Below are 285,122 nucleotides of genomic sequence, written 5' to 3'. Positions count from 1 at the left end.
ATTATGGACGGACACACTTACCTGGTTACAGATCTGGCGCCTGTCCCTGAAATTTCCGTGCTATCATTGTCGTTTCGTTGTCCGAGGGTGTCGCTACCAGAAATCCAATGTGTAGTCACAGCCCCGCCAAATGTTGAAAAGAACACTTACCACTGATCTATCCGCCGACCGTCCCTCTGTAGTTTGGGTTCAAACGTTGCTGTTTTCGGTACTATAGCTTTGCTCTTTGGGAATGAGTCCGTGAACCACGTACAGTCTTGGTAGTTATAAAAGCGAACGCTTACCTGGAATCGATCCAGCGGACTGCCAGTCCGATTCGGGCTCCAATTTTTCGTCCTTCGCCCCCCTGCGAAAGCGGCGTCACAGTTCGAGCACCGCCGCGAGGCCGCGTACAGCCTGGTCAGTTATTGACAAGAGCGCGTACCGGCGGCGTCCCCACGACTGCTCAAGTTTGGATTTAAAGCGCTGCTCTCAAAAAGCAGGTTAACGTTTTCCTGCATTGTATAGCGCGAGGAGACGCACACAGGTTAGAAGCAAACAGGACGAGCGCTGGTTTCGTCCTGTCTGCTTCTAGTCTCTCTGTGTGTGTGTAACTCCGCGCTACGATCCAAGAATATGTTACCGTACCAACTCGCCGAGCTTTCCATCCTTTCGCAAGATAACTTTATTGGTCTGCTGACGATCATATGCTTGACGCTCGGAGTTCAAACGATCTTCCCAGTGCAGAGTGCGGAAAGCGCATATGGATAAAAGAAAAGGAAAGGAACCCGTTGTCTGTACATGACGACGCTCTACGATGGTGGACACCCGCCCAGCAATCAGTCAAAGGCTACTGTTGTCGAGGTGCGCTCGTGGGACGCCTGGTGGGCTGCTTCTGCGTTTTCTCGCGGGCTATCTTTAAAAAGGGCTACAAATGAGCCACGCGAGAGACATCGCTCCGAAAACAATTCAGCTTCTGTTCACTGCTCGTTAAGGTGCAGTGAACGGGTTACAGATAAGATGCAGACGACGGTCCCAAAGCCAAAGACTGCAACAGTCTTGACCGTAAGTATATCATTTAAAAGTTACTTAATTAACTGTTACAAAATAAGTAAGTAGGAACAACGTAAGAATGCTGAGCCCTCGTTCAATGGTGTTGCTAAAGACATGCGTTTGGCTTCATCCACGTATATTAGGTGTCGCTTTTTCTTTCTTTTTTTTTTTGCTTGGCGCATGATAGCTGGGAAACGGCGGTAACAGCGCTGCAGGATAAGTCAATCGCGTTTTAACATACAAAAGACAAAGGTGGGCGCAGTCTGCCCGAACCAGGCATTACTGTTCTACTCCGCGCACGGTGAGGGAGAACCTTCTCGGCACACCGCTTCGTACCCTTCCCGATCCGCACCTTTTATTACGTTCTCTCTCTCTCCACACGAGTCAAAGCGCGCCAGCCACCGCGGATCGGTGTTTCCGCCTCGCTGACCACTGGTCGGCGAAGAAGAAAAAAACGAACAACGTCGACGGCCTCGGCATCATAGGCAAGACCGAATTCCTCCGCCATTTCTTTCTTTCTTTCTTTCTTTCTTTCTTTCTTTCTTTCTTACTTTCTTTCTTTCTTTCTTTCTCCCTGACGTTTGTGCACACACGTACAGACACGCACACTCCCAACAGAGGCGCGGCGGCTCGGACAAAGGGAGTTGGGTTGTCTTTCTTTTTCTTTTTTTGTCTGAGCCAACAATGACCACCGCAGGCCGCTTGCCGCGTATACCACGTACGAACCCCCCCAACCCTCCCCTCCCTCCCCATTTGCTGGTGCTGGACATTGTTTAGGTTATTGGTGTGATGCGCGAGGTGAGCACACAGAAGACGGACGCAAGCGCAACAGTTGGGGGGCCTACAGAGAAAAGACGGGTCTCTGTACGCGTGCGTGTGTATGAGGGGGGGGGGGGGGGGACGTGTGCCAAGGACATTTCGTCGGCGTCCCAGAAAGAGAGTGGGACGCCGCGTCGATGGCCCTCGAGTGTAACATAGCCAACGTGTAACCAGCGTCCGATCCGCCGCGTTATCTTCGACGGAGCTGGGATGCTCGAGTACGACGACCCTGGTGATAATGATGACGATGGTGACAGCTAAAGTGATGATCGATCGATTGACTCGGTAAGTGTACTTCGACCGAAACGCGGGTGCTACCCGCCGTGGTTGCACGGTGGCTGCGGTGTTGCGCTGCCGAGCACGAGGTCGCGGGACCGAATCCCGGCCACAGCGGCCGCATTTCGATGGGAGGGGCGAAATGCGAGAACACCCGCGTATACTTAGATTTAGGTGCGCGTTGAAGAAGCCCACGTGGTCGAAATTTCCGGAGCCCCCCACTACGGCGTGCCTCATAATCAGAAAGAAATTTTTCAGATACTTCAAAGGGTTTTGAAGATAAAAAAAATATGTGTCCAGTTCCCTGCAAATCGTAGCGAGAGAATAAACCACAGCAGAGCCGTCAAGCCTTATAACACACGTGTTGATGTTTTTCGTTATTCTTTTTTTCCGGATGTAACTGAAGTGTGGAATGCCTTACCTGATGTTGTCGATCAGACGGATGTGCACAAATTTGAATGCTTGACTGATATTTTGTATCGTGAGCACCCAACCTGATGCTATGATATGTCAAATTTCCTTGTGTTGTACTATTTTCCCTCCCTGTAACAACCCTCAAGCGAGGGTTAACAGTATTAATAAAGAAAGAAGGAAAGTGGTTTTGGCACGTAAAACCCCATAATTCAATTTTTTAACGCGGGGTGCTTAGTGAGCACTTAGAAACGAGCTGGAATGTGTCGTTGCGGGAATACTCTGGACGCAATCACGATCGTAACCGTCGTGATCTCCAACATCGCCGGTATGCTATTTTGTGTACACTGCGGGACGATGGCCTCTCCTAGCAAAAATTTAAACAAAAAAAGATTAAATTGCGGAGCGTATAACGTCCCGAAACTGCACACACGCGAGGAGTGCACGTCGCAAGGTGGGGGAAACTCCGGATGAATTTTCGGCATCGAAGCGGGCGGCCACCGCGACCGAGAGTCGAACCCAGAACCTCGTGCTCGGCCGACCCCCCCCACCCCCATGCTATGCCTGCTGACTTTCTTATATTTCATCACACTGCGAGCTTCACTTCCCTTTCCTCGGCGCCCATTCTGTTATTAGAGACTTTTAGCCTGTCCGCTATTCCGGCAAACGGGGGCGGTTTGGGCGGATGGCCGGTTTTGCGGGGGCGTAAACGTGAGCGGCCAGAGTGGTGCAGCCGCCTGGTGGCGTAGAGTTCAAGCAGGCAAACACAGAGCTAAAACTGCAGTAACCCACTATATCCTGCTTTGCTGCCGGTGCAAAATTTAGCAGCAGCGTAATAGCGAACACGATTACGCCACTGTCGAAAATTTACGCCAGCAGCTAAGCAGAATATAGTAATTGGCTCTGTGTTTGTGTGGTCGAGCTTTGCGCCACCAGCTGGCGCCACCAATCTGGCCGCTCACGTTTACGCCCCCGCTAAACCGGCAAACCGTCCGCGCTTGCCGGAATACCGGACACGCTAAATGTCTCTACTGCTTCAACGGACCACCGGTTGGTTATCCGGTCTACGAATTCCAAAGGAACGACAACCAATCAAACCCACGGGTTAGTAAGTGCCCAGGAACAAACCCTGTATTTTCGGGGCTTGCGCAAATCTAGATAGCCACAATAAAAAAAAATAAACGACGATAACGCCTAGAAACAAAAATATGAAAAGGTTTCTCGACATCTGCTTTAGCGAACTACAAATGTGACAAAAAATGACAGCAGAGAATACTAGGCTCAATACTGAAAAAAAAATAAGTAAACGTATACATCGCCGACGCCTTTTTTTTTTTTGCACTGATTCACGCGCTATAGTGTTTTCGTGCTATCTATAGGGTTTCGACAACCCAGGCTTTCTTTCTTAACGGGCATGCAGATAAATACAAAGCACGCGCCACGCTCTTCTACAAACGGTTTCTGTACGAACTCGATTGGGCGTCGAACGTGCGACGTGGTACCGAGGCCTGCTGGAGTTGACTGCTGAACGTGTTGGTAAAGCATTGCAACAAGCGAAGAGGGCCACGTTCACAATAAGTGCACAATCTACGCATTATGAATTACGGGTAAAAAAACCAGCGCGCTACAAGAATTAACCGATGAGAAAAAACGACGACACCTGACACAAGACCGGCGAATTAGGCTCCACTGCAGTGCTCAGTGAACAATGAAAAAAAAAAAACTTCTTGTCCACCAATGTGTAAGAAAGCTTCACTGCATATTATTTCTGCCCCGAGGCGAAGCGAGCTCAAAGCACCATGACATATCCAGCATATTGTGGTTGGTAGTTAGGTTCCCGTCTCGCCTGGTTTAGGACCTCCTCATATATATATATATGTGTGTGTGTGTGTGTGTGTGTGTGTGTGTGTGTGTGTGTGTGTGTGTGTGTGTGTGTGTGTGTGTGTGTGTGTGTGTGTGTGTGTGTGTGTGTGTGTGTGTGTCTGTGTCTGTGTGTGTGTGTGTGTGTGTGTGTGTGTGGCGCTTGTGCATGTTTGTCAAAATTCTGGATAAACAGGCACCTGCACAATACTTCACAGTCAGCGTTATTATCATTTTTTAATCTGAAATTTATTTTTATGGTGCACTGAGACTTCACATTGATGAGTCTCGGTGCGCGGCACACAATAGCGTCGAGCGGTTTAGAACTGGCCGTGGCTGGCTGGTTCGCGAACACTTTAAACGGCGTTGCGCTTGCATCTTGCGACAGGACGGTATTAACGATACTGAATCGAGAAACAACGACGTACGTAAGAGGTCGCTGATCTCACGCTTTTTTCTTTTCTAACCGTTCGTCAACTCAGGCTTCCCCACAATGAGAGCATTCGTGCGGAGAAGCCCACCTTGGCTATTCCTTTCCGCCCTTCAAGTTGCACATTTGCCGTACCTAAACAGTTCCTTCCGATAACTGCGAATTGCAGTGTCGTCGGTGAGCGAAGTTTAGCTTCTTTCTTTCCCTAGATCCTGTGGGAGAGGGTGCAGCTCAAGAATAGGTGTGCTGACGACGAAGACAACACACTAAACACGAATACGCCGTAAAGGAAAAAGAAAGGCAGACTGGATGCAGCAAATGCAGTTTCCGACTTAACCGTTCGTCGCCAGTCAAACAACGATGAACCGCATCATCAAGCGTCCGCGCGCGACGCAGCTAAGGCAGCCGCCGAAAAATCTTCTTTCGGTATGTGCATACCTTCGATCCGTTAAGCTTTCTCTGGTCGGACGCCTACGCGCACTCCTCGCTTCTCCGAGGAAACGCGGGTGTGTACAGAAACTGTAAAACGGCGCCGTTCGGACAAGAATGCTCGATGCTACATCTCTGTTCTTTCTTTTCCTTTTTTTTTCTCTACGGGAGCGGTAGCACCCTGTCATTGCTAGCGGGTTTAAACGGCCTCCCTTTAACGCGTGGAGGCGTGTCGCTCGAACAACTGTCTGCGCCGGGGCGCTATTTTCTTACCCCACGGCTGCAACGCCTCGCCCGTCATCAACACCGAATTTGCGCAGGCTTTGTGATAGGTATGTCTATATATATATATATATATATATATATATATATATATATATATATATATATATATATATATATATATATATATATATATATATATATATATATATATATATATATATATATAACAGGTTCCGATCGAGAAAACTGCAGCTGTCGGAGCTCGCTAAGCTTCAGTTGCCTATACTGCACTTTCAAGATAATTTGCGACCCTTAAAAGTGAATAGCGTCGAGCGGTTTAGAATTGGTTGGCGAACAGTTCGAAAGCGTTGCGCTTGGATCTTACGATAAGAAAAGCAGTGTTAACGACACTGAATTGAGAAACACAGAAAGACGTAAGAGGTCGTTGGACTCACTTTCTTTTTTTCTAACTGTTCGTCAACTCAGGCTTCCCCACAATAAGAATGTTTATGCGGAGAAGCCCGCCTCGGTTACTAATTTTCGTTCTACAGGCTGTATATATTGGCCGTACCATAGCTCTAGTTCCTTACAATGATTACGAATTACAACGTTGGCAATGGGCGAAGTGTGTGTGTGTGTGTGTGTGTGTGTGTGTGTGTGTGTGTGTGTGTGTGTGTGTGTGTGTGTGTGTGTGTGTGTGTGTGTGTGTGTGTGTGTGTGTGTGTGTGTGTGTGTGTGTGTGTGTGTGTGTGTGTGTGTGTGTGTGTGTGTGTGTGTGTGTGTGTGTGTGTGTGTGTGTGTGTGTTTGGGGGGGGAGGTCCTGGGGAAGAGGGTGCAGCTCTGGACGAGGTGGGCTGAAGCGAAGATAAACACGGAAGAGGCCGTGAAGGAAAAAGGCAGACGGGACGCAGCCAGCTCAGTTTCCGAGTTGACTGTTTGTCGCCAGTCAGATAATGATGAATCATTTGACAAAGCTGGGATCCATGACACAGCCAGGCAGCAGCCAAAAAAAATGTCCTTTCGATATCGTGCATATATTCCTGTGTTTCTTAGCCACCGTAACATTTATATCAAACTCACACCCTTACATCCTTCTTTTTTTGGGTCTAAGGGCGATCGGCTATTTCTCGTTATGCAGCGTTTAAATCTGTCTCGCGCGACCTTAGTAGCAATTCCCAAAGCGCCCAAAAACAACCAATCTAAGATCGAAACAGTCACCGGCCACGCTTCATTTGTGTCCGGGGGTACACTGTAACATAGTTCACACCCTTAAATTAAGTAAGGGTCGAATATATAGCCGATCAAGTATCCTCAATCGACCTTCGTTACTGCCATGCCAGCCCGCCGCCCTCTCCCTCTGTGGGGGCTGGGGGAGAGGAGGACGGCAGTCACCATCCGCGCCGGCGCTGACACCACCGGAGGCATTAACACGTAAAACCCCTTAAACTTCGTAAAGTACTGCCACGCTTTGAAGAATGCCGCCTCCTCCTCACGCGCTCTGGCCGAGGCCGACGCCGCGTCGCTATTGGCCCACTAGCATCACGTGGGCCCCCGCGCCGGCTTCGCTTGTTTGCAATCATAGAGTTTTCACTACATTACCTAGAGGGAAATGTGGCGCTGCTGCGCTGTGGTATGCATGGGAATGCTGGTATATTGTGGATTCGGATTGGCATCGTTCTCGGAGAGACAGGACACCTTGAAGACGCGCTTGGCAAGCACCATTCCGTCTGTCGCAATGATTCATTTTCTACTAAAACAGCACGTGAAAAGCCGTTTTAGTTTTATTATTACTCAAAAACATGTTTTGTTTAACTATGAGAACTTGTTATTGTGTGTACGACTACATGTTACGTAAAAAGTATCAGCGGGCCGCTAAAGTTGGAGTACAGACGACAAGGTTCGCGCTCGCTTTGCAACAGTTGGTCGTCTGTTCTTGCTTTTCTTCGCTTGGTCATGCATCGTGGGTGAGTAAAGATGTAATATGCGTGAATGGAAACTTTTTATGAAGGTTTTACTTTGAGAACGCGTTATTTGTGTAGCCATATCCACGTTTTAGACGAAGCCTCTTACAACACCAGCCAACGCGAGCCTCGCAGACACATATACCGTCATTCCCATGCCGGCACGGTGCCCCCTTAAGAAACTCCCATAGACGGTGGCGCCAGATTTCCCTCTAGGTGTTATAGTGAGAAACTCTGTGTTTGCAATCGTGCTTCAGCGCCATTTTCGCTTGACAAGCATCTGCGGAGTGGGGACGAGCGCATGTCGGCGCCGTTGCTACGCTCGAGCGATGCAAGCGGCGTAACGTCGAAGAGGGAGCGTGAAAGAGAGGAGAAACGAGGAAGAATTAGGGCGGAGGAGGAAAGTGTCGCTACTTTACGAAGTTTAAGGGGCTTCAATTAACACACTTACGACAAATAGGCATAGCCATTTACACTACCACTTCAGACGTGCCGGTTGGCGGCTCCGTTATCTGCGGATATACGCAATGAAACGACAATCGCTATTAAAATATCCTTACTCCATCACCATCAGTCATTTTCGGTGCCACTGTTCTCGCTTTGATAACCAACGTAAGACTCTTCAGTGTGCCTTGAATAGACTGGATGACAGGCCATTTACAGAAGCAAAGATTTTGGGAGCCCGGCCTCACAATCTATTAGCCTAGAAAGCAGTTCGAGCGCTTCTTCACTACCCGAAGGAAACAGACTTGAGTGCCAGACTATAGACATCCTACACCTTAGTGCACGTGAAAGTGCGGTAGAGACCCATGTTCTCTCTCTCTCTCTCTCTCTCTCTCTCTCTCTCTCTCTCTCTCTCTCTCTCTCTCTCTCTCTATTTTGCTCCTTATTCCCCTCCCCATGTGTAGGGTAGCAAACTGGACTCAGTCTGGATGACCTCCCTGCCTTTCCTTCTTCCTCCCAATCTCTCTTTCTCTCTCTCTCACTACACCTATAAACATATGCCTTCAAGTGCATCGTTCCTTTAATAAGGCCAGTAACTTTCTATAGAAGCGTTTCGGCTATTCACTCACACTGACAATCATTGTCGATGGACATCGATCTTTTTTTCTCTCTCTCTCTTTCAAAATATGGGCATGTCTCACCACGAACGAATCCAACGGTCGTTGCGAATATAAATACAACCGGTGACTCAAAGAGTCCGCGCAGTCGACTACGTCCTCTAGCGGTCGCCTGACGTAACACGACTGCCGATTGTCAAGACGATTGCTTCCTAATCGTCGGTCAGTGGCGCGAGCGGGCGCCGGTGCCAAACGTCGCCGTAACCGCGCGAGCCAAGATTTTTTTTTCTTTCTTTCGTCTCCGGTAATGTTCGTCTTGTCAGAACGAGTCAGTATCGCCGAGCTGCTGCTAGCCACATTCCGAGCCCACAAGGACGCGGCGAAGGCAACGAAATCCGCATGCCTTTTGCGCCGGAACGCGTCAAGCTCTCGCTCCCACCTTACTCCCATCTGGAGTCGCTGGCTACTCGGATGGATGCATGGATGGATGTTATGAGCGCCCCCTTTGGAACGGGGCGGTGGGTTGCGCCACCAAGCTCTTGCTATTATACTGCCTAATGGGCTACCTAGGTTAAAACAGAAAAAGAAACACTACGAACTCCCACAACCACATTTTCTGACCTCCTATTGCGAACATCCGTTTGTACTTGGACGGACGGACGGACGGACGGACGGACGGACGGACGGACGGACGGACGGACGGACGGACGGATGGATGGATGGATGGATGGATGGATGGATGGATGGATGGATGGATGGATGGATGGATGGATACTATGAGCGTCCCCTTTGCAACGGGGCGGTGGGTTTCGCCACCAAACTCTTGCTACTTCCATCGTCTCGCTGACGCCATCTGTCGGCCGAACCCGGACTAACCAATCACGCCGTTTCGAAAAAGTTTCCGCACATTATCGTCTCGTCACCGGCGCCTTTGGAAGCTGCACGTTTGTTTGTTTGTTTGTTTGTTTGTTTGTTTGTTTGTTTGATTGTCAGGCGTTCTCGTTGTAAGTGACGTGACGTCGTTTTACGAGCAACGGTAATCACGGTAATGCGGTTCTCCACGGCGAGATAGCTACGCATTCTTGATCGAAATGCAAGCGATTCGCGTGTGTATTCCCGGGGTTTAAGCAGAAAAGTAATAATTAAGCGTGATTGGCGTATGCGCAGTAAAACAATCCAAACCCTTAAAAGTAATTAATGGTGCAAATTAGTCTATAACTCACACCCTTACACCTTTTTTTTTTTTGTGAAGGTGTGAGTCCCGAACCGATTAAGGCTGTAAATTATTTTACAATGTATATCGCGCCTGCTAGCTCTCAGTGATACCAGTCTGACCGTAACCCGAAGATTCGCTACACCGGAAAACTTTCCAGGCATCACTTTACAGGCATGAATGACGTAATTGCGACCCTTACCATTTATTGCCCGAAATCTACTTTTTACGTTTTAACAGCTACATTAGTGGCCATGATATCCCGTATTCATTTTTGAACTTTTGCCATCTGCTCTCTATCTGCGAGTGCATTGTCCATTGTTCTGTAGTATTCCTTTTACCCAAACTGCCCCGCATTATATGGTATTTTCAACATTGCTTTTGACTGATTTATGTTATTTCTAATGTTACTCGCATTGTCATTGTTTTTGCTTATGTGTGCCACAGTGACCCTCCCCTCTGTAATGCGGATAGCCTGGGGGTACTTTAGACAAATAAATGAATGAATAAATGAAAAAAAATAACATGAAAGCACATAAAAAATCTGATGTGTTTCGACACCCCACATCCAGTAATATATGCGTACCATCTCATATGATCATGGGAGCTTGCTGAACACGCTATATGTTTTCACAAGTGTAAAGTTTAAAAAAAGAAACATGGAAGAGGGCATTTTTCCTGCTTACCTGAATTTAAGTCGTATATCTGCCCTTTATCTGTAGTTAATTCCAAGACGTAGTCCTATCGTTCTTGGCAGGCGTTTTGTTAAGCGACCAAAAGCGATAAACGAAGGGTTCTATGAGCAACGATGTAATTAGCAGGTCGATCGAGTTACGTTTTACGACGAGGCTGTGACATTCTGGTCAGGTTTATTTGCTGCGATGTACGATCACTGCCGCATCTGCGTCGGATGGCTTCAGCCGGCGTTCTTTAAGTGGAAACTAAAGCAAAATATCAATTCGAACTATAAATTAAAAGATTATAGGCTTCTAGCGAGAACAGCGCCTTTCGTAAGCAAAAACAAATGACGAAAACGAAACAAATGGGCTGGCTCCACCTATTGTGCGCTATGGTAACTCACACGTGAAGTCAGGATTTACGGACAGCGGCATAGGAGGAGGTCACGTGTACATGACGTCATCTCGTCCGTTTTGTCACGGCCGGTTCCAAATCGAGGACCAGCTGCGGGGGTCTTCGGCGGCAATTTTCTATACGAAACAAAGTGCGAAACAAAGTGAAAAACAAAGCTCGACTTTGTTTTTGTTTTCTGCGGTATACTTTTAAAGGTGCAAGAAAATGCGGTACACGAGTGTTTTCGCACTCGACCCCGACTGGAGTACGGATCGAACTCGCGTCCTCGGGAACTCGCGGATCTCGCTTGTGCTCAATCCGCTTAGCCACCGCGGCAGTTACGAGGTCAGTTCGGACTGTATATGCAAATGTGACCATATATGCAAATGTATTCCCTCGAAACACTCTTTTGGTGCCCTTGATATTGAATAGTCGACGTATAACGAAGAAAACGCAAACTGAACTTCTCTTGACGTCAGTGCGACGTCACAAATGTCAATGTGTCAAACCGTTATTTGGTCACCAGCATAGCGCAACAAGGAAATATGAACAGATACCAACTAGCCCCTGTAATCGCTCTTTCGAGCTCCATTTGTGCCATTACACATTTCTGGCTCGATATCATTATACGTGACGATCATTTGTCTACCTCCTTTCGCGCAGGTGGTGAAGGGCATCCGAAAGCCGCCCTACTCTAAGCCCTACCGGAAACAGTCGCTCTACCAGACCTCCAAGATGATCCTCATGCCCATCAAGTTCTTGGCCAATGGGAAGCCGCGCCGACGTGTCGTCATCAAGACTCCGCCCCACTACTTCCGGATATAGACAAAGGACACGCACGAAAAGACGACAACGACGCAGAGCCACGCGTCACTAGTGATTTCGCCCGAGCGTCTCGGACTCACCCGCACATTGTGACGTGAACAACTGGACTGGTTCACGGCGAGGTGGGCCCTCCGTGACGTCATCAGCGGGCCGTCGGTAGCGACATGGCCGGACCGCAGTGAAAACGTCTTTGCAGTGCGGATATGTGCGTGTGTGTGTTATCTATCATTTTTGTTGCGCTTTATTTTTCTCTCTTGTGAAAGTGCTACCTTTCTTTTCTTCGTCTCTCACAAAGCGAATGGCGTTACACAAAAGGCGAATCGGCACACGCCGCGCTGTGACGTCATTGAAACGGCGCTGGCGTAGATACTACCTTGGCGGTGGTGGCGCCACCTGGTTCACTCCGACTGAAGACTCGGCTCCGGAAGCCTATGAGCTGCGATTGTGCTGCGCATAATTAAATGATGTCACGGCTTTCGTTGTGTTGGAACGGTAAGATTTAGCACACCACGGACCTCACGCAGAGATTGAAAGTCGTCCGCGCCTTTGATTTACCATCACGTGATGCTACTTAAGCCGTGGAATACAAGTCAAACGGCAATTAACAAAGCAGGACAGAGCCGATGTGAATAATGGGCTTTCTTTCAATTAGCTTTATTTCCCTTAGGTTGTCTACGACCACGCCACGTTTCTTTACAAAGCTACAACGCTCTTATGCCACGTGCTGCCCTCTCTATGACAGAAAGCAAAGGTTCAATGCACTTTGTCACAAGTTTCTGCTTGCTACCGTGTGAAGCACTTCCGAGATACTGGCTAAAAGCTACAGGTTGTGTCATTGACCGGCGCGCTCAGCTACGTGAGAGACCACGATCCGTCCAAACCTGACTTACCACTGCCAGCGTGTCTATCACTATTTGTTCGCCCGAGCATTGCCTCTTTGCATTCAGTGTCGCCATCCATGATAGGACTGTCGTCGCGCACACTGACGGCATTCGCGTGTTTTTCTTTTGCATTCCGCCATTTTGCCTGCTCTCATTGGCTCATAAGGATGTCACGCCCTCTCTGACTGGCTCACTCGGAGGACTTCAGATGAGCTCATTTCGACTGTGTCGAGAATATATTTCCATCTGGTACACGACTTCTCGTATGGCTTACATCGTACTTGATTTCCCGCGGTTCATTGGAAACACACGATTTCTTTATTGCATTACGCTTTCGTTGACTTCATTTCGTTGCAAAAAATGAGAACAGGGTATAACTCTATTCCCGGCTTTCCGTGTTGAGGAAGCTGTTGCAAGGAAATATAACGAAGTGCCTCACGTCACTTTTTTTTGTAGATGTACTCAAAGGCTAGCTGCAACAAAATCACACTTGAGCTCTATTCGTTAAAAAAGGGATCGTAGATGACACCAATGAAATTGCAGTCAAAATCGCAAGGTTATAACGAGTGCACAGATTTCATTGCCTCGTATGGCAGACGACAGGCACCGACAGCGGTGTGCCGCGCAAAGCGGATATGACGTCAGCCCAAGAATCGCACGCGACGCGCTGGGAGCTGTATTTTTGTTTAATACGTGTAAACGATTTGCAATTGCAGTCGCACGCAGCATATACTATATGCATGTTAAGTGTAAAGCGGGCAAGTCAGACAGTACGCCGGAGCGTTATTGCATTGTAGGCTCCCGTTGCACATGGGAGTGCTGTACATTGTCAGATTCGGTCATAGTGCGGAATTCGCCATCTTGCCGGTCGTGATTGGCTTAGAAGGCTGCTATGGCTTCTCTGATTGGTTGAAAACGCCGCCACTGCAGAATTCGACAGTACGGCAGACTTTCACAGTGCCCAGATCATGTGGTGTACAAAACATGACAATCACGACGTGCTTATGGCTTCCACGATTGCTTCCGACGCTTGCAGTGCACAAAAGCATGGCCTTTGAGATCGGTTTCCGTTACTCCGAGAAAGTCGTCACTGGAGAGTGCGATTTGGACAATACGTACGACAACTCGGGTCAGGTCGTGTGTTCCGCGTCACTTTCCCCGAGCTGTAATGGCAGCGCTTTTTTTTTCAGTTTCGGCATGAAAAACATGCGGACATTATTGCACGTTGTTTTCGACGATGCACTTGTTCGCTTTTTGCACAGATTCTGCAATGAGCATTATACTATGTGGCCACACTATATCAATAAAGATAATTTTTTACAGCGATTCAAAATTTCGCTGCGATAGGCCTTTAGCGAGGTGAACTTGGAGAAGCAGTGGCTACATTAAGCGTCGGGCACAACATTTATAGCTCGAATACGTGCGTTGTGCTGAGCACGAACACGAACGTGAACATGAACGTGATTCCGGGTCTGGCCGAAAGCTTTGTACGATATGGCAAACTTGCGCGTATAGAGTTATTATGGCGTTGGACCGAGACACTCTTGCTTTACACCCTTAACTTTGGCAGCTTATTTGATTGCATGTAACCATGAACAAGACGCCCATGTTACACATTAATTCGTTCATGGGTGTACGAAAGGCATACTTTCACACAATATGCCTTATAAGGGTGTAAAAGGTGCAGGCGTATTTTGATTTGGCAACGTAGTGTAGCCATAACGCCGATAACGGCATTACAGCACTACTTTCTCAAATATTTGTCTTCAGCAATTTAACTACTGTATGAGTGTGCCAGCAACAAAAACAATACTTAAAGAGTACTTCTGTCACCAGACCAACCTTATCGCTGTTAAAATTGGCGTCAGTGTGATGCCCATGACTACAGAAAGCAACTAGAAAAGTGTCAGCTGGTTACGATTTAACACTGATGGGAGAACAAATACGAATCCTGAGTCCTGAATCCTGAATCCGAATCCTGAAATACGAATCCTGAGTCTTTAGCAAATGTATACAGGTGTTACGACGGCTTCATTTGCCCGCTTTTTAAGGAGATTTTATTGCCAGTGGTCATGTGACTCGTAATCCAACGGTTGTGCGAATGTTGTGAATGTTTGGAAGTCGTGGCGTAGTTGATGGTTCGATAATTGTTTTGAGTGTCGCGCATTTACAACATGTATGCACTGTATATAAACGCGAATTCAAGGTAAACCATTACAGGGGTAAATCATTCAGGGTAAAATTACGGGCTAAATCATTCGCATTTCGAGATGTAGCTGCTTGCGTAGGAGAGGAAATAGTTTTTATTTTTTTAAATACTATACGCTTGCTGTTTCAGCCAGGTAATCTTAAGTACGGCAGGTTAAAAGCAGTACGATTGCAAGTAAATGATTTTTTTCTTTCTTTTTTTTTGTAGTCATTCGGGGTGGTAGGCGTCAATAATTGTGTGATAATCACCAGTAAGTTCTCTAACTAAAATTCAGTAATTAATTTTCAAATGAGTGAGTCGAACGCATATTTAGCTGTCGAAACGAAGCTGTCGATTACTCAAAGAGACTCGAGTTAATACGAATCCTGAGTCTTTAGCACCATTTGTCAGGATGCTCTACCCCAAATCCAGCCGCGTAATACACGTATCGATATTTCACATAGTTTTAGCTCACGCTACGTTAAGGAAGGCTAACTGTAGATAAATGGTACATCAAACGCCAATCTATTCATCTACAATTTTGGGGAAAACCTATTTCGAAACTATACGCACTAAGCACTGTAACTTTTATTAAAGATGTAAATTTTGATATTTTTATAAGTAAACTGCTTTTTTAGCCTAAGTAAGACAAATAGCAGCTTATTTTTCGGTAAGTCTACAGGGGTCATAAACGCTATTAAAATCTGCCGAAGCAATATCCACCGATTATCAGCTCAAGGGGTCACGTTATACACGCTGCAACATGCACCCAGCGCCGCAGTTACATAATTTTGGCTTCTGCAAATTTTTGCCCAGACTGATGTAAAACTAGGCCTTACATTACTTTAGGCCTCATATAGCGTTGTATAGAGATCATTATCATTACGTAGATAACATAACCGTTATTTGGGCCTGAGACTGCCGGTCACTTGTGAAATACGCACATTTATAAAAAAAAAATACTGTGTTTATTGTGTAGTGTTAGTCTAGGAATTCCTGCTAATATAGACAAACCTCGAGCATTCGCTCAATTGCCGCTTTGCCAATTTCAACGTCTGCGTTATATTTGGTAATTTTTAAGCAAAAGTGAAAAGTGAAAGTTGTAAGTTGGTGAAGTTTGCATAATTAAGGAACAGGCTGACGATTTCCGAACGATTATAAGTGCCCACCAAAACGAAACACTCATTTCTGGAAGAACTTAAACTGAATCGTCTTACTTGTCACTGGACTGCGTAGTCTTCACTAAAACACCCTGTATGTTACGCCTCTCGGATTTTCAAACCTGTCGGCATTTGTGTTATTGTGACAGTAGTGATTGCGTATAAATGCGTGGTTACAGAAAGCGAGACGGATGCTTGTGAGCCTGTAACAAAAAGAAAGGTGCTGTCATCAGTGTCTTACATACTTGCACTGTGAAAGTGTTTTTTTTAGCTGCGTATGATTCATGCTAGAGTGATTGTGTGGTTGTTGCGAATGGTCCTGGACGCTTACATATGTGGCCGCAAAATTTTTTTTTTCTTTTCTCGCACGATTTCCGATCGTTGACCTGTTGGTCTGCAGTATTGTTCTTTCGATTCGCTCTCTCTCTCTCTTCTTTAACGCCTGCACAGAAGAACCAAGGTGGATCACGACACTGAGTTCTACAAGAAGGAACACTTGCGAGCCACAAGCTGTTTTGAGTTTTGCCAGTGAAATAGCAGTGCCTTTTTTAATTTTATAATTTTTTTACTTTTTTTGTTCGCTTTCATCGTGTGCATGGCGTTGTGTTCATATTGTATAGCGGTACCGCTGTCGACCGCGCAAAGTACAGCGCGCTTTGTGACTTTTCTGCCATCGTTCCTTTATTTTTTTCGTTTGTAGACATTTTTTTCTGAGCAATAAAAATGTTTTCTTTTTTATTTTATTGCATAATGTGTATGTCGTGGATACATTACGGCCGTTCACAGCACTTCCTCAAATGTCAATTTTTTTATTTTTTATTTTTTTTGTAACCTAATAGATGCATAGATGCCCTTTCACCTGGGATCCTTAAGCTGTCCCACTCATTACAAGCTCGCTTGAGAGCTTTGGCTTCGTAGCCGAAAACTTAATAAAGCAAGGTGAAAAAAAAAGGCAGAAATAACAAACGACTAGCTCCATAGTTCCCTTCACTCATTACACTCACTCAGAAGTCCGACAGCAGTCTCCTCTCCTTGGGAATTTCCTACAACGTGGCCCTAATCTAGTTCAAAGTGTTGAGAACAAATACGCACCCCACAGACGTACCCCTGTAAGATTAGTAATGGGTGTACTAGAGCCCATAGCCCTACACAGTAGGCCGGCCTCCCAGAGCTAGAGCTTATCATACCCACAACATCCGGCGACTTGACGTCACCAAGCGATATATATATATATATATATATATATATATATATATATAGTGAAAGCTCGTATTCGAACTTCAATAATTCGAATTTATGGATAATTCGAACTGTGCGATTTGGTCCGGCCAAGCTCCACAGAAGTCTATGTGTAAAAAGTCCATTAATTCGAACGCGAGAAGGTTCCCTCACGGATAATTCGAACTACGCTCGCCTGGCACACGGCCAGAGAAACGCGCCTACTGCTTACACACAAGGCTCTATTGCCTCCGAAACGGAGAGAACGGCGAGAGAAGGCAAAATCGGACAAAAATCTAACCGACGCAGGGTCAACCAGAAGGCAGCGGCGGTTGCCGCCTCTCCGCTCTACGTAACCTCCGAGACTTCTTGCCCGTTGCGAATTTTGGAGGCTTTGAAAATATTGTACAGCTGTTAATGTTGTGCGGAGATGGCACGGCAAGCGCCAAAACACAGCGAATCAAGTACGTCGCGGATGCGCTTGCAATCAAGAACCAACGAATCAGGGCCTTCGCCACCTTCACATGTTCAGCGTCTTTGTCTTGGCAGTCTTCGTCGGTTGTGCACCTCTGTTTTCAGCTTAGGAGGTATCGGCCGTCGCGATTCATTGTGATGGTGTTAAGCCTCGGCTAACGTTCGTTTCGGTGGACATCGGTGGCGTGGCACAGTCGGACCCAGAGCTTCGACTTGAAGATGGCGTGTGCCCGCGGCACACGCCATCACTCTCTGACACGCCAAATTTCTGACATGCCCTACTGCTTCCAAATCGCAGTGTACTGTTGCACTCCCTCACTTTCGTTAGTTCGAACTTTCGTTAATTCGAACTGAAGCGGCTTCCCCTTGCGGTTCGAATTAACGAGCTTATATATACAGTAAAAGCTCGTTAATTCGAATCGCAAGGGGAAGCCGCTTCAGTTCGAATTAACGAAAGTTCGAACTAACGAAAGTGACGGACGGCAACAGTACACTGCGATTTGGAAGCAGTAGGGCATGTCAGAAATTTGGCGTGTCAGAAAGTGATGGCGTGTGCCGCGGGCACACGCCATCTTCAAGTCGAAGCTCTGGGTCCGACTGTGCCACACCACCGATGTCCATCGAAACGAACGTTAGCCGAGGCCTAACACCACCACAATGAATCGCGACGGCCGATACCTCCTAAGCTGAAAACAGAGCTGCACAACCGATGAAGACTGCCGAGACAAAGACGCTGAACATGCGAAGGTGGCGAAGGCCCCGATTCGTTGGTTCTTGATTGCAAACGCAGCCGCGACGTATTTGATTCGCTGTGTTTTGGCGCTTGCCATGCCATCTCCGCACAACATTAACAGCTGTACAAGATTTTCAAAGCCTCTGAGATTAGCAACGGGCAAGAAGTCTCGGAGGTTACGTAGAGCGGAGAGGCGGCAACCGCCGCTGCCTTCTGGCTGACCCCGCGTCGGTTAGATTTTTTTCCGATTTTGCCTTTTCTCGCCGTTCTCTCCGTTTCGGAAGCAATACAGCCTTGTGTGTAGGCAGTAGGCGCGTTTCTCTGGCCGTGTGCCAGGCGAGCGTAGTTCGAATTATCCCTGAGGGAACCTTCTCGCGTTCGAATTAGCGGACTTTTTATACATAGACTTCTGTGGAGCTTGGCCGGACCAAATCGCACAGTTCGAATTATCCATAAATTCGAATTATTGAAGTTCGAATTAACGAGCTTTCACTGTATATATATATTAACATATATATATATATATATATATATATATATATATATATATATATATATATATATATATATATATATATATATATATATATATATATATATATATATATACAGTAAAAGCTAGCATTATGGAAGTTGACCGAACGAACTCCATAACAGGAATAACAAATAATGAAGCAGAAATGCACGACACGGAGCCGACGTTCGACAGCAACAGCGGAAAAACACTACGCCAGACAGGACCATGGGTGATGCTACTAGCGCGACAACAGAAGAAGAAAGAATCCATCGCAACTTCGAAGACGCAGAAGGAGTTCTCATGCGAACTCAGCACGGGACAGAACACGAATGATGGAAAACGGCAAGCCCCTCAAAAGCCATGGGGCCACAACAACGCAAGCAAGCCACGGCCTCGCTTGCCAACGACCCCACCGCTACCAGAAAACCATTACAAGATTGTTTACAGACCTAAAGCCGGTGTGAAAGTGTCAAACTGGAAAGACGGAGTGATAGCAAGAGGATTAGCCCAAGCATGTGGAGTCACACCCCAGGAGCTCTACGCCAAGGTGATCATACAGACACAGTGGCAACAAAACTTAATTCTGGCAAGTACCGAAGAAGAGGATTGCGCACTTAAACTAGCAGAAATAACAAGCGTCGAAATAGGACACGCAACATACGAAGTCACACCTTACCTCAAGCCAATTCCGGGCACTGTACGTGGCGTTGTTCACGGAATAGAGGAAGGCACCACCGACGAGCAGCTAGTAGATCTACTAGCAACAACCAACAAGTGCAAAATCCTATACGCTAGAATGCTGGGAAGATCGACGTCGGCAGTGATCACCTTCGACGGCCCGCACGTTCCGTTCTACGTTAAAGTTGGATGTACGCTTACCCGCTGCAGACCCTACCGAAAGTCAGTGCAGTACTGAAGATCTTGCGGGGAGATAGGACACAGACAAGACGTCTGCCCTAATCCAAACGATGAACTATGTGACAACTGCGGAGAAAACAACGCTGATCCAAATAACCACCAATGCGAACCGAAATGTAAGCTCTGCGGAATGCCCCATGAAACGGCGGGTAGAGACTGTCGAAGGAAGCTGAAACCAGCCCCGCCACCGTTGAGAGTCAGGGAGCGGTCAAGATCGAGACAGAGACGCTTCTGGTACCAGGCCAGCATGGTACCTAACAACGACAACGAGCACATGATGACCATGTCACCATCGCCACAGTCACCGAATGAGGCCGAGCAGACAAAAAGATCCAGATCCAAGTCGGGATCGCGATCAAGGGAAAGACAACAGAGCGTTCCCCGGACAACGGCAACGGGCGTGGAACACGACAACACACAGCGCAAGGTAAGCTGGGCCAACGTCGTCAGAGGGAACATTCATACGTCGAAAGAAAATAATGGCGTTCAAACCACAAGACACTCGAGGTACGAAGACACGATAATGATTCTCCGAAAACAGAACGATGAATTGAAGCGAGAGCTAGAACAGCAAAAGAAGAAGACACAAGAGAAGGAAGCCAGCACACAAAAACAGCTCGAGTACCTGATGCGAGAAATAGAACAACTACGGAGAGAACAGACCCAGCAATCGCAAACACCCCTACCGCGGCCTTCATCCCCACCCCCACCGCCATCACCAACAGAGTCATCAACAACAAGTCAACAAGTCAACAGACCAGAGCCATCCACACTGTCGAACCAAGCGGTGATAACCCAGAACGACCTCAAGACACTTGAAGACCGCATCAACGCCAACGTGACCATCATGATGGAAACCACACTGTCCACAGTAACGCAGGTTATGCAAAACACGGTAACACAGATGATACAGACTGGCTTCAAATCTCTCAAGAACGAAATAGAGAACCAGATTCAGGCTCTACAGACCAAAATGACACAATCCGGAGAAAGTTTCAGTCAACGCATTCACATGCTAGAAGAAAGAGATAATGCTCGCAAGAAACCTAAGTACCCTGCGCGAGAAGCCAAGATGATGCAGACCCTAAGCGAACAAGATGGCGAGGCAATCTAAAGAGGAAGATGACTACAAGCAACACCCACGGCTTAAAATTTGGCAATGGAACTGTCATTCTATTCGAAGTAAGAGAAGCAACCTTGTACAATTCTGCAAGCAGTTTGACTCAGACATTATAGCCTTACAAGAAACCGAAGCAGAAGACTTCAAGGTCAGTGGTTACCTCACTCACGTCACTGACGGTAAAACGAGGACAGCAATACTGACTAAGAAAGCCATCAACGCTCAACGACACGACATCCAACACCGCATCGAACACACCCTCGTCGAAATCGTACCCGAGAAAAAACAGCAGCAAAGCCTCTTTGTGTTAAACGTGTACAGCCCACCAAAGGACCACCTAAAGGATCTAGACAAGCTTATGAGAGAGGTGAAGAAGCTGAGCAAGGGTAACGGGCTGATAGTCGTTGGAGATTTTAATGCTCCCCATGTGGCCTGGGGTTATGCGGCCTCAAAGAAAAAAGGAGAAGACGTGCACAACGTAGCCCAACAACACCTCCTCACGCTACTCAACGACCCACAGACACCCACGCGCATCGGCAACAGTGTATCTAGAAACACCAGCCCCGACCTCACATTCGTACACGGACTCAAACAGTATGAGTGGAGCTGCATGGACGAGAATCTTGGTAGCGACCATTTTATAGTGCAAACGATCATTCCGCACCACAAAGCAACGATGAAGATAGGAAAAGCCAAGATCACGGACTGGCAGGCCTTTCGCAAAGATGAGAGTGCCATTAATGCGACGATAGACGACATAACAATATGGATCAGAGGAGTCGTGGAAAGAGCCGAGAAGCATACGAGGACAATCCAGCTGTCGCAAATCACCCCCGTGGTCGACCCGCACTTACTCCACCTGTGGGAGGCGCGGAGGGGTCTCGCCAAACGCTGGCAGCGTAACAAGTGCAACCGGAAACTCAAAATTCGAATCTCTAAGCTGATCAAGGAAACGCAAGAGTACTCTGAACAACTTGAAAGAAAGAACTGGCGCGAAACATGCAACAAGCTTCAAGGTACCTTAAGCAGCAAGCGCACTTGGGCGGTGCTCAAGACTCTCCTATCAAAGAAGGAGAACAAGAACGCCACAAAACAGAAAATGCAGCGACTCATACACAACCACCCGGGGAAAGAGGAAGACATTATCAGAGAAGTGAAGGAGAAGTTCCTCGGTACTGAGCGAAACATAACTGTAGATTCGCACTTCGACGAGTATCGAGGCAAGCCAAATATGGAACTGGATCGGCCCTTCACAGAAGCAGAAATCGAGAGGGCCTTGAGCAAGCTCACCCGCAACACGGCGCCGGGGTACGACAGAATAAACAACAAGACACTCCGGAACCTTGACGGACCCTCTGTAGACGCGCTCTTAAAATACATCAACGAGTGCTGGCAACAAGGTAAAGTACCACCGGAATGGAAACATGCCGAGGTAACCATGATACCTAAACCCAACAAGCCCATCAGCGTGCAGAACCTTCGACCTATATCCCTAACCTCGTGTGCTGGAAAACTCTACGAGCACATGGTGCACAACCGCATGATCGACTATCTCGAAGACAACGAACACGTCCCAAGCACTATGTTCGGATTTCGAGCTCACCTGTCCGCGCAAGACGTGTTGCTGCAAATCAAGGAAAAAGTCATCGACAAGCTGGACACGCACAGCAAAAGAGCCATCCTCGCACTTGACGTGGAAGGGGCTTTCGACAACGTGTCACACGAAGCCATACTGCAGCACCTCAACGTATATAACTGCGGTGAAAAAGTATACAATTACATCAAAGCTTTTCTGAAAGAACGTACAGCCACAGTGGGGATAGGCAACTTACGCTCTGAGAAATTCGACATACCGCGAAAGGGAACGCCACAAGGCTCCGTCATTTCGCCGATGCTATTCAATCTGGCGATGAGCACACTACCCAAGCAACTGAAGCAAATAGAAGGGATTGGTCACGCAATATATGCTGACGACCTCACCATCTGGACTACGGGAGGGTCGACAGGTCAACAGCAAGACGCTCTGCAAGAAGCGGTTGACACTACGGAAAAGTACCTGGAAGCATGTGGACTGACGTGCGCACCTGAAAAATCGGAGCTCTTGGTGCTAAGGAAGCGCACAAGAGGCCGACAACCGCAGCAGATACCAGACCCGGTAGTAAAGGTGGGAGGCATCATGATTCCGCAGGTTACGACGCTCCGCATCCTCGGACTCCTGATTCAAAAGGACGGGGCCGGGGGAGCAGAGTTGGAAAAAATTCAAAGAACAGTGCAACAAATAACCCACCTTATCAAAAGAGTGACGAGCAAAAGCCACGGACTCAAGGAAGAAGACTGCACGAAAATGATACAAGCGCTGCTCACGAGCATCGTCACGTACGGGACCCCATACGTTGACATGAAGAACAGTCAACGAGACAAAGTAAACGCCCTCATCAGAAAATCATACAAAATTGCCTTGGGTCTGTCCCCCTCCACGTCCACAGCGAAATTACTCAAAATGGGAGTCCACAACACGTGGGAAGAGCTCGTGGAGGCGCACAACGTCAACCAACTGGAGAGACTAAAGCTGACAAGGACGGGAAGAGCCCTGCTGCAAGATCTGGGCTACCAAGTCGAGGATGAAAGGCACCTACCTCAGCGTATCCCACAAGAGATCAGAGACAAGCTACACATAAGTACCATTCCCAGAAACATGCATCCCGAGTACGACAAGGAAAGGAGACAGGCGAGAACACAGGCGCTCAAGCGCATACTCGAACGCACCAACAGCAAAGAAGAAAACGTTAGATATACAGATGCAGCTGCGTACAGTACCGACGACCGATTCGCAATCAGCGTGGTCGACGAGAAGGGCGAACAACTTACAGCCACATCCATACGTGCCAAGGACGCGAGCACAGCGGAAGAGGTGGGCATAGCCCTGGCCATCGCAACGTGCAAGAAGGCCATGGTTACCGTGGTGACGGACTCACAAGAAGCATGCCGAAGGTATATGAACGGAAGGATTGGAAAGGCAGCGCTTCAGGTCTTGAACACCACCAAGATAGAAGCAGCACAAATCCTCTGGACACCGGGGCACGAGTCTCTCACGGGGAACCAGGCGGCGCACGCCGCGGCTCGAGATCATGCACGCCGAGCCATCTCCGACGCGCAGAGAACGCGTACCGACGACTGTGAAGAGGATGAAGAACGCATATCCAAGAAGTACTCGGATATCTTGGCGCACTACAGGAAGCAGAGGCGTCGCTACCCGCCCGCGCATAAGACGATGAGTAGGGACCAAGCGGTAACCTGGAGAAGACTACAGGCTGGAACGTACCCACACGGAACACTGCTGCACGCCATGTACCCGGGCATGTACGGGCGAGACTGCAAGTTCTGCCCGCCGGACACGCCGAACACCTTGCGCCATATGGTGCTGGAGTGCAGAAATAACCGCGAAGTACCACCGTCATCATCGCCACCAAGCGATAACAACCAGGAAGAAGCGGATATGGAGGAAGAATCGAAAGACCAGTGGGAGGCTCTGCTGGTGACGCAAGACCTTGACAGCCAGCTGCGGTTGGTGAACAGGGCTCGGGCGGCGGCAGCGAGCCATGGCTACCTGGACTGAGGAGGCCACCCACCTTTGGGCTCAAGAAGCCTGGTCTCAAAATAAAGTTTATTTCTCTCTCTCTCTCTCGAATTAACGAGCTTTCACTGTATATATATATTAACATATATATATATATATATATATATATATATATATATATATATATATATATATATATATATATATATATATATATATATATATATATATATATATATATATATATTAATGAAGTAGTCACGTAACCATCACTTTCTGTGCACACACACACGCTCTTCTAAGCTCTTTACCTCTACCACGTGACTGGCTTGCCACACTTCCCACACATTGTTTGTTCACTTTGAAACTCGTAATGCTAAGACATTTTTAAAAATGTGGCGCGCAGTCAGCGGGATGGCACTCGCATATTCAGCCGTCTTCTACGCACCCTGAGGAGCAGTGGGAGGCTGCCTTGCGCAGCTCCAGGCCCGATCTTCAGGAGGCCATCCTGGAGTGGGCTGAGAGAATAAAGGAGGCCTACTTCAAGTAGTTCCTCCCCCACCCTCTATTCCATTGCCCCCTTCCCTTTAAAGAGGGACAAATAAAGTTTTTCATCATCATCATCTACGCACCCGGGCCCGTGGTGTCTCGATCGAGAAGCAACCAAACAAGAATTCCACGCGCAGAAACAAACAATAAAATAGGTTTGTTTGCACTACCAGAGGGTGCTTTAGCTCGGAAGCTCATATCTAAATGCACTAAATGTGTTCCCATGACATCCAATTTCGACGAGACGCCAATAAAGCCGCAAAGCGGCAACGCTCTGAGCAGCGAGCGATCTTCACTTCAAAGCGCAGCGTCATTTGGTGAAGCCCACTTTCTAAGGGCAATATCGCATGAAGTAGAAATGGAAAAATAACTGCTGCGCAGCTAATGCCGAATAACCATCCACGGTGGAGCGTGCTGAAATCGGGGGAGTGGGCCGCGGCAAGCGCCGAGAGTAAGGGGGAAAAAGAACGCTGAAATTGCGTGTACTTGCTGAAGTAAAGCTAGGGAAACGACGGAAGATGTGAGAATGTGAAGCTATGGCTACCCGGCTGCAGCTTTAAGCTCCGCTGGCCTCCTTGAAGCCCTTGGGTTCAGGGATAGCAGGGGAAAAAGCAAACATATCCGCAACAGAAATTAGCCAAAGGCGGTTGGAGGTTTGGTGGCAGAAAAGTGTAGGGAGACCACAAACGACGGATAAGTTCCCAATGATGACTCAGAAAGTTTGATGCTGGCAAATGCTTCTCAGCAACCAAATCTTTTTTTTCTAAAGAAGTAATACAGGCAAGACATTCGGCAGACTAAGAAAAACTAAGAAACTTGGTGGCGCCACCCATTGCTCCGTTTCAAAGGGGATGCTTATAGCATCCATCCATTCATCATTATGCTATCTGAAGCTGCGGCTGTTTTGGCAACGCCGAGTCGCTGCAGTATGCTAGACGCACCGTCATTCTTGCGCCGCTCGCGTTGTTTCCGTCGCTCTACGCGGGATCACTCATTCCCGGGAGGTTAGACACCTAAACTTTTGGAGCGGAGGTGTACCTCCAAAAGCGAAGCCGGTCTCCGCCATCTTGCTAGGGGCAAGAAGCCCGAACCGCCGTCCACCGTAGCAAAAGGCGCAGTGCGTTCATCGCGTTTATAGGTTCGTTCGATTCAGAAAAAGGTGCACGGCGCCACAAACGAAAATGTGCAGGGGGTGCCAGTTATGGTGCGCCGGGCTGCATCAAATCGCTGCAAGGTTCAATGGTGCACTGCACCGCGGCGGCACCTTGCCTTGCACCCCATTCAGTCGAGCACGGGGGGTGCAGGGTGCACCGCTGCACCTCGGGGAATCGAGGGTCCAAGTGCAGTGCACCGTGAATAGGTGCAGAGAAACTTGGCTGAATCGAATAGGCCTTATAGGTGGTGTCCAAAAGCCGGCGTTTGTGACGTATTTCCGGCTCTCTATAATATTAATGGAGCTGATATCTAAATCGCGTCCGGAGCTTTCAACCTGCAAAAGTGTAGCCTTTAAGACCCGGATCTTAAATCCACAGGGTGCCACTCTGTGAGCCTGGGATTTGGACACCACTTGTTAATCGCGCGCTGTTGGAACAGTGTTTAACTGATTGTGGCATGCTTTCAGGCCACCAGCCTTTCAATAAAAAAAAAAAACGTCCGAGCGTGGAGCCCACGCTGAACCACGCGCTGGACCTACTCCCCCCAATCTAGAAGACTCTAGCCACGGTGAAATGCCAGTGGTATCGGCAGTGGTACTAGAGCTATTTTTGTTTACAGCGAAGCTATACCTCTACCCCCCTCCCCCTATCCCCCCCCAATGTATTTGTCGTGTCCGTATGGGAAAATGTGGGCCGAACAAGGAGGTAATGCAATACCGGACCTACGTGGCGGAAGTGCAGCAGGCTTCAAGCACTCCACCCCTAATAATAATAATAATAATAATAATACACAGAATAAATAAGTCACTATGAATTGTTCTAAGTAGGTGGCTATGCTGGAATCATTTGTCAACAGCACATGGATTCACAAGCAGGGGACATTGCCATACACGCAAATGACAAATTGCATGTACAACCACGGCCGCTGGGTACAACCATAGATCCTTGACTCGCAAGAAAATCGACAATGCCAGCGACTGTGGGGATGTCCGTGACGCGTACAAACGAAAGACGGAATTGTGACATCCGCTGCGTATGTATCGCCGGGCACACCCAAGTGTTTCATCGCAAAGTTCACGACCACGCACTTTACATGGTTTAGCGGTGATGACACTGCCCCTGTGATCATCGTTGAAGACACCAGCGTGGACATTTCAAAACCAGACAAGAAGCAGTTCACTCAGTTAATGCTGGATTTGGTTTGAAGTGCCGCACCAATTCCAGTCACCCAAGTACTCAACAACGCTCGTGTATAGATATAACTTTGGCCAAGATTCTGTCTCAGGTCGTAACCGAACCAATCAGTGTATATATATCGCAGTAATCACAACGTTTTCGTCACTACCATTACCAAATGACGAAAATAAATACATGTGCCCTTGTCTATTTTTACTTACACTTCGTGCAGACGATTGTAGTCTCGGGCACAGGCTACGACGTCGTGTGCTGCACTTGGCTCTCTGGGCTGTAGCCAATCAGAGCAGAGTGTGCGTCGTCTTCTGCAGAAGCAGACGAGAAGCACCTGACTTCGCGCTTTTCCTGACTTCGTACTTACTGGCTGCGTATGTGCCCTTGCCTGGAACTAAAAGCCAGCGTAGAAGTTTCCTTTAATTCAGCAACGCATGAAGACAAATTGCAGCTAAATACATAGCGAATGCGCAGCGCACGAAGACAACTTGTCTATGCATATAATACAGCGCGGCGTCTGAAACAGCCAGCACCATCCGTAAAGTAAGATAATCTTGTCTTCTTGGAGGATTATCTCACCTTCATCTATGACCTACTACGATACACGGTCACGCCAGCCTTTCGTTGGCCTTCCTTGCGGCGAACCTTCAGTATCTTCGCCAGTCGCACGTAAGATGGCGCCACGCGTTTGCAACGCCAGCCTGTTTACTTGTCGTCTGCTACCTACACTCATTGAAACTGCGGTGTAGGAAGTGTGGTTCTCGTGCTCCACTACTTCGTGTAGGTGGGCGGAGCCAACGTAGTATCTAGTAGCGATGGGCGGAGCTACACCTTTCTGCACAAAATAAAAGAAATGTCGTCTTGCTACGCTAGCTACACTCGTGTAGCAAGTGTCAATAAAAAAAGAAATGACCCTGCTAACGCTCCAGAACTGACGTCTAAAGACGGAAAAAATTAAAAAAGAACAGATCTCAAAGGCCATGTGTTTGCCTACTACAAGAGCTGGAAACAACCAGTGACGTCATGGCCACCCGCGGGATAGCACAGGTAAGTATGACGTAAGTTAATTTTGGCATAGAGTTTCATATAATAATTGTTGTATGAAACTATAAATTTTGAAACACATGCTTCTCTTTACTTTCTTTTTTTTTCTACGAGAATAACGTTGGCTACAGACGCAAAAAGTTGCAGATGGCATCCAAAACATGGCGGTTAAGGTGTCTTTCGGTTTTTCTGGCGCAAACAGTTTGCAGAAACATCGCCTTCAAGATCAGTTTTTGTTACTCTGAGGCAGCGGTCGCTGATCGTTGCATCTCGACAGAATACGTCGTGAGCGCCATGTGCTTAACATGATCGTTTTCAGCTTCGCAGTATACAAAAGTATGGCCTTCGAGATCAATTTCCAAAACTTCAGAAAGCATAGCCAAGCATAGCAGCAACCTGCAGAAATCTGGCCACCGAGAACACATAGTTTCCGGATTCGCCGTTAGGAGAGGGCGCGGCGCTACGATCGCGACGCTAACAAACAACACGTGGGTGCTACCGGCAACCACGAGACGGTGATCGAAGTATTTCCCATTTTAGCGTTCACTTTAAATTCTGCCGTTCGAAACAGACGGCTCGCGACCACAGCGAACTTCCAAAATGGTGAGCTCTCAGCGGACCACGCTCGCAGTTGCGCTAACTGCACGAAATTCCGGTGTCCGCGGCCGTAAGCCTACAAGCGCATTGCCGTAGGGCGCCGGTTGCTCGTAGCGTTTTAATTTGTTGCTAAAACGAAGCTGCAACAGTGACGCGTGAAGCCGCCTTCGTTGCAACTTTTGTTCTCTCTTGTGTAGTCTCGATCTGCTGCGACTTCACGGCGTGCTAGAGCTTTTGCTGACGCTAAACGTCAAGTCGCTGTAGCGGTGCCGTGACATGTGCCGCGTGTGCTTTGGCGCCACTCACGTATTTCAGTGCGATGCAGTATTGGGCTCTACCTGTTGAGTGCCGTCGTACGACGAACCGGGCGCTATGGTCTTACTCGAGCGGCTTAGTGGTGTGAGTCAGCACAACTCTGTTATCCTTAAATGAAGTAAGAAATCGCGACGTCATACTTTGAAACGTAATGACCGCTCATATGGGTACCTTCAAGGCGCAGAAGTGTAGCGCATTATATGCAGTTCCTGCTTTGGTTTCCGATATTTCGGCTACACCATTCTGGTTCTTGCCACCGGTTGCCCCTTCCTATATGTCGCGGCATTTTGGCCCACGTAGTAGGGCCGGTCCCCCGCGTGTTGAGCCATAACAACACAAGGCACCAATCAACCGAGTAGTGGCGGTGATCCCGCCACCCCCGCCCCCCTGTTCTGCCTAATTAACCACTGAATCGCGACATAAAGCCTCTACAGATAATGGCGGCTTCTAGACATAACTAGTGCACACAGACCACTTGATAGAACGCATGATATTTCAACGGCTTCTTTGATTTGCTTCAACATTATTTTCGCTCGCCCTTTGCAATCTAACCCCAAGGCCGACGAAGTCAACCCAAAGGCTTACCCGCTGGCCGATCCTGAGCTGACGGCGAAGATCCTGAACATCGTTCAACAGGCCACCAACTACAAGCAGATGAGAAAAGGCGCGAACGAAGGTGAGAGCTGGTTGACCGTCTGTTCGGAAACTGTCGCGCGGTTGTTGCTTGCCTGTTGGAGGCATCAATTTCGTTTTCGAAAAAGTTCTAGCCCCCCGTGAACTAAATGGTTTTGAGCATTGGTGCTGCTTTCTGAAAGTTAACTCATAAATTGGGTTATGGCAAATCAGTTCTGCGCACGGTGGTTCTGCGTAAGCCCGCGAGGTGGAGGGAAAGGCGGTAGCCCCGGTTTCGGATCCCCGGGGCAGGATGAATTTGTATTCAACTGCAAAGCTTTCTGAGCAACCCGTACGGGTTGCCTTTGTAGCTTCGTCGGGTCGACGCCAGTTTTACTTTCATAAAGTGGGTTACTTTTGTTCTGTTAATGTTGATAGACACCTTCCATTTTATCTACTGTGGCATTGCGAAATCAGTTCCTGTCGGTGATCCCTGAAACACAACTTTTGAATGGTGGCAGCCCCCCTAGCCCATTTTGTTTTTTTTTTTTCAAAACTGTACGTTGCATTTCTGAGGAAAAGCATTTTGTGCAATGTCGTTCGGACCTTGAACCTTCCAGTTTATAGATGTGTCAGTGCAGGTGATTAGGGTGTTTTCTAAGCTGCACAAAGCCCCACATTATTTGAAGTGACCTTATGAATGAAGGTATGCAACCAGCCTAAACTTTTACCTATTTGTGCAATAAACATACTACTTCTTAAATTGATAGAGAGAAATGAAGAGGGAAATTAAGTTGACAGGATCTTCAAAGCTATAGCAATGCTTGTCTTCAAGGCCGATTCACTGGATTAGACATGGCATACAGCACTGTCCAAAGGCAGAACAGCATGTATCATGTCACAAGTGTTCTGATTAGTAGTGAACATGGGGTCGACCTTCACACTAGCAATTTCTATAATGATTTAAGTTGGTAATGGCTACTTGGTGTGTTACAGTTCAAACAGTGATATCACAAGGAAACACAATACATGCCTTAGAACCACCAGATCTTGATAGCAGTCCAACGTCACGAGATGAAGTTGATAGTTACACACGCTCTTGTATATGCCTATTTTTCAGCCACGAAGGCTTTGAACCGTGGTCTCGCCGAAATCATTGTCATGGCTGCTGATGCAACGCCCCTGGAAATCGTTTTACACCTGCCACTTCTGTGTGAAGACAAGGTAGGGTTTACTTTGCATCATGCAGTAATGTGTGCTAGTTTGCGATAGCGAGTTCACATTGTGCAAGAGCAGTGACACTAGCGTGAGTTGAAGATGAAAGTGCAGTGACAGTTGAGATGCTTCATCTGCTGCGAAAGCAGCATCTATCATGGATGCATGCAGCAGTGCAAAGCAAATTTCTTTTCCCTTGTCACTCTAAAACTGTATGGCGATGGTTACAATGGCAGCAGACGGGAAACAGCTCAAATGGACATAAGTTGTTAGCACACTATAAACCTTTACAAACCTGTCACCACGCAACCTTCTAGGCTCGTGCCTTAATCGGCTCATTCCGTCCGCTGGACAGACCGCTTTAATTGAAGAGCACGAAAAAGCACATGTCGTCTGCTACAGAGAGCTTGCACGTCTGCACAGCCTGTGCTCCCAGATCAGCAAGTGCGAGAGCACCTAAAACTCGGGCATGACTGGTTCCTGCGCAACATCATATCAAGGAGCAGAATGCAGGTGACATTCCCTACACTGTCAGATCAAGGACAAAAGCACTGTACTCCCTGAGGCAAGTGCAGAATATGCAACGAAATTGGACAGACCTAAATAAAGTGCACACTTGGCACTTCCCCCAACAGCGAATGTGCGGAGATGGATGTAGTCTACATTTCACTGTGTGTGTGTTTCCATGCTAATTGCATTGTCTGTTTCTCCTTGCAGAATGTGCCATATGTGTTCGTGCGGTCTAAGCACGGTGAGTAGTACTTTCATTCTGCCACAAACATTGACAGCCATGCACCATTTAGCCCTACAGCATACTTTGCAGGACTTTTACTTTAAGTAACAGTGACAAGTAACTGGGTTACTAGTTATCATGTGAGCCTTTCTCTTTCTCTCCAGCTGTTTTCCACTTCTTCACATAGTGAAACAATATGAATTGTCGGGCAATCCGGTCAGCAGTGATTCTTGACTCGATTCCAAGGGCAGCTGGTGAATTTCGAATAAGCACTGCACTTCCCTGGCTTCGTTCGTTTATTTATATGGTTGTGTCTAATAAACCAAGCCCCTCAGATCCCCCTTATTTTTGTCGCGCTAAATGTACAAGGTTGTACAGTGTTCTCCTTCATTTTTTACTTGCACAATAGCAGCTACCGCTTCAGCCCTTTGTTTACAGTGTTGTTCCCGCTGGGTACTATGAGGTTGCGTGCTCAATTCCCAGCCGTGACTGCTGCGTTTCAATGAGGGCGGCATGCAAATATACTAGTCTACTGAAGTGTGAGAGCATGTTAACACCAAGTGGTTATAGCACCTGCCATAGCCAAATTGTGGATGCAAAATGCTGCAATCTACCGTATTTACACAATTCTAAGTCGACCCCCCACCCGTACCTCTTGACAGGGAAAAAAAAAAGAGAGAGTGTACCCGAGGGCGTATTCGATAACGAAAATTTATTAGTAGCTGACATGGTCACTGGACTACTCGTCTTCACTAGTGCTGCCATCGTCATCGTTGCTACGGTCCCACGGCGCGTCGTCGTCCCGCGAAATTTCACATTTGGCAAACGACCGCACCACATCTTGTCGAACAGCAGTCCACGCCGAATGCACCCAACCACACGCAGCCGTCAGGGAGGCTCTTTTGACAGGTCCGTTTGGCGTAATTTCGCTGTCTTATGGCACCAGCCACTCGTACTCGTGGCGGAGCAGGTCCTTAAAAGGTGAAGATCCGGGCTTGTTTCATGATCATGTCGCACTTCAGTGGCAGGGACCGATCATGCATTTCAGTGACGTACGCCGCAAGCTTAGCCTACGGCTCCGGAAAACGTCCAGACTTCGGCACGTGGGAAATTCCTCACTTGCCGTCACAGGTGAAAATTTCGCTTCGCTGCAGTCGCCACTCTCGTGCCGCCCATTCAGAAACATCAAACTTGCGGCCCGCTGCGCAGTGATTTGTTTCTTCGGTGTAAAGGATGGCAGCCCTCTTGAACGCTGCTGTGATCAAGTGCCGAATGATTAGTGGGCCTGGAGCACTCATGACGACTGAGGAAGCATAGAAGTAGCACGCAGCCGGCAGTCAAGTGGAACATGTCAAACCAATGCCTTCTGTCAAACTATAGAGAAAGCTAAGCGCAACAGGGAAATGGAAACCCGCGAGCGGTGTCTGCTATTCCATGAACTACCGATACTCCCCGCAAGCACTGCTGTTCCGACGGTGCCGCTGCGAATGGAACAGCGGCGCTTCCATCAACTATCGACACCCTCCGCCCCCCCATGAGTGTTGTGCACTGTAAAACTCAAAAATGTTGAAAAACCATTCCGAAAAGCGAAAAAACATGCAGGATAGCAAAAAGCTATGGGTAGGGCCATAAAGCCAACATAAAATTGTAACTATGTTGCAGCTCCCGTTGGTCTCGCTTTTTTGGCGGTGCCATGTTTTGGTTTTGATTGTAAGTCGACCCCCCAACTTCGGATTTTCAAATTTTGAAGTGATCAACTTACAATCGTGTAAATACAGTATATTTCATTGAGAAATGGCAACAAGCAATAGCCTCCCATGGCAATTGACGATTTTGAATGCATATTCCATGTTGTACAGGTAGAGGCCACATTTACAAGGGAATCCCTGTTAATTTTGGGCAAATTCCAAATGCATTTGTTTCTTTGAACCACTTGCATGTCCCACTAGGGGTGTCAATGCAAGTGTGTTGTTGTTTATGTCGTTTGTTGACTTTATTTTTGCCTCTGTACTACTGTAGACAAAGTTCAAACAGGTTAGGGCTACCTTGAACAAACTTCTTTGGCTGCAGTGATGTCAGCGTGATTTTAGATTGTGCTCATCATTTGGGGCCTCTGCCATGTATTTGGCTTCTAGCGCGAAGCGAAACACACGGACACAGAAAGGAGCAGACAGGACGAGCGCTGTCCTATTCTGTCCTGTCTGCTCCTTTCTGTGTCCGTGTTTCACTTCGCGCTAGAAGCCAAAATCATGTTACCGTACCAACTCGCCCAACTGTCTAGCCTCTGCCATCTTTTGGGACCAGATACGTAGTGGTGCCTTACCGCACTGTTACTCATAAGAGGTGTTCTTCATATTTTTCCATTCATCCATGGGTGTTCGTTTCAACCTGCTTTCCTTTCCTCTTCACAGCCCTGGGACGAGCATGCGGAGTTTCTCGGCCAGTCGTCGCGTGTTCGGTCACAGTCAACGAGGGGTCGCAGCTGAAGCCTCAAATACAGAGTCTCCAGCAAGAGATTGAAAAGCTGCTCGTCTAAGTGAAAAGAATGAGACAGAAATGAACTTCTCTGCACCTCATCCTTAAGCTTTTTTTTTTTTCATAGCTGAAGCGTGCTCTCGCTTTTTGTACATTATCCACACTGTTACGTTTTGCTCATTGCTGTGTGGTTTGAGACAGTGCTCCTATGAGCCACGTTTTGTTAAAGCCCTGTTTATTCTTTTTATTCCACAAGTGACCGGGAGGTCTACAAATAAACATGTACCACACTCCAGGTTGTACGTGTCTTGCTTTACTGCCTAGCATTGCCTTCAAGATTTGTCTTTACCCACCGTAGTGACTATGGCATAGCGCTACAAAGTCCAAGGGTGCGGGATCGAATCCTAGCCACGGTGGCCACATTTCAATGGGGGTGAAATGCAAGAACACCTGTGTACCGTGCACTGGGTGCAAATTAAAAGAACTCCAGGAGGTAAAAATTCATCCAGAGTCCCTCTCCACAGCATGCCTCATAATCAAATCGTGGTTTTGGCACACAAGACCCCAGAATTTAATTTTAAGATTTAAGTCTGCTAGATTAAGCTATTTTCTACGAGCCATGCAGAGGATAAGAACTTGTACTTATGTGGTTGGAAAGTGGCATCCTCGGACGTGCACATTGTGGAACATTACAGCTCGGCTCTTGCATAATGGCCTTCGCAATAATTTTTTACCACTTTAGACGCAGTTAAAAAGGGACCCTGAAACGATTTTGATGATTTTCTACAAATATGCTGAGTCGTTGGAGTAGGTCCTTCTGATCATTCATTGGTGCATCTAAGTCCTCCGTGTAATTCATTGTAAGGTTTTAAAAATGCACATCGTTGCCGATCGCAGCACACTGCTCAGCGGAATTTTAAGCTGCCCCTACCCACATGACGTAAATCACCCAATTGACGTCAGTGGGGTCACGCGAGCTATCCGATTGGCTGCCCAGGGTGCGTGATCTATAATGTTTCCAACTTTATGGTAAACAAATGATGTTCATAGTATAGTTGGAATGTTAGTTAATTTAATTTGTTTTTACAAGAAGAAAGTAACGAAGAGAATGCACAACAACAATTTTTCAGTACACTTAAGCACTTCCAGCACACAACGTCGTCTGCTTGTGTTACAACGTGCTTCATCTTTGACGCGAGCTCCGCTGTCTGTGTCGCTCTCTTTTTTCGTGAGCACAATGAATCACCATTGTTGCGTTGTGGGCTGCAGGCGTAGCAACTGGAAATATGTCAAGTTGCGACATCATGTCCCTCTGCAAGGCAGCAGACGAGCAGAGTGGCTGCAGCGCATCGGACTAGTGGTATCCTATCAGCGCCAGGATTTGAATAGTAAGGAGAGCATACTGTACAACTTGAACGTGTTTTTGTTTTTCCTGTTACAAGCTAGACAGCTCCAAGAAGACAGACGCGTATCTAATAGAGAAAGTCAATTTCTGTATTTACGCTTACCGGTGATCGTCGTGGTCGGGGCCGTCAGGGGAATTCGGTGAGTCTGGTGGTGGCGAATCGTTGCTGCCGTCGTCGGCGTGGCGTGGATTGCAAAAAGGTGTGTCGCTATATGGGTCAAAGCCCATCTCGCTCATCCAGCGCAACCACTCCTCAAGCTCCGGGTCCATGACACGAATGACGACCAACAGATGGATTGCAACACACACTGCTTGGATAGCTCTCACTTGTGATCGACGGCCAAGCGGCTAGCGCAGAGGTTATGCGCGGGCGGGGGCTGGCACGTACCTCTACCTGGCTTGTTCAGTGTGTGGCAGTTCACGCACGTGCATTCCTGCCTCGGCAGTATATCCAAACCTATGCAAATGAAGCGCTCGCTAAGCCAGTTGCATATCGTCGAGGCACACCTTGCTCCAAAAACGTTGAGCTATGAATGTAGTTTTGATGTCTCTCCTGTCCTTGCCATGATAAGCTATAATTCTACATGTTTCTTGCCGTGAAACCAAATTTTCAAGCTTGAATTATACGTTGCATGTTAATCTCGCAGCAATCCGACAGAATTCAATCACATTTAATGGAGTAGACATTTTTTTTAAATATAACGCAGTTTAACAACACTACCAGAAGAGTAAACGAAGTGCGTTCTACATGGTCGATAGGTGGTGTCCAAATCTATGCCCCAGTGATGGTGCCCCATGGGTAAGCAGGCTAGGCTTTTGATGGCTGCACGAGGGCGGGAGCCGGAAACGCATCTTAGACATCGGGTTTTGTACATAACCTATTACATCCCCAGCGACCTCTCCTTCAGAGTAACAGAGACTGATCCCAAAGGCCATGCTTCTGAGCAGCAGAGGCACATTCTGAAGTCTGTTTAATTTGCCTGCACCATCACGGCTCGTTCAGAAGATGGTGCACCCTGCCATTCATTTCGTCGGTGCAGCAATGGTGCCCTTTACACCATACTGTTAATGTCAAATGGAGCAGGTCTGCTTCGAAATTTGTCTGCACCCTCCCTACCGACGGTGCCAACTTGGTGCGCATGTGCAGGAGACGACACACAAGCTTGGGTGCCGTTGAAACTTCGCTTGCGTGGGCCTGGCTGTGTGCACAACATGGAGTGTGTTTACGCCTCGGAATCCGGCCATACCTGCAATTCGAGACTTCTCAAACTTAAGTGGACAGCGCACATTAGGCGGTCAGCGCATGAGGCCTGCACCGCACTGCAATCGGAATTTGTTCTGGATGCTGCATTGTGCTTGTACTACTGAAGTATAGCTGCAGAATTGACGAAATTCTCGTGCCCCGACGTGAAGTGGTTCAGTGGTGCGGGCAAATCAAACGTACCTATGGTCACTGCGTTCTAGACGCTACATATGTGCACAGTATACGTGTCGTTTCGTTTTCCCGCATACTTCTTGGTCAATGGTTTCTGCTGAAGCACTTGCACAGCAATGGGCATGCACCTTTCTTGGCGCGGTCCGCACATGGTTTTTAAATATTTCAGAGCGGACAGCACAACACTGGCCCTGCACTTCTCGACATCACATAAGACATGCCAAAATGGTGGTCGCCATTTGTGGGAGGGGATTGGAGGTAACGGCTTCAAACTGAAACCTCGGGTTAAAATGTGCATTGCGAACCCAGTTTTTCTCTGCAGTCAAAAGTAAAAATCTTAAAACCATAGATGCCGCGAGACATTTCTTTTTCTTTACAGCCTAGGCATGCAGGCTGAAATCGAGCGGTACAGCCTATGTATAGCAATGTAATGCATCAAGACAATTCCACATTGCAGGGCTGTACTAGAAAAAGTTTCACAAACTTTTGTCATTGCATGTGGTCTCTAGACTTTTGCTCCCAACTATACCCAACCACATTACCACTGTACCCTGAATTACAATGATGAGCTGAGAATAGTTGGATGATCGTGTCTTGACCCCTTTTTCAATTTAACTGCTAACCCCTTGTATTTAGGAACAATCCTCCGCTCTACCATGAATACAGAGGGAACATATATATTGGACTGAATTTATGTCTTCACTGGCCAACATGCGGGTAATTTCTTTAACATTTTTCTCAACGTTGCAGGACAATAAAATCGCAAGAAAACCACCAGCGCTAACACATAGGTATGTTTAATCCAAAATAGCATCGCATTCATCAGCACAAAAAGCTGAATTGGGGGCTATGGTAAATACACTACGTGCTAGTACACACGTATGCAAAAACAAATGTAGACAACACACCCCGCATACAGCAGACACACATAAGCGTGCATGCTGCATTGCTGCTTTACATTTGCACATCTGCACCAAGTCAGCAGGGAGGGTGCAGTGAAATCGTGAACTAGCCCTGCACCTCTCCTGCACCATTTGGAACGAACGACGTTGTTCAGAGGGTGCAATGGTGCAAGCAAATCATAAAAACGTATCAGCATGTAACGGATATACGTATATAACAAATACCGGATATAATGAAGGTATTTTCATGGTAAATGTGACCTTTTTAATAATTTTATCGATCAGTCACGATTATCAGTGAAAATTCTAACAAAGAGATTTGTGATGCTGCATCTGTCACAATCTTTCGTTATTTTCGAGGTCACCAACATGACTACATTGTGTGGCTTCAATGGCCATTCATTCATTTTGTGTTTCTTCTCCTAACCTGAATCAAAGTTTGCAAGACATGCTGCCGCAAAAGTTCCCAGGCTGAATCCCTTGCTGCCAAGCTCGGAACACTGTGCTACGTAGCTGTGTAGCTATTGCTTGAACGATTTCAGGGTAGAGATGTCTCTTGGGATCTAGGATCACCCACTATAAGAATAAATTGAAACGCAAAAGTAAAAATTGATCATGACACTGTCGCACTCAATTCCTCGGGAGTGAGACATGCAATCATTCTGTAGCCGGTTGCTTGTACTTCGTCTCGTACATAGCAGGCAATGCTAACAAAGGTAGACTTCTCTCACTACTCGAATTCTCGACCAACAAACAGTGTGTCACATGAAGGATGAAGATAGGTATGCATCATACGCTTCGATATAAGAATAAGTGTCACAATTTTACATAGTAAACTATGACTTCGTTATTACCTGGAAAGCATCACAGATATGAACCTATTAAACACCAAGCGAGCATAGCGACATGTTTCTGTGACCCGTGGCTGCAGCCCAGGGCTTGCGCTTGCAACCGAACATAACAGTCGCATAACGAAAGCACAAAACTGCACAAATAACACATGCCTTGGCATAACCTAACATTAACAAGTTGCATCTTTAATATATGAAGTACTTATTTCGTTTGAAGCATCGCACTATCAAGAAACAACTGCACTGGGAAACACGTAGAGTAAGACTTCTATGAACACACTACGAGCGTAGCTTTCACTGCGTTGCCTGCTACATATAGAGCAGAGTAGAGTTCCAAATGCACGCTTTGGAGCCTCAATTAGGCCTCTGTTACAAATATAGGCAAACTTGGAAATCCAACAACCCATTCCGTAGTTGTTTTCAACCTTGTCACCTTTGAATTAATGCTAATAGTAATATAGCACAGGCACTAACTGAGCCATTACCTGAAAGCACACCTGCTTCAAGGGCCACAACGTTCTGCTACTAAGAAAAAGGTTGTGGGTCTGATTCCCAGCAACATTCTGGCTTGTTCGGGGTGCAAGAACGCTCGTGTGCATTGCTCTGAATGCACGCCGAGCACCTTCGGGAGATCAAAGTTAATCCGAAGCTTGTGGCATCTTCCTTTCGCCCGAGTGTTCCTTTGAGACACGCCCATCAGCCAATCAATCAACCGCCGATCGCGATGCCTACACACGGCACAATGTCCAAACTGGTTGCGAGCACTTTGGCTCGGAAACTTTCGCAACAGACAGCACGTAGATCTATTCAACAAGTTCACGCACCACTACGAAGAACCACTCGGAAGTTGGCGAAGGAGAACCTATCGTGCTGTTGGCCGTTCACCTCTCCGAGCCTGCGGATGATTGATGCGCTGTTTTTGCTGCGCTCGACTTGGAAACAATGCTGGACGACTCCGACGTAAGCTGCACAAAGAGCACTGCCGCTGCCACTCGGCTGAGAACTTGCTCTCGGTCAAGGTCGTGGGCCCACTCCACTCTGCCCCAGCGACTCGTCTGCAATGCGCACAGTAAAGCAAAAACTTATTTTCGGAAAAGAAGTGCGCACGAATAAACACTACCACCACGTTTCACAGAACTCTGAGAAACATCACAGCATTCAAGGAACGTTAAGAAAAGATAAAAGACAAACAGACTCAAACTTAGGCCTTAGTTTCACAGAAGCTGTGCTGGAAAACTGGCCTTTACGAATGCTTAGGGGTGTGCAAATGGCAACCTTTAAAACCAATTTCAATACGAATCAAATACTTTTTTTTTAATGACACTTCTTTCACTGCATAGAGTTCTGCAAAGCTTTACTTCAAAGCTTTGTGAATTTCAACCAAGAACAAAGATATCAGAACGATAGGCACTGAAATCGAAGTGACTAGTGTACAGGAGCTGTTTTGTCACCGTCTCCTAACTGTTGTAAAACCAAACTAAAAACGCATGGTTCACAAGGTGGCAGCTTCGCGAGCATAGCTGAGTACTGCCGAGAGCATTGTATATAAAAAGCTCCGCGCTAGAATGCAAACAGACTAGCCAGACCCCTAACCATTTGATTATAACATCACATTGGTGGCATTCGAGCACTGCTGTAATAAAGCATTAAGCAGGAACATTGCTTGGAGATCAATGCCCACAGGGGCATAAAAGCTTGGGCTACGCATTAGATATGGGTACTCAAGGACGGGAACAAGGAAAAATGAACCTGCTTGCTCGTTTGGCTTCTTTTCTCCCCCTTTCTTAGAGTGCTCACATGTTGGCGCTGATTATTTGAAAACAAGTCAATAAATGTTCAGCATTTCGAATAGAAATATGATTTGAATCGTTAACCAAAGTTTTTGGATATACATACCCGCTCCCCTACCAATGTTCTTGCAACAGTACATAACCTTTATCTGGAAGTTGTCAGAGGCTTATCTCCAACAATGGCTCATTCAATTCGCTACTGAATGGTACCTGGGACTGCCAGTGAATTTCCCTTAATTATTTGCATACACACATGCTTGCCTCAGTGGCTGCGATGACATTCAGTTAGTGAGCAATAAGCCACCTACTCAACAGCCGGCTGCAACGTTTCAATGCACAGGGCAAAATCTGTAAGGCAGGGTAAGCGGCGACATCTGGGAAAATCGTACTGCACTAGACCTCAAGTATACTTGTAACAATCACGATTACACCTCCCTTACATCCACTTGTACGTATCGTTTATAACTGTGGAAAAAAAAGTAGGTTGGCACTTTTGGTTAAGCTAGAATAGCATATTATCTCAATTTAGGTGTACAGAATGGTCAACTCTTAAAGGGAACACCTAATCAGAATACCAGCATCAATTGCTATTCAGATCAAACAGGAAAACGTCTGCAGTGACCTCTAATTAACTGATGCCTACGTAATGGCATCACATATGGTGCTATCTTTTTAAATGGCGCCAGCATACTGAAGTTATGTAAAATTGGATACTAAACTGGTGTTCCTTCAAGTGGACCGTACTGTACAAAAGCAGGCGTGCAAAAATGTTTTGCGGACGAGAAGGTTTTCCAAGTGAAGACCTCCTGAGGCACGCCCTTTAGCACTGTGTTTGTGCTGCCAATGTGAAATCAAAAACAAGCAGCCGAACGTGCACACAAAGCATAACTGAAGGTAGTGTGCGTGCCGTCGGCCAGTCATCAACAGAGACAGTCATGTGAAAATCCGGTTTGCTCGGAGGGCACGCGGCTACTCGACCTACTGCGATAGTTTTGCTTCTGCTTTCCTTTACTTTAAAGCAAGGAAACTAAAATCGAACAAAACAGGAGCAAAACTATCGCAGCTGGGCGAGCATGCTTGCACCGTGCGGGCAAACCGGACGTGCGCGCCTGCGTCAGGTCATGACTGGCCAACAGCATGTGCTGTACCTTCAGTGACACTTTGGGTGCGTGTTCAGCTGTTTGCATTTCATCCATTGCAACTTGAAAAGTACATACACTGCAGCAAACACCCCACAAAACAAATAAGTAAACAGGAAGGAGGAACACACCTGAAACTCGCTCTCCAGCCTTCCCAGCATGACAGCTTGCTCTACACTGAGGTGCTGGGCCAAGGCAGCTTGGAAAAGGATCAAAGACTTGAGGCTTTCCGCACCATATTGAATGCCTGAAAGATTGTGAGCAATTGTGTAGCTCGCTCTTCTTTAATACATCTCTACATTGTTAATATTAACCGAGGGTGCCGTTGCATTCTTTGACTTTGGGACCCTCGTCTGTATATTGTATCTTACCAATGCATTGTATTTAAAGCATAATAAACTGAAACTGAAAGCTCGGGTGGATACTTTGCACAGTCGGTCAACAATGACAGTGACGCAGACACAGCGACGTACCTACCAACCTGTAAACATTAAAATTCGTAAAAAATCCTGGGGGCAGGGGGTGGGGAGGGGAGAAGGCGGGGTTGTTGCACACATTTTGCCCAGAGCCTTTTCATGTACATTTTTGGAAGACTACCACAGTAAACAAAGCCATGCGCAACTGGCCATCGAGGCATACCATATAAAGAAAAACGCAGATACGAGTATAAGTATAATGTCAATCAAAGGCTTTGCACCTTGATGGATGATTAATTGCCCACAATTCGTTTATTTTTTTTTTCTAATTGCCTGGCACATGCGTGTTCTTCTTGTATATATACATGACACTTTTTCCCAATAACATTTCAGTTGTGAGCAGGCGCCTGTGTTGTCTTGCACCATCCTTCATCCTTTGTCTGCTGTTTCTAGTCTTCAAAAAACAGTTTAGCCAGTCAGTCACAAACATCCACAAGAGAAATAAAAATAAATCCGTCAGCTTCTAGCTGTGTTTGTGATTCAGCTTACCAAGGACTAAAACATCACTGGCAATCTTTGCAGCCAGCAATGGCACAGTAAAATTCGCCGTGAGATCAGGTTGAACGTTATTGTGCTAGGCTATAATGTGAACGAAACTCCATAACAAAACCAGTCCCATCACACAATATAAACAAAAAAAAATATTCGACAGGGCCACTTAAGACTGCTTATGCGTGCGAATGCAAAAGCATTGTGCCATTTGCAGACCTCGGAACACCATGAACGTGCTCATGTTATACACTCATGACATGGCGCCACCTCCTCCCTATTGGCTGAGCCGTCACGTGCCTAATGACACACACACTAGGCCGCACCTTCAGTCAGCTAGAAACGTGGAGCCGCCATGACATCTGGAAACCGTGCTCATTTCGCACCCCGGAGACCCGGGTTCAATTCCTACCCAGAACGAATTTTCCGAAGTTTCTTTTCAAAGCCATTGATTACTTTGTGCACAGGAACCTCCCTGAGAAATTTGATGTCAGACCGAGTGTGTTTTCTTTACTCCTTGCGCCTTCGGCCATTTTTGGTACTATCCTTCGGTCACGCCGATGCCAATGGATTTATGCGTAACGGGGCATGTAATGCTTTCGCATTGAAAGGAAGCCCTGCTTGATGTCTTACCTGTCAGCCCCCACAATGAATACGACATCAGGTGCTTGAAGGCAACATCGCACACTTCTTGAGGGAGCGTTGACACCGCCAGGTCGCTCTTTGCCTCCAGCTTCACATTGAACCTGTGAGAAAGGTAAACGTCGGAAAGAGTTGCCAGTAACACACAAAGATGTAGATACAATATAGAATGATTGGCATCCATAATTTAAAGGAACAATAAAGAGAAAAATTAAGTTAAGCTGGATCGATTAGCAAAACAGCTACTCTTACCTTGAACGGAAGATTGGTAAGCCAAAGGAGACACAAATCGAAAGAATGGTGCCGACACTAGCTTAATGTTCCCGCTCTATACTCGGTTTTATACATAGCAGGCTTAGAGAGATATCTCTCCTTACTCACATTTTCAACCAGAAATTGGTGGGCTGTGGTATCAGCCGAATTCCACGCTGAAACTGAGTCAGCGTGAAATTCGAAGGAAGTGCGGCTTTCATTTCCTCCAATAATCATCGCCATTTTCCCTGTGTACCAAATGAAAATAGAGATTCAAAAGGACAGTTTACGAGCCTAAACTGACTTATTGTCCCAAATAGGACACGAAAAAGCGACAGTAAATCAGTTAGGATAGAAAAATACCGATAAGTATTAAGTGGTGAGTGAAGACCAAATCCCACTACCTTAAGTTTCATGCTAAAACCTCCGCACCAGTATGTCAGCATCACATCACGAATCTCAAAGGACAGCCAAATCTTGATATAACGAACACAGTTGTAATGAATTATCGGATGTAATGAAATAAATGTAAGGCGCTTCTTGCCGATATCAGTGTGTGGCAAATATATGCTTACAACAAACATCGGATATAACGAAAGGTATTTTCATGTGAGGTCCGCCTTTGTACAGTACATTTTCTTGTTTTTTGGTCGTTTTGATGCAGGAAAAGATAAAGAAACCCAATAGACTGAGTCTTTTATTCCTTTATAAAGCATTGTAGTACTTCTTTTAGCAATGAACAATTAGTTCTACCTAGACTGATGCCGTTGAAAACCATGACGTCAGAGAAAGCTGATGCATAAACTTTGGGAATGGTTGTCACTCATGTTTAGCTTTTGCACTTTTTCCGGCTTACTATGCCTCCTCTTACAGCTAGAGCAGCCATTTTGCTATTTAAGAAATGTAACTTACTAATGCAGCTCACGTTAATGCTTCTCCTTCATCATCATCATTATCGACCTATTTTTATGTCCACTGCAGGACGAAAGCCTCTCCCAGTGATCTCCGATTACCCTTCTCTTGCACTAGCCGACTCCAACTTGCACCTGCAAATTTCCTAATTTCATCACCCCACTCAATTTTCTGCTGTCCTCGACTGCGCTTCCCTTCTCTTGGCTTCCCTTCACTTTGCGTCCCATTCTGTAACTCTAATGGTCCACCGGTTATCTGCCCTAGGCATTACATGGCCTGTCCAGCTCCATTTCTTTCTCTTAATGTCAACTAGAATATTAGCTATCGCTGTTTGCTCTCCCTTCCACACTGCTGTTGTCCTGTCTCTTAATGTTATGCCTAATATTTTTCGTTCCATCACTTTCTGCACAGTCCTTAACTTGTCGGGCTTCTATGTTAACCTCAAAGTTTCTGCCCCGTATGTTAGCACCAGTAGACTGCAATGATGTTACACTTTTCTTTTCAGCGGCAGTGGCAAGATTCCAGTCAGGATTTGGTAATGCCTGCTGTATGCACTCCAACCCATTTGCAGCTTTAATTAAAATTAAATTATGGGGTTTTACGTGCCAAAACCACTTTCTGATTATAAGGCAAGCCGTAGTGGAGGACTCAGAAAATTTCGACCACCTGGGCTTCTTTAACATGCACCTAAATCTAAGTACACGGGTGTTTTCGCATTTCACCTCCATCGAAATGCGGCTGCCGTGGCCGGGATATGATTCCGCGACCTCGTGCTCAACAGTCTAACGCCATAGCCACTGAGCAACCACAGCGAGTATGCACCTTTAATAAGCCATTGGCCATAAAGTGCGCCAACTCACCTGTCTTCGTACCATCGCAATAAGGGATCCCACTTCTCCTTTTGCAAGGTGACAAGCTCGTCAGGCTCCTGCATTCGATAGCTGCAAGCGTCGTGATAATCCGTCAGACAAAGTTGCCGCACAAACAGTAAGCTTGCAGTCGGTACATCAACCTCGTGGGGAGGAAATAACTAAATAAAAAGAAATGGGCAACGTATCAAGTGTAACCAGAAATCTACTAATCATATTCTCGATTACGTACAGTGTGAACGGGCACATGCTAAACCACACTTACAAATGAGACCTCGCGGTATACACGATTCTCCTAACTAAACCACTGGCTTATTCGTGCTAAAGTTTCACATGGGGGTGGCATTTCACAGCGCATGCCACGCTTGGAGTGCACTACATGACCTGTTTCACGTAAAGCAAATCGAACACATGGGTCATTAGCAGCGATACTCTGCAGAAATGTCTGTTTTGCCGCAGTGAAATGGCAACGCTGCCTGTATGGGGGGCGAAACACAGCAGGGGCTGTGTTTCCCCATGACAGTGAGAGATTTTGGCACTGCTCCATCCTTTCAAAATTTGCGGAGTCATGTATACCTGGTGTACTTGCTTATGCAAGATTTAATACATTTGACGTCTCTTCTTCCAATTTTGACCAAATGAGTGCTTCAGTCACCACCAGCATAGCATGCAATGACACTTTTAAATAGTCTTTTTCCACTAGGGAATGGAAAATGCTTCCTGATTTTTTAGTTAATTACATCCCTTAATTGCTTAATCATTTGTTTATTCTCGTATAACAGTTATTTGAGCTAATTATTCTATTACACTGAGCAGTGCTTGCACTAATTGTTTTGTGTTGCATTCGTTTATGTCATATGCCTGATATGCGAAGCGTCATCAATGCAACACTTTGTAAGCTATGAAATGATGCACGTGCAATCTTTGCCAGTTGTTCTGTATGTTTACACTCCTGTAACGGCCTTCCACAGGCGCCAGCAGTATAAGTAAGCAAACAAACAAACAATTTGCCTCAGTCCATCAAAATGCGCAGCCAATAATAGGAGAAGAAAGAAATGTGCATAGGCACTTTTCAGTTAGGCTATTGCTACTGAAATTGGATTCAGGACGGAGCAGAAAAATTTTCATCTGAAGCAACTACGCTGCAAATGATGAAAGCACTGTTCTACTTCTCACAGATAAAATAAGTACTGATGGTGCAAGAGTTCATGGAACTGAGCTAAGCTGACCTATTTTACCTGCACAAGCAAATATCCTGCTAAAAGGTTATACACAACTACATACCACCATGCCCAAACACAGCAGCTTACGTTGTTTGATATTTAATAAAATGTATGCCCTTTACCTTTTTTTTTCATGAATTTTAAAGGTCTGTACAGGCGTCTCGTGTGATTTTATAATGCTGATATACAAAAGCCAGCTACTGTAAAGCACAGCTGTGGGTTTTGGAACAGTTGGAGTCCCAAATGAGAAGGGTAACCTATAGCAGAGGTACAGTTTGCAACCGTCGATAGAAGACAGCAAGTCATAAAAGTTAAAAACTACATACTGGAGCAAGCGGCGACTTTCACACAAAACGTGCATGAAGAGAGCAGCCCGGAAAGACCCAGATTAAGCCCTGCTGCAGAGTAAACCTAACCAAAGAGTGTCCGATTCCAGGAACTCCAGTATATCGGACGCCATATCTTCCTTTGTCTTTTTGGAGGGGTTGTCCACGACCGTGTTGCAAAGGCCAGTCTAAGGAGCGAAAAGAAACAAAACTGTCAGGAAAGACAGCACAACATTTGATGCCTGTTCAGTCACTGAAAGATATGGCAGTCAGGGTCATCTATATTTCTTTATTTTTTCCTTGTTAGTTCTGATTTTGTTAATATAGTTTGTACAGTGCAGAGAGTGTGAGATGGAGACTACCATAGGTATAAGGTTTTCATTTTCCCAAGAAGGGGAGGGGTTAATTTTTGTATAAAAACTCCTGCCTCTCAATGTCAACTTAATGTACTGAGCATTAAACTTGACTATGAGTATCTCAGAACACAGATACCTTAGAAATGTTGAGTGAAATGGAGTTGTCTTTTAATACAATTAATTGTCTTCAAGTTTTTAGTATGCCCTAATTACAAAATTCTACAAGTTAATTATATACTTGCTTTTTCCACTTGATCACGAAAATTGTGTATGCTACAGCACATAAACCACCAGTGCAAGCAGCACTTGCATAGCTATCATAGCCTTTTCATTAAAATTACTGATAGTTTAACTTTGAGGATCCTGTATATTATCACATGTGAAAGGGTCGCCCGTTCCCCTTCAACAGTTCTGAAGAAACTTCCAATAAGAGCAGACTCCAGAGATAAAACTTGCGTACTATATTTGCACAAGTTAATATAACGAGTTTTTTTTACCCAGAACTACCCGCGTAATAACGCACCTCACATTATATTTGAGTTTCGTGACACATATGATCTTAATATATATATTTTTGTGGGGGGGGGGGAGAGAGAGGGACCAGAAGTCCTCCCTTGGCTTACACTTGCAGCCGCATTATTTACATGCAAATAAGGTACCTTGCGTGTGCCCCCAGTACAAGGCACAGCAAAGGACACTTTAGACCGCCTGGACTTCTGCCCATTTAAGGTGGGAGACCTATGTATGTATGTATGTATGTATGTATGTATGTATGTATGTATGTATGTATGTATGTATGTATGTATATATATATATATATATATATATATATATATATATATATATATATATATATATATATATATATATCATAATAAACCAACAAACAATGACACTAATGTCAACCAAGCCCAATGCGCAATATCACTATGCGACTTTCTATGTGAGACGGACTTAGACGCTCATCTTTAGAACATGTGTCGTGTGAATGTGCAAAATGTGCTACAGTGCTATTTGGACAATGTGCATATATATAGTTCATGTACCATTGCCACCTACCTCTCCCCATACCTCGGTGTGGAGTGGCAGGCTAGAGACGCCCTACAGGCCAACTCCTTTCCCTCTTCATTCATTCATTCATTCTCTCTCTCTCACACACACACACACACACACACACACATCTACCTATCTTTCCAAGTCCAATGTATGAAAGAAGTGAGCAGCCTTCAGTGACTGACCAGGTGCATTTCGGTGGGGTTGATTTCTGTCTGCTGGCAGTCCCATTCAGTTGCCACAGCAACCGCCAACGCCTCGTTTGGAACGAGCAGCAGTTTTCCCAGGGGCGTCTTGAGCTTCCTCTGGTCGAGGCAGACCTCGAATTGATCTGTAAGCCGGTCAAAAGCGAAACTTATCTGTGGCACAACAACAACAAAAAAAAAACTGTGTTGGGCGACTTGTGTGCGCTTGTAAAATCAAACTCACCCCCAGATCGTACTATGCTGACTTCTTTGTAAAACCGTTTCTTCTTGGCTGTGTTAAAGAAAATATATTACGCCAGGTGATTAATTTACCCTGTTTCTGTACAATGCAACGCTGCTACTCAGAGTTGATGACAGTGATGAAACAGCGAAAACGAGCGCATGTAACCAGAAAAACAATCGTCTTTTCCAGCACTTAGCTGCCCAAGTTTGAGACAAGAGGACAAAACTTTTTGTTACACATCGCATCGTTGATCGTCTCGTCGTAACGCATCACAAAACGTGAATTGTGGTAGATTACCTGGGTAGAACCTCTTCGAATGACGACCGGAGATCACAACGGCTCGAGCAACTAATAGAGCACGACCTATTTTACACGTATACCAGAACATTTTTTGACAGTGTCTTGTAATTTCTTTCTCCACAAGTCGGAAACTAACCACGCTTGAATTGAAAACCGGCAGTCGTAGCCGCCATTCACCCACGCGCTGAGAGAAAAAAATCACCCTCAGGCGGAGAGCACCGACAACTTTCTCATTTACGCGTGTAGCGATAAGCCGGGCATATCTGAATTTTATTCCGTAATTATATTCCGTAAACCAGCAATTCTAAAAAAAAAATCCTGAACTTTCTCGCAGCGGGAGCTTCACGTCGAGGTACAGCAGCAGCCAACAAATGTTTGCGACAACTTGCTGGAAAATTCGAGAACGCGTACCACTATTTATGACAAGAATCTGGCACACGGCGGCCCGTCTACGCGTGCGCTTACGTAATCGCGTCCCCGTGTCCTCCGACCAATCGGGAGGCGCGTTTTTTCACGCGCTTTTGTCGACGTCACACGAGAGGGGCCTTCAACATGGCTGCTCGCTGCTGAGGCCACAGAGGGGTTCGGGTCACCTGTCGTTGCGGTGAGTGCCGCCGCCGAGCAGCGAGCCGTCAGCCATGCCCGTGAGAACGACGGAGATCGTGCCACCCTTGCCGGCCAACGCGCAGCAACCTGGCGTCACCAGGTCGCTGCTCTACAACGGCTCCCGGTTCCAGGGCCAACAGAAGAGCAAAGGCAACAGCTACGACGTCGAAGTTGTGCTTCAGGTGAGCGGGCCATTGGTCCGACGGACCCGGTTCTTTCATTGCGTTCGGGTGCAGTTAGGCTCGTTTACGTGCGCGCTGGTACCCCGTGGGGCACCGGCCTTTCCCGATGCCCGATCGCAGACGATCGCTACGGTTTCGGCTTTCGCGATCGGCTAGCCGACTTGACAGCGCGGGGGGGTCACCTAGGTGGTGCGCCCGAATTCGTGCTTGGTGTGCGTTGCCGTGGTGGCGATCTCGCCCGCTGGCACACGCTACCCCCTGCCTGTTGCAACACCGCTGTTGTGCTCGCGTGATGCGCCAGGTTGTCGCCGTTCGAAGAAGCGTAGAACCCTCGGAGAGCCATTTCGGGACGTTGGCACCTGCCGTTGTCTCGCAGATATGCTGTCGCCGTGCGCAAGTCTTTTTTGGCGGTTAAGTGGCCGAGCGCACGATAAAAGTGGGCCTTCGCGCAATCGGCGCAAAATCCGAGATTGCGTCGCGTCGAAGGGTCGCCCGCTCCGTTGTGTGAGGTCGGTGGATTAGGCCGGAGACAAAAAAAAAATACAGAAAAGGAAATAACGGTTGCGCAGTGCTTTCCCCGGGGACGTGGACGCAATTCAAGTATGCCCGAAGGCTTTTTGCCAGAGTTTCCGAGGACGCAGTGAAACGCAGCCCCCAAACTGAGCAAGCGAACCATCGGTGTGAGGTAGCGTGTACGTACCTGCAGCACTTGAGTTACGCGTCGTTTGTGTTACTCCCGAGATTCAGGTCTGCGTTGCCGTGAACGCTAAATTTGTCATTCCGTACGCCGCTGTCAGTCTGGCACGCCCTTGCCATCACGCCGAGATTCACGCGGAAAGGTATCTCTGCCCGGGAAAAGTGGCGCGACTCCTTTTTTTTTTGGCGAGATAACGCGTTTTCGCATGCAAGGTTAAAGTGCACGTCTTCGCTCATAAAACGCGAACGTGGTGATTGCGCATTTCTTTAACTGCGTAGCACCCCTGACGGCGTCATGACGCGCTAGCACGGGGCAGATGAAGCATCGTCATCATCCTTGCGTCATCATAAGCATTCCATCCACAGCTAGTGAGGACATGGAGGCTTACTTTTCTTTCTTTATTTTTTTTATTTTAATAATGCACTGGAGAGCAATGCTTTCCCATTGATGCCAGCACGGCTTGTGTCTGTGCTGGCTTTTCTCGAGTTTCAGCCACTCGTATGTAAGTTGTCATACAAAGTTCGATAGAATGACACGTATACATAACAAATGGCTTGCAGATCTACATTTGTACGATTGAGAGAATAAAGCAGATATCGGTGCATCCCCGTAAGAATTTGGCCCCAACCACCTTTGCAGCATTGTATCAAGCCTGGTGGCTTCTAAATGTGCAGAAAGGCTGTGGCAAGCTGTTTGCCATGCATGTCATCCAAGTATCAGTGTCCCCAAGGATTATTTGCAGAACAACCTGCAGTTGAGGGTGCAACAGCTTAATGTTGTGCGCAGCTGGCGCCATGACCGTGTCGTGATGTTCTTTAGACTTGATTGCTCCTGGCATTACATTGGCATTCCTCTGCCTGGTGCAGCACGTGGACGAAGCAAACTCCTATTTGTGCGGCTACCTGAAGATCAAGGGCCTCACGGAGGAGTACCCGACGCTCACCACATTTTTCGATGGAGAGATCATCAGCGGGAAGTACCCATTTCTCACGAGGAAATGGGATGCCGACGAGGAAGTCGACAAGAAACACTGGGTACATACGTTATACGGCTACTGTAAATTTGTGCATGTGTGTGTGTGTGTGCATGCGTAACTAGTCTATTTGTTCTTACATTATTTCAAAAGTGGGCTGATGAGCTGAAACTTACCTGTATAGGTTGGTCATGACAGCAGTAGTCAGTAAACTTAGGTAAAAGGTGCAAAGTTACGAAGATGTGGTAGCATAGACGACACGTTCACTGCAACAGAACATTTTTTTTTTTAAGTGACAAATTCTAACATATAATTTTCTCTTGAGGGCTGGATAATACACGTCAGAAGTGCATGTCAGTTGGCGTAACGTTGTGAAGGATAAAAGAGCAGAACAAGCAGGACAGAGAGTCAAACAAAACAACACGAGTGCTAACTAAAAAAAAAAAAAGTTTCACCAACCCTTTTAGTGCACAAAATGTATAGACCGACCTTGCACGATTCATTTTTTCTGCTTGACTCGCTGTCCTCTTTCCAAGGATGCTGTGATGACAGAGTTTCCCTCTTGACAGAGCAAGTTTGGGTCATTCGAGGATTACACCAAGACGTTCAACTGTGACAGTTTCAACTACACGAGCCTCAAAGCATCCGAAAACGTTTTCATGAGGTGGAAGGTAAGAGCCTTTCTGATAGCGAGTCTTTCCCCCGCCACGTACATTTTAAACACCTGTCACCTGTAAGTAGTCCAGCTGGGACAAAGTGATGACAGTGTTCTGTTTGTGGTCTGTCGGTGCTGCTTTCTCATTAGCATGGTGTGGCATGCTGCACAAAACTGGCTTCTGGTGAAGGTTTTTTTTTTTTTCCTCGACATCGCAACTGTTTCTGGTGCCTGTCGCTTCGTGGGCAGATGAAGTTGGCCCGGCACCCCTTTCCCAAAAGTGTTTCAAGACTAGCGGAAGCTTTTTACTCAAAGAATCTTATTCTGATCTGATATCTCGAAATTTTTACTAAAGCACAGGGAACCTAATGCGTAGCCTATAGTTGCGTTTTTTGATATGCTGGAGCAAGTTTTCCCGTTGTAGATATGTCAGCAGACCAGTTGCTAATTTAATAATTAAGACCTTATTCAAATAATATTTCCTTGTTTTTCTTTTTTGCAGGACACTCTTAATAAAGTTCTTCTCACTGTCACTGTTGGTACAATTATACTGAACAAGTGATCATTTTTGGTGGTGCAGAGTTGTGTTTGGACATGACAGGGTTAAGTTAGGCATTACTTGTAAGCTACATAATCGTGCACATTCTGATAACTGGCTGAGTTTGTGTAAATAAGTGAGGTTATAAATAAGTAAAGAAATATGAGGGTCAAAAATCTAGGCAAGATCATTGGTCACAATGGTACCTCATGCTAAACAATGACGATGTGAACTTTTGAGTAACTCCCATTTCCAACAAGGGCTGCCTGGACATAGCATCATAATTCCCTCTCGACTGTTTGCATCCTGGCGGAAATGTCTGGGAGGCGCACCTGAAGCCATTCAAGTGCGTTGTTGCAGACAAACCCACAACCACTCAATACTGTGCTTTCATTGCAGGAACACTTTCTGGTTCCTGACCACACCATCAAGGACATCAATGGGGCATCCTTTGCGGGCTTCTACTACATCTGCTTCCAGAAAAAGTCGGCCACCATTGAAGGCTACTACTACCATCGAAGCTCTGAATGGTATGTCCAGATTGAACAAATCAACTCTGCTGTTGCCATGAATGTTTTCCTGCTACTGTAGTCGTCCGTGGTCGGACTACCTTGCTTATTAGTATTGAACCTCGCCTGCAACGTTCTCCACTCCAGCTATTTCTCAGATCCATCCGTTGTGAACTGCCCTGTCTTTTGCTGCCTCCCTGTGCTTCCTTGCAGATCACCCATACAAACCATCTGATAAGGCATCCAGCAAATCATTTCAGTTCCGTGTGGCTTTTGCTGATTATAACCATTGCACCACCGTACACTTGCAATTCCAGTCGGAATTTCAGCCAAAGTTTGCGTGCCATGTTCATGGCTTAAGCAATTCTTATATCCGCAATGATGAATAGGCAGCAGCTCTTGCAAGTGTATACGATTGTTTTGTAGCACTTTGTCAAACATTTTACATAAATGGAAATATGCAGGTACTTGTCAAGCCTCGAGCTACAAAACAAGACACTCGCCCTAGCAAAGAAAAGAAGCAACATTAGCCATACTGTAACAATTCCATACTTTAATCATGCGCTTAAAGAAGGAGTGTCTAAGCACATCTGTTCTACAAATAAGCCTCTAACCTTATTTATATTGTTTATCTATGAGAAAATTTAGGGGGTATGAAGTATGTAGTTACATACCTGAATACCAGTTCTGGAATGAAATTGTTTTACCTTAGTGATCTTAAGTGCTTCTCGAGTGCACCACAGTGAAGACTCTCCTTCCCTTGTGATGCACTAAAGTATCTCGATATCTTGAATGTCAGCAGCTGCTTGCAACCATTTAAAAAAAACATGCATTTTTTGTTTCTTTTCTTGGCAGGTACCAGTCACTAACGTTGCGGCACGTGCCGGAGCACAGCATCCAGATATACGAATTCCGGTGAGGACAGCGCACGTCTGCAAACTCGGCACCGGCGGCGCGTCCATTCCCGCCATCACCCCCGTGCCCTGCATCACGACAGGGCAGTCACTTGAGTCGCCCTCCTGCAGCAGCATTGACCGGCATTCAGTCCGTCGCCAGCCGCCCCAATACGTCTGCGAGGGCAGTCACTTGAGTCGCCGTCCTGCAGCAACATTGCTCTCCAAATCGGAGAGAGACGAACGACCGGCATTCAGTCTGTCGCCAGCCACCCCGATACGTCCGCGGTTCGCCCGTGGCGGGTCGCTGATGACGACAGCTTCGTAATTGTGCGCTCCGTCGCAAGTGTCCACTGCTGCCGCCGCCGCGCTGTGTGTGTTTAGTGTGTCCGTGCCATCATCATCACCACCGGACTTGAGCCCCCGAAGAGACGTCTTCATTCACCGTGTGCGCGCGTCCGCCATCTTCAAAACTGAACGTGCGCGCTGCTCTCTGAACAAAGAGCGCTCGAAGCAGGGGGATGGCATTTCTTCCTTCTAGTCCCGTCGCCACCGGCAACGCCGAGATTGTAAGGGTTTGCACCAGTAATTTTTGTTTTTTTTTCCCCCCTTCTGTTCCACTGGTTGTGACTGGTGTTTTTCCTAGTGAAAGGAAGATACGTTGGGCTAACGAAGCCTTACCGCATTCTGTGCTTCCGCGTTCACCCCGAGTAACATTTAAGGCGTGTGGCGAGAACTAACCTCGCGATGCCCGGGCCTGGCATTTTTTATCGTAGTTCTTTGGGGTGGGGGAGGGGTGGAATCAATGCATGATGCGTGTGTGTGTTCCGCTGCTGCATCGTACAACAACGGAAGCATAATTCGAAATGAGATTATTTGCAAACAAACTGATCGAGCAGTGCTGATTTGTTTCGTTTTACATGCCTTGCATGCTAGTTTTTTTTTTGTTTTTCTGATGGCATACATTTATCTTTTGACAGATTTATGCTGGCATTTTAATCAGCTATGTCGCCATGTACTGTTCTACAAAAAAAAAAGACACTGCATGCAGTATGCATCCCGGTTATGTATGCATGTAAAATTAAAGGAAGGCTGTGTTGTGACAGATGTGTTTAGAGATGGCAGGAAGCCACCCACGGTTTTCATTTACAATTGTTAAGTTGCGGTATGCTGTGTGTGCGTATTAGAGGGTGCTCCACTTCGAACATCAGCGCAGCTTCACCTGTTACAGTGTTGACGCCCAAGTGAGAACCAAGTTGTAGTCTTACTTTCTTTTTTTTACCTTTTTTTTTACTTTCAATATTTGACTTAATTGCTGCAGTTGAAACGTCCTGCGAGGTGTCACCAGAATGAGAGGCTAGGAGCATTTACTCCTCAAGGCATTTAAGTGAACAAAGCATCTTCAGCTTAGTAATCCAGCAATTAAGGCTGTGCACGAGGTCTGCAGAAGATGCCTGTAGCCACTATGTGCTCGGAGTTTTAATTTCAGCCCAGTCTTAAATTTTATGCACGTCTACATTTATTGTTATCCTTTCTTTTTTAATGATCCCTCTTCCACAGTGTTGGTAACATTCATTTGGACAAAATCACCACTTCACATCCCAAAACGCTCAATCTTCAGTAAAAATAAGTTGCTAATTGATGATGGTGACTGGTTCATTTCCTAAATGTCTTCCTTATTATTTTTAAACTGCAACATTGAATTACTTCTAGCTGTTACAGGTTAATGGTCGGTTTGTGAAAAAGGACGGGGAAAAAAACTGTTTTCCTAAAAACACTCTGAAATCTTAAGATTCTGCTTTGCCAAGATAAAACAGCTTTGATGCGCCCCACTAGTGAACTCTTCAGTACGTCCTTAGAAGTAGCGACCAAATACAGGCGCATACCATGTCCCCTTTAGTCAACGTCCCTCGAGGAATTTTGCCGGGGCAATTTGCTGGCTATTTTTGTCGCCAGCATAATCTCTGTGACTCCACAAATGCGAAACCGTCATTGACATTGCCAAAAACTCATTTAGCTTGGCAACTTTCTTGCCAAGTTACCCAACACCGCTCTTGTAGCATTTGATGAAACACTGCAGTGGTTCTGGTGCTCTGCCTCCAAGCACCAGGTTGTGGGCTGTAGTCTCCCAGCTACACTCTAAATGAAGGGAGAATGCAGGGAGAGAGGATCATGTAAGAAATGGCTATGAGGTTGCCCCGACTTCGACTCCGCTAGCCCGCTGCTCTGAATAAAAATGGAGTACAGGGCAAGTCGGAACAGATTCATGATTTGCAACACAAAACGGAGATTGGGGGGGAAAAAATATGGTGGACACGAGCATTGTCTTGCAATTGGAAGTTCTATTGAAAACATGCGCCTATTATATGTACAAGGTCACAAAAAAAAAAAAACATTAGTGTCAAAACTGGGATGGCAAAACGGTCACATGGGCGAGGTGCAGTTATGTATTACCTAAAAAGGCAAACTGCGTCTTAGAGGAATGGATGGCTGGCTCCCACAAGACTGGGCATGCTTTTCATTCCGTAAAGATTCAGCTATTTTACGGGTGCTGTGATCTCTTATCTCTTTCCGTCATTTCATTGTCTCCATCCTGTTGCACTGTAGATCATGAACTGGCTTCTCTGCACCGGGTTAAATCCAACGGGACAGAAGAAGGGTTACAAGCGGCAATATTGTTAGACAGAATGCAGAAGCATTCATGCATGCACGGGAGAACCATGGGTGTTCAAAATTGACTCAGAGTGCTCCATAATGACATCTTTTGTTTTTCTTCTAGCCCGCTGAGCACATTATCAAATCTGTTGAGCATGTGATACACAAGTCAACATCATGGGTTTCTGCCTTGGCCGATACAGCTTTGAAGGCGTACGAAAGACAAAACTGTGTTAGCACACTGGCAAACAAATGCTCCAAAACTATTTGAACTGATGTAGCAGAAAAACCTTGTCGCAGGAGGTAATGGATGCTGAACATTTCTTAAAAAATCGCGCACGCAGACCACATCGACGGTGTCGCTAGTACGCCGTCGCAGATTTATCTACCTTTAAACAGCATCCCTTGCATTACGTGGCGGAGGGGGGATACAAAAGTAAGTTTCAAACAATACTCGTGAAGTATATTTTGTACCTCACTTTAAGAAGCATAAAAACAATAACGATCAATACAGAGTGCACAACATTCTACTGTATTTTAATGCATCAACTATGTGATACATCAGTTTGCTAATTCATCGAAGTGAGTCTGGCTTCGTCAGATGCATAGGACTTTGTTTAGCTGTAATGTGGCATACAAGTCTGCAAGGGCGCCTGGCGCAGCCGTTTTCGTTTTTGTAAGGTAATCTATGGAAGGCCTTTGTAAGCTTTCCGCTGAAGGCCTTGAACAGTAGTTCAAAGCCAGGAGCAGATCTTGGAGCACAGTAGATATAAGAATATACTTAATGGGTTAACAGCTGTAGAGAGTACTTCAGCTTTGCTTAAGAGAGAGAGGCAAGGATAATTTACACTGACCATTAACATTCTTGAAATTTCATTCATCGTACATATTCATCAATTGTACAACCTTTTAATGCATTGACAGCAACTTATGTCAGCTTGCCACTGCTTCAAAATTAGTTTGGCGCAACAGATGCATGTGAGAAAACACATCTGCAAAAGACGCGCAGGCCCACATTTATTCTTCAAGCCAGCTTGCGAAAGACTACCACAAGTTTTCGGCTGCATGTTATCGTTCAAAGCAAGGAGCTGATTTCGCAACAGCCCCTTTAATCACTCTTTTCACCATTTATCAGTGGCACGAGCACCTAGCATGCTGTTATCACCAGGATAAGCCACTCAGTACAACGAAGGTTAAAAGCATATAGGAAAAGAATCATTGTGAAGAATAGCTTCAGCTGATAACAAGGAAGAAACGTGAAGTCAACATGTTTGTTTCCTTTTGTTTACACCTCGATGCCCTCATTAGGTGTCCGTCTTCACCATGTGTAAACGCCCCTTTGCCTTCACTTAAAAAAAAAATAACATTCGGGGTGCATAGGGGCCGTAGCATGAGTTGTCTCAGAAACCCTTTCGGGTGTAAAGGCGTTGCGGTGCAACTTCACGATTTTAAAGAAAATCCTTTGGAGTGTAAAGGAGTTGTAGCACCCCTTTATCATCTTGAAAAAAACTTTTGGTGTGCAGTTAGTTGCACAGTAATTGTCAGTGTGAAGTCAGCGTGGTTGTCTACTTTTAATGCGAGAGCGTTAAGGGCCCCATGTCGCGGGAAATCCAGTGTCAGCAAAGTTGTACACGAGGGAAAATTTTCGCGCATACTTGGGTATACGTATATGCCACGCCTTGCTATATGACTTGCGGTTTACGAGGGTTATGTTGCCACACCATTCTGTCACTAAAGCTGCTCATACCTTGTCTTACATTCTTGACAAAGTTATTCCTCGCAATTTTGAGAATGACAGCCCACAAACAAATGTTGGGAAACGAAACACCAACAGCGGCATGCCTTTTATGTTAACTCTTCTCAGACTTAAATATTAGAAGTGCTAAACAATAACAGAAACATTAAAATGATGCAATTTCTTTGGCGAGGCTGTGCGCTACCTCTGGGATCGGCTCACGCAGGAGGCCATTGTGTTTCTAGCAGAAAGCGCACCTTCGTGCATGGCATTTGCCGCCAGCATTTCCCGGTAAACATTACGGTTACATAAGCTGCAGTTGCTGGGAGGCGCAAGAAGCAGTTAAGGATCTTTGAATGCTATCACGTTCCACTCTTGAAGGCGAAGCTTAAGCATCATCCAAGTTTTTGTTTACACCTCTGTGGTGCTCTCATTAGGTGTCTTCACCATGTGCAGCAACACCCATTTACCTTCACTTTTAAAAAGGAAACCCTTCGGGGTTTATAGAGGTCACAGCATACCTGCATGGTTTTAAAGAAAATACTTTGGAGTATAAAGGAGTTGTCATCATCATCAGCAGCAGCCTATTTTATGTCCACTGCAGGACGAAGACCTCTCCCCGCAGTCTCCAATTACCCCTGTCCTGCACCAGCTGATTCCAACTAGCACCCACAAATTTCCTAGTTTCATCGCACAACCTAGTCTTCTGCCGTTCTCTACTGCACTTCCCTTTTCTTGGTACCCATTCTGTCACCCTAATGCTCAAGCGGTTATCTACTCTACGCATTAGATGACCTGCCCAGTGCCATTTTTTTCTCTACATATCAATCAGTATGTCGTCTATACCCATTTGCTCTCTGATTCAAATCGCTCTCTTTCTGACTCTTAAAGTTATGCCTGGCATTCTTCGTTCCATCGCTCATTGCGCAGTCCTTAATTTGTTCTCGAGCTTCTTTGTCAGTTTCCAAGTCTCTGCCCCATATGTCATCACCGGTAAAACGCACTGATTGTATACCTTCCTTTTCAATAATAATGGTAAGCTTCCAGTCGGGAGCTGACAACGTCTGCCGTATGCGATCCAACCCGTTTTTATTCTCGTGTGAATTTCCTTCTCATGACCAGGGTTCCCTGTGATCGACCTAGGTAAATGTACTCCTTCACAGACTCTAGAGGCTGACTGGCGATCTTGAACTCTTGTTCTCTTGCCTGGCTATTCATCATTATCTTTGTCTTCTGCATATTAATCTTCAACCCTACTCTTGAACTCTGTCTGTTAAGGTCCTCTATCATTTGTTGCAACTCATCTACACTGTTGCTGAATAGAACAATGTTATCAGCAAACCGAAGGTTGCTGAGGTATTCGCCGTCGATCCTTACTCCTAAACCTTCCCAGTTTAAAGGGACACTAAAGCGAAACAGTAAATCAGTTTAGACTAATGAAGCATTGTTTGAGAACCCTGCAGGCAGTCATTTCAAAAAAATAGTTTGATTATTAGATAAGAAAATGAAGGTCCAAGTATCAGTATTTTAATTTCGCGCCGGTACCTCAGCGTGACGTCAAGGATTCCAAAGTATGTTTTCACATTTGGGCCGCGTTGGCTGAATAAAGGTTCCAGAAACTTGCCATGTTTAATATTTGGTTCCTTTAGAACACAATGTAGTCAATCTGTACCGCTATATATACTTAGTAGGCCCTAGAAGATGCCATCAAAATCCAAGACGTCACAGCCCCCAGGTGCAGGAACATAAGTAGGCGTCACCACACATATTTCTTTTTTGCGCTTTTTCTGGCTTACCAAACGTCTTATCGTTGTAAGATTGGTGTTTTTGTTGTTGTAGAGCGGTAATTTACTGATGCAGAAGAAATCATTTTTCACTTTACTGTCCCTTTAATAGCTTGAATATTTCTTCCAAGCACGCAGTGAATAGCATTGGAGAGATATTTCAAAAGGAGTTGTAGCACCCCTTTACCATCGTTTAAAAAAAAAACGCCTTTTGGAGTGTCGTTAGCCGCTGCATAATTGTCGACCTTGTGTGTGTTTTCTGGCCACAACATTAAGCGCCTGGTGCACTCCTTTCAAGAAAGGCATGGGCACATCAGCATACCATAGCATTTCCAGCAGAAAAGTACTGGGCTCACAGCATTAATGGAGATGTACACGTCATTGATGGTGGTTGTACAGCAGAGTTACACTCGAAAGGGTGTACAGCCTTAAAAGCGATGCAGACGTGCAGCTCGTCAATTTGCATTTCCGTTTCTTCTGCAGTTATTTTGCTGTCTTCAACTAAGCTGGCCTTAGATTGTGTCATTAATGTCGGTATTTGTAACACAGAAGCGCTGTTTGTTGAGACCACCCATCAACTTGCTGTCAACATCGCATAACGAAGCTTGCATTGCCATTGCTACTCAGTTTACATCAGCGAAGAATATTTCTTTGAAGAAACAAGGATTGTCAAGATCAAGGCTGCTTCTAATCTTTTATTTCTTTTACATTTGACGCCGTGTAGCTGAACAATATTTTGCAAATCGTACATCTCGATGTACCTTAATTTTCTTCCTGTAGACCTGTGCACATCTTTGTGTTAGCTATTGCTTGCCCTGTCTCGTGCCATTCACGGCTCATTCTTCAGTTTTCCAAAACATGTATTAGCAATTGTTATCAATGGGGCACATTCAAGTTTAGTGCTCACCTGCACCGACTGAAATTCAGTAGTTCTGAACCTATTTCTTAGAGCTGTCTAGAAGACTTGTTTGCTTTGCACAAAACAACCCCAGTCAACTGTACGGTGGTAGCAGAATAAGAAGGCCTCTACTGACAGACCACAATGACACAACCTTCACACTGGACTTCATAAAATTACTGTAGCTGCATGACATTCGGGCTACATTTTCACTTGTGTAAACCATGTAATAGCCTGCACTTTTTCTTTCCACTTGGGCAGGAACACTTTAAAACTTTAGTCAAACACTTAAATACTTAAGTTGGAGAAGTATGGGAGAGGCCTTTGCCCTGCAGTGGGCGTAACCAGGCTGACGACGATGATGACTTTAAAGGATATCTGCAAAACGTGAAAAAAATTATTTGCTTGGGTCTATTTGTTCAAGCACCAAGTATGTGTGGTCGCTTTTATAGAAATGCTTACCTATTTGAGCTATCGAGAACTTAGCTGTTACAAGTGCTTTGGCAAACAAGGCGCTTGTCAATGAAACATAGTAGCTATAGGTGCTGTCGCTAGAAGCGACATCTATGCGCATTTTGGCACGCAATGTTAGTTTTCGGTCGTCTGGCACTACCGTCTCGGTTGCGTGGCAGGACTGTTACAAATTAACATTTCTCGCACTATTGCACAGTCCAAATATGGTCATTAGATTTGTTTTCAGGGTGCATGTGATGCCATGAGCTCCCGTTTAAAGCGGTCTTTTGTGATCACGCTTAAAAACAGTTCGTTGCATTGAAGTGACGCTGCGACTAGTGTCACACTGTCGTGTCACTTTATCCTTGTAAAGGAGTGACAATGTTTTTGACTGGCTTTTCACTTTCTTTTCTTTTTGCATCAAGCGAAGGTAATAACCCTTTAAGTCCTTAAGAAATGTCGGCAAGTGTTGAAGTAACCTGAACGATTAACTATAATACTTGTTTCTACAAACAATATTTGGTTTCAGTACCCAGAATCTGTATGTCACAACAGCTTGATGACCATAGCTCCCTTCTTTCCTGCAGCTGCCATACGAGAGTGCTGTCAAAAAAAAAAACGCATGCCCCGTTTTTATTGTATAGTGAGCAACATCATCGTACGTAGCCTTACTGTAACACGATGTCAGCAAATTGTGCTGCGTGATGTCAGTGATGCCACACTGGAAACTAGAGACACACTTCAGTATCGAGTAAAAATACCTTGCTTTTAAGCTGTATTCGCATGGCAGAGCAAATCGTGATTTGAACTTGTGCATTGCATATCGCATGATCATACGTCACCTGTACCCCATGGTGCTCCCCAAGTCCCCACAAAGTGTTTTGCGATGCAGCGGGAAGTCCATTCACCATTGGGATTGTTGGCTTCGTCACGTTTGCACCGGAGGCTTCCTACGAAGCGATCCAGTGCATGTCACATATCCGATTTGTCCGTGAGCACATCCTGTGTGCGACTCCAGCTTTAACGACTGTCATACTTGCAGAGTGAAATGCTTCTACTTGTGAGACGAGTTTGCCACGGCAGAGTTTTTTGCAACTTCGAAAGCAGGTAAATGACACTGAAAAACTGCACAGGACACGAAACCGTGGTCTGACAGCACTGATGACACCAGTATTGGCTATTTTCAAAGCATTCATGCATTTCTTGTTTCGTACTGGTCTTGAGTTTCAGATAATGCACACAAAACATCCTTCGTCTATGTTCACTCAAATGCCATTGTGAGATAAATGAGTTTTCTGGAAAACCACTGTCTGTGAACCATCTAAAAGTGTGGTGAATTGGCGCTGATCAGAACAGTACACTGGCCTTGCTTGTTGCATGTCTGCTTTGTTGCTGTTTCGTTAGTGCATTATCATTTTTGAATGAATCCTTCTTAAGACGACTTATATCTGTTTGGATTAATGGATGTATGCTCTCTTGCTGTTTTGTTGGTTTAAGAAACATCGGCAAGCATGCACTGATTTACGCAATATCACCTTAACCGCCGAGTATTTTGTGGGGTCATGAAATCGGTAAATTTGCAGACACAAGTTAGAATCTGCTAGTGTGAAAGACAGGGGTAATTGGATGCTGCTGGGAGAGGCCTTCTTCCTGGCAGGGGAGATAAAAATAGGCTAATGATGATGACCTTAACCTAGGCTCGTGTGAGACAGGAATGTTTCAATACCATTTGGAGATAAGCTAATTTTCTTTGGAGCATTTGTCGGAGCACCATCAAGAGCTGTGATATATCAACATTAGTGGCAGCAGTTCATGGTTTCTTTTTTTTTTTTTAAGAACATCTGATTTGTTGCTGCCTCGTTGGTTTCTCAAGGGTCTTTGCATGCGCACCCATTTGCATAAAATGGCTTTGAACTGTGCTTGGTCTAACGGACGCATGGTCTCTCACTGTCTTATTGGTTTAACAAATGAAGTGTGCACTTATTCACATAAGATCATATTAACCAAGGCGCATGTGACAAGGCTGCCTTTGTGGTCCGGCTAACCACTACGCAACGGCATTACTGTACGGCAGGTTTGCCGGTGGCGACCTAGTTTTTCCCTGTGTACCTCGAGAAGGAATGGCCTCCCCGGCAGTGCTGTTTGTTTGCGCGGTTCACACAGGATGGCCCATCAGGGGGAAGATAGAACAACCTGAATTGCAGCAGGGCTTTCGTTTTTGTACAGTAATTTATACACGCGCGCAACCTGTGAAGCTGTGTTTAAACGACAGTGCACTTACAATGAAGTGATTGGGAGGACTGCCCTCGGGTGTTTCGTTGGACAGTGCGGCAGAAGACCCAATAAAATATTTTCTGTGGTTCAAAAGAGTTGCGTCGATTCTTTTTCTTTGCTTTGACACACAAGCGTGTATGGGCTTTGTTGAAGTTTTTACGAGTGAGCTTTTCAGAGAAAGCTTTAGCTCGAGAACTCCTATACTTTGGCACAGAGAAGCAGTCTTTTTGTAGCATCGACTGAGCTGAGTTAGGCTTATTGTGTTTAGAAGGAAAGGTTACAATCTACAGTGTGTATGGAGCAAATTCTTTTTTACATTGCTTTTTTTTTTCATTGCACAATACAAAAAGCATCAAGCTTACAACTCTGTAAACCAGAAGTAAGGAACATAACAGTTCCATAAACTGCACCTCTTAAGACATCTAAAGCAGATTAAGTTGTTGCATTACACCGCACGCTGAAGTACCACTAATTTACGAGTAGGACTTTTGCAGGCACATTAAAGAATGGAACATTTTCATTTAATCAGTAAATTATCACAATTGTCCTCTTCAAAGGCTCTAAGCAGATGTAGATTACAAAACTGTGATAACTGTTTTTGGTGTAGAGTTGTGGATATTGCAAACTTTGTGCTTCAAATGCTTGAAATTTGCCAATATTTGGAGATCTTTGCAAGATCTGCAAGTCCCAGAAATGAAAATTCTGCTTCCACCAGTCATAGTGTTCAGCTTTCTCAAATCCCAACAGCTTCTTTCAGGTCAGGTCAGCAGTTGTCCAATGAGGGCACTTATGCATTTCGCATGAATTGAAACAGGGGACTCGCAGTTGACCCCAAACTAAGGTCTCCTAAAGATGGCCAACTGCAGCAAAATTTTGGAGTGCAGATGCCTAGATTCGCATAGTGAAGATACATGCTGCAAGATTTTGCGTCTTAAGTACTAGTGGATGGTTCATGAAAAGCCAGCAAACAACGTTTCTGATAACAAAACATATGAAAAATGCCGCCACTGCCACTCACCAAAAGAAATGCAAGATCCAGAACAGCACCTCAGTATGAGCTCGGAGATTGGGTGGTGCTTGCTGCACACTGAACAATCCAGAAGGCACCATACTGTTATCTTCTGTTACATTCGCTAACCACCATCTGCATACGTCGTCTGCTTGGGTTTTAATTTGAGGACTGCTAATTTGAAAATTAGGCAATTATTAGTCCTGCAGGTAAGCCAAGACTGCTTCAGTAGCATCAGTAGCTTCAGTAGCATTTAATAACCACTTTAGCCGAACAATTTTGCTGCAATTGGCCTTTAGGTGCATTTCGAGCGAAAACCTTGCCTCTCCTATCGGAGGTCCACCACTCTGGTGCCACATGGTAAGTGCACAAGTTGTGAAGGATTGTTCCATTGCAGAATGTATGAACAGCCACAGAAAAGACCAAAAAAAAGATGTGTACCAGCAAGCTGTTACCATATCGTGTGGTGCAAGAACACAAGACACTATACTCAAAATTAAAGCACATGTTCAAGCGTACGCCTTTATTTCATTTATGCACATAGCATGGATGTCACGGAAGTGTACGAAAATAGACATATTGAGCAAAAAAAAAAGGTGAGGGGAGGGGTGCAATCAGCACCAATAAAATGTGCAGGGTACGTCGTGGTACATGTAAAGATGACTTGCACAGATGCTGACGGACAAAACGCAAATGTATATTTTCAAGTGCCACAACAAATCTACAAACATTAAAACATCACTTCTGGGAGGCTGTGAGAAGTGTTCATACAATGCGAGCTCAACAAACTAGAACCCATTAACAGCCTATGGGAAGTAGCTGGTGAGTTGCATTAGCATCACTGACCACATCAAATTCATCGAGGTACTGGCACACTCTATGGAACATTCTTTTTCAATTCTCATAACCAATTTTGCTTCTCTCACTTACAAGATAATCGCAAATACGAAAAGATGACCACGAAGCAGTACAAAAACAGACTACAGGTCAAATCCTCACTTACAACTTGTCCCGTCTTTTTCCTAGCTTTTGTACTGCTTCACGTTAGTATTTTCGTATCCACAAACGTGTGCAAACTCGCCCAACAGCTTGCTTTGCCAAGATAACTAATTTCGTAGTGCTAAAGGAATGTGCTGCCAGGCGAGGCTAGCTCATACTTGCAGGTTTTGGCAAGCATGCATGGAGAGAGGAAGGTGCGATCTGCACACCTTGCTTGTTTCTCTGTATGTCGTCTGCTGTAAATAAACTTCAGCTACGAGTTCGCCCTTGTCCTGCATCTACCTCTTTATTTTTTTTTCCTCTTGACAGCGTGCCCTCGTTAAAACCTGCAAATCAGGGGTTAATAGTGGGAGAGGGCTCGGCTCCCCCACCATCAACTACCAGGGGATCCAGCCTTTTTCCACCCAGCAATTAGCAATACATAGTACAAGTACATACATACGTACCTTATGTAGGTATCTCAACACATATGAAGACATACATCACGTATACGGATATACATATGAGCAGCCTACATAAGTATGTGTGGGAGATTCCCCTCAATTGAAGGGAGGCTTTAAGCACTGCTGCAAGTCACATAGCAGGCAAGCTGGTTCTTCATACCACGACTCCAGTTCTAGTGCTTCAACTGAACACTATTAGCTGATAGTAGAAGAAGGCATACACTCACCAATATGCATTTCGTTTTGCGATTAAGGCACCCAAAATGCCAACATATGTTTTATTTTGAGTTGGTGAGTGTACTCTTTTTCTACTGCGACCTTCCCTCCCCAGATGATTTTTTTTTTTCATACCCTTGACTACTACTAGCTGGCACAGTACTGGCTGCTGCAACTAACAGAAACAGGTATATAAACAGGAATAGACCAACACTTGCTGTTGAATTGGCATCTCAATTGAGCTGAAGTGTTACAATAAAAAAAGCACTCGTGCGTAAGTATTTATAAATATACGTACTTCACGTGTCCTTCGATGAAGTGATGACGTACAGATTTATGGGAGCTTTAGCTCTACCTATATCCACCAACACACCCTTCATTAAGGATATTTCAGCCTCGGCAGACTTTACCTGCAACTGAAGCTTAGCATTCCTTGCTGAAAGCTTGGCGAGTTCTTGTTCGATCTTGCTGAGCCGCTGTTTCTTATTTCGCCGGTACCGTGCCGACGCGTGCTTGTTTAGATGACGCTTCCTGGCGAGCCAGCTGGACTTGAGACTGCCCTGCCACCCACTTTTATCTGCCATATTGCTAGGAGCACCCTCGTTGATGCCGGAATCTGAGTCGAGTCCAGACTCCGAATCGGACTCACTGACCGTGGGTGTCGAGGCAATGGTCATCGACTCGTCACTGTCGGTGCACCCATCGCCTGCGCAGTCTCGACTTCCATGTGGTGAAGTTCTCGCAGCAAGCTTTTTTTGCACGGGGGTCACCGAAGGGGTGCAGTGGCCATTCGGTGGGCTTGGCTCGACGAGCAAAGTGAGATCAGTGTTGGCAGCACCTGGCAAACTTGAGGAAGGTACTGCACTCAACAGTGGCAGGCTAACAGCGTCGACAGAATCAATGCACTTGAAAGGAGAGACTGCCTTGCTCTTGGAGCGATGGCTTGATGACTTTGGTTCCGATTTTATGTCGCCTTGTGTCCTTGTCCACGCGACGGCATATGACGCCGCAGACTCGCCAACCCACTCAACAGGAAATGCCGCCTCACTGTTTGGAAGATGAGACAGAGGCACTGGTTTTGATTTTAGGCCACCATGTACCTGTTCCCTCAGGCGGCTAGGTGGCACTGTGGATTCTGAGTCAAGCACATCTGACGCCTCGTCTGGCAATCCACTGGGACACACAAATGGGACACCAAGGATTGCCGGGGACGGCGGAGGCGAGGGGAAACTTGTGCTCGAGGCTGCAACAGTGCTTGCAGTCTGGCTGGGAACGACTGCTATGGGGCGAAGAACGCAGGTTTCGGCACTCTGAGAGATGCGCTCAGCTTCTGGCACGGCGGCGGTGGACGCCTGGGGAAACGGGAGAGGACAATGAGGAGGAGTCCGGGGTTGGGCGGGGAGGGGGGGGGGGGGGTGACAATTTATAGGCATGTTCATTCAAGCGAGGTCCCCTCGGTTCGGTGCGGAGGAGTGCAAGGGTGGGGGGGAGGGGGGCAATTTATCGGCATGTTCATTCATGCGAAGTTCACTACTGCACAACGTTTTCATGGTGCGCTGGAGCGACCCCTCGGTTCTCCGGTGCAAAAGAAAGCTGCTGCACCTGCTGGTAAGGTGGTGCAGCCCAGGGGTGTGGAGTCATGCAAATTGCAGTAGACTTGGAAGCGCTTCCTAACCTATTCGACATTGTTTCGACACAGGCACACGGAAATTCGTTGCTGGCACTAATGTAGGCGGTGTTTGCCAGGTGGGATTTGCTCGATTACTCGCACTGTCAGACAGGAAGCAATGTCATTCATAGCGCAGCACCGTGGAAGTGTTTTAGAACTTTAATTAAAGTACGAGAAAGCGTCAGCGCTTATCCAGTACAACGTTTAAAGGAGGCACCGGATTCCTATGTCGGCGCTCGATTCAAAAGCGCGCGTGCAACCGGCTACACCGGCACCGCAGGAACTTTTTAGAACACTCGTGGAGTGAACCACACGGGAATCGAACGCGCTCGAAGTACGGCACACTGAGTAGCAATTGGGGCGTACGGTGAAAACCAACCTCGTGTGCACAGCAGGATTGGCACATCTTTGTCGCCCTTTTTTGGCGAAGTCGACGCATGTTGCTGATGCATCGGTAGCGCTGCTTCACCGTGGGAGGGAAGCAGCAATCGGAAATATCGCTCTAAAACGAGCCGACTGATGAGCAATGTGCTTAACAAACCATAGCCGCTTGAATCATAGAAGAAAACGTATTAAAGATCCAACTTTTCTATACTACAATTAATACAATAGCCACCTATAGTTCTGAATCGGATTGGATTCGTATGGCGGCACCGCGATGTCGTTGCCACTGGAAGTGTCCATCTCGCTAAATTCAACCTTTCTTTTTTTTCACCATTTTTTAAAATATAATTTGCACACCAAGCGTGATGTGAAGCATTAATTTGCTTGGTTACATGCTTGGCAAGAAGGGTAGCTGGTCTTTCCTGTTTCGTGGCCCTTTTGTTGGTCAGCAACAAGGAAGGAGGTTGACTAGGCGTCCTTGACGGCAACTGCCACGTAAATCTATTTCCCAATTAACATGAACGTTACACTTCAGCTTAATTTACTTTTCCACTTAGGTTCTCCTCATTAACCGCCGGCTTGTTGGCCAATCCCCGTAGTGGGTAAGCGCCACAAGTGAGGAGCAAGCAAGCAAACCACCCCTGCTAACCTCAACCACAATCTGCAACAGGCCACCCTCAACCTGCCTTCACTTCGGGTATCCCAGTACAGCATACTTCGGGGTCTTCCCGTCTTAAGCGCGCACTTTGTGTGACTGCCCTACATCGCACCTCTCTGAATGACTGGCTCCCTCCCTGATCCCACACCTCTCTTCTCCTCCAGCAGGTCCTTGTTCAGCATGTCCGTAATGTGCTGGGCCAGACCTGGTAAGCAATGGCAATCTCAAAAGCGTATGGCAAAAGCTCCGGACTAGGGGCTGCATCGGCTCTAACCTGGCAGTCCTTGTTTGCTCCGTTCGCTTGGCGTAGGGTTCACGTTCGGCGATCCGTTGTCTTCCGGTAGGGCAGCGTTGGCCCCGGCGTGCCAGCGTTGCTCGAAAGCGGCCGGGGCGAGACAATTTGGCGAGAAACGGTCCTATCGTGCGACGTTGAAACTACACCGCTCTCGGAGCGCGTCAACCACGTGTGAAAGAGCCAAGGAAGAACTCTGGCGCGCTTTTCCAGAAAGCCGTGGTTGCCCACCGTTTCGCCGGCACCGTCTTGGCGTTTGGCAACTATCTGCTTCGCGAAAACGGTAAGATAAATGGCATAATATGCCGGGCTACACTCGACAAGAGTGAAGGACGTCGACGAATGCGGCACGCCATGCCGACGTATTCAACTATCGACAACTTACTACAGGAACGTGCTGCTAACCGAAATCGGTGCAGGGTTTGGCTAATGTGGTGCCAAAATAGCACCACACAGTTGACGGTTCTCTCGAAATATCGGAAGCCAACCTCAAAGAACGCGATTTTTGGTCAGTTCGATTTGACCAAGTTTCTCTCCGAGGTATACAAACATCAGCACACCCTGCACTCCCGTCGTCGATTGCACAGGGTGCCAGACAAGGTTCCGCCGTGGTGCAGCACAGCACACCACAACCGGCACTGCCTGCACCTTTTCTGAATCAAACCACCCGAGTACTGCAGCGCATGGAAGCGCCACGAGCGATAGCAGGAGCCAGAAACAATTCGTGGCTGCCACATTTTCTTTTTCCTGGTGGGCAGAGTCGTTGAGGAGCTAATAACATCATGCATGGCGTAATTTGACCATATGAATGTCCGCGGCTGGACTGGATTCCAAAGAGGGCAGAAAAAGAAATTTCATGCACACATTAAAATACCATGGCACCCTTAGCCTTTCCTGCGAAATCTTTTTTAGTCCATGGGTCAGCTTCAGGATGTAATGCACAATCAATTTAATAGTGCATTTGACATGGAAGTACTCTTCAAGCACACTCAACGGGAATCAAAGTTCTATGTAATTCACTTTTCTTCTCGCCTCATTATGTAACCTCTCATTCATATGTCAAGGATTGGTTTACGGTTTACCAAAGTATCGACGGCTCTAGAAGAGGTAAAAGAATATGTGCTAAGAAATAAGCTGTAATTGTTTTGGGTGGCATTTAATGCAATCCTACGAATGATGTTCTGCAGTATTTTTCAACTGCCGTCGAATTCAGGCACTCTGGATATACGAAGTACCTAAGAATGCAAGGAGTCGGACTAAAAAATTTGGCATTATTGAAGTGCATACCTTTTATTTCATTTTATGTGTACAGCATGCACATCATGGGGTGGGTACATAAATAGACATCATGAGAAAAAAAAAATACGCAAAATAATATGCACGGTACATCATGGTGTATGTCAAAAAGAAAGTTATAAGGCGCCCAACTGCCAAAGCACAAACGTACGACTATCTACCACGTCGAAGCCACAAACAACACATCTGGAAGGTTGTGACAAGAGCTCGTACACTGCAAGCCCAAGCAATCAACTACAACACGTGAACAGCCACAAAAAGCAGCAATAGGTTTGCGTGAGCATCAGGTATTGACCTTGCCGAATTTCTCCAAGAGATGCCACATTCTACACAATGCTTCTGTCACATCATAACCAATCTCCCCTCAATCACAGGATAATCGACGACGTAACAGTTGTGTTGGTTCTTCAGTGCCTCGACTGGGCACTGCTAGCAAGTGCACTAGCAGCCAGCTACAACTATCAGAAATGAACATTCTGTGAGACCTTCAGTGCTACCTGCCATCTTAGTTTGGTGTTCATGCCAAAAAGACAATTCGGTAAGCTTTGTAAATAAACACTTTACATGCCATTTAAGTACACATGTACAAAGCCCTACTTTATCAGCCCTTTTGCTCTGAAAAGCTCTCGCATCAGGCCCTTGAGATACGAAATTTCATTTGTGATGCGTTGTGCCTCCGACTGAAGGCTGGCATTTTTCGCCGCAAGCTTGTCGAACTCTTCTTCAATCTTGCCAAACTCTTGCTTCTTCTTTTGCCGGTAGCGTGTTGCTGCGTCCTTGTTCTGCAGACGCTTCCTTTCCTTACGGCTGCTCACATCTGCCTTGGCCCGGGGCCGGCGTTTAACCGTTCGCTTTTTCTTGCGAGGTGGCTCCTCGCTTCCCGACACCGAGTCGAGCGCAGACTCCGAATCAGACCTGTTGACGTCGGGCGTGAAGTCGGCGTCCATAGGATCGTCGTCATCGCACCCATCATCTTCGCGGTCTGGGCTTCCACACGGTGAAGAGCTTTTGGCAAACTGGTCTTGACCAGGCAATGGTGAGGGCACAGAGTGGCAACTTGCTGGTGAGCTTGGCTCGCTTGGCAAAACAAGATCAATGCTTCCAGCACCAACGAAGCTTGAAGTGCTTGTGCTTGGAACTGGCGAGCTCACTGGGTCAAGAGATATATCGCACTCGATCGGAAATGCCACCTGGCTGCCTGAGAGGCGACATGGTGACGTTGGCTCCGATTTTATGTCACCAATTATAACTTCCACTGGTTGAACAGGTGACACTGCAGGCTCAACAGAAGTCTCCGAAATCTCAACTGGTGACCCAGCACGACTGCAGTAGGCTGCAAAGTACGATGGCGAAGCAGGAGCCGATGCAATAGCATACGGAACTTCTACCACTGATGATGCCGCAGGCGGAACATCCAAGGACGATGGAGTTGGCGGAGGCGAGAGTGAACTTGTGCCCGAAGCTGCATCGGCGTCCGCAGACCAGCTTGGAATGCTCTCTCCTCTGTGGAGGTTGTGGCTGTCGAAGTTTATGAAGATATCGACGTTTGGGACGATTGCAGTGGGCGTCGGGGGAGAGTGAGTTGGCGAAACGGGAGGGGACAGGAAGTCGGGAGAATAGGGGGATGCAGCTGGGCTCTCCCAATAGCCATCACCCTTGGGCGCCAAGCCGCAGTTGCTGGACTGATCAGATTGGAGAGCCGCCTGGAAGTCGCTGGCCTCCAACATCACTGGGGACAGGTCATCCGGGAAGTCCAGCTGGGTCCAGGCGGACAAGTCCACCTTTTCGTCCAGCCAGTCTAGGTTGCCTGCAAGCATAGGATGAAGACGGGCTCAAAGGCATGCTACAGAAACATTGTGCTTCGGTTGATCGAAGCACTGAGAGAGAGTCGTTCGATATATACCCTGGGTCCTTTATAGCTGCAGTACAGAGAAAAAAATGCTTGGTGCAACAATAACAAAAATTAACTGACAGAAAAGTCCAGTACATGTCAGACGTGTCCCATGTGTATGCAAACACAGAGGTAAGTATAGAACACTCTATTGATGGACTCCTGGATTATTGCTCTGCATGTTGGTTACAACACTTGATTGTCACACCCGGCAATGATTGTCACTTCACATTGCCAGCAGGTCTGCACAAGCTCTGCTTCTTCTTAATAACTTAACTAGAATATCCCTCATCTACATCTGACGCTTTTATCCACATTGTTCCCTTTTTGCATTTCAATGTTTTGCCTGTTGCATTCCATTCAGTTACAATGCTTAGCTTCATAATTCATATGGTGCATTCCGTTGGTAGTTTACGAGCGAGCACTCCTTGTAGCTTCAAAGGTTGATTTACAAAGGAATAATGTACTTTAACAATGTCAACAACCCCCCCCCCCCTCCCGTCTCCTGTTTCATTGTGTTCATCTTGTTTACTTTTTACGAGATGTGCTAATTCATGAAAATGTAACAAAGATTTAGTGTGCCAGTAAGCACGCCGCTACTATGCACTGTTGTTCTACTCAACCATCATGAGCACTCAAAACTATGAGTCAAATGTGCCATAAGCTTAGCTTCATTCTTTAGTTCACATCAAAGCTCTGGCCACATCAATGCATTGATCACATTTCGAAAATGTTGCTCGATGCAGCATAAGGGAAAGGGTCACACCTGCATCTTCAAATGCGTGCAGCCCACCATCTTGGATGAGCTTGGAGCAGCACAGCTCCACAACCGAATCGATATCCCAATTGGCATCCATGCCTTGCAGTGAGGGCTCCCGATTTGGATAAATGGGTAAATGTACTGGTCCGATGAGAATGGTCCACAAGGTTTTGTCTTGCCAATGCGCGGGCGGGCAAAGAGGCGTTGAAGCCTGAAAACCTGCAAGACAACATGTCGGAGCCGTTATAGTCGGGGTGCTCCGATGCCACGGTGGCCAACTATGCATTTAGCAGGATTACGTCTATTCACCAAACGAGTTCATAAGTATGTGCTAGGCTTCCTTGCAAAGCACTGCAATGTCAATCCATTTCAGACAAACAAACACTGCTGTTAGTGCTATAAATGTTAGCCTGTTCACAGCAGCCAGGCTGCCTTGTATATCAGTGAAAGTGGATGGTAGTGCTGTTTAACCATGTCCAAACATAGTTTCACATAAAAAGGAAAATCAGAACTTGTTCACTTTTATTTCCGGCCACGAAGAGTGCATTTGTATCAAAAACAATAAAATCTTATGCGACCTGGAACTTAATTATTACAATCATTAATTGGTTTGCTGAACTGTCCATAAGTGAAAACTTCTTCCAGCATATCAGAAACACTACTATAAACTATGCACAAAGCTTCCTATGCTCGAATCGCAACAGTGTAGCATAAACAATGCATTGGACATTACAGAGTTAAACGCCGGTTCAGCAGTAACATGAAGTACTATGCAAATGCCTGGGGCTATGTGCGCGTTCTAACATACGGCTAAGCGGCTGCTTGCCCAAACGATTTTTTCATGGGCCAAGATCATCACTGCAATTGCCTCCCGTGCTTTATTGCGTTTGTGCAATCGACTTTCTCAATAGCCACGTCGTTCTCTGTCCTTAGTGGCTGTTTGTGCTCAACCGTGCCGCATCTACTCTTGATAACATTGCAGCATTTTTGTGCTCACACTACAGGTTTGGTGGTAGCTTGTGCATGTGTTTTATCGACTATCAAGAGTACGGCCACAAGTAATCTCAGCCGTGCGAGAGCACAAATGACACTTTGCAGGCATGGATGTCGCCCCATTGGCTATGTTAAAAAGTTATTATTAATAAGAGACCTTGGTAATTTTTTTCTGGTGCTGGAATTTGTGCAAAAGTGCTTGATATGCTGCCAAAATAACTGCAACCTGGTGCAGTATTGTTTGGGGGGCTCTAGCTGATTGTTAACCCTTCACTGCTGCATTTGTGGTTTTGCAAAATGCAATTGGCCCATTCACTTTTGGGTAACTTCAAACCCCGAGCACAGCATGGCATGTGCGGACGTTTTAGCACCGGTACCATTACTTCTTTGTTAATTTCTCACACCCTCTCCCGTCTATTGTAGCCCCAAAGTATTCAGGTTTCATTAGAGCTGCAGCATCCCCTCCATCACCTGATTTTCTTGGTGGATCTTTGAGCAAATATTCCCTTTATTTATGTATACAACCAGGCATTTTACTGCTTGACTATGGGTATGACGCTGTTGAATACCAAGTCATTACTTGTCTCTTCAGTAAAGGTAATTACCAATGCCTATGAGCTAAAATTAAGCCCTCAATATGTTGCTTCATTGCCACATGTATTCACAAGTCTTAGTGAATCCCCTGCAATGCCTGCTGGTAGCACTATGTTGTTTGCATACATCAGCCCAGGGGCCCATTACGAATGTAAAATAAACGTAATTCACTGTTTTCCACATGTCTATTTCCTGAAAACCATTAACAACAATGGAGACACGCACTGAATGATATTGTGCCATATTGTGGGTACTTTGGGCATCCATGCGAAAAAACTATTAAAAAAAAGAAGAAAGCAGCTTTGGCAGCTGTGTGATCTAACTTACGGACACGAAATTTTTGAAAATTTTTAATGATCTGCAAAAAAAATTTTTTTTTCATGGAAGAGCACACTTCTGTAGCTATACGGGTAAAAAATATATATGTACAGACCATGTACAGACTCTCAATATATTTTATTCCCTTGACAAGAAATACAAGATTAAACGTACCTGCCAGTCAACGTGACAGCAAAACAAATTTCATACAAACTGTGTAAACGTTTCGAAACACAGACACGTAAAACAAAAAGCTACCGCACGATCTATGCTGTTGCCACAGTATCGCTGCATTCGCTCGGCGACTTCTTGTGCGGAAAGACCTCTAGGTGCCTTTTTTAGAAATTAAAAAAAAAATAGAAATTCCGATCCTACGCATCTACTATCACGAAGCGCGCGGCCTTTGCGCCTGCGCAGTAAGAGCGTTCTTTTGGCATTTAACTGTGCAGTCTTGAGAAGTTCGCCAGCTAGCTGTGTGTGTGCATGGTTCCCAGAAGTGCAGTTGCAACCCGTGAACGTCAGAGGTGAACAAAGCAAGCCTCGCTCCTCTGTATACATTATCCAGGCAAAGGCCCCTAGAAATTCCAGGAATCCATCCCCGTTATAGCAACCCTTCGACGCGTTGCTCGCAGTGCGCTACATCACTAGGCTAAAAGTCTTAACTCAGCCGAATGCCTGCTGCGGCTGTTGCTAACGGCCACTCGTTCGCATATCAGTCCCTTTGTGTCGGAAACTTATCAGCAGTGCACACGCACTCCAAGTCCAGCCAAAATCTGCGGCCCCATTCATCGCCAGATAAGCGTTTTATTCATTTCAAAATTCATCGCGAACAATATCGCGCAACGAAAAACTGCAGCGAACTTCCGGAACAAGTAAAAAAGAAGTTTAATGATCGGTTGCGCGGAATACGACTGGCGTAACGGAATGCGATCGGCCTTGAACGACCGGCGGCCCACTCCGCAACAGGCAGTTTCGAGTCCACATGGTTATCGTAGGGAACTCTGTGCCACATGGTGCCCGAGATGACGTCAGCGTGACGTCACCACTGTCCTATTGAGGGCAAGGTAAACGAACCCCAAAAGAAGTTTCCGGGTTGACCGTCGTCTGCAACGTTCGGATAGTATAAGCTTGCCTCGCAAGGCTAAGCGGGCGTTTGACGTGTCTATTTCTGCGTAAGCGAACCGATTGTGCTAATGTCCGTAAGATGACCCTGGACTCCACGCGTCACATCAATTTCGCTCGTCACGCCACTACATTCGCTCAAATGCCTAACTACTTCAAGGTTGGTTACTGCGGGCACTAGGAACTGACAAGAATCCAAAGCCGTCTCCTAACAAAAGGCTCACACGAACAATACAAACAAAGGTGACCGGCTACACGGAAACGCGCCACCTCTCCGCATTTACGGTGCCTGTTCGCCGAGATTCACGTAGCAGCGGATGCATAGTTCTGCATACTTACTCCATTTTGGTGATTGAAGGTGCTGGCACCTTACGGTGCGAAGCCGTTAGGCCAAAACTATTCCATCACACTGGTGGTTCCCACAGAGCACAAAAATGTCGATCTAGCTTTGTTCGTGACATGAGGGCGAATGAAAATGTAGTCCGGCCGACGGCGTGATAGAGCCTCGTCATCCGCTCTTCCTCAAAAACTTTGCGTGGGTCAAGTTTTACCCCCACTGCTATTTCCCCTGCCAAATTGTCGTTTGTCTCATTTGCAGAAGAGCCAATCTATTTGAACTTCTTTTCAGCGAGTAATATTTCTTGTAATAGGAATTTACTTTCTTTCGCGGATTCATACCCAAGATGGCGGTGTTGAGGCTGCAAACTTGTACAGGCATGTCGCTAATGCGCAGTGTCGCAGACATTGCATCAGCCGTCGCGTTAAGTATCATAACGACTAACTTAAACCGTTTCGTCTGAAACAATATGAAGCGCATGTTGCCACAAGCATGAGCGATGCGCGCGATAAGATGAAATATCGCGGGGCTCTTGAAATATCGCCTCCGCTGAATCTCAATGAAACACGACCCGCGCTAAGCCAGGTTCAAAGTCCTGCTAGTCCTGCCGCTACCTCCCAACACGAGTAGATAATGCCACAAATTTCAGAAATAAAGCTTCCGGCGACCAAACATTTAATGCCACAACAAAATTCTTGGCGACGCAACGTCCCCTTCGGTCAGTTTCACTTATTCACCGCACCACCGCGCTAGCGTAGCCCGCCACCGCTGGAGTAAACACACAACGTGCAAGCTGTGGAGAAATGTGCGGACGGAATCTCCGCCATGTTTGCACTTACGTTGCTAGACGGAATATATGTGTAGGGTGGGGACCACAACGAGCGATCCGCGCGCGGCTTGTTCTGAACCTGTAAACAGGAACTCCGCACTGAAGGGGAACTTGTGCATGTAACGCTAAAGGAGCTGTTATGTTATCCAGGTGGCATCGTTCCTTGGTAATTGAAGCACAAGTGTGCTTGCTGCACAGGTTGCAGACGTTTTTGCACAATCAAGATAAAGGTCGTCTCGTGTCTATCATTGGCGGGAAGCATATGGCGGCCCCCATTAGGATTCACTTTCGCTATCGTGGCTCGGAAAATACAGATATGAATAAATTACGCACTTGCGATATGGAACTAGCAAGTAAAACGTTTATGGAAAAAACTAGTTTGTCTATTGTACTACTCAAAAACGTGCCGGCACATTCTTTGAAAAAACACTGAAGATGTAATGAAGGATAAAAACTTTCTCCTACCCCTTCACGATGTTTTATGCAGTAAATAATTGTTGCATAAAATGCATAAAAAACATTGTCTCTATATTTATGCGTTTCTCTTTGAAGACATTGGCGCAGTCAATTTTAACAGTTAATAATGCAGATTTCCTAGCCTAAACGTTTTGCATGCGAGTTTATTTAATTTTATTTTTTCTCTGCATTTTGTTTGCTGTCCTGTGCACATCTTGATCGGGTTTGGATGTTTTAACTCGACATATACCTCTTTTTTTAACCCATACGGAAATTTTCTTAAAAATCACCTGTAGCATGACGTAGCATGCCAGGCGATCAGCCAAGCTAACATCTCAGGCATATCATTAAAGCTTGTAGATCTCAAAGAGGCGGACATTACTTTCACGAAGAAAGAAAAACTCGTAATTTACTAATTAAGTTCAGTCATTAAGTGTTTGATAATAAATCTACGGCACATATTATAGTTTACGAATTACAGGCGGTGAGATTGCAATGCATAGCGACTTGAAACGAATCCTAAGTAAGGCAATGCATTGGTTTTGAGGTATGCGCCTTAAAACTGGTTGTAAAAGTCAATCACTCACTCAATCAATCAGCGTTTATTTAATGTAATGCATTGTATTTCCACTTATTCTTTAACAAAACGTCATTTGATGTAATGAAGCATGCAAGCAACTAGCTGGACCGCCAATATATCTCGGCGCTTTCATAATGTATCTCGGCGCCCGCGTCTTAATATCGCCAGAGGCGATTTTATGAAATTCTGTATGTGGCCTAAAAAGAAAAGGAAGCGTATATATGTCTTCATGTATTACTACTACTACACAATATGGTATTGCATCTATAGAACTCGACAGACGAGAAACAGATGTTTCATTTTAATTTTGCAGCCGATCGAGCTAGCCGAGAGAACATTCCAACGTCACTTTCGTGCACAATAACTATCACGAAGCCATCAGCTGTCTCTGGTTGACGAAACTTTGCACCCACCGCAATTAGAGACTTTTAGCGTATCCGCTATTCGGGCAAACCGGAGCGGTTTGGGCGGATTACCGGATGGTCCGGGGCGTAAACGTGAGCGGCCAGATTGGTGGCGCCAACTGGTGGTGCAAAGCTCAACCACCTAAACACAGGGCCAATTACTATATTCTTCTTAGCTGGGGTGTAAGTTTTCTACAGCGGCGTAATTTTGAACACGATTACGCCACTGCCGAGAATTTGCACCAGCAGCGAAGCAGAATAAAGTAGGTTACTGCAGTGTTAGTTCTATGTTTGTCTGATTGAGCTCTACAACACTAGGCGGCTGCACCGCTCCGGCCGCTCACGTTTACGCCGCCGACCATCCGGTAATCCGCCCCGGTTTGCCGGAATAGCGGACACGCGAAAAGTCTCTCCGAGATAGAGCGCTTGCGGCCGCGCTCAGTCGCGCCGTGCGCAGCGTCGGCCGGAGTAGAAGAGGTGAATCACGCTCAACGGGCGCCCCCCCCCCCCCTCCTTCCTAGCGCGCGCACATCCCCTTCCTTTACGCGGGAGAAGACAGCGCCCTAACCCGTTGCGCGGGTGAGGCGGTGAAGGTGAGACCCATACAGCCTGCGGCGTGCCACCGCGATGTTATCGCACTCGGACTGTGTATACGGATCACGGCAATGCCGACGATCACGGCGGAAATTCACCTGGAGTGTCCACGTAATAGCTGTCGAAATAAAATGTGCCGCTGAGACGGATCCTCAGGAAAGAAGAATTGGCAGAACGGCGTCACATACCCGCCGAAAGGGTTCGGCAACGTTATGCTGCCTCGCAAGTACATTTATTCCCGAAAGAAACCCATTCTCCTCGGCAGCTCCGATCGAGTAGCCAGCGCCAGAGCGTTTGTTGGGCTGCCATCTTGAAGGGCTCCTCACCAGGCGTGGCCATTTTGAGCTTGTGACAAGCGCAGAGCATACGTTGAGCGATAACGGTCGTGTCTGCACAGTATTAAATCGCTACGCACCACGGAAAGATTTGAAGCTTCAAACCGAACGCCGTTTTTCCTTCTCCTCGCGGCCGCCGCGCTCCAAGCCGGAGGATGACGTACTCGTGTGCCTGCGCCTACGTACTCGAGTCCGCAGTGTGACGTCGCTCGTGGTGACACGTGACTTCGAGAATTATTCGAAGCAACATCTGTTATTTGCGCAACATGTTGCTAGAATAGACGAATTAAAGCTTAGAGAAATAATAAAACGCACAAACTGAATGCCTGCGTGTTTTTGTTTTACTTCGCACCGCAGCAAGAAATATGTACTTCTGTTTCGTCTGCTTGCTCCCACGTCGAGCAGTCGCGCGCGCAGATACCGAAACTATGTCATTTTCTACCGTGGTCCAGCGCGGTATCATGCTCTGTGATCCGCTTGTGTCTGCATCGGTATTCGTGTAGCACAGGCTTATACCGCTAGTCAGGTGTCATCGTGAACAGCGCGCAAACTCGTGTGCTGCTGGAAACGAGACAATCGCAACAGCTCGCACGCGACGCCGCCAGCGGAAGTGACGTATGCCTCCCGTGACGTATGCCTCCACGCGATCCTCGAGGTCCGGTATGGGAGAGCGCAGGGAAGGAGTATTGCTTGCGGAAGCTAGAGGGGCAAGTGGAGAGAGCACCTATGTTTGCTGTGAAGCTCGCTTCCTGAAATCATGGGTTCGCAACATTTAAATATTTATATCTCGGCTATTAATGAGCCGATTTGAAAAAAAATTGCGGCAGAACGCTCCCTAGAGGGCAACTTCCAGCGTATAACTTTCAACTTCCAGCGTATAACCAAAATCTGTTATGGGGCCTGGTGAGGGGCCCTTTAAGGAAATGGTAGGTTCAGCCGAAGACGAAACACGGAAAGTGATAGCAAGGTTTAGTGTTGCCGCTGTTGTGCTCCAGCTCCCATAGCTCAGACACGTACTCTGGCAGATCGAGAGGGAAGAACTGCCTCCCGCTTTTGTTCTGTATGATTTGTAGGGAACGCTTTTTAGATAGCAGAGGCGTCCGTTCCTGCGGCGAGCGTCGGTGGTGGTGGTAGTGATGAACTTTAATAAATATTGAGCCGTATCTTAAGCTATTCCTAGGTTGGCCCTTAGTCTCGTGAAGTGGCCAGCAGTCGGTGACGTCCGGCGACTTCCGAAGCCCAGCCCACCAGCTGCTTTTGGGCAGCTGGGTCGGAGCTGGACACCGCGACCTCCCATCGCTCGAGGTCGGTGAGTTGCCATTCTGATGACGGCTGGAACTCAGAGCATATGTACAGTATGTGATGGAAATCAGCTCTTGGGGCTCCACATAAGGTACACTCTGGAGAGAACAGCCCTGGGTGCATTAGTGCTAGAAGGGCGGGGGAGAGAAAAGTGCGAGATTGTAGCTGGCGCCACGTCACCTGCTCTAATTTAGTGAGTGATTTGTGAGGCGGAGGATAGTGGAGTCGTTGCTCTCTGTAGTGGAGTGAAATTTCGTGGTATGTGACCACTCGGTCACGGGCGCTTCCTGGCTCGGCGGCTTGCCCTGCTCGGTTGACGTACGCTCGAGCGGTGTCATGGGCGGCTTCGTTGCCTGGATGGCCCGCGTGCGCGGGGACCCGTACGAGTTGAATGGGCCTAGTGGGGGGCTGAGAGGAGTTGAGAATTTTATGGGCGACGGCGTGCGTCCGCCCTTTTGCAAAGTTTCTGATCGCGGTTTTCGAGTCGCTGAATACGAGTGTGGCAGTGGTTGAGGAGATCGCAAGGGCAATCGCAGCTTCTTGTTACCGATTAAAGATTGTTACCGATTGCGCAAATGGCAAAGGCTGGCTGAGTGAACCGAGCGCACGAGCACAGCGAAAGATGAAAGCGAACGAGGAGCGCAACGGGGGAAGAGACACGCGAGGGGGAAAGCGGAGGAGGAAGGTGCAGCGGAACTATACGAGGGAGAAAGCGGAGGAGAGTATGCAGAAAGCGTGAGAAGAAAAGCGTAGCGTGGCGATGATGGCTACCAGATGGCGCCAGAGTAGCGCGCGTCGCCCGGGAGGTCTGTCGGTGGCGGCTGCTGCTGTGAATCGCGCCCACACGTCACCCACGCGCCGGCTCTCACTATTAACGCGATAGCGTTAAGGAGCTCGTGTCGCACAAAAGCCGGTGTCGTCGGCGTCGGTGGCGTTGGCCGTGAGCGATAAATCCCAGCAGGCACTTTTTTTATATTAGCGAGGCACTCGAGCCACACTTCGCTCCTTTTACAGGGTGCCCAACGATACAGGTTGTACGCTCCGGCCAACATATCTCGAAATGAAAAACACACGTAGAGCTGCGCTCGAATTTCGCATTAGGGAGTATGGTAATCGCCGGTGAATTGCGTCTTTTTTTGCTCTCAAAGCCTCTCGCGTATGTATTAATATATGGCTCAGTTGGCAGCAGGTTTGGATGGCAAAGGAAAAAAAAAAGAAACGAACTTGCGAAAGCAAGTTTTGGCCTCTTGTGAACTGTACCGCTAGCTATTGTACGCGCGCTCGTTAATTAATCCCCGCTTCAGCTGCACGTTGACGAACTTGTGCTAGCAAGGCGCAGGCCGTCCGATGAAGTGATGAAGCCTCTGTGCTTGCAATCGACGACTGCTGCCTCCGAGATTTCGGTGAACAATTTTGCATCCTTTTTTTAACGTTGTTTACGTATGGCATACACAGGCTCCAGACAGAATTATACAAACCAGGGAAAACAGCATAAATAGTAAGTTGCTGTTAGAAGTAAAATGTTGCATGATCGGACATTTCGGAGGCACATTTGTTATGCACGAGGCTTCGTGCAAGCGCATTCACAAACTAATACAAACATTATTAGTACAACTCGGAATCGCACGTAAACTGAACAAGGAACAAAGACAAAGAGATCGCACATCAATTGACAGCGAATGCGAGCTAGGGACACACTTGAAGTACTAGTGCGGAGAACTGCACGAGTTCGGCCTTCCCCTAAAGCCCGGGCTTGGCCTCAGTTGGACCAACTGTTGGGCCCATAGAGTTTCATATTAGGTATTTATTTAGGAACTCTATGGATGTGCCCCTCCTGGCTACGCTATTTGCAACTCTGTAGAACTGTAGGCTATAAGAATGGCAGCCCTTAGGGAATTTCGGACGCTGCGCCTCTGCTAGGCACATGGCCATGGGCACGACACATATGTGCCACAACAGCCGCCCTTCCCCTACTCCTACACCTGAAGAAAAAAAAAAAAAGAGAGACTATGCCGCTGGTATTACAGTATCTGATCTCTACCCCTGCCCCTTGTTTTTTTGACAAAGCCTCTTAAATTAAAGCACTTATTTTTAGTTAGCTTTTCGCAGCTCATTGGAAAAGCAATGTCCAGGTGGCACGCTCACACCTTTGGAGAAAGTTTAGCCACATATTTAATTTGCTAGTAACATGACACTGTGAAAAACGCCAACAGCGCTTGTAGTAGTTATCTGCAGCAGCGCATATGCACATCGTACCTATATCCCAGAATCGAGAAGAACGTCTATCGACAGTCAGGCTCGCCATCCGTAAACGCCCTTTAAATAATCGCGCCTAAAACTAGGGCGCCACTATACTGACGTCTAATCCGTGAATTTTGCCGACATGTTATTCTCACGTCTCCAAACGTGCGTCTGTCTTGACGGACGCACGGAGACGGACCATCCGAAGCAATGGAGCTCGCCGAAGCGTTCGTCAACGGCATCGCCAAGGCCGCCGATCCGCGCAAAGTGAGTGACGCAGACTACACCAAACTCCTCGACAAAGTCTTCAGCGTGGTCACGAACGACGGCGAACCGGGAGCGGGCGGCGTCGACGACGACGACGACGCGTCGGCGACAGCAGACGACGACTTCAAAGATGGCTGCGCCGGACTGATAGCGTTGGTGCTCGAGAGCTCGCGCTTCAACCTGGACGATTCTCAGCTCGCGCTCCGCCTCGAAGAGTACGGCATGACCGGCGCCCGCGCGGACACCTTGGTCCGCAAGTACGCGGCGAACAAGCAGTTGGTGCGCGTCGAGCTGAGTCGCATCGGGCGGCGGCCACCTCACGTCACCGGCGTCGACTGGGGCGTCGATTATCGGGTCAAGAGCAACCACCTCGAGCGCATCGGCGAGCCGGTGTTCCACATCGAGCTCAAGACTTCCACGGAGAAGCCAGTCTCGTTCGCGTGCAACATGGCGCAGATGCAGGACCTGCTGCACAGCCTGCGGGACGCTGCGAAGTGCGTTGAAAACAAGGCGCAGGGGGGCGGTTCTTGAGGCTGCGTGCCCGTTTACGTTTTGTAAATAAAAGATTGTCTGGCGAACTGCAACACTTTTGGGGGTCGTTACGTTCCTTTCAGTACGTCGCCTCCATTACCCGTTTATTCTGCGTCCCATTGCAAACGCCGTAATCATTATAGCACGTTTACTTGCAATGAAGGCGGTAAAAGAGAGAAAGAAAAAAAAGACCAGGGCGGTCAAACATGTGGGAAGCTGCTCCATATGCTTAAACGCTGCGTGCAAGTTATGTACCTAATGTAAATATTTTTTTTTTCTTCTCGTCTTGCATGAAGGGAGCTGTTTTATCTTCCATGCAAAGTTTTCTGCCTTTGAGACAACAAGAACGGCTGCACAGTTCCATGCGACAATTTAGCGCTGCGATACGCCAATTCTTACAACAATGTCAGCTGGGACATGCGTTTTACCTCACGTTATGCAGTAACAACTAGTCCAACAGTCTGTTCTTTAGAACTTCCAAGACTTCCGGCAGAAGGCGGCATGTGCTACAAAGGGCTTTCATTACTTCAAAAGCTTGCACCAAGAAACGCATCACAGGCGACTCAATTTTTTAATCCTGTACAACTTTTCCACAATGCAACACAGCACAGTGCTCCAGCAAGGACACAAAAGTCTAAGCACAGTCCGAGAAACACTTTAAGAGCCTGGCATTTTTCCGGTGTCGTTGCGGGAATCTGTTGGTCCAAAGTAACTGCAGACGTTGCACCAGCACGCACACGCAACGAAATACTTCCGGAGAGTTCTCGTTATGTTGCGGCACTCGCAAAACTGTTGTGAAACCACATGCTCTTGGCCTAACGTAGAGGCTGGCTTACTTTTTGGGTGAAGTTCTACAGCATCGTTCCAGAGTGCTCAGCCTTTTACACCTAAAAGACCAACGATTACAGGCCAGATGGAGCTTTAGAGCACACCGTGCAGCAAGTGCACCGAGATAACAAATGCTAGAAGCACTGATCAATTAAAGACAAACAAAACTAAAAGAGCCTTCTAGAGGCACACCGTATGCACACTTAAAAGCATTTGTACAGCCCCTGCTTTTGCAGAGCAATTATTTGTAGACCAGAAGTGCAGTATGACCTACTGCTTACATCTTGCAAACTCCAACGAGACAAGTGAACACTAAAAGCAACTTTTAAGTCTATCTCGACTGATAAACTATTGACGTAGTCGGTGAGAAAGTGGCAAATAAAGACGCCACAACCTACAAACAGCAGCACACTGGACGAGAAAAATGGGCAGCCATGCGTCGTCGCACGGTGTAAGCACCGCGTGCTGGGACCCACTGTCGTCGGTCGAGTCTTGCAAGAAACACAGGACTACAGTTGAACCTGAATATAATGAATCTGGATAAATCTAATTACATGCTCAATGTTGAACATGCTAAACTTGCAATGCTCATGTAAAATCACTCCTTCGTAACGAACTGCAACATTGAATGTGTATATTAAACTCGAGGCATCCATTGCAAATGTAGAGCTGCCTTGCATGATGTTTCAGAATGTTCTTTTGCAGTGGATGTGTTGCACTGGTACAGGCCATCGTTGAGGGATGCACGCTAAAGCTGGTCTACTCAAATGCGCCTGCTGAACACGCCACGCTTCGCGACTCTTTAGGGACACCTTAGGGCACCGGCCAAATCTGCCTACTATGCGTAGTTTTGTTTTTAGTAAGCGGATTCTGTTCTGGCTTCTTCACTGATATATATATATATATATATATATAACTATTTTCAGTGGATAAGCCTGTTTGTTATAACAGAGTTCAATTGTAACTGGCAATGAAGCCATATACTACTGAAATATTGCAACTTATTAATGTTGTGTTAAGCATCTCTCTAAGGTAGACGGTTAATGCAACGATGAAGATGGCCTCTCAACCTGCTGGATTTCAAAATATGTGGAGACTGAATTCTGAACTAGCTGCATGACACCAGTGTTGCAACACCACAAAAGCGCTCTATCATCTGCGAAGTGTGCCCTGTCATGTTCAGGTTAACGTAAAAGAGATTCAAGAAGTGGCACTGACCAAAAGAATGTGCCGGTTGCGCCTGGAGGGCTCTCCTTGTGGGAAAGTGCACAATAAACCGACTTGATCATGTCAGAACCGAATAAGCATGACATCAACCTAGTTAGCATAAATGATGGCGTGATGGCCAACCTAGCAACATAGCCCGATAGTGTAACGCATTACAGTAGAACCTCGCGGATACGATCCTGTTAGATACGATTTCCTGCTGCCGACATTCGCAATCGAGAACACAAAAAATGACTGTGCCGAGTATGGATGTCAAAACTTCCTGCCAAAATGACCCGCTCTGCAACGCTGCTGACTCGCGTCGAATTCAAGGAACGCAAACGTCAGCTTGGCGAAGCCACAAAGACGACAATGCACGCCTCGAGCCTCTTGGCCCCTACCAGCTTGGTGTGTCCCATCACACTGTGCTGCAACGATTCACAGAATGCTTCGCATTATGCAGATGTCAACATTTCTCCAGTTAGCACGTTTTTCATCTCAACATGTATGAACAAGGTCAAGAGATCAGGAAACCAAATAACATTCCGTTTGCAATGAAAATGATAGCTTTCTAAAAGACAGCGTCAAAATAAGCAGAGCATATGCAAACTCGTGAGACACAACATTCAGACTATGCATGTCAATTTTATGCGAGGATATAATCCACTGGGGTAATAAAACATTGAAGCACAACATCTAGAACAACAGCGTTGTGTGGATCCAATGATCCAACAGGTAAGGACGAGCTAAAAGCATGCAAAAATCTGCCTTTTTATCCTGTTATATGCGAGAACGTTTAACTGTCCCAAGCAAGTGTCCGCCACTTCAGCTGCTGCAAACAAAGAAAATAGGCAAACAAAATGCACCAGACAAACTCAGAAATTGGGGGACCAAATCACAATCAGACCTGAGAATCCACAAAATAAGTCTACCTGTGGAAAAATGTATCCCTGTGAAACACCGGTGCATAGCCCTAGCCCAACTTTTAGTGAATTTCCTGGTTACGCTGTCAACACCTCGCTACATATATCAGCCTTGCACTTACAGATATTTACCACTAACCTTTGAGCACGAGCCAAGTATATTTTGTTCTTTTAGGTAAAGACACCAACTTCCTCGACAAGCAGTTGCTCGTTATGTCGCATATGAAGACTTGTGAACCAAATAACTTCATTTCACGTCAGCGCTCTTGAAAAAAGAAAGGATTGACAATGCTGACTGTATATCCAGCACTTGGGATGCTGAGTGAACTCAGAGCCCAAGTATCATTACTACAATACAATATCATTTAGCTACACGTTTCCAGGCACGCCGTGTAGAAAGACCAGCTATGTACATTTTACCAAGACCAGCCACCAGTCACGTATTCCACCTCAACAGTAGGTAATGGCCCCAATTGATATGTCTTAATTGCCAAAGGCAATTAAGCATGCAAAAGCACCTTGCTACACTTCTGCCCCAGCCACTTCGCTGAGAAATATTCTGAACTCGCGCAGAGTTGCATCTCACACCGACCCTTCCCTTCACCTCCCATAGCCTGCGATGATGATGGCAGCTGCGATCAAAATTAAAAGCCAAAGGTGACAATGAATGCACTAAAACACAGGGCCAAGCCCATTTCCTATGCATGCTTCACAGAGACAGAACTCCCATATTAGCATGGTGCCCAGCCTTGCACTCCTCTTCCAATGGCCTGAATTTCACGACCGCAATTTTCTCTCTCCTGAGGCTTAGCGTGCAAGCCTAACGAACTAAGCCTGCAGTAGGCTTGGCACTATGTGGCGCGCAACGCAAGTGGTGCACCTCGAAGGTATACGGCCCGCCTCCTCATGAGTTGTGTGAGAACTACTGGTACTTCTTGGCAAAGGCAAGAAGCACTTCTTGAAGTACTTCTTGGCAAGGCAAGTGTTGGCAATCGGCAGCCCGTGCACATGACGGCACATCTCCTTTTCCTCCAGCAATGCGAACCCGCAGATCTGGCTTGCCCTCGGCGGAACTCGGAACTTCTCTTTCCTTTTCCATTCTCTTTTGTTTTTCTCTGACTTTTGTTTGTCTTCTGTTCTTTTTTTTCTTCTTTCTTTTCTTTCTGCGCAGTTGTCATCAGTCCACGCTGCCACCTGTGGTTTTGCTTGGAGGTTGAGAGGAAGTGTGTCGTCCAGACAGCAGCAGGCGCGTGCTCGAGCCACTGCTGCAGCTGTCGCCGCTGCTGCGATTGCTTGCGTTGCTAGCGGGAGTGCCCGGCAGAGAGATGCTAGTCTCGGCGTGGCCGACGCTGCTGCTGGCGGAGGGACGGGAGGGCGATGTCGTCTGGGTGCGTGCCTGCAAAATAAACAACAGTAATGATTAGAGTTAAGCACTCGCAGGTTGCCGTTTTTAACATGTACCAGTAAAGGAGTCTCAGTATTTTTGCAGTGTTACTTTTATGCGATGATATTCGTGATTTATCATGTTTACTCAAGTGCACGTTAACTCGCTGATTTGGAAGACTTGAGTGACTAGCTTGCCCGAGTGACCGACCAACTTTAGTTGATGGATTACTTTGACTTGCTGACTGGCTGTCTATTCAGAATGACTTCAACTTGACACATTACTTCTTTTGACTGAATTGACTGTGCGACTCCACTGACCAACAGATTAATTCATCGGGTTTAACCTACCAAGGAAGTAGAGGGGCCATGACACATGCTGTAGTGGAGGGCTCTAGATTTTTTACTACACGGGGTTCCCTTAACGCGCAGCCACTGCTCAATACACGAGCGTTTTGGCATTGCTCCTCCACAGATTACAACTACCGCGAGCAGGTATCGAACCTCTCAGCAGAGTGCTGTAGCAGAGCGTACAGCAGCAGGGTGCTGTAGCCACTCGGCCACCATGGCTGGTTCAAATGCAGGTTTACTGTGAATCTATAATGAAGTTCCAAGCTTCCAGCCTCAGGGGTGGGTGTGGAGGCTACTAGTTGTCAAACGCTACATCCAGTAATATAATGTTGAATTCCAATGGCGGAGTCGGAGCAAGTTTTTCTGCTCATTTCGGAGCAAGTTTGTTCCAATGGCAGAGTGAGGGCGGGAGTAGGGTGTTCCAATGAGAGAGTCGGAGGGGATTCAGAGCGGGAGTCAGTCCGTGGAGCAGAAAAAGATGCTCCGCCAAAATCGCCGGAGTAGACCGGAACTCTGTGTGACGTATTTCCTTTACCACGTTTGTCTGCTAGGAGGCGCCACCGGTCATGACTCGCGAGGAAGCAAAAGCTGCTGCACGCTTGGCGAGATATCCATTCCGCACTTAAAAAAAAACAACAGGTGAACAGCGCTGAAGAGACAAGTGACCGGTGCGGCGGTGCTGGGAGCAAACAGCTGAATGAAATGACAACACGCAAGGTGTCCTGGGTAACTCGGTGATAGAACTTCCGCTTCCGCCTTGCTCCGGCGGCGCAGGTTGTGTTCCACTCGCGGACCTGGAGGCTGCTCCGACTCCGCCACTGGAATTCAACATAACATAAATGGCCGCACTTGCCTCAAATGTGGTAGTCCCCGTGGGTGCCAGCGGCGTGGTGGCCTTCTTGACCTCCACCAGCTCGATGGGGCGCTCCTCCTCGTGTACCGGGGAGCACCGGTCGTCGAAGGCTCGCCGCCGGCGCAGCGCCATGGCGTCCGGCGAGTTCTTGGCACTGCTGCTGCCGCTCGACGGCGTCGGCACCACCGTTCCCGACGAGCTCTCGGCGCTGGGCGTCTCTGCGAGCGGTGTGTCTAAGCTGGTGTCGGTCCCCTGGTCGACCAGAAAGTGACCTCCCTCCTGCACGGCTGGGTCTTCCGGGGTGTAGTAGTCAGAGTCCTCTGCTCCTGGCGAAGTGTCTGCGTGGCAAGCCCACGAATATTCATGACCCTCCATTCAGCCACAGCCTCCCGTGTGTTTACAATGTCTAATTAGAATGTTCCTGGACATTTTGCCCCTGTTGACGGTAAAGCACGAACAATTTTTCCTTTTGTCTGCTGTTGCTCCTTCGCCTTAACTCCCATTACGAGTGGTGGAATGTGATGAGAGGAAGTTAATGTCACCCTAACCGTGCCCCGTAATATGTGCTCTACATCTGGGAAAGCAATGCCCTCTTGATATACAGTAATTATTCCCTGGAACTCCCTTCACAGCACATTTAAACTTTTCTGTTATATGAAATTCGACACAAGCAAATTCTTGCACATCTGCTGCAAACACGCGAGGACAGAGGTCCCTGCTCTTATAGCATGACATACTGCACAGCTTCCCGAGCATTTTAATAGTACTGTGTGACCGTCAACTGTGTGGCATAACAATGCCTTATAACGGTAAGAAGCGGCGAGATCACAGATAGTATGTGCAAGCCCACAAAGCACTCTACAGTGCAAGTACTGTTTGCAATACTGTTGCCGTTAAGAGGATACACACCCTGCCAGTGTTATCTGTGCGGTCTTGTTCGGAAAAAATTGGTGTGAAAACACATGTACGACCAAGATGTGTCATTTCAGTGCACATTTCATTCTCTTTTGCTATTTACGAAGCCTGCACATATGCCAGACAAACAGGGTTTCTAAATGAGAACAAAGGCAATTTATCAGCATGTGTGATGATAAAGTGTACCCCATTCAAAAAAAAAAAAATTATATATATATAACAATAGCTTGATTGGATACATGTACAGTAAAAGCTCGTTAAACCATACCCGCTTAAACAGTACAGTTTCATTTTAAAAGTAGTAAAGTCAAATCCCCGACTCAGCGGCCATTGAACATAATGTGTTTTGTATCTGCATAAACCTTATTAGCTTATTGCATATGTATCGGTCAACAAGTAGTGTTTCCACTTTTCGTCGTGCAAACACGGCGGTGCGTCGTTTCCATCGGGCGACCCGGCAGAACAACGAGCCTCAGAGATCGGAACAACGGCCTCCAAGCACCCTGTGCGTTTGCGCGTGAAGCCACATCAACATTAACATCATTTCGGCGCCGAGCCAGAGAGCATTGTGGCTTCGTGCAAGCGAGGACTCGTGTCATGCCGAATCTCGGATAAAAAAGATGCCGGGTGCTCAGCATAGAAGAAAAATTAGACATCGTCCGTGCTATCGAAGGTGACATGAAATCGACCCTAGCACATGACAGGAATCTGCTGTTGACTACGGTGTGTGGCATTTGGAATGCGAAGAAGTTGCTCGGCAGCACTGCTGCGACCGCGAAGTGATGTTGGCTACGAGGTTAGACTTTTCGCCATTTTTGCCTCTGTTGTTGCCAAAGTGTCGACTAGAGACAGTGATGAGGACAACACGGAAAGCGACAGCACAGGCGATTCAGGCCCGACAGTGGCAGAAGCTGCGCATTACGTCAGCCTCATGAATGCAATCGTTGCGATGAGAACAGCACCCGGGAATGAAAAAGGCACCCCGAGACTTCTGCAGCACTACCGTGCGCATGCACGGAGAATACGTAACGCCAACGAGGAATCTGCCATGCGAGTGTTTGCCGAGAAGAGAGGGCTGGCTGAAAAGCTGGCGCGCAGCTTCAGTAAGTTTGAGGCCGCTGTCGTCGTGCTAGGCCACCATGGCATCAGACGAAAATAACACTTTTGTCGCGCGAAGTGCATAAATACTGCATGTTTTTTTCCCCTTTCATCGCACTCTCTCCGAGTTCTGTGTTCAATTTTCAACAGGTAGGTGGGCGATCTCATGCTATTTCAGTTAAACAGTACTACCGTTTAGTACGCACTTCCGAACTCCGGCCAACTACGGTTTAACGAGGTTTCACTGTAACTACATGGCCTGGTTGTTCATGGTCTTACACAACAGGGTCTTCACAGAAAACAAGGGCAGGGTGCGCACGCACTGCAGAAGCAAATAGCATAGCAGACGGACTTGAACGTCGCAGACGAAGAAGGGCTTTGACTATCACATATCTCACCACGGTTACGACTCTGGCACGCCACACTGCTGATGGTCACATAATAATGCCTGCCGAGCCAGCATGCTGCTGCCGAATTATACCTTTCTTTTCTCTCTTTCTTTTTTCCTTGTTTATTCGCTCGCTTCGTGTCTCCTCTTCCTCTTCTGCATCGCCTTCGTCACACTCCCTCTGGCCGGCGCACCTCACTAAGGAAGCACGCTCGCTGCCTCGCTTGTCTGCAAGATTTTCTGACAGCCCCATTATAACCGATATCCTGCGTCACACTGCTGCACTACAAGCAATGTGCATATACACTGAGTTTGATGGGAAGACAAACGGGAGTCGGAAAAGACCACATTATATTTGGCCCTGCACTACAAGCAGCTTTGCTATAAGTGGTCCGAGCTGTATAACAGGTAGAAATGGAGGTGGGCACAAAATGCATAGGTCAGGTGACCAGTTGCCTATTAGAGTTACAGACTGGGTGCCAAGGGAAGGCAAGCACAGTCGGGGACATTCGCGGGCAGAGGATGGGGTCAGCCGGCGCAACACCGGGGTAACTGGAGGTCGCAGAGAGAGGCCTTTGTCGGACTGTAGACGTTACACGGAATGGTGATGGCGATTTCAGCAAGAAATCTGCCAAAAGATACAAAGCTTCCCGAAGTCGCATCCCACAGTCTAATTGAGCTCACCCGTAGCCTTGTTCTCTTTGTCTGGCCTGGCCTGGCAAAGGTGCAGCGAGTGCGGTGTCGAAGCAGACACCTTTCCGTGCGCCGATGGTGAAGTCGCCGCCTGGCTCCGAGACTCGCCGCCTCCGTTTCCTTCGAGCAGCGAGCGTGTCTCCGCTGCTTCTGCCTCTCGACCCTGTAGCACAGATTGCGTTCACCACACGTGACTTTGCAAGCAGACACTGTTTTAACTTGAACACTCAGTGACCATTATTTTTCTATTTGATTTTTTCGAGGAGGACCTTGCAATGTCAAAGGGAGTTTAAATGGCAACAGTGAATCATCACTAGATCGGGTGAAATCTTAAAAAAGATGACGCACACCTCCACAGTACTGTGAAAATTGATGCAATAAAAAGCATTTTGCGGGTAGCTCGTTATCCAGCATTGTTCGAGGTATTGCGAAGCATGGTATGTTACCAGATGGGCTAACACGTTTGCGTAGGAGGAGCGATTATGTGATGCAAGCATATCTGTGACAACAATGGCATGGTGATTAGATTGTTCTGCACCAGTGATGAAACATTACAGCCTGGGGCGATGCCGAAGGCGGAACAGTGTCACATGGCATCTACACAGCACTAACTGCTAAGAGCAAAGAACCAGATAATGTAGGTTGATCTCAAACATGATGGAGTGCTACACAGTGCCTCAAAGTGCCAGCTGCCACAAGGGATGAATAGGGATACTGGCACAGCCTCACTTTTATACTCAACTCCAGTGTCACACACTCAAAAGTGCACCTCTAAAGCGCTGCCACAATGCATGATAGGTGAACGCGAAACGCTCCTGCGGTACTCAACCACCACAAAATTTCAAGTAGACTGAAGCACAATGCCGATCGAGAGCCTGTAAACAAATTTTCTGTGCTGCTGTAGCTGTAAGAAATGTTCAACTTACATTTTGGCATGAAAATATCCGAGTGATGGCATTTTGAAAATAATTTGACTCAGGAGATGAACATGCTTCCTTTTTCTGCAAGAACCAACTTTTGGGGGGATTTGTCAACAACTAGGCACTTGCGCTAAGATTTTATGCAAATCCCATACCTATTCAAACTAATTGATTCGAAAATTTTCAACACTAATTACCATTCACTCCCAACTTCACTTCAAGGCAAAAAATTTATATTTGCACAAGCTTAGTGTTGGGAGTTGAAGAGAGTTGGACACACACAAGCACTGTTATTCTTCAGTTCCCGTGCTAAGCAACGAGATGGAAGCTTTTCCTATTCATGCTGTCAACAATGGAACAAAAATAAACCCACAGATGCTACTGCCTTTCACCAAGTGGGAACCGATGCAGCTAGAATAGTTCACGACCACACAAAGAGCACGACTGGCGATGCACATCGCATATCACATATTCTTGCGTAATGAACGCACTCGCATAATAAATGCATCCTCAACTTTGCTACTGTGCAGTCCCGCGATCAAATGGCCATGCTGCAGTTTTTTGGAGAGACTAGAATCTTTTACTCTCAAACGCATTTAAAAGCAAGCGCACCTAATCTCGATGCCCGTCGTGCCACCTGAGAAATGCCAAGGTCACGAGCATGAAATTCTACAGCTATCTTATGTAGGCTGCGCATCCATGCTAGTCGAAACACACCGTAGAGGTGGTGGGTGTGATGACGAAGAAGCTGATGGCAACACCCTGATGAGAGTACACTGGCAGCAAGCACGCAGTAAGAACAGGCTGCGTGTTATCACGCTCGTTTGAAACCCGACGGAAAGAGCAACCGCGATAACGCTTGAACTGTTCTTACCGCATGCTTGTCACCAGTGCCGACGCAAAGGCACCTCACAGACGTGAGAGGGAAAATGCCGAAACTGGTTCTCCGCAACAGTAACTTTACGCAGTTTACGGACTATACTCTGACGTAATAGTACAGCGTGCTTGCGGGTACGATGTGCTGCCGGACAGGGCGCACAGGAGAGTCCAAGTGTGGAAGGGGTGGCCGGCAGTTTGTCGGCATAGTGGGCATAATCAAGCGTAGTGTTGAATTCGCATGCCTGTTACTCGCTTTTCTGCCCGTCATTCGTTTCGCTGTGCACGATAGGTGCTAAGTCAAGTTATACACCTGCTGCAGGACAGGAAGTTTATCTGCTCACAAAACAGAAACACTGATCAGACACCAATAAACTTTGAGATGCCAACAAGTAGCACAGTGCCAAAAAGCAGCGCTTGAACATGATGCTTGCAATAACAGCAGACAGCCTGAAGCAGCTGTGAGGATGAGCTGTTGTGCGTCTACGATGTGGATGAAGTTGCCAGCGTCCTGGACAACAGGCCTGGTGGTTCCAATGGGAAGTGAAGTGCAGCAAAAATGCTGCTACAGTTTGCAAATAGGATACATGTATTTTTACGGCTAAGTTCAAGTTATCTAATGCACTTTTCAAATCATTACCATCTTACCTTTCAACTTTTCTGCTTCTTAAAAGTTCCCATAAAATTTACCCCGCATAATAAATGCACCCCCAACTTTGCTTCGGTTTTTTTAGGAAGGAAAGTGCAGTAATTACGAGAGCATATACGGTATTCGTGCAGCCAAGGTCTACAGAGTAGTTCTCTGACAACCTTGTATAAGCTGACATCACGCAACTGTATCACAGAGTGAGCTAAAGCATGTCCAAATTCTTTCATAGCATGCTGTTACAACTCATTCAAGCAGCATCACACTGGCTCAAACAAGCCAGAAAGAAGGAAAGGTTCACAGCAAGCTAGTTTCAAGACATCTTTCTCCCACCCAATGAAAAGGTCTAACAGACAAGCTACAAAGGTGTTAGTGCTGCGAAGATGTGGCTGTGATGCCAGAACATTGCATGTGGGCTCAAATAATTTCTAACAAACAATACTGCTGATCACTTTCTCTGCAGGCAAGATTATCAGACACATCCAAGTTTCCAAAAGTCCCTTTGCAAAGCTTCTTTAAAAGCAGTGAACAGCAAGGAAAAACAGAAGTGTCAACGGAGAGTCGTCTGCTCTTGATGCCTGTAGTATGCCTGTTCACAAACACATAGGTTGTCTATAGTTCTTGTAACGCTACTGAGGGGCTGGTTTGAGCACAAAACACACAGGGCACAAGAGATAAAGACGAACACTGACGGACGCAGACGAACACAGCCTCACAGCCATATTTAAAGCAAGTCTTTCACTGCCTTTCAAGCTCACCCGCAACTGTGTTCGCCTGTGTTCGTTGTGTGCCTGAATTCGTCTTCTCTCCTGTCTGACCAGCTTGCCCAACAAGAGGTTCTCCTGAAACAGGTAATTTATTTCTTTACTGCGCAGTAAATGAACAAGTTACGCATTACAATATGCTATCACGTTTGAAGGACCCTAAAGAGATACACTAAGTAAGTTTAAACCGATAAAGTATTCTTTCATAACTCATGTTTTGCTAATTTTCAGGTAAGAGGTTGATTGCCAGAAATAAAAAAAATGAAGGCATTCTAATTTTCTTTTTAATTTCGTACCAAAACACCAGTGCCGGTATGTACATCAGTGTGACAACATAAACTTAAAAGTATTTTCACGTATTGAGTCGTTGCAGCCATTGCGGTGCGATAACGCTACCGCATTCCACTCTTGAAGGTGAAGCTCAAGCGTCCTCCAATATTTTTGTCTTGGCGTCTCTTCTAGGACAAACTGGTGGGCTAGTTGATTATGCATGTCTACTTGATCACAGCGCACAACAAATTGGCAGGAACTGACAGAATAAAAACACCACAAAGCACTGCGGCACCATAGCACTTTGTGGTGCCCTTACTCTGTTGGTCCCTGTCGATTTAATGTGCACTGTAATCAAACAGTCTTTTCTAGCTTTTAAGCTTCTTCTAACGGTAAGAGAGGCTTTTTTTGATGTACAGTACAAGGAGAATTTACCAAGATGTTTAATCTGATTTCCCTGTTTAGTGTCTTTATTCAGAAGCTACAATAGGGCATTGCGAGATTGTGTCAACGCACTTAACAGATGTAGACGAGAGAAAAGACGAGAGACACGAAGCACACAAGCGTCTCATATTTGCTCTTGTTCGTGTCTAGTCAAGCATGTTTACACACTCGTAATGCCCAACCAACTCGCCCAACTAGGTATATTGACCTACTGCCGTAGTCTCCCACAGTTAATCCGGAGTCGAGGACTCCGGATTTCTAAGACCACCTGGGCTTCTCTAACTAACAGCCAAAGCCAAATACATGAGTATTTTTGCAGTTAGGACCCATCGAAATGCAGCCGCAGCAGCTGGAAGCCAAATCCGTGACATCATGTTTAGCTGTAGAATGCTGCAGCACTTCGAGTCACTGCTGCTGATCAAAGGGCGAATTCTGAGGAAGACCTTGAACAGCAGGGTGGCAAGACAATTCAAACAGTTGCATACGTAATGGCCACGCACTGTTTTTTCCTTTTCATTGCTAGGAAGAGAATACAAATCTGTAATTACAAGAGGACAATGTTTGCTATGGATTGACACTTACTGTGGCTTTTGTTCATCACACGTCCGTAGTCAAGCCCAAACCATGCAACAGCACAATAGCCGTAGCTACCCGTTCAACTCTCCCCTCTCAATGCCAAATCAATGCCATCAACACACTTCCTCCACTGCATTACGTGCCAAAGCAGTGAAGCGTGCCACACCAGCAACCTGCTTAGGTCAAGAAACCTACAAGCTTAAAGAGCTAGTCAGTTCTGAATCAAGAGAAGTGAGAGCATACATTCGCTCACACGAGAGAATGCACACACGAATAAAAAGAAACAAGGAAAGCGAGAAAAAACTGCGGGGGTTGAGCCATTTAAGTTCTACTTGTATGGCGATCGCAGCACCGTTTCGCCGACGACGCAGCCGACGGAGTGTTTCAGCCGAATGTCTACGGTCCGCTCTGCTCAGACCGGCACATGCTAGCAACTTTCACACAACCGCTTGGTGGGAATGTTAGTGCGCTTGCACACACGACGCTCATGCCGGCAGCAGAACGAAGCTCGCTTGCTTCGCTCCGCTTACAAAGCCGACTGATGCAGAGCATGAGAGCACATATATTTGTCTTTTTGGTCACTTTGCAGCTGAGCTGAACGCGTGTCGCTCTTGTCTTGGCAAGACGTGCTTACCGAACGCAAAGTCTACTCTGCTCGATGCAGTTCCTCAGCGCACAAAATCTAAGTGGAGGGGAGTGTAAGCGGCACTCAAAACTTGCCTAGTGAGAAAACGTCATACCGCTATTGCAGGATTTAACGAAAAGTGTCGACTTGCAACACTGAGATTGGTTGAGACAGCCGTCTTCACTTCTTTAGCCCTGCAAGCCCCATGCCCGAGTATGCTCGTCTGCTTGCCAATGTGCACCCCTGACTGTGCTCGAGATAATTGATAAACGTGAAACAACTGCATACTTAATGGGTGATCTACTCAGTAGTTGGCTAAACAAAAATATTGTGGCAGGTCCTGTTTTTCAACTACAGATAGAGGACGAAGCTTGTCAACTGTTGGTGTTGCTTGCAGCTCTCATTTTCAGCTATGGCAGATGGGCATTTGTTTTTATGGATGCGAAAATCCCAAGAACTTCTTGTGTGCTCCGATTCAGAGGACTTCAATGTTAATTACGCGGTGTCTTTGAGGAACAATGACGGCAACAAAGATGCTATGTTGCTTGACGAAAACCAATCATCGTTGCTAAATAGTTCCCTAACACAAGTGCTATTTTTGTGTATATTTTCAGATCTAAAAAGCTGTAAAACATTCAGCAATATACTTCCAAAGAATAGCATATGAATTTAAAACCTGTTAATGCGTCACTTACGACAGAAATTGAATTTGTTGCGTTTTGGAAAAAAGCTCCCGTCTCCCAAAGGGCGAGCAAGTGCTGCCTGTTACAAACACCACATAAACAGCAAGGCGACACCGACAGCAACGTAGCTCACCTTTCGACGACTAGCGGAGCCCTCTGATGACTCCGAGAGCAGACGAACTTGCTCCGGCGCTGCGCGGGAAGAACTCCGCCGGTGCCAGCGGACGTCCGGACCAAGCGGAGACACAGCGCGCCCCTTCTCGGGGTCCGACGAAACGACTGCTGCCACCACCACCTCTGGAGGTGCCACCGCTCCGGCGCTGTCCGTCTGCAACGACGAAGTGCTGCCTGAACGCCGCCTGGAAAAGAAAATTACACCCAGTTAATCACACGTTTAAATAAAACCCTCTGCTGCATTTGTTGAGCAAAGTGCAACCTGAATTTACACATTACGCAAGTAAGAACAGCTGACTTGACTGCGTCATTAAATAGCTAATACCTTCTGTTTTCTTTACTTTCTATGTTCAGTGGCTTGATGCATGTCATGTCGTCTTCTCACGTGTGCAAGAAAAGGGGGGAGGGGCGTGCACGATAGCATGATTAAGCATGCACGACTCCGGCTGCACATACACAAATCAGTCACGTGCACTGTCGTGCATTGAATTCTTGGACCCTGGTGTGAACTGATGTAAGTACAAGTTGCTCTAAAAGTGCTGCTTGTGTTTTTTAAAGGCATCAGGACTGATTGGAAAACTACAGTTGCTGTAACATCCATTCACTGTGTTTGTGCAGACAAATGTGCTCCGTATCTTCTCTTCTTGTCTCTTCATCTTGGCCCATGGACAAACGGGTTTCAGATCCGTTCCTCTCGTGATGAAGTATTAAAACACTTAAAATTCATTGTTTCTTTTTTCATGATGACATATTTAACGATCCTTGTTACAAATGCAAGATTCTTTTGAGTTTCCTATGGTATTTAATGTTTCGTGATCGTTCAACAAAAGTGCTTGAAAATCAAAAGGAACCAAGCTATTCAATTTGTGCCAAAAATGTTGCACGATGACACTGTGCACTGTTCAGCAGGCCACTTGGCTGCTGAAAGGCACTGTTATTAAATAAATTAACCAACTGACACTCTCAGACAGTTAATCTGATCAACCTCTTTGCCTTTCACCTCTCATAATCTCTGTCTTGTTATGCCAACCTTCTTCCGAGGTGGTCCGACTCCCAAAAAAAACATTGAAAAGGCTGCCGTTACCTTCCACTCCTTCGAGGCTTGGCTGCTGCCGGCCCCTCGGGTGTTCCAGCTTCAGGTGGCAGGCCTACTGTCAGGTGCACTGGAGACAATAAACAAACAACATTGAGAATGAACTAAAAGCATACATTTAGAGCTTCCGAACAACTCAGCATAAGAAACACAACCACAGCAACGCTTACAACCAGAGAAACCTTGCACACTCTGACAAGACAAACGCACTTATAATTCCTCCCCCCTCACTTTAGTGTGCCAGCACAATGAAGTGTCGTTACAACGAAATTGCGTAGTGCGCAAGAATAGGTTCGTTATATCCAATATTCATTATAAGAATACATTTTTGTTAGTTAATGATATTGGTGAGAAACATTATTTAGGCTTACTTCATTGCATTCGACAGTTAATTACACGCTAATCGTTAAATCAACGTACGACTGTACTAGTTTGCACAGTGATTCTCGTAGGACGCTATACGCTCCACAACACTTATAGCAAGCACTCTGAAGAACTATATGAGAGAGAATGGCGCCACCTCTGGGTGTGCCTTTGATTCAAGGCACGCAGTAGTGCCCGGCAGAGCTTTGCTTCCAAAAGTGCCAGTGCAACTTTAGTAGAAGCGAGATGCTTGCACAATCTCATCCCAAAGCGCTTGTGTGGTCACTTAAAATGACAGTGGAGATGTATTACAGAAAGGACTTCAGTGTCGCCTCTTGTTTCTCAAACAAATGTTGTGCGAATTCTGTAGAGGCAATCTGACAGCCTAGACTAACCTCATTTTTTTTTCTTTGAGGTTCCTTCAAAACACCTGACAACCAGTTACATGCTGTCTAAAGACAAAAGAAGCAAAATTAATCCAGCACTCACTTGCGGCGGCTGGTGCAGAGCTTACGACTGGTCCATTGAGGGCCTCCACCAGTGGCACAACTTCATAACCTGGTGGAATGTCTTGGCAGGTCTGAAAGACGAATTGAAGCAGTCAGTCTACTGTCCCAAAAATAAAGGGTGAAAAGATAATTAAGAAGTCTCACAGGTGTATGCCAAACCACGCCAAACCAATCCAAGACAGCAAAGATGTATGAAGGAGTGCCGACACTCTTTTGCAAGTCCTAGGGGTCTGTTTCCCCTTCGCCTCCCCCCCCCCCCCCCCCGCCCTTGGTATTTAAAGAAGGCTTTGCAAATGCGTCACTATACCAAAGCTTGGTACAACATATATATATATATATATATATATATATATATATATATATATATATATATATATATATATATATATATACACACACACACACATACATACGCGCACACACACACACACACACACACAATTTAAGTACGCAGAAAAAAAACAAAACAAATGGCAGCCAGCAGCTCCACCTGTGTCAGAGCCATGAAGTGGCCATGTGACCTGGGCCTTGGTGAGAACTCACAGCCAGACATCAATCAACATTAGTAATGAGCTATCACTAAGACTGGCCAGCCGATCAGCTCTGACAGGTCAGGTGTAATGTGTGTGTGTGTGTGTGTGTGTGTGTGTGTGTGTGTGTAGGTGTGTATATATATATATATATATATATATATATATATATATATATATATATACACACACACAGACACACATTACACCTGACACATGCTTCTGCATGCTACAATGGCTCTAACAAAACCCTGGCATCTGGCAGCATGTTCCGACAGCCTGTCAGAGCTGCTCTGCTGGCTGGTCTTAGTAATAGCTCATTACTAATGTTGTTGTCTGGCTGTGTGTTCTCACCAACGCCCAGGTCACATGGCCACTTCAGGGCTCTGACACAGGTGGCGCTGCTGGCTGCCATTTGTTTTTGTTTTTTTTCTGCGCACCTAAATCTAAGTACTACATGCGTTTTTGCATTTCGACCCCATTGGAATACAGAGGTCACGGTCGGGAACCAAGCCCACCACCGAGGCAAGTTAAAAATACTTCTCAACGCCCCATATCTTTTCGATGAGAAACACTCTCATCAATTATGCACAACAATTCAATGACACGCAATCTGCATCAATGCCAGCCAATGGTTCTGAATGCCACACAGCCTCTTGCTGGCAAACCCACCTTTTAATGACGCATACTATTCCACCCAAAACAGAGTGAGGGTGCCTAGCGAGATGATGCAGATCTCAGAACATGGCCTCCGAGATTATTGGTGCACCACAAGAGTTGCCCAATGTCGACGGTCAAGCCTAAGCACCTTGCTGGGTCTAAACATTCCGGGTTTTGTGTCACTTATGGCAAGTGACAATCACAGTTCCTCATCTCAAAAATAAAAAAGAAAGCAAAAAAATTACTCCTTTCACTCGCTTTTCACAATGCATCGAATAGTACTTCAAATGTGAAATATAGCAGGGAGGTCACTCAACAGCTGCACTATCTGAAACTAGACCTGTTGTGCTGTCCAAGATTTCGTTGCAGTTGTCTGTTATTATGTCTCGATGACGCCTCACTTTTAGGGGCTTTATCTCACTTCTGTGCTCCACAGAGTTTCCTACCGAGATGACCAGAGCTAGCTCAGCAATGTTTTGTCGAAAATTATCAATTTGCCGAGCCACAAAGCCATCTGAAGCCAGAAGGAAAAAGTTTACGCAAATCCATGTACTGCCCATCCTTCCCATGCTAGCTAAAGTGCCAAGCATGCAAACTCCCACAGACACCAGTGCCACAGCTCCCTCCGGTGATATTTTTTTGTGAGAAACTACGCTCTACACCGTTCGCTGCCCCTAGCAGCAAGGTATATAGGTATTTAGGTTAACATCTTGGCCAAGCTTCCTTCTTTTCTTGCTCTGAATACAATGTGCCACCACCAGTTCAAAAGAATGTTTCAACATTGCCTGGATCACCTACATCACCACATGGCGATATGGCTACGGCCCGAGTCATGCACCATCCAGCGGCTGCAGACACTCGCATGACATTATGTATGCTGCGACGACAACACGGTGCTTGATGCTTTACAAGGAATGCACGGAATGGCTCAAGGGCAAGATCTCTGTCGCAAGTACACATCGCAAGACAGATCGCTGTCGCCTGCCTGAGCCCACGCTAGCTTGCGAGTGTGCGCCCTCAGTATGGCAGTTCGTTTATATATCTTTATGGCGCATTTGCCGCGTTTTAGTAGGAGCAGTTACGTTCCTGAGCTTGTTTAATTTATTAAATGTTATTTTGTTTCCTGCATCGCCTTAGCCTGCTTGTGAGGGGCTGCTCACGAACCCTTCCACACAGCAATCCCCACTTCATCTGTTACTGCAGCTTAGTCTCACGAGTTCAAGTCAAACCACGGCAGGTGCCTTGACCTACAAAAAGAGATGGGACAAGGGCAAGCGCAACGGTGTACAGAATAGATAAATCACCGTGCATTAACGAGGGATGACCACATAAATGAGACATACTACAGAATGCTTGCTTCTGCAGCTGCTACTTCTCTAGTGCGCCATGTTTCACCGATTACACGAGGTCGAACTAGCCCAACTCTCCGTCACGGGGATGCAAAGAGTCAGCGACGAACCTGGGCATCTCCAGCCGAGCCCCCGAGGTGCGGCACGGCAACGGCTGAGGATAGCGTGCGGCGCACCGCGCGCACCTGCAGCAGGGCGCGGAAGGGCGCACGGCAGATGGGGCAGTTGTTGGCCTGGTAGCGCAGCGAGTCGGCACAGCACGAGCACAGGCACAGGTGCCGGCACGGCAGGATCAGGGTGTCCCGACTGTCGCACATGCAGATGACGCACTCGGCGCCACTGTCCTCCGTCTCCTCGTCTCCGGTCGGGGGCTGCGGGCGGGAAGAGCATGGCACTGCTGCGACGGGATGCTAAAGGAGATTGTGGAATTGCAAAACGACAAATCCCGACACGGAGCATGATAGGGCTGGTCTATTCTTTCACTGAAATAATAGTGAGCATAAACTACAGTAAAAAAAATGGGGCTTAAGGAAATCCTCAGTAGCCGCAGGCATGGCTTGATGGTTGGGCAGCATGTTTGGTTTGTCTCTGGAGAGGGCACGCTTATGTCTTTCTCGCTGCCAGAAAAGACACCCTCAACCAACCTGACAGTGCTCTTATAAGTGACACGCTCATGATGAGGTCAAAAGAGGGCAGCATGCTACCGTGGAAGCAGTGGCCAGTACCACTTCACTGGGCAAAGCAGTGACGCAGCAGGGAGGTGGTGACGGGGAGGTGGTGACGGGGAGGTGGTGACGGGGAGGTGGCAATGACAAAGATCACTACAGAAGCGCTCTGTGCACGAGAAGTTCGTGCTACCAGTGCCAAAAAAAAATTCAGGCGCAGCTACTATATGTATGCTTCCAAAGGTGCTTCCAAAGGATGTTGCACATGCATTTGAATTTGGCATTGAGACACGGGTTGTGTCGGCCTGGTCCATTCGCTCAGTGGCCTGGCATATGAAGCAGCTTTTAGAGCGAACCTGCGAACCTTTCTTTGGCTCCTACCTACATCTTGCGTCGACACCTGCCTGGCAACAAGCCGAGTAGACTGGGCTGATCTCGGAGACAGTTCAATGAAAGGTGGTGACTTGGTGGGCTGATTGCGATAACAGTGCATAAGAAGTGCCTTGACAAGGCCTTTAATGTGGTTTGTAAGCAGCGTAACACACAGCAACCACACACCTCAGAGCAATAACCGTCCCCAGTAACATATCTTGCCAAGTCTACCGAGAAGCCATCACTTCTCTTTGAGAATCAGCCTCCAATGGTTTCTGCTCAATTTTCCCCTTTCTGTGCATTTTCTAAGTCTCTGTGCTATAAAGAATTCCTGCTAGTTCTGATGGCATGGAGAACCAAACAAACGTGTCGTAACGTCGAGCCTGCAAAACATTACAAAGCATGCGAGGCTATTCATGATATGCATACACGTTGTCAAGAAGTTAAGAAATACAGTGGAACTTCCTTGATATGTTCTTCTCTGTTCCGTTTTCTCTGCTGCTATGTCATGTTTTCATGGTCCCGGCCTATAGCCAATCGACTCCTATGTATTATGCTCGCATTTGATACATCGCCTTTCTGTAATGTTCCCACATTTTATGTTGCATTCAAACGTGGTGGTCACATACATATAGTGGTGCAGAGGCAAATTCGCTCTCGCAAGATGCTATGAAGATGATAAACATATACTTTTGGCTAAGCCTGTCAAGTCCCACTCGTGGCCCTGCCCCAAAATACTGGATGTGCGTGACTGTCAGTATAAATAAGCGTGCCTCAGCAGAGCTGGCGTGTGTGTTCTTCTTTTTTTCTTTTGTTCTCTAAAATCAGCTTCGCTGCAATATAGGCATGTTATGCTGTGAAGCAAATCAAGAGAACAAAGGGGCCATTGTCACAGAATAAGGGCGGTATTTTTGTGTGATCACTTTCACAACATTTCCTAAGAGGTGGCCAACCTTGGCAATGAAAACGTCCGAATGTATGAAGTATACAATCAACATTGTTCTTGGCATTGATGAAGATGAGCTTTTCCCAGCACCAGGAATGCTGACAGGCGTATGTAGGGACACGTCCGGTGCCGAGTCAAGTGAAATCTTGTGAAAGTGAAACCATTGTCGAAAGTGGTCGCCCAAGACCGCCGAGCTAGTATGTGTCCCTTAATTATACATGCACATGCACCATTTGCGGTCCTAGTACAAGCCCCGAGACATCTAATAACTGTATGGACAATCATTCAGAGCTGTTTCTGACAGTGCTGTGGCAATTTGGGGCCTGCCTCACTGTTATGTTTTCCTGGCTGTTAGGTTCTTTTTTACCACAGTCCCTTGAAAAACATATTGGCAGGGTTCTACTGTATTATTAATAGCACAAGAATGGACGAGCCCAACACACACAAAAGCACAGCCCATTCACCATCAACAGTTGTCAAACAAGAAATGTACCAAGCTGGAGCCTGTTGTCTGTGGACGTGCCCGTATGAGCAGTGGGCAACTATCTTTGCCACAACCACATTGGTCACTATCATCAAAAGAGTAGCTGGGCATGAGCACATGCATTCTAGAATGGCCAACTAAGAAGGTAGACATATCAAAGCTAGCAGGTTCTTGGATCGCAACAAATATCTGCCCTGTTACTGCATAACTAGTTGGTTTAAACCCATTACACAATAGAGGCAATGTTTTGACAGGAAGGCCTGTGTTCACTGAAAGAGCAAGTCCCTTTGTCGAAACAATGGCTCCAGCCTGACACATCTTTCATTCAGCCACTGTTGATCACCTCGTGTTTCTGGCTTCCTGCGAGCCTCTGTCTTGGATATAATTGTAATGCATCGCTAACAAGCCCGAGTTCCGACATTTTTTTTCAAGGTCAGAAAGCGTTCATGCACGCTGAAACAATGCCCATGACGCGTGCATCAATAGCTACCTTGGTCTGGGCCACGTTCTTGTTCTCGATGCCGTATATTTCCTGCAGCAGATAGCAGAGGCCGTCGACGAAGAGCTTCTGCTTGAGTGGTTTGAGCGTGTACGTGTTGTCAGAGTTCTTCTCTACCACAGCGACCAACACGTGCGACTGCCGCGGCTCTGCGGCATTGAGAGGCATCCACGCACAAAGATAAATGTGGTCCAAAGCCCTTGCCACGCAGCTTTAAGTGATGTCAGCCACCGCACTTTTGCAAACGCATTCTAAAGTAGTTAACGCTGCTGTGCGCCATCTTTGTGTTAATCTAGTGGTTTCTTGCTATGATGGTGATGTATGAGAAAAGGAAGTATTAGGACGAATCATCAAAGGAAGGCTTCATAAAGCATTGCTCTGAAAGTGCAAGTGGTGTGAGAGACTGACGTTCAGACGCTCGGAGCGGTTGCTAAAGATATATGCTGCTGCTAGTCATACAGACTTGCTGCTGAGCTTGAGTGAGATTTCGTTGCAGTTAGCCTTTAATGTACCTAACACTTAAAGCTGGAGTTCTTTGCACTACCACAGCTGTTCCGATTGCTATCGGTACACCGCAACAAACTCCCTTCCAATTCCAAGGAGCTCGTCTGCAATGTCATACTATTCAAAGCAATTTTATGTCATGTCAGACAGTAACACGGTGAAAGTTCTAGAACAAGATGTGTTATAATGAGCTGACATTCACGTTGGAGGTGTGTGAATAATGGAAATTACACATATGAGCCTGAGAGTTCTGTTTCGAATCGAACACTTGCTAATAGAGAATTTGACAATGGATTTCTTTCAGATATTCAAGTATGGCTGAATACTGTACACAGGGATTACTACCATTACAAGAGCATGCCTGCTATGAAAAAAAAAACGTCAATAGATAAGGATGCACTGGCCACCTTAATCGCCTGTTGAAAGCCAACCTGGAACTGTGCTGGGTTTTCTAACTTATAAGCTGTTCAAATGTACAAGCTAAAAGCAATACATTCGCTGAACAAAATTAATTTTTCACACCTTTCTTCTTTATGGTATTTATTCTCCCCTATTTTTTACAAGCAAGCAAGCAAAACGTTTTGTATTCATTAAAAAATTTCATCGTTAGAACTCCTCTAATTCATGCACAAGGTCTTTTTCGCAATTGTTCTTGAGGCTTCAATTTTAATGCTTATGGCGTTTTTCACTGGTCGATTCGGAGCAGGATTTTTTGCTCCGCGGCAACGAATCCGAATTCCACTGGTCGATCTGGAGCGGGTTCGCGCGTTCCACTGGTCGTTTTGGGTCAACTCGCTCCGCCGCCGAGGCGCGGATTCGGGCGGAAATAGCTCGCGTCACTTCCGTCTTCAAGCGAAATCGGTACCCGGTTGGTATGCACAACATTGTGCTGCTTCGCAAAATGGCTGCGTTCGGTGCTGCTGCAGCGCTCGCGTTTAGCGATGAGAGCACGGACGACAGCGATTACGAAGTGACGCAGGTGCTGAACGAAGCCTTCTATGCATGTTGTCCATTGTCAGGATTGGGGGCTCAATCCCATCGTCCGTGGTCCTTTGCCAAGATTGGAGTACGGCATGAATTCGAAGGTAGCTGGCCCATGCCGTCGTCCAACTTATTTACGCTGAGATCGTTGATGAGGTGAAGAACTGTTTCTCATCGAGAACGAGGAAAAGGGTTTATTTACAGAAATTAAATCAGTCTAACATGACTGCTTGAGAAAAAGAGTATCAGTCCAACATGACTGCATGAGAGAAGTGACTCAGTCTAACATGACTGCTCAAGAGAAGTGTCCTCAGCATTCGCACAACCACAGTTTTTATACACTCGATCCGCCGGTCATACGACGCGGCGACTGTTCGTTTACTCATCACCAACTCGCCGCTGCTCTGCAGATCAGTTTACGTACACAAAGGCAACCGCGCTCTGATGCCCGACGACGACGTTGGCGGGGTGCCGTTCCGGGAATTATCGGTGCCGATCGAGGGTCGCTCGTTGTTCCGTGCCACGCCGAAGCGTGAGAAGCACAAAAATACGTCGTTCCCGCGGCAGCTTGTCCATGCGTGTCAAATCAGCTCCGCGTTGGGGAACTCCGGAATCATTGTTCACGCACCGAACTAGTTCCGTCACAATGTCGAAGGGGCTGGAGGAAGGCGGCGGATTCCAGCGCAAAGGCCGCTTCTTCGAACGCCTCCCAGCTGCAGCGACGGAGAGGGGGAGGTGCACGTCGTGTCGCCCTGTCGTAACTGTGTGGCAATCTTGTTTCGCAGCTCGCCATTCTTAACACCATGCACAATCCTTGCGGGCGCGACATGGAAATGACGGACTATGCGACTGCCACGGTCAAATTACACACGGGGAACGGCGAGTTTGGTTGCCGTGGAAATGTACAGAACGGAAGTAGGGCATGGTTTTCGGAACCGGTTCGTGCAACGTGTATGCAGACTTCCTGTGTGATCCGCCGCAGAGCGTTTTTGCGCTCCGCTGGCCGATTCGGATTTGTGAAACCCGAGCGCTCGCTCGAGGATTTGGGTGGCCGCTCCAGATTGACCAGTGAAAAACGCCATTAGATAAGTCAAGGGGTACTGCTCAGCAGGGTTGTGCGAATAGTGATTTTTGAGACCGAATTGAATATGAATCGAATAGTGCCAAAAGCGAATTGAATTGAATCAAATACTTTCTGAATAATGAACAGCCATTATCACAATAAATATAAAACCATGTTCACATCCCAGTATTCCTTAAGTTAGCAAGTTTCTGCAATTACATTGTAAGTTATGAAGCAATGTTTATTAAAAACACAAATGGAGCATTAGGAGCAAACAAGCTGTTTCTTCGCATGCGCAGGGCTGTTCAGAGAGTATGAATGATCGCTGCATATGTAGCCTGTAAGGAATGGCTACCTAAGCGACGTAGCCTGCTCCACTACCCACGTTCTCATGTTTTATGTCTATACTATGCCTGTGGGGGTGAAAACTTGCCATACCTTTGCTCCCATTTTATGTTTATTTGGGTGCAGTTGACAGTTTGCAATAATGGAAATTTATTAGAAAAATATTCGCATTTACAAATAGTGACTATCTGATTTGAAGATCCAATTGAATAGGACATTATTCGGTTTGTTATGTGAAAGTTTTGAATATTCGCGCACACCCTACTGCTGCTCAGAGATGTAAAATACATACAGTCCTCATCGATGATGGCAGCATACAATTTAAACTGGCACAGTCGTGCAAATTAACATTCATAAAGATGAAAACACTAACATTTTCTCGACAAAAATGGAAAAGCAGTGCAACGTACCATCACCTTCCTCTGCCAGGCAGTGGATCACAACTGGCAGAATTTCATCCTCGAAGTTGTAAGTCAGCTGCATGGAAAAAAATGGCTGTGGCTTAGGTAAGGTTAAGCCCAGGATGCGAAGCATAGTAGCCTTTATTTTAGTTGTTGAACCACTGTTTAGCCTGGTGAACTGCTGTTGCTTGGCTATATTTGGTTAGGCTAGACGAAGAAACAACTCATGCATTACTTCTTCGCCTTCAAGAGTGGAACGCGACAGCGTTCCCGTCGACCCGCCAAGGGGTAAGACAATGGGCTACAGGGCAGCGACTACGCGCCCCGCATTGGACGCGGTGAGCGTCGAGCAAAGCAGCGTTCGGCGCGGCAACGAAATGTGCGCCTGAGCAAGAGACGCACGCCTTAGAAACAGCTCGTTTCTAAGGCAACACCGCATTCACTAGAGGCGCTTTTGTACCGCTTTGAAGCATCGTACTCGTGGCTCAGTGGTAGCGTCTCCGTCCCACACTCCGGAGACCCTGGTTCGATTCCCACCCAGCCCGTCTTGCAAGAGTTGAGCCAAAGCCACTTCTCCTCTGTCGTGACGTCACGGTGTCACGTGATTTCATGGCGACACCGCCGCGCCTGAGGAGCTGGGTTGAGCTCTCGTAATATGCTTCGCATAAAAAAAAAAAAGAAGGACATGCAAAAAGGGACTCAGGCAACATGGTATATCACTGCTGGCATGAAACATTGTTTCAAAACAGAGCTCAGCGTTTCTTTCAGCCTCAAGAGATGTTTATTTATTTATTCAAAATACCTTACAGGGCGCAGAAGGGCATTGATTAAGGGCAACAAAAAACAGCATAAATAGTATAGGAACAAGTATAAAATAACGACGCAAGATGCAAAACAAGAAGTAAAAGGGAAAAATGGTACAGAGCAAATGATAACAAAAAAATATACACAGGCGCAAGGAACATCGTATTATGAGTAACACGAATACCATGAGTACCATGAATGAGTCATATTTGGCCAATACTTATAGTAAGAAAGAACAGTGGTCATACAAGAAATGTCATTGACGTAAGATGCACAAGATAACAAGGCGTACCGCAATAGCAACAAGAATGGAAATGCAAACCAACTGAAGAGACCCAAGTCACGATGTTGCTCCTTAGAAAAGGAGTTTCAAGCGGGTAAGTGTTCCAAGCAGGTAAGGCTAGAAGAATCAGTCGAACTGAGGGGGCTGTCTTTAGAAACGACCGTATGTGGCCAACGAAAAATTAAGCCATGGAAAGCCAGGAAAACAATTTGTGCTGTGTTTGACTCTTAAGAGGCAACGTTACAGAGAGTAGAGAGAATTCTCTCACTGCTCTCATCCGCGACCACAAAATAGTCCAGCAGAAATAAAAGAAAGATGCAGGTAAGCGTCACACGATATCAATGTAAAATTATGTGTCGTACTCATATGTTGCAAAATACGACCTAACTATTCCACGGAAGGTGTTGCCAGATGAGAACCTTCACTACAAAACAAGTGAAGTGACACATTTCAGTGACCAGCGGCCTCTGAGCACTGCCGGCTCTCGCAACCAAAACATAGTGCATCGCGTACGAAAAGTGGCAAGACACATAAGATAACATGTCATCTGATGCAACCTTATGTCTACAAGCTGTAGTTGCAATATATGAGATAGTTATTCCAGAGACAGCGTGGCTGGAGTGAGACATCTATCACTGCACTACTTATCTAGCTTCTGCAGAGTCACATGCCAAGTGTGCAACGAAGTGCAGTAAAACCTCTACATAATGAACTATTGGATATACCAAAGTAAATGTAAGCTTTGGTTGGTCTGGACATTGCATGGTATCTGTTATAGCGAAGCAAGATACTATATATTCTGGTAGCAAAATAGGCAAGTATAGTCACTGACCAACTTTTCAGATTTGAATGATTTCTGGGCACCACCACTTACCGGTAGCAGCAATGTGTAACGTCAATGAGCAAAATTTTGGACAATGCTAGACGTTTTGCACATGAACCCCGTGTGCAATGCCATAAACATGGCAGCTATAAACAAAGCCATCGTGCGGCCAGTGTAGTGGCTGGTGATAAGTCGTCGCAGGAAACTCGCTGCCAATATGTTTGCACTTGTAGACCTTATTGGTAATCGAGCACGATATCAGATATACAGGGCTAGACTGACGGCGATTTCACACGCGGTCCCCTCAGTGTGCGAAAAGTCTATTGGTTGTGCGCATGCTTTGGCCAGCGGCTTGGCTTGGTTGGACCGGTGTGCCAATCCTGGGCACAGTCGCGAATTTGCAGTGGTGTGGGGCACGTGTATGTAATTTACTGTTGCTCCCATGCCTTGTACCCGTACCGCAAGATGTCGATGGGTCACCACAATCCGTAGGAGACCCCTTGCTGGTTAGTCTGAAGCACCCCTTTTGCGTTTCTTTCAAACAGAACAGGCAGCAATCTCTTTTCCACCGATCTCTCTGTGTATGCTTATAACGAATATCAGTTATAAAGAAGGTATTTTTGTGTTTGTAAAAGTTAGTGCAGCAAAATTCTTATGAACTTTTGCTTTGCACCAAACTGCTCGAACACTAAAAGATATTTCAAAACCTGTGACATCGTGCTGACATGTCAGCAATAATTTATAAAATATAACTTGGACCTTCATTTTTTTTCTTTTAATGATCAACCTATCATACTATGAAATTGATGAAGGTAAAGTTTTGAATAATTTATTAGTCTAATACAATTTTGTGTTTCACTTTATTGTTTCTTTAAAGCAAAAGAAAAAAATTAACTAGGCAGTACAACAGACTCTGTTCGGATGGGTCCTGCAATAAACTGAACAGTTTGGAGACCCCTCTTTAGCTCTTACAAATTCAGCGGACTTCAGTATTGTTTTTAATGGTTTTACTGAATACAAATGCTGTATTTCTCATTTGGCTAGAAATCACACAGATTTGCATAAGGGTGAGAGAAAGCAGCAGACTCACCTCTTCCTCACAGTAAAGACTTGGATCAAAAATGTGGGACGACTGGCTGAACTGCTGATTGGCACCGCGCTTGTAGTGGTACGTCTCCGAGCTCATCTCCGCATTTCTCGGGCTATAACTGTGCGCAAAAGAAAAACATACAAATGAAAATGAGTGAGTGAAACAGAGGCTATTACGCACCTGCTAACCCGTGAACTTTAAAATTGGTAGAAGATTGTGCGGACATTACAGGGAGGGGAGAGACACGCAGCGGACATTTTTTAAAAATATTTGCCATGAGCACAATCGTTTGTGGAACACACACACATTATTAATGATTACTTACATTTAGACGAAGCACATAAGCAGCAACACACTAGGAACAGCAGAGACCGAGCTGTAACACGTTTTTAGATCACAGCGACTATTTCAGCGACTTTGCTTCAGGAAACTGTCTGAATAAACTTTAGAAGAGTTATTTGAGTAAACTTAACTCACTAAACTCAATAAACTTGCTCGAAGCAAGTATCCCTCTGGCATATGGCCTCTTGCATGGCTGCAAAACAACAGCATAGGTAAGACCCCGCTTTTTACATACATAAACGTTTTATTTCAATCATGCTCGCCCCATTCTTCAAATCTTTCTCATTAACACAATCTACTTTTCGTAAAACTTGATGGAACGCTTGTACAATTGTATAATGAGCCTAAATTCTTAAGCTTCACAAAAGACTTGGGGAAATCAGCAGGTATGCGATTATAAGTGAGCACACTGCATCCTCAAACAGCTCCTTCAAGCAAAGCCAGCCACTCACATTAGTCCATTGCTGGTGATTTCCTCTGTACAGAAGTAGTGGATGGTGATGGCGCAACGAACGTCCGTGTCGAATGTGAACTCGATGTTGTACCGGCACGGCGGGACCACGTCCGTTACTTCGTCGTCCGCCTTGGACTCGTCTTGGATCCTGTCAAACGAACAGCGAACATGAAGAATGCTGCGGCACGAGATTACTCGCACATTTCCTAGACAACGCACTTTAGCTTGAAAACTCCAATTGGCATTGACGACGGCGACTGCACTGTTGACGCTTTCCTCAACAACACACTTTTGTCATTCTTGATCCACAAAACTCTTGTCAACAAACAAAGCTACAATGCTGGTGCCATTACCAACACAGTTCTGCCTTCCACAGAGTTCCCTACTAAACTTACTACAGTTATCTGCACTTTCTCCTAAAAGTTTTACAGAAAAGATCTTGCTCCTTCCACTGCTTTGATATTGCCATAATTTTGCAGAGAGATTGTATCTTACAGTCATAATTATTTAATATAAAACTGGCCATTCTTATTTGCCTAGTTTTTCAAGAAAAAAAGAAAGCACATTTGCTGCCATAGTCTGTGCCACTCGTGGTGTTCACATAGCAACTCCTCTCTCCCTCCTGCTCCTCTCTTTTTTTGCTCTCAACGAAGCCATCCCAAATCATACAACAATCCGTGAACTAGCTGTCATTGTCACGTTGTCTGAAGGACCTGCAAGCCCTTTATTAATTTTAGCAGTAAGCCGTATGTTGCCTTTAAACGATTAGAGGTTCTGTTGACATGCAAAAACAGAATAGCTTGCCTATGCTAAAAATTGCACGTACAAAACGTTATGGCTTCTGTGACCTCAGCCTGCACAGAGGGCATGCTAATTAAGTTTGTACTCATACAGACCAACCATAACCAGGTGACGTACCTGACAAAGCGCAACGATTCCTTCCGAATGTTGACAAGACTTCGAAGAGGCCTCGTGGGCTCGTTGGCCTGTGGCGCTGGGTACGGGAACTGGGGAAGGTCGGCAGATGCAGCCCATGTCAACTGACAGGCGAATCAGTGAGCTAAATCACCTGCAATTACACTTATCACAAACAATCTGGCACGCAAGTTAAATATGGCATTCAAGAACGTATCTGTAGCTTGCATACATACTAATCACTAATAAATTAGAACTGACAGTTGCTTCTGCGAGACGTATTGCTACGAGGTTAACTTTGACAGGTGAGCAAAAAGTTAGCATTTTGGTTTTTTTTTTTTCTGTAGGCGTGCAATCGAAACAGCAACTGTGCGCTGGTAATTACGACAAGCAGCCGATGTAGCCTAATGAAATGGTACGCCTTTCCGCTCACAAGCATTAAGCATGACCGCTCACAAACATGACCGTTATAACCCGGTCATGAGATCGGGATGCCTCGCGGTATATATATACAAATATGGCGTGACTGCGCGCTTTCGACTTACGGTTTCGGACGGCAGTCAATCACAGCCTGAAAGCAAGTTTTGCAGATCTCTCGTCAACACACAACACCACCGAAGGAGACGGAGCTAAGTCGACGCTCTGCGCCGCGGAAGCTTATTGTACAGGTACGCCTGGCTGGCCACCATTTCCACAAAGAACTCACGTACGGGCGTTGGCTTGCCTCCGAGAAAGTTCAGGTCGGTGTTCTCGCCGAACAGGTACGCCTCTGGCTGATTGGCGTCGAACCGTTCCCCGCCCATGATGAAGTGGCTCGCGAAGTAGTTGCCTGCGAGTGACAATGTCACAGGAGGGAACGCACACAAGTTTATAACGATCGGAAACCAATTAGATCGCGACAGTGCCGCTATCGACACGTTTTCGGCTGGCGTCAAAGGCCGCGGATACCGACGGGTTGTAGCAGCGTCAGTGCCACACCGATTACGATCTCACTCTCTCGTACAGCTTCAAAAGTTTCACGACTGCGAGGTAGTCCGATCGAGTTCCGGAGGATGTAAACATCGGAGCGAGGTCGTCAGAAACGAGAGCTTCAGACGCAAAAGCGGCGCCAATAACGATGTCTTCGCAAGCTAGGTGCAGCGGTAATGTACACACAATGCATTTGATGTGATTTTGCTGGACTTTTTCAAGCGTGCATAGTCGAGAAAAAGACGCCTGCGAACCATGCACGCTGCGTCGCCTGTCAAGACGCCATTGGGCACAGCTGTTTTTTTTCTTTCTTCCTTCGGAAAATGTAACGAAGGCCACACTTACCAGTTTTCGGCGGATACCTATAGGCACAGTTGGCGGCAAAGTCCACCTCTTCGACCCGGACGTTCTGCCTGCTCCATATGCCGCCCATGTTAACGCGAACTTAATCGCGTGAAACTTGTTTCCTATATAACGGGTTTACGAGTTCATCACAAGTGGCATGGACGAAACCCCCCACCACCACCGCTCTCGCACGGCAAGAGATGTATCACGCCGCGCTTGCCGGCGTGCAGCGAGTAACGACGCAAACAAAAGTAGTGCGCCAGTGGGATTGGCTCGTCTTCGAGACCGTCATGTGCGATTTCGCAAGAGCGCCTTGTTTTGAAAATCAAATGCGCGAAGTGGCCGCTGTAAGCCCGAGTCTCTAGCCTGCCTGCGGGAGCATAAGCAAGAAAATAACAGAAGAAAGCCCCACTGCGAGGCTCTTTTGTTGGGGGCGGCCACATTTTTTCTTTTTAAAAGCTTGTTTGAGGACCTCGCCGGGTTTAGTGACCGTGGCTGCGGCCTGGCTGTACCCTTGTCGAATAGACGCAAGGAAAAAAAAAAAAAGAGAAAGAAACGGGAAGCTCACCTTCGCGTATCCGCGGCTGCACGGCATAATGAAGAAGTAAACAGTGAATGCTTCTTGCGAATGCAATGTATTCGAACAGCGCTATATATACGTTCATATCCGCACGCTGCCTCTGAAACTATGATGCGTTCAAGGCATCCGTCACACTCACTAGTAGTCTGCAACTCTGCTTAACGAAAGGCTCGGTATAATTTGTGTGTGCATGTACTCGTGTTTCGATTCTTTATGCACTCATACAAGGCTTCGCTGTAGACAGATTCCAAATAGCTGGATCTGCTGCAAATATTTATGATTGTTGAGGTACAAAATGAAATGCGACAGGAGTTCCAGGTAACTTTAGTCAAGCTGTTCAATGGAAAAAAAAACAACAACACAGTGCAAGCTACAATGAGAAAACCTACAGTGTTTGTAGACACCATAGACTTTCTTAAAATCACTGTAGATGACATGTTTTTCCTTTTTTCTCTTTTTTGCTAAACAGCTTGGATAATGTGAACTGGGATACACGGTATGTATCAATGTGCCGGAAGCTGACAAAGGAATGTTTATTGAAATAGGCATGGCTCATTTACAGCTGTACACGAGTGGTGAATATATTATATCCATATGTCACTGTAATCACTTTGATGGTGAATCAAGGCCAGTATTTTGTAGCAATGCCTTTTCCTGATGCCAATATGAGTGCTGGTGCTTTTCATGATCCCGAGTGGCCACGTTTCGAAGCTCTACTTGGGTCCTCTACACCTACTGCAAGTTGCCTGGTATGAGGCAGACTGCTTCACATTAAAATGCTTTCAGCAGACTGCCAGAGTTGTCCAATGAAAAGTGCTGGCTGATAACTGCTGGAGAGAGATTTATTGCAGTAGAAAAGCTTGCTGGAAGAAGTGGTGTCCACTATATGCCTGTGGTAGGTTAGAGCTAGGTGTCTGCAACAGTTCGCACTTTTTAGAAGTTACGGATGAGCACCTTTGCTCAAGAATTAGTGACGAGTTTCCAATGCCACATGCATGATATACTGTTCTGACCCCCTCCTCAAACTTAATTTGCCCATTGTAAAAAAAAAAAAAAAATTATGTGAAGTACTTTAAATGTGCCTTTCATAACTTATGTGTTTGTGTTCCGTACTGCTTAATAGTCACAATATAAATTACGTCCAGAGATAACACAGGAATTAATAATGTTTTGATTGAACATATGGGCAGCTTGATTCTCAATCATTTAGCACATTCACCCTCTACACAGAGATAACAAATGCTGTTCTCTTCTAGTCCAAGTGTAAGAAAATGGTTCTGCATGAAGAGAGCAAAACCGGCAAGCTTTGAAAGAGGTAATAATATTTGTTATATTCACAAAAGCTCTTACAGGTCGTATTTGCACAAGATTCCTATGCCAGAACTTTTTGTAATAGCAAGTGCCAGTCAATTGTGACGTTGAACATACATTATTTGCAAAAACAGACTGTCAATGGTAAACAGCTCTCACGAAAAACTGTGAATTTGGCACCTGCTCACTCAATCAGAAAATATCCTTGTTTACTCCTCAGGCCTATGGATGATCTTGCCTTGCTACATAGACACATTGTTAAAGGAGCAGTCACAGTAGTACGCATGCCTGTAAGTTTGTTGACGAAACAGGTTCATTGTTCAATTTATTGCCAGCACACTAATTGAGCGATGTACTCGTAAAACATTCAACAAACCTAAACATAACAGAATTAATTTTTGGCCCAATGCTTTTTTTTGTCAGTTATACATTTAAGTATACTTTTTTTGGCAGATGGAGTTCATAGTACGTATCAAACATTTCGTACTGTTGTATCAGGCTCCCAATCGTACTCTCAAATTGGATGGGTACATAGCCTTTGCGGTGCTGCTCATGAAGAATGTGTTACATGAAGAATGCACATAGTGAGGAGGCAAGTGCACTAGTGCTAGACCTATTCTGAATACCTATTTCAAGACAGCTGGCAAGCTAATTACAGCGATAGATGTTAGGGACACTTCGTGGTGCATAGCACAACTATCATCAGAAGTAAGGTGACGATTCCTCAGCAGAAATAAAATTCAACTTGCCCCCAGCTAGAACTTCATCCCAGGTCCATGATGCGAACTGTCATCGCCGATAACACCATCCTCGTTTAGTCATCTAACCTGTTATCGCTGTTTTTGGTGGCACTCTGCTGCGACGAGTCTTGCAGCAAATAGCAATTGAACCTGCTTGGAAAAACTTGCACAACTCGAATTCAACAGTTCAATCTTCACGCCGGCAGCAGACATGTAGACACTGTCACCACAGATGCGAGATTGCACGTACACAGAGAACAAGGCTCCAAAGTGATTTCACTGAGAACTGTATAAAGCTAGGCAAGTTGTTTATAGTGGTAGCACCTCACACGTGGCTTTTGGCATCTGTGGAAAGCCTAGTGTTTCCTCAGCAGAATTAGATTAAATCTGAACTTGTCCCTACCCAGGGTTCGGTCCCCAATCCACGACAAGAGCTGCATTCAATGACGTCATCCTTGCAGTAGTAGCAGTTACTTAACCAGCTATTACTGTAGTGGCACTTCCTGTTTAATGAAGCATCAAGGACAAACACTCAATTTACATAGAGTGTTAGATTACACACATTCAAGAAGCAAGGCAAAGCTTTATGCCCCGAGCCGGCTTAGTTGCAACTAAGGTGGCAGCACAGTCCATCTTACACTTGCATAGTTTTCTTGCTAACAGAAGCTCTGTTCTTGGTAAAAGTGACACAATGGACACCAAGAGCAGAACTCTCGCAAATGATGTAAACGTATGTGAATCAGTTTCCACTTCAACAGGAAACTGTGCTTCACCTAATTTTACGAGTCTTTCTTACAGAACCCGTGACAGCATCCCTCCATGCCACATTGTCGGTTGCTGTTCCCAAGTGTGGCACTCTCTAAGGGCACCCAAAGGAGCCGCGTGAACAGGTAGCATTAGCCGTTTCTTTTGCAGTGAAGTTTAAATAGCCAAAGTGCATACACGACACATTCAACAGAGTTTTGCAACTGGCTGCCGGAAATTTTAATCTCCCCAGCTATCCCCGCTTTTGTTCTGCAGCAAAACATCTGCATCTTGAGACAGTATAGTTCCCGTTTTCTATGCTTACTTGAGTAAATCTTGTCATTATTGTAGCTGACTTGTTTCAATCCAGCTGACAGCGTACAATTTGTATCTGCACATGCTTATGCATCGGCATACTCTGTGCTGCTCTGGATACGAAGTGGCACTGGTTGCTCATGTCAGCTGCTTACTGAGCTCAACACCGTGTAAAATGCCGAAGATGAAGAAAGCTGGCGGCTGTAGTTTGTAATGACGTCATTTGATTTTTCATTAGTTTTCTTATCCCCCATGCACACCCAGGAACACAAAAGCTCTTAAAAATGCATTGAAACAGCTATGAACAGCTATACACGTCTTGATCTATGCGAAGACAGGAAATAGATGTTCTAGACATAGCCTTGCTGCCTGAGATATACTGGTATACTGTATTCTATCTGCAAAAACAACCCATTACTGTCATCAGATCGAGTGGCTGATCATGACAGTAACACCGCCACAGCAGTGCCCCAGCCAGTGATGACGCAATATGAACATAAAATGCATTGTTCCTAAACCAAGGTGTTGGATAGAGGATATTAACATACTGGCACATTTTACTCTTGCTTTGCAACAAAGCAGGAGCACACTTGCAGGCAAAGACACACAGGTTTGAAATGTTAGAAAAAACAGACGACAGTCCTGTACCACACACTTTAGTTAACACTCACAAGAAACTAATAAATTTATTAAATATACAGAACATCTGAAGGCTATACACACTCAGTCGAACTTCTCACAGACGTCCAATGCGCAGTTGCAACTCCTTGATGCCTGCGTCGATGGTGTCTGCTGCACGGCTCAAACGCTTGTCCGTCACCTGCAAACAGAAATACCAAGTCACTGAGAAAATCAATGGGACTTTGCTAGTGACGTCCACGTACTATCAAGTGCATCTTCCGATCCACAACACTGACTGAATGTTGGATTCAGAAGAGTGTTCTTTTGGGACATTAATTTGGTGAAGCATATTTGGAAATATGGTTGAAGCAATGCTAGTGGCGCCCGCCTCATCTGCGTCTTCTTCCGTGTGGTCCCATGTTTTGCACTTCAACCATATACAAACACATGTTCGACGATTCCAAAGACAAAAAAGCAACGTTATGAAAATTGTCCACATCCCTGTCTACGTGTAATCGCTTCGCTGCAAAAGTGCGTCCTTCGAACCGGAACCAACCAGCCCAGCCTGTTACCTTTACAAAATTATAAATGATTCTCACTTGTAACTTCTCCAAGTCAAACCTTTTCCAGGTCACGTCCCCCCTGATGTCCCCCTGGCAAGGCTTGCAGTTGATGATGTTGTGCACAAGCAATGCCAGGGACTTCCATTCTCTGTAAGAGCAAAAGACGAGCGTACAAGTACAATCACGGATGCTTCTGCATGCTCAAACAAAGCAAGCAGTTTTACTTTGTTAGCAAGGCAAACTGATAGAAAACAGCTGGCTCGCGTGCCAGCCAATCAACCTGCTAACCTGCTAACTTTTAAAATTCGCAAAAGTCCAGCAGACATGACTCAAGAGAAGAGGAAATGGGAGATGTATAACATATATATTTTTAATGTTTGGCCCAAGCACACACCTTACATAGACAAAATATACATTTTATTGATGCTTTACTTTAGACTCAACATATAAGCAGCAGCAAATATCAAGCGCCAACCAATCGTCAAAAAAAAAAAAAGGGGGATGTTTCGGCCCCACTGCAGCTCCCATAGTGGGTTCACGTAGTAATAAGACTCTCGTAGTGGGGTCGAAATGTCTTTTCCTTTTTCAACGATTGGTTGGCGCTTGATATTTCCCGCCATGAATTTTCCGGACCGGACGGGTTTCCATTGAACCCTGGATTTCAAGCAGCAGCAAACCTGAAGCAGCAGAGGACTGACAAGCCACACATTGTTTTTAGATGACAGTGACTTCTGCATTGACTTTGCTATTGATGATTTTCACCGGCTTCAGGAACTTGTCTGAAGAAACTTGAACGAACCAAGTGCTCCTTCGGCATGTGGTTAAGCCTCCTCCTCCTGATCATCATCATGATCAGCTTGTTTTATGACCACTGCAGGACGAAGGCCTCTCCCTGCGATCTCCAATTACCCTTGTCCTGTGTTAATCGATTCCAACTAGCACCCGCGAATTTCCTAATTTCATTGCTCCACTTAGTCTTCTGTCGTCCTCGATTGCGTTTCCCTTCTCTTGGTAACCCTAATGGTCCAACGGTTATCGAACCTGCGGATTACATGACCTGCCCAGCTCAATTCTTTTCTCTTGATGTCAATTAGAATATTGTCTATACCCGTTTGCTCTCTGATCCAAACCACTCTCTTTCATGTGCTGCCTTAAAGGGCGGCATAGGCACTATCGCAATTTTTCTTGAATATATTATTATTATTATTATTTTGCCATTTTGTGCCGCCCCATCCTTCAATGAAGGAAGTTTTTTTTTCTTCTCTCTCCATCTGTCAGGTTCTTCTTTCTTGGTGTTTTAATTTGTTGTTGGCTTTTCCTAAACCACTGCACTGTTCTCGTGTTTCGGTATTCTGGGTCTTAAGATTGTGGATGTCGATAACTTGAACTGAAATTACTTAGACGGAGCTTAGCGGTTACACTGAGTATATAGCAAACAAGGAAAGCGAATTCACATTAATGAATGCAGCTGAGCAAAGCCCTCGGGGCAGTCCGTCGCTCCGACTGGGCAGAGATCGGTCTATTGTCCCTCAAGCCTCAGACCATGCTGCCCACTCAGCTGCGCACATTCTCACCCCCAGCCCCGGGACCATGTGTCTGGGCTCCATAACTCACACTGGGAGTGGGCGCCACTCGAGCCACCCGCGCCGCCTTGCCCCTGACCCAAACACTCCCCAAATACTCCCTTCACCAGATGCCGCTAAAGGCGCGCTGCGCGATTTATGGTGCTCGCAAAAAGCAGTGCGCAAGAACCCCCGCCGCTCCCTTTTTCGTCGGAACTGCGTCCGCTCGCAGCCTCCCCAAAGCAGGCTTTGCAGGCGTTCTCAGAAAGCGACTCGGGTGCAAGCCAACAGCACAACTTTGCAAGGCAACAAACCCACAAACACAGAGAGAGCCCTGGAGAAGATGAGCGACCATGCGTTTCGCTGAACAATAGGAATGCATACATGTGTCAACATTCACAACGACCATTTAATACACAGAATGAATTTTTCGTGGAACTTGAAGGAACATTAGTAAAATCACAGAACCAGTCGGAATTTGTAAACTAAGAAAAATTCAGGCGAGATGGTGGGCATGAATTAATAACGATAGCTGATTACATGTTCCAGAGATGGCAAGCGGACTTTACAAGTATGTGCTACTGACCCCATCTGGTGCTTTGCACATGCATGGAAACAATTTAGAATAAGAAGTAATTGATACATTGATGCATCCCAAAAACGTTCCGATGTAGCTGCTCCCTAAATTTAATATCCACTGAGTACCATCCTGAAAAGAAGTTAAACAGAAAAAGGAGAAAAATAACACAGTGAACGGCACTTGCTGCAGCACTAGCATGCTGCCATCTATCAAGGCACCTTTCTTTTATTGTTTTTGACAGCAATATTTCTTGTTTGTTTTTTCGCACTAGGTAAATTGCCAAACAGATAGAGAGAGAGAGAGCGAGAGAAACATTCATAGAAATAGAAAAGTCAATAAAAAGTTGTCCCCGTGATTCTTTAAGTTAAGTGGAGTCTCGCTGATACGATCTTCATGGCGGCCTGAAAATAAAACACTCCATCCAAAATGGTATTATCTAAAGCAAGCTCCAAAAGGTATAAATATAGGCACAATTGGTGACAAACTCAATAGCAAAGGTTCGCGTAGAGTCAAGTGATAGTGCTCTGCATAACACGGTATGCAAAGCAGTATCACTCGACGCCACACGAACTGCAGCCAACGCACTTTTATTTAGCAGTGCTGAGACAGCTCGTCAGTTTGCACTGAACTTTCTCCTTTTCAATTTCCGTAAGAAAGTTCTTCTGGAAGTTTTAAAAAGAAAAGCTGCTGCTCCCTCGCGCAACTGAGCAGCGGTGCACGACGACAGCATCGCTTTACCACCAGCAACACGCTACTTGCGTTCTTCCACCAGTGTGCCTGGGTCCTAACACGTTGTTCATAGGCCGTTGGAATGTTATTTAAGATAGTGCAATGGAATTTCAAGCTACGAGCTTTAGAAATACTAGCAAAAGCCCACTTCTGCAGTCGTATTATCCAATTTCAGGTAAAAACGTGATCGCAGTAACCGTGCGGAAATACATTGCTCCTATGGGACGCTGGCTGGGAAAAGAAAAAGAAATGTATTATGCCGAAAAAAACAACGTATTATGCAGAATCAAAGAGATACCACTGTAATATAGTCGTGCCACATATGCAGAGTTGATGCCACTATTTGTCTAGGAACTAAGTCTGTTTATGCCATTGTGTCTGAAGTTGCTCCTACATGCAAGAGTGCGCCAAGTCATACTTGCCCCATTTCACTGACACCGCTTCTGATGAGTGGCAAAGGGTGCAAGTTGACGTAAGCTTGAACGAGCCCTGGGGAGTTTGAGTGTGCACAATTGTGAAGAGCAACAAGTGGCGCTTTATGCAAGTAGCAATGCATAGCGGCGATGCCGAGTTCGAGTGGACGTTGGCACGAATGTGAGTGACTGTCAGCGAGTGCGAGTGGATGCAAGCGTGTACACGGCGTTCCAGTGTGAAAGGGAAAACACCGAGTTTGCATTTAAAGGCATTAATTTTCCTCGTGTCTGCTTGCAACGGGGAAAAAAGTAGCGTGAGCTTCCGAGTGAACAACGTAACAGGTGAAAAGGTGAGCAATGACAGGTGAACCACATAACAAGCAGCAGCGAGTGAGGTTCTGACCTGCACGGCTTCGAGAATCGCTGTTTCAAGACAGATGAAGTGTTCCCTTTCACATTGGTGGAGCACGCGTGTGAGTGAGTGCCGACAAGTGTGGATGCACACGGGTGTCAGCGAGTATCCACTTATCGTGCCTGTGCAGACAAGTCGGGAGGATGCCGTCTCCGAAACGCAATATTTTTTTCCTCTGCAGCTGTTTGTTCTCAACAGCATTAAAGATGAAAGGAAATGATCCAACTGTGCACTCGAGAGAAACTTAATTTGTGCATGCACGGAATAAATTTTTCAGAATGCTTCCATTCCATCAGCATCATCACGTAGAGGGCGATCACTGAGCAGACTATGGAGAAGCCCCCTTCTGGTTCTCTTTTTCGATTGGCTGACGCGACCCTTAGCCTTCGCTACACACTGCATGTAGCTGCAGAGATGGACAACAAGACCAGGGTTACCGTGACCATTAGTGCAGTAGGTTAATGATTCGGGCTAATTCGCCCCTTGCTTTGTTTCATAACCACACTTTTACTCTAGGCAAATAATTGCTACTCAAATGAATTGTTATTGAAACCTTGCAATGTTGTTTCTTCAGCACTGCTTACTTGGAATGAAAAAGGTGGGTGCACCATTGAGTTTGTTAAAATTATCACCAGAGGCACCTCTTGTATTGCGATCGTTCAGCTGACATGGGAATGATGGTCAGTAGATGAATTTGTATACTTCTCGGGCCTGCAGCTTCAAATGTTCTCGTTACATTATCTCAATTTTCACTAAACACAGCAAGGCCATCAGCACCTGCACGCACATGTAATCATTGCGAACTGTTGCATCTATCGGGCAATATGTTGTCGGAAGTGATGGATTTGCAAAGTTGCAAAGCTGTTTGAAGCCGGAAGGACGAAGTTCAAGCAAATCCACATTACGGTACGCATCATTCCCATGCTGGCTGAATAATCACACTTGCAGCCCCCGTGGACCCCTAGTCCCACGGTTCCCTCTAGTTATATTTTTTTCGGAAACTCCGTGGTGTGTGCAACTATGATCGAGCAGCTATCGGAGCGTTGCATGCAGAGCTTGGAGAGCATCGACTCACTTGGCCCACTGCCTACTGGCTACTACATTATGGCCCAGCTGACTCTGGGCCTTCTCTTCTGAGGTGGTCAGTTTGAGCAAGGTAGCATCCATCGTGCCCCGGAGCTTTTCTGAAACCGAAACACAGTGGTGCTTCAAAGAAAATGCTGGAGCATGCCTGTCACTGGACTAAAGAGAAATGTGGACGGAAATTAAAAAACCCTTCAAGAGTACTAATAAAGCCATTCTTTACGTGAGAGGATGCTTGACAAGCCAGGGAAAAAAGAAAAAGAAATGAGAGAGACATGTGATGCACCACATCAAAGTTGACACACTAGCTCGCCGTGATGCTATAAATCTTGACAGTATCTGCTCACGCCTTTTATTTGTCATCAGGGAAAGACGGACAATGCTGCATTCTAAAAGGGCCAAAAAATTAACTTGGCAAGTTGCAGGACCTTTTACATCATCGGCCCAGTTACAAGAAAACGCTTTGAAATCCACGACGTCACATGAATGTACCAAGGGCTGAAGTTTCAGCGTGAAGTTCAAGAAATTAGGTTTCGTCTTTACTTACTCCAATGTCCAACATCATAGGTCACAATTAAAGAAAGTAGAGTTTTGTAAGAAAACTATCAGACTAAACCAACCTAGTGTTTTTCTCTTAAAGAGCCCTGCATCTGGTTCGGACATCGCAAACAAACTAGCGCGGTGCGTAGTTCATGCACTGACGACCCTGTCTGCATAATATCAAAGCAACGCACAGCGCAAAGACAGCTGAAATTTCAAACAAAAGCCAGTGTGCCCTCTTCCTCTCGAGGGAGGCCCCCCTTCAGTGAGACAAAGTCAAAGTCGCTAGAGACAAATGCCTCAAGGCATGAAACACTGCCTGCAACTTAACTGACCATGGCATGTGACTAGGGCAAACTATTCGATACAGAACGCTCAATGCCTCTACTCGAAGTGCACCACACAGCAAATGAGAAAAAAACAACAAGAAAAGGCAGGTGGAACCCATCACGGCAACGTGACGCAGTCCCTACGCTCTGGTATAGGAGAAGGCGCTCCATTTGCGGATGCCATACCACATTCCGTAGATAGAAGTCAACGCTTTGGAAGCTATGCAAGAGATTCAGCCAAAAAAAGTTATAACTCCGTGTGTTCTTACTATGCTTTGCTGGGCGTTCTGTCCAAGCTTCGCTGCGCGCCAACAGCGTTCGCACGCGCGAGCATACACATGAGACTACTTGTGATGGGTTGCAAATAAAGAAAACACCCGAAAAGAATGAAAATAAAAATGATCTAAACCAATGCATTAGTAGCTGCATACGTGTGTCCTTTTCTAAGGATTAAAACTTGTTTCATTCAATACTGAGCCTATATAAAAAAACAGTTGTGCACAATTGCGGTAAATTCAAGTACGAATCAAGCCACCTCAAGAAGTATCTCTAGCCTCCACAGAATTGACTGCTATGTATGGAACGGAGTATAGTTGAGGGGAAGGAGGAGAGAGCCTTTCTATTGAGAGTGACATTCACCTGCTGACTGTACGATAACAGGGCAGTCTGATTTCGTCGATATCATCCAGTAACGAATTAATTTCAAGAAAGGATTACAGGCTGGAACAATTGTGGAACCACCCCGCAGAAGTGCTCCGATATTTTCATTTTCTTGGGGGGACGACTTGGCGACACAGGTTACATGTACAATAAACGTGAAGTCTGTCAATTCTAGCATAAATGAGTACAACACAAAACAAGAGATATTAAATCAAATTGCAAGGTTCGACGTCCTGGAACCACGAAATGAGTTATGATGGACGCCGTAGTCGAGGGTTCGGGAATAATTTTGACAACCTTAGGCTCTATGATGTGCACGAGCACTTTTTCCATTCGACCAACATCAGAGTAGAACCGCCGTGACAAAACCTACAACATCGCACTTGGCAGCACGCCCTCGCTGGCCCACGTTCAGAACACGGACATACAGAAAGAGTAGAGAGCCGTGGATTTGTACGTCCACAAAGCTACGTTATGCAAGTCGCTTTCACCGCAGTGGGTGAGGCCTTTCGTATTTCCCGGAAAAACAGGGGCCAGGGGTAAATGAGGGACAAGAGGTACGCGTAACGCTGACTGACCTGCAGAAAAGAAAATCTGCTCGGTCAGAGACATCATTGTACCCCCCTACGCATAGCTTTTGCACCGGGCGACCACGAGGGCGCTTGGGAGTGGTCCTGTAAAACATAATGCAAATCCAGTTTGACCATGCCTTGGCGCATTCCTCGATTAATTCTGCCCATTTCCGGCACACACCGATCGAACTCCTAAAATCGTAATTGGCCCGGCCCGTCCTTCTCGGCATTCATCGGCAAATATCGAAAGACTCCATGTCGCAGAAGATGAAAAAGTTTTACAGCACACTATAATTATACCACTATCACGTTGAAAGCCCTGTTTCACGTGGATTCTACAATGTGCGTTGGATCAGCATAACGTTTATTGCGAAAGCAATTATGTACGGACACCCGATGCGTGTTTGCGCCATATTTTTTCTTTCTCTATGTTTGCGCTGTCATGCGCAAACTCATGACAGAGACGCTCCCAGAGACGCGCAGTTCGGCCATAGGTTCAGCTGTCAGATCTACCGGAGCCAGCAGGACTGCGTTCTGGCGTTCGCCGCTGGCACGAACGTTGCGCGAACCATTGGTAACGACTGGCCAAGACAAAACCCGGCTCAACGTAAACGTATACTTAACGTAAAGCGAAACTAGCAGCGCGGCGTTCCGTACTTACCTACTCGGCTGGGCCTCAGGTAATCGAATGCCTTCCGAGCTTCAAGTTCTACCACTTGCTCCTTCACCTGCGACGAACCAACAGCGCGCCAGTGAGACAAGCGGGCCGGGGCTATAGACCCGTCCCGCAGTTTAGCAGGTGCGCTGATACTATACATTTATTGTACCTGTGAAGCCTCGGCGGCGAGCCTAGCGACGTGAGAAACGGACGTCGTTTCACGGCCGGACACGAGGAACGTTTCTGCTGTTGTAACGTCGGATTCGTCATTGAAGAACGAACTCGCCATGATCGGAGGGCTTGCGTGCCGGTACGAAAGACTGCGTTGACAAACACGACAACGTCGACAGCGCACACAAACTACATGCGAACGACAGGCATCGCCCCACGAACAATCATATGCGAACAAACTGCGCGCGCCTGCGTACGTTACGTCATGCTACGTACGCCTTCGGCTTGGATTGTCTTTAACTGGCTTAAGCTTTGCAGAAGGGTTGAAATCTGGGCCAGTTGGTACATACTTGAACGAAAAAAAACAGTCAAAAACACAAAGGACAAGAGAAGAAGTTCACGACACAACGACTGGAACAAAGCGTAGCCTGACTGCCGGGAGTACGAACATTTAGAAAGACGCCCAGGGAAGAAGAAATGCTTTGCAGAAGGGTTGAAATCTGGGCCAGTTGGTACATACTTGAACGAAAAAAACCAGTCAAAAACACAAAGGACAAGAGAAGAAGTTCACGACACAACGACTGGATGTTTAAGCTAAAGCACTAAACATTTGGTAACTGTCCACTATTACTATACTATTGTTTTTAACTAACAAAGATATTGTTCTAAAACATAAAAAAGCTATTTTTTTACATTCTTATCTTTTAACACGTTGCCATGGCGACAGCATGCAAACAGCGGGAATATGCCGATTGAGGGAAAACAATATTTGTTGGTCAAAGTGCAGTGAAAAAATAAGTAAAACTGAGCAGCTTAGTTACAATTCTAGTGCACTCCAGCCTGGTGAAAAGTGCATGGTTTCAAGTACAGCGTGCATAGATAACAATGTCTTACCGAGAGCTCAGAAGTAAGAAAGTCGTTGCAAGATCTTATATATCATCTTATATCATCTTATATGTCATGATTTACTACTACGAGCGACTTTTTGAATTTTCAGATTTCACGGAGATGACCAGAGCGCTTGGCTACCCAAGGTTGATTTCTTTGGAAAATTTTCGGACGCCGAATTTTCCCCTCGTAGCTGAAATTCTGCGCTGGCTTATCAGCAGGTAAGCACGCATGCGCGCTACACGACATGTCACTTTCCTAAGCGCTATCTGTCACGCAGGTACGACCCCGACATCGAAGTGCCACCCGACATTGACACGGAGCAGGACAGAGTGGTGTTCATCAAATCTATCGCCCATACAATGGTAATCTGGTTCTAGCTCCCTTTATGTTCGCCCGCGTATAACCTAGCTACACCGGTCGAACATATGCACGACAAAATCAGACTAATCCGTCTATGTGCGTGCTCAACAAGTGTCACTCGGTTGTTTTCACTCGATACATTTTTTTTCAAGGTTTTGACAAATGTCTGGACGTGTGTTACACATCCTTGGAATCAGGCTTCTCCACAATATGAGTCTTTGTGCGGAGGAGCCCGCTTCCGTAATTGCTTATTTTGCGGGCTCTCTCTCTCTCTCTCTCTCTCTCTCTCTCTCTCTCTCTCTCTATATATATATATATATATATATATATATATATATATATATATATATTGCACACAGTGCATTTGGAAGTGATACACGTAAACATGTTATCACTACTCCGCTCTGGACACGTCCACGGTGACCAGCACTACTTTTATTGCCATAGACGGGAAGGTCGGCAGTGCTAGCTATGAGTGGATCTAACTTTGTAGAGGCATGCTGGCAGTTGCTGCGCCTGAGCCTCTCCTTTTAACCTGCAGGGATAAACTTGCACAGGGATAAGCAGTTGATGACAGTACACACAGCGGTAGAACGCTACCACTCGACTCCACATCCAGTGAGGCCATCAACTATACATTACAAAATTGGTGACGTCGCATTACATGCTAAACTTCACCACTCGTTGAGCAGATCAGCATTGGCGTGGGCCCCTCAGCGGTAGCTTTCATACATCCTTGTTTTGGGAGCGATGCGCCCCTGTAACCGAAGCTTCAGTGCACCACATTTGAAATGCAATATATATGCCATTGAATGAGTGAACTCAGTGGGACAGACGTATACATTTTTGCTAAGTAATTGCACTTGCACAACCTGCAAGAGTGTGCAGACACTGAAGTATTTTTCGTGGCACGTACTGTACACAGGCACCGCAGCACTGCCCAGATGGTGTTATGGCTGTTTCAGCATTCTGTAAGACCTGCAAACTCCGGCCGCTTGGACGGTGATGGAAATGGAGATGACATTCTGAGCAGCAACCGATGCGTGCCGGTTTCGTGGCTTACTTGAACTTGATAAGAGGAGCAATACCCGATTCCTGCAGGAGCATTCTCACGCATGCAGCACTATATCATATGCATAATGGGATAACACTTTTGTCAAGATGATTGATGGCTTAAGGGCGTCGTGAACATATGCAACACGGCACACAGGCTATGATTCCTTCGTTAATTCCTTGATGAAGGATATGATTCCTTGGTGCTGCTCTCAATATGAAAAGCTTGAGAACCCAGTGCCAATATATGTGTTAAAACACATAGCCCTGCTGTCGTAAGTATGTTCATTCACGCTACAAGCATCTCGTCAAAATTTTATCAGAGCAGCTGGCGCCAATTAACTGATGTGTAGAAGGCACTATATGGTGTTAACTAGGGCAATGTGGTTACTGCGTTCATTAAGGCTAAGTGCTGGCCAGGCAAGTTGATACATGGCCAACTAAGATGAGAAACTAGTGAAAGAAACACAAGGAACAAGGCCGAGTGATAATGTGTGTAGCTCACTGTGGTTACAGTGTTGCTTTGTGCTGGCGCATGCACTTGCTGAAACCTTGTGGGTTTATGTCAACGATAAAGTACAGTTGCTGTACAGTCCACCATTATCTCCATCTGCTCCTTTTTCTTGTGTATGCATTCCTTTCGCCAGTTATCACCCTAGTTAACTGCATCCATATATAGGCTGAAGCATAGAAGTCACATATATTAATTAACACTTTAACTCTACAAAGCTGTCATGCTTTGGCAAACACTAGTTTCTATCACTCATTATATTTCCGCCAACAGCCTGGTGAGCCATGTTCTTGAAGAGCAAATGAACAAAAAAAATTATTTTGTTTGGCATTGAGTTTTTTTTTTAGTATTTTTGATGTATTTCTCATCTTGCTTGCAGGCCACGAAAGCACACCTAAAGCTGAACACCCGCAAGCTCTACATGGCAGATGGCTATGCCGTGAAGGAGCTCCTAAAGATCACTGCACTGTTGTACGATGCCATGCGCGCTAAGACCGGGGATGAAGAGTCGAGTGGCGGTGATCAGGCAGTTGCTGTGCCTTACCAAAACTATGACGCTGTGTCCAAGGTTCGCAGCTGGTCAGATGCAGGGCAAACTTGCTTTGATTTCTACAGCACCAGTACTTTTTTGCGTAGATTCGAATCAACATAAAAACTCACGCGCACCAATATTGTCGATTTGCAGTTTTCTGACCTCAAGATGACCCGACAGCTGGCCTCTGAGATAACACAGCAGGGTGCTGTGCTTTATGACCGGCTCGCCAAGGAAGCAGAACTGAAGGTGCGTAACCTGCTGTCCTGATGGCAGAGATTACGATAGGTTATGTGCTGATACAATCCAGCATAACCCCTTCGGGCGCTGTTGTGCACAGTTATACATGCCAAGATAGCGCATCAAAAGCACTATGAAAATAATATTTAAATGTCCCGCAGATGTCTTGAAACGCTTCTAATTGGTTCTGTACTGCAAGTCTGACTAATATGTGTAAAGTATTTCAGTAAAATGAGTTGACGGTAGACGGCTGGGTGTTTGCTCTTGGTGTTAGAATGTAGTCACGTGGCGGGTTGACTTCTTTTGCTGTTTTTGACAATGTTTTGCATAATAAATATTTTTTATTTATTTCAGATATATTTTTTTTCTTTTAAAGGTAGGTGGACAGATGCGTTCCAAGTATTTGCTAGACATAGAAAGGTTGATGTTCTTGCATCTGACAGTCCTGTAAAGACTTCTCGCACGGAGCCCACATTCAGTACTTGACAAAACTCGCTGAAGGATTGAAAATTCTCAACCTCTTTCTGCAGCTGTACGGTTTTCGTGATTATGAAGATGCAGGAAACGTGGTGAAGCTAAATTTTCAATGGACAGAATTAATAGGTACATCTGAATGGAGATAACAGTGCAAGCAAAAGTTTGTAGCTTGATTCAACTCGGAGAAATGCACCATGTAGATATGGGCTGCGCTTTGCGACTAAGCTTGTCTATCAAAGGGAAACGGAAGAGAAAACCTGGCAGAAAGTGAAAATCCAGCTTGCATGGACGTTATCAGCTTCGCTCATGGGAGGCAAGGAACACGGCCGACCAATTGAACATCCTGTCTCTGCACTTTATGAGAATGCCACTTTGGTAATGGCAATCGTGGATTCTGGTTTTCCAAAGACTCATGCTCACTCTTAACCCTATCGATGCTCAAGCCTGACACGTACTAATCTTGGCTTTTTGTATACATCGCCAAAGACAAGATGCACTTGTCCAGGCCACAGCTGCTTCTGCTTTGCCAGCCGTAGACGAGCCATGCTTGTTGACTCAGTTTGCTTCATGCATTTCAGTTTCGGCATTTGAACACATATCTCAATGCTTTCAATTACTTTTGTTATGCTATGGCCAGATAATTACATTCGCACCCTAACCGTGTGCCAAGGAGAAGTCTCTCTTTCAGGGCACATGTCCTCTGTTAATATTTCAGGTGAATAGAACAGATAAACCATATGTGTAACATATTTACCAAACCCAAATATAATGTGCAATGATTGGCTGGAATAATAAAAGGGAACTATAAATTTGTTTACACTTTTTTACGAAAGAACTCGTGAGTCAGAGGGTTAAACAAATGACTGCAGCCTTAACTGCGACTATCTGACTTCGCACCATGGCCTTCATCTCCATTTGTTTCATTCGTTTTCATTTCTCCCAGGAAATTCGAAGTGCCACTCTGTCCAAGCAGCTGGAAATAACGGACATTGAAAAGTGCCTCCAGGATGCCATCAAGGCTGTGGTTGTGAGTCCGCTATGCCAGCCACTGGCGACGTCTCCCACTTTGTGCTTGCTGCAGGCGTGACCGTCGTGACTGATATGGCGATATATGTGTGCCACGTCGCATCGGTGCATGCACGAGACAAGCTGAAAGTGGTATTTGTGTACTGGAAAGAGGGGGGAAAAAAATCTCAGTCTACTCAAACGTCATTCCAAGGGCTCTTGGATGAATGCCCAGACAGACAGGGATGGCCACTGATTTCTCGCAACCCAAGCAAGTCGCGAAATTGGCCGAGTTGGCAAGAGTTAGTCGGCACAATACTGGCACCCTAGTGACAGACGATCTCAGGCACCCCAGGTGACGATCACTCGTGATGAACTGAGCTTGTCAAGACCTCATAAGGGGTCTGACAGTCATTGTTTACTTCTCCACACCATTCTCGTATTTCTCCTTGCATCACTGCATTTAGGAAATCAGCAGGAGCTGCTGCGCTGCTGAATTATAATCAGTGGTCATGCGGGCGTTGAGCGCTCCTTGCAGAAACAAGCCACTCATGCTGTTTCACGTGTTTGCATCTGTTAATCACAATGGCTGTGCTAGTATGTGAATGCATCTACTTCAGCAAGAAAAAAAACAAAACTCTGACGGCACTGCATTAGGAACTCGATAAGAAATAAATATGTCACAGGTTCATAATGGACACTAAATGGGCACTATGTGACTAAATATTCTCTTACCCCCGCTCCCTCTACTCTTTTCCCTTTACTCCATTGCTCACTGTTCAGGAGCAAACAAGTGAGCTCCAGCGTCGGATCGAATCCGTGGCATCCGACGAAGCTAACCTCGAAGCCAAGATTGAGAAAAAGAAAGCCGAACTAGAGCGAAACCAGAAGAGGCTTGCCACGCTCCAGGCAGTCAGGTTGGTCTCGGCAAGTTAGCGTACAGCTTTTATGTGCTACCATGTGTGCCTCATCTTCTACGATACTTCTGTGGTTACTGTATTCTTTTAAATACAAGCACACAATTTTTTTTCATGCTCATTATAATTGAAGTAGAAATGGGGCGCATAGGCTAGAAGCATATAAAACAATATTTATGAATCCAAGCAAGAAGTTTTCCTGCAGAGAAACTAGATTAATCAGCCATATCCATTTTGAATACGAGGAATTCAGATATGTTTGTATGTAAATGTGAGCAACTTATGCATCAAAGACAGCAAATATGTGCAAGGTCGCTCTCATGCCCTTCGGAAATCCTATGGGTCTGTTCTTCCACTGCACGTAAGCTACCCGAGATTTTGCAAGCACTCCACTGTATCCGGTGCTGCCCCTTTGCGTTGCCCGGATCGTTTCAAACACTTTGAACTACATCAGGCCTTAGCACTTTCATGGTATCCGTTGTAGTTGGCACACAATCGAGTATTCTGCACAAGCTCTGCCGATGTGGGTTGCGTGTTCCACCATCCTGGTCGTGTGGCCAGTTCGGGGGATTGTTGTAAGCTGCGCGCTGCCGGCTTTTCTCCGGGTGACTGTTCCAGACTGGACACGTTGCCATCACCACCTTTTTTTTGTAGTCACTCTCTGACACTGCCGCTTGAAAATGCAGCTCTTTGTGCTGCCGCTTAATGTCCGTTCTGCGAGGGACATGGTAAAGCTGAATGATAGAATAGTTAGTGCTTCAACGTGTCTGAAGCATCACTTTCAGTGGTGTAGAAGGGGCAGCACACCAGGCACATGACCCTCATCCCCCCCATCCCTGGAAAAAGAAAAGAAATACTGGCCATGCCACTGATCACCTTTACTGAAGAAAGCATGTCTGCAGGTGGGAAAATTAATTTCATAAAACGGTTCTGCCACCGACAGTGGAAAAATACCGTAGTAGCTCCTGTGATGTGGTATATTGCTTCATAATCGGCCGAAGATGTAATTTTTAATATGCTGCATTTGGTGCCCCAAAATGCAGGAGACCGTGCGTGTAACCCGCGTTTGTGCGATGCTGAAGCAATAGTTCTGATTGTGAATAGTTGGCGAACCAACTACTGATTAAATAATTACCATACTGATTAATAGTCATTTGTAAGAAATAAAATTTCATACTTTTGTTACATGAACGTACTCTTTATGGCCAGAACTAAGGGTGAACAAGTTGCTTTAGTTTTCTTTGGTGTAGAATAGTGTTTGGCCTTTATCGGTTTAATGAGAAAGACACTGCTATTGTGGCAAGGCACTTGGGAGGAGGCAAGCGTGGTTATTCCTCTAGTCTTGAGAAATGTATCTGCAAACCACTCCAGAAGCAAAATTTTTTTTTACATGCAAATCTTCTTATGGGGTGGACAGAATAAGCCCATTTTCTTCACCTTTATTTTTCTGTGTCCGTGCGTCTTGGAAGACCTGCATTCATGGACGAGTATGAGAGAATCGAGGAGGAATTGTCCCAAGTCTACGCGGCGTACATAGTCAAGATACGATGCCTGGCCTATCTGGAGGAACAACTCGAGGAGCTCGAAAAAGCACAGAAGATGGAGTTTGCTGTGAGTGCGTTTTGAATCCTTCCTGAAGAGACGGAACACACCTGAAAAAAATTGTGCCTGTTCTTTAGACATGGGAATGTCGTTGTCGCTCTAAAATTCACTGGCCACAAAAAACACGTCATTTTGTTGAGGACGGATAATTGTATTAATGGGCTATTCAGGTGAAGAAATTAGGAATGACGTTAAGCAATCTACATGCTCGCTGTTTTATTCGTTCCTAATAAAGAATGATTTAGCAGTCTAACTGCTACTAATCTAATAATTGGCCGACTATTGAAGCCATGGAAAAAAAAGAAAAGAGAACCTGCAAAGAAGTTCTTATGCAGGTTATTTTGATAATAGGGTGTTGCTTTGACTGTTTGAATCGCTCCTTCGTGAAGCGTTTTTGGCATTACGAGTGCAAATCGTGGAGTGACGAAGTCTTGTCATTCTGTTCTTGCACAACAGTGATTCGGCAGAGTAACCACTCTGCCGAGTTCGCCGAGCACATTGCAAGCTTGGAAATTGTCTAGGGTTGCTCTGGCTGACAGCTGATGTGCAACATGATTTCATCTCACTTACAATCTGAATCACTTATGTTCATTCCTCCCAATTAGATTCAACGAGTTAGACTCGGCTGCCTGTACTTTTGCAAACATTGGCAGGGCCACTACACTTGAAGATAGCAATGAGATGACCACGAACAATCACTGTGCCATGCTGGTCGTACGCCAACACTTCATCGGTGACGTACAGCTCCTGAAAATGTTAATTTTTGTTCGATGCCTGGCTCAATGTTTTGTCTAAGAGAATAGAGGAGGAATTGTTTCAAGTCTACATAACATACATAGTCAAGGCAATCAAGATAGTCATGAACATATAGGCTCCTCCATCATACACCATGCAGTTTAGCTCTGGCACGAACATGCATTAGTCACACTGATGCGGCATCATATTAAAGTACGAAAGAGAAATACCGGGCTACGAGATACGATCGATCTCCCTTCTTTGCCGAGTGCCTAATCAGAAAGCGGTAGCAAAACGCACATGAAACTGGCATCGTACTTGTTGAAGACATCACACAAAGATGCCGTCAATTGTTGACAGTTTCTCAACGTTGCAGGTACGTGAACAGAGGATCAAAACGGCAGCACGGGAGAGCAACCACAAATTGGCCAGCAATCAAGAGTATGGCGAGACTTTAGGACTGGTTGCCGCAGGTAAAGAGTTGTTTTACGATTCAGTCGTGACTGGGGCAGTAAGGGAGACGTGAACGCACATCGTCATCTGCTTGAGTAAAGATTACCCAAACAAAATTTTCACTTGCACTCTCTTCCTAAAGTAACCTCTTGTGGCATTAACATGCTGCATTACTGATGCCAGGCTTAATGAATCGCAAGAACCAAAAGTGTTTCCACTGGTCCATTGCAACAGCATTTTTTGTGCTAACTCAAGTAATATACTTGATGTTTCTTTTTTCTTTTGTCGAAAAGAAGTACTGTAGCAGATTCCAGAGTAAAATTCCATTCTTATCCAGGCGTGGATCGCCTTCATGAGGCAAACACAGCCATGACAAGTCATGATGTTGAATTATTTATCTAATGTTGAATTAGCTAATTTGCAGAGCTTGGTCAACTATCTTCTAGATTACAAACTTTCTGGGCTTGAGTTGGAATGCACAAGAGAAGCTTGGCGGTAAATCATGACAAGACCAATAGCATCAAAGTGCCCATTCCAAAATCTTGGTAAAAGTACATTAATTTTGTTGGTTTAGTTAAAAGCTTTGCTCCCAAAAGCCCTTCTCATACACTGTGGTAGAAAACTAGGATGCCAATATGTTTATCGCATTTTCGGGACAGATATCTTGGAAGTGTTGTGTATCTTGGAGATTCCTGCTTAATGCTCCTGTCAAATATGCACTGAAATGAACAGTTCAAATATTAGTTAACGTATGTTAATTAGCAAACAGTTTAATTTGTTGTGGCACGTCCACCTTGAGCCACCCAGAGATGTAGAATTGCACCAGCTGTCACAGGTAACATTTGAAAAATTAGTTCTATGAACAAAAATACGAAAGAAAAATGAGATGAGAGTATAATCACGAGATCTATTTAACAAAAAACTACTTTTTGTGTTCATATTACTTTTAGCATGTGCTACTCAATTTCATTGTACAGTCAAATATCAATGTAGCAAATATATGCTTATAATAAATATTGGGCATAAGAAATGTATTGTTGTGCCAGATCCAGCTTCATATAATGAGGTCCAACTGTATGTAGCGTCCACAGAGTGGTGCCACGAAGCTTAATTTAGAAAATGAAACTTGGTCATGATAGACTCCTGGAGACATCCACGATGCCATTCAAAAGAAACCCAAATTAATTCTATCTGCAATGTGGGCAAGGGAGGTAGATGTGCTGAGTGCGAAACGTTTGTCCATGCAGATTCCGAAAGCCAGGCTGCAGCTGGGAGACTGCTGTTTGGCTCCATGGCAGGTGGTGACAAGGTATGTCAAACACATCTAGGTTAGGTTAGGTCACATGATTGCAACTGCTGTACGTTCCCTTTGTGGTTGCAGTCGCGTGTACAGTTCACATATGATAGGAAGCATGGGCCCCAGGATCTCAGGTGTGCAGTTAGGAAGATAGAATGCAAAAAAAAAAGAAAACTTTGCGACAGTGAATGCGGCACAATTATACACTTACCAATTACAGACGCACATAGTGTTAACTTAACTCTCAACGAACACGAAGCAACTAAGTCAGCCTCATTCAAACAATAAAAATGCCCATGAGACAAACTTTGTTTACGTCACAGAGAGCACCGCAGTCTCAGTGTGTGAAGTTGTCGACCACTCACTCGTGCCATGGAGAGAAGCGCAGGCATCGGGCAGCATGCCAATTCGTTCTTCTCCGATTCGCAATATCGGCACATTGTTGGAAGCTGCAGGAGGCGCTCCTAATAGCCTGCCGTCAGTAGTGACAGAATGCCGTTCATCGCTATTGTGCTGTCTCTGTGAGCCTGGTCACGTCTGCCCAGTGCGACTGTCCATCACACTGGCTCTGAAACCACAAGCGCCAAATCAAAGGTGGCGACGGCCACACACACACACTGTCTTCATCTTCAATTCAGCTCTCTGATACACTTTACCAGTCAAACTGAAACTGAATCGCCACATGCATATAAAGAGTGGACAAGCAATGAAACGCAATGGTTGGCAGTTCGGCACTTCTTTTTGTCTGGTTCTTACCCTCTGCATCCAGTCTTTGTGCTGTCCTTCCTAAGAGGCCATGTATTAAACACAATACTTAATAGATTTGCCTGTACAGCACAGTAAATCAAGCCAGGCAAATGCCATCTGCACGTCACAACTTTTGTTCCAAGCTGAGCTCTTGATATAGGAAGAGAAAGCAAAAAGAGAAAAGGCAGGGAGGCCGACCATACAAGCATGTAGTAGTTTGCTACTCTACGCACTGGGTAAGGGGTAATAGAAAGAGGGAGAGGGTAAACACTTTGCGATCTCGGGACAATGCTGCAAGGTCTTGGGCTTTTGCTTGGCCTTGTGCATGTGTTGCAATCTTGCCACGGCGAGGCAGGCTGATTAATGCTGCAGTACGCAGAAGATATCTTTCATTGAAAATGACGGATGGGAGATTTCGTGTTGCCACCACGGTCTCTGAACGTTCACCCACTCTTATTTGTGGGGGGGGACACACACACACCAAAGTACGACACTTTACAGCTTGGCCCTTATACCAATTTCCTTATGGTGTACAACATCCTTACAGTAATTTCCGTGTAGGTACGTGCTTGTAGGTAAGTGGCATTAGAACTTGAAGTTACTGCGACAGCAATTAAGAACTTTCAACTCGGTTTCCTGTGTCAACCGATCCTTTCTGTTTGCTGTTGTCGCTGGGCCATCATTGAACCGTTACTGTCATCAGCTCACCCTCTCATGCTCTCACCAAATGGTTAAGGAGAGCAAGACTTTGCCCCTCAGTGCCACCGGACGTAAAACTCGTGCATGGGTAGCAACGTGAACTTGGAAGCTGGACGTGCTAACCACTGGTTTATTGGGCAGTATTCACTCTTGGCAACTTGTAAGGGGCCTTGCACGCCATTCAGACTCTGCGAGTGCTAGCACCTGTGCATGCATCTCCGAGGCCACAGTAAGCCATATTAGAGATATTAGAAAGAATAAACATGTTAGCATTTGGGGGAATACCGTACTACCAGAGAAGTGTACGGCAACAACAACGCCGGTAGCGACATCTGAAGAAGCAGTGACTAAACATATTCTACTTAACTGCTGGTGTAAGTACAACTGCCGAGTACAGCCCGACAAGCCTCCATGGCTTGGGCTGACCGGTTTTTTGAATGTGTACTATTTTCATGAAATAAAGGATATTATTGTTATTATTATTATAAAAAGCATTGGTAGTGACATGATTGTTAAAGTGCAGTCCTTTTATGATTTCCCTTCAACGATAACAATGGCGCGACACGAGTATTCTTCAACTGCATTGTAGTTCAACAAAACACCACAAGATGTCGCTACCAGCTTTGCTACTGCTGTCCCCGGCTCCAATAACTCAGCCATTTATAAGTGATCAGGAGTTTGCAGACAAGCTAAAGCTCATTATTGCCGCAGAGAGCTCTCTGCATCCAAGTTGCGAGCACTCTACCATGGAACCCTTCCAAGCCTCTCAGCACACTGCTATTACAAGAGTGTTGGCAACGTTTTGTACATTGCGTGACCGCATATGTGTCTCTCATGCAAACACACGAGGTGTTGCCTGATCACCTTGTCCAATCAGAAGTCCTCACGTCTCCTGATCATCAGAGCTGCAAGAGAAGTGCGTTCAGTGAAGGGCACCGATGACTGTTGTTGAGTGTAGGTGAAACGCTCTTTCTTTTTGCCACAGGTGCTCGACTCGGACTCTGACCTTGACCTCGAAGGCGAGGACGAGGGGTCCGACGACGGCTCCTCGGACGACGACCTCGAGCTGGACCTTGAAGCCATGGGTGGGATCAAGCCTCCCAACAGGCGTTCCCAGTCGCAGTTCATTGACAGCGACAATGACTTTTGATGCGCTCGTGATACAAGGGACGGTACATTCCAGAGACATTTACGTTACACAGGTCCACTACGTGCTAGCCATACATCATGACCAATTATACCTAGTCCAAGAGGTTGTAAGTTAGATCGCACAAAAATGCATGCTGATTAGTTACAAGCTGGCAAAGGCTTTGTTTATAATAAACAAGTTAACATTGCAACGGTGTGTTCAGCCATCCTGAGGCAGAGAAATTAGAGGTTAAGGTGTGCTATCGCATTGAACTTGGCATGCATTGTGTGTGCCTGTCTCAATCACTTTCGGGGCCTGAACATGCACAAAGCAATGAGTGATGGCTTTTGCGCTATGCGTGTTTCTTCTCTTGACACCATAACCAATGTTGGTTCAGTGCCCCAATCACCTTGCATACTGCAGCACCTGTTGTAGCTTGGATGTTGCCTCAGGACGTTAAACTATACATAAATGAGCCAACACCTAGAACGCAAAGCAAAAGAGAAGCAATCGGCACTGACCCAGAGCCTTCCGTGTGTAAGAAAATAAAGTATTTATTTTGTTCCGTAGCAAAAATAAACAATTTGACACATACTCTCACCAACTCTCACTTGCACAATAAAACACTCAACGGGGCTTGGTAGGATGAGAGCACAATAACTTGCCGGCCCAAACGTATTGCTGCGCAGCTGCCGACAATGGCAGTTTAAGAAAAACCTCGTGAATTTGTCTAAAATCGTTGTGGCAACTTGTGTATTGCAGTACGTTGGGTACCAATAACTCAAGTACTGGCGTCTGTGCGTGAATGGATACGATGTCAACTTTTGTCAGCGCACACGTGTAGAAATCCAGTGTGAGATCTGAAAAGAATTCTTGCAGTAAACACCAAATGAGGACATTGCAAATATGTACAGGAAAACACCTCCTTCAGCCTTAGCGTCACACAGTAGCCTTGGATTGCAATCCTACTGTACAATAATTTCGAAGCACGCTTGGTGACGACATACAGACGGGTACGTTGGAACAAATGCGGAATGAGCGACGAAAATTGTCTCTACTCAGACATCCATGTAGCCGGGCATGAAGAAAGTGAGTGCAAAGGCTTCCACTTCCTCGCGGAGCTTGTTCATCCGCTCCACATAGACCGGATCCGTTTCGAGCTTTGCCTTAAAGTCCTTCAGGGTTGGTCCCGAGTTGGCCTTGACTTCCAGGGCGAAGGCCAGTCCTGAAAACCCACGAAAAGGTCATGATCATCGGCCCACTTGTGACCACTGCAGGATGAAGGCTAGCGATCTCCAATCACCCCTGTCTTTATTTAGCTGATTCCAAGTTGTGCTTGCGAATTTCTTAATTTCATCACACCACCCAATTCTCTGCTGTCCTCAACTGCACCTCCCTTCTTTAGACACCCATACTGTAACTCTAATAGACCACCAGTTATCAGACCTGCTGAACTTTATTTTTTCCTCTTAAAGGGGCTATAACACAGTTGTCTGAATACTCACAAAAGGCAGTGCTCTCAGTGCCTATTTTAACTTAAAATTTCCTTTTAAAATTGCTACCTCTAAACCCCTCCCACTGATAGTGATCCCCATTCGGCTGTGTCATCTGTTTTGAAACAGTTTTCCTTCACACGCTCTGGTGCGTGTGTGTGTGAAAACTTTTATTGTAATGAGGTCCGGAGGTTTGACTTTTTAAGCCAAGGTGCCCAATGCTGTGTGTGGCAAGGGTGTCGGCAAAAACGTTGCACCCGCAGTTTTTCTAAATGAGCAATAAAGAGAAGCAGCAAACCACTGAGACGCACACGCAAAAACAAAGTGACACACGGCAGACATGCCGTATTTCCAGCTCCTCCAGTCTCTTCCAGTGTTTGCAGTACACAAAAGCACGGCCTTCAAGATCAGCTTCAGCTACCTGAGGGATCTGTTTGCAGGGGTGGCAATTGTTTTGTCACCACTCACTGTTGCCTAACTGCTGTATGGTTCAACGACGCCGAAAAAAAAAGTCAAAGAGAAATATTCTCCTGCACCGAATGCACTCAAATTTTGCCAGCTTACTGGAGGACACATACGGTTTAGCATGCAATGCATAATTCAAGCTAAAACATTTGGTATTATGGGCCGTTTACTGTCAACTAGAACATCGGCTTACTCTATAATCCGTTCAGCTGTCTTCCTGTCTCTTAGTGTTGCACCTAACATCTTTCGTTCTATCGCTTATTGGGCGATCCTCAACTTCTTACAAGTTTCTGCCCTGTGTGTTAGTATTGCTTGAATTAAATGATCGTGCACTTTGATTTTAAAACGGCCAAGTCATGCTCAAAGCTCATAAACTACTATACTCACGGGCCAGCTTCTGTGGCTACGCGTCCGAAGCTACAGAACCGAAGCGCCTGCAAGTGTGCTCTGCTGCACAGAGTGCCAAGCTTTACTGCTGCTCTTGTAGTAGACAATATCATTGCGTGCGATTACATTTAGTATTTGCAGAAAGATTATATGGCAGTGCTTGTCTATGGCGAGAGCGCAGAGATGTCGAAGTAATGGTCAAACTGAAAAATGAATGTCCTGGACGATATGGCAGCACCCATTCCCTCCCACGCAGTCATGAATTCACAGTTGTTATCGGGCTGCCCAGTCCGTTCCCAACTAATAAATGGCATCGAGGGCTTTTGCTCTTTCCAGACCAGCCTCAACCATGCAGTCTGAGCACTAAAATGTTGAATTCTTTAAGAACACACTGCAATTTCCAGCATCCCTAACTCCAATAGGACTTGTCATCATTGAAACATTATGTCAAAAAAGAAAAAGAAAAGAAAAGAAAAGGCCACATGTCCTGATGCACAACTTTCTTTTCGTCTATGTACAAAAGATATCAAGGGATTATTATGCAACACAATGTGCCTTGTTTAAACATTTCGTTATTTTCTGTTACAAGATAAAACAGGCAGAAATATTAAGAAACTTTTTTTGCTAATAGTTACTGCTTTTGGGCACAGCAGTGTTAAAGGCAGGGAAACCAAGAGCAAAATTAAATCCATCTGTGCTACTTGGCGATCTACGAGGGTGAATCATAAGGTCTTTGGCCATATTTTTTATAAGCGAAAATAGGGTACATACAGGTAAGTACAAATATATACATACTACTCTACATACCTTACATAATTTTTCCACATACCGTAGTCCCCACACCGGTTCAGACATTTGTCCCATCGCAGCACTAAATTTGAGATGCCCCTGCCATCAGTCAATGTTGCATGCGGCCTGCCCGAACGCTCATTGTCAGGCAAGCCTTCACGGCCTTTTGCGAACTCGCAAAACCACCACCTGCCACCTCTCAAAGCGAGACACGTTCCCCTGTACATGGGCTGCATTTCCCTGTGAATTTCGATGGCCGTTCGTCCCTTGCTCCATAGAAAACGAATTGCACTTTGTTGCTTGTATGCCGTGGATGTGTGAAGCACAACTGCCATCTTCAACAACTGACAGCAGCGCCGTGCTGTGGGGCTACCAGCAGATAAGGCCAGGCCAGTCCAAGAAAGGTCCACCGCTGGGAATGGTTATGTTGACCTCGCATTTACAGCCATGATTTGGCAAAAAAAAAAAAGAGAAAAAAAGGGGGCAAATACTTTCCGATTCATGCTTTTAATACAACTGAGAAGCTCCGGCCCCAAAGTTTTTGCCTGTGCAGCGACAGAATGTTGTCTGCGAGTATAACTAAGGAAACTATATGAAACCGCCCCCGATACCCGGTTACGATTGTCGCGTCTCTGGCATCGCGAGCCTCAGCACAACAGCGCAGCTGCCACCTGTTGGGAATGGATGGTCGAACGAATGGGCATGTTCAACCCACTCGATGGTCCATAGCTAGTGTTTGCTCGTAGCGAAAGTGGCCACGCGAGCTCCTACCTTTGTGGATGTACTCGGCCACCTTGATGATGTCGTTCTCCTTGAGGCCTCGCGTGGTGAGGGCAGGGGTGCCCAGGCGGATGCCGCCAGGGTTGAGCGCGCTCTTGTCGCCGGGCACGGTGTTCTTGTTGCACGCGATGGACATGAGCTCGAGCACGCGCTCCGCTCGCGAGCCGTTGAGGCCCGTGGGTCGCAGGTCGACCCAGACTAAGTGGTTGTCTGTGCCTCCTGCGAGAGTTGCGGGCGCATGAGTGCCACATACAGAGGCCTACAAGATAACATGTAGGTAGGCAAAGTAATTTTAGACAGAGAGAGCTCTTTATTAATGAACAGGTTTACAAGGGAGTGAGTAGAGGAGAGAGAGAGGCCCTAGAAGAATGAGGGCAGAAGAAATAGAAAAATAAAGAACAAAAATATAGTAACACCACTTGAAATCTATATTTCACTTGTGAGTCCTACTTGTCCAGATAAATGAGTCGCATTGACTCCACTGCTAGCTTTTTATACATTGTCCGAACAACATCTAGATTTCTGGGAGGAAGCCAATTGAATGATGGTAACCAAACAAGTAATTGTAATCGTTTGCTTGGCCTGGCATTGGTCAAACTACAAAGCTCCTGTTGCAACTGCAATGACTCCTCAGACTGTGGGCCATGTAGAAGGCAAATATGGCGACAATCTGTCAAGGCCCTTTGACACTAAGGCACATAGTGGGTCCCTGACACTCTCCATCAAAACAATATTAGTGCCTCGATTGAGGTAACTGGAGAGCATACAGAGAGGTCACCTTCAGTTGCACTGGGCTTCAATGAACTAATGATGACAATGAAAGACTATAAAGACAAAACATTTCAGTACTGAGCTTTCGGGTGGGTTTTCTAGAATAAGAAAAATTTGTGGTATAATTCGCAGAAATTGCTCACGGCCGGGTGGTGTCGCAGGCTAGCAAGTGTACCGCTAAAATGATAAGCGCATAGCTTTTGATCCAGCAACTACAGAGAGTGCAGGCAAGCAGATACTGAAATTCTGAATTGTTAATTGCGTAATTTCACGCAAACTTATGCAGATGTCGTGTATTGCAGTGAATTTCTGAAGCTCAAAAGGGCTAGTAAGTATGACATCCTTTACAGTCCCAACAGGCGGGATGGCAGAAAAGATGACATAGGAGCATTATGTTGCCCTCTTCTCTGTCATCTCTGTTCTGGCTGCGCTATACCAGACAGAAATTTAGAAACCTGCCAACCTAGCCATAAACCTTTTGATGATCGCATTTCTGAAAAAAAAATTTTACTGGTTCTAAATATTGAGTTAAAGCACTCTCTTCAATTCTGAAGGGCCCACAATTTGGGAAAATGGTGTACGCCCTTATACAGTTATGGTAAACATACAGAAATAAAAAAAAAGAATGAAACACAAACTGCCACAGAAGAAACTTTAACTGTACTACACTCATTCGTTTTCACTTTGATGTGGTTACAGGTACGGGAAAAAGAAAAAGAAAAAAACATTCATGTTCTGCAATAACGGTCTTGCTCTCTCTCAGTGTTATCAGAATAGTACTTAGCTTTCACAGGATAAATATATATTGCACAAGAATCTCCATACATAGATCAAGGAAAGGTCCACAATAAAGAGGCAGGACAAACTCTAGATAAGCGTCCACACAGTGTTTCTGGTAACAATAGCCTTTATCTATGGTCACCTGTGTATTCGGCAAACTTGCTTGCCCCACATGCAAAGTGCAAAGCTAACACGCAAGCAAAAACGGAAAGGATTCAGATTACATACGTAGCAGTTACATTGCTGGCACTGCATCAGAAACACCAAAATGACACACTCAAGATAGCGTTTGAGCTACACTGCATCTCTTGTTATCGCCTTGCACATATGTTTCAGAGATTGTGCAAGTACAGTGCGTCACAAAGCCTTGTGATCCAAGATGGAGGAAATAGACTATTGCCTAAAACGCTTTTGGAGCAAGGGAAGCTAGGAGATCTTGGTGCTAACCTGAATAAAGACAGCTTTAAGTTTCTTATGGGATGCAGGTAATGACCAGGTCCTGTGAACTACCTCTTTTCTTTTTAAGCTTTTGTTAATGTAAAGTCTTATCCTTGTACCTGTTGTCACATAGTAGTGACGGTGAAGAACTAGACAGTAGCAAAACTGTGGGTCATGAATTTAACGCTTTGTTGGACAGAATTTGAGCCCACGGAAATTAAGAGACACTCAAAGAACAATGATAATGGCAAACGCAGTCGTCGGCTGTTGAAAATCTCATCTACAGGTCAAGTCCGTCGCATATTTGTATGTGACTTGTCGCACATCCCAGCGTAATCGCTGGTGCTCGTGTGTGTTCCAGAATGTATACTACCACTCGTGTTACGCACGCAATCTAATTAGACAACATACTCTTGCTATAGAATTCGCGACAACATCCAAGAAAGTTCCGATACGTGTAAGCACATCCCGAGCCGAGCGATAACTTGGCAACAGTGGTTAGCCGGTGAAAAATTCCTAATAAATTAAACATAAAAAAGCCGCAATGTTCACATAAGACAACCACTGCACTAATTTCAAAAAAAAAAAAGATTGGCACATTTATGAGTGAGGAAACAGAATTCAACCAACTATTGGAAGCAGAATTCTAATTCAGGGCCTTTTTTTTTACAAAGATTGTCAAAAATCAGCAAGCTAAAAAAAAAACACTGAAGCACGAAGTTTACAAATTTATAATTTAGTAACAATAAAAAATCCTTCATTGTAACGATCATGCACTGTACCAATGGCATAGAGCAGGCTACGCAGATGCAGCAAAAGAAAGCCATTCATTTTAATGAAAATGGGATGTGACCAAGGTGCAGTTTCATGTCAAATATGCAGTTTCATGTCAAATATGACTTCACTACAATGAGGTTTGAGTACTACACCAGTGCAGATGTCATGGCTGCAACATTTTTTTTTTTGTCCTCTCGAATTCTTGCACCGAAAACGTTTTCTTATCAGGGGCATCTTCTAGAGGAAAGGAAACACGTTTTCGCCTGTTTGCACGACGGGATTTGCGGTGACAGTGTCGTTACGAACCTGAGACGCATGTGTAGCCTCGGTCCTGAAGTTCCTTGGCAAGCGTCTTCGCGTTCTTGACTACCTGCTCCTGGTAGGCCTTGAACTCGGGGGTGCTGGCCTGCTTGAGTGCAGCTGCAATTCCTGGAACAATCAATAAGGAGGCAGTGGCGTTTGTGCGTTCTCTTTCTGCGAGCTGCCCGTACCTTGTATGCTACATTCAACTGGGAACCCGACTCCAAATCTAAAATACTAAAATATATTTGACTGGCCATTTCAATGTGCTCTGACAGTGATACTGGGGCCGCGCAAGACGTAATGGGAATCCTGGCTCCGTCCCAAATGTCCAAGCTATGTAGTATGAAGTACAGTAATTTGACAGGCTGTTTCGGACTGCGCTGACAGCGATGCTATGGCTGAACGAAACAGACTTCCATCTGCATTATTACAAGAAATAGACGATCAAATATTGTTGATCGGCTTTCATTATTGCCATGTGAGCCCACGTATGAACTTATTAGAACTGGCCAAGAAGTACTATTTATGTTTAAACAAGCTGGTACGACATACTGCAAGTTAACCCTTTGATCGACTAACAAGCCTAAGCTGTACTCGTCCTCGCTGTTTGTCCCAGTACTGCCAAATACGAAAACACTCGGCAACTCGATTTGCATCATGCATTCGAGTTTCGGTATTTGAACACATTCTTCTGTGCTTTTGATTCCTCCCGCTATCATCTGTTCAAACATCCACTTATATTGGAAATAAAGCAGTGTGTTGTTCTCTAGAGACTGGGTTGTGGCTCTGAGTACCATAAGCTCTCGACAAGTCACAATGAGGACTACAGCCAGTCTGTCAAGAGGAATCCATTTCCTGCATACCAAAATTGAAGCTGGTTTGCAGAAACAAACATTACAGCAAATTATTTAGGGTGCTTTGACACTTGGCAGTACCTTTCTTATTAGGGTTCAGAAGGTTTTGACTTTCATTTACCAAAAAAAAAAATATCAGAAAGGGCACATCAGTGCATGCTGTCTTACTGTACATATAGAACTTTTTCGCAGCATTGTGCAAGAAACAACGCATAGGCACAATACCTGCAATGACATTGTTGTGCGGCCCACCCTGAAGTCCCGGGAAGACAGCCTGCTTGATCTTCTCTTCGAGGTCGTACATGACCTTCACACCGGTCTTTGATTCGGACCGCACACCTGCGTGAAAGCAGAAACGTGCTTGCACTGAAATGGCTCTGTACAAAAAATGGAGCAGGGTTAACATAATGATTCTGTTCCAATCATAATTCCTTTTGGTGCTTTGTCATCGGCCTTAGCAATGCCCTGCCCATGTCGCGATCAGAACTGGCAGGCTCAGCTTGAAACGGAGTGTGTCAGGGCTGGAACAGAATTGGCCTAAAATAATTCTTAGGTCATATACTAGCCCCAGTGCGTATGATAAGAATAAAAGAGAATGAGGTCAAAAAAAATTTTACACTACACTAGCCATGCTTTGATGAGTGGAAAAAAATGTCAGATTCAGAGGAACTAGAAGTGCAACTTTTAGATAACATTCAAGGAACGTACACAAGTGACCTAGAGTTGACTGATAACATCGATAGCTTGTCAATCGGCTTAAAACATGCAAGTGGGCTGCATTACCCGAGATTAGAACCTCGATGTGAGAAAGAAACATTTTCTCCTCTTCACCTTATGTTGTACTGTACGGTCCACTAAATGAATGAATGAATGAATGAATGAATTAATTAATTAATTAATGCTATACCTTTGCGGTAGAAGATGAGCCCTGCTCGGGGTCCCCGCAAGGTTTTGTGCGTGGTGGTTGTGACGATGTCGCAGTACTCGAAAGGGTTCGGCGCCACCTGTGCAGCCACCAGGCCGCTGACGTGAGCCATGTCGGCCATCAGCAGAGAGTTGTTCTCGTTGGCGATCTCGCGGAATCGCTTGTAGTCCAGATGACGGGGGTAGCAGCTCACGCCTGCATGCGAGGGTACCGACCTTATTTTTCACAGGTAAATAAATGGTGTGCATTCACCCATTGTGTGACCTAACGAGCATCAGTAGGCAAATGAATGAATAGAATGGGTGGATTAATGAGAAAAAAAAGAAGGAAAGGCTGCGCAGTGTTACAAGGAGCAGTGTAATAATGAACATTACATAATGAATGCTGCAATAGTGAACAACAGTTGTGTGAAAAGGCTCTATCATTTCCTGCTGGAGGAAACGTAACAAAGCATGCACATTCAATAATTATTTCTCCTATATAAGAAAACACTGAACTCCATGCTTTCCTTTCATCTGTTGTTGTTTTTTCACCTCACACACACGCATCCAGTGGGGGCAGAACCCTGTTACCACAAGCACTGCATATTCTTACCAATACATATTCTTCCCAGTGTATAACTATACACTGTTACTCCATGTGCATCACAGTGGACAGACTATAAGAAGAGCTACAACTTTATAGGAACTGACACACACAGGAAATAAGACCCACTGCGGTTGTTATGAGTAAACCGGCGCAAAGAAAACCCCCATCAGGATGTCACACAGATTAGCGAGCTAGGGTGTAGCAGGTCTAGGTAGCCTTCCTTCAAATAAACCATTGGTTTAATGTAGTGCTTGTGTATGTCTCCTCTGCTGTCTGTCGCTTTTGAAGTCTCTGTGCTGAACACTATAAATGTCACTCTATGCTTCCCAAGACTTTCTATGCTAGGACTGAACTGCTTAACGCAGAAGCACGTTCTCACGCACCAGCAATAATGAGCTTGGGCTTGAACAGAGCAGCCGTCTGCTGCAGCTTGTCGTAGTCGATGAGGCCCGTCTGCGGGTTCACCTTGTACGGCATCGACTCGAAGAAGATGGACGTCGCCGAGATCTTCTTCTTGTCGGTGAAGAAGCCGTGGGTCAGGTGGCCCCCGTCGGGCAGGTCCAGGCCCATGATGCGTCCGTGTGGTTCGACGACGCCCGTGTAGACGGCGAAGTTTGCCGGAGAGCCGGAGTAGGGCTGCACGTTGACGCCCCAGAGCTGGGGGTCCAGACGGTACGCCTCCAGGGCCCGCTTCTGGCACAGGATTTCGATCTCATCGATGAACTCGTTGCCACCGTAGTACCTGCCAATGGGAATGGATGTTGTTGCAGTGCGTGGTCAGCAGCGCATGAGACATGACGATTGTAGTGTGCACAGCTTTTACGCTCAGCTCCGATATTGGCATAGGCTTGAAGATTAGGTAGGCTGTGCTGATCAATTTTGGAGGCTGTAGTATCAGCACTGGGGTACTGTTGTCCACTCGGACAAAATCTGGAGACAATTCAGAACATTGTAATGGAATGTCAAGATACGTTCCCCCAGCCAGGACAATACAGAAGGCCTACTTTCCTGATGCACTGGGCTGGAGAGCTGATGGGGCCATTAACTAATCAGCACTCAAGATAAGCAAGAGGCGTTTAGAGTATTAGAGGACAAAGAAAGCAGTGAAGAGATAGAGCCCTGTCGTTACAGGTGTAGGCAAATAAAATAATATAGTAAAACCTGGTTAGCTCAAGCGTGGTAAATGACTATTTTGCAATGCCCCATTTCAAAAGAGATGCCATTAAATATAATCATCATCATCACCAGTATACGGCTTGTCAATTTTTTTGCCCCACCAAAAGCGCTGGAAACCCAGCCAATGGTGATCATGTTAATGACGTGTCACAATGAGCATAGAAATTGGCCTGAATTGAGAAAGAGAGCTGGCATAAAGTTTTGAGCAATGCTCTAGCTCCCTGCTGTGCATGCAGGAATCAATATTTAGCTCAGGTATTCAAGGAAGCAATGGCTACCTACTGGGCAGGCTAATCTCCCATGTCCGGACACCCTGCCCCTTCAAGCCAGAGAAAACAGGATTCGAACATTGTGTGCGGTTGCCCAACAAAAATGTCCCGCTGTGTCACCATCTCCTAAATGGAAAACAATACTCTGCACGTGGAGTTTCCAACAAGGATGACTGACCAAAGATTTCAGGCATAATCAATGCAATGTTTTTTTCTTTTTTTTCCCCAACAATATGCACTATTGAGCCAGTTGTTTCATACTTCTAAATTTGTGTTTTCCATGATTGTTGTTCTGGTGTTGTCCTTGTTGGCTCTAAACACATTTTGCACTGCCAAATGTTTTAACAGCCTGCCAAAAGATGCCAGACAGTTGGCCCTCAAAGTCAAGAACAAACAGTAAGGAAATGTACGGACACAGAGGTGTTGTTTCACACTAACAGCTTATTTCATATTTCCATAACGAGCACCACGAAATCTTCCCCCGAAGTTACAAATAAATTTCTGATGCTCTAAGTTCCCACATGAGGTGTTTCTAAGTGTTATTAAAATGCTTTTCTTTGGGCAAAAATTTGATAAAGCTTGGGCGAATAAAAGTTAAAAATAGTTTCTATTTGTCTCTCAATGCAACTACCGGGGCATTGGATAGTGAACAATGAATGCACAAACTCATTGCTGCAGTACCTGCATCAAACGTTGCTGCATGCATTTATTTGGTGTCCCTTCTTGTTAATTTTTTACTGCCTATGCCTCATGGCAAATACCCAAAATTAAAAGAAAGAAAGAAATACAAACAAACAGATAAACAAACAAAGGCTACAAAGGCGTGGCCTCACCTCTGCCCAGGGTATCCCTCTGAGTACTTGTTGGTGAGGCAGGTCCCAAGGCACTGGGTGACTGCCAGACTGGTGAAGTTCTCGGAGGCGATCATCTCAAGGCCACGCAGCTGTCGCTGCTTCTCCTTCAAGACTAGCTGGTGAAGCTCTTCATCGCACTTCTCTAAAGGCTGTTGCATAAATCCAGGCTCCATGGCTGAGTGTGCAGAGTTGAAAGAGTAGACGTATGAGTCAAGCCGATGAGAACTATGGTGAACGAGTTCTGCAGCAGCTTGCAAAGTGGAGGGAAGTTCATGAAAGGGAAAAATTGTCATCCGCCTGTAAGCTGCATTAAAGTACAAAGGGAACCCCTACAAGTTTCTTAGAAAGCTTCACAGTTGAAGAAAAATTCCTAGACCGGAATTAATTTTTCTTCAACTACAAAGCTTTCTTTCTAAGAAACCCGTTATGGGTTTCCTTTGTAGAATCATGCTGCTTACGGGTGGATGACAATTTTCCCCTTTCAATGCGGACTATCCACAACGAAATCGTTGCAGTCACTGGCCAAGTCAAGGCGTCAACAAAAAGACATTGTGGAGCCCTTACAGGTTGCTTAGTCACCACATAAGCCTAAGGTATAAAGATATGGAGCCATTACACAAGCTTTTTGGCCACTATGTACACATTCCTAAATAGCGACCAAGGAACCTTCCAAAACATCTCTTTTTTTACACTTTGACTTCGTCAGCAATATTTTTTATTATGACACTAGATCAGATGAAATTTCACCAAACTTTTGACTAGGAGGACTATACACCTGCTGTGATGCAGTCAACACCTGTGCACTGAAGCTTAAGAAATTGCAAGAATTGTTAATTTTAGGCATCTTCCCCAAAGCTACTCTCAATAGAGAATGATAAGTGTACTGAACTACATGGGTCACTTTATAGCAAAGGTCTGTTGTGTAGGTATTTGAGCATAAACATGATTCGTGCACTTGTTGGTACACAAGAACCTAAACATGAAACCGATCATGAAACATGAAACATGAGAAAGATCAATGAAACATGAAACATAAAATAAGATCAATGACTTAAAAACTAAACATGAAATTTGCAAAAAGGACATTCCTTTATGGAAGTTACCTTTACTATAACAACTTTTACTATATGTCACGATCGAGACTTATGGTTTAGTGTAAGCAAAGAATTATCTTCCATAGTTGAGCCTGGTCAAACCACAACTAAGAAATTGAGTTTCAAAATGTCAAAAGAATGCAGCAGACATTCTACAAATGTGAAGTCAAAGCTGGTGCAATCAAGGTAGCTATCTAAGAATAGAAGAACTTGCACAACACATGATAAGGATACCCTGAACAATACTTGAGTGAGAAACAGAAGTGATTCGCTGAGACGACAGTTGGTAACAACTGCCAAGTGGAGAAACCAGTATAATCGGCACACATTAGAGCAAAGCTGAAGTGTGAAGCAACTGTGATTTCTTGATGTATGCCTGCATGCTATAACATGCAAGCGAAGCAACTTCACAAGCATACTAGCTGACACAAGAGTGTGCCTGAGATTAACTTCGCAAGAGTATAAAACGTGCTTTAAAAGGAATGCCTGAAGAATTCCCAGTCAGCTGAACAGTGGCACACAAGATAGACGGAAGCTTTCATGCACGAACAATTCACCAAGGCAGTTCATAAAACTATCACAAAGAGTATAAGCTAAGTTAACTTTTAATCTGTAAGAGTCAGATCAAAGTCAATGATGTAAGGTTACCATAACAGCAGATATCGCAATACTCACTCTCACCGAGTAAAAAAATGAAACCTACAATGTTAGCAGTGGCCACAAAATAGAAAAATTTGACGCTGTCTAAGATCACATACCTGGTATTCTCATAAGTATCTATAGAACCAGAAGCACTTCAGAAACGGTGAAATGTGAGCAGGAGTTGTGCAGACACCACTTCACAGGAACAAGCACGCGCACCGAGTGACCGCGGACGAAGACCGTCCGAGACAGTCGGCAGGATGATCTTGTGCTTGCCCTGATAAGTGGTTCTCCAGTCTGGCCTGACCCTTATCAGGAGCGCGCCACAGACGTCAGGCTGATAAGATGGCCACAATTCCAGGACCGAAAAGATCTAAGCGTTACAGCTGTGGTTTCACTTTTCCGAGCTCAGAGTTATTGGTTCTGATTTGTTATGTACACCTTATGGCAAAATTCTGCGGGATGTTTCAAATGTAACAAATTTAAAGCTTCAAGATGAAGGAAATGAACACGGCACTGCATCCAATAGGTGTAATTCTGTAATCAGTATAAGTAACATACAATGATGGTTGCAAGCTTGGCTGTTGCTGATAACAGTGCTTTTACTGAGGAGTGATATGGCCTTATCTTTTCGTGTAAGATGGCATCTTTGTGTTTGAGTATGACACACTTGCAATTGTAGTGGAAGCCGTATACTGTGTGCATTAATTGTAGACACAGTAGGCTCTGCTTTAAAGGAAATAAACCACATCATAGGCAAACACAAAAAGACAACAGCTTCAACACGTAAGTAACTGTTTGCAGCTGCAGTGCATTCCAAGCTGTTCAAGTTCTACTGATGTGCAGAAAGTGCTAGAAACTCAATCCAAGTGTTTGTTTAATATTTACAGCGCACACATGCCCCCGTCAGCAGTACATCAAAACATGGATGTATGAAACTTGAGACAAGCTGTCCAAAGACTGAATAGAAAATGCGCACAAATATGTTGCTGCTGATTTCGATAACTGAAGCCGCTTCGCTTCGTGGATCCTTAAGTTACGATACCATTCGCTCTAGCCATGCAAATATTTGAGCTTGACATCCCCACATTGCATTTTTCTTTCCATAATTTATCATTTCTTGTGGACATGCAGGGTTGGTGGAAGAATGTTTGTGACATGAACCTGTTTATGTCTGTAGCTTCCAAGCACAGCGTCAACAGTGTGTGCGTCAGAGTGCACTTCTTTTTTTTTATGCGAAGCATACTAGCCGCACAACCATGCTCTTCCTTGCTGCGCCGCGCGCGGCCGCGTAGCTACCATACGACGTCATAACAGCTGCAAAAGCGGAGGCTCAACTCGTGCGCTCGCTTGCGGCCGCGTAGCTACACAGCCGGGTCTCAGTTCGTGCGCTCGCCTGCATGAGTTGTTTCTTCGTCTAGCCGAACCAAATATAGCCAAGCAACAGCAGTTCACCAGGCTAAACAGTGGTTCAACAACTAAAAGGCTAGTACGCTTCGCATCCTGGGCTCCTTAGCTAAGCCACAGCCTTTTTTTTTTTTTTTTTTCGGAACGCGCTGTACCGAATAACTTCTGGGCGAACTAATACGACTCAACTGCGAAAGCACGCGTGCGTACGTGGTTGCGCCGAGCGCAAAGTCAAGGCCGCAATTGCCGTCACCCTCGCCTTTCGAAAGGAGGAAGCCCTCACAAGACGCCCAAGGCGAGACCACTATACGCAAGCAAGACCGGCACATACGTCAAGGCGCGCGCGACAGCCGATATCTCCGTATCAGCGCGCAGGCTAGCGCGCTTGCTCTTCTACGTGCGCCGATAGCGATAGCGAGACGAGACGACAAGCTCGGCGGGCGATACGTCAGTCGCGGTGAATGACGAAGCGCTTTTCTCGCAATCTTTGAAGCGCGCGGTGCTTACGACTGTCGTCCGGTGTTTTGCGACGTTCTCAATCGGCACCTTTTTTTTCACTCACGCCTGAAAGACCTCGCATCGGCCGGGACACATATATACGAACGTATCAATAATCAGTATTAGGATTCCGTCAGTTAATTGTGCTTCACGTCTGGAGTATGACGCGTGAAACCCTTGAAGTTGACGATCAGCTGATATGGGCAACCTGAACCGAGTACGTACGACGATAGTTAGCACCGGTTTTCGACATCCCACGGCTTGATATCATATGGATTGTTGCGATATACTGAAGCAAACACTCGGAAATGCGCGATGAACCCTGAGGGTACGTGGGTGTGCGCGACGCCCAATATATCGTCGATCTCGCGATTGTTCGCGCGCAATTAGTTAACTCGATCGTCGGCAGTAAAACACGAGTACCTGGTTCGCGCCGCTTGTATACTTACAGTTTCGAGCCGGGACCGACGAGGCGTCACCTCCAGCCGACATCGCTGCAAACTTCGATGCGCCCGAATTACGATGCCGAGAAAAACACGCAACTCGCCCCGCCGAAGTGTCGTCCGATGCGCGCTGCGTGGAAAGGCGATCAAGTGACTTCTTTGACGTGTACGGAAGAGAGAAGGGTGGGGAAGAAGTGGCGTCTGCTCTGCTCAAACCGGGCGTGCTCCGGTATAACGAAGATTATAACAACCTAGATATACGAGGCGTTTTCTTGTTTCTTCGGTTCGGCGGGGTCGGCGCGGGACAACGAACTCGCGAGCAAGCCGGCGACGAGCTAACGAAAAAAAGTGCCACCCTTCTGACCGGTTTGAAGCGGCGCGGCGGCACAACTGAGCGCCCGACTTGACCACGTGCGAAAATTGGTCCAGGAAACTTTTTAGCGAACTAGTTTGCGACACCATGCACGTGACCTCCCGTGGTAATTCGTCCCGACAACACGGACGTAAGCAGCGCCACGTCACAAGTTTACAAATTCAGTCGCACGGAAACGATATACGTGATCTCACAATGCAGGTGTTATACGCGTTCTTCCGCATTCAAGCGAAAAGGAAAAAAAAAAAAATGCACGGCTCGATGCGGTATCACAAACATTAGGCAAGGATAAAAGTTGTGTGGCATTCACCGCCGTACGCCAAGTCCGCCGAGTCAAGTAATGCGTCTAGGTTCGGCAGTGTACGTCAGGGAAGCGAGAAATTTGCGTTGTTTGTTTGAAGGCGCGCGCTTTTTCGGCAAAAATGTCGCAGCAAAACAAACCGCGAATACTATGCAAAACCACGTGGACGATCCACGTGATTCATTCGCATACGTAGCAAGACCTACTGAACTACAGACTTGCACAGATCTCCCTCCTCCAGCACGCCTGGTCTAGTTCGCCCCTTTTGCCGCTAGGGAAAGAACGTACGAGCAGAGTGGCGCTAGTCATAACCTGTTCGCTGTCGTCTGCTTCTGCGATCTGTTCAGCGCTTGTCTTGCCATTTCGGCAGGCACAAAGCGCTTGTTTTGGCGGTAAATGAATAAATTCACAAATATACAAAAGAAGACATATTTGCGAATGCTTTGCGTTTGAATAGTGAAACTAGAAGAGGATGAGCGGTGCAAGAAATGTAAACAACGAGCATAGGTGGCCGCTGCAATGCTAGATCAATGGCATAAATTTCCCTTTCCTAGCCTCCTTAAGAGACTGGAAAAATTGTTTAAAAAGATTCATAGGATAATCTAGCTTTCTTTAGTTGATTACAGAGAGCCTAATGTCGTAGATGACATTAGGATTTACTACTGTGTGCCGTAGTGAAAGGAAGATGATCTGGTAAAAGTATAGTAAAAGTATTCACTAGTAAGTCCTCCACCCGATATGTGCAATAGTCTGATCGATTCTGTTTCAAGGGAAGGTGAGCATATCTTGTTTTTAATATCGTTGGATGTCTAGCTCAGTAGAAAGCTTGCAAAAAATTAAGCGATCCCAGTGCTTGAAAACGTGCTGCAGTGCAGGCCTTAAAATCGTGTCACGGAACTCTTTTCAAACTGTAAAGCTAGCTTTTCCGCGTAGTACGCGGCAGCATAATGGTGGTGCTGAAGATACGTACGCAGTGCAGCTGTGTGCGTAATTCACTTTTTGAACTCGTGACGCATTCACGGACAACTTTTAAGAGTTAAAATGAGTGGTAATCGTTCTGTCGTCGAACATTACGGTGGCTTCAAGTTTCTAAAGAGCGCAGACGCGAATTTTACAACGTGTACAATATGAAACTGTTGGGTACGTTGCGAACTCTATACACAATGCGATTTATAATAATCTCCTTGAAAAAGGCAGTGGGAGCGGCTATTTGACGCTATTTTAGAGAGCAGCGGACTACACGCTCCGACATTTTTTAGGTTCGGGGAGTCAACTTTTGGAGCCAAGTGACCGATCAAAGCCTTGTGACATCTCTGTCACTGTGTTAGCAAAAATCGTCAACTAGAGAAGCATTTCGTCGCAACACAACAGCTGCCGTACTACTTACAACGCCGCACAACCGCCCACCGCGTAGCAGACGGATGGATGGATGTTATGAGCGTCCCCTTTGGAACGGGGCGGTGGCTTGCGCCACCAAGCTCTTGCTACTATGCTGCCTAATATCCTACCTAGGTTAATCAATGAAAAAAAAAACACTATGAACTACCACGTACAAATTTTATGATACCCTATTGCGAACTGTGCTTCTGTACGTCTCCGTCCTTTGTCGTTTCCCTACTTTTCTTCCACCAATCCTCCAATCGCCTCTTACTGATGTCTATTGCGGACCTGTTTGCTTTACGACGAACAGGTTATAAAAGCGCCACCTACGGCAGTCGGTTGAACGAAAGTGGGCGCAAGCTGCTCCCATAGAAGCCGGATATCTGTGCAGGTCTGGAGTTCCAGTAGGTCGTGATACGAGACCTCTGGGGAGAAACTCGCCCTAAAGTACCTAGGAGGTGGAGTTATTCCCTAGTCATTTCGTCAGCTGCGGACACGACCGGCTTGTTGCGGATGTCTGGCGGTGCAACCTGTGCAAATCCGCACAAACGTAGTGCGGCTACTCTATTTAACCGTGCTTCTGTGCCGTTTTGCGCTCCATTAAAATACGTTCGTTAAGTTGACACCACGGAAAGACGAAAGGGCATTACGTAAACTGAAGAATTAAAGCGCGTTGCTTGCCTTATTATTTTCTCTTTTATAATATACTCATTATGATGCATTTAATCGAGGGCAAAATTCTGAGGTGCGTATATTGAGATTTTGGGTTCACTTCAAAGAGTATCCAGGAGATCGAAATTAACCTAAAATCTCAAAATTTCTCGGGCACTCTATATAGTATGCACATTAATTAAAACACCATGCTCAATTAAAGCCAGAGAAATACTACACAAAGCAAGCAGAAGTATATTTCTTCCCATGCAGCAGCAGCACTTTTCATTCCTCTTCCTTAAAAAAAAAAAAATTGCACTCTACTTCGGAATACCATATTCACCTTGCTGCCATATATGAGACAAAGCACTGTGCCCACAGGTTTAACTGTAATTGGAGAAACTGTAAGCCTTCACTACTGACGAATCTAGAGGTGGAACCTGGGCTTCAGCACCCTCAAGATGTGCATCATCACTTACACCCCCCGCCCCCCCCCCTCTCCAATGCTTCTTAATTGCCAATTTCCCTTGCCTGTACCAACTTGCAACGTAAATCTTCAAGGGCACACCTTGTCCACTCATGTATGTAGTGCAAACCATGCAAAACATCCTGGCAAACCTCCACGGCTGTGGGTTTAATTGCGAGAGGAAGGTATGTCAAACCTGCTGTGGGTGCTCGGTGGCTATGGTGTTGGGCTGCTGAGCACAAGGTCACGGGATCGAATCCTGGCCACGGCGGCTGCATATCGATGGGGGCGAAATGCGAAAACACCCGTGTACTTAGATTTAAGTGCACGCTAAAGAACCCCAGGTGGTCGAAATTTCCGGAGTCCCCCGTGCCTCATAATCATAAAGTGGTTTTGGCACGTAAAACCCCATAATTTTTAAAGGTCTGTCAAGTTTTCTGATTTCAAACTTCAAAGAAGGCTATAGTACATGCATGCCTATCTTGGTATAGGTATCTGAAATTGGTCATTCTTGAACATTTAGCCGTCGTGGTCTCTGACGTAGATTCGCTACCATTGCACTTTGGAATCGTTTTCCTGCTTCACTTAATATACTACCTACATTTCAGCATTTCAAGGCTTCGCTAAAAGATTTTCTGCTAACCTCTGATAATTTTTCCGAATAAATATTTGTATTTTCATAGTCACCCAACTAATAAGTATCACCTGTTCTTTCTTTTTTTTGCAGTGTTCTCACTGCACCACATTTCTTTTTCTCTTTGTTCATTCTTTTTTTTCCTTCTTCTGCCTTTAAATATTGTCTAATTTTTGTCACTTCCGTTGTTATTTCTGTTACACTACATCGATTAGAGCATTGTTTGTCGGGTTTTCTTTCGTTATCATAATTTGCTTTGTTGCAACTAATAGACTAATATGCTATATATCCACTGTTATGCTGCCAACAATTTTACGATTCTGTTGTAGTTACTAACTGAGGGTCCCGTTTTCAGTAATATTACTTTGGGATCCTCCTCTGTATATTACATCTATGTACCTATGTTTTGCATATGAATAAACTTCAACTTCAGACTTGCTCACGAGCCGTTCTGCAGGGCCCACTGAAGCAATTTTTCTCTCTTTCTCCCATTTTTTATGTGAAGGCATGAGTATATTCGGTGTATGGGGGAGGGGGGCTGGGCAGGCGACATACTTTTGGTCACATCAATTTCGGAGGTGAAGGGAGGCATGTGCTCAAGTCGATCCCCCCCACTGCCTGTTGAAGGGCATTCCAGCACATTAATAAAAGGGTCTCGTAGTGGCTACACACCCACTCCTATATAATCTTTCAGTCATTTACAGTACTTCTGCACACACCTAAATCAACGATGAACTATGAAAAAAAAAGTGTTTCTCGCCAAAGCATCCAACTATTCAAAAAAACTAATTAAATCATTATTTTTGGTCAAACAATTATTATACTCAATTTTTCAGTAGTTGAAATGATTTTATTTTGAACGATGGATCTGTATTCTTATAATAAGTGCACCTTTTTATATAATAGTGTTGTCCAGCTGCTCCATTACATTGCGTGATTATTTAGTAGAGTATAAAGAATTTATGCAGGTTTTCTATCTATAGTATGCCTTCCTAATTACCAGTGCACTGTTTTTCATTACTGGTGTGTAGTAATTCTAAATACACATGGTTAGATTGTCTTTTTTTCATTTTCAATGCATGCTTGAGTAAAACAGTATTGTAATAAACAAAAACGTGTCGAGTGTCGTGTGAACTGTATGTGGGGTGTGCGAGCTTTGTCAGGCATGCGTGCCTTTAGTCCATGCCTGGAAAACAAAAATGCTCAATAAATTAATCAATCAAAATCAATCAATTGCATGATTATGACAGAAAACAAATGTCAAGACAAAGCTATACCAGCTGATCCTTGAGTGAATTAACTATAAACACGTTCTGTGCAAGAATGGAGAGGCATTATGTCATAGAGATAACAATTAAAGGAATTGCTTGAGGTTTAGCCAAGGATTGCACAACAGGCGACAGTATGGAACATGGCAATACACTGATTGTTAAGCAAACGGCTGTAGCTGATAGTATTTTAGTTGAGGTTAAGAGGAAGCAGAGTTGAACAGATCTCGAGATGTGCGGAAACCAGGTTGCCTGTTAGGGTATAATGATGATGGGTGCCAAGGCAATGGGAAGAACATTTTATCACAGCAGAGGACCAGAGTGTGGGACAAATTGAGGAAATCTGCAGACATTTAGGTTGGAGTTGGCTGATGAAAGACGGGGGTTATAAGTCATCACTTAGGGAGGTCGTTGTCTCGCAGTGTACATATATAGAGGCTCTTAATGATGACAACGCAAGCTCTATAAGAGCACAAAATTGTGCAACTTCCTGCAGTTTTGACCCGAAGAAACAAGGAAAATTTAAAGCCAATGTGTGATGCCGCTGTATGGACAAAGTTGCAACATTTTAAAAGTGTTGGGAATGTTGTCGACTGCTACGAATGCTGATATAGATGGTTCAAGTACGCCATAATTCTCCTCTTTATAATGTGAGCCCATGCAACTGCTTGTTTGTTAGACTATCTTCATTACACCACGTGTGTGAGTCGGATGTACAAAGCATTCAGTGACTACATTTTCTGTAAGACTAATGCGACTGTGTTTATAATCCTGTAAACATTTCCATGCTCCATTAGGATGGTCGGTACAACTTGGCAGAAAGGAGATCTAACTGTAGTAGTGTGACATGTACAGGACACAGAAACAAGCACATGCACACAGCGTTATCGAAAAGTCAAATATGCTTTTATTCCTGGAAGTGGCACATACAAATGCACGTGGAAAGCACACAAGAAAGAAAAGAGTCAGGGTAAACAGATAATCCATTGCTTTTAAGGATGTATTTTGATCTCTCAGTATCTCAGCATGTGGAGGCACATGCCGACTTCCACGTCCCAGGCAACATTTCTTGTTATTGTGCATGAAATTAACAATTATGTATCAGTTGTAATATATGACATTAGCTTTACGTCTGTTTCGACTCCTACCAGATTTCATGGCTCTTAACTTGACATGTGTTCTTGTCTCTCCCCTCCATGTGCCCATATATGAGTCTATAAGGATGAACTGGTTATGACACCACAGCTCAGTAACCAACAAGGTGTGCTACTGAGACACAGTGTCAAATTCTAGTCAATCCCCGCCCTCCATTTTCTGAAGTCCTCGTGTCGAGCAGAGTAACCATTGAGAATGTATGGGGGCAGATTTAGGCTCAATCAGGTCACATTTGGAACCCTGTGTTAGTTAATAAGTTACTTACGGTACTTACATTACTAATAAGTTACTTACAGTACTTACATTAGAGGTTCAAATAAAACAGCCTTGGCATGCAGTAAAATAGTTGAATAGGCTAAGATTAAAATGCAAATGGTGTGTAGGGTGGATTGAGCTGCAAGAGACAAGACAAGATCTGTACACATGATGTCAAATTAATAAGATCTGCTTGAAGCAATAAGAAAAATCATTCAGCTCGCAGTTAAATAAAAAAAAAGTATATATCAGCTAGCAATTTTAAAAGGCTAGTTGAAGGCATGCATGTATTCTTTGATAAGAAATAAAAGGGCTAAAGTTGTTGAGGTAATTTCATCGAATTCTTGGAAATATCCTTCTTTTGTTTTCTAGGGGTATGCTTGCATTAGTACAAATTGTTCATTCCTTTTTGTGTGTTAAAATAGTGTGTTGAATGTGAACGTGACCTAAAATTAGCAAAAGCTCAATAAGAAATTCACATAGTTGTGTGAGCTTGCATGTATGAAGGGTTAGCTAGTTTTTGCCACCTAAATAGTCATGACAATTAAGCACTGCATGCTAATGAGTGTGAGAGGAGTAAACTCTTTCTATTATAGGCCTGTCAATCTACTCCGGCCGTGCGCAGCCTCGGCCGGAGTGCGTACACACACACACACACACACACACACACACACACACACACACACACACACACACACACACACACACACACACACACACACACACACATATACATACATATATATATCCACTTGCCCTGAACGCGAATCAAATCAACAGTACTTCGTGCTTCGGGCACTTCGGGTGAATCGAAATCGAAACCACCCTCCTTAATGAGTTCCGCGCATGCGCAACAAAGAATCAGTGATGATGATCGCGAAGCGAAAGCTCGGACAGCCCGATAATTCACGCGCTAGTTACACGACGTTGTTTGCTAACAAGCCCCGCTCCTGTAATGCTCGTAACAACAAAGAGCGAAAAAAAAAACAACTGCATCGAAAGCTTTCCCAGCGGTAATCTTGGTAATCCCCTGCAGTTTCTACGCATGCGCATAATGACGGTACGTGATAAAACTGAAAATTTGCCATTTTTACCAAACTTATTCGCGACGATTTAATTATAGATGCTGCAGTAAAATTTAAAATCAGGTTTACAGACGTGAAAAATGAAAGTGATAACGTTTACTCAAAACATTTGGCCCTGTAGGAGGATTCTCCGCTACGTCGTCTGCAAAGTCTGGAATCAATGAGCAGACGAACAATCATGGCGCTTGTCCGAGCATCGTTGAGTCTGTGCCGACAATCCGGATTTATCTCCGCGAGATGCATTTCTACAGCACAAGCTTCGAGAGCACAGTTCTCGATTCAAGACAAGGAGGACTTCAAGTCTAAAGTGCTAGAGAGCAAGAAACCGGTTGTCGTCAACTTCCGCGCCAAGTAAGAAACAGCACCCTTTGCGATCTCGTGGTCACGGCCGTGGTGGCCGCCTTAGCTGATGGTTTAGCCGAGCACATGAGCCATTACAGTAGATCGGCGTTTGGTTGTTGCGCTTGATTAGCGTTCCGTTAACTACCAGAAGTTGTTTGATGGTGGCATACTGAATTATAGGGATAATAATATGGATGAGGGATCTGTCTTATCGTATAACAGCTACGTCCTTCGTATGTATGTTCGTACGCGTTCGGTAGAGCCGTGATGCAATACTCGAAGCTAATGTGAAACTATAGTTCCCTTTGAACGGTGAGCTGATGGTTGCGTCCTTTTGTGTGAATTTTGCACGTTACAGCTGGTGCGGGCCCTGCAAGATGCTGACCCCTCGCTTGGAGGCTGCGGTGGACGCGAGGGGCGACAAGCTGGACCTTGCCAAAGTGGACATCGACGATCAGGCTGACCTTGCCTTTCAGTACGAGGTGCGTGAAATTACCGTTACAGCTGGACTCCTCATAAGATGAGTACCTCATGAGGAAACATTACTGCGGGGTCAACTTCTGTTTCCCTGTTCAAATACCTCTCAGCCGATTTGAATTGAACTTAGTGGCATATAATTGAGAAAGGGGAATCCTGCTGACACTAGGAAGCATAATTTTAATTTGGAGCATCCGAGGTTTTCTAAGATTGCCAAAATTGTTAATTTTTAAGAACGTTCAAGACGAAAGTTTACAAATCTATACCTTTGCATCAAGAAAGACAGGGAAATCCTGTTAACTGCTTCTATTAGGGCATGTAGAGTGGACACACAGGATGTACTTGTTTACAGCATACACTAAATTGTTACAAATGTCCTACAAGAGTTTTGCAAAAGTCCTCGCAAATTAATGGTTTCAATTTTGGCTTCTCTAGATATCCCAACAGGTTCACTTTACGCAGTCTACATAATTTTCGATTGCCGCGATACGGAGTTGTAAACTTGACGTTCGAGATTTTAAAAACATTGCAGTATTCAACGTTTATCATAAAAAATGGTTGGCCTAAATAAAAGGCTTGCTTCCTATGGTCGTTAGATTTTAACATGTCATTTTAAATGCAACAAACCTCATCAGATCAGTGCATTGGCTGCTGTGAACAAAAGAGCAATTTCTCCGGTCCCATGTTATTTTGTGTAGGAGCTTTAACAGACAGAACAAGAGCTGTAGAATCTGACATGGTGGCTCAGCACCTGTGGTGTTCTTTCACTAAGCACAATGTCACTAGTCCTCTGCTCCGGTGGCTGCGTCTCGAGGGAGGCGCCACATAAAAACACTCTTATACCTGGATGCAAGTCTGCATTAGACAATCCCAGGCTGTGAAAAACTAGAGCCGGCCACTACCGCATTACTCATAGCGCTTTGGGAGATCCACTTGGTCAATAAATTTCGGACAGTACCTGCACACCGCTACAACAGCCTTGGCACATTTTACTGCTTTTCTCAACTAGAGGAGATAGATCGATAACTATGGCTAGTTTTCAGCAAGCAAGGAAACCGTGGCTTAGACAAGTTGGCTGTGGTTGGCTGCGGTTGGCTGTGGCTTTGTGCAAAAACTGTGAAGACTAGTACAGTTCGAGCTTGGGAGTTTAAATCATCGGGGATTTGCTATAAGGAAGGAACGGTGGCACTTGCATGGCTGCCAGCTCCTGAAATTTCCGCAAGATTTATGAATGTGGTCTTGTTCTATGATTTTACAAACGTTTCATAAGGTGTTAAACAAAAATTAATCCTCCAGGCAAAAAAAAGTTTTGCTCTTAGGTCTCTGACCATAACCATGGAAGTCTTCTGATTGAGAAAAGGCACCATGGGGGGTACCTGCTTCATGCAAGTTTATATCCAGATGAGTTGATGAAGCAGGCGAAATCAACAAAAGCAACGTTGCCGTGATATTAAGACAGTGCGTTGCTTGTATGTAAGTGCGTATGTATCCCACAATAGGGTTGCACTCTGGAAAAATAAAAAAAAAAGAAAGAAAGCATGCTATTCTCCCCAGCCCTCCCTCCTGGTGTTGTATCCGTGAGATAAAAAAAAACTTTAAGGTTCACAGTTTGGCAGGTATGCAGTTGCACACATCTCGTGTCTTTCCAGGTTGAAGCTGTCCCAGCCGTGATAATGTTCAAGAACGGCGAAGTGACGGACCGTTTCTTGGGTCTCAAGGACCAAGACCAGATCGATAGCTTTCTCGACAAGGCCATCGGGGCGTGATCCAGTTCTCCGCAATTCGTCGCCATAGTTTGTTTTCGTTAAGTGTTGTAAATAAAGTCCCCTTCTAGAAGGTTGGCATACTGCATTGCAATATAAACCCCTCCATGTGGATTTTTGACAGAGACAGAGATTACATCACAGAATGATTTATTTTGGAGCCGACAATACCGAGTACAACATTCAGAATTGGAGGCGTCACATTTGGAGCCAGACGTAAGCGCTGTTGGTATTTTTTTTTTACACACAAGGAGAGCACAGTGTAAATAATACTGTTGCGAGTACAACTATAGAATTTTCATGTTTACGTCGTACGATCTTGTACCACGATTAAAATCCACAGAGAAATTTGGCACTGCAGTCTCAACTGCCGCGAGACTAATGGATAGCATATGGGTTTTTCTCAAGCGTGGAATGGCTTCATCGAGAACGCGCACGGTGGCTTCCTTTGTTCCAGGCGATTTGGCTGTTATGTGCTAGCCACATGAGGTTCCTTTTGTTCAGTGTTTATATTCGTAGCACATTTTATCGTGCAATTTCTAGCATGTTTTTTGGCAATGCAATATTTCAGCTATCGTAAGAGTAATTGGCAGTATATGGATTTTTCTAAAGCTTGGCATGGCTTTGTTGAGCAAGTACGCTGTAGCTTCCTTTGTTCCATGTGGTTTGGCTGGATTGTGTGCTAACCACGTAAAGTTTCTTTTCTTCAGTGTTCTATATTTGCAATACGTTCTGTCATGCAATTCCTAGCGTGCAAGTTAGTCTTGACAATTACGAGCGTGCTTGTCCCTAGGTGCACACGACATTTGGACAGCCACAATCATCACGAACGATTACTACTGATGTTCCAATTCTGAACATTTCATTTGTAACATTCTTAAATTTGTGTGACAGTAGAAATGATATGCTAAATGAGGCTAAGCGTTGACGAATGACATCTTTGGCTTGAATAAATATAGAAATTGGTTGTTCGAAGCTAGGACAAATGTCGGGCAAATCCCATCTACTACCCACCAATCCCGTGCTAGGTAAAATGCTGCACTGCAGCGCATGCAGACGTAAGCGCCAAATTTCCCCCTAGTGTGCTTAGCATGAAATGATTTATTATGGCCTCAGAGATTGGCCGGTGGCGCATGTCGCAAATTTCGCAGGCAATTAATTTATGAGGCATGCGCACTCCATTACAAACGCTGTACAGAGACCTGTACTTTCCCCCTCATGTCATAAAAATCTTGCCCTTACTCAAACTTAGCATCAACATTGCACTTATGGTCTGGATTGTTCAGCATAACAGTTGACACTGATGCTTGCCTGGCTTGTCAAAAAAAGAAAATTTCCCTTTGTCTGCACCTCGTTTCGTGTTTGCATTGCAACACCAGTGATTAAAGAAACAGATCTCCCAAAATTACACGGATGGCATGTTTTTTAAACGTCACTCACTGCAAATGGTGCTGTAGTAGGCAAATCCGCATATTTATTTTCTCGGCAAACTAGGGCAAGTAACAGTGTAAGGTGTTGTACTGAACAATTTGGAGCATAAAATTTCATCTCGCTGCGAATTCTTTTTTCTTTTCTTCCATGAGGAGAAAGAAAAAAACACTGGTCTCTGTACTTTTGACAAAAAACAATTTTTCACCTTAGTCTGAGTAAGTACGAATTAAATGAAAAGACACGTTACAAAAGTCTGTCATAGCAACAGATGTGTGGCAGGACACAACAGTTCGGATTTCAGTGACAAAAAGGACAGCACCTGTAACATGCACACAGTGAAAGTAAATCAAGTGAGTGACGTGAACATCCAGGAATGCAAGAAGGTTCACGAATGAGCAAGTTGGCATTCGCCTGAATTTACCATGAGGCTACATATCAAGAGACTGCATTGTTTCTTTTGTAGCTTTGTTCCGTTCCCATGGCAGCGCTAACTGTCCCTTCTGCACCACATTTTGTTACCGGACACAAATAAGCGAAACTGCAACTATGGAGAAATGCCACAGTGTCAATGGCAAAGTGTAAAATTGTTTAAAAACTTCTATGCAGCAGTCGCATAGCTGGACTCCTTTGTATGCTTTACCCTGTCAACTGCATATTAGAGCCAAAGAAAAGAAATAGTTGATGACGATGCAACCGTATGCGCTAGGTACTAGTATGATTATCAGTATCGTGAATGTTCCTTGAGACGCAGCATGGTATAACCATGTTGATACATCCCCAGCTCGCCGAGATGAGCAAAACCTTGGAGTGGTATTCTTGGATTATCACTTTCGGGCATACGATTGCTTTTGCAAGATATTGCGTGACTCTGCTCCTGGCACAGTGCGAAGAGCACACGCCACAGTGGCAGCAGGACCAATGTTATCCATAGGCGCCAAGTGACACAAAATCTAGGGAAAGTGATTGTATCCCCGAAAGTGATTGTCCGAGAATGTGGCCCTTCAAGCGATGAACCGTGGCTTAACAACGCAAGTCAACCACAGAGTTGGCTTGGAACCAACCACAGAGTTTCTTGCAAAATGACTAGAGAGAACTCCAGATGCTGCCGCAGTAATGATGTAGGGTACATGGACTGGTCTGATCTTTGTGGTTGCGGCTTCAGAAATTCTTGTGGCATTATTGTGCTCTGTCTTTCTCAGTTGCCGTACACGTGCATCGTCGTTGCAAGCTATTGAATTTGTCGCACAATGTATTTTGCTGAGAGCGCTCAATTTGCAACGTTGCAAAGCTGTTTCAAGCCAGAAGGACGAAGTTTAGGCAAATCCACACACACTACCAATTATTCCCGTACTGGCTGCATTGCCACACTTTCAGCTAGGTAGGCATTAGTGCAAGAATTCTCTCTAGCAGCACCTGCCGAAAACTCTACGCAGCCAATGTTTCAGCGAAGGAACAAATACAAGTACTTTTGTCCATATGTTGGCTCCAAGAGGTTGATACTTCCAGTGTTTGGCCACTGTCGCTGGTTGATACGCTTTCTCTCGTACCTTTTACTCCTTAGAACACATTGCCAAGGTTAACCTGTGCTTAAGCAACGCTGTCTTTACACCTGTTTAATTGCACTTCACTGCTAATTATAACTGAATTATCAATAGTGATCAACAGCACATGAAACAGCAAAAAACTTCCTGGCCACGGCGGCTGTACACAAATAGTGGCCTCAACAAGAACATACAGTGTAACGAAATTTAAAACTACTGAATCTATTGCTTTAAGCTAGCTGAACCATTGTTATTAGCTGCGTTGGCACAATTTTACCGGTGATGCACAAAAATTATTAGTCGCACAAAAACATTTTGGACTGAACTGTTGACGTGGAGATGTACTTAGCACTGGGCTCGCAAAATAACTTAACAGAGAGGTTTGGAAGATTAGGAATGGTCACAACCACATCTAGTGCAAAGTTCATGTAATATGCAAGAACATGAATTCTCGGCACATCTTTTTTTCATGGCTTGGCTTTCACACAGCTCTCCTCCACTTGAAGGAACACCAAAGACCAGGAGGTGACTTAGACACCGAGAAAAACGGGAGCAAGGTCAGCGTGCCTGCTGCTCCAACTTGTAGAGCAAGGCTGGAACTGTTATTTCGCGGGTTGGCAATGTGTTATGCACGTGCTGATGTAGTGCGCATAACCTGTGCTCTGCAAGGAATCTCAGAGGCCAGGCACTGCCATCTTTGTCCGCACACAGAGGGCGCAACACTACAAACACGGCGATTAACATGTCGACACGGTGTATGAATTCATGTCATTGCCATGCACTAGTATTCTCGCTCGAATCAGATGCACGCACATAGAGGGCAACATGCTCCTTCACATAGTGCCAATAGAACAGAAAGAGGTAGGCGGACCTGGCAAATTCTTCTGCATGACATCCTAATGAACTTGACCAAACCACATTTCTGGTCGTGTGCCAAGTGCAATTTCACCAGCGTTATCATCAGTGCTTGACTACTACTTATCGCTTATAAACAGGAAATGTGACGTTATTGGCAGTAAGCTTTGCATTTTCAGCGTTGTTCCACTCTTGACCTGCTTACTATTTACCCCACAAAACGAAAGCTCTGTTCTCAGTAAGTAATTATATGGACAGCTTAAAACAAGAGCCTTGCATTTCAACTTGACTTAGAGTTTCCTTTTTGTGTCTGCCCCTCCAGCAACATAATGTACACTTCTATCACTTGTGGAGAGACAGACGACTAGGTTTATGTTTATGCAGAAGACACAGGTTGTACCGACTATGTAATGCAGAGTATCGTGACACGACTAATTTCCATAACACAGGAGATCCATAGTGCAGGGGACATTTTTACACTTAGGAATGACACAGCACCAAACGTTTTAGTAAACATGACACTTATGTTGCTTACATTAATGCCCACTTACGACACACTTACTTATGCAGAAGATAAGGAAACAGGTGACACAGGTATGCCAGCCACTAAGTAGGTCTGGCACTGGGAAATGTTCTGGGGAAAAAAAGAATCATTTAAATCCAGCAAAACTGGTGCTTGGGTTAGGACAATGGCAGACAGCCCGCTGCGTAAGCTACAGACCATGACGGCATGTCGGGCCTGGTCAGCAACATTAAACCAAAAATGCACATGCGTGGTTCTGGCTCGCGCCATTGCAGACTCTAGAATGCCTGCAGCGTTGGTCCTCGAGATTGAAAGTGATTTGGAGACGAAAACAGCAACAGCGTGAGGGTAACAATAAGAACAGCACTGCGCCAGTGCATCACTTGAGCATTATGGGAGTACTACGTAAGTAGAGTAACACATCTGATAACAAGGAGCCATGCTACCATTCTTCCTATATCGTTTCAAGCTGTTAGAAGCCAAGCGCAACGAATTTTCACTTTGGCTGAATTGGTTTTTATAAATGTACCATTGAACCAATCTTGGCAAGGCTGTAAAGCTGGCAAACAACCCTTCAATAACACCTAAGCAGATGACGTGGGCAGTTGGGGGCTAGCAGATGCGACACAAATTCCAGCACATTGCCAAGATTTTTGCCACACTGCCGTATTTCGGACGTTGTGCCTCCGGGGAGCCTTGCCGTTTCTCAATGTTACAAGCTCTGTGCCAGTTCCGGTGGGTGTTAAAGGCGGTGTTATTTTTTTCTTCCAGCTTTGGCATATCACAAACTCCTACTTTTGCAAGCATCTTGTGACATATCCACTTGTATTTCGAACATAAAGCTTTGCACAGAGGCCTCTCTTACCTACACTATCTGAAACTGGACATGCAGTGGAAACTTTCCTTGCAGTTGACCTCAAACAACTAAGGCTGCTGCTTTTAGCTCCAAAGCCTTGCACAGACTGTTGGTTAAGGCGGTCATGCATGAAGGGGAACGTCGTCTGTTTTAGCTTTTCTTTATGAATAAGAGCATCATATGCTTTCAACTTCTATGGGACTTTGAGCACCAATGAGCCAGCAGTTTTGGCAGGAAATGTGTTTGTGTCTGCTTCCATCAACGATGCAACACCCAATACTATTTGGAAGCAGTTCTTGTGCTTGCTCGTGTGAGAAATGGCGAAGAGGTTAATGACAAAAACAAACTGCAGAGTATACAGTGCTTTCAACAGTGCTTAAAATGTAAACACACACACAACTTGGGTTGCTTGGAAACAGTGATGGTATCATTTGTACAAGAAACAGCACAGTTTTCCTTCTTTTTTTTTGCTGTGATAACGACACCTTTCTTGGGCCCCTGATGTGCACAGGGATTGCTTGAGTGAGTAATAACAAGAGGATTATAAAAGGGCCTTCTAGTGTAATGCCTTCGAGGTTTCACAATGGAAATGCCACTTTTACAATGGCACAAAACTATGCTTCAATCACCTGGGATACGGCGAGCGGCTGAATTTTTTCACTCAGTTATGCTCCATTTCTTACGTTTCGGTCAACACTACGAAAGCTAGAGAGACTATTCTCGCTGCTCACATCATCGACTGAAAGGTAGTGCTTCACATATCAGAGAATGATACAAATAACCGCCATGTTTTTCAATGTAATATTAAGCCTCATGCTTTCACGTCGCAAAAGATCACATTTATTGCGTGGAAGGCGTCGCTGATATTGACCTATTCCCTACAACTGATGACCTGTTCACTAAAATATGGATACGCTTCCGTGGCTAGCGGTGACAAAGCACCGCTTATGCTTGCGATCAGAACATGGTACATCGCACACTGGAAGTGCGAAAGTGCGCAGATAAGTAACCTGTCGTAACTTTTCGTCCAGAAGTTGAAGCCGCAATCTATGAAGTAGTTAGTCCGTAGGAAGTGTCACAGATGAACAGAAACTGCACTGTAAAGTGTGCGGAGTGGGACTTCTATAACCGCACTACTTGCGTATCATCTGCAGCACTGCCTGCTAAGTATAAAATGGAATATAGGATAGTGGCAAAGTTCTTGGCAATCCTGGTTATGGACCATGCTGTCCGTATTTGGAAGTGGAAACAATGTACTACTATAAACGAATGTTACAGATGATGTTCTGAACAGAGTTGTCGACAGAAAGAAGAAAGTCCCTGTGGGGCAAAGAGAAACACAGTGCAGCCGACCACAAAAGTTAGCAGGGTGCGTGTTCCATGACTGCTGAGAAATTCCGCTCTTTGAGGCGGGCGCTTGTAACTTTCTGAATCACCGCATAGGTTGCAAAATATACTGAATATTGAAACATTGATTTCCATGCTGTGCATATCCAGGCTTTGTGGGAATTTGTCTTCTTCTTTTTTGCAAATCCCAAGTCCTCTAAATTCTTGTGGCTGACTATGTATGTACAGTGGAATGATGAGAGCTGGAACGATAATCTCTGGACAAACTTTGAACACGTTGAAAAACGGTTTTTAAATTGAAATCCAGCCTCAACTGCATGTGAAAAAGAAGTACACTGATGAATGAGAAAGGAGTGAGCATATGGAACAGTGAGTCTAAACTATGGGTACATTTATGTGTGCTATGCAACAATGATGTCATTCTTTTTTATGGGTTTTTATATAGAAAAAAATGGAACTGGAACATGAGGGGGCACGATAGTCAAAGCCCTTTAACTAACTCTGGTCACCTCGGGTTCCAATAACATGCACTGAAATCTCAGCAAATCTGCATTTCTCGCAATCTGCCCTCGCTCGACTGCGGCTGCCACGGTTGAGGATTAAAAAATGTGACCTCGCACTCGGCAGTAGCACCACCGTAGCCACTGAACTGCTGTGATGGGTTCTTCGAAGCCTGTCTGAGGCCCTGCACATGAATTTGATCCTTACCAGAGCTGCAACGTTGACTACAGAACTGATGGGGCGAATTGGTGGAAGCGATTGAAGCGACTTCCTTGCGAGTGGGGGGGTTGCAATGTCTGTCAAAACGAACGAAGCAACTACGTGCCTTAATTGCAGCTAAGATGTCTAGTTGCTGTTCAGGTGTCTCCAGGCTGCTCAAGAGCTCTGAAGAAATGAGCTTTCTAACGGAATGTTTCACGAGTGCAGCTTTACACTGCCATGATTCAGCAACGCTCATGATCACGCTCGCTTTGTTGCTTTCAACAACATCTGCGCGTCGTCTGCTACCGACTGAGCCGATGGCAGTTGAAAGCTGGGCTGGGATTTTGTAGCGATGCCTTTTCAGATGCTGTTCTTCTTTGTGCTTTTTGGGCTTTGTCAGAGGTCAGGGCGATGCTTCGCCCGCATTGTCGTCGGGGATCAGCAGATCATAAAGGATGGTTAATAAGAGTGGCATAGGATTGAGCAGAAGGCATCGCCACATGATACAGGCCCCACTCCCTCCCAGAAGTTGCGCACTGTGCCTCGTACATGTCGTACAACATTAGGAATGCAGCAGAACACAGCCAACCATTTTGGTTACCTTCGCTAATCAGGCCGTACTGCAAGGTCTAGGCAGTCCTCATTATGGTGCATGAGCTCAAAGGTTAGTGCACGCTTGTGACAAGTACCTCGAGATAATTTTGACATTAGAGCCTGTGAAACCCATGCACCCCCTACTAATGAACAACAGTCAAAGCCAACATATATATAATATGGTGCCCCAGCTAACATACACCAAGCTGTTCAATGAAAAGAACAAGCTTTAAAGAACACCGTGCCAGATACGATTTCAAGACCTAAGGTGTTCGATCATCAGACCTCTGAAGACTAAACACTACAGGTTTTATAATTGTATCTTGCACCATGTTTTTAAAAAATATTTTCTTCTGATCAACAGCTTGGCTAATGTTAGCTGGGACACACGGAATACAGTAAAACCTCGTTATAACAAAGCTGAAAGGGTAAAGCCAAAATTCTTTTGTTATATCCATTAATTCTTTATATTTATTATTGCATGTACTACAATATGAACCTTATTGGCAGTTTCAAGAGTAATTTCACTTCATTATATCTCGTTTCGTTATAACAAGGTTTGAGTGTATGTATATATACATATGCCCGATGATGTCCACTATTGCTTCTTGGGCAGCAGACCTTCGAATTTCAGCAGTCTCTTGGACAAGCTGGAGTGCCAACTAAAGAAATCATCTGTGAGGTGGCTGTGTTATTGCACTGAAATTGGAGGGAATGACCGTGATGAAGTACATCTGTGGCCAGTCCGCTGATGGCTTGTCAAGAATGAATAAGTCTTCTCAAGCATTAGTGCCTATTTTTATTATGATTACTATTTTATTTTGTTCCATTTTTCTTTGTTCTATTCTTTTTTTTTTAATGGGTCTGCTTACCTCTTCTACTGCGTTTCTGAGCACTTGCAAGCAAAATACAAATAAATACTATTGCATTTCGCGACGTTTCAAAGTTTGATGGTGTTTCTGAATACAAGTCAGTGAAACTGCATCTCTGCTTGATGCATGCACATTTTTATATTGCGTAATTTGTTGCAAAACTGACCTGGGAAACACATAGTGGGGCCCTAAATGCAACAGATGAGACTCCATATGATCCACTGGTAAACTCTGCAATAACAGTTGTTTCTGTTAAGAAAGGATACCAGTGTGGGTGCACTGTTAGCCGATACTTGGGAATAAATGGCAGCACTTCTTTTTGTGACCACAGGACATCAATTCTGTGAGGTCAAGCCGGAATAAAACAGCCGTGCGACAGCTAGGCATATGCGGCGGCAGCCACAACCTTTTATATTTTTCTTTCGATACCAGTAGAAGCATTGTGCCCCAATACAATAGTACTCAATTATGTACATATAGAAAAAAAAAAAACGGTCTACCTTTGTAAATTTGCTAAAGATTCTCCTGCCGACAGCATTGAAAAGCACTGTCAGTTCAATTATCAACAAGTTCTTCGTCCTGAGAACCACTCGGCTCACAGCACCCCCAGGTGCACTCCGTTTAAGTTGGCACGCCAATTTGCGCCTCGAGGCCTCTTTGAGCTGCCCGTGCAAGCTGGACTAACACGGAGCAGAGTTGAGAACTTCGTAAATGTGAGACATCTTTAAATGCTGAGTAATCTGCTTCTGTGTCGTTAACAGACGACACAAATGCAGGCGACAGACCAAAAGCGGTTGTCTGCTTCTGTGCTGTTTACAGACGACAGAGAAGCAGACATCACATAAAAAAGCAGAAGCAGACGACACACACCAAGTTGTGTTGCACTGATTCAGACAATGATTCAGACAACTATGATACAGCCAGTGGCATGGTGCCGTGTCGTCTGCTTCTGTGCTGTTGGCAGACGACACTACACTCCCCCCCCCTCTCCGCAACCCCCCAATGTTATCCACTTGCAAAGATTCCGACAGGCATGACGCAGCCATTGCAGTGCAGGGCAAACCGAAGAGACCTCTCCAACACAGTGAGGAAGCTGCTGCAGATACGCTAGTTCGCATACGGCAGAATGGTGAACAGTTCACAGCGTTCGCCCCCCGCGCTCTCGCTGGGCAAAACGCGCCAGTATTTGCTATTGGACCCGACGTTGCTGCAGACGCAACCGCTTGGCTCGCCCTTTCATGATGGTGAAGTACAGCCAGGGCATCAGCACACGTACAAACAGTACGAGGCGCGGGATGAAGCTGGCGATCACCACGTCAGTTCGCTTGTTCACCACCGCCTCCAGGACGATGTCGGCCACGTCCTCGGGAGCCATTCCGGTAGCAGTTGTTTCATCCATCACTGCAAACCCACGAGCAAGAAATGTGGTTATTGTGCTTACCTTGCGTTTTCGTAGAAGTGTGTGTCATCATGCAGCGGAGTACGTAAGGAGCACTGACAGAAAATTTGTTTGTCTCATTTTCTTTAATGGACATCTGTAAAGTGCGTAGTTATGGTGTGAAACCTGAATTTCTCGAAAGCACGGCCCAGTTGATGACAAGCTAGGAATGAAGCGACAAAAAAAACTATGCCCAACTTGAAGAGAATTTGTATAGATCAATTCAAAACTTGAATTGATATGGCGTTTCATGCCCAAAGGACGGTGTAATCTAAAAATTCTTGTCGTTTTCTTTCTTCTTTCCTGGTAATCTTGACTGAAATGTTCTTCCCCCTGATAGCTGCTGTTTGCAGTGCACGGAAACGAGGTCTAGTCAGGCCTCTAACTCGAATTCCTTGGCGATACTTCACTGCGCGTAATCACATAATCATTGTTAACTGTTCTGATCTTCTGCATAAAGTAAATATTATTACTTTTGTCCTTTACATTCACTAACTTTCATGAAGTCACGGCGGAGGCAAACTTCTTTTAATATCACTGCCTTCCCAAAACTATATTATGGATCGTGGAAGCCCACAGGGCAAGTGCATTGAAGTGGAGCTCGCGCTGAATCCTTAGGGTTGTTGCAGGGCACACTTATATCACATTTCAATGCATGTAACTAAAAGCATCCATCAAGTGCAGCGCAGTCTCAGTTATGATGCAGGTTGCAGGGCAACGCGGCAATCGAAGGCGGGTGGTCATGTGGTACCAAAAATGACTGGTGTGTGCGTTAGTCAGCCCTGTGTAGCGGACACAGGCAAGATAACAATCATGCCACTGAAAGCCGAGTGTGTTAAGCACTTGACGGGATAAAAGGGAAAAGAAAGTGAGAGGGACGCTTTGTGTTGTCGAAGAAGCAACAGGGCCAGGCTTTTGCTGTGTTGAATGCAAGGCAGTGTGACACGAAGGACAACGAAAAGGCCAGTTTTGTAGCACGTGAACGTTTCTGGTGACAGGGTCATATTAGCAAGATGGGCTAGTAGTTCATCGTGAAGGATTCTTTTTAACCTCATGGTGTGGCCTTCAAGAACCTGGCTGACTGGCTCACGGCATCAGTGTTTTTCAATGCCATGCGACCACTAATCCTGGTTTCCAGGATGCAACCTGCTTTCTGCTTCACACTAAACGCTACGCTGCCCTTGGCACGTGTTTTAAGCAAGTCACATGAAATAATATAATTATTCATTCGTCATATGCTCGATGTGAGACTTCACACTGTAATTATAGAATCAAAAGCTTACCTAATAAAGCAACAAAATAAGGTGCTAAATTTCTATACTAAGGTAAAGGTAACTCTAGGGTTGTATGGACATTGAGCATCTTTGAATATTCAATCTAATATTGTGCAAATATCACAAATATATGCAAAACCAACGCAAATATCTATTGGATATTTGCATTGGTTTGAATTTCCGCATTCAGAATTTTCTAAGCATTCGAAACAAACAAATATCAACAGTTCCGATTTCGGTGAGAAAGTCGCATTGCCATTGATCGACATGGCTGATAGCCAAAGCAAGACAAAGGTGAAACCATTTACAGCCCCTTACTGACCTCTCGGACTTGCTAGTTTAATTGAACATTCACAAAGCACTGACCCCTCAATTATTGAACTAATCTATAACAGCAACTGAAATTTTGTTTGCTGTACGGTGGTCTTCTTATTAAACTTTTCAGACATGACTCGCGCGAACACTGTCTGAAAAATGGCAGCCACAATAAACTTTTTGCCATTGTGGTATCTCCCGTACTCTCACTTTCACTGATGAGATGTTTCTCAGATTTTTTTTAGAGCAGTACGACTGCTGTGAATAGATCTAAGTCATCAGGACACCACACCGCATGACAGGTCACCAACCTATGGCGAAGCTATCCTGGGTTAGGCCTTACAGCCAACGCAGCGCAGCCGTGACAAAAAGTCCACCGATTGTCAGTGCAATGGGCAGGCATAAAAAAATTTCTAGTTTGCCGCTACACTGACATGTTCGCATCAATGGCTCATTCGTGATTGGACCTGAGATCACACGCATGGGCTAGACAGAAGGCTTAAGTTGCGATGTTCAGGTCCAAGGGCGACCAGGCGACAACTACAGTGACCATGCCTACCAAGTTCGCCTGTGCACTGAATGAAACAGGTTAAGCCCGCATGCTGGCAGAAAGTGCCAGGGTGGACTATCCACTTCAAAATTATGTAGTAAGTATTATTCCATTCGAATTCGCATCAAACCAGACAATTTATATTCATACAAGCCTCTCTCTAAAGGCTCTAGATGAGCTATAAAGCCCGTTTCTTGCCAAAAATGCTTTTTGGCATTTGGCAAACCTACCACAATGAGCATGTTTTCAAGCTGGCAGCAGGGTTTCTTTGACAAAGTGAGTACACAGAGCTGTTTTGTAGTTACCATTTGGTATAATAGATACCAGTACAGGTCTGTGCTTATAAAACGCTATGTCTGTACCCATACATGTCTAAGCCTAACCACTGGTGTGAAATGAACGGAGTGTATCAGGTGCTTAATGAAGTGATGCTGATGTTGCCTTGCAATCGCAGAGGCAGTACTCGCAGAGTATAACCACGGCTACGGGCCTTAGCTAACACACGTAGCCAGTGACGAAAACGAGTAAACTTCAACTGTCAATACTCACCGCCATAGACTGATCCCGTGCCAGTGAGTGCATTCATCGAGAGGTTGGTGCGTATGTAACCCGGAGAGACAACGCATACGTGGACGTCATACTGTGCCACTTCAGCCAACAAGCTGTCAAAGAAGGCCTGGGTTGCGTGCTTGGATGCCGCGTCTGTAACGAAATGCAACCAGGATCTTGTTTAGCCCATTCAAGAGGTGTGCATACACAACTGTGTACACAACTGCGCACTCCGAGGTAGTGCATCAAAAGCGATTGCAACGATGAAAATAATGTTTAAAACATGTTGCATGCGTCTAGAAACACTTCTGATTGGACCTGTGCTGCAATTTTCAATTGTATGTGTAGTGAGTTTTAGTAAAAGAAGTTGGGAGGTAGACGACTAGGTGGTTGCTCTTAAACCTTGTAAGCACCTCTCAGCCAAGTGCTATGGGACCTCCTTTTGAACAAACACCCACAGATGTAGTTATTTACAACATAAATAAAGTTCGATATGATGTTGTTGTCATCTCGGAGCTCGGTTTCAGTGACATCAAAATGGGAGAAATGTACACACCTTTGTTCTATATCTAAAAAAAAGTATCTGAAGTGGCAATTCAGATAAGACACTTCAGAATGCGTAGAAGTCCTGCAACACTCGGGTGTTGCTGGGCTTCTACACGATGAGAAAGAGCAGCGGCAGAGGTGCTAGCACTAAAGCGAGCTTCCTGAAGGTGAGACGCACTACGAAAAAGTAGTCTTGGTCAAAAGTTCCCAGGCTGAAATTTGCACAAACATGTTTTTCTTGAATAAACACCTACAGATGTAGTTATTTACAACATAAATAAAGTTCGATATCATGTTGTTGTCACCTCGGAGCTCGGTTTCAGTGACATCAAAATGGGAGAAATGTACACACCTTTGTTCTATCATATCTCAAAAAAATATCTCAAGTGGCAATTCAGATAAGATATGTTTTTCTTTTGTACCATGTGGTGGCGTTGCTGAAACATCTGGCACTCTGAAGTTGTGGAGGGTGATAAAGAGTGCTTCTCCTCGCACGTTCAAGTGCTGAGCGCACAGCACAGACTGTAGTCCATGTAGCAGTGTCAATGCCCATTATGCTTTGAAAAAGGCTTAGAAACTTTTGATCGAGATTGTACATTCCAGACGAAACAAATCCTCAGCACTCTGATGCACTGAGCATTAAAAACAGGGTACTCCACAAAGCAAGCTCAGTTCTTGTCATGCATAAGTAGCCCGAAATGTTTGACCACCATGGTGTTTTCCAGACTAGGCGAATGTTTTGTCCATGATTTCGATGTGACCACCTGGACACTGTGATCTGTTCTTGTCCCGTTTGAGTGGCTTGGGATCTCATGACCAATACTGTACGTCCAAGACCAAGCGAGTCCTTGCTGAGGATTGAATACGGGCTGCACTGTAAGATGCGATAGTCCTCATCACGCTTAAGTGACATCGGATCTTTTTTATCGATACTGTACGCTTGAAACGGAAAAAACTGCAGTCTCCCAACTCACAGGCTGAGCGGAAAGGCAGGCCAATCTTTCCCTGCACGCTGCTGATGGCAACGATGGTTCCGTCTCTCATGTCGATCATACTGGGCAGTATCGCTGCAAAAGAAATTGGTGTAATGGGAGATCACATGAGTGCAAGCTCACAAGTATCCACAAGGCCATCCATAATGGCAAGTTTAACCTACTCGCAGCGGCCCTGTATCACGCTCCATGCCCCGAGGCACGATTACCAGCTCACATTTCACTCTATGCTAGTTTGCTGTAATGTTCCCACAAATTGCAGATGGAGTCATTAGAGAATGATAATACAGAAATCAAGGAACGGGTAACTGCCACTAATTATTCTGTGTCCTTAAGTTAAGCAACACCACCCGACACACTTTTGAGTCACCCGTCACAAAATCATCCAAGAATTCGACAGAAGCCCACAATGCTATAGACAAATCTGTGAACTCTTCAGCTAGCCTTTTAACTCCTTTCCTCTCCACCCCCCCCCCCCCCCGACCCCCCATAAATAAAAAGCAATTCTGGGGTTTCACATGCCAAAGCCATGATCTGACAATGAAGCACACTGTAGTGGGGGCTCCAAATTAGTTTTGACCACCTGGGGTTCTTAAACGAGCATCTAAACCTTAAGTGCACGAGCGTTTGTTGCGTTCCACCCCCCATTGCAATGCGGCCACTGCAGCCGCGATTGAACCCACAACATTGACTTCGACAGCTCAGCAGCATAGCCACTGGGATATCTCCGCGAGTAATATACCCTCCCAGTCTCTGTGCGCAGTGAAAAAAGTGTGGTGCTAAAACACAGGACACAACAGAAAGGACTCGGACACAACAGAAAACACTTGTGTCTCTACCTGTCCACTGTTGCATTTTAGTGCCACATTTTTACCACGCTTAGATGCTAAAGCAGCCGAGCAATCTACGTTTCTACAGCTCTGTGCACACCCACGACTGTGCCAAAAATCACAGAAGGAAGCAACTCGAGCGGCTTGCGTGTGGACACGGCTGTGTGAAGAGAACAAACATGAGTGTGGTTTCGGTCAAAAAATGTTTAAAAAAATACCGTGCAGCACAACATGGATGATGTACAACCCGGAGGAATGATTGTTGTGCCGTGGGTTTTGCACCTGTTTGAGTATGTCGGTTCTGTAGCACATCTGTGGACCAATCTCTGCAACACCTGTGATGTCCAGTTTACGTTGTTGTATGTGATGCATCCTTGTGCGTCATTAAGTGTTCCTCTCTTTGCTCTCTGACTGCGTAAGCTTTGGCTCTGCATCACGCAGTCACTGACATTTTTTGCTCGGCCATTGGGACCTCCCCACCAGCTCCGTTAGTGACACCCCTATGGTACCCAATGCGCATCCTGTTACACCTTATTTTTGTTTGTTATTTGTGTTGCCTCTCGCCAGTTTTCTTCTACTAAAGCAGCCTGTGAAACTACAATGGCTGGTTTCACCAGTGTCGACTTGACGATGAAGGCAAAACCGCTGTGTGGGATGACGGAGCAGAAACTTAAATTTCGATGCATTCATGCATGAAATGTGTTGTGCTTATTAGACTAGTAAATTGGCTTAGGAACTGCAGTTCTGGTTTAAAATGAGAACTCTGGATATTTGCATTCAAAAGCAAGGCAAAGTCTCATAAATATAAAATATCAATCCTGTTTTTCTTTATTGCATTTTGAAAAGATCCCCGTTATTGTAATGCACTAGTCCCTAATGCTAGGTGCCACATCTTGAGGAGTAGTAGTTATTTAAGTCGTACGACCAGTGCACACGACTGTGGCACGTATGTCAAGAAAGTCCACAACTGAACAGCACCACTCGTGCACTTGTTATAAACTGCAGCAACTCAGCCTAGGCAAATAGAACGAACGGGACAATTACAAAAACTCTGGTCCACCTGAACCTTCTGCCCACATGACGCTTATAAAAAAAAGTACAATTGCACATGAATAGTGCATCGCAAAAGAAAAAAAGAAGAAAAAGGAAAGAAAGAGAACAGGCAGAGCCTTATTGTAATAAGCATAGCAGCAACCCACTCCCAATCAATGATTTATTCATTTATTTATTTATTGACTGATTGATCCATTAGGCATAACGTTCCTAAGCAGCACACAAAATATGATACTCACTCTAGTGGAGGGCTCCAGATTAATTCTGACTGGGAATCAAAGCCGTGACATACAGCTCAGCACCAGAACGCAGCAGCCATCGGACCTACCCCCACTTTGTGTTTTCCCTATTACATTACAATTTCCTTTACAATAAAGGCAACCAAAGTGGGCACAACATCTGAAAAACAAGAACTGAGTATGCAAAGCCCTGGTACACGAGGGTAATCCCCAACCACGGATTTCATTAGTGGTCCGACCAGGGTTTGCACAGCATGTTTGACACAGCGTTGAAGGATTTCAAGGATGCCAAAGTCCAAAATTTCATGAGGAGGAAACAAACCTTATTCGTACACTTCACTGACATATACTGAAATGTCATTTTTTCTTATCTGCAATTTCTTGCGGCCAAGCAGCTGCCGACTGGGACATGTGCGTAAAGCTCTCCGGGTCGCTTTTCGAAGTTGACTTTCGCATTATAATGATGTCAACAGCTTTCTGGCATGATGGTTAGTAGATTTCGGCTTCAGAAAAACTAAGGTACTCGTCGTGGTAAAGCCAACTCACTGAAACGTGCGTGTTTGCCAGGCATTTATAGGGCTTACGGCTCAAAAAATGGAGTCATGATGGTTGCGGTGTGAATCAACTAGCAAAACAATGAGCAAAACAATGAGATGGCGGCATAGCATGGTTTCTTGATTTGGCTTTGTCTAGCTCCACAATGGCAATGGCGATTTAAACAAGCCTGTTGGTGGTCCCGGGACATTCCACCTTGCAATCGTTTAGCGACACTTTCAAAAGAAAATAACCAAGATTGTTTTCCAATGGTGTCTATGACATAGCTCCTACGCTGAGTTTGTAATACTGAACGCTCAAAATTTGTTCCCAACTCCAGTTTTCAAGGGATTTGAGAAGCACATTTATTTTTAAGAAGCTTTAAAGGCCTTTGAATAATAATTTTTCAAGCATTTCAGTAGGTGTACAGAACCCTGGGTGTGACAGTTGGGTACCCTGGGTACGCATAAATAACTAAACTGGCTTGACTGTAACGAACCTTTGGTAAGTGCAACATGCCCGAAGTAGTTGACCATCATGAGCTTGACATCCACCTCGACTGAAGTGTCGCACGCTTCTCCGCGGTAGCTGATGCCGCCGCTGTTGATGAGAATGTCGATGCGGCCGTGGATGCGTAGTGCCTGCTGAGCCTTCTCCGTGATGGACGAAAGGTCCGCCAGGTCGAGCTGGACCACTTCCGGTGTGTGGTGTCCTGACGGCTGCTGCAAGTGTCAAGTTCCGTCTACTTTAATGACTATACGCTTATGACTGGTCCAAGTGTTTCCTTCTACTCTATCTCGTACATGAGCCAATGCAATCGCATGAATTGCCGCACCGAGGTACACACTCATCTGGTCGCCAAGGCGCACCCCTGGCGATGCCCGAGTAAAGCTGCGCCCCACTTTTTTACACAAACTCTCTGTCTTTTCAAGTCAGATAATTCAGGAACACGAGACATCTGCATGTCGGTTCCATACAAAAGTTCGTTAAACTAAAATTGTATTATGTCAGGTTTTGTTTTTATATGCCGAATGGCACAACAAAGGTTCCCTGTCGGTAGAATCTCTAATTTTCTAAATTGTCAGACTGGCACAAAAAGCCTGCACATGTCTCTTTAATGATGCAGAAATTCAGGAACTTCTTATGAGCTCCAATTCAGACGATTCTTGTGTTGATTACAAGGTAGATTTCTTCAAGTGACAACGAGAGTAAAGAAGAGACCACGCTGTGCACGGAACACCAATTATCCTAACTTATAAAACAATTAGGTACGTCTTTGTCCTTCTCTGAATTTTTAGACCTAAAAATATTTCATAACATGTTCAGCAACTTATGGTCAATAAATAGCATTCAAATTTAAAGCCTGCTAATATGTTACTTAGACAGAAATTGAAATTTCCACTTTCAGAAAATACACGGCAACACAGAGGGCGGACATGCCTGAAACACCAGCCACCAAAAGGGCTAAGCCATGTGTCACTCTCTCTGTATACAAGCAAGAGATGTGTCACAGGGAGATGGGTACTTGAAGTGATAGCAGTACAGTGGACGAACAAGGAGCCTGGAGCCAATGTTTAGACTTGTTAGCTTCCTTAAAAGCACTTCCTGTTGGGCTAGTTGTTAGCTGTTCATTATAAAATATGAAGATGCCAAATAAATGGACACACACAACGGACACACACAAGGCACCCTGCCCCGTTCTCTTCTCTTTTTGTGTGTCCGTTTATTTGGCGTCTTTATATTTTATAATTGTTAGCTTCCCTTGTTGCCCGCTGCTGACCCTTTCGTATAGGCCACACATAAAATGTTCAGTGACAGCATATTTCTGCAAGACTGACACAATCATCTCAATTTCAGCAGTGTGAGCGCACTTGGGCATTGTTGTGCAACGACACATAACATTCCTTGGTAAACGACTCCCACAGGTAGTACGCTGGGCTGATCTCAAGAAGCAGTGAGGGTTATTTGTTGCAGACGTGTGACAACAACGACAACACAATGAGGCTGAGTAACCCTAAAAGGAAGATTTAGCCTTTTAACCTTCACAGAATATTGGGTTACCGGAGGCAGCAACAACAGTGATAGCAATATCTTTTAAAGCTTTGTCCAACCAGGACATGTTCGACAGGTTTTCTTGCTACGTGGGTGTTCTTGTTGAACATAAAAAAAAGAAAAAGAAATGCTGCCACTGTTTTGCACCAACAGCTAGGTAGAATATGGCTGGCCACTACAATAATAGGTATGTGTCCTCTCCAATTAAACTCTGTACTACCACCAGGTAGTGCTGCCAACATGGCAACTCATTTAGAGTATTCATGGTGTAGAAAAAACAGCGCAGGGGTGGAGCCAGGGTCATCACAAGAAGAGGCAACTTTACAATATACAAAGCAGAGACAGGCAAAATGCTAGACTGCAATAGATGTAGTGAAATATGACTAGCCTACGCAGGTTGAGCGACTATTTGTTGCGGCCCAATGTTTCACAGGATGCTGTTTGAGATCATCATCTAGTTTAAGCCTCCAATAACCAAGCACTTTGCAAAGCCGAATATGTTCACTGGACAAGCTATAACTGCCTCTCAACTGGCTAGCGGCCATACGAAGGAATCTCGCCGAGGAGCAACATCCCCTGAATTTCCTAGCACCAATCTCCTCGTGCAAAGTTCAACGTTCTAGAAACAAATGCGCTGCTGTCTACAAAACAAGCAAAGGCTGCGTGCTCTCACCGGCACAGACTGCATGAGGTCATCCTTGACTCGCTCCAGCTCAGTAACGCGACGGGAGGCGAGGATCACCTTGCAGCCAGCGGCAAAGAACTTGTGGGCCAAGGCTGCGAATTGCAAAAAAAGAAGTGCATTAAAATCTACACAACAGAAATTTCACAGGACCTCGAAAAACATTAGACTAATTTGAAATTCATATAACACATAAAAAAACAACAGTACCACTGAACCAAAGCGAAGGCTAGACGGTCTTGCTTATGTATGTTGATCGACTATTCACGGTTGAAGACCAAAGTCCTTGTTCGCTTTCTGGACCTTTATTCCTTCAATGTTGTAGAACAATATGCCTCCAGAATGTTTAACACTTCACACTTGTTCTTCCATCTACGTTGTTAGCTTACTCTGTGTGCCACAGTGAACACATTTTAACTGCCCAGGTCCCTGCCAGGATCATTGGTGACCGTGAATCCATATGCCGACTTGGCAACTGCATGCAGCAGTCATACTCCTCTTAATATGTAATATTGCTCAGTCGTTCAGAACGCCAAAGCTCTTAAAATGGTGTCTTGTACTGTAGGTGTTTTCTCAATTTCTTTTTTATTTCGCTTAACAGCTTGGCTAAAAGTTGGCTGGGACACCATATAAAACATTATGCAAGGCTTTCTTTGCTGCGACAACGCTGCCTGCAGGCGTCAAATTTAAGTGTTCAAGAAATGATGTCGGCAAAGCGAGAATCAAGCGGCAGATCGAGTGCCAAAAGGCGTGACTGGCGTGAATCCGGCACACCGACATGCAGCCAATCCCGCTTACGGGTGAAGAAAACAAACGGACGACGTGCTAGCATTATAGTAACTAGCTGATCGGAGCTAGCACTCCATGCTCTGCAGGCCTTATATATAACACGCTGTCTTGTTTACAGGTTAATTGAATGCTCTTGGACTAGGCTGGGCGGAACGAGAGAAAACACGTGATGGAACAGGAAAACAAACCTTCTCCGAGGCCCGAACTTGCACCGGTGATGAGAACCACCTTGTCTTGCAGGCAGCCAGTCTTCAGCGAACCCCATCGAAGCTTGTAGAGTTTGTATACGATGTACGGAAACACCAGGGGCAGGCAAATGCCGCCGGCCAACAGGCGAAACCAATGGAAAACCCCGGACATGGCAGTCCGGCCGGTCGAGGAGCCCTGAAAATGCCGGAGCATTTCTCTCTCTCTCTCTGTTTCTCTCGCAAGTCCTCTTGACCAGCACCGAAGCTTCCTCGGAACGAAATCACTGTCGACTAACGAAAGCAGAAGTCAAACTGAAAGTACCGACAACGTCGTCTCATTCCCTCAACGCAGGTACGGAGCACTTTTTAAGTTTTCTACTTAAAACAAGCATTGAGTGCTACGCGACGTTCGTAGGTCTCGCGTTTAGACGGGAAAACAAAACGATTGTGCCAAAAGAAACTCCTCTCGATTTCGCTCCGGTATCGCGGCAGACGGAGTGATAAGAACGGCACCGTGAGCGATAAGGGATGCACAACCAAGCAGCTTGATTTGAGACACTCACGGATCAAGACGGCGAGAGGTCGGGACGCGTTGTTTTGCCCACACCGCTGCGAGAAAGCCAGCTGCTCCGCAATACACTCAGGTGGTTCGCCCATTCGCCCCCCTTTCTCGGCCGAGATCTCCCTAGGGTCGGCCGAAGATTCCCCATAGTCTTTGTTTACTTATTAACGCTTGTCTATATATTCATTCTTTTTCTAATTGAGCGCCGTTCACTATCGCCATCCGCGTCACCAAACGAGTAGTTGCGCAACCTACGATGTCAGGCTGTAGCTTCCTTATAACAAAGCCGCGCCGTAACAGTGGTATGCCATATCGATGCGAAGTCGATCGATATGCTTGCATGGTGTGTGCGTAGCTTTTATTGTTTCGATTACCTCCACATCTGACGTCGATCGAGTCCGTGGAGCGCGAAGCAACAAGTTATACTCCACCGCAACGATTTTTCTTTCTTTTTTTTTCTTTGTAAACCGCATGCAAGATAAACGGAGTGTAGTTGTGTGAACATACCTAAAGCGATCTTTTCGTGTCGATTTCACGAACGAACTGCTTGAACACAGTTTGTTTAGACATAAGCACTGGCGAATTAGAGAGGTATACGAGGTCCAGCCCTCCCTCATTCCCGCTTTCGGTGCTACCTTGGATATGCTGGTGTATTTTATCTTCACATAACCCCAGCTGGCTATCAGTGGCATAGCCGGAGATTTTTTTGCGGGCCCTTCCGATTACACGTTCTGCAGCATCAAAAATCGGACTATGAGGAATACAATATGCTACGTTTTATATCGGCCTTTCTTTTTTTCATTACGTATACATACATTTAAACTACAGGCACATCTCCTTCAACTCTTAACGCAGTCCTCCGAAGCCACATTTTTGTTTTATAATTTGGCCGTTATCACTGAATTCCATCTGGGTTTTGCCCCCTTTTTTATTTATTTTACAGCTGGTGTTAAGCTCGGTATACCTTTCAGAACAGGCACCACCTCACTGTTATATTTTATACTCTAGTGCAAAAAAACAAAAAACAAAAAAAAACAAGGCCGTATACATAAGTGATGTCTTTGATAATTAACACTACAATGTGACCAAATGGTAAGAATTGTTTGAGAATCAAGCTGGAAATAAACCAGTACACTATAAGTGAATTTCTTCGTCCAATTCACAAATTGTAAAATTGCTTTCCCGCTCATTTCTTTCACACGATTCACATAAAAACTGCAAATCAATGTTTCTGGTAAGAGTTCTCTTCAGATGTGTAAACAGAAGTGTCAGTATGACATCGGCGGGACATTCACAATATATCTGAAATGCAACGTCTGGATGATGTTGCCCCTAAGGTGGGAAATGATATGTATATATCTTAAAGCCAATGTGTTTTCAATATGTGTCAAGAAAGGTTTGAGCTACCCGAGTATAGTCACCTTGTGATGGAGGGAACTACAACAGTTTTGTTCATCCTGGTGTCGCCGACACCTGTCGGGGACACCTTTCGGTAGGGATGCGAAAATGAGACAGCCATTCCGAATGATGACCCCCTCATCCACGCCAACATGAGTGCTACGCACTGGGGTTTGTCGGGATCAAGCTCGCCAATGTTTGAGCTTCTAACCTCGATTACAAGCAGTCACATAAGCGTGGGATTTTCCGTTCTTTCTTTTTTTTTAAGCAGAACTAGTAAAGTGCTGAAATATCGTACACAGTAAGTGGACACACACGCACTGTGTCCTGCATTTCAGCGCCAAACTAGTTCTGCTTCAAAAAAAAGTTAATAGTATGTTGCAGATGCATATAAAAACACCTCCCTAAAAGGTTGTTTCTCTATGTTGAAAGAAAAAAAATTATTTTTTAACAAAAAGAAGAAAAGAAGGCAGGCCACAAGACGTATTTGAGTAGGACATGTTTATAAACAAATGCTCCAACAATATGAAATGGAAATACACGGACACACTCAGCACGCATATCATAAAATGGTACGTAGACGGGGAGGGCCAAAAATGGATTCCCCTGGTTTTGGCAAGCAACAGACGTATACCAGTTCACATACCGTGGACACAATGAAACAATGATATGTTTGTACAAGAAAATGACGAATATGGCAGCAATAAATAACAGTTGATTTTTTTTTAAATGTGGAAATCCATCACAAACTCAACAGGGATGTGTGTATATAGGAGAGAAACGCACTGCAACAATTTCTTCGTGCTGCAAAACAAGAAAATGTGGCACGGCTGGCTCCATAGTTCCCAGGATGGCACGGTACTATGCCATATCTAAAGAATGGTTAGCTAAAGCTGCTGGCATGCAATGAACCCAATTGAGGTAGAATTCACAAACTGCTGCTGCTCAATTTTTGGTACATTCCGTTTGCTCACAGGTTTGTCTTTAGATACATTGCTTGAAGGAAGTTACCGAGAAATAGTGAACAGAAAAACTACACTGGTTCTTCAAGATGACTATGTTTAAAGCAATTCCTATTTTTTGCATCACTCATTGTCTATCATTATGTGCAGAGCACCACCTCAAAGTCGGTATGCCGAATTGTCTTACCAAGTGCTTCTACGACTCCCTTTGTCCCCGAAACCTGTGTTGACCGGAATCGCCTGCATACCTCCATCATCTTCCTAGCAGTACCTTCGTCGTTCAAATCTGCAGTTGAAGAACACTTGTGACAAAATGTCACTTGATCAAACACTTTTTGGGGGGTTGACATTCCCACTCCTCTCTGTAACAGCTCAGAGCTCTGACAGTACTTGAATACATAAATATGTTCAATCTGGATGCCTCAGATATGTTGGGCAAGGACTCTGACCATAAAGCTAAAGACATCTGAAGGCTATCGAACCTTCATGCAGCTTTTCAGCTTTGTAAATTTCGCTCGCATCCCATTTGCTGACATCTGCTGCAGCCACATATGTTGTCTGCAAAAGGTTGTCAAAGCAGAGGGACATGCAGCATTATGTCATTCTTCAGGATGCCGAGTAAATTCACCTCAGCTACCACAGGAACTTGATCTTTGAGATAACTGCATCTCGCACTATCTAATCTTGTGGCGTTCTGCCCATCTTATCATGGTGCATGCTTATTTAATTTGAAAAGTTTAATGCACAGCCTTCACCATGTCTTACACTGCATGATTGCGCCAAGAGAAGCAGTTCACTGAGAGTGAAGTGAAATGTGTGGAGTTTGTGAAATTTGCAAGTATTTAACCTTGCCCAACACGTGTGCACCGAAATGGTGCAGAATATATGGGAGGGCATGCTCTGCTATTGGCCTGTTTCATTTGTCGAAGACTGCACGTAGCGAGGCAAGTGCTTGACAAATCCGGTTTCTCCAACACTCCTTGGAAGCCAAATATGTGAATAGAGAGCAACATTCTAACCTGTTCCGTAAATGCACTTCAGTTTACGGGATACTGGGACGCTGAGGGAGCTAATGGCAGGAGTAATGTTGGCATCGTCATCTCATGAGGTTTACTTCAACCAGAAAGTGTTCTTTTTTTTTTGCTTTGTCGTTGTCCTCGCAGTAGGAAAAAGCAAAATATAAATCCAGTGTACACTGATGTGTTTGTACCAGGAGAAACTTTGCCCATGGTTGTCGCAAATAAAGCTCTCCATGCCGTGGTTCATGCCTGTTGCACAAGATGGCCCCACCAGCGCAACTGTGTGACACTGATATCTCCGGCGTTTTGGTATTCCGTAAACTCGACTACAATTACGGAGAAAGCTAGAACTATTTAACGGACTCTCCAGAACAAATGATCATCCGGTAAAGCTGTCATTTGAGCAAAACCGTGCGAGATCTTCTCGTGGTGTAGCACTGGGAAACGACTTCAGTAGCCTGTCGCCGTGGTCGCCACGAGACGCTGTGAGCGCCGTGACAAAGCTCGTTTTCAGGGTTATGTGCATTCACGCACGCACACAGACACAAACACTCAATAAGTTGTTTTCGTTGGCATGTGCACATAGTGTCGCAATGAATGCGTGGGCCAAGCTCTTTCTGAAGGCTTTGCAACAGAAGCAGGGAGAGAGAGACAGCTTGCCTGCGCAGTTATTCAATAGCGAAATTTCTTTCAATAAAATTTGAAACAAAGCAAAAAAAGCTCCCTGCTCGTTCAACAAACAGCAATCTCGGACCATACAGTGACTAAAAGAGGCATGCTCCATGTAAGAGAATTGCCCTGACCAGGAACCGCATTATGCAAGTGTTAAAAACGTGTGTACAACAGCAATGAATGTAAAGTGACCCACAAAAGCTTACGGTGCACGGGGTCCACAACAAATGTGAATTTCTGCCCTGTAAAGGCGTGGCGCTACTAATCTAATGAGTCCTACCCAGCAAATTCACAAGGCTGGAGAGAGTTTTCCTGAGGAGGACGTAGGTTGGGACGGCCCCCACCCGTGCTGCCGCCCACTCCAAGGACCGCACCATCTGTCGCAACTCTACGACTCTTGCACGAGATGTCGAAATGCACCCTCTCCAGTGGACTTGCCCTGGCACATGACACATCGGGGAGCCACTGCTCAGATGGACTGGCTTCAGCAGTGACCGGCATGCTGACTTCAGCAAGAGGAATTAAGATGATGGCAATCACCGTTTTACTGGACTTCCTGCATGATGTGGGGTTACATTTATCTTTATGGTTTCATTTCTATGACTCAAGGCAGCCCTCCATGGAAAAAGAAGTTTACATGTCACTGCGTAGGTCTCGAAGTCTACTACAGACTGAAACATTTTATTTGTGGCTGTGTGCTCATTCTTAATGGGATAAGTACTTTTGCAAATCCTGTGTCCCGTAAGCTTTCGTGGCCAAGTGAAAAAAAAAAGACACTAAAAGACTAGATGCAAGGGAGGGAACGGTAGGAGTCTGCTAGCAGAAATACAGCACAGCAAATTTAAATGAAGCACCTCCTCATTGAATGCACTAAGAAAGCTGCATCAACGTTGCACATTCAATGCACTGCATAAAAAGGAAATCAGCATTCAGGTACAGAATTCGACATTGTTGAACACATCAAATAAATATACCACCAGTACCTGGAACAAAACATTAACAGGAAAACAACTGTCCCTTGAGCGTTTGAGCTGAATTCATCCAGTCAAGAAAGGTTCACATTATTACGTCTCAGCACCGACAAAAAAAAAAAAAAGGGGCATATCACGAAGAAAATGATGTAGAAATGAGCGATCCATACCAAGCAGGAGGGACCACCCAGTCACCAGGTCACAGCAAAGTACTCAATGTAGGGTTTAGGGGCCCAACCGAAAGAAGCGAGCTCTACGCGTCTCGTCGGCGTGGGTGAGCATGTATAGTGGAATAAAGTTGTGCAACCGGAAGGCTATGACAGCACTCACTGCAGAGGTTCCCTCGATGTCAGCAGAAAGTCACGAAAATATCTTATTGCACGTCAGCCCTGCAAGGGCTGCAAAGCAGCACATGACACATGTCGGCCATTTTCTTTTTGCAGCCTACCGGACTCCCAGTCAAATGACTGAGCGTCCTACGACGACGCCACGTTGTCGTCAAGCTGTAGGCAGTAAATCATAATTATGGGACGGGACGGATGAAACCGATGTACAGTTAATGTCAAAAGTTTGTGGACTGCTGGATTTTAGAAAAATGTTGAGTTTCCGAGCAGTTTACGACTGTAGACAGTAAAACTGCACACTGCTACAACAATCAGATATACTACAGTTAAACCTTGATTAAACGAAGTCAATGAGACCAAGGAATTATGTCTTTAAATTAAGATCTTTGTTAAATCAAAAACACTTAAAGGCCAGCTGCAATAGAATTTAATTTTGGCTAAATTGGTTATAACTGCACAGTATATACCACTGAAGCAATCTGCCAGCATCACGAGAACTGCTCTTCAGTTCAGGTGATCATCAGTTCAAACTGCAGTAGTAATTTGTTTACTCTAGCTATAAGTGAACAATTTTTGGAGCACACTGAACACAAAAGATCTGCTGTGACTTGTTTTTTTCTCCATATTTACTTCACAAAACTTCCATTGACTGGGTGGGATATTGAGTTCACTCTGAATGCTCAGAAGTATTCAACACACTAAGCTTTATGAACCTGCCCATTCAAGCACCTTATCAAATAGAGGTTTGACTGTAGTACAGGCTGGAAATAAAATACCAGGCTGCAGAAATATTCAGCCTAGCCCTTGCGACCCATAAACTTTTGAATTTGACTGCACACAAGCAGTAAGTGCCTCCTCAGCATGTATTTTCTGGACTAGTTGGTTTACATAAATTACGGCGAAACAGCGCCGACGATGGGACGGGTGAAAAAGGACAGGACAGTACTGACAATGGACAGGGCGCTGTCCTGTCCATTTTCATGTTGCAGAGGATAGGGCGGGTGAAAAGGAACAGGACAGTGCACTGACAATGGACAAATTGACAAGACAGGGCACTATCCTGTCTGTTTTCATGTCACAGATGATGGTATGGGTGAAAAGGGACAGGACAGAGCATCGATAATGAATATACAGACAGGACAGGGCGCTGTCCGGTCTGTTTTCATGTTGCAGACGGTGGGATGGGTGAAAAGGGACAGGACAGAGCATTGACAACGGATAAACGGACAGGACAGGGAACTTCCCTCTCTGTTTTCATGTCACAGGTGATGGCATGGGTGAAAAGGGACAGGACAGTGCTGTGACAACGGACAAATGGACAGGACAGGGCGCTGTTTTGTCGGTTTTCGTGTCCCTGACGATGGGATGGGTGAAAAGGGACAGGACAGGCGCTGTTCCGTTTTGTTTTCATGTCACAGACAATGAGATGGGTGAAACGGGATGGGGCAGTGCTCTGGCAACGAACTGTCCTGTCCTTTTTCACCTGCCTCATCGTCTGCGCACCTTCACCATAACTGATTTTCTTACTATCTTGAAACTTATTGAACTAAACCAAGCACTTGTTTGTATTTGTTTGCTTTGCCTCTCATCCTATCCCTTAATAAATAAGTGGTACCACTTGATGCTGGCATGATTCCAGCTGTACATGTAAAACACAATGTTTTTATGGGACAACTTCGGGACCGATTTGAATGAAATTTGTGGCATTTGAGAGGGAAAGTGAAATTCTGGTGACTCTAGGAAGCAAAATTTTGCTTTGGGATCTCGAATTAAAAAAATAAAGGTAACCGAAAACCAGTAAGATTAAATAAATAGAAGCACGGAGTTTACATATCTGTAACTCGGCACCCCAACACGGCTATCGCAGTTCTGCAAACTGCACCTGTTAGAGCATCATCTCAAGTGGACAAGTTTCATATATAAGTTTATAGCTTATGCGAATTTGTTATAACGCTTTCAATATGTTTTGGAAAAGTCATACTCACAAATAAGTGAGTATGAAAAAAAAAAAAAGATTTTTTTCGATAACACCCTCCCATCACTTTTGCAGTCTAATCCACGTAAATTCTGGAATATTGTTGGTGGCAAAGAAAGCAAAACAATCCAACTAGCCCGTTCTGACAATGTCGCGATCCCTCCGAACAAGTGCTGTTCCGTTTTGAATGATGTATTTGCTTCTGTCTTTCACAAATGTGCTCCTGCCACTCTACCGTCGGTAACTAAATCCTCCTATTTACCAATGAACTCCATTTATATAGATTGGGTCGGCATACAAAAGTTGATCGATAACCTGAAAATATTTTCTTCATCAGGTGAAGACTCAATTAACTGTAAAATGCTTAAAATTACTGAACCATATTCTTCCATTATGCTTTCGATGCTCTTTTCCCAGTCTCTAGGTTCCTCAGTTCTTCCAAGCGATTGGAGGGTTGGCAAGGTTGTTCCGGTCCCTAAATCAGGTAACACTCATTCCCCCGATAACTATCGTCCTACATCACTGACAAGTATACCATGCAAAATATTGGAGCATATTATACATTCTCATCTGATTGATTTCCTTGAGTCTAATTCCTTCTTTTCGACTGAACAACACGGTTTCAGGAAAACATTTTCATGTGAAACACAACTCATATGTTTTACTAATGACCTATTTACCCATACTGATATGGGCTTCGATGTAGACTGCGTGTTTTTGGACTATGCAAAAGCTTTCGACACTGTTTCACATGATCTTCTCATTCTTAAACTTAGCATGCTTAACATTGACCCTAATGTACTAAACTGGATTAAAAGCTTTCTGTCTAATCGAACTCAGTACGTTTCAGCTAATGAATGTTCATCCTCTCGCACTTCCGTAACATCGGGTGTACCACAGGGATCGGTACTGGGACCCCTCCTTTTCCTCATTTACATAAACGACCTTCCTAAATGCATTTCCCATTCATCTATCAGGCTTTTCGCAGATGACTGCGTCATTTATCGCAAAATAACTAACCACACTGATACTGATAGGCTTCAAGACGATCTTAGAAGCATATCCAACTGGTGCGATAAATGGCTCATGCGACTAAACGTTAATAAATGTAAAACAATGCATGTATCAAGCCGCACTAACACTGACAATACGCGTGTTTACTTACTTCACGATACTTCTCTTGAATCCGTCAACTCGTACAAATACCTAGGTGTCCATATTTCACGTAACTTATCATGGCATACGCACATCAAACACGTCACTAATAACGCTAACCGGGTTCTTGGATACTTGCGTCGAAATTTCTCTGCTGCGCCTATGCCGTTAAAGCTTACCCTCTACAAAACATTAGTGCGACCAAAGCTAGAATATGCATCCACCGTATGGGATCCCCATCAAATCACACTGATAAACACTCTAGAATCCATCCAGAATCGCGCAGCACGTTTTATCTTATCTAACTATTCCCGTTACGCCAGCATTACTTCCATGAAAAACACACTTACATTACCGGAGCTTTCATTGCGCCGTAAATGTTTTAGACTGTGTCTTTTCCACAGGCTGTATCACCACAACCCACTATTAAAGGATCATCTTATTACTCGCCCTTCATACATTTCATCCCGTTTCGATCACATGTTTAAAGTTGGTGTTCCATATTTTAGAACAAAGATGTGTCATGGTTCTTTTATTCCTAAAACCAGCGCCGACTGGAACGACCTTCCTCCCTCCATCGCTGCCATTTCTGACGTTGGCAACTTCAAAACTGCTGTATTTTCTGCCGTTTTGTAATACCTATTATTGTATAATGATGTACTTTTTTTGTTCACTTACCACTCCTTTCTGTAATGCCTTCGGGCCAGGAAAGTATCCGAAATAAATAAATAAATAAATAAATAAATAAATAAATAAATAAATAAATAAGTGGTATGCTTCAAATCGATGTGTAATACATCAATTTTGTCCACTTCAGATGTATTATTCGATGCAGCCTACAGAATAATGGTATCGTTTTTTATATCTGAGGTACAGAGCTGTAAACTTGACACTCGGGTTTTTATAAATTTTCTAATTAAAACCAATTTTTGTACAAATACTGATGGCCTAAATAAAAGCTCTAATTCCTACAGTCAACAGACTGCAACTTTCCCTTTTGAATGCGATGCACCCCATCAAAATCCGTGCAGTTGTTGCCGAAAAAAATGATTCCTCCGTTCTCATGTATTTAAATAGGAGCAGCTAAGCTAAAGCTTCCTCCTGATGAAAGCTTGCTGCAGCTAATATTGAAAGGGTCAAAGGAGGGCTTGTCTTGCGGCTCGAGCAAAGACACTGACTAGACAAAGCTAGGTGCTTTTCTGACTGACAGAAACACAGTCTCTAGAGACTGCTTACGTAGGACTAGCAAGCAGGACTTTCCCACCAGAACAGAATGCAAGCAGAAAACAGAGGGGAAAAAAGACCTCACAACTTCGAGAGCAACACTGCTCAGTAACCATATCTTCTCGCTTTGAGCCACTCCTGCATTCTTGATCCAGTTTCAATTCTGTTGTATAAGGCGCCATGCCAAATTATTGCCTTTACGGCAGCAGTGAAGTTTCGTCATATTAAAATCGTCACACTTTGCTGTATTGAGGTTAAAGATACATGGTGCTTCATGCAAATTACATCATGAAAAGTTAAAATTACTTCATGAAAAGTTAAATACTTCGTTATATTGAGGATTTCATTATACTGAAGTTCATTTCATCTATGGTTATATGTATTTGCACATCCCTATAAAGAAGTACAGCCAAACTTCGTTATAACTAAACAGGATATAACGAAATAATGAATATTAGGAAGTGAAATCCCCTCTAAAATCATCATAGAGATTCATAGTGCAGTACAAGCAATAATGCGTATAAAGAAGTAATTAATACAACAAAGTAATTATGGCTCCCCCTTCAACTTTGTTGTAACAAGGTTTTACTGTATACATAATCTTCGTAGCATTGCTTGCTACATATAAAACAGTGTATGACAACCTAGTGGGGGGCAAATGCTGGCACGTAACAGGGTGTACAATGTGATGAACACAAATGATATAATCTCAGAGACAGTAACTAAGCCGAACTAAGTCAACTTTAGCAATTCTTTGCTGGACTGTAAATATGGAGCAGTATACTGATAACAACTATAAAAAAGATATAAAAATTTGATCGTTCTCGGTGTACAGCATTGTATCTAGGCCGACCTTACAAAACTTCAATACGTAATGCAGTAAAAAATGTCTAATGATACAAGCAGTAATCGCTATGAGAGCTATTACCGTAAGTTGACCACATGAAGGCAGAAAGCTTAAAAGCTGTGAGGTAATGCAGTCAAATTCCACCCCTTGACAATAATATCTGTTCTTCCTTTTAGGCTGCTTCAAGAACTCGGATGCATGTGTGTTGATCATCATGCGGGTTGTCACTATAAGTGCTGTTGTTTAAGGTAAACCACACCATAGTAGCAAACACAATATTATGTGGTAAATTTCCACTCGTTGCCTATGATGTTTCAAAAAAATTTAGATTGTTTCAAGAACTTGAACACGTCAAGAATGGGACTGATGTGTGCTCATTCTTATGAATGGTGGTCGTTATGAGTGGCATTAATACAAGTTGAGCGCACTGTAGCGGAAAGCTCGACTGCGAGGAGTTCCTTACTTCATCTGAGACTCCTGCTCGAGGCTATTTCGAGAAGGGAGACGTTTGACAAAAGCATGACTGATGTGCACCCTACAAAGGAGAGAAAGGTGGGCGAGCAGGAGTGGATTTATGGCGGCATGCAGGCAGCCTGACAAGGACAAATTAGGAAAGAACTAACAGGACATATCCTGTCAGTTCCCTCCTGCGATGACAGGACATGTCCTGTCACTTTCATACTTGTCTTCTTGTGCTGCATAAAAGCAGTTATGTCCTGACAGGACATGCCCTGCTTCTACATAAGACATAGCTGATTTCAGTGAGCACAACAAGACAAGGACAAAACGAGGATGAGACTGACAGAACTTGTCCTGCCGGTTCTGTCCTTTTATGTCCTTGCCTTCCCGCTCTATGTAATAGCAGCTTACATCATGACAGAACATGTTCTGTCAGTTCCCTTTGTTTATGCCCTTGTCTTGTCACACTGTCTGAAAGCAGCTATGTCCTTCCTAAAAGCAGGACATACCTTGCTGGTTCTCTTCCGTCATTGTCCTGCTGCATTACCTAAAAGCAGTCTATGGATGTGCACTCTTCTCGAACAGAATTAAATGCAGAGGCAGAGGCCTAGTGTTGAGCCCAGACACGCTGACCAAAGTGAGGCGTGCCAAAAAAGTGACTAGATGAGGTGAAGCGTGGCGACTTCGCGCGGTGTGTGACCGACTATCAGGAGGTTGTCGTAGCTCGGAGGTGGCTGGCTGGCAGCGACCGTGGCCGCCCTGAAAACGAGAAAGCGTGCAAAAATCTACGTCACAAAGGCGTACACCAACACAGTGATTTCACATTTCCTCTCTCTCTTCTGCTTATGAGCTCATAAACGGCACAAATGCAAATGCTGCGCGATTCCATCTGAAAGGGGTTACAGAAAACAATGAGATCAAAAGTTTCATTTCTGTACACCTTTTGCCCTCTGCGGTCACGTGTTAGGTCCCGCCCTATTATTCGGGTTTGTAGCGCCCGCTTTCAGGAATTTTTTTCATCTTGTAGGTGCACTTCGCAATTTCTACATCTGAGGGCAGCACTTTCGTTTCTTTTTTTCCTTTCACCATGCTAGAAGTGGTCTTCGGGCGATTTCCAGCTTGAAGCACGAACAGGATTGCGATGTTTTCCATGTGTGCGTTTTATCAACAAATTAACACGAGTTCAGTGGATCAGACAATGATTTTAGTGCCGCGGACGAGTATTTTTTGCCTTCTAATGGTTGGGAAATGTCTTCAGATGAGAGCACTTTATAAGAAGGCGACAATGATCACCCTACAGACCTGCAGAGCAATTCCTGGCCTCCACCCACGAGAGCTTCAAGTGGTACCCCACTGCGCTCGATTACCGCTGCTAGTCTCAGGAATATGTAAACTTTCTGAAATAAATCGCTTCACATGTGTTTGTTTACCCGAGTGCCATTTCTGCTGGAAAATATTAAAGAAACGCTAAAAGCAAGCGTTGAATCACTTGCGACTGTTCAACCACTAGAACTGCCTGCAACATGTGGGGGTGATCTCTGAGGTCATGCTTTACTGAGATGCTACTACAGCTCACTCCGGTTACGCCATGGATTTGCACATAACACAGGTCACTCCAGCAAGGTCATTAGCGGTGCATGTGACACAATTACCTTCGGCCGCAAAGCTCTCAGCGATTCGCTCACCGGGAGCCCGGGGTGAGCAGCCAGTGGGGCTGGGTGCTGGGCATTGCCGGCACCGTTGCGACGCTGTGGACCGACGCTGGGCCATAGCCGCGCCGCTGGGCTTTTCCCGGTGACGGCACCTGCGGCTGCTGCCTGTGTATGCCGGATCCGATGTCCACGGCACAGGGCATGGCCACCTGTGAGGCAGGTTTCAGTCCGATTCAAATTTTTTAAAGGTCATTTTCGAACAAACATATATGTCAGTGGCCTCCTTGGCAAGAAGCCTGTGTCAAACAACTTTACGGGGTCGAGGAACCAGTGGCAGGCAACAGAGCACAAAGAACACACTCCGGAGACCCTGGTTCGATTCCCACCAGTCCGTCTTGCAAGATGTTTTTTATTTATGAAGTGCCTTCTGGGATTTATCGCTCACGGCCAACGCCGCTGACGGCGACACCGACGACACCGGCTTTTCTGCGACACGAGCTCCTTAACGCTGTCGCGTTAATAACAAAATACTTTAGTGACCAAGCATCAGTGATATCATAAACGTGATCGAGACAGCAGATTAGAACTAGTACATGGAACAGCATTCCTATGAAACAATTCCTGACAATGAAGCTGAATATTTGTGTATCATATCTGCGTTCAATTTCCCAGAGAGAAGCAGGTTTCCTGGACTAAAAGCAGCTTTCTGCAGCTTGACAAGATTTGGGAAACCCTATGTAATTAGCAGAGCGACGTATCAGTGGACAAAGCAAAGGCTGATTTATTCGTCGTGCTGCTTGTGAGAATGATGCCGCAGGTTTGACTCCCGAATGCAGCAGCTGCATTACCACTGGTAAAATGCAAGAACATTTGGGTATCAAGCTTCATGTGCACAATATAGAGACTGACAACTGGCCAGAATGTGTTGCCAGATGTTTATGGACATGAAATGACCATGATTTACAGTGATAGAATCCAGCACGCTGTTCACAATTCAAGTAGGAATTATAAATTTAAAGTGGCAAAGAAAGTCTCAATAACCATCAAGTGTCACGGCCCGGCAGTGAAATCTTGGTACTCCGGATGTAGTTTAAGAGATTACCGTACGCAAGTTGGCTGTTATTAAGTACAGCATACTTATACTGCTTAAGATTGCAGTTTGTATTACATGCTAGTGATTCATTCTAAGCATATTACGAAGTAAAAAAAGTGCACACTAACGAGTGTCCCACAATGCATGGCGGCACACATGCTTTTGTATGCACGCAAGTTTGCCAGTAAGTACCCAGAGTTGTGTGGTCTCTCTGAAGGAGACAAAATGCCATCGGCTAGTTGTGCTGTAAATGGGTGCCAGCTCTACAATATTATCGCATGCGTGGCTATGGCAACAGGTTGAATTGCGTATCACATGTAAAAGTGTCGCTTACATATTGAGAACTTAACTTGGCTCGGCTAAAGAACACCCTTGTATGGCTAATGACCAAAGCAGTTGTCATCTGTCAGCATCTGTCAGTTAATTATGTTATAAATACATCAGTTAATCAGCCAATTGACCAAACAGTCAATTAATCAATCAGTCCATCAATCAATCAACCACAAGCTGATCTGCGGGTGCGGCTTGTGGGGGATAGGAGCGGGAGATGGGCAATGCCATGGGGGTGAACTAGCATTTTTTATTAAACGGAAACTTTAACTCTGGACCAGCTCTGGTGTCCCTATTAAAATGTGTTGAAAGATATGCCGTCACTATGCAACTGTTCTGCCAATTTGAGTATTGTTTGTTTCATTTAAAATAAAAAAGCTGCAATCTTGCGCCCGGTTTACAACCTACCTGTTGTCTTCTGCCACACTTATACATCTTAAGCAGGACATAAGATGTCATTGAGAGCAAGCGCCGTATTTTCACAACAGGTGGCCGCTAATTTTCTCCAGCATATGCATAATTTGTTTTCTTACGAAACCTCTACCCCAGGCAAAGGTGGTGCTTTAGACATTTCGGGGCACTGATTCTTATGACTGTACCTCGAATCCAAGTTTGTCTTTGCTTTACTTCCAAGAAAACTTACCAAGAAGCAAACAAACAAGGGAGCAAAAAGGAGAAAAAACAAAAACTTTGATGTACGTAAATCTGAGCAACTGATACATCAAAGACAGCGAAGCTGCACAAGCGAGTTCACACATTATTTGGAACTACCAGGGGTCTGTTTTCTGGCTCACAGCCTCGATCGAACGCAGCAGCAGCAGTTGCTACTGCATCCAAGCGTGGTCGTGACTGGCTGCTCCTAGTGATGGCTCCCATGCAGGCAGCGCTGCAGCCCCACGATGTCATCTTTCATCGCCGCAGCCATACAAACTCCTAGTGAACCTCCAACATGGAGCTGGTACAAGGTGACGTAAGAAACAAAATATTTTTATAGCTGGTTAGAAAATCTGGACCTAGAAGCTGTTGGTATTCAAATGAGACACACGCGAGCTAAATTTTACTTTACAACGATTAAACATTACGTTTCAAGGCAAATTCGAGAATCTGACATGTTGCCCTGCATGTTATATTTCGTATCGACCACGGCGTCGCATGCCAGCGTACAGTGCCGCACAAAAGCCATTGCAGAACTCCGCTCAACAGCTTCGCTGTTAAAAATCGGAGCAGATTCGGAGTGACATGAAGTCTCTCCTCACCTGTCTCGGTGGGCCGACAGACACGAGGGGATTGTAGTGCACTGTGGCGGGCGGAATTGAAGGCGGCTGCATCATCGCTGACCGCCGAGCTCGCCGCAGCTCCTTGCTACGCATGTAGCACTGCAGAAGCAGCAGCGAGACGTTGACGCCGATGAGTAGCACACCGATGTAAACAAACACAAGCAGGTCGCCGCTGGCGACCGCACCGTCCGGCGGCTCGCCGATCGCAGGTCCCATTGGGGACTGCTCGGAGTTCAGTGAGGCGTCTGGCGCTCCAGTCTGGATGGCGCCGGCAATGACCAGCGCGATGCCGGTGAGGATGGCTGACACGTAGAATACCTGGAAGCGCATATTTTTGTTGGCATCACGTGATGCGTAGGCAGATGGATGTGGCACACATGCTCCCGAGTCGAGTGTGGCAAACACAGAAATTGGTTAGTAGACCATAAATATGATCGCTTAGCGCAAACCAGAAAATACCAAGGGAACAAGGGGAGTGCCAACAAGTTGGCGCTTCCCTTGTTCCCTTCCATTTTCATTTTTGCTTGCGCTAAGCGAATCATGTTTATGGTATACGGAGCAATATGAACCGGCCAGTCCAGCAAGATGTACTTCTGAACACAAATTGATGATCTTTCGATGCAACGCGCTGATACCTGTCAGGCAGTACTGAACTACAAGCACCGTGGTATGGCTTAATTTTTGTTGGTTAGACCGTGTCCGAACAATCAGGCACACACACCGCTGGGTTCAGTCAGTTCAAATATTATTGAAGTGGATGGTTAACAGCTCCTGATCGACTAGTGGTAGTCATGGCTCAGTTAGAGCTGTGACCAGAATAAACGATAACACAGACAAAGTGCTTAGTCTGTGTCCGTGTCTTTCTAGTGCTTTAACACCTCACTTTCAAATGGTTTATTGTTAGAGATTTCTGCTTTGATGCTCAAGCAAGAAAACAGTTTTCCCGGCATGGTTTGTGCATGCACAATCAGGAGTAGGCATTACCGGCTTTGCTTAAGCTGCATGTTTGACTCCTGTAGAGGCCCATCTTGTTGTTCGGTGTCTTTTGAGCTATATTATGGCGTGAAATTGGGCTAGCTTAAGTTTGTTCATCTTGTAGTGTACCGAGTACTACTGAAACGCACAGAAGCACACAGCAGACAAGGATGAGACAGCTCTCCACTGTACTTGTGCGGTGTGTTCTTTCATGATTGTTGCTAGCACTCAACGCATTTACAGGATAAACTATTCACGTTCTTTATCTTCGGTGAGTTCAGGTTCGTAGCAATGCTCACCTGTTGAAAGTAGTGGCACACTTCGTGCGCGTTGCACGTGACTGTTGACACTGGCTGTTGCTGCGACTGTTGCTGTTGCACGTGAGCCGACGTGACCGACAGCGAGCGCATTCCTCCCGGCTGACCCCCTGTGTGGGGCTGCGGGGCAAAGGGCGGCACGCGCGATGCTCCACCCTGCGGCCCCCCCGCCAGGTGGTAGCCATGGCTCTGCTGCGACGAAGGCGGCGGCGTGCAGCTGCCGCAACGCCCTTCGCTTGGCTCAAACAGTAGCGATGACATCCTGCGTACGTGACGGTCACAGTTATCGCACCGCTGCATCCAGACATGCATCCGTGGTACGAAAAGCCAGGCGTGCAGAACGCGGACTCGAGATGAACGAGGAGGACAACACGGACGTTGTGTCCGTGTTGTGTATGCACGCCTGGCTTTTCGTGCTACGAAGCTTTGCCGACCCTTGCTAAGCTTTCTGTCGTTCTAGATTTGCGTGCTGCTGGAAAGCATCCCCTCTGCTTCAACTGAGCCTCAAAACCGGCCCATTTTTTGTTTCTACGTGAAATACGGCCGGTGACTAGCTAATAATCCAGTGGCAAATACACTGCCTGCCAAACTTGAGGAGAATTCATATAGATTCACCGGTCAATCAGGTTTACTCATTTCACTTTAATTTTGTTGAGATTCGTTGAAGTTGCAAAGAGGATGTAATGAATGAATTGCAAGAGAACTGGCACAGCACAACATCCCTACTAATAAACTCTCTGTAACACGTTCTGTTCTGCATTTTTTACAGACTGCTCTATAGACCAGCAGACTTCAGCGATTACTGTGGATCTGAAACCATTCACTACGACAACAGCGGTACTCAGTGCGGTTGCACTGAATCAATAGCGCTCTAGCTATCTAGGCCAGATACTTCTCATATCAGTCGGGAACTTCGAAACAGCAGACGACGAAAGGATGAGTGTCCCCGTGAACTACATTACGGGTCCCACAACCGCGCGACGCTATGAATGTGCCGACTAAAAATACATACTTTAACTTGCGCGGCTTCGTCCCGCCGGTGTTCATATATCGTGGCGAACTTATTTTGCGTGCCGTTATTTCTCGAACACGTTACCGCAACAACTACAGCACAACTACAGCACAACTTCAAGACCTATCTCGGGAAAGAGATGCATGTCGATCCGTACCGTCAAACGTGGAGGGGATCGAAGGAAAAAAAAAAAAATACACAGGCACGTACGCGTACTCGCAAATCACCTTTTGCAGCACTTGTTCGATAGCGTCGGACGAAGAAGCTCTTCATCTGGCATCGGAAATTTTGGTTCGTCCGGGGCAGCGCAGTTTCGTCTGTCCGGCGTATATCCGCGCCGCCGACCCTCCTATGCGCGCACCCTTGGGAAGAACGAAAGGAGCAGCAGCCTCTTCCGTTGCGTTCAGGGCCAATTTACGATCATCAGGCTCGCTAGCGGCGTGTAAAAAAAACGCCAACGGGAGGCCGATCCACCAAGCTGGATTTTGTTATATTACGCTCCTCTCTTATATCGGGGGCGGAGGGGGGTGGGGGCGAAACCCAGCACCCCTCCTCCACACTGTAAACAAACGCGCCCGAGGCGCGAATATCACGCGCACTACGCGCAGATGGTTCGCGATCGGCGACCCCCGAGGGCCGGGCCAAGGCAGCGGCGCGTTTAAAAATGGAAGATACCCTTTCACGCGCCCGCAGATGTTTATTGTACGCGGCGTGTAAACATTACCTTGGAGCAAGAAGAAGACACCGGAGTCACGAAGCCAGCTTCGCGCGGAGCCATTACCGGCGCCGCTTCCGCGGTTCATGGCGGTTTCCGAGCGCCTCTCGGAGACTGCGCGACGAAGGCGACGGCATCGAGGTGTGCGACCGTTGGAGCAAAGTTCAAAATGAATACGCGCCGAGTATTTCGACCATTTCGGCAGCGGGTGCGTGCGGCGAGAAAAATTTTGACAGACCGCAACCTCAAACTGTTTCAGTCGCCTTTCCGTACGGATGCGTTGGAGCTTCGTATATAAGTTAAACATTATTCAAGCTCGAAGCCAGTTCCTTTTACTCGAATACTGCTGGCCAATAAACTTGCAATTTATTATAAATTATTTACGACGAGATAAAGGTTATCATCAAAGTTTGTACGCACAACACAAGCTGTTTGCGGTTGGCTTAAACAGTTGGCGGTTATTTCTGGTTGGTTTCGGTTTTCCAGTATTGGTCGTTGTTGCGCTTTTGCGGTGAATTTCCTCGGTGTGACTTTTTTGAGCCGTGGTGTTTGTCTCCGACGCGATCTAAAGTTTTTAATAAAGGGAACAAAAATTACTTCTCTCCACCTTGCGGGTTTCTGCAGAACTATTACGTCGGTCTAAAGTTTACGCGCCTGGTTGAGGTACACATCGCACACTAGTTTGCAGATGAGCGAGGCAGGTCCGTCGCTGACAATTTCGTCTTCCGATTTGTCCGTTTGTCCGACGCTATAATGTCGCTGGCGTGTTACAGTCTTCACCAAATATGATACAAGGCTGTAACAAGTCAGGGGAAAAGGCGAGGGAACGCACATTGAACCTAAAGCTTCCGCTCGTGTCCCGTACAGTGACACATACATTCTGGAAGAGTGGTCAAGAATGTGAGCGCGCCCTATAATGACACATACCGAATAGCGAAGTGAAATGAACAAGTAAAGCAAATAATTTGTTGAAGGCAGTGTGCTATTTCATGAAGAGATATGCTTTAGGAATACCTACGAGCTGGCACTAACATTCATCTTTTATGCAAGAAATGATCTTTTTGTTTTATAAATCAGAACAAAGATGTACTTACTGGTACAGTCAACACACATATATGTGTTCGAGTTATTTGACCATTAACTCGAACTGGGTTAATTCAACTTTTGGCTTAATTCGAACTCACAGAAAAGTCCCGGCCAGAAACTAAACCTTATATGGAGAAAAAACACTTCTGATGCCAAAGCAGCATTCGACCCCGCCTTCATACGCGCAGCTTTTACCAACAGCCCGAAAGTTGAACACACGAGAAGTTCAGCAGACCCCCCTCCCCCCCTCCCCAAGGAAAAAGAAATTAAGAAAATCGGTCTAAAGCCGATTTCTCCCCGAAGTTTGACCTTTCGTAAGGGACAATATAATGCAGGCGTTTCAAATCTAATGACCACTACCCACCTTGAGTGTGCAAGCGGTCAAGAAACATCACGTGTAGTTATATACAGTTTAAACTCTATTTAGCGAAGTGATGCTCGAATTATTTCGTTAAATCGGGAAGTTCGTAAAATCGAGAAAGGAATTTTTCGGTTTTTCAAAATCTGAAACGTAGCGACACGCACGAGCTACCGCGGCATTGTATTTGCCGCCAATCCAGCCATCTGTCGCATAAACCATGAAATAACGAAAGCAGCCACAGCCGCCCATATACCGAGGCGGTATTGAGTACGCTGTTCCGCACATGGGTGCGGCGTGTAGCCTCATCAAAGTAAAGCTAGGGCCGTGACCATGGCGCCTAGATGTTTCAACGCGATAGCTTTAGAGCGCACGCTCGAAGAAAATCGCGTCTGTGTCAAAATTAGAGAGAAATAACAGCTTTCTTTTAGTCATTTATTTTAGGAAGAACTTCGTTATATAAATCGAGTTCGGGCAAGTTAGTTTCGTTAATTCGGGCTGATGGCAACGCTGAAGCCCATGGGTACCTGCCGGGGAGCGGAAATTTCTTCGTTAGATCCGGAACTTCGTAAAATCGGGTTTCGTTAGATCGAGCTTTAACTGTAATATTATCTTATATACAGGGTGTTCAAAGTTAAGATTTATGGCTTTTTAAAATATTAGGCACTGGGAGGCACGCGAACACCACCTGTGCAAATGAGTTATGTGGCCAGAGGGCCACAAAATGGCATGATAATTACCACTGTCAGCAGCCCCATTAACTAAAATTGAATAATTAACTTTTTGTCGACTGCACTGAATGGGTATGTTGGTATTGAAAAGTTAGATGCAGTCGTGTTTCTACGCAGCATCAGTTGGAAGAATTCTTCCAGCGCGCCTGTGCTCCGAGATATCCGACTCCAAATTTCAATTGTCGTTCGCATGATTACGCATGCAAGAGAGCTAGGATCGGCGCAAAGCTCCTCCCTGATGTGACGCGGATGACGCGGATGTTGCGTGCGGCGTTTAGTCTGACAACGGGGCGGAGGCATTGGCAAATATAGCTGTCGCCCTAATAACAGGACCGTATACACTCCTAGATCAAGTGAGGAAAGAATTACGCACTAAACGACCTGGGTTAATTAGCACGGAAAGAAATTCCTCTTTAACCAAGAACGCGATGGCCGAATTTTACGAGTTAGGCTTCGGGGTTGTGCCTCATTCACCCTATTCTCCGGATTTGGGCCGACACTGTAAAATAATTTACATCCTAAAAAGTGAAAAGGGTGTAAATGTGTCTATAACTCACACCATTAGGGTGTCAGTTATATAAATCACAACCTAAGGGTGTGATGTATAGGCACATTTACACCCTTTTCACTTTTAAGGGTGTAAATTACTTTACAGACACCCTAAGGGTGTGAGATTTAGACACATTTGCACCCTTTTCACTTTTTAGGGTGTAAATTATTTTACAGTGCATGCGGCTTTTTCCTCTTTCCAAACCCGAAAGATCGGCTGGGTGGAAAGAAATTTTCTTCAGATGAAGCGGTTATCTCACTGGTGAATGACTACTTCAAGGGCCTCGAGCCATCCTTTCTCTCTGAGGGGCTAAATAAAGATTGGAGCGCCGCTGGAAGAAGTTTCGGGAGCTGGAAGGGAACTATATGTTGAAACATGAAATATTGTTTTCTGCAAACACGCTATATCCTAAATTGCTTTTCACCGCACTTATCAAGCGACCCTCGTGAAACGGCAGTTTTGTAGGAAAACGGCCTGCCTCAAACCGCGGACCATAACACGTTCACTGCAACCACACGCGAATAGATTTAGATGCGCTTGTCACGTGTTACGTATTTCCTAATGCGCGTTTTCCCTGCGAAGCCTAATAAAATTGGGCGAGATGGCAAGCGCACTTCGTTGTTTCAAGGTTTTCAACGCACAGGCCTCTGCGAATGTGTGTCGGGGAATCGGACGCACGTCGTTAAATTGAAAATTCCCGAATATAAGGTTTCGCTATATCGAGGCATGAGCGTAACTTTAGTTTTTTTTTTCTTCTATAATTTACCGAGATTGAAATACTTCTCGGGACAATTCGACGTTTCCTGTGCGACTCATCCAATTCATTTTTTTTTCTGCGCGACTGATCCCCTGTACGCGAGATCCAAAGTCTTTGAGGTTATATCATCATCATCATCGGCTACGATGCTCGAAACAGTGAAGGCGCCCGAAAACTGGAGGTAGCAGCATGGTAGCATTGAGGCGAAGAAGAAGCAGACGAAAAGAAGAATGGAGGTCTACCGAAGAAGTCGCGGTGAGTTAGATCTTTGTAATATGAGATGATGGATACGGTTATAGCTCTTCATGCCTATTCTGCGTAGCGGGCGTATCACTAGGGCACATATAGTCGAGGTCAGCGCGAGGTTAGCTTTTACTTGCTCATGTTGAGGGGAGGATGCGAGGGGTCAGGTGTTTTGCCTGCCTTGCTTTGCTACTTATTTACAGCTAATGATGACGTGTTTTTATCCTGTCGCCCGTTATCATCGATACGGGACAGTAATTATATATCTATAGGAGCTACGTCTCACTGTCTTTAATATTGTACTGCTTTTAATTTTTTTATTTTTGAAACGCCGTCGTTGGGCTTGTAGGTCGTAATCGGCTGCACACTTTCTGCGCGATGCAAGGAGGGCATACAATGAAATATTACAGCGTCTCTGTCCCCTCCTTCTTGCTGTCTCTCTACTAGCTACGTTAATCACCCCAATGTGCGCGCCTTCCGGTGTCAGTTTTGTAGTAACTATGGCACCAAACTGTAACCGAATTTACTATATTTCTCGCCATCTCGCGGCTAAAACAGTTAACTTGCTTTGTGCTCTTCGAGGCATAATAAGTTTATAGGTGCCGTTGAATTACTCTGTTACATACAAGGTGTTCTTTTTGAAATGATCCATCCTGCGAGGGGCCGTTTTTTTTTCTTTCTGCGTTGAGCTAATGGGAAAATGGGACTTAAGAGAATTTGAAGGCGAAGTCATTGGTATGCATCCATGAAAGAAAAGAACGCTAAAGACGCAATCTAAAAGCGCTCGTCCTGTCTTCTCCGTGCTTTTATTGCTGTTTTTTTTTACCGTGGAAAGCGAGAGAACGTAATCGTTAGGCGCGTGATTTCCCAGTAACGTGCTGAGCCTTTCAGCGCACAGTTGAGGAGGGGGGGGGGGGAGTATGCTTGGTCCCGCGTTGTAATACTGAGTGCATGTCGTGCAAGGAAAAAAATGTTGCAATTTTTTTTTTTGCGCCAAAAGACAATGATCACCTCAACGACCTTTCAGAACTGCAAAACAGCTTCGCTCGGGACCAAGATTACCTGGAACCGTGCCAGACTCCCGTTGCACTTTCGGGAAGAGTCAAGCAGGGGGACAATAGCTCGACGTGGGGCGCACGACGTGGGAGTCGCCAAATTGTCTGACAGGTCCGGGAACGTGTTAGACGCGCTTCTGCGCGCGTTAATTGGAATATGCGACTGTGATTGGACGTGTTCAGGCAACTCAAGTGATGCCAGGAAAAGAGTCCGCACCATGAAGAGTAACGCGTTATGCAGACAAGCTAAAACTTTCAGTATGATGTATACAGACTAGCTGAAACTCACTGCAGCGCTTGTCCGGGTCCATGCATGGGGCTTGTCCATGCAGCCTTCACCCGGGTCGCCGGTCCCCCCCGCCAGTACCGCCCGGCGTACAGGGCGGGCGTTGCGGCTATCGTGCGGTACAGCATAAGAAGGAACCTCATCAATTTCTGCCTAATCACCCTAATTGGCGTTCTTGGCTTCTTGATGGTCATTCAGAGGTGAGCGCTGTTGAGCGCATTTCTTCTTTTCTTTAACGGAAAAGTAGTACTGTAATTATTAGAGACTTTTAGCGTGTCCGGTATTCGGGCAAGCGCGGGCGGTTTTCCGGTTTAGCGGGGGCGTCAAGGTGAGCGGCCAGATTGGTGGCGCCAGCTGGTGGCGCAAAGCTCAACCACACAAACACAGAGCTAATTACTGTATTCTGCTTAGCTGCTGGCGTAAATTTTCGACAGTGGCGTAATCGTGTTCACCATTACGCCGCTGCCAAAAATTTGCACGAGTGGCGAAGCAGGATATGGTGAGTTACTGCAGTTTTAGCTATGCGTTTGTCTGGTTGAGCTCTACAACACCAGGCGGCTTCACCGCTCACGTTTACGCCCCGACCATCCGGTAATCCACCCAAACCGCTCCCGTTTACCGGAATAGCGCACAAGCTAAAAGTCTCTATTGTAAGCCGAGCTCGGTACAGTAGTTTGAGGCTTTTACGCTAGCGCATGACCTCGCTAGTTCTGGCTTTGTCTTCAGGGGTCATTCTATGCCCCCGGTATTCATTGGCCTTCATTAGTCACAATTAAGCGTATCAATGCAATTAATAAGGAATTGGTTAACTCTTCTCTTTCTCATGACTTGAACCCCAATTGCCCCTGATGCAAGCAGGTTAAGCTCTTTGCTAGACCTTCAAGTGATAAGCTTGAATTTAGCTGGTCTTGGATTCCACTGTTGAGATAACAGAAGAAATTTCAGACCACACATGTGTGGTCGTTTCCCTAAATTGTCCCGATTCAAAGGGTCATTTCACTTTTTCCACGTTCCACGACTTACACAACGCTGATGACTTTTCCAATATGCACCCACTTGCAGACCGTTTTGATTCATCTATAAGACTCAGCAAGACGTGTGATGTTAAATTGATACTATCGTAGGTCACTTCGAGTGCATCGTTAAGTAGTGCATCGATCACCTTCGTTCCTTTGGAAACAAAAGAAAACGCATTTAGGATTCCGTGGACAACGTGAAATGCGTTGCACTTATCGCAGCGTGTTCCTAGACTGAGATGCTGAAATCGTTCAAATGACCGTGATGACTATCACTCGCTTTTCTCCAGATTGAAAGGAAGAACTCCGTTCAAAAACTGCTGCCACCAACTATTTCTCCTACAGAGTGCAGCCGCCTAAATTATTTAAATTAGCGGTGGGCGAGTATTTGAAGTTTTGAATACGAATATTCCTTGGTGTGCGTATGAGTAAACTTAGTCGTGACTCAGCGCTCATCCTGTGTTCTTTCACCCCGTCCGTCGTTTTTCTTTCACGCTGTTACCATTACGAATGTCAACTAGCTATAGTTGACATCACTGAGAGTTTCCTCGGATACTATAATACGCTAGGCAAAGAAGGGCTTCCAACTTACCAGCTGGGAATAGAGGCGTAAAACTAAAGCTCCTACATACTACTACCGCTGTGATGAAGGGGCTTTAGCGTAAACATCAGCGGCTTGAGCGGCCTAAAGCCCCTCTAAGCGGCCTTAGAGTTACTGTATAAGCTAATTACATAAAGTAACTCTAAGCAATGATACAGGCCAGGTGACTATAAACATCAGTGAAACACTTTTAATGTTGTTCACCAGCAAACTAACCCGATCATGTTTTGCTTGCTCCTCTAATGACGTTGCTATAAAAAAATCACCGCCCAAGCACTCCGTACGGATGGTTAATCAGCGAAGCTGAAGCATGCGGCCCCAGTGTTTATCACTGCATGGGTTAATCGCGACGGTTCTTTAAACGACGCCTTGGTAGGCTGCCGGATCCTCGGTGTGCAGTTGATACTTGCGCTCGGCTGCACGAGCCTGTTCTTGTGCCAAGGCTGCAGCATCGGCACGGCGTACACGAGCTCGCTCCCGGTTCTGCTCGCTGCGTTGCTCATCGAAAGCTGCCTGCTCCTTAGAAGTACGTACGAGGCGTGGCCTACCCATTTTTTGGCCGAAGAGAAACTGCTGCGTGCGCTCTCTGCTGCGACGGAGACCAATGACTTCACTACTGGCGCAGCCAATCACGCGCTTCTTTCTTTTTTCGCGCATACGCATGGGGTTGCGGCGGATGACTTTTCAGCGTACAGGCGACGGACGGACGAATCGGCTAGGCGTATACCGCTGCACTGTAATAAAAAGAAAGCGGTACCGCAATTCGAGTACTTAGATGTCGTCTGCACAACTAACTTTTCGTGGCACATGCACATTAAGCTGTAAAATAGGCTAGGTTATCGTCGTCGCCAATTCACTTCCGCACCTAAAGACACTGAAGTGCCATAACATGCATAGTTAGTCCACCCGATTTCATAATCTGCTTCGGCGGTTTGAAACCATTATAAGGGTTTTGAAATCAGTCTGTTAGAAGGTATACAAAGAAAAAAAAAACAATTCGTTTGGTTTTTCGTAGGGTATGACCGCAGCGTTTCGCCAACCTCAGCTCTTAAATCTGTGAAATTACTATCACTTTCATTTCTATGGCATGTCGGCTCTTTAAATTGATACATTCAATTATTATAGTCTTTACTCGCTGACTGCAAATACACAAGTTTCGCCAACAGTTCGTTGACTCGTCGCCATTATGACCTTAACATGACCCGTCTTTCACACAATTTGACTAATGTAATTCACAATAATACAGTTAACTACAGCATTTTCCCTCGCTTCGTTCATAGTCGGAACTCGTTACCCCGTCTGATCCGCTCCTATCCATAACCTAACTTTATTGAAAAAAAAAACATTGCGATTAACGTTCTTGCCGCTTCCTGTCTGCATATTGCGTTTGACTTTTTTATAAGAGCTCTATTGTTTGATTTCTCCTTTTTTAAATGCATAACGCGTTTTGTTCATGTCTCACGTTTTCGTGCGCACCAACTTTTTCGTTTACCTCCCAGCTCCTGCTATAGCCCAATAGGGCTGCAGTATGTCAAAGAAAAGGACAATGAACAGCGACATCTGGCAACGCGCATGTTGACTGACTCGAATATACAGACCTTTTGCACAATGCCGACAACCGTGTGCGCACGCTGCGTTTCTGCCGCCACCATGGCGAAGGACAGACATGCGGACATGACAGACATGCGTGGTCCTTGCATCGCCGTCATTCCAAGCTTGGTCCTCCGGCCCTCATCGTGCCGTCGTTATCCCACCGCAGTCGTCATACAATGGCCATGCATTCGTTGCCATTCCATCTTCGTGATGCTGTCGCGGGTGTTCTATCGTCGTCGCTCCGGCTCCGTCATCCGATTCTCGTCATACCGTCGTCGTGCATTCGTTGTGACACCGTCGTCGAGACGGCGTCGTGGTCGTCGCGCGGTCTTCGTACCAACCTCGTCATTCGACTGTCGCTGCAGAGTCGTACTACTCTACCATTCTCGTCTCGCCGCGTCGTTGTCGTGCTGTCGCCTTACCAACGTCGTCCCTGTCATACCACAGCTTCGTCGTTCCGTCGACGTCACTTCGTCATGCTATATCGTAATCGCGCTTGTCTTCGTTCCATTGTGGTCGCGGCTCCGTTGCCGTTGCGTCATCGTCAGACGAACGTCATCATTGCATTGTTGCCACACCGTCGTCTCCGCGGCGTCGTGGTTGCAGATTCTTCCTGAGACGGTCATGTTCACGCCGTTGCCATCACACACTTGTCGTCATAAAGCTGTCGTCGTTACACTTTAGCCGTTATTTCATAATCGTCACTTCGTCGGCTTCACGCATGCTGCCTTCGCCGTTCCGTCGACATCGGTCCTTCTAGCCTCATTTCGTCGTCGCCACCGTGTCCTCGCCACGGGGTCATCGTCATGCGCGTATGATAATTAAGTGTCTGTGAGAACAGAGTAAACACTTAATTAATAATTAGTGAATCGATTGATAAGATTGAAGATTTCACTGTACGAGGCGCCGGTCTCGTCATTGTGCTTGCAGACCCGTCCGCAGTCTCATCAGGGCCCCCGCTCGCGTCGCCCCCTGGCTGCGACCTGCCGACTCCCGCTCCCGGGCCTGCACGAGCGTGGACGTGGAGGGGCGCTTCGACTGCCACCCCGACGTCGGTCTTAGCCGCGTCTCGTGCGAGAGGCGGGGATGCTGCTTCCACGAGCCCAAGGCAGACGCCGTCGGTGTGCCGGCCTGCTACTTCCCTGCCGAATACTACGGCTACAAGGTATACAAAAGCAAAGGTCTATTCGATGCAGCCAAGTTTCTCTGCACCTTCTGCACCTATTCGCGGTGCACTGCACCTAGACCCTCGATTCCCCGAGGTGCAGCAGTGCACCCTGCACCCCCGTGCTCGATTGAACGGGGTGCAGTGCAAGGTGCCGCCACGGTGCAGCGCACCCTTGAACCTTGCAGTGAGTGGGTGCAGCCAACGCCACCTAGACTAACCCCCGTACGCAGAGATGCAACTTAAGTCGAAGCACATGCTTGACTTGATTTAGATGACGCCTGGCGTTAACGTGCCCAAAGACGCTCACTGCGTTTCCTTCGGCGCGTTCCCGATAGGCGTCACTCGGATCAAGTCAAGCATGTGCTTCGTCCTAAGTTGCATCTCTGCATACGGAAGTTAGTCTAGGTGGCGTTGGTGCAGCCCGGCACCCCCTGCACCCTTTCGTTTGTGGTGCCGTGCACCTTTTTCTGAATCGAACAAACCTAAAGAATTCGCCGCAGTCACCCCCGCCCCCCCCTCTCCGTTTCTCTTCTGTGTAGGTTTAGATCGAACTTGCTCCTCCGCTTCCCTAGCTAAAGTGTCCTATTTCTCAAAACCGGGCCACTGGGTGACTGGCAATGTGAAACATGGTTAAGAGCGCTAAGGCAAGGCGAAGAAGACGTCGACACGAGATGTGCCAGCGTACCCGCCTTGTGCACTTCCGTGTTCGTTTCGTTCGTCGTCTTTGAAGGGACTGTGACCGTGTTTCGCGAGCTTCGTCACCTCTACTTCTGCCCTAAGCCACACTCTCGCCATCTCTCCTTACAAGTTGACGCACAGGAGGGAGTCGTCGAGCGCCGTCTTGAAGACGCTCATGCGCCGCGTGCGGCCTTCGGGATTCCCGGAGGACGCCTCAGAGATCGAAGTCGCGGCCTCCCTGTACGCTCCTGCGATCGCCCGCCTAACGGTGAGTGAAAATTTATGAACATCGTGGCGGTGCTTCTTCGCAGGGCACCCACTAATCACCGTTCAGAATTTCGGTAACTCACGGTAAGTACGCGACGAGGTGCGTAAAACCCCGCACGGGAAAAAGTATACCGCAAAGTTTTCTAAACGAGATTTAGTAGTATCCGAAACAGAAGCAAATAAAAATGTTTGGAGGTCATGGCGAGCTACCCTTCCTGCCACAAATTCTCTCCCGACCGGCTTCCAAAAGCGACATTTCCTCCTCTGTAGTCTCCCATAATCTCTCATGTCAGAGTCGAGGACACACGTGACCATTGCGTCACAATAACCTCCTCCCCTTCTTTTTTTAGTCTCTATTTTCCTCTTGTCGCTCGGCGCACTCGAACCTGACATTTTGCATGCGCCGCGCTTTTTCTGGGGACCCCGACATGTTCGCGCTCACTGCTGGTCCTTTCTCGCACGGCTCGCAATCGGAAGCACCGGAAGCACGTGACGCGGAAGCGCCACTGTTGTGACGTCACAAGTCGTTTGCGGCACTGTGGAAGCTGCAAGGCTCCTTAGCCAATAGGAAGGTCGAACGCCCTTCGAGATGTGTTCATTCGCGCTGGATCGTCTGCTCGCCGCCGCAGTAATTCGCGGTACACGACGTGCACGCGTAAAACGGTGCTAACGTGGTAAGTATATCGCTGTAATGTATCCTGCATCAAGCAAGAATAAAAGAAAAAAAACTCTTTAGTCCAGCCACTAATGAGACAGTTAGGTGAGGGACTAGATTCCGATGCGCAAGGGTATTGTGTTACCTTTGTACGCCTCGTACCTTCGACAGTGCTGCAAATGACTTGCGAGATGGAGCATCGTTTCTGCTGGTGCGGAGACTGCCTTCTTCGGTAAGAAGGGCGGTGGGCTCTTCACTTGAGTTTTCGCCTGCTTTCGCTGCGTACATTACTGTAATATTTTGCGGGCATGATTGTCAGCAAACTATCTAGGTGCCGGGCTTCTTTGTTTGCAATGAATCTTTGTCACTTTGCTGACGGTTTCCTTTTTCTTTCCTGTGTCAAGAAAGTTGCACGCTTCAAACGTTTTTTTTTTATTTGCTTACTTTTAGCATGCGTTTAGCCATGTTCTTTCGGCAAATGTATGTTTGTGTTAGACCCACCACAAACCTTTGGCTACGGGTCTAGGCAGCTCGTAGATACCTTTTGGGGCGTAATGTATGCGTGAATAACATTGAATCGATGTAAATGAATAAAAAAACTGGTGAGGCCTTCTTGAACAGGTACTGCGGTAAAATAAAGTATAAACCCCATGCAAGCGATCTTGCACGCGACAGCGACAAGCGACGCGATGGAGATGGCTGTCGCGTTCACTCGTCACCTGCAAGTTGCACCCCATGCGAGCGATGACTTCGAGCGACGTCTCCCCAGTGTTGCCGGTATGAGGGCAGCAATATAGGCGCCGAAACTAGCGTGACGCGTGCTTTATTTACTTAAGTTGATGTATTTTACTGTAAAAAGCAGCATAAAATATTTCTGAAAGTCTTGCACTAGGTTCTTATCCTTGCACCTATAAAAATTCAATCGTTTGCTCGTTCCGTGCGACAACCGGAAGTACTGGAGTTATGTACATCCAGTTCCGGCTTTGCGCTATTGGCTAGTGGCTCATAGCACTTCCGGGCGACGAGCGACGAATTCTAGATTTGCAAAACCGAGCGATCGCGCGACAAGACCGAGCGATCTGTTCACGCGACGGCCCGATCCGTCGCGCGAACCCGTCGCTCGTCGCTGTCGCGCACAAAATCGAGCCAATGGGGTTTAGCCTTAAATCGTGAAAGCGAATAAAAAAACAGCGCGTACTTGCGCGCAGGTAACGTCATCCGAGGACATGTACCGCACCAGCGTTCCCTCGGTTACCGATCAGCACGAGGCCACGTCTCGCCTGATCACCGTGTTCACGACCAAGGTTGGCGACGTGGTGGTCTACAGACCGGGAGACCGGCAGATACTGTGAGCCATCGCACGCCTGTTGCGTCTCCAAACTGGCAGCTAACACTTCCGGAAAAACGAACGCGTCTAAAAACTACGCGAATTCGATGGATGGGCGGCAACTGGAGGAACCGGTCGCGTGGGAATTTTCAGTGCGAGCACAAGTCGATGAGTGTATATTGCAGTTGACGTAAGGTAAGTGAGGAGACTTACACGTAGCTGTCAGGCGTACCCGACATTTCTCTCGTGCTGTAACAATTCACTCTTCACGCTTCCACCGCACCCGAGAAGAGCCGTGTAGGTTGAATTCAGCAACCATCTAAAGTGCCGGTGTGCAAGGGGGCATCGGGTGCCAACTGCAAGCGATTCTACGACGAACCGCGACACGAAGCAAAACGCATGAAACGTAACTTTACTCGCTGCCATCGTTCAATGGCCATAGGCGCGTTATGCTGTTCGGCACGAGGTTGTGGGTTCGATTCCCAGCCCATACGCTCAAAGTCGACACGAAAGCTGCTCACGCATAGCTAGATTTAAAAATTATGGGGTTTTACATGCCAAAACCACTTTCTGATTGTGAGGCACGCCGTAGTGGGGGACTCCGGAAATTTCGACCACCTGGGGTTCTTTAACGTGCGCCTAAATCGAAGTACACGGGTGTTTTCGCATTTCGCCCCCATCGAAATGCGGCCGCCGTGGCCGGGATTCGATCCCGCGACCTCGTGCATAGTTAGGTTTAGGAACACGCTAAAGCAACGTTAAATGCGTGATCGCAGTCCTCCACTAAGGCGTCCCTGGTGGCGAAGGTGTAGCTTTGAGACATAGTAAGGGGATGCAGGAGCGAGACACTAAGAGGCTGAGTTAGTAAATTACACTTCTACGATAAAAAAGAACGCCAGCTCTTGCTGTGAGAGAACCATCAAAGACGCGAAACAAGAAAAGACGGTTGGCGACTCCGCTCGGAAGTTCGTGCAACAGCATCGCGGTGACGTCATGGAACGGCGGGAGCGACCTTTCCTGTCTAGTCGATTGTTTACGAGCACGACAACGCTGCGTAGAATTATACAGGCATCAAGGACTCAACGTCGCAGCTTTCGAAAACTTTTTGCTGCCTGAGAACGGACCTAAAGAAAAGAAAATATCTGGAAGTCGTGACGTCATGCTGACGTGCTGGCGCCGACGCTTAAGCGCGAAAAAAAAAAAAACGAAATGGGAGAATGGCCGTTATTTTGTCCGTGTTTCTAGAATATGCGTGAAATATGACTATGCGTGAGAGTGCTTTACTAGCGAAAATAATTTCATGTTGTTTTTTAGTGTACCGTTAAAACCTGGTCAGTTAAAGGGGCGTAACTGTCAGTTGCACTGAAGTTGCACCGCTGCAAGTAACTGAGTGACAAATGAAGTACTAGCTGCCATGCAGCTAATAGTTGCGCTTCTTGTGTTGAGGGGTCTGGTGTACTTGACGTTTGTCTTCGCTTCGTTTGCACTGTTTATCTGAGAAACTGCGTTCTATCCTAGTTCTGTTTTTAAGTCACATCTGGTGCCTTCAGACTTAACACAAATAATAAACACTCATTTGAATGAATGAATGAATGAATGCTTTCTATTTCTTTTTCTGTATATGAAAGATCCTTGCTGTAGTAAAAAAGCTGCGAATATCACAGCTTGACTGAGGCCATGAGACTGCTGACGCATGAAATAGGCTTTACATCTGCGTGGAGTTTTTTTGCTAGATTTCCGAGTGCACTTACACCATTAATACAAAGCGATTGCAACAATTCACACAGTGAGCATTGAAATGCGACTGCATTGGCTATTTTCGGCGCACAGGTGTGACAACGGAAGAGACAAGTCAAGACAAGGCATAACGCTGCCAGCAACTTACCTTGTCTCGTCTCTTTCATCGCCCTTTTTACCAGATAGAAAATAGCTTTTTGTTTTCTAAAACAAGCTCGGCCGACGGTATAATATCGATTGCGTGCAAATCCATTTGACGTGCCTGAGAAGGGTGCACCACCTCGGGCTATTATGCGTTAGGTGAAGCCCTACTTACAATGTAGATTAAAGTTGAAGTTCTGGGTGCTTTATTATTGTCTTTTTTTTAAAATTTAATTCCTGAGGGAGGACGTCACTTGCAAAGTAAAGATGTAAGACACGATAAAGTGAACCACGGGTAAAGAAGAACGGCGCTTTCTGTTGCTCTAATGGCGTACTGCGCAGTGATTCTGCGCAACCTTAGGCGATCCACATTGGCAAGCTGAGAAACGCGAACTCGTAGTAAATTTAAGACGCCTACTCATGCTCCTTAATACGATATGTCGGATGCATTACGTACGGTGAGAACGGGAAGCATACAACTTCAGCCATTGGCAATGATAGTTTTCCTCGCGTTGCCTGCTTTCAATTTGGCCTCGAAACAAATATCGCCTTTGCAGAACCACCGTCAGCTAACGTCTGCCCCTCCAACTTCCCTCTTTTCTCGCGGCCGTGGTCGCATGCCGTGTATGCATAGTAACTCACACGGACGCCTGGCAGTAAACGTGCGAGAAAACTTGGCGCCACGATGAGATAGTAACGATGTCTAGAGCAACACTAGATCTTTTAGAATCCTAGTGCCTGTTGTTCGTACGTTCTTGCGTCCGCGTGTTCTTACGCGCGCATCAATGTGCTAGCACGTGGCTCGTGCATGCCAACGTGCGAATGCACGAAGAGTAAGTGCAATGCATCAGGCTTGAAAGACCTCTCGGTGCTTCACGCGTTGTTGTATTGCATAATCGTGCGCCATTATGTATGTATGCATACCTATCTCAAGGTACGTATACCTATCCCAAGGGCACGGGATCGAATGCCGGCCACGGCTGCTGCATATCGATGGGGGCGAAATGTAAGAACGTCCGTTTGCCGTGCATTGGATGCACGTTAAAGAAGCTCGGGTAGTCATAACTGATCCGGAGTTACCCACTACTTTAATAGCGTCTGAACTAGAGCGTGTTGGTATGGCTTCATTACGGGAGACAGCGCGTGAAATGACGTGACAAAAAGCACAGGAAGAATGCACAAGCGCTGCACATCGCCTGTCTAGTCTTTCTTACTTGTCACGTTATTTTACGCACTGTTTCCCGTGATGATGCCCCACTACACCGTACCTCGCAATCAGATCGTGGTTTCGGCCCGTAAAACCACAAAATCAAAGAAAATGTATGTATGTATGTATGTATGTATGTATGTATGTATGTATGTATGTATGTATGTATGTATGTATGTATGTATGTATGTATGTATGTATGTATGTATGTATGTATGTATGTATGTATGTATGTATGTATGTATGTATGTATGTATGTATGTATGTATGTATGTATGTATGTATGTATGTATGTATGTATGTGTGTGTGTGTGTATGTATGTATGTATGTATGTATGTATGTATGTATGTATGTATGTATGTATGTATGTATGTATGTATGTATGTATGTATGTATGTATGTATGTATGTATGTATGTATGTATGTATGTATGTATGTATGTATGTATGTATGTATGTATGTATGTATGTATGTATGTATGTATGTATGTATGTATGTATGTATGTATGTATGTGTTGCACGTATGCTGTATTTATGCATGTATGTTCTATTTATGTATGCACATACGAGCGCATGCATGCATTGCGTTTGCATATAATTACAGGTTCGAGACGGACCTGTCCCGACTGGTGTACACTCCCCGGTTTGTGCAGCTGGTGACGCTTGTACCAACCACCAAATTGTACGGCCTCGGAGAGAGTAGGGGACCGCTGGAGCGCGACATCGTCCATCCTCACGTTGGTTTTAACCGGGACCTGCGAACGCTGGTGATTGGATGTTCACGTATATATCGGCGCGCTTCGACTACTTATCGGCCTTCCAGTGTCTCCTTCTCTCTCTCTGCTGAAAGTTCAGGGGAGAGGGTAATTCTGTAAGCATCTATCTAGTGGACTGTCCATTTCGTCTGCCATTCATTGGCTGAAGCTGAACCAGTGAGACGGAAACTAACCGTTAACGCCTGTTTGTTTCTCCTCACTGCTACGCCAGTCCAGACAATCAGCACTTCAGCTACAGTCAAAATTGACATGTCCGCTAGGTGGACGCTTACGGAATCCCACGTTCCGTCTGCAGAAAGGAGGTAGTACGCTTTCTCGTCCGTGTTCCGTCTACTTAGACAAGAATTAGAGATGTACAAACACACAATAATATCTATCAGTTGAGCTTGACAACGTATTCTTTCAAGTCTATTTTCCTTATTTTTGTGGCAAGATGCTGATTATTACAAAAACGAACGCTAGCCTTTTTTTATTCTTGACTGTCGCGCCAAAACCTGCAGTGCCGCTACGCCAGTGTATCTTCTCGTATTTCGGCCATCTTGGCGCAGCGAATTTACGTGTCCTGTCAAGTACGCGCCGTGGTACGTACAGATTTTCACTTGAATAAGAAACATACGCATTGGTAAGTTAAGACACATTTCGCCCAAAAAATATACAAGATGAAAAAAAAAGAAATAATTGCATAGTCCAGGAAAAATCCGGTTACTATGAGTACCGCACTCACACGCGCTTTCAGAGTACACTGAAAAATACGAACACGCACGCCAATATACAGTGACAAAAGTAAAGGCACCCGAGGGGATCCATTTTTTCTCTAGTCCTCGAGGTACCGCTCCCAAGGTCAATCTCAGCGCGCGTTTGACCTTCAGCCGCCGGCGCGCAAGTGTGAAGGTGGGACGTCACGTCACGTGATCCACTGCGGAGAGGCGTCGCTGCTGCGGTCGCCCGAGCCTCGCCGCCGTGTACCACGTGACTAGGCGAGGCTTTAACAGCTGCTTCGCCGGTGCTTGGCCGCTCAGTCTCGCCATGGATGACGCACGCGCCAGTGCGTGCGCGTCAACTCTTCGCCGCAGGCTTAGTCTGAGCACCCTGCCCATATAGCTCACCGGGAACGAGCACTGAAGAACCGTGTCTAACCATGCTTAACAGAGCTTTCGCTCGTATAACTAGGTTTAAGCCAGGTTGTACCCCAGCTACGTTTTGGCCAAAGTCACAAGGATGTCTGTTCCTTCGAGTCGGAGGCACAGTTAGTGCTGCTGTATACACCGCAGGTCCAAGTTGTTCAATCTGGTTCGCATATCTGGCTTTGTGCAGAACGACAGCACGCACTTCTTCCACGGCAGCCACCCGTTCTACATGGGGTTCGACCGGCTGGGAACGAGTTTCGGCGTCTACTTCCGCACAAGCGCCATATTTGGTGAGAGCGCGGCGACCCGAACCGGCATTAAGGCGTATTAAAAGCGTATGCGACGTTAACTTCTCGAGTTAGAAAGACGTTGCCATGTCGGTCTATTACCAGATGAAGAAAACTGGTAATGAAGCAGAGAAAGCAAAATGGGGAAATTCGTTATGAGTTATGTAAACGCAGAAATACAATAAGAAGAAAGAATAAGCGAAAGTGGTCGAAACGACAGGTTGCCGCAGGTAAAAGCGGAATTCACTGCTTTTGGATTATGCATGTGGTGCTGTGGCAAAATGATACAGTAAAGGAAACATTTGTGGAATGAGGTATCCCTGTTCTGCTAAGAACGTAGTAATTATTGGGGTTTCATTCCGAAAGCCGCGCAATGTGCCCGCATGGGAAGTCGTAGTTTGTGGCCTGAATTACTTCTAATACAAGGGTAAGTTGCATCGGCATCTGATCACAACGGCGTTTCAGCATTCTTATTATTGCCACCGGAATGTTGCCGCACCGATCGGAAAGCGAAGCCGTAAGCTCGTGCTAAGCAGCAGAATGCGAAAGCAACCGAGATGCCATGGCATGCTGGCTATATAGATCCTAGTAACGGTGAAAACGGCACCAAGGTCATATGCTGGGTCAATGATGTCCGACGTCATACCATTTTTGGGTTCACGTAGGCAAACATGGGCCTGACTTCCTCTCGGTTGGGGCTGGCTCATGGCGCTCGCTAAAGCATACCTGGGTGACATTGACTCATCGGTTGAGGCAATGCCATTCCGTTATGCTGGGATCACGTTCGAGTGTCGTAGAAACCGCGACTGTTTTAAGGCGACAATGTTTTCAGCGTCCTCGAGTCAACAGTTCGTCTAAACAAAATTTCTCCAAACGGCTAGATAGCTCGAAAGATTGAAAAAAAATTGACAGGTCCTCATGAAGCGTGAAAGCACTTGCATCGGCTGCATGAGTTGGCGTCGCGCTTGATGAACCTCACGAAATTAGTTGTCATATGCTCGTGAGACGCAAGAGGACAAGACAACTATACTACTGCTGCGCAGAAGGAACAGTGCCCCGGCGGCTACCAGGCGTCTCACAACGCTGGTCGAATGACGTAGCGCCGCCAGGGGGAGTTGCAGTCGTCGCACGTTGATGGCACACGAGAGGCAACCGACGGCGTTATTTAGCGCGCCACGAAGTATTGGGCAACGTTATCTCAACGTTGCCTCTCAGACTAATGCACACGCGCGGCATTTGAACGTCGCCATGATGATGCCTCCACAATGTGTGCGCGAGTCCGACATTGAAAAAAAAAGACACTGCGACAACGACGGCGTTCTCGCGCCTCGGGCGTCAGTAGAAAATTAAAATATCTGGCGTTAACATGCGGAGCGTTTTGCTTCCCACAACGTGGCCTGAGGTGCTGTTTTCCCGCTAAACGATTAAAGTCCAAATATCTACGCGCACTCTCAGCGTAGGTCGCGTGAAATCTGTGTTATACGCCATAACGTCGCTTCCGCACCGGCCAGAATCGCTGTAACGGCCGCAGTTCATCACCTTGATGCATGCTGTACTGCTTCAAAACGCCGAACCCTAGGTGTAACCCGCCGGTGCGCTGTCACTGTTGGCTTTACGTGCGGGTGTGTTGCCAAACCTATAGTGCCACTGCATCGGCAGCATAGCACCGATGTTTCGCAGGCACATTGCCAACATATTGCTGCAACGTTGCCACCGCACTGCCTGTCTGTTGCCCAATGTATCGCCAACGTCCTGTCAACGTCTTGCCAGAAGAGTTGACTGTTGGGCTAGTTGGTCGTCCACATTTGAAGTAGTAGCTTAGAGCAAATAAAACCAAGGACACAAGGAAGACAGACAAGGACAAGCGCTTGTCCTTGTCTGTTTTCCTTGTGTCCATGGTTTTATTTGCGCAAAGCTACTACTTCAAACGTCTTGCCAATGCAGAGGTGCTGGGCCACCGGACGCCGGCGCTGACGTTCCGCTCGCTGGGCAACCAGGTGGACGTGTTCGTGTTCGGCGGCCCGTCTCCTGCCGACGTGGTGCGCCAGTACCTGGACGTCGTCGGGAGGCCGGCCATGCCCCCGTTCTGGGCCATGGGGCTCCACGCGTCCCTGCCCCGAATGCCAGCGCGCCCCGACCAGGGCGCTCTCGACGACAGCGACGACGGGGACCCGTTGAGGGCGCTGCTCACCAACTCAAATTATCACGTGGTACGCGTCGAGTTTTACTCATATAGGTGTAACACGGGTGTAAGGTTAAGGGACAAGAAAAGAGCAGATTGGGCGAGGGAACAAACGCGAGTTAATGATATCTCACTTGAAATCAAGAAAAAGAAATGAGCATGGGCAGGAGATGTAATGAGGAGGGAAGATAACCGATGGTCATTAAGGGTTACGGACTGGATTCCAAGAGAAGGGAAGCGTAGCAGGGGTCGGCAGAAAGTTAGGTGGGTGGTGAGAATTAGAAGTTTGCAGGGACAACATGGCCACAATTAGCACATGACCGGGGATGTTGAAGTATGGCACAGGCATTTGCCCTGCCGTGGGCGTAGCCAGGCTTATGATGATGATGACGCGTCGAGTGCGAACGTTGGAGCCACCGCATTTCGTTTGTCAAGTTGTTTATGGGAGGGAGAAAGAGGAAGACAAAAAATGCTGGGGTTCATTGAGCAGAGAAGCACTCTTTCTAGCTCCACCCTGCACGGGGTAAAAGGGATATATAGGCAGGCTTTTTTTGCATCTTTACTTCGTGCAGGCTCGTGTAGACTTTTATAGTGCCGGGCAGAGGCTATGACGTCATGTGCTGCACTTAGCTCGCGGGGCTGTAGCCAATCAGAGCAGACGGCGTGTCGTCTTCTGCATCAGCAGACGAAAAGCGCCTGGCTCCGCACAGTCAGAGCAGACGGCGTGTCGTTTCCTGCATCGGCAGACGAAAAGCGCCTGGCGCCGCACTTTGCATGAGCTCGCCCATACTGGCTGCGTATTGGCCCTTGACTAAAACTAAACGCCGATGTATGAATTTACTATCAAATCTAGACAAACTGCAGCTAAATTCATCGCGATTGCGCACTGCACGAAGACAAGTTCTCAATGCGTATAATACAGCGCGGAGTCTGAAACCGCTCGCACCATCGGTGAGTAGGATAATTTTATCTTCTGGGAAGACTAGCTCTCCTTCATCTGTAACACGTGGTCACGCCAGCACTTCGCTACTGTCTTTGCAGTGAATTTTCACTACCGTCGCTGTATCAGCGCCGACAGTATCACACAAAAGGGCGCCACGCGTTTGCAATGTCAGCCTGCTTGCTTGTCGTCTGCTGCCTAAACACTCATCGAAACCGCACTGTAGAAAGTGTGGTTTCCCTGCTACACTACAGCTATAAAAATGGCTTCGTGTAGGTGGGCGGAGCTGCACTTTCCTACACCAAGTAAAAAAATGGCGACTTCCTACACTAGCTACACTCGTGTACACAGTGTAAGTAAAAAAAGGGCCTGTGTAAATATAAAGAGAAAAAGACAAGCTACACCGGGTATGCCGTAACTATGCATAGTATGACGTGACGTCACATTCGCTGCTTCCGCTACCTTCCGCCATTTTGGGGGTACCTTATCAACAGGCACGCGCATATAAATATAGGCCTATATGTTCCCTAAGATGGCGCTGCCCTAAACCGGAAGTCGCGGAGTATCATTGAATGACGCACGTGCATACTATGTATAGAGGTGACAACGCCACTGTTCATATATCTGCATGACGTCATAGCCGGCACATGCCGCACTGGCTGTGATGTCATCCACGACGCTATGTGAGCCGGAAAAGGAGCAAGGGTTCCGAGATCCACAGGAAAAAGAAATGGCAACATATTATGTGAGACTGTCGGTTTCCTGCCGCATACGGTGGAATGATATTCAGCATGCTGACGGCAGCATTATCTACTCACCAGGAAAATATTGTCAGCGCACTCAAAAAGTATTTCAATGGCACTTTATTAAGCGGAGCAGGTCCTTTAGAGACTGCTGTGTTATCGTGTGCCGAGGCCAGGAGCCTGGAACTAGCAACGGAAGGGCGTCCAATTTATCGTGGGCATAGGAGTGCATCCGTCTCTGCAAAAACCAGGGGACGTATTCTGCAAGAGTCCACCCAGGGGACAGCGCTGATTGGCTGTGAATGGCTTGAATGGCTGATGGCACAGCGCTCATTGGTTGTGGCGCGTCGCTGCTGCTGACGCGCAGCCCAGCCCAGCCAATCAGGACTTCAACTGTAGGCGACATGGATGCATGTTCACTAGATGGACTCTTACCGAATACCTCCCCAGGACAATCGTGGATGTTCACTCGATTTGTCACAACAACGTATTTCATTGTAGAGGGCTGTCTGCCGTGCCAATGCGAAACGCATAGTAGTTCGTTAAGCCACATCAAGCCACATCAAGCCACATCAAGCCACGACTGACATTGCTGCGCGCCTGGAGGAAATCGGCAGTTGCGCGAGGGCCCGAGGAAGTGACATGCTACGTTTTAGCAGCGAATATGTTGTTACGAATTCATAAAGCTTTTCTTTCTTTTTTTTTCGTTTTAGTGTTTCCGTCATCTCGTGCGAATGTCTCGACTCGAATGTCTCGTGGTCGTTTGATTTTTTTCCCACGTGACTTGTTACGCCCTGTGAATGTTCCGCTTGCGCTGTCGCCTTCCTGTGAACGTGCCGGCTGTCCCATTGCGTCATGTTTGCGTGTTATCCCGCTTCTTCCGTAATCTTCTCGAATGTCGTCTCTTCCCCGCAGTAGACTCCGTGTGAATGTCCAGTTTGACTCGCATATTCGTTTTCTTCTGAACGTTCCGACTGTCCCCACGACGTCCTGTACTTGTACTTGCCCCGTTGTTTCCCGTCGTCGTCCTCCTCGTGTAAATGTAACCTTTGTGCTCGCGTGTTCGACCCACGGATGTACCGCTTCCTCCTTAGTCCTCATCGTTTTTTATCAGTGTACGGATACGTCCATCTTATTTATTTGTGAACACGGTTTCCTCTGTCGTCATCTACTGGCTTAGATGTACCATGCGCATCCCTTCGCGTCAATGTACCATTTCGTCCATTGAATGCTTTCCTGTTTTCGTACATTGTCTTCTTGCACGAATATCCACTTTGCCTCACAGCTCTCTCGCGAACGAACATTTTGTTTCCTCGTCGATATGCAAACACAATTTTTTCTGTCGTCGTATTTCTGTGTGAACGTTCCGTTTATTCTGCCGTGTTTTGTTTCGATGTCCCGTTTGTCGTATCATTGTCTTGCGTGAATTCCCTGCTTCGTACATTGTATTCTTGCACAAATGTCCTCTTGGCCCCATTGCCTTGTCGCAAAAATAGCTTTTTTTTCCTCTCGCCGTTTTTGTAGACGTCTCGCTCCCGACGTTGCATTGTGTGTGAGCGTCATGTTTGCTCCGTCTATACTTTTCCTTGTGTAGATGTCCCGCATGTCCTGGTCATCGTCCTTAGCGAGATGTCGCGTTTCTTGCGTTGTCTCCTTGGTCGAATGTGTTCCTTGCAGACATACTTTGTTGAGCAAATGTCCTCATTGATGTCACGACTGTCTCGCGAATGTGTGCTGTTTGTATCGCCGTCTGCTTGCGAACGTATTGTTTCACGTTACTGCTTGTTCCATTAGCAGTCTCTGTGCAGGACGTCGCCTGGCTTCCAGTGGACGTCACCAAAGACACCTGTGAGCACGCCTGGCACCGCGAGACCATGAATCGACGGCCCTGGCAGCGACTGGTGCACACTCTGGTGAGCAGTGGTGGTCATATGCCGGAAATGCCAGCCACCATGAAGCAAATTTGAAAATGGTGCTCGTGGTGTGCCCTGAGTATGCGCGAGAAAGACTGACATTGGCAGATACATTGAGACATTTACACAATGGACCACTGTCGGAGGACCTCTTGCTAGGCGCGTGGCCACAGAGTTGGCAGACGACAGAGACAATGCGTGCACTTTCACGTTTCCTAGATGACACGGGCCTGGACTCACGCCTGTGATACCAGTTGTGTAATGTGTCATTCAACTCGTTCCTCCCATTATCATCCCCCATTGTGACCCTTTTTCTTCCCCTCTTCCCCTTCCCTTACGTAGAGTAGCAGGCCAGATGCTCCATTATCCGGCCGACCTCTCTACATTTTCCAATCATTAAAATACTTCTTGAAAATGAAGTGAAGCGGACTTCTTTGCGGATAAAGTCATATGCTATATGTCTTAGAAGTTTTTAGGTGAAGCCTCCAGTATTTGTGTGTACCTTTCGATATGATGAATAACAGCGATTTATAAGTAACTTTTCGAGTATGAACTTTAGCATTTGGTTAACAGGCTTCATGTAAGCTTCCCTTCACATAGATTCCAAAAAGATGCACGTTGGATGTGCGAAATTTATTTAAATTTGGGGCGTGCACATAACGTGCATGTGGGAGCCGCGTTTCTGCCATTTGCTTTTTTTTGCCTGATTTTTTTTCGCAAGCATTGCCATTCAGTTTGAGTTAAGGCTATAGCAGTTGTATTGTTGTAGCAGTAGCAGTTGTTCAATATTGTGTAACACGGTAATCTTGTTATAGCACTGTTCCTGTTGGAAAATTGTACTTTTGTATACCTTTACTGTTTAATATGCCACCCTTACTTTATGCCCTGCCATAGGGCCTGTAAGGTTCTTTTGAATAAATAAATAAATAAATAAATAAATAAATAAATAAATAAATAAATAAAGAACGAATAAAGAACGTGGGCCGCTCTCTTGCAGGTTCCCACCCTGAGCGAGCGACCTTCGGCAACTTTCGTGTGCCGGTTAGCGTTGGCCGAGGCCAACTACTTGGGCCTCCTTCTCGTCAACCAGAATCAGGAATTGCTCGAGGACGAAGTAGGTGCTTCTGCGGAAAGTACATACATACATACATACATACATACATACATACATACATACATACATACATACATACATACATACATACATACATACATACATACATACATACATACGTACATACGTACATACATACATACATACGTGCATACATACATACATATACTATATGATAAATACAGACACACTATATGAAGTGTCTAAATACTTTTCGAACCAGCATTCGTGGCAACAGGTAAACAAAATCTGCAGACACCCTTTACGATCAGTCAGACTTTTGGTCGAAAAATGAACGAGTCTAATGATCTATTCGCATGAATTCATTCGCCATTAAGGAATATGGTAAATAAATCGGCTAGTTAACTGTTGGATTAGTGAACTAATCTGGTAGTAATGTGTTTGGTTTTTTCGATCAACCAGTCGAGTAATAATGGTCTGGTCTATCAACCAGCAGGTAAAGGTATGTCTCGGTATCTTTATTTTTTCTATTGCAATAGATGAAATTCTAAGCGGCTTATCTGCAAATTTTTACAAACAATAGACAAAACGACTACGACCATGAGCACGCGGCATGCATATGGATTGCCTCAGAAGCAACTTGCTTATGCGGATAGAAATTGTAGTGTTATAAAGTGGTAATAAATAAATAAATAAATAAATAAATAAATAAATAAATAAATAAATAAATAAATAAATAAATAAATAAATAAATATTTACAGATTGTACAGTAAACCATCTGAAGAGTACACCATGAACTATATTTTTGTAAGATTTACCCTTTATGTAGATACTTTCGTATAAATGAGGTCAACATACATTGTGCTAAAAAGTTACAATAAGTCTATAACATTCCGGATACTCGTGTTGAAAAAAGCTTAGGAAAGTCTACAGACATTCGACGTAAACTAAGCACATAAGTTCGTATGCTGCCTATGAGCAATCTGTAAACTTCACAGAGAAAAAAGACGTAGGTCTTTTATAAAACTTTTTATAAGCCGTATATGTTTTTTTTTGTAAGACCGAATTAACCACTTTTACCCGCGTTTGCTGTAGTAAGTGTCGACAGCCTTGCACGGACGGTTCGTAGGCCGCTCTGCTGTCCCCTTACATGAACTTGTCCCGCTGTGTATTCAGGTTTTATGCTGACAGACCGGCGTAATTACGAAGTCTGTTCATTTAGGGTTTTCTTGTGCGTGCAAAGACTGTAAAACATTTCCACCACGTCCACAAACCCGTCAGCTTTCCAGTGCTTTCCTAGGCTCTGTTCAGTGCTGCTCCCCCCTCAATAGCTTGACACCTACTCAGCACACTCCATCTTCATTCATTAGTCTGTTGATATTTTCGCCACGTGATCGCTAGGGTCATGCAGGCGAAGTTCGGGAAAGGCCGGTCAATCTCCTTTAATTCTTTGATAGTTCTTTCTTTTTTATGACATTATGTTGTAGAAATGGTTGTTGTCATAACTCTTCATCGCGGGAGAAAGAAAAAAAAATATCACAGAATTTGCAACGAAATGTCGCATAAATGTGTCACCATCAAACAGTAAGCATTAACACAGTGTTATGTACGTGAGTCCTGCAACCTCACAGAAGATATGCAGATATGCAGAAGATATGCAACCTCACATGCATACAGTTGCGTATGTAAGCACAGCTGCTGCTCATTCTTTCTTGTTGCAGGTCTTGGAAGCTAACATCACGAGCTACGTATTGGACTTCGCATTCCCGCGATACGACCTGTACCTCAACAAAGTCTTCAGTCAGATATACCCACGAACGCCGTTTGATGGCCTGTGGCTGGTGAGAAATTTGTTTTTCCTGCACGACCTACGGGGGGCATGGTACGGGACACTCGGTTTGCTTCCAAGGGGCCGTGGTGTTTCAAACATGTCGGAAACTATGCCGCGATACATAGTATTCAACAGCAACGCCATAAGCTACAATGTGCCATGCCAGGTACTCCATCACAGGCGACAAGTAATGGTTGCACAAATTCGATGATCCCTTTCATGTTGATAACGAGAACACCAGAATCAGGCTGCATTCGTGCGTGGTCTTAATTCGACAGTCTGCGACTGGCGAGCAATTTGTTGAGCAATGAATAAATGAACGAACGAATGAATGAATGAAAAAAAGCAATTAGCCACTCAGTCAACAGTCGTTCAGTCAAGCTTTGGTCCGTTGGTCAGTGAATAAAAAAAGTTTGGAATAAGTAAAGTATGGCATAGGCAAAGCTTCATTCACTCACTCAAGTAACCTAATCGATGAATCAACCAGTCTGTGAATTACACATATCGTTAGCAAATCAAGAAGTCATTTATTTGATGAGTATATCAACGAGCCATTCAGTTATTGATAAATGTATGAAAAAGTCACTCAAGCAATCTTTTTGGACGATGATTGACAGTAACTGAGTTGGTACGTGCGTTGATCAACCAATAATAAAGTCAAGCAAATTATATTATCCAAACCAATAGGTAAATAAAGCCCTTATTTCGACAATGCATTTTTCGGCCATACATAGCTGCTTTATGGCGGTTGTTATGTCAGATTTCGTATTATAGTTGTGTATAATGACACGCTGTGACTTGTAGATCTATGTATTAGCCATACAGTGCTGCTTTATGTAAGCAAGCATGGGTTTTGTGCCATATTTGTACCCCGCCCCTGTAACGGCCCAATCGGCCAACAGTATACCTGCAAATGAAAAAAAATGAATCAGTTCATTGATCAATCGATCCGTCGGCCATTCGGTCAATCAGTTATTTGACCCGCTAGATGAATGAATGCCGCCCAGGACCGCAACGAACCGACGTTGGCGACCGCGTCGCCACCTGGCGGTTGTGCTAGGGACGGTTGGGACGTGATACCCTACACTCCCAAGACGCTGCTGTCCAGGGGACCCCTGGACGCTCGCACTCTGTGCATGTCCCAGCACCTGGTGTCGGGGCCTCACCTGGTGGGGCACAACGCCGTACCGTATTTCCAGGCGCAGGCGGCCTACAAGTGAGCACTGCCCTTAGGACACGGAAATTGAGTTCCTTGTATTCGGCTCGGGAAGCGTAGAAGAAGGGAAGCGTAGCAGGGGGCGGCAGTAAGTCAGGTGGCCGGAGGAGATCAACGCGTTTGCAGGGACAACGTGGCCACAATTCGCAGGTGACCGGGGTAGTTGGAGAAGTGTGGGAGAGGCCTTTTCCCTGCAGTGGGCGTAGCCAGGCTGATGATGGTCGTGGTGATATTAGACTCGGGGCATAACGCTTATGACCATATTCCATTATACGTGGTGTTCATTTTTTTTCTTACGCGGAATACGCAAGGAAGGCTATCACATTCAGGTCCCTTTGAGAGCTAGGCTACGAGGTGAAGTGGGCGGTAGCGGAAGAAAATTTTCTGATAGTCTGCACAGTGACCTAAAGTGTGCTAATTACCTTTTATTATTCGCCTTGGGGCAATTGTGTCAAATGCGAAATTACAGTCGAACAGTAGCGAAGTCATGTTCGCTTAGTTTGGAGTGTTAACTCTAGGAGTTCCTCCGAGATACAGGTCGTTAAATTGTGCTACGAAAAGATATTGATATTCCAGCTAATAGTTACCCTTAAATAAGAGTTATTGTTTGGCACGTTGTGGGGACGGATATCTCAAGATATCTGTTAGCCTTACGACTTTATTTGCTGCGCAGTCATCCCTTCATTATATCACTACTATTTCACAAACGCAGTAAGTGCTTAAAGTGAACAACGAGGAACGATTATTTAGCAAAACCTAGGCACGGTTAATATAGAGAATTTTTTTTTTGTCGAGAGAAGTTGACCATCGGCCAAGCAGTCACTCAGACAGTCGCTTAATGAGGAGCTTCACTTTTGAGACTGTTATCGTCGAGTCAGTGAAATCGATCACTCACCGAATCGATCGATATGTTCCCCTTGCGCAGCGCGTTCGCCAAGATATCGGGCCAGCGGCCGTTCGTCGTGAGCCGGTCCAGCTACTCGGGCATTGGCAAGTTCGCGGGTCACGTGATCCACGGTCTCCGTCCCACGTGGGAAGACCTGCGCCTGAGCATTCCCAGTGAGTTCACCGCAATATATATATATATATATATATATATATATATATATATATATATATATATATATATATATATATATATATATATATACGTATATTCTTTCTTTCTTTCTTCCCCAGAACAATAAATGAATGGAACAGACTACCAAAAGCCATTATTCAATGTGATACCGTAACACAATTTGTAAACAATCTGAGGCAAATCATGCCCTAAACAAAACTATGTACATTATGTTACATTAACACAGATTGTGTTTATTGTCCCTGCATATTGCTTTTGTATTTGTGCTCTTACTAGTTTCCTGGTTCTTTTTATGAATGTAGGCTCAAAAACAGTGTTTTATGTATAATTTGCGTGCATTGTGTATAATGTACATTATGTTTTTCATTTTCTGTGCTGTACCCCACCCCTGTAACGGCCTCCGGGCCAACAGTATGACTAAATAAATAAATAAAAAAAATATATGCTAGGTAAATTTTTTTTATCGGAAACACAGACACGCACACTCACGCAAATTCCTTTGGGCAATGACGCGATTTGTTGCATCAGCTGGATCGCGTGAATTATTCGGCACAGTAAACCGCATTGTGCCGCGGGGTAATTAACGATGTTTTTCGCCAATTACCTCTGTAATTAATAGCATTAGGGCACACGCGTGCCAGGCGTGAGGTACAATTCGCTCAGCATAGTATTAAGTGATGCACGCGTGGAGCGCGAATTCTGTGTAGTTTTGCGCCAGTTTCGAGAAATACGCTTTCGAAATTTGTGGCGAATGCATTGACGTTCCCGCACGAACACTGGGGAGCACTTCGTTATTCCCGCAGTGTTCAATATTTGAAGTGCAAATAGGCGCTGTCCGATTAAACGAAATGTTGTTGGAAAAATAACTATAGGTCCTTAAAGAAATGAATAACTTCTAGTAAAACTGTGTAGGGAGTCGTTGAAGTGGCGGCTTGCTTGGAACAAAATCTGCTTCCAAAAAAAAAACGAGTGAGTAGTCGCGAAAATAGACGGTCGGGTTACGTTACAGCGTCCATAAGAAAAACGTTGCTTAAAAACAACGCGAAACTGCGCGAAACTGCGTACTTGACGGGTGCCATGGACGAAAAGTCAGCTGGGGAATCTAGATTGCTTCGCAAAGAAAAAATGGAACCACGAAGGAAAATATTTCGCAGTATTTCGTGAAAATAAAAGCCGATTACCTACCGTTCGAAGCCACGTCACGGTGTGTGGGAATGCGGAGTCATATTAACCCGTCAGAAATGGCTCTACAATTACCGATCATTGTTTTCTAAGCTTACCGCAGTATCAATACAGACGTAAATGACGGCGCACATGCTTTTCCCAAGGCGCTATTGAATTTTAACGATAATGAAAAAAAACGTCAATGGATATAATGGTAATAATATTAACAGGCAACCGAATATCTATAGCTTTAACGCGGAGAAAACACAAAACGGGGAAAAAAGATTGGGTAATTTTTTTAGGATGATACGATGCTTCGAGATTCGATGGCCCTCCGAGATCGGGTGGTAGCTGCTCCTCGCTGAAACTCCCGCAGGCAATATTCTGGGATTTCCGTAATAAACGATTACCACCAGGTGCCCGCGTCGTCTGTTAAGAAACTCTTTTAAGGTTATCTATAAAAGGGAAATCACGGTTATCAGTCCACCAGCCTCGCCGAGGTTTCTTCAGTAGTATATTGAACTCATTTATAACAAATTTAGCCAGAGAAATTTCATTACAGTTTGCCTTTAAGAGCCAATAATAGACGCTGCAGAAAGGCAAAAATTTTAGAAGCTGGGTGGCGCCACCTACCGTACGGTTTCGAAGGGGATAGACATAGAAGAGGATCCTAGCTCCCTGCAGGCCATATAGTTTAATACATTAATTACTGGAGGGAACGCTGACGCTGCAATCGTTCAATCACAATGGGAATGATGGGAAGTACACGAATCTGTCTGATCTAGCTTCGTACTTGTGAATTCAGAAGTTCCTGTGGCTTTCTTCATCACGATTTATCTGTCTTCATTGTCCTAAGTTTCAAAGCGACCTGTACTTTTCTGAGTGTAGAATACCCTGTGAACCCGTCTCAACCGCTACTATAATTGCAGCGGCTCAACACGGTGGACTTGCTCGCAAGAAATTCGCAAGCGCGTTCTATGCCGTTTGTGTCGATGCGTGGGTTCGCGGCGTAATGGTTTCAATATCGGGCTTCTGTATGTTCGAATTCTCCCGTCGGACAATTTTATTAATGTTTATTTAATTATTTGATACACGGTGCTACGTTAAAAAATAAGTAATTTACAAAGTCGCGGAGCCGTTTGAAGCCAGAAGGACGAAGTTTGGGCAAATCCATATACTTCCCATAATTCCCACGCTCGCTGAACCGCCCCGACTGCAGCTCTCGCCGACATTGGCGCCAGTGTTTCCTCTAGTAATTATAGTACGAAATGCCGGAGGCCCTAACCACCCGTTGAAGCGGAAAACTCGCGCGTTCAAAAACTAAGCTGCAAGCTAATGCAGTACAACTGTAAAGAAACACGAGATATTAGTAGCCCTTTTACTTCTATTATGAAGCGACATTGTGCAGATTCACCAACCCGTACATCGGATTGAAGAGCCGCGATTTTAGGGGCGGCGTGTGAAAATTGAAGGGTCGGGAAACAAGTCGAAGTACAATGGTCAAAACGCGAGAAGAAGTGGCTTGTATGCGTTGTCTATATAGGGCGTACAGTTTGTATGTCCTCGCAAAGTATCGTGAAACTTAGGCACAGAGGGTAGTATACGAGACTTGAGAATACGCACACGATCCCGCTTTTAGCATGGTTTCGTCGACATTCTTGGACAGATTGTGTTTTTTTATGCTCCGACCCTACAGTGTTGCTGTCTGCCAGCTTGCTGGGCATGCCACTGAGCGGCGCTGAAGTCTGCGGCGGCGAGGAATTCAAGATGGCGTCCCTCGCGGACGAGGAACTGTGCGTCACGTGGTTCTCGCTGGCCGTGTTCTACCCGCTGCTGCGACTGAGCAAAGCCGAGCTGTTCGTGAGTGTGCTTCTTGAAAACATTTCTCTACGAGGGTTCGAATGCGGTCGGCGTCGTGGTGTTCGCGGTGTTTCAACACCACAAACGTCGACTGGAGCATCGAGTTCATAACCCTTTTCAACAAAAGCGGGCATTGCCAATACGCCAACTTATCCCCATGGGAGGAATAAAGCATAGAGAACTCGTATATCATAAACTACGGTGAATTATATTCGTAGTACGCGAATGCGACTTCTGCAAAGCTACAGTGCCCGGAGTAGCCACATCATATGAACTGTCAACTAATCTGCTGTCTGGATAGGTTCGATTTATAGATTCCATTATGTGCCCTTCATAACTGCTCTTGATGCTGAGAGAGTTTTTGAAAGTTAGTAGTCGAAAAAAAAGGAACACAGATTTAATCGATTCCCGGCAATTCTGGGAACAAAATTTGCGGGTCCGATACGAAATCTGCTCACCACCGTTATGACAACGAAATGACTTCCTTTTTTAATTGCCACAGGGATGTCACGCGCGCGTCCATCCAAGCGTTTTTCGTTGAAGCGCGCATATATTTACGCGAGTCGCGGAAAGGTTCTTCACCGTTCTGCGCACGCACATCATTCCGATCACGTGATAGCTTTACGTTAAACACTCACGCGAAACTGAAACCGTCTGTTCATTCAGGTCAATCGTCCGGTGTGCATCTTGAATTCCTCTTTGGTATTTTTTTGGCAAGCAGGCTAGTACAGTGCCACGTATGGCGTGTGCAGCCTACCGCAGCCGTCACGTGGTGGCGGCCTCGACGCCTGTTGTATCGGCTTCGCAAGATGGCGACCTCGAATCGCCACATCCGGGCCCCCACCGGCCACTAAACGAACGAATGCTTTCCTTTCAAAAGATGAAGCGCCAACAGTGACGGCCCACTAAGAAGGAACAGATACAGGACAAGGCGCTGTGCACTGTCAAAGCTATGACAAATGTGTCGGTGCATAGCCAGGACAAAGCTATGCACCAACTAGCCCCACAACGTGTTTTGCTGAAAGCTTTCCCCTGCACCGGTGTAGGGTGTCTGCCGCGTTGCTCTCGTTGGCGAGCGCTTGGGAGAAGCTCGTCAACTCCGCCTCGATGCCAGTTGTATACCGAGCTGTCCACTCTTAACGAGAACACTTGGGTTGCAGAGCACGTCTGGACTTTTTCTCTCTCGCAAGGGTACAATCGCCTAAATTTGCATCAGATAATTGGTGTTCGGTAGCTCTGGCTCCTTTAGACGCACATGTGCAATGTGCTGACATTGCTTCCGCAACTACTTGCAGATATGGCGCCGGCTGAGCGATAGCAGCACACTTGTGCGTTCCCTTTAACAGTGGACCCCACTGTAACATCTAGGTGCTGGCCATCCAGTGGGCGAAAAAGATGGGTGCGGCCACCGAAAGCGGCTGTCACGGTCAAACCACCTGCGAGATCCTTTTTCTCTTTAGGCTATATGCAATGACCGGCGTTTTTGCCCTTGAATTTGTGTACTGGCACTTGCCGATAGACAGCGCAATAAGCGCCCAACACATAAAAAAGAAGGCATATACATGTACAGTACACACTTAGACATAGCACCGTGTATGTATACACGCCTTTTTACCTATTGAACTCGCCAGCCCCTCCTCGGATCGCTCTCGTACGTCCAATTATTAATAATTATTATTTTCTGTCTGTGACCCTCGTGTACCAACGAGGCGCGACGCCTATACCACCGTTGCCAGAGCTCGTCATCGCGCCGACCATTTAGAGGGGTTTGGAAGCCACCGCGTTACTTGCTCCGTCTTGCCTTATCTCCACGCAATGTTGATATAAGGCAAGACGGAGCAAGTAACGTGGTGGTTTCCAAACCCCTAGATTTCACCCCCAGCGCTAAACTTTGCTATTGTTTCCAATGCTTCGCCTTCAATTTGTTATTGCTTTAAAAAGTCTACAACAAACGTAATTAAAATTGGTTCGTAGAGATTCTTCACGAGAGGAGGTTCCCCACATTTTGCATGTTTCCACAGCGATCGGAATTTGCACCACTTGCGAGATCCGCCTTGGGTGCTATGCTTGTAAGCAGAAAGGAAGGTTTTCGCTTTACAGCTGCTGCATCCGTCGCCATTCTCCAACGATTTCCTGTCCGAGACGTCGGACATGCTGGACATCCGTCTGTCGCTGCGCCCGTACCTGTACTACCTCTTTTACCGAAGTCACGTCGCCGGCGACACCGTCGTGCGACCGCTGTTTGTCGAGTGAGTGCGTGTCATTCGTGTGTGTGTTGTTGTTTTGGTAGTTCTCACCTTCACTGCTCCTCGCGTATTCATACATCGCTGTTCATGGGGCGAACGCATTCCTCTTTGTGTAGCCGTGAATACACGCGTCGTGAGGGTGTGATTATAGTAACTATTTTGCTGTGCTGTCTTGTTGAAGCTCAAGTCTCGATTTCAAGCAGCGTAGGACCATTTGTAGGATTGCAGAGCTGGATGTTATGAATGCTGTCTTCTCGTGGATGGATGGATGGATGGATGGAGGGATATAGATATGGGTAGACTGAGGAATGCAGATGGATGGGTAGAGCGGAGTAGAAAGGTGTCAAAACTGCATAGACAGCTGTAAAAATTAGCGCTACAGTTCGAATTGAAATGGTAACGGTACAACGTATGCTTCGCCAGCTAGTGGTGAGTCATATTTAGTGCACTCCAGAAGGAGATGATGCACATCTTCGTCTGTATGGCCACAAGAACACAGCGGACTAGAGGCGCTCTCGCTGCTGCGGCAAACTGATAAAGAATTGCTGCCGTACTCCAAATGCTTTAGCTTGTTCATATTCTGCAGCCCGCTACGCCGCAGTTTCGTAAAGCACGCTAACATGGTGTCACATGTGCTCTGCACCCGCTTTTTTCTAGATTTCCGGACGACACCGCGACACGGAACATTAGCGACCAGTTCCTCTGGGGGTCCGCCCTGATGATAATTCCTTTCCTCGTACCGGTGAGTGGTTGGAGCAAAGTGACATCCTCGCCCGCAACTGTGTGGCGGTGGACAAATGCTTAAAGCGAGAGACGTTATAGGGGCATTACCTGATGCATTTGTGGCGTCACGTTGTCGGTGTCGCCATTGTTTGTCATCAATCGTGCTTGTTTGGTCAAAGAATACGGCAGATAGCAAAATTGCTTTGGTTTCCAGCAATAGCATTCGATTATGGGTCGGCGACATGGGAGGTGTCATCGTGCCGTCGTTGTGCCACTGAAGTTTGAACTTTGTTGCGCCATCTCTGCGCAAAATTGGAGCGTGAACGAACTTGTGATTGAACCGGAATTGTCGCATATACCATACAACCACATTTGCGCGACATTCCGTATATCTGACCGTGGTGCCACACCCTCTCTGCAATAGCATTCGGTTATGGGTCGGCGACCATCGTGCCGTCATCGTGCCATTGAAGTTTCAACATTGTTGCGCCATCTCTGCGCAAAATTGGAGCGCGAACGAACTTGTGATTGAACCGGAATCGTCATATATACCAGGCGACCACATTTGCGCGACATTCTGTATATCTGACCGTGGTGCCACGCCCTCTCTGCAACAGCATTCGGTTATGGGTCGGCGACACGGGATGTGTCATCGTGCCGTCATCGTGCCATGGAAGTTTAAACTTTGTTGAGCCATTTCTGCCCAAAATTGGAGTGCGAACGAACGAGTGATTGAACCGGAACTGTCACATATACCAGACGACCATATCTGCGCGACATTCGTTGCACCTGATCGTGGGGCCACGCCCTCTCCCGCGCTGCCGCAGAACAAGCACTTTCGGCGCGCCCACATTCCCGAGGGCGTGTGGTACAACTTCGACAGCGGCGCCGGCGCAGCGTCCCCGCCACTGATCTCGGAGCGCGGCGGAGGCAGTCAGACGCTACAGCGACGCGGGAATCGCCGTGTGTTGCTGCTGCTTCGAGGAGGACACGTTCTTCCCGTGTCTGCCACACCACCTGCCGCCATGCGGTGAGACCCGTGTGTAACGATTCTGCATGTACGGCATTCGAAGACCTCAGAGGCCGTGTAGCGGTTATGGCCTCGGAGATCGGTCGCGACACATTTGCAGGTATTCCTGGCTATATGTTTCCTTGAGAAGCGAGTCCGGTGTGGGCGGTGGTTCGGGTAAACCACTGGCTCGCTCCGCACTCAGATAATCATACGGAACTTATGCTGCATGGTTAAATTCGTTTAATACCGCATTTGAATGCAATGCTTGAAAGTTTAGCATAAGAATAAATCGGGTGCGTGAGTCGTTTTCGTTGATGCCGGGCGAAAAAGATTGCCGTAATTGAATGCAGTTAAACCACGTCTTGTCGAGCGATAGCACGGTTTTGCTTGCTTTGGGAAAGGACACAGAGGCTGCTCGGTGCCGTCAGCAGCAGCGAGCGAATTGATCTTCATGCTGCATCTCGCTTCAACGCGAACTAAGCGTCGAAAGTACAGCGCATACGAAGCTACCAGCACTTGGCACACTTTGTACACGTCGCAGACTGTTCTAAAGGTATAGGTGCCCACGTGGCGTATGCAGCAGCCACCGGTAGGGGCAGGCTAAGTCCCAGTTTGACCTTGGCTGAGCTTGAAGGTCAGATTTACGGAAACAGGCGTTTTCTGGGTTTGTACCTAAAGTAGTAGGGGCTTTCGCGCTAAGACGACGTCGGTTTTTACAGCAAAACCAACGATGACGGCGTCTGTCTCCCGAAGGACAAAACTCCTGCTTGGTCCGGCGCCGCCCTCTGTGTGGTGAATGTGTGACCAGTGTTTGGCCACCCATCAAGACATACATCACTCGGAATCTATGTGTTGTCCATGGACTGTTTATATTGGGTAACCTATGACGACTCAAGACCAGGGCGCAGCCTGGATAGATTACCTACAGAAAAGATCACAACAAGGACTAAGCTGAAAGCAATGGTGGTGTAATTATATAAACGTACCTCAGGGTGATTCGCTGGGGCGGGCGTTGCCTTTAGAAGAGCGCTTCGAGTGGCAGTCAGTGTAACCAGTAACCAGTCCAAAAGTAACGAAATAAGAAATGCGGTCAACAGGGGAAAGGCAGACAACAAACAGACGACATGCTTGTATTCTACATCACGCGCTATCACAAGTGCCGCACCTCCCCCCGCCCACTTGTTTACGAATAGGCCGCAAATGCGGTCTTCGTTGACGTTCAAATACCTGTCTCGAGAACATGTCACGTGGCGTCCGAGCAGAGTCATTTTCGCTTCACATGTTCGCTTCGTACCACTGGTATCGCGGAGCAGACGTGAGGTGCAGTTTGAACGGCACGTTTTCACCCCGACCCGGCGACAGCCGTTTCGCACCTCTTATACCGGGGGCCTCAGAGATCGCAGATTTCGTTCTTAGAATCTCGGAGGCCGCGCTATCCCTAATCTCGTTTCCGCGCCACTCACGTTCGCGACGCTTCTTGGGTCACCTCAACTTGCAGCGACGGTCGGAGCACGGACTATTCGCTGCGCGTCGCCTTGGACGAGCAATATCGGGCCGAGGGAAGTCTCTACTGCGACGACGGCGTCTCTGCCGGTGAGGAACTATGTACTTCTTGTAGCTGTACATTTGCATAAACCCTATAGAGAGTAGAACCTCAAAGAGCGTCTACTAGAGGGTTACCTGTGAAGTCAAACTGCTTACCTCGGTATTAGTACTTCAACGCCGGGCAACACATCCATACAAACACGCGGGGCCTGACAATGCACAATATTGTAAAATGATAAGTAGGACATTGGTACAGCTTCAATGTCCAGGAACGCAGCCGTATGAGCCAAACGAAATATCTTGATAAAGGACTGTGTCCCGTATGCGGGTCAGGTGGGAGGCCTGTGTGATTGCCTTCAAATGCCACACCGAACGGCACGGCTTGACCCGCAGAATGACAAATGGGACGCCGATGTAATTAGTGCACGTAGGCCATGCGCCGAAAAATACATAGGCACATTTAGTATGCTTATGCCTACGGTAGAGCACGCAGGAATGTATCACGAGAAGATCAATGTCTAGTTCTACTACTCCAACAAACGACTAGCTCACGTGGTGAACGGGGGTGGTGACCGTTAAATGTTAATGGGATCAAGCATTCATGGCTGGAAAGTTCTGGACATTTAAAACCGATAAGAAAATCCCTGACTAAAAGACATCAACGACGTCGAAAGCTGAGCCAGTTGGTGCATGATTGGAGGCGAATGACCAGCTGAAGGTGCAACGTGCCCAGGAGTGGAAGACGATAGAACCAAGCCTGTTCTGTCGTCGTCTGTTCCTGTGTACTACATTGCCTTTTCAGCTGGTTATTGACCTTCAAGCTGCTAGAGATCGGCGTCTTGTATAGTCAGATCATTTACTACTTGTACGCTTCGCCAAACGAATCGACTTTTCAGTGCGAGGGCTTACATGCACAAGCAACGACAATGACGGATTGTAGATTACCGTTACAGTTCTGCCGTTACCGCTTCCACACGACCATGCGTGCGCTGTCATCGGCAGGCAATATCAGTAACGGTAGAACGGTTACACTATGCTAAATTAAAAAATATATATTTCTGACTTTCTCGTATATTGGCCTTGACTCGTGGTAGGGTGAGATATCTGCAAATGTTGCTGTGTCACTGTGAGAAGACTGCAAGATCTATGAGGAAGGCTGCAGGCCTCAGTGCAAATTGAGAATGCGAATGCCGAAAAGAGTGAATGCTGCAGTAAATGTCTACAGAAAATGTCTACAGAAAATGTCTAAAGTGACTGCATCGTCTCGCGAGATGTTACAGGAAGTTCTTGACGCTTACATTTCGACATTCGTTGAGTCGACAGCAAAGCTTTTATGAAAGTAAACAAAGAGGTGTTTAGAACTTGCCACTACGTAAATGACAATATCTTAGTTAATTCGGTTGGAACGCTTTTTTTTGTCTCCCTGTAACTCGTTCGTAAAATTCAGCGTACTCTAATTACAGAATTTGTTGATTTTTCTGGGCCAGGGTCCCCGCGTCTCTCATTGGAGCCAGAATCAATCAATATATAATTCACATTGTCCAGAGCTTCACAAACCCTTTTCTGGTCAGGTAACACGAAAGAAACACGAAAGACGTCGATGAACTCACCAAGTCAGATGTTATTGACGTTTCGGAACTCCTGCGGGTTCCTGGTTCACCATGCACTGTGAACTGCAAGTAGCTGCGTTGTGAACGACGAACCTGTATGAGTTTCAAACTGTCAATTAAAATACGACTTTATTATCGTCGAAAAGCTTTTGTTTGTCTATTCTGTACAACTTAAGTTTATGCTCACTTTTAAAAATATATGCCACCTCATAACAGTAACTTCAGAACGTTGACGTTCCTGAAGCCTCTTGTTTTGCTGAAGTCTGTCCGAGCTGTAGTTGACTCTCGGAAATTTGGTGCAGGCTCCTACGAGATCGGAGTTTATGGACTGGCTGACATCGTCTTTCACAAGGTCAGGAGCTTTATGACTGTTCTTATCTATAAGCACTCCAGATCACTGTTCTTATTTATCAGCATTCCAGATGATCGAACATCTTGTAATTTTGGTTAGCACATTCCGAGATTTAATACTGAACGGGTCTTATGTCCTCGAACGTATATACTCGGATAATTGCAGTCTATACTAATATATCATCATTATCACTCCATATGCCCTAACATCCTCATACCCTGAGGTGATATGCTCAGGCTAGAGGATATTACCACAGGCCAACCACTCTGCGTTTCCTGAATAAATTCACCTCTCTCTCTCTCTCTCTATGTTAATTTACAATTGGCCAGTTTAACCGCAAAGTCAAACCGCCTTCAGTAGTTGGTGGATAGGGTTTTAGCTGGTCCGTAAATGTATTACCTTCTGTGGAACAGTGCAATACCAGCAGAACTGTTTGTTGGGCTGGTTGGTCCATGTTACTGAAGTACGAAAGCGCCAAACAGACGACACAAGAAGAGACACGGACGAGCGCTTATCTTCGTCCGTGTCGCGGACTAGCGTACATATCGATATATTCGAATATTGAAATAAACTGAATATCAGACTCTTGTAACGAATGCTTTGAATGACAAGAAAAAAAGTTATTTCGTTGATATTTTAAATGTAGAATTCGACTCACGTACGAGTATTCGCCAAGTGCCCTAACATAACTTAACCTAAGCTATTTTTTTCATTGTTTCTCGCAGGAGACGCTGTTGGTCATTCCTCGCCACGTTGGTTTCCCGTGCGGCCTAGTGCGAGAGGTCAGGTTCGTCGGTCTGCCCCCGCATCCTCCTGAGATGGCAACCCTGGATGGTTTACCGGTCACCCTCTTCACCCACCAGAACCAGGTATGCGCGACTCGAAACAAATGCGAGGTGCCCTTTCTAGGTACAGTGTTTAACAATGCGAAGTTATTACAGATAAAGTGAGCCGCACGTCAACAAAATTTGTACCCGAAAACTTTTCCCTCGTCTAAGTATCGAAAAATCATACCCTGCACAAGAACAACTTTAACGGTCGACTTGAAAGCCGACTCTGTCGGCAGTCGAAAATTCTTGCTGCGTGATGGCTGACGCCTTAAAGGGGTCCCGATACAAAATTCTTTGGGCTCAATAAGCAACACCCCGTTTCAAAGGCGCGTTATTTTTCCTGCAGGTATACACTGCGATCCACAGTTAAAGGGAACACTCAAACGGGCGCCTCTCATTTTGCTGGCGCCCTGTTATCTGCAAGTGGCTGCAGAAGCAATGAGACGTGCGCTGCACAGGTGTGGCGAAAAGAGTCAGAGCTACTAACCCCACGTTACATGCTGCAAATCTAGGCTATTTCTTTACTCTTGCGAGAGCGAAAAATCCGGACACAATCTGCACTCGAGTGTACCCCACAACATCGGACCCGTCTGTACATCCGAATATCTGACGTGACGCCCGTGAGTCATCTGCTCGCCAGCGTGTGTTGTTATGTCACTAGAATCATCTCTCTTCTCGCCTTTGGGGCATATAAAAAGAAATCAAATTAAGTTTGGCGTCCCGAAGTGACACAGCTATTGGGGGCGAGCTCCACCACTGGAAAAGCTGGCGCCACCGTCGGCGTGACGTGGCATGAGGGATCACGTGGACACGGCGGCCGCGTCGGCTGCTTCGGAAGCGCCGAAGCGAGTTGAAAACGAAAATTTAAAGTCCTACCTGCGCCGCGGTTCTGAATAAGTGATGAGGCTTTACCGCCTTGGGTGTCTGCTTGACAACATCTGAAAGCACTATAATAGGTAGTGGCTGCCTTTGGAAGCGTGCAGCGTGGTAGGCTACTGCTCCGTGCCGCAGTGCCGGACGGACGCAACGGAGCCCGGTGTCAGCCTTATTCACACGTAGCCGCCGGGCAAAAAGCTGCGTGAAGATTGGCTCGCGAAACTTAGAACCGGCAGACAGCCATCGGCTACAAGTCGGGTATGCAGCAAGCACAAACGCGTGGAAGATTTCTGCTACGGCACCGGGAATGTGCGGTGTTCGGTGAGTAGCAGAAAACACGCACTAAGATGGTCGCCCACGCCCACTACCCGGCTAATGTCATGACGCTTCATTAGGTCTATGAACTTGTTGATACCAAATTCTGGCAAGTTCACTGGAATGGGAAGGGAGCGGTAAGAAGCGCATAAAAAAAGGCATGGCAGATGGTCATGTTTGTGTTATGAATTAATGCAGTGGATTACGAAAAAGAAGCAGAAGGAAATCGCACGCTGAGAAGACCAATAAACATACATTGCGACGCAACTTGAGAAATAATATTGAAATGTCCAAGAATTAGAAAACAAAAAAAAAGATTGAATCGTCGCGACGGCACATCACAGTCGCTGTAGGCGTCGAAGTCTCTATAACGAAATTATTTTTTGAACAGTTCTGATAGCGTCCACGCAACAATGGTTGCTAGTGTGCGATCAAATGCTCATATGCTGCGGCCTAAAGCCCACGGCATGGTGCGAAAACGCGCTTACAGCGAAAGCAAAACATTGTGTGCGGACATACATGCAGACGCGCAGTCGGTCGCTGCGAACCCGTGCGATCGCTCCATTGAGGCTTCATTCTGTTATGCTCCGTTCGGTTATACAGACAGCCCAATATAAGAACATATTTCACATAGCTTACTCTCAGCGCTTGCCTACCTTTCACGCAAGAAGCCGGTTCGGGAGACTCCATCGCGGCGACCGCGCGCAGGGGCGCTCAATGTACGTATTCGGTAAAGAGATAGCGTCTGTAAACGTTTCTGTTCTTTCAGTTTGCCCAATACTATTATATCGACAGTCAAAAACTTCCTTCGTTTTGAAAGTACCTGCCCAGGAGGGCTGCCGCGCGGTGTTTTTTTATTCAGCGCCGTAAGCGAAACCTACGAGAAGCGCGCCGCGTAATCCCTCATACTGCGCAAGGGAGGCGCTTCCGACAGATGGCGACTCCGTAACTCCTCGCCCCCAATAGGAGCTATGAGAGACGATGTACCGGAGGCCTCCGGTTTATTTTGACTCTCCGAGGTTCTATAGGGCTTTATCGTTTCGCCACCATCAAGATGCGACAGCCGTGGTCGGCAATCGAACCTGCGACCTTGAGTTCAGCAGCCATACACCATAAAGATTGATGAAGCCACCCTATGCAGTGGGTCTTTTCGTATACGTTTAATCTTTCCATTATAGTGGTCATCTGTACAAGGAACGCCTGTACATTCCGGAATGTTCATGTTGCGCGGGATGCAGTGGGTCTCTTCGTATACGTTTAATCTTTCCATTATAGTGGTCATCTGTACAAGTAACGCCTGTACATTCCGGAATGTTCATGTTGCACGGGAGGAAATGTGTGTCAGGCATTGTGTACCTGGTTTCGTTCAGCTGTGGCAAGGTGTGCGTGGGCCAGTCTGGCCATTGTATCATCGTACGTATTAAGCGAGCACCAGACGTCACCAAAATCACCTGGGGCGGTGCATCTGGCCGCCTATTGAAGAAAGTGCGGGTTTCAACCCGTGCTTAATCCTTTAAAAAAGAAAAAGAAACATTAAACATCTTACGCGAGAATAACCAGAGGCCTGCCATATAGGAAAAAAAGGAGATGCTTGCATCGGACACCTTTATGTCTTGTTACATGATGGGAGCATTCTACTTCACCGCTTTCTTCAAGATTAACCTGTGGTTATCATTCGTTTTGTTACCACTGTAATGCTCCACTTGCGCGATCACTTTTTCTTTTTGGTGTATGCATGTGAAATCTATGCAATAAACCTTTCAGACCGGTCGTTTCTCGTTGACTCGTCTTTTCGTCGCACTTTAAACAGTCTTTTTTTTGCCAGATGATCCGCGAGTAGTGAGGTAATAACGTTGAGTCGGACTTCGTTCCCAAAATGCCTTCCGCGCAGACCGTGATAACGAACCTGGCTCTGCCCCTGGACAAGACAAGCAAGCTGGTTCTCCAGTGGCGAAGCCTGCCCGTCGGCTTGTATCCGGCGGCCGACTTCGGCAGCAGGGTCACAGGCGTAGCGCCGACTCCACGCAGTGTTTCGAGTGACCCGATCCCGACACCCGTCTCTGGTGCCTCTACTCCGAGTCTCTGAACAACGACTGGGGTGCGGCCTGGGGTGCGGACTGGGGTGCGGACTGGGGTGCGGTCGGAGAACTTTAGCGGGGTTCACGAGTGCGTGCATAAGCGCGAACTGAACGCGTTCTTCGCCAGCCATATTACGGTTGTGTCCACGATAATAAACTTTGTTCGAAGAACGGTCACGTCTCGAGTGGTTCCCTCTGCTCTCCCACAGCAATGACTGCAGTTTACTTTTTTTTTCACTTTCGCTTTGACTCGATCGCTTTCACTTCGTTGTTTTCTACGTTAACAGGAATGTTGGGCTTTTTGGGAGGGGCAGCATATCGGCAACGGCGCGCTCTTTAATTTACTCGCAATAGGGAGTCAGTGTGTGCAGCAGTTCCTGTTCTCTTGGAGGAAGCCTCTTGTGTGCCATGTATTCATTCAATAAAAAAAACTGTAAAAAGTACGAAGTTGGTTGCGTTTACTTGCCTTCTATGCAAGTCAAAGTCTGGCTTTTCGATAGAGATGAAATTGTACCGACATATGGCCGTCTTTTACCTGCGACATCGAGTTACGCTTAGTCTTTGCGCTGGTTGGTAGGTAAGCTGGTTTGAAGCCCACGTGTGTGATTAGTTCAATAAAGTAAAACAACACGAAAGAAAGCTTGCATGTAATGCTCTATATCTCACATTGCTGGAAAACACCATGACACAGACGAGACACCGATTCAGGGTAGACGGAGGTGGCTGTCTTGGGGTCGCCTTTTGTATATACGGAACAAAAATCACCGCCCAAGCCCTTCGTACAGATGGTTAACCAGTGAAGCTGAAACGTGTGGCCCCGGTGTTTATGACTGAGTTAATCCCGACGGTTCATTAAACGGCGGCATGGTAGGCTGCACTGTAACATAATTTACACCCTAAAAGTGAAAAAGGGTGTAAATGTGTCTATAACTCACACCCTTAGGGTCTCCGTTATATAGATAACACCCTAAGGGTGTGAGTTATAGACACATTTACACCCTTTTTCACTTTTTAGGGTGCAAATTCTTTTACAGTGTCTCGGATCCTCGGTACGGAGTTGCTGCTTGCGCTCGGCTGCACGAGCCTGTTCTTACTCTCAGGCTGCAGTATCGGCGTGGCGTAGACAAGCTCATTAGCGGTTCTGCTCGCGGCGTTGCTGATCGAAAGCTGCCTGCTCCTAAGGAGTACGTATGACGCGCGGCCTAACCATTTCTGAGCCGGAGAGAAACTGCTGCGCGCGCGCTCGGCTGCGACGGAGAGCGACGACCACTACTGGCGCAGCTAATGCAACTACAAGGCCTTTTCACTCCGATCCATGACGTCGTGTTACCTGGCCCTACTGCCACAGAATCTAATGGGGATGCTCCCGAGTGGGCAACAGTGGTTCTGACGTCACCACTTTCATCACGCTAGCCTTGTCAGTGGAAATTTCGGGCCAGGTTGCGTGACGTCGTGGATCGGAGTAAGCATGCCTTGTGCTATCTAGGTGGTGTTGGCTAATCGCGCGCCTCTCTCTCTCTTTCGCGCGTGGGCATGGCGTTGCGCCAGACGAGTTTTCGCCGTACAAGCGACCGACAGACGGACGAATCGGCTAGCCATATACACTTTCGCTGTAATAAAAGACACGCGAAGGTGTTTACACGGAAGTAATTCGCCGAAGGCACGCAAGTAGCAATTATACGCCCTAGCAGACACCAACAGCGAGGCTTCGCGAAAGCGAGGAGTGTATGATTGCTCATCGACGGCGCAAGTTCGTCGACGAGCATTTGACGCACCGATTGATGGCCGGGCAAAAACACGCATACGTCTACGGCACCGTCAAATGGAAGAAGAGAAACCGAATCGCCCGAATTTCCTTAGTTACAATCCAACGAAGCCCACAGACAATGACATCAAGGAAAGCGCAGTAATAATTAGGTGCCTTTATTTTAATTCAAATGCAGAAGTAATAAAGGTAAACGGAAGCGCACTAAAGAACAACCCGCCAAAGATGGGGTACGATGGCTAAAGCCCCCCTTCATCCCAGCGGTAGGAGTATGGAGGGGCTTTAGTTTACGCACCCGCCCATCCGCCAAAACGCCCAGCTCGCCTGCGGTTACCGGAATACCGGACACGCTCGGCGTTCCGGCAGAACGCCCGCAACGCACGCTGCTTGGATTGACGTTGGACAGCTCTCTCGCCAAACATCGACGGCCGCGTAGCTATCGGATACATTATGCAAAAAAGAGGTGAGGCGTGCAGACAGGACACAATAGTAGAGAAGTGAACAACATGAACTTCTCTTGTGTCCTGTCTGCACGCCTCACCTTTTTTTTGCGTAATGAAGCCTTACCAACTAGCTCAGCTTTCTGTCGTTCTAAGCTATCGGATAGATGGGAGGGGCTTCATGCGCTGGCTCCAGGACAACCGGAAGTAGACGTCACGTCATGACGCGGAGCCAGTGAGACTCGGTCACTCGGCGAACGAGTTGAGACAGAAAATCATGTTTAGAGAGGTAGGCAACTCATAATCGTCCGCAGCTCTCTTAATATTAGACGCTTCACCTAAATTGCGCCGCTAATGTTTCACCGTAGATTTAGCCTACCGGTCTACAAAACTTGTCCAAACAGTTTCCGGGACCCTTTAAGAATACGTAAAACAAATGCAGATACAGTTGTCAGTTGCAGTATCTGTGCGCCTTACAAGTGCATTGTAGCACATGGAGGAAAACAGAAGTGGAAGCAGAATCGAACGATTCTAAAAAGTCGCACTTTCACCCGGAAGACGAAGCATCGATTGCAATACGAAATTTGTAGACAGCTATACGAAGTAAGGATAGTAGTTTTATCGGCCGTATACGCATTCTAACATAACTAACTAACTAACTAACTAACTAACTAACTAACTAACTAACTAACTAACTAACTAACTAACTAACTAAATTAACTAGCTCGGTATTACACGCGCGCACAAGCAAACATCAACAGATCTCGCTCGATGACCGCGCACACTCACTGTCAAAACGCTGGAGTGAAAAAGCGCGGCAACATCAGCGAGCAAATTGACCTCCGTGCTGCCTCTTGCTTCAACGCCAACTAAGCGGCGAGATCACAGCGCACACGAAGCCATCAGCGCTCGGCGCACTCGGTCCCCGTCGCAAATCGCTTTCAGGATAGAGCCCGCGCAGCCGCACCATACGCAGCCGCAGCCGGAGTAGAACGCCACGCCCCCTCTCTCCCCTTTCCGCGGTGCCTTGCGCGCGTGGGAAGACAGCGGGCTTTCCTCCCCGCTTTCCTCAGCGCGAGCGAGATTGAGCCACCATCGTCGGCTCACACTCGCACACACAACATTCGGCGCGAGGCTACGACGTTATCGCACTTGGACTTTATACAGAACATCACGGCGACGGCGACGGCGAAAATGCGCCTGGAGTGTCCATATTTATTTAAAAAGCATTCGCTTATCTGTCAGCCCGCAACAAAGATAATAAAGGAACGCCACCATTTGCAACAACAACAAAACAGAACGTTTTAGACACAATACGAAACACAAATTGTTCAGTAAAAGCTATCGAAATGCGAACGAAAATAGGAAAGCAGAAAGCGGAGAGACATTAGTAAGGCCGCAGTATAGAGCACGGAACGCAGAGCTGGTTTGACGGTGAGGCCGCCGCCTCTGAAGTCCCAGCGGGGGATCGCTACGCCTCGAGCGGGTCCTCGTAGAGGCGCTTCAGCAGCGGGCTCATGGCGCCGCCGCAGGCGCCCAGCGGGTCGTCCAGGTGCGTGTCCAGCGCGGCCACGCACAGCCGGCCGTGGCCGTCGAGCGACATGCGCGCCAGCTTGTGTCGCAGCGCCTCGGGTCCCTCGAGGGCGGCCACCGTGGAGCCGCTGCGAAGCATGCTGCACTCGCGGCTCCGCGACCGCTGCCTCGTCCAGCCACACACCTGCTCGTGCGCAAAGAGAGATAGATAGATAGATAGATAGATAGATAGATAGATAGATAGATAGATAGATAGATAGATAGATAGATAGATAGATAGATAGATAGATAGATAGATAGATAGATAGATAGATAGATAGAGCACGTGGCGTTTGACGGGGATCGTGGCTATAGCCAGCAGACGTCGCTGCTGTAAGTGAGAACTTTCAGTCACGGACCGCGTCGAAACGAAACAAAAAGTTGGCTGTGCCAAAAGGACTTCTTCTTGGGCAAGTTGGTGCTTAGATTTCCTAGGTACACTTTATGGCGCACAGTACATTTCTTGAAAAGGGACAGAAGAAAGGAAGACAGTGAAGCGCCACAGTGAGGGCGCTTCACTGTCTTCCTTTCTTCTGTCCCTTTTCAAGAAATATATTTTGCGCCACAGAGTATACCTAGCTGTGGTTTAGCTCTGGTTAAACCTAGCCGAGTAGTGATAGCTACAGACCCCCGGCTGCGCTTAGGCTTCGCTTGTAGTTAGACATGTTGTTATTAAACTTAGTGGTTTCCCAGTAGACTAAGAAAGGCAGGAGTGGTGGCCGCGCGGCGACCGCAACGAGCCGATTCGCTGGCGAATCGAGGGCCGTGGTGTGACGTCACAGTGCGGCCACAACTCAAAGTGCGGCGACGGCGAAGAGGCGAAACCCTGGCGTGATGTAGCTATCGCTACAAAAAAAGGCGCTTCGGCAGCCCCACGTGAACGGAACTATAACGGGTACCTTATACAGAAAGACTGTGGACAAGGCGACGCCTTGCCCGGACTTGCCTGCCCTACTTTGCCCTGGCCTGCCCTCACTTAGGCTGGCCTGTGCTGGACCTTGCCGCCCTGCCATGTCCTGTCCTGCCTGTTGCCTGCCCGTCCGAAAACAAGGTGATGATCACCCACGCATGAAAACCAAATTCGTTCATATAAAGAAACGCAGTTAACTTATTTTTTTCCGCACAAGTAATTTTTCTCTATATCTCCCGCATACTTCCGTTACACTGCTGTACGTTGCTGCCAGACTAGAGTGTCAACACAGGAAATACACATACCCGTGTGACCTTTCGAAAAAGACAAAAGAAGAATGTTTTTTTGTCTCTTTTTCTGTTTTCATATTGGATTTAGGCGGTAATGATGATTTCCCCATTATTCGTTTTAAATGCGAAGCATTTCTTGGAGAACATTTGCCAATTTGACAGTATCCGTCGATCCATCCATCCATCCATTCACCCACCCACCCACGATAGTTTCGCTCAGAAAAAAAATAGTAAAAAAATGTTTTTTTTTATACTGTTGGCGAGATAGCGCTTCCTATACACTCTCTGCCAGTCCCTTATCTTCTAAGATTCAGTGTGCGTAGTGAACACCGTCGAAATTAATCGCGACCAATTCGCCCGAGCCTCCACCCTTGCCTTCTCCACCCTTACCCTTGCCTTCGGTGTGTCGACTTTCATACCTCGAAGTAGGCGGCCTTGCCGGGCGTGCCGGTGACGGACTGCGGCTCGCCGGGCCCCACGCTGGCGCCGTCCCCTTCGCTGGGCTCACCGACCCTGCCTACGACGGCCTCCGAGCCGTAGTCGGCCAGGCGGTACGTGACGGCGGCCAGCGAGTGCGTGATGCACAGCTTGCCCCAGTGGCCGTGGAATAGGCGCGCCGCGAGCGAGTCCAGCAGGGATCGCACGCTGGGACCCTGGACCGCCTCGTAGGGGCTCGCGCACCGGGGCCACGGGCTCGAGGGACCGTACAACGAGTGCGCCTGCGTTATTACCCGCGGGTGCGGCAGTAAGGTCGCTGTTTACGAGCAACGTGTACGATGTGCTCTAAGGGATCCTATACTTACCGCTGGCGATACGAACATGCTTTAATGAAACGCGCGCATCGTGTATGCACATAATACTGCGACAGTGATATCTGGCGAAAATGGCAGCCCCCACAAGGAAGCAACACGTTTTAAAAATATTGCGCAGCTCTAAGGCATGCGTTGACTTCCATTGGTATACAACGATGCGAGGAGACGACACACGCACACGCACATGCGCGCACGCACACACACACACACACACACACACACACACACACACACACACACACACACACACACACACACACACACACACACACACACACACACACACACACACACACACACACACACACAAACGTGTGTAGTATGCAGCAAGAGTCCCGTATGTTGTTGTCACGCCTCCACGTATTATGTGCGCGTTGACAAGATTTGGAGTGGGTGAGGTGGGTCGTCTTCGCAAGAATCAGGAGACGGCGACGAAGGTGGGCATGCATCGTGCTGATGAAAAATAGAAAGAATCTATCCATTCCGTTTGTACATGGTTTGACTCTATCCGAGTCTCGAGAGGTTCTGCCTAACATGGGGGCCGACACGGCCTTAAACAATCCCTCGCGTACAGCCGCTACAACCTGGGGAGGGATCACCACCGAAGGGTAATTCACTTCTCGTGGTCTCTTGATTGTGGAAGTCTGCTGGCGCTGCGCCCATGGAGGTACCCTTGCCTGCGTGTTCTGCACAGTCTTGTGTCACCTTGTCAAGCGTCTATTAGGGGTCGACGTCTTACAAAAGAAAAGAAAAATGTTAGGTCACATTTTTTCCCTCGCTTACGAGCTATATGGACGCCCCCAAAATGGCGACGAATGGAGTCTCGGCGCCCCCGATAAAACACTCGCCGCCGAAGCCGCACCACTAGGCGGAGACTCGGGAAAAAAGCGTGAAATCGACGCCCGTTTTCAAAGCCCCGTACCTGGACGACGAGAAAGTCGGCGAGCTTGGCAAGCGGCGCGAGCTGCGACGCGACCTCGACGAAGTGCTCCTGCGGCGGCAGCGTCACGGCGAGCAGGAAATCGCGCGGCGCCAGCGGCCGATGCAGTCGCGTCCTCAGGAGCCGCACCAAGTCGGTGAGGGCGCGAGCGTCGCTGGCGCGGCCGCACCTACCGCCAGGTGTCGCCCAGTGCAGGTTGACGCCGTCGTAGCCCAGCGACACCAGCGTCTCCTACGAGACGGGCGACGTTTTATACGCGGATCGCTGTTCACACACGCGGTTGCACGTGGACGGACGGATAGCATACATCCATACATCCATACGCGGTTTATACGCGGATCGCTGTTACATGCGGTTGCACGTGGATGAATGGATAGCATACACCCATCCATCCAGCCGTCGTAGCCTAGCGACACCAGCGTCTCCTCCGAGACGCGCTACGTTTATACGCGGATCGCTGTTCACACATGCGGTTGCTCGTGGATGGATGGATAACATCCATACATCCTACATCCTACATCCATACATCGATCCATACATCCATCCATCCAGCCGTCGTAGCCCAGCGAGAACAGCATCTCCTGCGTGACGCGCGACGTTTATACGCGGATCGCTGTTCACACATGCGGTTGCGCGTGGAATGATGGATAACATGCATGCATCCATACATACATCCATTCAGCCGTCGTAGCCCAGTGAAACCAGCGTCTCCTGCGAGACGCGCGACGTTTATACGCGGATCGCTGTTCACACATGCGGTTGTGAAGGCGATGCGGAAGCACCGCGTTTGTTGTGGACCGCTAAGTCGCCGCTTTTTAAAGAGACAACAACTGCGGCGAAACAACAAATCAGTCTGTAGACTAATAAATTATTCTGTCGAAACTTCCGTCTCGATCACTTTACCGTAGTTTCTTTCTCGTGTCTGTGTGTGTTTTTGTTGTGCCCATGTGCAGCGCCGGTATACGTCATTGTGACGTCACACATTCGAAGGTATCGTTTCTTATATTTGAGGCGTTGCGGTTCAGTAAACATTCTTAACACTTGCGCATCACCTTTTGGATGCCTTAGAACAGAATTCAGTCCATCTTCACCGATAAAGAAAGGCTAACTAAGTCCAAGCAAACAGGGTCAAATGATTTCACGTCAGGGCGAGCTGCTGCAGGAACTTCGAGGCAGTGTTGCCAGTCGTCTTTCGGTTTTGAGCCTTTTCTGCCCTAACGGGTATATGCCCACGATAAGAGACCCTCGTTTGTTGGTATTACAAACAGTTTAATTACTACCAAATATTAATTACTTTCGTTTTTAGTATCCGTCTAAAGGCCAACTACAACAACATTTTTGACCACGTAACATGTCCGGTTTCATATACCATATGTCGTATGTAACTTGCGCCAAAATTTAAAAGAAATGCAAGTGTCACGAAGCTGGACAGAATAAGGGTAATAGACGCCGTCACTAGGAGCAATCAGACTAGATTTTTATTTAACCTAATTAATTAGTTTTTGTTATTGAGTGAATCAATTGCTCAAATAATACGTTCAGAGCAAAAGTGTCAATGAGAACATTTTAGACCTTCCTACTAGATTTCCCTATTCAGCTTTATGTTGCTCAATAAGTCCTACATAAAAGTTTCTTTCTAAGACTTAAACAAAGCCCGTGAAATACAAGAAGAAAGTGCCACACGACCAGTCGCGCTTGGATTTTGCGGTCTTATTCATATTTTATGAACCCGAAGACATACCTTGTTATATTGTTTTTTACCAGATTTTATTAGTTGTACACATATATACTTGCACTGTTGACCTCCTTGATGTCCTAAACTATCTGGCTGACGGTCCAGATAGTTTAGCCATATTCTGCGCTTTATCAATAAATCAAACGAACGAACGAACGAACGAACGAACGAACGAACGAACGAACGAACGAACGAACGAACGAACGAACGAACGAACGAACGAACGAACGAACGAACGAACGAACGAACGAACGAACGAACGAACGAACGAACGAACGAACGAACGAACGAACGAACGAACGAACGAACGAACGAACGAACGAACGAACGAACGAACGAACGAACGAACGAACGAACGAACGAACGAACGAACGAACGAACGAACGAACGAACGAACGAACGAACGAACGAACGAACGAACGAACGAACGAACGAACGAACGAACGAACGAACGAACGAACGAACGAACGAACGAACGAACGAACGAACGAACGAACGAACGAACGAACGAACGAACGAACGAACGAACGGACGGACGGACGGACGGACGGACGGACGGACGGACGGACGGACGGACGGACGGACGGACGGACGGACGAACGAACGAACGAACGAACGAACGAACGAACGAACGAACGAACGGACGGACGGACGGACGGACGGACGGACGGACGAACGAACGAACGAACGAATGAACATCGTCGACTCCATGAACGCAAACCCGCCCCTTCAGTTTGTTGTACAAGCTCGCAAGGCAGCGGCCTTTAAGAACACTTCATTACTAGCGAAAAATAAGTGATGATTGTGACGATTATTTCCTGAGAATGTCTTTCTTTTTACGTTTTTATTGTGCCTGAACATCTTCATAATTATTTTATAAACTAGCTTTATATTACCTGCTATAAACTAGCTTTATATTATATTGCGGCAGCGAGCTTCATCCCGCTGAGATGGGCCTCGAAGAAAAAATGCACGGGCGGCGCGTCAGAGGTGTTAGCTCGCCAAGGTTGCCAGACGAAATTCTCCCTCTTAACCCTTTTTTCCCTCCCTTGTTGTCCCCACGTCCCGCGCATAATCACATCCGGCGCGCTCGACGAACAGCAGGGCTGGATAGGTTTTTCCTCCAAGTCATTATAAAAGTTGTTTGAGTACTGGCCTTGCATTCCAGCATTTTTGTGTAGATATTCCTTAATCTTCTTTTCTCTTCCTCAAAACGTCCCTGTCTACCTTGCACCGCTACCGACGCCTGTAACGGATATGGTGCTATCAACCTCTTCCCTGCTTCTTTCTTTTTTCACCAACACTCGAAACATCCCCTGCTTATCTCGACGGCCACCCGCGGTGGTTGTTTAGTGGCTATGGTGTTGGGCCGCTAAGCACGAGGTCGCGGTATCGAATCCCGGCCATGGCGGCCGCATTTCGAAGGAGTCGCAATGCAAAAACACTCGTGTACTTATATTTAGGTGCAACGTTAAAGAACCCCACCCCAGGTGGTCGGAATCTCCGGAGTCCCCCGCTACGGCGTGCCTCACAATCGGAGAGCGGTTTTGCCACGTAAAACCCCATAATTTATTTTTATTTGTCTCGACTAGCGACCGGTTGACGTTTGTGTCCACGTTAAAACCGAGCCCTGCCGGAAAGATGTACGTTTACCTGCATGGATGGATGGATGGACGTTATGAGCGTCCCCGTTGGAACGGAGCGGTGGGTTGTGCCACCTAGCTCTCGCTATTATACTGCCTAATGTCCTACCTAGGTTAAGCAATAGAAAAAGAAAAACAAACCTTGAGGTCCTTGGCGAGTGCCTCCCTCCGGACTTCGTCGGAGGCCAGCCGTGACCAGTTGGCGTTGTCCGTCTCCTCGCCGCCCACCGTGAAGAGGACCTGCGTGCCGAATCCGCGACGGTGGGCCACGCGAACCAGTTCGGGCATGCCGAACTGCCTGCGAACAAAAGATGCACGAGCGAAAGCAAAAGAAGCGTGATTCGGCGAGGTGGCGCCAAGTTGAACTCTATAGTCTCTGGCCCGTACACATTTTTCTGGAGATCGCCAGGACAAACGGGGCAACGCAAGACTGAAGGGCCACCGCACATCGCTGAACTAAGAACAGAATTTGGGACGAATAAAAAGCTTGAATTAATTCATTCATAAACCTTTATTTACGCTATTAGATCGCATCCTTGATTGTAAGGCGAAGCCGCATTTTCGTGGCCACAACAACAACAACAACAACAACAACAACAACAACAACAACAACAACAACAACAACAATTGCAATGCACCCGATGATAACGCCTGCACTGATTTTCACAGGTAAAAAAAGAACGTTTGAATGTAACGTCCTTTATTTTTACCTTACCCGATTTTCATAATATGGGAAAGAAATGGCGATTTCTATTGACGTAGAAAAATATTTGTAACTCTGAAGTGGCTACATTTGATGAAGGGGGGGGGGGGGCGAGTCAGATTTGAGCACAAGCTAACGTATCGATCAGACATCTAACACGCACGTCACATTTCAGAGAACGTCACCGGAAAATAAACGTGTGTTACAAATCAGTAAATACAATACGTACATGTACCATTTGACAAGATATGCTGAAAATCGTCAGATTTTGAAAAAGAAACGAAGCATCAAGTTCACTTCCTTGGTATACTTGATTGTGGCGCGAAATAAATTTCTTGAGAAGGGACAGAAAAAAAGAAGACAGTGGCGCTTCAGTCCTTTTTCTGTCCTTTTTCACGAAATGCCTTTCGCACCACAATCAAGTATACTTAGGAAATGTAAGCACCGACATGCCCAAGAAGAAGTCCTTTTGAAATATCAACCTCATATCTTTCTAAATAACATTTCAGAAAACCATATCACAAACCTCCATAAATGTTCGAGCATCTAAACCGAACGATATTTATATTGCAGCACTCCGAAGTACACTAGTAATTTGAGAATGTGAATTTTGCTAGAATAACCGAAAAACCCATCACCTTTACGTTACCAGTAAAGAAAGTATATAATGCTTTTTGTTTAAGAAAAAGCAAGGATTCCATCTTCCTTCACTTCTGACGATCAAACAGACAAAGTTTACGAAATCGTTTATGAAATGTTTTTCGCGACGACGTGGTGCAATGTAAACTTCGCTTTTTTATTTTTTGCTTTTCTTTCTTGCTTGCCTTACCTGTTTTAAGATGTTTTATTGTTCACGACAGCATATCCAAATTGCAGTTCTTGCAAATCAGCCAAACTACGCTTTTTTGTTCAACGCAACAAATTTCACTCAATTTGATTCAAGAGCTGTCTAATGAGACCATATTTGCGTTCGAATAACATTTATTTGAACAGTAAAGTCTGAGTCAGCCAGGAGCTAAAGTTTCCAGTAATTGAAACCAATATAGACATCCACGACACCGCACGTATCTTTTCCACATGGTCACGTGATCAGTTCAACGTGTACATACAGTCGAAGACATACATTGATAGCGCTCCCTCTTAGAACTACTCCAATAGAGTAGAAGGCTGCTTTCATCAAAGATCGAGTTTAACCAGTGCAGTCCCACATGAGCAAGCAGCAGACACATACAATTTATTTGGCTTCTCCGCATAATGAGCAGTGCGGCGGTGGAGCCAGCTTTCGCGAAAGCTCGTATAGGTGAGAAGCCAGGCAGGTGAGAATGTCTTTCTTTTTTCGCGTTTCTTTCGCGGTATTTGTTGCAGTGCGCGAAATGGCACAGACACGTACCATTATTCTGATAAACTGTTTCAACTCAGAATAACAGAGGCCATGAAGCAAGGATGCAATCACCAGACATGCAAACTACTGACATTCAGTGTACCAGCCACCATATATCGCACCACACTCAAGGGCCACCACAGAACATGCTGCTCACATTACCAGGGAGTACTTTGAAAGTATATTTTTCCCCTAGAAGGCTGGCCAGGGTACGCGCCCCGCCAAGTGCCCGCCTGGTCTTGTATCACGTTCTTGATTAACGCCTTTTATATGAATAGTCGTTTGAGGAAAATTCTTTATTGAAAAAAAAAAGAATAATAGGCTCTGCTTTGCTGTCCTGCTTAAACGCTTTCGCCAAGCTGCGCACTCACCTGGGTGTACAGTTACTCGAGCGTACCGTAATTATGTAGCTCTCTCCCATAAGATATTTCCATTGCAGCAGGTCATTCAATCTAACAGGGAACAAACAAAGGCTTTGTGTTTCCGAGAAAGACTAAGGGTTAGCCCATTGTACCCGGATAATCCTCACGTGAACTTTAAATCGCCCTGCGACTCGAAGGCGAAGATAAACAGCAAACAATCCAATATCATTTCTCAGTAGTACCGAGTGCTGAATAATGTTGACTGACTGGGGTTCATTACCACGCACCCGATGCACAGACACGAGATTTTTTCTTGAAAGAACTCTCTCATTGGCTACTCACCCGCGGTTTGGCCCGAGTCACGTGGGGGCGGTGTGATGCTCCAACGCCTAAACGTTATACATCATCGTCGAGAAACCAACGCCACGCCAAATTCCGTGGAAGTAAATCATAGTTAAATCATAAAAGCATAAAGTTAAAGCATAAAGCATAGTTTCAAGAAAAAAAATTTGCAGTTTCGAACAAAAGGCGGAGCATCAATTGCGATAGCGAATTAGTAGACATCTATACGAAGCATGGATAGTAGTCTTGTGGGTCGTATAAAGTTGTAAGCATTCGTTTACTGACTAAACAACAATGGTGCCAGCGCGCACCAGCAAACACGAACGTATCTCACTCGTTGACCATGTACACTCGCTGTCAAAGCGCTGACGTGAGGAAGAGCGGCAGCAGCAGCGAGCGAATTGACCTTCGTGCTGCCCCTCGCATCAACGCGAACTAAGCGGCGAGAACACAGCGCACACGAAGCTATCGGCACTCGGCGAACTCTGACCCCCTCGCAGATTGTTTTCGAGGTAGGACCCGCGCGGCCGCACCATACGCAGCAACTACCGAAGTAGAGTGGCCCCCTCGTGCCACCTCTCCCCCGTGCCTTGCGCGCGTTGGAGGACGGCGGGCTTCCTCCCCGCTTTCTTCCCTTGCACGCGCTAGATTGAGCCACCATCGTCGGTTCACTCTTGCACGCCTTCGCTCGCACATAGAGCATACGGCACGCGGCGATGACGTTATCGCCCTTGGACTTTATACGGAACATCACGGCGACGGCGACGGCAGAAATGCGCCTTGAGTGTCCTTATAATCGCAATCAGACAAAAGCAATCAGAGCGGCGGCGACGCACCTGTCGAATCCCGGGTTCCGATACGCCAGCCGCCCGTCGTGCAGCGCGAACGGGGCGTGGTACACGGCGTGCGTGCAGTACCGCAGCGCCATCTGTCGCGGGAAGTACGAGTAAGGCGGCGGCAGCCGGTGCGCATGGCGGTCGTAGAAGCAGAGCACGGCGCGGGAACCGTTGCGGACCAGCCGCGGAGCGAGGAACTCGAGCTCGCTCGCGTTCCACGACTCCTCGAGCTCCTTGGCGCGGAGACAAAGTGGATTACTTCAGTTCCGCACGAAACACACGACCACAATAAGAAGAGATAGACAGGAAAGGCCAAGTTGTTATTAGAGAGAGTTGTTTTTAATTAAACTACGTCTGGACGAACAAATTCCGTCTTGATTTTCGGACGCACAATATAGTTTCCTACAGAAAAACTTTGTCTTAATAAAGATACGTGCTAGATGTTTGTTTTTTGTTAGTGTTTTTGGATTTTTGTTAGTGTTTTTGGACGTGTTACGGCATTACTTGTTATTATTGATTTGCGTTTCAGTTTCCGTGCCTTGTTTGTACTTGTGTTTGGCCTCAGGCGCATTCAAGGAACCCTATTATAGTCCGCGTTCTTTTCTCTCTTTGTCGAATGAGAAAAGTGAAGTCGCCGGCCTGCTGCCGGAACTTCACTTCAACCCTTCCAAAAGCTTAAACAAGCTCGTTCAAGTATGTCGCGTCAACACCTTTCAAGTAAGCTATCGTTATGAACGACTGTTCATTCGATATCGACGGAACTAATGCATGCGCAGACTTGCACGCAAGCCCAACAAACCGAAAACCCAATCATGTTGTTCAACAATAGATGTGGCTCACAGCTGCTGTACAGGCGATTGACATCGTCGCCGCCGGCCCATAACCACGTGCTCATTTGGAGTCACGCGATGTAGGCGTTCTAATACCTCCTCAAATATTTGTTGTGTTGTTTCGGCTGCGTCTTACGAAAAGCCGGAACCAAGTCGTGAATACAGCGCGGGAACATCGCAGCGATGTCACGAGTATCTCGAAAATCAATGTATTCCGTTCGACAATCTAAGAATAGTAATTGAAATGCAGGGACAGCACTGTAAAATAATATACACCCTAAAAAGTGAGAAAGGGTGTAAATGTGTCTATAACTCACATCCCTAGGGTGTCCGTTATATAGACAACACCCTAAGGATGTGAGTTTACACCCTTTCACACTTACACCTTTTTTCACTTTTTGGGGTGTAAATTATTTTACAGTGAGGCAGAGTTGATCGCTCAGGAAAGCCAAAGAAATTCCTCCGCTCTCCTCCACAAACGCACAGTGAAAGAAAAACAAAGCAGAAAAAGCGGGTAAAGTGTAGGCATCTTGGAAGGTGTGAAAGAGAATTGAGAGAACGTAGGTAGAAAAGGAAACAGTTCCTTTGAGCCAAAGGAACACTTATCTTCATCAGGTTTCCTTAAATAAGCACGAGGTAATCAAAAGCAACTGTGCTGCATCCCGGCGTCGACACTTTCGTTTACATAAGCATTCTTGGTAGCGCTACGCCACTACTACACGTCAACCCGTAACGTCCTGACTATCGACAGCGTCTAGTCACTTGTTATTTCATCACTGCATCTGTATCAATTGTTGCCCTTGTGTCACTATTGCGTCGTCATTTAACGAGGCAGTCGGCACCGGTGCTGCGTCTCATCTATACACCATCGCTGAAACGATCGACACATCCATCTCCATAGTCAGGCAAGTGCTATAGAACGGCGTTATGCCATAGGAAACCAGCACCGAAACTTCGCGATCTAACAGCAGTGACGTAACACACAGCCTAGCGAGCGGTGGACACAGTTTACAGAAATACGTGCTGCGATTTCGGATCGGCAAATTCACGGTTAGTTTTTTGAAGCGCGTGTGTCCAGCTTCCGACCCGTCTGCAGGCACTGACGTACTCGAACGTAGCATCACATACGATTGCCGCGACCCGCACGGCCATGGAGAGAACTAGGCTGGACGCGTCGGCCTAAGCAAGCGTCAGTACAGGCGCTCGCCTGTTATCGTTAAATGTGCCGAGCAATCTTCGTTTGGGCCTGTCAGCTAAACTCAGCTCTTCCCCTCAACCCTAACCCAACCCGAGAGGAGTGGGAGGCGACGCTGCTCGGTTGCTCGGACCTTCAGGCCCAAAAGGCCTTGGTCCAGAGGGCTAAGCTGGCGGCTCGTACAATGGGGTCCCGGAATAGAGACTCCACCCATAGCGGAGCCCCATAAGGGCTCTACCTCTCTTCCTGTTTTGAATAAAAGCTTTCAATCATCATAAATCGTGGCCTGCATGCCGGACGGCGCCAACACGTTTTAGTAAAGACATTCAAGCTGCCGCAGCGCCTCGTGGCCAGCGCGGGTTCCTCTCTCAGCAAGAAACGCGTTAAATGAAGTGGTTATTTGCTTGACGGTCGCGTTACGCTACCTAGGTGCACTTGTTAGCTTTAAGAAGAATCCTTGCGGAAAAAAAAATTTAAACAGACGCACCACATATATGCCATTCAACGCTTCTAGATTACTGCTTGAGTTGTTGGATTACCGTTGTGCGCACATGCCCTCCGGGATTTGGCGACCGCAGTGCCGAATCTCGGAGGCCCTGGTGTGCGTGACCCTTCTCTGTTACGGGCCGCATAGCGTGTCGCAAGAAGTACGCCGTATTGGCGGGAAAATGAAATCACGCTTGCAGTTTGAAAAAGAAAGTCTTAGTAATCTCGCAACGTTGACACCAGTAGCTACTTTTATGTAATGCTGAAGCCAGTGGCGTAGCTAGGTCATCTGACACCCGGGGCCCATAGGTCTTCTGTCACCTCCCCCCCCCCCGCCCCCCGGGTGTAGCCGGGGGAAAGAGGGGCGTCTGCAGACGTATCTGACACCCCCCCCCCTCACTGGCCCCTTGCACCCGGGGCCCGCGGCCCGCCGGCCCCCCTGTTGCTACGCCACTGGCTGAAGCCTTTACCTGCACGAGCTTCGTCTGGCAGTAGGAGTCTTCCCCGCCGTCCAGCGGCTGCACTTCGCTGCTGTCGGCGCTGGCGACCGCCCCTGCTTCGTGCCCCGGGCGCCCGCCGCTCCCCTGTGCTGGGTGCTCGTCGTCCCCGAGCCTCGAGCGGACGCCGCCGTCCAGCCGAAGCAGCGGGGCCGCCGACCGCGGCGCCACCCCGTGGTCGTTAGCCGAAGGCGCGAGCAGGAACGACGCGGCCATCACGATGGCGGCGCACGCGGCGCCCGTGTACAGCCACAGCGGCGAGCACTGCAAGCGACGACGCGGCGGCGGAGTAATGACGAGCGTCACCGCGTGGGAATAGTGGCGCTGCAGTCGGCGTGACGGTAACGTGACGTACGGGAGGGATCACGCGGGAACACCCGCCGAGTCGGCCGCATTCGGAAGTAGGATCCGGCGCAGTAGGGAAACTTTAAGCAACGTTGTAATAGGGTACCCTTCGTCACGCTATGTTTCGCAGCTCACCTCGCTTAGAGCCGTTGAAAGAGCAGCCTAAACTGCAAAATGAGAGCTAGAGAAGAGTGCCTGATGTAAATATTTAACAGTGAACAGGAACAGTCTGACCAGATATCACTTCCTTACAAGTCCTCTCATTTAGAGGTACTACGGAGACGATGTGCTGCTTGACGTGACACTAGAAGAAATCGCGGTGCATATATGCGACGAGCGCAAGCGAGATGGTCTTCCGAACGGGGCAACCGTAAGGACTAGCCATTCAAGTTGAACCTTCGTTCGTCAAAGAAAAACAACCTGGTGCCACACTGATTTGTTGTACAAATGACGAAGATAAAAAAACAACAAAAATCGCAGTTTCGCCCGAAAGGCGAACCATTGATTACGATAGCAAATTAGCGGACAGCTATAGGAAGTAAGAATATTAGCTTTACCAGCCGTATAAACTCGTAAACACAGGCACACTAACTAAATTCACAAGCACGATGTCACGCGCGCACAAACATGAGCGCATCTCACTCAATGACCGTGGAAACTTTGTCAAAACGATGGAGTGAGTAAGCACGGCAGCAGCAGCGAGCGAATTGAACTTCGTGCTGCGTATCGTATCAACGGGAACAAGCCGTGGAAACACAGCGCACTGTGGCTTTCAAGACAAAGCGGCCCCGAGTAGAACGTGTCGCCCCCATGCCAACCCTCCTGCCGAAGCGTTGCGCGCGACGGAAGACGGCGCGCTTCCTCCCTGCTTCCCTCCCTTGCGTGCGTGAGATTGAGCCGCTATCACCCGCTCACCTTCCAATGCTTTCACTCGCACATACAGCATACGGCTCGCGGCGACGATTTCATGGGCCTTTGGATTTATACGGAACCTCACGGCGACGGCGACGGCATAAATGCGCCTGCAGTGTCCATATAATTTCTATCGCAATAAAAAAAATAAACGTAGGCCACCTGTTCAACGTTGGAAGGGATGTAACAGTAGGCCAGCGCTCAGAGATCGTTGAGAAACTGAACGAGTTCAGAGAATATTTTGCAATGGCCTCATCTGAAAAAGAATGCACGCCAGTGCTCGGAATGGACATTATGAAGCGCGTCTATTGAGAGAAGACATTAAAAGGCTTACCCGCCGTGGTTGCTCAGTGGCTATGGTGTTGGGCTGCTGAGCACGAGGTCGCGGGATCGAATCCCGGCCACGGCGGCCGCATTTCGATGGGGGCGAAATGCGAAAACACCCGTGTGCTTAGATTTAGGTGCACGTTAAAGAACCCCAGGTGGTCGAAATTTCCGGAGTCCCCCACTACGGCGTGCCTGATAATCAGAAAGTGGTTTTGGCACGTAAAACCCCATAATTTATATTACATTAAAAGGCGAACGAAGAAGGACATGAAATTTTCTTAAAATAGTTGAGTGCAAGAGTAAACGTAAGCGAGCATTACTAACTTGATTGCGAGACTGGGTGGTCTGATTTTTCATACGTGTGTAGAGATAATTCCGGTGTGCTGTTGTTTCTATTTCCTTTTGCGTAGTGTGCGCCATTTAGTTTCTTCAGAAGTAGCTTTCCGAGGCGGCAAGTCAGTCAAGATGGCCGGAAGAAGTGACTGCTATTTAATGATGAACGTTGACAATGAACTCGTGAAGGAAGTGCTGTGCGCCATAAAAAGGAACTTTACTTAAAATGTTCTCTAATGTAATACTAGCTTGTGTTTCGTTTTAATTTATAACGTGCGAGAGTGTTTAAGTGTTTCGGTACTGTAGGAATTTTTAACAAATAGCTTTTTGTCATCTTCATTTACAGCGTAGCGGAAGTTATTATATCCAAGGCAATTTAGAAAATTGTGTATATTCGCTGTAACGAAGGAATGGCCGAACGTTGAGAAATCACTATAGCGCCCCTTGTAGGCGCGCGCTGAACGCCGTGCACAAGCAAGCCCTAGTGGAATCTGCGTGCTCATATATGTGGCGTTGCCTTGCCCATGTGACCGCGTAAGAGGTTACTATGTACCCTTCAGAATAAAACCCCAAGCCATTTCTTTCCCTACAATGCCTGAACCAGTGCCTACGGATGAAGATAACCCAATCAATCGGTTAACCAAACAGTCGGCTCGTTGGTCAGTCCCTCAGTGAATCAAACAGCTACAAAATGAACAATTACTGAGTGAGTGAGTGAGTGAGTGAGTGAGTTAGTGAGTGAGTCTATCTACCAATAAATCAAACAACCACTCAGTCAATCTGTGAATCAGCCATCAATTGGTGAATACAACTCAGTCAGGCCTATATCAAGTATTCCCTCAACCAACCAATCAGTCATTCATACAAGGAAGCAAGTTACTCGGTGAACATAAAGAAATCATTCCGCCAGCCAGCCAGCTATCCACTCAACCAGCCAATCCGTCTCTCAAACGAACCCAAGTTACTCAGCAAATCAACTCTATACGGACAATTTTCGCAAGGAGCGCACCTTCCTCCTGAGAGCGGCCATCCTGCGGCCCCACAGAGGCGCAACGTAGACTGCCACGAAGCGCTGAGCTCGAGTCACGTCCTGCCGGGACGCCACCGAAATTTCGGAGACTTCGACTGTCGAGGTGACGGAGCCGATGTCGCCACCGCGGCTCGATAGGGCTCGGCGGCCGTCGCCGGCCACGGTCGAGCCACCGCCGTCCCGCGCTTCCAGCCGCGGTTCCTCCGAGAACTCGAACTCGCACCCGCAGTCGGAGCTGCTCAGCTCCGAAGGCCACGCGGACGACGATTCGGGCGGCGACGCGAGTTGCATGGTTACCTCTCGATCGGGCTCTTTGTTCTTCTTTGCCTTTCACGAGCAGTTTGCGCCTGGAGCCCGAGGCCACGCACTGCTGGTGATGATGATTATTGCGATGAGGATGATGATGATGATTCAGAGAACGGCACATACCCACAAGCGGGGATAAAGGTGTACTTAATGGAGTTAGCATTCTTAGGATGTTTCAGGCACTTCCAGGGCCACGGCAACTTGGCTCAACGGGTAGTTTCGGAATACCCAGTTGGGGAACAGACAACTTGGTCAGTTGGGTATGCGCAACGACTATTATCTTCCCTGTAGACTATGGACTACCCCAAGTTAGCGTGGGTTGGGTCAACCACTTGGAGACACACGGAAAGCAGATAGACAGACAGATAACGGAAAATGCTTGGCGTATCCTAGAACGCTACTCGCATTCAAAACAGAAATATAGGTACCTCCGTGTACATTATTGAATTGTTGCCTACTGCCGAACAGGCGCCGACGTGATGACGAAGACAGAACTAGAGCTCGCTGTCTACCTATAGCTTCCTGTAGCCGAGTGGCCGTTGCCGGTAACAACGGCGGTGCGACTTCATCAGGGCCAGCAAAAGGCCAAAGTTGAGGAAAATGAAGCGGGTCACTAAAGAACTTGGGGGACGCTTAGGCTTCACCTTTAATAGAGGAACATGATAGCAGTCAAAGATCCCTGACTGCTTCGCACGCTTCCCGGCAACTGCAGTTTATGTAACCGTAATGTTTACTGGAAAACGCTGTAGGCTTTGAGCATGCCAAATTGTTTGCCATATGTTCTACATCTTCCTTCTCTCGTCATCGTCATCCATCATGCGCCTCTTTCTTCCCTCTTTCTTTCCCTCTTTCCCTTCCCTCAACGCCGAGTAGCTGGCTAGAGGAATATACCTCAGGCCGACCTCTCTGCATTTCTTATCGTTGAACGTCTCTCTCTCCCTCTGGCGGCGAATGCCATGAACGAGCTTTCTGGTAGAAACGATGCCTCTTGTATGGGCCGATCCCGGAGGTAGTGCACAGCCGCGCTAGAGAAGTTGCATCAGTTTCAGGTTTCTGTTATTGTTTCGTACTTTTAATATTTAAGTTCGAGAAGATTTAACTCAGAAGGCATGCGCTGTCGGTGTTTTGTTTCATGACATTTGTTTCTGGGCTGTCGTTCTCAAAGCTTTGTCGAGGTAGGTATGAGCAACCTTGGTGATAGAATGGTGTGGCAATGTGACCGTCATATAACGCATGTCATATAGCAAGGCGTGGTACATACATACACCTAATTATATACGGAAATTTTCGCTCACGGACAACTCCGCCGCCGACGACACCTGATTTTCTGCGACACAGAGCCCTTAAACATATCGCGTTAATAGTAAGGCGTTAAGAATACCGCAGCGGTCCCCGTAGAAGGAAACATTATAGCCTAGAATAATAGCGCTCACGCCCATAAATATTGGCTGGGGGTGTATTCATCCTTTAGAGGTGATTCGTGTATTTAACGCAATTAGCAATCTCCTTATGGTTGGTGCGTAATTGCTGATGTAATGTTTTTCATAATGATTGTTATGAAAGGTGGCACAAACACATTGACACGCAAGCAGTGACCACAGCAGACGTCAAGTAGGCTTATATAAGAGCGGCACATAGCCAGTAGTACATATCCTATGATCGAATTCGGCGTCAAAAAGGTTAATTAAGGAGCACCACATACCGATTGCCACATGGCTAGTTAGCCGAGTTGGTCCAACGGTTAGATTTGAACGCGGTTCCTTCAGCACAGTAGCCCAGCGCTCTGGTCATTCGGCCTTGGACCACCCAGCGACCCGAATTGGTGGGAAAGGGGTTAGGCACGGAGATACGTACACAGATACATAGAGCAATATCGCAAACTGGGTGAAATGAATCTACAGATTATGACAATAGGAACAATAGCAATATTTTGTAACACTTCACAGACATTGCCAGGCCAGCTGCACCTCAACGACATATTGAAGCGTGAAGGCACAATCACCGAAAACACACGTACACACGTCACAGGTGCTACTATAACCTTATTCGAAAGCCAGCGAGATACAGTAAACGTACGGTTCTCAACACGCCGGCGCACCTGCCCCATCTGGCAAACTACAGAGGGCGATTATCAGAACCAGCGAAATGATTTGAAAGATACTAAAAACGTATGCTCCACGTTGTGCAAAGCAACAGAAGTCTGACTGACACAAGCACAACTTTTTTTTCTTTCGCTTCTGTAAAGCGCTTTTAATAGCTCACGTGACGTTTTTTCTTTTTTCTTCGGCCCAGGACTTTCACATCATGAAATCTCGGCCGATCGGAGCGGCACCTTTCAGTGCGCTGAAGGATACGCAGTCAATTCCTTCTCAAGTTATTGGCGTGTTCCCTCATTCGATCATTGACGCAGCAGCCAGTTTGCCGTACATTGGACTGTCCACACGACAGTGGGACTTCATGGACCCCTCCCGGTGGCACAAGGAATGTAAGGCTTGACGTCTTTTACTAGGCAATCTATCTTAGAGTTGTCCATTATGCGGGACACAGCTGGGCCAGCCTGTTGGGATTGGAGGACACGACAGACACTCCGTTACTATTCGCCACTTCTTTTATTTTTTTAGTTGTGGTTCATCTTGAGCACGTGAGGCACGACTTCCTGCATTGGCCACTCCGATCAACGACTGTTGCCTCGATCGCCTTGTGTGCCCGCTTTTTCAGCTTCTGCTGCTGGGATTCGGCCACTGACATCAGAACCGATTGAGGGGTGGCCGGCTCTTTGAAAGCGTAATTATCTGCTTGTTGAAACGGACCTGCATCTTGTGATCGCAAGACCTCACGAGTGCTGACCCCAAACATACACTCTAATCTTGGTAACCTATAAGTATACCTATAAACATGAGTAACGAATAAAATAACGGTTACTTCGCCCGTCCTTTTGATGTTTTCATTATATTGCTCATGCTAAGGGTTACAATGACGAAACTGAGTGAGACGGGTGCTGCTTATTAGTTACATTGATCTGCTGCCAGCATGTAACCTCTATATTGTAACCTATAGAATTTTAGTAACCTTTAACCGACACCCCACGGAGACTATAAATAGGGAGGGGAAGTTTGCAATTTACACATTAACAAAGCGCAGGATAAGTTACCTGCGTGCACACATGGTTGATCCATTTGATAAGCACTTGTACGGGTGTTCAGTCGCAAATTTTGAGTGAGAGCAAATTACTCATTGAGCCGGCAGAGCCGCATATCGGAAGTAGGCCGCGGGAAAAGAACGTTCTGCAAGAATAATGACGATTCTTGCCGGAAGTACAACCATCGACTGAGCAAGTATTATATACAATTAGCGCTTTTCACAGACCCTACATGTGTCCTGCAGAAATCTATCTCGTTGCCGTCGCATGCCGCTGCCGACACATGCCGCCGCAAGTGTTTTTGTTGTTTCGAATGGGTCTCGCATTCACGGATTGGGGAGCCCTTTTGACATACGTTTAGCTTATAACATGATAAAATAATGCTCCTCTGGCACTTCTGCCTTCTTCATGAGGGGAGAAAAAAGGAGCATGGTTATTATTATTATATGGTAGGAACCTGGAAGGGCCTTTTGCCGTGTTTACTCAATGCGAATTTGGTTGGGTGCATTCATGGAGCAAGCTCAATCGCAGACTGATGTACGAACATTTTCCTCATATCACAGCCATCCAGCGCAATGCGTCGTTACCTAGAAAGCGTCCAAAGAATTTAATGAGTGTTGCCCCAACGGAAGATATATTAACTGAGCATTTTGGGAAACAATCTTTGCAGCCGAGGTGCCAATTCGGAGCAAACAAAATGCAATCATTAAAACGCTTGGCACGTTTCTCCCATTATTTTTTGTGCACTCAGCAACGGTACGAGTCAACGTCTGCAACACACCACATTTCCCTATATTGTACAGCAGCAACACGGTTGATGCAACGCGTCAATGCATGTCAGCGCAGCAAACCCAGCACGGAAAAGCCGCATACAGCCGCTCCATTACCACGGAGCCGTGTAGACAGATGAAAAGTACAGTTGGCTGAAGTTCTACCACCATGATAGCTACAAAGAATAATTCTGTTCAATTCAGCAGCATTGTTTCCAAGAGCGCACTATGTCCATAAGTTTGTGTTTTTGTTTTACCCTCAATGAACCTGCTTTCGTTTGAATATGTGCAGCCGGATTAGAATGTCCGAATCATGCTTTTGTTGCTGCACTTCAGTACAGAAGCAGCGGCCATGTTGTTATGTCATCTCTCTGCGCTTCCGTATATAGCTTTAGCATTGCATGACGGGATGTAGTTGCAAACATGGCGTTGTGAGCTGTGTATGTGTGTTTTGTTGCTAGTTTCGGCGCCAATTTTGTCAGTGGCAATGGCAGTGACGAACAGAGACTTTGTTTGGGATAATGCGCGGCCGCTGCAAAGAGCCATTTTGTGACTGTGAGCGCTTCAGTGTCCTCATTTCGGCGAACATTCGCTGTGACTACTGCGACCACAGCCCCGGATCATATGGGAAAATAGACGAACTTGGTAAGTGTTCTTGCATTGTACTGGTTTGTCTGTATTCAGCATGCTATGCTGCAGCTTTTGTTTCATTATAGGTCAGGGAAGTGCAAAAAAAAAAGAGAGTGAAAGCAAAGGGGTAAGCAGCGATTTGCGCGGAAATGCATCCGTGTTTCTTCCACGCTCAAAAACGACACTTTAGGGCTCGTCCACGTTACCGGCACGGCAGGCCGCCGCGCGCCGTTCGCGGGCCGCCGTTCGACGGCGGCTTTCCTCGCGAACGGCGAGATTTACTTGCCGTAGATAGAATGTGATCATATGATGTTACCGGGACTCATTTGTGTCGCATCCGTACAGTGAAGTAGCGACCGAGGAGTGGTCGTTCTGGCAACGTCGGCAGCCTTACCGCCGCTCATCGCTCGGCGGCGCCGATATCGTCGCTAGGCCTTTTCCGGTTCACGTCGAAGCGAAGGCTTATGGCGCTTCGGAATGAATCACCGACGCTCACAAACCGAAATATTTCATACCGTTGCTGTCGCTCTTCGCAATAATTATTCACAATGCAAAAAATACGCTAATATTAGCGGCGCCGTCGGCAGTGATGCGAGCACAGCCGCGCCCGTCGTCTGCCGTCGGGAGCCGTGCAATGCAGCTGAGCTGGACAGGTATCCGTGCTCTCGTTCGTGTTTAACGTTTGACAGTGGATATTGTTTTGCGTAAAGAGATGCGAACTTTTAAGAGAACAGCGCAGGGGAACTGGCACAACCTACACTAGGCTACAGATGCGAGTTTTGAGCGTTAGTTGTTTTCAGTGAGTTAGGAAATCCAAACTACCAAGGCACAGTCAATGCATGTTGACTGTGAGTAACACACCTGCCCGGTTTAGTTTGCCAGCTTTCCTAGCTGACTTCTCTCCTTTTGCCCTTGTTCGTACATCTCTTTTATTTTATTATGTGGGAAAATGCGACATGCATGCCGTGTTCTAAACTACATAAATAAATTTTGGGCAGTGGTTTATGTCATCTTTAATTTCTTTTCATAGATGGCATTGCCAGCTGATGAGCTCCAAGTAACAGCACCTCACATTTACTGCGCTCCTGACAAGACATGTATTTTTGCTGGCAGCCAAGCCGAAGTCATCACTGTCTCCACGTCTGGAATACAACGGGCACTTATTTTTTTCCTTTTGGCATATTATGTTAAGAACCTAGAATATCCATTTGCATTTCACCAAATGCTTGTTCTCGTGCAAAATGTTGTGCTGCCAGGAGACAAGCTAGTGAAAGGACTGCTTTCTACCCGTCTGAAACGTCTCTTTGCGCTCCTAAGCAATAAAAATGTAATCTAGGGAGTAGTGCTGTTCGCGCTGCTTTCCATGTTTTTCACCAACTCTAAAGTGAAAGAAAAAAACAACATAGTGTGGGATTTACTTCAATGCGGTTGGTTAGCTCCAAAGGTGGGAGAGGCTTACACCATAAGCAGCTGTTTTTTTCACGTCATACATTGTTTACTTCTAGTCACAAGCAGTGCATTTACTTGCTCTAGTCATTTTTTCCTCTCCCTTGTGGTGAAGGCTGGTTAATTTTATTTCATTTGTGTATTCATAGGCCTCAGAATTTCTTATAAACATAGCTTCAGCATTTAATTCACCCACGTAGATGGTTGTTTTGCAAAATGTAATGCACTCTATTTGCCCTTTGCTAAGTGAGCAGATCGGTATATATATCTGTGCCTGTGCAGAAATCTAGTATTGCAGTTATTAAGTCGCATAAATGCTGATGTTTTTCATTTCACACAGTTGTGCTTCAATGACTGTATATGGGAGGCCTCATGGATGGTATTTTTGTATCGGACCTTGTTGAACAAAAACTTGTAATAAAGAATTTCGTACCTGAGAGTACTCCAACTTATTTTTCGGGAACATTCACAGAATATTAAACGGAACAGCTTATCACAAAGGCTAGGTGCACAGTTAGAAAGTGAAATAATGACATTGCCTTCAACTACATTAAAACAACTCATTGTCACAATATTATTGCCAGCAGCGCTTTGCAGTATGCTTTTGCTCACCTGAACTAAATTATTATGGCCAATCTACAATACTCATGCATATGTTGCTTCCCCAAGTGTTTTTCTTCATTGAGTGTACTTCAAGTAATTTGTGCCTTTGGAAAATGGATTTTTAATAAATAGTGGCTTTTCTGCCCAAGTATGTAATACTCTAGGAACTGTAGGTATTTTTGGCTTCCACATATTTTAGAGGGACATTAACTTAGAGGCAGTATATGTTAGAAACTTACAGCTGAGTTATATTAGCAGTCAAGCAGGAACTGTCCCCCAAAGGCTATGTTAAATTTAGGGGTTACTTCGGCTATTTATTCAGATGTGTTTATTGTGATTGCGCTGTATTGTTATAGCTAACCTATTAAATCTATCATGGCGTCATGATTCAAAATGTTCTGCATCTCGAATGGGGCCAACGTTGTGATGCCTGTCAGTTGCCTCTGATTTCTTTTCGCCACAGATTGTCATGTAGAAGTTTGAATTATGGGACTGAAAGAAAAATGTTTGGGTCGATACCAATCCGAGCAAATTACATGCTCTCTTTAAAGCTTTAATGAAATGCATTGACAGTGAAAGTCTCTTCTTTTATAGTCCCACAATTTAGACACCAGCATAACTATAATCTGAGGTGAGAAGATAGCCAGCTGGCAGGCATGACAATATCACCCCAATTCGAGATGGCAATATCTTGTAGTGGAACAGTGCAAATTTTCTAGTTTGGCTATAAAAATAGAATGCAATCAAGAAGAAAATATCCGTATAAGTTACTGAAGTAACCCCTAAATTTAACACATCCTTTAGAGGTTACATTTGCTTTTAGAAAATAAAGGACTACAGCGTAACCTCTAAAGCTGCATATTTTTCAAGGGTAACAGTGTACCTTTTATTTTATATTGGTTACAATGTACCTTATATTTTGTATTAGTTACAATGTAACTTATAATATATTAGTTACAATGTACCTTATAAATGCGAATTTGTGCACCTATACTAAGGGTTACCCAGCTAAGGGTGTAGTGTAGCAATAGCTATTTTCACGAGCTTTGAGTGCGCGGAGTCATGAGAGAAAATGTCTTGTTATTCAGGGCACAGTCCTGAATACAAAAGTCCTTTGAAAACAAAAGGTTTAAATTCAAGAACTCGAGGACATTGTCAAGGCGGAGTTGAAAAGGCAGAAAAACAAGCCTTTTTCGTGAAGTTTAAAACCACGTGAAACCTTTTCAAAAGAGTTAAAAGCACATCCTCGATCCATAACAATTACAGAATTATCAACATTCTGAACCATTTGAGCACATGCGTACCGTGAAAGCTGCTGTCGAGAGTTTTACCGTATTTACGACAAGAAAGTGTCACAAAATAAAGGTGCCACCCATGATCCCATGCATATGCCTTTCTTATGCAAGGACAACCGGTCGTTAAACGAGGTAAACGTGCTCTTCAGGTAGGTCTTAAGTAAAATTAAGAAGTTGTCCATACATATACTAACAGTATTTTGAAAACAAACGTCCTTTCTCACCATTACACGTCCGAACAGCAGCAGACAATGCGTCCTGAGGCACAGAATAGATCAGGACTTCAATGTCAACAGGAAATGCGTAGCTTATGGTCTCGTTTGCTGGATGAATTCGCCAGGCATGCACACAGCTAAGAGCACGAAATACATTAAAGAAAGCTTACCTAGCATATCAAATTCCGTTTTCATAAGTGAAACAGAGGTGTCGCTGATACACTTATCGCCATTCCAAAGAATAAAGTAAGCCTCCAGCCAGCTTGCGCACGGAAAGGTTATTACGTTTTCGAATAACCCGTCTCGACTGTTGCCTAGATGACCTTAAAGCGTCCTTGAAGAGTACTTCTAATACCGCGAGATGATAGGAACGACAGTAAGATACCGCATTGAAATTATAACTCACCGAAAGATGTTACACCGCCATCTCTGCGTCTACACCAATCAAAGAGCGTTTCTACCACGACATACATGAGATATCTACATTGTCCTCGCACACGGAGAGAGAAATGGGTACCTTCACGTTGGTAATATAGCGGTCGGCAATAAGAACCAACTTGTAAAGCTGTTATGCTTCTGAACTTTCTTCAGGTAGAGATAGGTGACATTCGTGAAGGAGCTGTTGGAGATGTCGTTTCGTTGTGCAAAGCTCAGTGCCTTCACGTTGCAGTTCAGGGTCTCTACACAAAACTCGCAGAAAACGTGACAATGCTTCGATAACTGGGTATGCTGGCTTCCCCCTTTCAGCTCCATATATATGTATAGCATATATTGTTATATTAAACTACTCACTTGTTCGCCAATCTCCCAGATGGGCACGTGCCGCTAAAATCTAGGCTCAACATCTACATCCAAACTTTATTCACCGCAAATAAAATTCCTATAACCTCGTCAACGTCCATTTAATTGCACGTCCCGTTTACTGGCTGTTCCACTGTGTGCTTATTTTGAGCCAGTCTTGGCCTATGCTATATGCCCAAGAAAGAATCAGCCTATGGCCTGTGAGGGCAGCCAGTTTGCGGAGGTCAATCTTTATGGTCCCGCCGGGATCGCAGGCAAACACCTCCGTGAGGGCAGCACGTGCGTCATGCACACGCCAGGCTTCCGAGGGTGTCGTTCCTGCCTAAATAAACTGGCAAGCTCTGGATATCTTATTTGCGAATAAAACACCTACCCTGATGGCGACCAAACAAAGAAGTTTTGTATTTTCGCCAGATACGTAACACTGTGCACAGCAAAAGCCCCATTATCTGGGCCGCAGGCAAGCCAAAACAAAAATGCCATGCACTTTTTTCAGTGACACCGAAACACACTGTACGTCGCCGAATATGCATTTGAACGAGACAATTTTATTTCGTAAATCTCTTTTATTATCAATATATAAGTTCTTTTTGTACTCGTCGATTCGCTCGTTTGTATTTATTAAAAACGAGATCACCCTTCACGTCCATTCACGTCGATGCATCGACCGTAATTTGTATCATTTGAAGCATGCGTTGACGAAGCAGTGTTGCGGCTATATGTCCAGTCTGACACTGGTGGCTCAATCTGCTTTCCTCGTTTCCATACGCGCGCTCACTCATTGACACGCTGCAGAAGAAGCTCCAAGTCATCGTGCAGCTGCAGGGTTTCCTTCCAGGCCCTCCACTCGTGGTCCGCCGCGAGGGCCACCACGCTGGAGGCCCTCTTGAGCAGCGCGTCGCAGGCGACGCCGAAAGGCAGGTCGCACAGCACGACGGCTCCCCAGCTGTGACGCGACAGCGTCGGCAGGTCTCCCGTCGTGGCCACCAGGACAACCGAAGACTCCGGAGAGACGTTGGCGGGCACCTGGCTTTCGACGAGTGGCACGGAACCGTCTCTCCGGATGTGCTCCTTTAGGTCGCGCAGCAACCGCGTCGACGTCACCAGGGCAAGAGTCCTCCCGCGGCAGCACTCCAGGACAGCGGTGGCCTTGAGAGCGGCGAGCCGAGTTCTGCATTGGGACACGAAATCTCTCGGGACGGGTCTCGGTGCGGCTGCGACTATCTTCTCGGCTTGCAGGTGCGCAGCAAGGAAGCCGTGCTCCCGCAGGGTCTTGCCGAGTTTGTTGACCTCGTCGGCGTCGAAGAAGGAAGCGGTTCCAGCTGGCTTCAAGATCCGGAGGTCTAAATGAAGCTTGCGCACCTGGACGGAAGACACTCTTTGTTTCAGTTGCCAATTAAGCAGTCGTGCCGCGCACGTGAACGCCGTGCACAATACAGAGGGTCGTTACGGTTCACTTTAGACGTCAGTGAATGGAACGTATGGCAAACGCCCTTTACACGACATGCCTAATCGTCACGCTCATCAACATGAAAAGACTTGTGCGACGAGATTATGCGCGGAATGTACAAATCCTACTCTCCTTTGTACTACGTTCAACCTCACTACGTCAAGCAGTGGTTTTCCCCCGTCCTCCACTGTGTGCGTTGACCCTACGTGGCCTACGGTCACCCCCACTACGCCAAGGAGTAGCTTCCCTCCGTGTTTTTCTGTGTGTCCTGACAAGCCACTCTGCCAGGGAGCAGGAGAGAATGAGATTGCCCGGATGGTGCAGGGTATAAAAAAGCCAGCGAGCCTCCACTTGCACTTTTTTCCTTGGAGCGCACCGCTCACCCGTAATGATCCACGAACTGCTGCAATTTGTTTTTGCGTCATCTCGTCTTTCCATGCCGAACCATCTCCGATGGTCAACCTGGTTCGAGCTCCAAGCAAACGCTGTTGAAGGTCACACAACGCCGTTCCTTTATAGGGTGAACAAAAAGCGTGAGAGTACTATAAAGGGCATTTTCTGTGTTTATCGAGTTTCCGGGTTTCACCATGTGCCATGTAATGTTCACTGAAGTTATCGCACCAGTGTGCATGGTCACTTAGTCGGAGGGAGACCATCAAGGTTTTACAGCTACTCTTGCGCCATAAGGTGAAGGGGTTAGATGCGGTACTGTCTTGAACCGAGAACATCGGTATATCGCCATTAATACAGGATGCGTGGGTGTAGTTCAAGCCCGACACTTCATGTCCTGTGGTGCAAGACAGCAGCCAGGAGTCAGCAGCAACAAGCATCGACAAAGGCTGTGGCAGAAAGAGCTTCATTTTCCTTACCATCGCGAAAGACGTCAAGGAAGTACACTCGAAAATAGTAAGTCGAGAATATGTCTTCAGAGGCTGGTTGAGTGAAATAGGTTTACGGAGCTGCGAACAAGAACGATGTCTAAAAAATGCATGGATTTACTGCCATTCAACTCATGTTCTATGTGTCGGTGAACATCGGTGAATGCACTATAATATATGTACAGCTGTCCCACACAGCGTGAACTTGTATAGACGTGGGAGCCATTCACGCTAACTCATTTCCGTGGCTTCATGGGATAGCTGAGCTTCTTTCAATGTTCTCTTTCGCAACTACATTATGCCGTGCGGAGGCGTGCAATGAAGATGCGGTACGGTTTCGGACGGAGGAGGAGCTGGTACTGAAGATATATATTATCTATGCCTAAAAGCAAAAATAGACTTATAATTTGGCGTATTCAAGGGCCTCGGCTGGCATCGGGCAGCCAGAAAGAAGCGTCAAGGTGGCACAGCATTCCCTGTTGCGTGCGCACAATTTAACGGTCGCTACATTATTTTGCGTTTCGCCTAATACACTAGTTTGAAACGACACCCTTTTTTAACGTTTTTAACGAAGGCTGACAAGTGAAACGCGACGGCCCACCTGTATTTCTATTTCCTTCGAGTGCGGCCTGCCTGCCGTTCCGAGGCAACAAGTCAGCCTCATGGGCGTCCTCAGAACTTTGAGCACCGACTCGAGAGAATCGAGATTGCAGACGTCCAGCTTGCTGGCGATGGCGAGCAGCCGCATCCTGCTCTGCGACGACCCTTCTCGTTCTCCGTCCCGACAGTCTTGAATCGCGGTGACTATCTTGCGGTACGGGTGTTCCGGCTCCAGGTAGCGCTGAAAGTCTAGCAGGATCAGGACCCCGAACATGTCGCCGGACGGCCGCAAGCCCCTGGACACGAACTCCAAGAAGACGTCCGGTTCCACGAGTCGCACGCCTTCGAACATGGCCCGCGACCAGCAGGACGTCGGTCGCCCGAGGACGCGCACGTCGACCGGGAGGAGTGTCCGCAGGAAGCCGAGGAAGTCGTCTGCTTCGCCGACGCGCTCGCCCAGTACGAGGGCTCGCCGAGGTCCCGCGGCCTTGATGAGGGTGACGCACAGGTGACGCCGCAGCTTGGCAGTGGCCAACGCCACCACGCAGTCTCGGACGCAGACGCGTTCCGTCAGCTCGGCCTCTCGAGGAGTCTGCACGTACCGCACGTGGTCCTCGTCGATCGTGGGCTCGCACCGCACCGGTCTCAAGAGGGCGATGCGTCGCGCGAACAGCTCGGAGGACTCGGCCGCCTCCGAGACGTCGCCGCCCGTCCACACCATGCTGACAGAAGACGACGTCTCTCGCTCCGCTGCCTCGTGGTCGCGAGCCGGTGGCGGCGATGAGAACGACGACGACGTTGATTGATCAAGATGATGTTGTTGTTGTTGTTGTTGTTGTTGTTGTTGTAGCCTGTGATGCGTGTGGCTCCTACCCACGATGGGTGATTGGCCAAGAAATGGGTGGATTATTCGAAATTATTATGGAGCATAAATTTCCTAATAGCTATTGAACTAGCATTGAATAGCGCAAATTTACCTGTTAAATAAAATCAGGAAGGTCATATTGAATGAGTTATAATTAATTTAAAAGTAAAAACAAAAAGAAAGGAATTTAGCAGGGCATTGTTTAGATTCCGTAAGGAATGTTCGGACAGCGGAGCATGAATCCCTGTGGCTGAATCCCAAAGTGGGCGCTCCGAACGAAAGAATTGCAGGTTCTGTCAAGTCCAGGCCAATTCTTCGAAAAGGTATTTCCAACCACTTTTTTCTAACATCAGTAAAGCGGCGACAAGATAGAAGAAAGTGGCGATCCTCCTCTGCGCCGCACGCCAACTAAACGGCTCCGTCGAGTGTTGCGTTGTTTCCCGTCTGATAATGGCTCGTACCACTATAATCGATCGGTTAAGATTTAGATATAGAATTAAAGGAAGCGGATTAGAACTGAAAATAAAACGACTGAAGTGTTTGTGGACGAATCCGAGGATTGAAAATAGTTTCGTCACAGCATGTGTGTCCCCTCGTCACTAGAAAACCAAGTGTGGTCGGACTGAACCAAGTCAACCGGGAGAATACGTTCACCCTGTCGTATTCCCACTACTTCTCTAAACACTGGCACGTTGAATAAGCTTTTTCAAGACACATATCCAATGCGTCCAAATTGCCCCCTACGGGAATCCAATAATCATGTGGTGCTGCAATGCGTCGTTGTCAGGGTGTTTTGGAGGGCCGTGCATACTGGTTTCCGTGGCCTTGGAGTTGACCGCTTTATTACATCTGGTCGCTGCTCCCGTGGCAGTGTTGCGCGACTTTTAATCCCTGCGGGGGTCTTTTGTCTATAAGCGTAACCGGTGCGAGGCAGTTGCCGCAGGACATCATCGCCGCGCTCTGTTACCACTTCTGCGGAGGCTCTACTCTGAGCTACTGCCGCTTCTGTTGGAGGACTTGTTCTTCCTTGGGGAATAAGAGTTCCTTCGACAGTTGTCATGCCGTTTCCTGTCGGTGTCTGATAGACGCGTACGGCTTAACTTTCGACCAGCCTAATTCTTGTAGCCAGGCCGTCAGAGGTGTTCACTGAATGTGCACAGAATGTAGGTGCCTGTGACTTCTGTGTGTGCGTTATCTCGTATACCTGATGATTTCTGCATATACCCATCTCATAGCAACACTTCAAAATTATGTAAAATGTCTCTGTCACATCATCATTATACATAACCACTGTGTACACTATATATCAACATCATTTCATATAACGTGACAATTAGTTTGTGTGTAACTGTGTGTTGCGTGGGTCTGTGTAGTTATGTGTTAGTGAGTGAGGACTCGGACAGTTCTTTGAAAACGTGTCGTGCATACAGTGCTTCGTACTTTGTATACGTGGTCGTCCTGGTTGAATTGTACCGTGATTATGACTCAGTGTTCGTATCGTCTCTTGTTGAATAAACTTTTTCTGAACACATATCCACTGCGGACGAATGACCAAGAAACGGGCTGTTTCAAGTATGTTTATTAGAAATAAAACACAAATAAAATTTGCTTAGCAGAGCATGTGTTAAAGAAAGATAATTTAGAAATTAAAAAGAAAATACGGTTAATGTTGTGAAATAAAATGTTTTAACATATACAAGTCAAATAATAGGAACAATTTATAATTGTAGAAATTCATCCAGGAACCCTTTTCGTGTCCCTAATAGAATTATAAAGTGCGAGAAAAGCATCCTTGTGGCTCGATCACACTGAAGTCACCCCGAAAGGAACAATGGTTAGCGAGGTTAGCGATAGACCAACTTGTCGAAACGAAATTTTAAGACTTTTCTTTGTCTAACATATTGGCGTCAGGAGAGAAAAAAAATTATCTATAGATTCAGATGCATTGCAAAAAGGACATAGAGGCGACAGAGTGAAACCAGACGTGTCTAATTAAAATTTAAAGGTTTTAATTAGACAGATCTGGTTTCACTGTGTCGCCTCTATGTCCCAAAAAAAAATTAAAGGTGGTACACGACATTTCTCCTTCGACTGCGCGTCGGCTGCTACAACACGGCCGCCAGAATGCACAGACTGCACGGAAGAGGTATAGGAAGAGGCAGCCCCGCGTGCTTGGATTGCGGCGAGGAGGAGACGCTTGAGCACCTTCTGCCCCGCTGCCCGGCCTTCGATGTTGAGCGCACTGCGCTATTTGCATCATACCGCCGTGTGGGACTGCCCTGCGACTCGGAGGGAGCACTTCTCTTTCCGGCAGCCCACCCTTCCATTGTCAAGAAAGTGCTTCCTGCCCTACTTGACTTTTGCTGTGACACGCAGCTGAGAGCGCGGCTGTAAGCCCCGAATTGTTTCTTCACCCTTCTTGTTATTTTTTTTACCGCCTTCTTTCCCTTCTCTCCCTGATCTTTT

At 46.2% G+C, this 285,122-nt stretch overlaps 17 protein-coding genes across 30 annotated transcripts in view; 7 read left to right on the top strand and 10 right to left on the bottom strand.

Moving 5' to 3' along the window:
• LOC135912881 (uncharacterized) overlaps window positions 1-13,940 on the top strand; it is a 180,272-nt gene extending 166,332 nt beyond the window's left edge. For both annotated transcript variants that reach the window (XM_070522922.1, XM_065445456.1), the window contains exon 3: window positions 11,452-13,940. In XM_070522922.1, coding sequence (XP_070379023.1) covers window positions 11,452-11,613 — 162 coding nt within the window. In that variant the 3' untranslated portion in view covers window positions 11,614-13,940. The remainder of the gene's footprint in view (window positions 1-11,451) is intronic.
• Window positions 13,941-28,779: 14,839 nt separating this feature from the next.
• Window positions 28,780-34,576, top strand: hoip (NHP2-like protein 1 hoip). Of its 2 annotated transcripts, none has more exons than XM_065445455.1 (5): window positions 28,780-28,937; window positions 29,805-29,922; window positions 30,979-31,082; window positions 31,791-31,824; window positions 34,218-34,576. In XM_065445455.1, exons 1-5 carry the CDS (start codon window positions 28,935-28,937, stop codon window positions 34,340-34,342), a joined length of 384 nt encoding a protein of 127 aa, XP_065301527.1. In that variant the 5' UTR covers window positions 28,780-28,934; the 3' UTR covers window positions 34,343-34,576. The 2 variants fall into 2 exon arrangements, with proteins under 2 accessions (XP_065301527.1, XP_065301526.1); XM_065445454.1 differs by lacking the exon at window positions 28,780-28,937 and adding an exon at window positions 29,289-29,330.
• A 4,036-nt stretch (window positions 34,577-38,612) lies between these two features.
• l(2)k14505 (ATP synthase mitochondrial F1 complex assembly factor 2 homolog l(2)k14505) lies at window positions 38,613-49,363 on the bottom strand. The gene is made up of 8 exons (XM_065445581.1): window positions 49,128-49,363; window positions 48,831-48,878; window positions 48,587-48,732; window positions 47,083-47,180; window positions 45,435-45,515; window positions 43,402-43,514; window positions 41,935-42,050; window positions 38,613-39,929 (listed from the first exon to the last, which is right to left on the bottom strand). The coding sequence occupies exons 1-8, from the start codon at window positions 49,216-49,218 to the stop codon at window positions 39,756-39,758; spliced, it is 867 nt and encodes a 288-aa protein (XP_065301653.1). The 5' UTR covers window positions 49,219-49,363; the 3' UTR covers window positions 38,613-39,755.
• Window positions 49,364-49,662: 299 nt separating this feature from the next.
• On the top strand, window positions 49,663-55,286 carry LOC135912952 (glucose-induced degradation protein 4 homolog). Its single transcript, XM_065445582.1, has 5 exons — window positions 49,663-49,918; window positions 51,482-51,649; window positions 52,158-52,259; window positions 53,181-53,311; window positions 54,146-55,286. The coding sequence occupies exons 1-5, from the start codon at window positions 49,769-49,771 to the stop codon at window positions 54,207-54,209; spliced, it is 615 nt and encodes a 204-aa protein (XP_065301654.1). The 5' UTR covers window positions 49,663-49,768; the 3' UTR covers window positions 54,210-55,286.
• A 10,195-nt stretch (window positions 55,287-65,481) lies between these two features.
• LOC135912949 (uncharacterized) lies at window positions 65,482-69,035 on the bottom strand. The gene is made up of 2 exons (XM_065445579.1): window positions 68,698-69,035; window positions 65,482-68,001 (listed from the first exon to the last, which is right to left on the bottom strand). The coding sequence occupies exons 1-2, from the start codon at window positions 68,755-68,757 to the stop codon at window positions 66,949-66,951; spliced, it is 1,113 nt and encodes a 370-aa protein (XP_065301651.1). The 5' UTR covers window positions 68,758-69,035; the 3' UTR covers window positions 65,482-66,948.
• A 2,452-nt stretch (window positions 69,036-71,487) lies between these two features.
• Window positions 71,488-77,123, bottom strand: crc (bZIP transcription factor crc). The gene is made up of 3 exons (XM_065445580.1): window positions 76,966-77,123; window positions 73,606-73,818; window positions 71,488-72,755 (listed from the first exon to the last, which is right to left on the bottom strand). Exons 2-3 carry the CDS (start codon window positions 73,694-73,696, stop codon window positions 71,542-71,544), a joined length of 1,305 nt encoding a protein of 434 aa, XP_065301652.1. The 5' UTR covers window positions 73,697-73,818; window positions 76,966-77,123; the 3' UTR covers window positions 71,488-71,541.
• Window positions 77,124-83,763: 6,640 nt separating this feature from the next.
• Window positions 83,764-84,555, top strand: LOC135912948 (COMM domain-containing protein 3). The gene has a single exon (XM_065445578.1). It carries the CDS (start codon window positions 83,915-83,917, stop codon window positions 84,500-84,502), a length of 588 nt encoding a protein of 195 aa, XP_065301650.1. The 5' UTR covers window positions 83,764-83,914; the 3' UTR covers window positions 84,503-84,555.
• A 934-nt stretch (window positions 84,556-85,489) lies between these two features.
• On the bottom strand, window positions 85,490-116,154 carry Mrgn1 (Mahogunin ring finger 1). 3 transcript variants are annotated; one of them, XM_065445574.1, is made up of 15 exons: window positions 115,908-116,154; window positions 115,304-115,422; window positions 114,597-114,718; window positions 113,677-113,826; window positions 112,883-113,000; window positions 109,892-109,958; window positions 106,580-106,737; window positions 103,733-103,993; window positions 101,064-101,154; window positions 100,203-100,281; window positions 99,078-99,303; window positions 96,341-96,424; window positions 93,132-93,303; window positions 90,047-90,384; window positions 85,490-88,855 (listed from the first exon to the last, which is right to left on the bottom strand). In XM_065445574.1, the coding sequence occupies exons 1-15, from the start codon at window positions 115,993-115,995 to the stop codon at window positions 88,637-88,639; spliced, it is 2,292 nt and encodes a 763-aa protein (XP_065301646.1). In that variant the 5' UTR covers window positions 115,996-116,154; the 3' UTR covers window positions 85,490-88,636. The 3 variants fall into 3 exon arrangements, with proteins under 3 accessions (XP_065301646.1, XP_065301648.1, XP_065301649.1); XM_065445576.1 differs by having other exon boundaries at window positions 114,597-114,685; window positions 115,908-116,151; XM_065445577.1 differs by lacking the exon at window positions 96,341-96,424 and having other exon boundaries at window positions 115,908-116,153.
• A 4,110-nt stretch (window positions 116,155-120,264) lies between these two features.
• On the bottom strand, window positions 120,265-128,756 carry LOC135912946 (uncharacterized). Its single transcript, XM_065445573.1, has 5 exons — window positions 128,489-128,756; window positions 128,323-128,389; window positions 125,553-125,661; window positions 120,818-120,929; window positions 120,265-120,417 (listed from the first exon to the last, which is right to left on the bottom strand). The coding sequence occupies exons 1-5, from the start codon at window positions 128,606-128,608 to the stop codon at window positions 120,334-120,336; spliced, it is 492 nt and encodes a 163-aa protein (XP_065301645.1). The 5' UTR covers window positions 128,609-128,756; the 3' UTR covers window positions 120,265-120,333.
• A 501-nt stretch (window positions 128,757-129,257) lies between these two features.
• On the top strand, window positions 129,258-141,354 carry Cluap1 (clusterin associated protein 1). Its single transcript, XM_065445572.1, has 11 exons — window positions 129,258-129,397; window positions 129,488-129,599; window positions 129,659-129,743; window positions 131,685-131,873; window positions 131,991-132,086; window positions 133,498-133,581; window positions 134,343-134,476; window positions 135,946-136,087; window positions 137,190-137,286; window positions 138,514-138,575; window positions 140,995-141,354. Exons 1-11 carry the CDS (start codon window positions 129,376-129,378, stop codon window positions 141,157-141,159), a joined length of 1,188 nt encoding a protein of 395 aa, XP_065301644.1. The 5' UTR covers window positions 129,258-129,375; the 3' UTR covers window positions 141,160-141,354.
• Window positions 141,355-141,672: 318 nt separating this feature from the next.
• On the bottom strand, window positions 141,673-157,306 carry Shmt (serine hydroxymethyl transferase). Of its 4 annotated transcripts, none has more exons than XM_065445568.1 (8): window positions 156,878-157,306; window positions 152,767-152,968; window positions 150,872-151,230; window positions 149,883-150,095; window positions 149,201-149,314; window positions 148,125-148,247; window positions 145,044-145,271; window positions 141,673-142,363 (listed from the first exon to the last, which is right to left on the bottom strand). In XM_065445568.1, exons 1-8 carry the CDS (start codon window positions 156,918-156,920, stop codon window positions 142,197-142,199), a joined length of 1,449 nt encoding a protein of 482 aa, XP_065301640.1. In that variant the 5' UTR covers window positions 156,921-157,306; the 3' UTR covers window positions 141,673-142,196. The 4 variants fall into 4 exon arrangements, with proteins under 4 accessions (XP_065301640.1, XP_065301641.1, XP_065301642.1 ...); XM_065445569.1 differs by having other exon boundaries at window positions 152,767-152,962; XM_065445570.1 differs by lacking the exon at window positions 156,878-157,306 and adding an exon at window positions 154,640-154,736.
• A 7,087-nt stretch (window positions 157,307-164,393) lies between these two features.
• LOC135912943 (thioredoxin, mitochondrial-like) lies at window positions 164,394-167,102 on the top strand. Its single transcript, XM_065445567.2, has 4 exons — window positions 164,394-164,414; window positions 164,561-164,790; window positions 165,140-165,263; window positions 166,908-167,102. Exons 1-4 carry the CDS (start codon window positions 164,400-164,402, stop codon window positions 167,022-167,024), a joined length of 486 nt encoding a protein of 161 aa, XP_065301639.2. The 5' UTR covers window positions 164,394-164,399; the 3' UTR covers window positions 167,025-167,102.
• Window positions 167,103-176,122: 9,020 nt separating this feature from the next.
• On the bottom strand, window positions 176,123-188,477 carry LOC135912940 (dehydrogenase/reductase SDR family protein 7-like). 3 transcript variants are annotated; one of them, XM_065445563.1, is made up of 7 exons: window positions 188,337-188,477; window positions 187,774-187,969; window positions 186,788-186,891; window positions 184,562-184,784; window positions 181,389-181,481; window positions 179,869-180,021; window positions 176,123-177,143 (listed from the first exon to the last, which is right to left on the bottom strand). In XM_065445563.1, exons 2-7 carry the CDS (start codon window positions 187,943-187,945, stop codon window positions 176,932-176,934), a joined length of 957 nt encoding a protein of 318 aa, XP_065301635.1. In that variant the 5' UTR covers window positions 187,946-187,969; window positions 188,337-188,477; the 3' UTR covers window positions 176,123-176,931. The 3 variants fall into 3 exon arrangements, with proteins under 3 accessions (XP_065301635.1, XP_065301633.1, XP_065301634.1); XM_065445561.1 differs by lacking the exon at window positions 188,337-188,477 and having other exon boundaries at window positions 187,774-188,330; XM_065445562.1 differs by lacking the exon at window positions 188,337-188,477 and having other exon boundaries at window positions 184,562-184,781; window positions 187,774-188,330.
• Window positions 188,478-199,912: 11,435 nt separating this feature from the next.
• On the bottom strand, window positions 199,913-235,295 carry LOC135912942 (uncharacterized). 4 transcript variants are annotated; one of them, XM_070523792.1, is made up of 5 exons: window positions 235,176-235,295; window positions 204,988-205,267; window positions 203,693-204,031; window positions 201,047-201,222; window positions 199,913-200,120 (listed from the first exon to the last, which is right to left on the bottom strand). In XM_070523792.1, exons 2-5 carry the CDS (start codon window positions 205,264-205,266, stop codon window positions 200,021-200,023), a joined length of 894 nt encoding a protein of 297 aa, XP_070379893.1. In that variant the 5' UTR covers window position 205,267; window positions 235,176-235,295; the 3' UTR covers window positions 199,913-200,020. The 4 variants fall into 4 exon arrangements, with proteins under 4 accessions (XP_070379893.1, XP_065301637.1, XP_070379894.1 ...); XM_065445565.1 differs by lacking the exon at window positions 235,176-235,295 and adding an exon at window positions 206,742-207,006; XM_070523793.1 differs by lacking the exon at window positions 235,176-235,295 and adding an exon at window positions 206,245-206,573 and having other exon boundaries at window positions 201,014-201,222.
• LOC135912937 (lysosomal alpha-glucosidase-like) lies at window positions 210,364-250,157 on the top strand. The gene is made up of 21 exons (XM_065445555.1): window positions 210,364-210,469; window positions 211,845-211,998; window positions 215,939-216,173; window positions 216,985-217,122; window positions 218,985-219,124; window positions 222,794-222,956; window positions 224,280-224,382; window positions 226,324-226,589; window positions 230,053-230,157; window positions 231,155-231,271; window positions 232,955-233,074; window positions 234,072-234,280; window positions 235,206-235,339; window positions 238,222-238,385; window positions 240,486-240,634; window positions 241,289-241,373; window positions 242,182-242,384; window positions 243,865-243,959; window positions 245,824-245,873; window positions 246,599-246,742; window positions 249,786-250,157. Exons 1-21 carry the CDS (start codon window positions 210,445-210,447, stop codon window positions 249,978-249,980), a joined length of 2,994 nt encoding a protein of 997 aa, XP_065301627.1. The 5' UTR covers window positions 210,364-210,444; the 3' UTR covers window positions 249,981-250,157.
• A 3,219-nt stretch (window positions 250,158-253,376) lies between these two features.
• On the bottom strand, window positions 253,377-269,966 carry LOC135912939 (chitinase-3-like protein 1). Of its 2 annotated transcripts, XM_065445559.1 has the most exons (7): window positions 269,638-269,966; window positions 266,685-266,975; window positions 263,704-263,936; window positions 260,221-260,377; window positions 256,684-256,932; window positions 255,369-255,668; window positions 253,377-253,894 (listed from the first exon to the last, which is right to left on the bottom strand). In XM_065445559.1, the coding sequence occupies exons 1-7, from the start codon at window positions 269,947-269,949 to the stop codon at window positions 253,649-253,651; spliced, it is 1,788 nt and encodes a 595-aa protein (XP_065301631.1). In that variant the 5' UTR covers window positions 269,950-269,966; the 3' UTR covers window positions 253,377-253,648. The 2 variants fall into 2 exon arrangements, with proteins under 2 accessions (XP_065301631.1, XP_065301632.1); XM_065445560.1 differs by lacking the exon at window positions 255,369-255,668.
• Window positions 269,967-279,391: 9,425 nt separating this feature from the next.
• On the bottom strand, window positions 279,392-282,680 carry LOC135912878 (uncharacterized). Its single transcript, XM_065445453.1, has 2 exons — window positions 281,793-282,680; window positions 279,392-280,225 (listed from the first exon to the last, which is right to left on the bottom strand). Exons 1-2 carry the CDS (start codon window positions 282,510-282,512, stop codon window positions 279,638-279,640), a joined length of 1,308 nt encoding a protein of 435 aa, XP_065301525.1. The 5' UTR covers window positions 282,513-282,680; the 3' UTR covers window positions 279,392-279,637.
• Window positions 282,681-285,122: the final 2,442 nt, after the last annotated feature.

This window comes from Dermacentor albipictus, chromosome 8 (genome assembly GCF_038994185.2).
Source record: "Dermacentor albipictus isolate Rhodes 1998 colony chromosome 8, USDA_Dalb.pri_finalv2, whole genome shotgun sequence".
NCBI lineage: Eukaryota > Metazoa > Arthropoda > Arachnida > Ixodida > Ixodidae > Dermacentor > Dermacentor albipictus.
This window is presented reverse-complemented; position numbering and strand designations above follow the sequence as displayed.

Bases quoted from the DNA above. Each gene is read 5' to 3' on its own strand.
- LOC135912878 (XM_065445453.1), bottom strand. From the start codon at position 282,512: ATGGTGTGGACGGGCGGCGACGTCTCGGAGGCGGCCGAGTCCTCCGAG. The intron at 280,226-281,792 runs GTGGGCCGTCGC...TCTTCCGTCCAG, and splicing joins CGAAGGAAATAGAAATACAG to GTGCGCAAGCTTCATTTAGA.
- Shmt (XM_065445568.1), bottom strand. From the start codon at position 156,920: ATGTCGGCTGGAGGTGACGCCTCGTCGGTCCCGGCTCGAAACT. The intron at 152,969-156,877 runs GTAAGTATACAA...TCAACTCTGCAC, and splicing joins GTCGGTCCCGGCTCGAAACT to ACTCAGCCATGGAGCCTGGA. The intron at 151,231-152,766 runs GTGAGGCCACGC...TCCCATTGGCAG, and splicing joins GAGGGATACCCTGGGCAGAG to GTACTACGGTGGCAACGAGT.
- Mrgn1 (XM_065445574.1), bottom strand. From the start codon at position 115,995: ATGGGCGGCATATGGAGCAGGCAGAACGTCCGGGTCGAAGAGGTGGAC. The intron at 106,738-109,891 runs GTACGTTGCACT...TCAATGCCGCAG, and splicing joins CCTGGCAGAGGAAGGTGATG to AGCCGCGGCAGTCGCACGTG. The intron at 88,856-90,046 runs GCAAGTGCGGCC...TTTATTTTGCAG, and splicing joins CGGGGACTACCACATTTGAG to GCACGCACCCAGACGACATC.
- LOC135912942 (XM_065445564.1), bottom strand. From the start codon at position 206,297: ATGCCAGATGAAGAGCTTCTTCGTCCGACGCTATCGAACAAGTGCTGC. The intron at 204,032-204,987 runs GTGAGCATTGCT...ATGCGCTTCCAG, and splicing joins TGTGCCACTACTTTCAACAG to GTATTCTACGTGTCAGCCAT. The intron at 201,223-203,692 runs GTGAGGAGAGAC...CCTGCCTCACAG, and splicing joins CTGTCGGCCCACCGAGACAG to GTGGCCATGCCCTGTGCCGT.
- LOC135912943 (XM_065445567.2), top strand. The intron at 164,791-165,139 runs GTAAGAAACAGC...TGCACGTTACAG, and splicing joins GTCGTCAACTTCCGCGCCAA to CTGGTGCGGGCCCTGCAAGA. The intron at 165,264-166,907 runs GTGCGTGAAATT...GTGTCTTTCCAG, and splicing joins ACCTTGCCTTTCAGTACGAG to GTTGAAGCTGTCCCAGCCGT.
- LOC135912946 (XM_065445573.1), bottom strand. From the start codon at position 128,608: ATGGCGAGTTCGTTCTTCAATGACGAATCCGACGTTACAACAGCAGAA. The intron at 128,390-128,488 runs GTACAATAAATG...GGTTCGTCGCAG, and splicing joins TCGCCGCCGAGGCTTCACAG to GTGAAGGAGCAAGTGGTAGA. The intron at 125,662-128,322 runs GTAAGTACGGAA...TTTCGGTTTCAG, and splicing joins CCTGAGGCCCAGCCGAGTAG to AAAAGCTCCGGGGCACGATG.
- LOC135912940 (XM_065445561.1), bottom strand. From the start codon at position 187,987: ATGCTCCGGCATTTTCAGGGCTCCTCGACCGGCCGGACTGCCATGTCC. The intron at 184,785-186,787 runs GTGAGAGCACGC...TGACACTTGCAG, and splicing joins ACCTCATGCAGTCTGTGCCG to CAGCCGTCAGGACACCACAC. The intron at 177,144-179,868 runs GTGAGTATTGAC...GTGGGTTTGCAG, and splicing joins CACGGGATCAGTCTATGGCG to TGATGGATGAAACAACTGCT.
- LOC135912948 (XM_065445578.1), top strand. From the start codon at position 83,915: ATGGAGCTCGCCGAAGCGTTCGTCAACGGCATCGCCAAGGCCGCCGAT.
- hoip (XM_065445454.1), top strand. From the start codon at position 29,304: ATGGTCTTACTCGAGCGGCTTAGTGGT. The intron at 29,331-29,804 runs GTGAGTCAGCAC...TCTAACCCCAAG, and splicing joins TACTCGAGCGGCTTAGTGGT to GCCGACGAAGTCAACCCAAA. The intron at 31,825-34,217 runs GTGAGTAGTACT...TCCTCTTCACAG, and splicing joins GTTCGTGCGGTCTAAGCACG to CCCTGGGACGAGCATGCGGA.
- LOC135912949 (XM_065445579.1), bottom strand. From the start codon at position 68,757: ATGCGTCGACTTCGCCAAAAAAGGGCGACAAAGATGTGCCAATCCTGC. The intron at 68,002-68,697 runs GTTGGTTTTCAC...CCGTTTCCCCAG, and splicing joins AATCCTGCTGTGCACACGAG to GCGTCCACCGCCGCCGTGCC.
- LOC135912937 (XM_065445555.1), top strand. From the start codon at position 210,445: ATGGAGGTCTACCGAAGAAGTCGCG. The intron at 224,383-226,323 runs GTGAGAGCGCGG...TTGCCAATGCAG, and splicing joins CCGCACAAGCGCCATATTTG to AGGTGCTGGGCCACCGGACG. The intron at 245,874-246,598 runs GTCAGGAGCTTT...TGTTTCTCGCAG, and splicing joins CTGACATCGTCTTTCACAAG to GAGACGCTGTTGGTCATTCC.
- Cluap1 (XM_065445572.1), top strand. From the start codon at position 129,376: ATGTCTTACCGAGAGCTCAGAA. The intron at 133,582-134,342 runs GTGAGTCCGCTA...CTCACTGTTCAG, and splicing joins ATGCCATCAAGGCTGTGGTT to GAGCAAACAAGTGAGCTCCA. The intron at 137,287-138,513 runs GTAAAGAGTTGT...TTGTCCATGCAG, and splicing joins TTTAGGACTGGTTGCCGCAG to ATTCCGAAAGCCAGGCTGCA.
- LOC135912952 (XM_065445582.1), top strand. From the start codon at position 49,769: ATGCCCGTGAGAACGACGGAGATCGTGCCACCCTTGCCGGCCAACGCG. The intron at 49,919-51,481 runs GTGAGCGGGCCA...TGCCTGGTGCAG, and splicing joins ACGTCGAAGTTGTGCTTCAG to CACGTGGACGAAGCAAACTC. The intron at 53,312-54,145 runs GTATGTCCAGAT...TTTTCTTGGCAG, and splicing joins TACCATCGAAGCTCTGAATG to GTACCAGTCACTAACGTTGC.
- LOC135912939 (XM_065445559.1), bottom strand. From the start codon at position 269,949: ATGCAACTCGCGTCGCCGCCCGAATCGTCGTCCGCGTGGCCTTCGGAG. The intron at 256,933-260,220 runs GTTTGTTTTTCT...CCCGTCTCGTAG, and splicing joins CACTCGCCAAGGACCTCAAG to GAGACGCTGGTGTCGCTGGG. The intron at 255,669-256,683 runs GTACGGGGCTTT...GTAATAACGCAG, and splicing joins CCGACTTTCTCGTCGTCCAG to GCGCACTCGTTGTACGGTCC.
- crc (XM_065445580.1), bottom strand. From the start codon at position 73,696: ATGGATGCCAATTGGGATATCGATTCGGTTGTGGAGCTGTGCTGCTCC. The intron at 72,756-73,605 runs GTGTGACCCTTT...CTATGCTTGCAG, and splicing joins GCACGCATTTGAAGATGCAG to GCAACCTAGACTGGCTGGAC.